At 43.5% G+C, this 288,358-nt stretch overlaps 11 protein-coding genes across 28 annotated transcripts; 4 read left to right on the top strand and 7 right to left on the bottom strand.

Annotated features, from left to right (window-relative positions):
• Positions 1–22,571: 22,571 nt before the first annotated feature.
• On the bottom strand, positions 22,572–64,180 carry LOC124184694. Of its 7 annotated transcripts, none has more exons than XM_046574695.1 (6): positions 63,556–64,180; positions 47,636–47,683; positions 30,329–30,561; positions 26,736–26,876; positions 26,493–26,630; positions 22,572–26,360 (listed from the first exon to the last, which is right to left on the bottom strand). In XM_046574695.1, the coding sequence occupies exons 3-6, from the start codon at positions 30,503–30,505 to the stop codon at positions 26,151–26,153; spliced, it is 666 nt and encodes a 221-aa protein (XP_046430651.1). In that variant the 5' UTR covers positions 30,506–30,561; positions 47,636–47,683; positions 63,556–64,180; the 3' UTR covers positions 22,572–26,150. The 7 variants fall into 7 exon arrangements, with proteins under 7 accessions (XP_046430651.1, XP_046430649.1, XP_046430650.1 ...); XM_046574693.1 differs by lacking the exons at positions 47,636–47,683; positions 63,556–64,180 and adding exons at positions 42,076–42,916; positions 43,507–43,612; XM_046574694.1 differs by lacking the exons at positions 47,636–47,683; positions 63,556–64,180 and adding exons at positions 42,076–42,916; positions 43,427–43,445.
• Positions 64,181–81,289: 17,109 nt separating this feature from the next.
• Positions 81,290–177,306, top strand: LOC124184880 (Kv channel-interacting protein 1-like). Of its 2 annotated transcripts, none has more exons than XM_046575054.1 (7): positions 81,290–81,525; positions 82,372–82,528; positions 82,612–82,686; positions 158,459–158,647; positions 161,705–161,778; positions 172,005–172,217; positions 176,877–177,306. In XM_046575054.1, the coding sequence occupies exons 2-7, from the start codon at positions 82,405–82,407 to the stop codon at positions 176,985–176,987; spliced, it is 786 nt and encodes a 261-aa protein (XP_046431010.1). In that variant the 5' UTR covers positions 81,290–81,525; positions 82,372–82,404; the 3' UTR covers positions 176,988–177,306. The 2 variants fall into 2 exon arrangements, with proteins under 2 accessions (XP_046431010.1, XP_046431009.1); XM_046575053.1 differs by lacking the exon at positions 81,290–81,525 and adding an exon at positions 82,081–82,278.
• A 4,597-nt stretch (positions 177,307–181,903) lies between these two features.
• LOC124185607 (protein farnesyltransferase/geranylgeranyltransferase type-1 subunit alpha) lies at positions 181,904–185,080 on the bottom strand. Its single transcript, XM_046576519.1, has 5 exons — positions 184,561–185,080; positions 183,963–184,317; positions 183,659–183,859; positions 183,300–183,486; positions 181,904–183,178 (listed from the first exon to the last, which is right to left on the bottom strand). The coding sequence occupies exons 1-5, from the start codon at positions 184,697–184,699 to the stop codon at positions 183,053–183,055; spliced, it is 1,008 nt and encodes a 335-aa protein (XP_046432475.1). The 5' UTR covers positions 184,700–185,080; the 3' UTR covers positions 181,904–183,052.
• A 243-nt stretch (positions 185,081–185,323) lies between these two features.
• On the top strand, positions 185,324–190,063 carry LOC124185606 (serine/threonine-protein phosphatase PP1-beta catalytic subunit). Of its 4 annotated transcripts, none has more exons than XM_046576517.1 (7): positions 185,324–185,597; positions 186,066–186,137; positions 187,735–188,222; positions 188,341–188,439; positions 188,654–188,893; positions 188,987–189,136; positions 189,410–190,063. In XM_046576517.1, the coding sequence occupies exons 1-6, from the start codon at positions 185,546–185,548 to the stop codon at positions 189,089–189,091; spliced, it is 1,056 nt and encodes a 351-aa protein (XP_046432473.1). In that variant the 5' UTR covers positions 185,324–185,545; the 3' UTR covers positions 189,092–189,136; positions 189,410–190,063. The 4 variants fall into 4 exon arrangements, with proteins under 4 accessions (XP_046432473.1, XP_046432471.1, XP_046432472.1 ...); XM_046576515.1 differs by having other exon boundaries at positions 189,210–190,063; XM_046576516.1 differs by having other exon boundaries at positions 185,325–185,597; positions 189,913–190,063.
• A 2,305-nt stretch (positions 190,064–192,368) lies between these two features.
• LOC124185614 lies at positions 192,369–204,972 on the bottom strand. 2 transcript variants are annotated; one of them, XM_046576529.1, is made up of 8 exons: positions 204,815–204,972; positions 200,808–200,944; positions 200,289–200,445; positions 200,062–200,150; positions 195,697–195,849; positions 194,799–195,053; positions 193,170–193,265; positions 192,369–192,491 (listed from the first exon to the last, which is right to left on the bottom strand). In XM_046576529.1, the coding sequence occupies exons 2-7, from the start codon at positions 200,905–200,907 to the stop codon at positions 193,186–193,188; spliced, it is 834 nt and encodes a 277-aa protein (XP_046432485.1). In that variant the 5' UTR covers positions 200,908–200,944; positions 204,815–204,972; the 3' UTR covers positions 192,369–192,491; positions 193,170–193,185. The 2 variants fall into 2 exon arrangements, with proteins under 2 accessions (XP_046432485.1, XP_046432486.1); XM_046576530.1 differs by lacking the exon at positions 193,170–193,265.
• A 24,442-nt stretch (positions 204,973–229,414) lies between these two features.
• On the bottom strand, positions 229,415–246,600 carry LOC124185611 (homeobox protein Nkx-2.2a-like). 3 transcript variants are annotated; one of them, XM_046576524.1, is made up of 5 exons: positions 246,377–246,600; positions 246,055–246,263; positions 234,809–234,915; positions 234,512–234,715; positions 229,415–231,985 (listed from the first exon to the last, which is right to left on the bottom strand). In XM_046576524.1, the coding sequence occupies exons 2-5, from the start codon at positions 246,135–246,137 to the stop codon at positions 231,486–231,488; spliced, it is 894 nt and encodes a 297-aa protein (XP_046432480.1). In that variant the 5' UTR covers positions 246,138–246,263; positions 246,377–246,600; the 3' UTR covers positions 229,415–231,485. The 3 variants fall into 3 exon arrangements, with proteins under 3 accessions (XP_046432480.1, XP_046432479.1, XP_046432478.1); XM_046576523.1 differs by having other exon boundaries at positions 246,055–246,600; XM_046576522.1 differs by lacking the exons at positions 246,055–246,263; positions 246,377–246,600 and adding an exon at positions 237,661–237,892.
• Positions 246,601–248,850: 2,250 nt separating this feature from the next.
• On the top strand, positions 248,851–252,084 carry LOC124185605 (Golgi resident protein GCP60). Its single transcript, XM_046576514.1, has 4 exons — positions 248,851–249,261; positions 249,871–250,946; positions 251,489–251,548; positions 251,712–252,084. The coding sequence occupies exons 1-4, from the start codon at positions 249,084–249,086 to the stop codon at positions 251,811–251,813; spliced, it is 1,416 nt and encodes a 471-aa protein (XP_046432470.1). The 5' UTR covers positions 248,851–249,083; the 3' UTR covers positions 251,814–252,084.
• A 1,009-nt stretch (positions 252,085–253,093) lies between these two features.
• LOC124185608 lies at positions 253,094–258,519 on the top strand. The gene is made up of 2 exons (XM_046576520.1): positions 253,094–253,817; positions 253,881–258,519. Exon 2 carries the CDS (start codon positions 253,916–253,918, stop codon positions 254,894–254,896), a length of 981 nt encoding a protein of 326 aa, XP_046432476.1. The 5' UTR covers positions 253,094–253,817; positions 253,881–253,915; the 3' UTR covers positions 254,897–258,519.
• Positions 258,520–258,550: 31 nt separating this feature from the next.
• LOC124185604 (transmembrane protein 151B-like) lies at positions 258,551–284,535 on the bottom strand. 5 transcript variants are annotated; one of them, XM_046576511.1, is made up of 10 exons: positions 284,525–284,535; positions 283,241–283,245; positions 268,014–268,991; positions 266,839–266,970; positions 266,115–266,195; positions 265,106–265,333; positions 263,693–263,896; positions 263,254–263,448; positions 261,338–262,620; positions 258,551–261,037 (listed from the first exon to the last, which is right to left on the bottom strand). In XM_046576511.1, exons 3-10 carry the CDS (start codon positions 268,032–268,034, stop codon positions 260,617–260,619), a joined length of 2,565 nt encoding a protein of 854 aa, XP_046432467.1. In that variant the 5' UTR covers positions 268,035–268,991; positions 283,241–283,245; positions 284,525–284,535; the 3' UTR covers positions 258,551–260,616. The 5 variants fall into 5 exon arrangements, with proteins under 5 accessions (XP_046432467.1, XP_046432468.1, XP_046432466.1 ...); XM_046576512.1 differs by lacking the exons at positions 283,241–283,245; positions 284,525–284,535 and having other exon boundaries at positions 268,014–268,107; positions 268,906–268,921; XM_046576510.1 differs by lacking the exons at positions 268,014–268,991; positions 283,241–283,245; positions 284,525–284,535 and having other exon boundaries at positions 266,839–267,197.
• LOC124185617 lies at positions 271,691–273,739 on the bottom strand. The gene is made up of 3 exons (XM_046576533.1): positions 273,513–273,739; positions 273,223–273,357; positions 271,691–273,139 (listed from the first exon to the last, which is right to left on the bottom strand). Exons 1-3 carry the CDS (start codon positions 273,565–273,567, stop codon positions 272,862–272,864), a joined length of 468 nt encoding a protein of 155 aa, XP_046432489.1. The 5' UTR covers positions 273,568–273,739; the 3' UTR covers positions 271,691–272,861.
• LOC124185615 lies at positions 275,862–279,085 on the bottom strand. Its single transcript, XM_046576531.1, has 3 exons — positions 278,808–279,085; positions 277,993–278,191; positions 275,862–277,887 (listed from the first exon to the last, which is right to left on the bottom strand). The coding sequence occupies exons 1-3, from the start codon at positions 278,908–278,910 to the stop codon at positions 277,452–277,454; spliced, it is 738 nt and encodes a 245-aa protein (XP_046432487.1). The 5' UTR covers positions 278,911–279,085; the 3' UTR covers positions 275,862–277,451.
• Positions 284,536–288,358: the final 3,823 nt, after the last annotated feature.

Here is a 288,358-nt window from a genome sequence, read left to right as displayed (position 1 = left end):
TGCGAAACCCACGCGGGCACATTAAACGTTGCTCTTAAGCGGTCAAACGACAGTTTATACCGTGTCTGCAGCGGTATCGAAAACACGTGGGTTAATAGACGATGTGAATCACCGGAGAGAGTGCACCGCGAAATGCATCACACAAGCAGTCGAAGAACGCGGAAAGTTTCTTTCCTCATGCAATGCGTCAGAGGAGGTCAGTCTCAATTTTGCGAATACGACGTATACGACATAATCAAGATTTGTGATTCCGAAGAGAATACGGAGTAATATAAGCGTCATAATCGGGGGAACAGACCTCCTTTTTCCTCTCCACGTGGAAACTTGCATAACTCAATGGCTATCAGACTCTGTGATTCGTCAAGAGCAAGGACGACTGCACATTCCGTAAAAAACTGCAATGGAGAACGTATGACGCGTGTTAGAGTCACAGAATATGCACCGTGAACCCAATGCAGTGGCTATCATGCCGGTGGTGGTGCTGTTGGGTTCACGCGACTGGCCCAACTGGCCCACATCTCCGAACGCCCACACATTGGCTCTCTGTTCCCCTCGCGTGTTCATTGTTGTCTCGCAATTTCACACCGAGCAATCTTCGCACTACGAATTCATTCTTGAGCCTCAATTCACGCCGCGAAAGTGAAAACGAAGTCGTCATTGAAGACTGATCGTTAATTATTGCACTAGGAGGATGAGTTTTTTCTTAACCGTTAGTTGATCCCGTCTACCACCTAGGTTTCCGCTCTTTCCGGCCTCCTCCTCCTCCACTCGCTTAACCCTAACGAGCAAATGAATGGGAGCACGTTTTCTACTCATGAATCATTGATAGAATTTATCAATCGGTACCCACTACGCTAGCGAGTGGAAAGACTTGGTCGAGCTACGGTATTACAGGCACGCCGAACGAGAAGGTCTTGCGCAAGCTCGACGCGCCGCTCGTATACCTGTTCTTAATTAGCAATCTAGTGCGGCGCGTTTCAGCTATTTACCGTGCCCCGAAGGCATCGGTGACAAAAAAGTTCAATAGCAAAAGTGGATGTATACAGTATAGAGAGGCTCTTGTACCAATGAAAGATTCGCTCCGACGAAGCGCCGAGAATACATAGCCGGAAAGACAAAGACTGTCACAGCGCAATTTCCATGCAGAGAAGTTTCGATCGTTTCCGTGCATCGTGAACACCATGTGTACGGTACTGCAGCAGCTTTCTCTAATCTGAGGGATCCGTTAATGGTCTCAACGTAGCGGCTGTAATATGACACGCAGTGGTTTTTATTGCTGGTTCGCAAATCCCGAATAACCCTGCAGAGCAACGCGTCAATTACTGAGCGGAACAGATGCCTGGCCGAATAAATTTCGACAGGTAACACATAAAACGTGTTAACGACGCTCGCGATTAGATAAATAAATTTTCGACCTATGGTAGTTTCTTTCGAGAGTTGCCGTTCTGGGCTGTGTTGCTGCTGTTGCTGCTGCTGCTGCCCGATGACTCACCGAGTGATCAGCGGTTTTCGCGAGCAAAGAACTGTCAGGATAGCCCCGGGACTTGGCGAGCCGGCTAGACTAGATGGCTACACGTGTTTGCCGCCAAGTGAATGACGTCATTTCTGATATATCCTGACACCTGGATTGCCGGACCCACGGCCCCATGCTCTGGTGGTCAATAAACGCCGTGAATTCGTCCATCCGCCGGTTTTCATCATCAAGGCTACGATAGAAGCCAGCAGGTATTACATTCGTAGGCATTGGAATGAATCGCTGGAGGTGACTCGTCGTCTTCTGCGCACTACATCATCGCCGCTTCAAAACTTTTCTGTCATAATTTACAGTCAGACCTCTGATCTTCGACTCGATCCTTAATTTTCATCCCACCGCAGCATTGTGCACTTCCTACGCTACTTTTCTCGGCCAAACGACGCGCCTGTCAACCTGCAGTGATTGTACGGATGCGATGCGTTTGTGGGGTCTGTGCAGACGGGCTCTCAGTAATTGAGACACAGCTGGCTGCGATGGAATCCACGAGAGGTGTTGAGCGAAGAATTTCACGGTGGTGAATGAAGCTTGGTAGGTGCCTGGGGCACGACCAAGCTGATGCAAAATCACATCTATGAACGCGCGACGAACTGGAAAGGTGCAAAGCGAGGTTAAAAAAATGTTCAACAGTATCGATTCTTCGAGTGGGTTAGGACAAATTAACACCGAGCACCAATGCATCGAAATTAGACAAACAATGTTGATGGATTTCAGTATACAGTAACCCGCAGATCGATCGGACATAGATATGGTTACCGAAATTTCTGGGATCGTTGAAACCACCGACTGCGACCCATCGGCGACGACCATTCATCAGCGGTACCGATAGCTGATTGATACTGCAATGGATATTATCGGTGACACAGCTCGTGGCGAATGTACGCAGGTTATCGAAGATTAGGAACGAGACTCTGCTTCCTGTGAAGCAAGCAGCGTTATTGACATTCGAGAGGAGCCGACACTTCGGTCTCGAAATACCGTTCCTTCGGGGGACTGCAGCGTCACTATTATACACGGTCAGCATTCTGCTTTGTGCGAGGAGTCGAGCACTGCTCATAACAACGGCGTGAAGGAGAACGACAGCACCTGCGATGAACTCTTTTATTTTTTCTCCTCAACTCAATGCTTATCAGCCGCGTTGCTCCACCGCAAACAGAATATTGTTTAACCTGCGATAAACAGTGGAGGAGTGGAAATATTCAGATTTGATGGTGTCTCACGACAAGAGTCGTGCATTGGGCCAGGGAATACCCAGTCCTGGTTAGCGGAGGTGTACCCCCAACCATCTGACGATGAGATTAGATTCGCACTGTTGACGTTCAGGTTTCACCAACAACGTATTATCATACACACCTTCAAGTTGTGATCAACGATACGTGATCAAGTTGTAATTACCGCTCACTTGCGATTAGATTGTGATACTGGGAGTTTCTGCAGTCTTTTCAATCGGTCAAGCGATGAGGCGATAAGAGTTGCTGATTTCTCTCTGGGTACCAAGTCCTCCTAATTGGAACCAAACATTGAACCTGCAACTATATGAACATGACTCGTCGAGGTTATCTCGATCATTGGGCAATGTTTAATCTGAGATTACGAGCTGTGATGTAATTACTCATTTCTTGCCACGGATGCCTGTACCATGCGCGCACCGTGAGACTGGTTCCATTTACCATCGCGACAAAGTATGTAAAGCGTATCCATATGCTCTAGAGAGCCGTTGTATTGTCAGGCTCACAGTGGATGAATGGAATGTAGTCACGTGACGTCATTGTTCCATGGCCGACCCTAAGCCGGAGATAAAAGTCAATCTTCTGAATACCTCCAGCCAAGTGTCATTGAGCCTTGGCTACTTGGCGTTACTGCAAGATCAAACTTGCGCTTCGTTGTGATTTATCCATGCCTTGAAGAGAACCTGCGATTCCGAGATTAACCTATTTATCGATCACTTTTACTCACCGATTCAACCCGTACTCGTGCATCGGTATGTTCCCATCACATGGATTATCCGCTTCGTTCTTGACCACCTGACGAGATCGGCTGCAGCCGTGTTCTCGCGTCGTCAGCAACGTACTCAACGTGACCGTTTATGCTTACTTTCCAAACAGCTAGCTCCCAGACTTCCAGTATGTAAGCCCGACTTTGGAGGTGCTGAGTCTTATTCCGACTGACCTCCGGTAAAGACTTTGAAAAAAAAATTCTTCCGGCTTGAAGATCACGATGGGTAAAAAGACTTCGAGCGTTGCTCCAGCAGCGTTGCAGAACCTGGATAACCAGTTCCCGCATCGTCGATGGGCCCAACCTTTCGGGAGTGATTATAAAAATGAAAATGCCGGGCAAATTTTTGACCATAAATCTAAGATGATGAGGACCCTCTCTCGAGGCCTTCATGGAATACCAATCAGCCGGTAGAACCGGAGTAGATGTTTGCTCCGGATCTGCACGAGGATCCATGGAAATTCCGCACCGCGGTAAGATTCGGTCGATCAAGGGACGGTCGCTTTGGTAATCTGCGACGAGCTGCGAAGGTTGATACGCACGCTGTTTCAACGTCGAGAGCACGGTGCAGGGCACTTGATACCTGCACCTGCGACGGTATTACTGCATAGAGTTGAGAATTTCAAACCGCGCTAATAACGCACCTGGTCGAGTTTATTTGTCACCGGGAGGCAATCCGTGGAAGAAGAGGTGACTGCGGCGCCGATGGATGGCATGACTCGAGAGGGATGAAGGGAAAGGGGTAGACCACAAAAACGAAACTGGCTTCCGAGAAGGCGCGTAAACCCACGGCGTAGATCTTAGGCGGTCTCGGTCCGACAATGTACCAACTCTGCCCCTGCAGCATCCGACGGTCCATGCTTGGAGGCCGTAATTATCTCCTGCCTATGTCTCCTCGATCGTTCGACCTCTTTGTTCACCGCCGCTGTACCCGCGTTCCGCGAGAACCAAGAGTCCACCAGACACTGTGCCGTGCGAGACCGCGGTAAGTTATTGTTACTAAAAGTCAAGGATCGCTTTTACGAGCTCTCAGCTCCAACTAAGAGTCAATCCCGCGACAGCTTCGCTCCGCCAGAGGTCAACTCCAATTTCGAATATCGTCATTGGCCATTCCGGATCGTGGACTCCGACCCTTTGGACATAAATTCACCGCCTACCCTGCTCGAAATTAAAAAGACGTCCTGACGACGCCGGTCACGAAGGAGAGTCACCTGATCCTCAATCCGAAACAGATTCCTGACCCGATCGACATACGTGCAACGATACCGATCGACGATCGGCAGCGGGCGTTGCGCAACTCGTGCAGGACACGGCTTTGCGTGGGTGGATAAGCGCGGTGGAAAACAACGATAAAACTTTTACTATCTGATCGGCAGGAGGTTATTAGCCCGTCACAAGTCTCATGCCCTTGAAGCCGATCTCGGACCTATCGCGCGGGGGGCAAAGGGCCTCGGAACGGCGAGAGGCGGTTCGTTTTGTCCGGGAATTGAAACGACACGCGTGTTTTAAGTGTTGCATCTGCGTCAAGTTCTGCGTCGTAAAACGGCAGATTTTGCAGCGGCGCGTCCTCGGATCCGGTAACCGGCGATTTCTACCGCCGATCGTGTGTAGGCTGATAAGATATACGGCGGTGCGGTGCACGCGTCGCAATCATTCCCGGATTTGAGTGGCCCGCGTACTTTCTATAAAATCGAAATCCACTCCGCTGATCGGCCCGGTGAAATTCATCTTTTACGCACCCGGAGTGCCGTTAGAAAAATGATTCGGAGAAAGGTGGTGTGCAGAAACCGATCCGAAGCCACGTATGCAGCTAAGCTGGTGCAGATATCGCAATTCACTGGACAAGAGAGAATCAGCCGCGTTTCAAAGTTGGAGTCGTTACAAAAGTATTTATGCACCGTAAACTCGGTGGACGTGCCGTTTTCGAGCCTCCACAATGCCGGTATAATGCTAATCCAGTTTCACTGCTGATCGTTGAGGGTCGATTAAGCGGACTCGGTGCTCGGCTCTCGCCACGGATCAGCAATGGACCAAAATTAAAATTGTCCTGGAGCGTAGTCACCGCGTGGAAATTTATCTCCTAGATCGTATTTAGAATCCCTGTATCGCAAGACGTAGAGCGTTATACGTCACCTCCTGCGTAAGTCGTCGACCGGTTGCGGCCGCGTTGCAACGCTTCGTTGAGACTAAGAACTTGTTCTCTAACTCACGGAGTAAATATTTCATTAGCGCACGGGAAACTGGTAAGGAAGACCTAGTGCGCATTTATGCCTTCGGAATAAATGTCGCCTAAGCTTCGCTCTCAACCCCTAAAAAATAGATACCTCAAGCCTGTCATTTGCTTTCAAATAAGAGGATCTCATTTTCCCTGTACCTGATACTCGATAAAATTTTTTTAGCGAAACTTGATTCGTACCTTCTGTGGGGCCCGATCTGTTACGGTGCCTGGAAAGATTCCGCACTAAATTTCATCGAGGCAGAATAAAAACCGCTTGGCTTCTTCGTTGCGAAAATTCAAATTCGAGTCTCTTGTAAATTCTGGTCGGTGTATCTCGGGGAGAACAGCTTGCCGCGCATTCCATCCAGTGGCGAATTTGAATATCGGGAGATCAGTGGAACCAGGCATTTCCTCGGCTTGGTCGCGTTATGGCGGCCCCGGTAGTCCTGCGTTCCGGTACTCGAACCCGTGACCTCTTTTGTCTTGCGGCCGCGGCCGCCCGGAACCGACATACCAAGACGGTGGCGGGAACGCGGTACCGCCCCAATAATACCCTCAAAGATTACCATAATCGCATAACTAGAAGCCGGACCCCGGAGGAAGAACTGCTCCGGCCAACGCGTCGCTCCGAATAACCCGTTCAGTCGACAAACTTCGGTCCCAACCTTACTTCTGGACCCTACCGAGTTTCATTGACTTTTCGAGCGCTTGCGAGGTGGAGCTTCAAATCGTGACTTGATCACATTATTCATCGCCGAAGCGATCGATGCTGGTGGTTCATTTTTGAAGATCCATGGTTTATAGTTTATATACGTATATCAGGTAGTCAAGTTTCAAAGTACATGAATTTCACAGGTCTCTGGATTCGATTTTTTTTCCAGTGGAGAACGATTTTCGAATTGGCTATGCGGTACCAGCAGGTTTCCATCCTCTGCGAAGTTCAAAAGTGTGGAAACATGCGAGGCATGCGGCATAAATTTCTGCTACGAATGACTCGTCGAACAATGGATCATGGCTTTCGGTATATTCTCATCCGATCCATTTTTAATTTTCTTGGTAAATGGAAATAGTCTTTGTAATGCACTGGACACAAGCATCGTCGTTGAAGTCATCTTTGTTTCTGAGAATTGAGGTAACGAAAATTTTGAAACCACAAATATGCAGATCTAATGAGTACGGAAAATTCCGTGAAATTAAGCTTGAACTGCTTATAAGCGTGATTGTATCATCTAAATCGGTGAGGCCATTTGTCCGGAATGCAGGCTGACAAAATAACAACTCGTATAAGTTTCTTCATCAACAGTACGACAAACAGTGCATGTTATGATACGCAGCCATCGATCAACGACCTGAGTTCTGCGAGAGGGCAGCTCTGTGCAGAGACGAATTGAACAATCGAACATAGTGTGCGGAGCATGAGAGAGTAAATGATAACACAAATAACGCCACGTTGCGGCGGGTAAGCGTCGGATTTAGTAATCCTTCGTGAACTTGGCAAAATCCCCGAAGATTACCGATTTAATTTCACTCTAGAACAGCTTGCTAGACTGCCGCTCCAGGCGTTCATACGCGGAGACGCGAATCCTGACGTCCGACCTGGGTGGCCGTCTGCGATCTCCAAAATCGCCCTTGGTCTCGGCCAACGTCATCACGCGTTCATCCCGAATCGAGATGTGAAATCCATTGTTACTATACTCGTCATTCTTGCACCAGCTTTGAATTGGTTCCCAAGTGTTTTTACTTTGGTTTCACTGCCTGCAAGATTTCACCTCAAATTTCTAATTACTCGACATCTCCTTAGACGCGATCCTGCACGGTCAATTTCATCTGAAAATCCGTCCACTTCTCGTCTTCGAACGTGGACAAGGTTCCTTTGTGAAAAAACTTGGGTTACTCGAGTCTTCTATCGAATTCCACTCCATCGACACGTGGGTACATAGACGAGCGGGGAATAAAGGCAAGTTGTAAGAGGCACGAAAACATTCCACAAATCGTAAAATGTGAAATATGTGTATATATCATAGGGCCAAGAGGCAAAATAATAATTTCGTCGCCGGGTGGCCGCGGCGTTTGCGGCCGGGGAACGGAGACGAGATCTCGACTCTGAAACGGGGACAATGAGACCACCTTCGCTCGTCATGGCTGCGAGAGGGCCAGAAGAAGATCACCTACTAATATTTTTATTGCCCGTAAACTCGCGCTGCAAAGACACGACGGACCCCACGTCGGACCCTGCCGCGGGAGAATGAACGTGCAAGTTGGCTATGTATCTTCACTCGGTGACTAAACACCCGCGCCTTTCGCTGTAATACTGCGACGCGGTACGAGCTGACAATAACACGTAGAGCAGCGTTGTTGGTATCCAAATACTTTGTCATTATTTCCCATGAACAAATTAGGAATTGCCGAAACCAGCGCCGAAAATTCAATAACGCCAATGAATATCCGCATTCCGCTTACCTGAAACTCGAAGAGTTTATTATAATATTCCGAAATCGACGCCGATCACTCAGAAATTGAGGTTTCAAGTTGGAAAATAGAGAATAGTGGAGACTAGACAATAATTAATGGTCAGTTAGCAATGGATACCGATAACATTAGCACGTAAAATCTATGAAAATTGCCGCGGTGCAATAATCCGAGATGCGCTTTGTGCGCGTGAGCTGGATCGAAGAGCCGGCTGCAAAAACGATGCGTGTAAAAAGAAGAAGAAAAAAAACGTTGAAACGAGAAGAGAAGGAAGACCGATTTTATATTCGGACAATCCCGTTGGTTCGCTAAGCAATTCGGTACGTAAAATATCGCGTCGGGTTGACAGTAAGGACACGGGCGTATATCCAGCCAATTTATTACATTATCGCGAATCTAATTTATATGCGGTTCTTAGTGATCTACAGCCGCACTGAATCCCTTGCTTGCTGCCGCTGCTCCCGGGACTATGTTGCCGATCTTAACTACCTGCTGAAGAAGCTGACTAGTCGAGCACCGAGGTAATTCCGCTTGAAATATTAGTATCCGATCGATGACGATCCTTCGATGTATGGGAAATTTTCAACACAAGATTTCTCGACGTTTAACGCTCAAGAATATCCCTGCTTTACCGGTCAGTTGGCTCATCCTGGATACTTTAGTTGGCTCGCCTTACACCGTGGGGACTCTTTCCTACCACTCACAATCTTCGCGGTTGACCAAGTAGAAATTTGAATTTTTAATCAACGAATTTCGGAAATAAATAACGGTCGACGAAGGTACGGTTTTTAAAACCTTATGGTCAAGTTAGATAGTAATGTTTGAAAACTTTGCTTGTTTTTTCAGATAGATTTTGAACGTAATTCAATAGCAACCCAACGAATTAGGGAAGAAAACAATCACCATGTAACAGTTAAAATCTGTCAATATATTGGTAAGAGCTTGTCGATTCGATGTTTAAGTATTATTTCAAACTTATTTAGTGCGCCGGGAATTTTACGATGTTTACCTTTACCGATTAAACTTTTTCTTTCGTTCTTGGGGGAGTTTTAATTCTTGTTACACGTACCTTGCAAACAAATGTGAGTACCCGATATGAAAGTGCATCGAGAGGCTTAAATATTTTACAGTAGTAATTTTCGCAAGAAAATAAATTTCTTAAAAATAATATATTCCAGGAGCGTCACCTTTTTAGCAGAACCGGAATCACGTTTTCTGGAGGATGAACGCCGGCCAATGAGCAACGGAACACGCATGAACATGAGGCATGTTGCGGTCTGTTAGGAGCAGAGAAAAGGGAAATGAGGGCCGAACGTCGAACCAACCACTTGTTGCCTCGCTGGGTTCACGCTCCCGACAATATCACACGGAGATTAGAATCTGAACGCAAACGCGGTGGTCGGGATGTGGCAAGAATTTTTTTCAGCTCCCATGCAGGTAGCCGTTCCTCATCCATTGTGACAGGTAAACGACCCTACACTGGGTCGATGGAATTGGACGAAAATCTCCAATATTTATGCGTGTGTTATGTAGATTATGAAAAAGACGACGAGAAAAATAAATCACATCCCCATCTGAAGTCCATCATTCATTTCAGTGTCCTCCACTTTTCGTAATCTCTCTCTTTCTCTCTCGCTCCACGACGTAAGGGATCAAATTAGGTCTTGAAATTATTTCCATCCCCCTTCTCGTCCAACTGGAATGTTGTCGAACCGCAGTTTAACGTATGGCACCGGGTACAAGGTCGATTTCTTATTCGGCACATTCAACTTTTCACAAACGACCATTTGCCCAAATTCCTCGAGGGGTGTAGTAAATTTGTCGAGTGATCGCGGTGGACAGCATGGGAAAGTATGCGTTATCTAAATTCCTCCAAGCTCGCCCCGGGCTAGTTTTAACCAGAGAGTAGCTGGCAGGGGTCTTGTGTGTGCCTCGAATCTTAAAAGCACCCTAACTTCGGCTATCGTCCTGAAACCATCTCTGCGCTGGTGCTTTGTTTTACGCACAATTACTTGATGAGTCATTTTCGTAATTGGGGCATATCTTATCGAAATTTATCGCCGCTTCATGTTCCACGTCAAGAAATCTGCGCGGCAGAATGTAAACTAAAATTTAGTCATCGTCCGAGCTGAGAGTGGTTATATTTTCGAAGGATTCTCAAGCTAGTTCCACCGCAACAGATTTGGTGGGCACTTTCAAGTAGCTGCAAAAAATGTTGAAATACCGTTTTTCAATCCGCAACGACTTCATCCAGAAGCCCGCGCTTTCAGAAGCCATTAATCGCGGATTTCAGTACTAATAGACAGTTGAAGGAGGCGGCAAATACCTTGGTTTTCGCGTTGATAGCTTTCACGATGAGAGCCTCGAGCCGCGGTGTGGAGCCATTGAGTGGCCCGGGGCATCAGGTTTTAAAGATTCGAAGTGGAGCCTGCATATTCATGCGCAGACGTCATTCTTTCGCGTGGTGCATTAGGAGATACATATCTCCGGGAGCGTATGCGGCGCACAATTTTTGACGAAACGACTCGGCCAAACGGCGTCGGGTGGAACGCGCGAACATGAGTCGAAGATCCGGAGCAGGAAAGGATCGCCGCTGAATGGGACTTGGAAGGATAGTATTGGATTGAGACGTCTCGAGCGGTGGCGGCGGTAAGCCTACAACTCCTCCTGAGATAACGCCAGGCACTCTTCCAATTTCCACCGCCGCTTCGCCGGCACAGCTAGGGCCGGACTAGGTGCGGTTAGACTAGGTTAGGTATGTTAACAAGTTGGGCGATACAGGAGATAAGAATCCTTTGTGGTCTCGAGAGTAACGCGACACCAGATTCTGACCCAGACCGCAACCCGCCTCCGCCGTCCAGCGTCCCGCGTCCTCTTGGCTTCGGAGCACGGACCCTGGTAGCTGAATGGATGCCGACGCGCGATTATTGAATTATCTCGTCACGGCAGTGAGGGTGCTTGCGATTTTCTACGCCGAGACGGGAGCTTTCCTTTTGCTACCTGAAGAGCTTTTCGAGTAAGGAGCTGAGAAGCGAGGAAAATTGAGGGCGCGTAAGGGGAGCTTGATTTGTGAGGAGATCGTGGTTTTGCAGTTGAACGACGTCTTGGTCAAACCACCAAGTGGCAGTTTCAGGCTGCAGGGCGTTACCATTCTTGACAATGTTGTCAAACACTCGACTATGGGGTGAATATACGAGAGCTGGAGTTTCACGTCTTCTTTTCCTCCTCCGTTCAGTTTCTTCTGCTTCTCTATTGCTCTCAGGTCTGCATTGGTTTCCTACTCATGAATCTCGTGGTGAATTGAGAATGATCGAACGATCCTATCGGCTTCCCTATCCTCTTTGTACCGTATCGAAATAATATCACTTGGCCTTTCATTCATCCTACGCAACACTCATATTTTAAATTTCTGCCAAACAGCAAGTGAGCCGATCGTATTACGAAAAGTAAAAAATCGAAACCGCGATTCAGATCGACCCGTGATACAATGGAATTAATATCGATTTACGACAGCTGCGGCATTTTTTCGATGTCGAGCCGACGTGAAAAATTGTTACCTTATGGTTGTAGAGATAAGTCGTACGGTTCGTTTCTTCGTACAATCTTCCGTTATGTTTCAATTTTCGCTCTCTCCGAAAACGAATAACGTACGGTAGGAGAAACGAACCAGCAGTCGCATCACTGACAAGGTTCATCAGAGAATCTACGGCACCTTATACCCATGTAACCGCGGCGAAGTTAAGACAACGGTTTTACGACCTTCTGCACGGGGAAAACGAGAGTGCGAGAAGTTATTATAACGCGAGTCTTTTGACAAAAGGTCGGGTGTTACCGGCGGTGGGAAATATTGTCACCTCGCAGGCTGATTCCTATATTAGACCAAGGCAGGCCCCCCGCGGCGCGGAGTCGACCCAACTATCCGTGTCCCTCGGTTGTCTTGGTCCTTGGAAGGCACAGGAGGGAAGACGAAGTGGCGGCCCTAAGCGCGGCTGTGGGCGACGGAAAGCGCCTCGTCCCAGAAGGGCCTGCCCAAAGACGGAGGCCTGCTTAGCAGGGCCACCTTTGAGCTTTGAGAAGCCGCCGGCGCGTCCGCTGCTCGGCTGACAACATCGTGATTTTACCGATTTTTGGAGAATCAGATACGATGGACGCCTCCTCGTTCAAAGTGCCGGCTTTTAGGGGTGGAGGGACATCGGGGTAGGACGCTTTGTTGAAGTAAACATATTTGTGTGACCTCCGCTCGCTCTCTCTCTCTCTTTCTCTCGGCCCTTACACTCTCGGCCTCTTCTCTCTTCTCTCTCCTCGGAGCCAAACTTGCAGCGCCGGGCCGAGCGGGGTGGGAAAGCGGTAGAAAGGTGGTAGCATCGGCACCCCGGCATAGCAGCACGTCCTCGATCCCTCTGCCCTTCCCCCCTCGCTCACCCCAGTTTTAACTTCAAATGGGATTGAGATGAGAGCCTTGATAACGCCGAGTTCCAGGGTGTCACCCTTCCCCGGTATTTTTCTCCTTCAGGCATTCGGTCCCGGTCCTCCTTCCCGCCGCGAGCGAATAGCCGGTGATACCCGGATCCGTGAATCGGTTGCGGATCAGGTTCTAATAGTGGGCCCTCAAAATCCTGATATCGATTTTTGGTGTCTTCGTCCAAGCCGCGAGGAATTACACGCCGATGTATCGGGATACGAAAGTATTACTGAGCCAGTTATCGTCGCGGGATGAAATTGAGAGTTGAATTATTACGAAGGCCACCTAGATGCGGCGGCTGTGTGGCCCGATGGGCCCGACGGCCCTCCTCTTCTCCTTCGGGTCCTTCTCATTCCTCCCGGCGGCGTGGGCCCGTGGGCACGAAGAATAGAGGAGGACGAAGTGGAGGAAGAAAGAGAAGAAGTTTTGTTTGTTTGCACGACGGTGTGCATCCGTGTCCGATCGTGTTACACGAGGTTTCGGTATGTGTCCCCCGCGGGCCCAACAACTCAATAGCGAGCGCGCGGCGCGCCGGGCCCCGAAACGCGGCCGAAGGAATCGCTCGATAGGAGCTGCTAGGCTCGTCGGCTACCCAGGTAGGCAGGCAGGCACGGACGAGCGAACGAGCCCCTTTGCGTTGTCCACATTCTCACGCTAATTGGGCGGCGGGGCCTCCCTGTAATTTCATTAAGGGGCCTCGTGCCTGACGTGGGTTTAGGCTCCTTCGGAGGACTTCCTCGCTCTCCTCGGCTCCTCCGGCACCTTCGCCGGCCCAAATATTTGCCGGAGGTGATTTCACGGCTTCGCCCCTTCGCCGGCGATGCCGACGCCGAGATGACCTCAGCGCCGAACCGCGTACCGAGATTCACAGGACCCGCCGGGGTCTCGGTACGCCCCTGCATTGCCGGGGAACACCCGTTCACGATCGCCGTGTGGGGTCGCGGTCGGACTCGGTCCCAAACGCGATCAATGCCTCGGAGCTTTCGGCGGCTCTAGGATCTGCGAGGCAGACTCGACAATAGCTCGGCTTGAGAGGAAGTGCACTTGAGTGATCCGCAGATTCTTGCGGGCCCGGTGTCGATGGCACCTCGTCCGCGCCGGTGTCGGCTCGTGACTTTGAGACCGGCACGCAACAATGGACGATCCTCTCGCCGAGAGAAGCACCTCGGAAGGATCCTCGGCTGTCCTAACTAGATGCGATTTTGATGAACCGACTCCGCCCACGGCGTTCCCGGGCTACCCACGGGAAGCGGGACCACCGGACGGACCGGACAGGTAGGTCACGAAGCCTTCGACTATTCCCAGAGGGCGAGGTGAAACGCTTGTGTATCGGCACCCGGGCACAAAGCGGGGCTTAGCGCGGAATTGTGCTCGGCTGAAGGCTCCCTTAGAGAGCGTGAAATATGACTTCCTATTGGCAAGGAGTCGCAATCTCCGCTAAATCCCGTGCCTCTCTCGCCTCGCGGATTCCACGCGGTCTGAACAATGTACAAGCCGACGGTCACCGTGCATACAATTACTATTAGCCCGACTCGGAGGTTTTTGCTACGTTGTACACCAAGGCTTGAGAGAACCGACGTGCGACTCGGACGTGCCCACGCATTCGATCTGCTTGCTAACAGCGAGTCGACCGAAACGAACCCTTCCATTCGACAAACGCTCGCAGCTCGGTGTTCCCGATGCCGAATGTCCTTTTTGGCCCTCGGCAGGCAAACCTTGGACGTGTTGCTGGCGGCGTATCCGCGAAAGACGAGAAAGATTCACTTGCGGGTAGCAAGGTTCACGGTCCTCGAGAGCTGCGTTCCGTCTCTCCGACAGTCGGCGCGGATGGTTTCGGATGCACACCGTCGGTTGATGAGCCATGAAATCGCAATTTGTCTGCCGATTACGCGCGGAGATCGGCAATGTTTAAAAAGCGTGAAACGGGAGGGCGGGCCGTGACGCCGACTGTGGGACAGGCACTCCGAGTGTTTGTTTAGTGTGGTCGTGCAGGCGTCGTCTAACTTGAATTCGAGAGAGACCTTTCCTCGTCGCGCGGGGACCGTGGTAGCTTTCGACGACAAGCTCTAATTAGGGGGACAACCGTGCCAAACGTTTCGACTCCCGGCGCAGGAGTCTTTGGCTGCTAGTTGTTTGCTCTGTCATTCACCCGGGCACCAAGGATTATCACACGGATTACGTTACACGGTGGGAATCAATGGGCAGGCAGTCGGCTGGTCCAAGGGATCATCCTTTTTTACGTCGGAAAAATTCTTCTCTCGGAATACTTTCGCATCGTGCTCAATGGGTTGCAATTCTTTCCGATAGAGCTGCTCAAAGATAGTCTGTTGCAAAAAAAAAGAAAACATACAATTCTCTAAGCTGGAAGGAGAATTTGAATAGGGACCATGGAAACCATGTCGTAGGTCTGCTCCTTCAATCGCCGGATAATAAACTCTGGGGATAAGATTGGTTCCTCGTAAAAGCACGTATGAAATTCAGTAAACGATGATCAGGTGACAGTGTGAAAAATTACTCAAAGTAAAACACTATTGCGTAGGAAGATATGTGGAACAATTATAACGTTCCCGAACAGAAATCATTTGTTCTATTTTGTCAGGAGAATTTCGAGGGTATAATCGGAGTGAAACTAAATACAAACTAATGCCAGATCAGAGGATAAGGAGAAGAAGGTGGCGGAGTGACAGGAGAATAAAGAGAGGAAAAGAAAGTGAAAAAGAGCGACAGAGAGACAAGGATAAAGAGAGAGAAGATGAAGGTTTGAGAAAGCAGCGAGTAGGACAGTTCAAAAGAGATGCGCCAGTTTTGGTGGCTTTCGTATTTGAAGATAAATGATGAAGAGTGAAGGAGGGGGAGGGAGGGTGGAATGGAATGGCGGGATCACGGGAGGAGGTTGTCGGGGCGTTGTACGGTGCTCGGCTCTAAATCATAGGCCAAACAAGCCTATTGTCGTCCACTTAGCGTGTGAAAGAATGTTGGCAAATCTTAAGGAGGGGCTGCGTGGCGGAGAATGAGGACCCGACAATCGGCGGCGAAGATGGCAGGAGGAGGCGAAGGGGAGGCGGGCGAAGGGCAGCAGCAGCCTACGTACCTTATATACCCGGGGAATATAGGTGAGAATAGTCGAATGGCCCTCGGCATTGTGTCCGTCCGTGTAAGGGCGACGTGTGTTCACGTGCAGGCTGCAGAGCTGAATGCGAGGACGCGTAGTGGCGCCTGAGCGTCGGGCCCAAGAATCGTCGACGATTCCGGGCCCGCCGCAGGTCCCAACCCGAAGAGCGAAAACCCCGAGGGTGCCATACGAGACCTGCGCATAGCCGCGCCGAGCCAACCGGCGCGAAAGGACTAAGAACCGCTTTTGCAGGGTTAGGAATTCACTTCTATTCTAGTATCCCCTCAAAGGCGGCGAAAACTGTTAGTTAAGGGCATTGTGAGGTATTTGTGAATGAAGCGGGTGAAGTGGCCCCGAGCTACGGGAGAGGATGGGACCCTCCGACGGCCCTCCCGGGGGCTTCACTCTCCCTGGAACCGCGTTTCCATTCAGGACCTCCGACGTGCACGAGCTACTAGCCACTGGCGTCGGCACCTTTCCGTTGTCTTTCGCCTTTTCTACACCTTCGAAGACAGGGACGACACTCGCTCCAGAAATTGGCACTATCTAAACAATCAACGAGTTGAGTTCATTTGCAAGTGGCAAGCGCCGTTCACCCCACTTCCGAGCACTGACCATGTTTTTTTTACACCGTTACCTTTTCCACGCAAGACAAGTGATACAGAAACCTTCTGGCACATGGTTCTTTCGATGGTGTCGAGTTCAATGCGAGGATTGCTTTTCTGGTAAAAGAACAAAGTGTTTCCATCACGACGCATGATCTACATCCTAATTAAGACGGCTGTTCCTTGCGGAGGCGAAGTTGATGTTCTACGTGAAAGGAGTGAGAATATTTGATAATTCGTTTTTACACCCTGACGAACACGGAGTGACCGAGATCTCGCCCGGAGGAGTTGGAAGGTCAATTCCATCGGTAACTGTGAGATCGGGAGGTGATATACAATCAGACACCCCGGTTGGGTCGGTGATGTATTTGACGTGGGTGTCGGAAAAATTAAAGCAATCCTTTTACCGTATCGCCGGTGGTCCGGAGGGTTCGGGGACCGTCTCCTCCGGCGTTTCGGGGTCCGCGTTGTGAGGACGAGGCTCAACGGTAACCGGAGCTGGCGGGATACAAATACTCGCGCATTAATAGAGAACCGCTAAAACTAAGAGGAACGAAGTATAAAGGGAGAGAGGGAGAACAGAGAGGCATCGGTATTGGGCTGGACGAACCGACGAACGGTCGGACAGCCGACGGACCCGCCGAGGTCCTCCAAAGAAATACGATTCCGCATTGCGGGGACACCGGGCGGAGAGGGGCAGAGAGAAATATAGCGGGAGCAGGGAGGTGGGGGGAGGGGGAGGGTTGGGACCCCCCACGGCCACGGGCGAAACTCGCACTTTCCCACGTGCGGGCGATCCTCTTTCATCCAGCCGCCAAGACGGTCTCACCTCGAGTCCGCGTACCCTCCACCTTGCCTCACCTCATCTTCTCCTCTTCTTCCCAAACCCTGGCGGACTTCGCATTTCGATCCTTAGCTTGTCTCTGGACCAAAGTCCCAGAGTTCCAGAATCCCGAACCTTGGCCCGCCGTGCAAGCCGATCATCCCGTCCCGGGCATTGCTCAAATTCGCAGTCAGAGTACATACCTGATCCGTCAAAGCGTGGAAGCTTGATATTTCCTTAAGAAAATCCAGATTCGGTATAAAAATCACAATTGGACGATATTGTTCGGTGCTGATTTCTCACCTGGTTTATATGTTGGAGAGTTTCTTCGGGTCTTGATGAATAGCTTCACAGGTAGATATGGTTTATTCTTTTCAAGTTGACATTTACGGCCACTTTACGCGGACACGAATCTTTTTTGCCGATGACTCATTTCGAAACTAGCTGCAAATACGTCACGGAATCAGGTTGACGTTTCGGCTTCTCACACGCTTCAGTCATCGTGTATATCGTTGTCTCGAGATAATCTCCGCGGAGCAGCAAACTGAAATAAAGGAAATAAATGGATGAAATTTACGGTCCTTGATCAACTTTGTCATCGGTAATGGCTCAGCAGCTAATAAGTGAAACAAATTTTTTTCCACGATTATACACCTATAACTGCATAAATTAAGCATCATCTACCACAATACGACGTTAAAAAAATGCGACACGTTGTCCATCGGCATAATAAAGCTATCGTCGCATCAGATTTTAATACCCAAAGTCGATTGCTGCGGTCATTCCCCGACGCTAAAGGGCGTGTTCGGTGGTTAGCTTTTCATTCCTTTTTTCTTTACATTATACACGGATTTCACGTCACTGAATAGTGGCTAACCGTGGCTGAGGTCTGCTGTTAACATATTTCGGACAAATATCGGTCCGTTTCAGGCCAGATCTTGCGGGCAGGTTGGATCACGTTCTTTTTGGTCGTTGGGCGCGTGACGACACGACGTGATGTATAAATAGTACACCGTTGCACGTTCCGGCGAGGCGATGGAGGGCGCCTGCAGGAGTCGAACATGGCCCCTGAAAATTCCTGTGCCTAATACGACAAGCTGTTAGGAATTCCCAACGGCCAGGTCGCGCGTGTTGGCTGCAGGCGAACACCTCCGTCGGCCTCGAGATAGAACCGCGTCCTTCCGAGGATCGTTCACTAAATTCGCGGCATGTCTTGTTGCGGTTTGGCACATAGCCTTTAGCCGGCACGGTAAGTTTGACGAGCGTGTCACCACCGGTGAGAAAGGCTTCTCGTTCGACCGTCACTCCGCAACTTTCGCAGGCAACCTACCTACGTGACGCAAGGTGAGACACTCCGTGTGCTTGGAAACAATTGTCGCTGTACCTCGGCTCGCTGCATAGACGATCCCTGAACGAAAACGACCACATTTAACAAGCCAAGTATCACCCGAGTTATGAAGAGCATTTCCGCCGCTGGTCACTCCCAGACTTATTGTTAGTTAGCTCCGGGGCTTTTACCATTCCTTGACTTCGTTTGCGCCAGATTCGTTTGTTCATCGGGCGTATCAGCGAACCGTAAACGTGGTTTGCTCACCGATGGTCGTCGGAGATCATGCAACGCGAGTCGAGGTTTTGAATGTCGCTCTCGTCCGGTGATTTCCAACCATCCCAAACTGCCGGACTCGAAACATAGTTTCGAGGTTCTGTTATTCCCAGTTTACTACAATCCACCGGAACATAAAGAGAATTAGTGCAAAAATAGACACCGTAAAGCGGCAGAGACACAGTACCGGGGTGAGTGGCGGTTTGATTTAGGGTGAGCAGAGTTAGTCAGGTGACTATTACACGCTACCATCCGTATACTTTCAACCCCGTCAGTCGCCGCCGGTTTAGGGTTTTGGCAAACAACTAGCGACCCTCCGCACGGCAGTATAACAGTTTATTATCGCCGGGGCATTGTGGATCGTATAATTTTCAGTTGCTTTCAGGGACGAGGGGTGTGAGGGGAAGGGAGCGCCATGGCGGGGATTAGTTTTACAGCCTTTTGCCAAGTCCTCGCCGTTCACCTGGTCGGCTTGAGTGGGCTCGACATGGATCCATGGGGTAATCGATTTCTGCACCTCGGGCGTCGTTAGTACCTGTTCGATTCCCTGCTCGGAGAATACCGGAGGATCGGCGAAGCTACGCCGAGGAAGAGAATGCACCCGAGAAAAGAGCGGCCCTCTCGACTCCGGCAAGATCATCGTTGGTGGCTTGAGGATAGGCCGGGAGTCCTCGGGGGTTTGTCGAGGCGACCGGGTGACCAGGGTGACCCTGGCAGGCGTCTGGGTCCGGACACTATTACGCGGGTTCCTCTCCTCGGCGTTGGCATTCCAAAAGGAAGACCTTCCACAGCAGCGCGCGGTTGGACAATATGTAAATCAGTGGTTGTCTCTGGTCACGAAGTCGCGACCCCGCCGTCTGGTCACCTCGGTGTCCCGATAGCTCCGAGGCTCGTTCCTCGCCTTCTTCGAGGCCTCCGCCTCCCGGCGACATTATCCATGCATGGGAATTCTTTCGCCGTACGGTCTCGTATCGACGGATGAAGGGACGTGATCGACGCGTCGTTTCCGCCCTCCGCAGCGCTCTTATCGCCGCCTCGCTTAATGGCGCGGTGAAATACCGGAATGAGCCAAACTTGGCCTCCGACTCGAGCGCGTTCCCATGCATTTCGCGACTCGATTTTGTGCCCTGCGACGTCCCGACGAAGCTCCGGCAACCGGTGGTCGAGTCCCTCGGGTCGGCCCGGTTCGGGACTCTATCTTCGGCAATTAGCCACTAAAAGTGTTCACGTGTCCCCCGCTATCTCCTCCCCACCCACGCACAAAGCCATCCTCCTTATCGCGGTACAAAATGCATCTCATTGGCCCGCACCCCGCGCCGCCCTCGGAATCGTATACACGAATTTAAAAACTTAACGAAAAGTTAGGCAGTCTGCGCTCCGGCTTCGAGCCGGCCAAGGATACCCTGCAGGACCCGTCGGCGAGGACTCGATTCACGCGAGCGACGCCACTGTTGCCAACTAGTGAAATTTACATACCAACCTTCTTCCTCCTTTTTCTCTATTTCACTTTTTCGTTTCTCCTCGTTTTTCACCTTTCAACGTCTCCATCTCTCGCGCGCCTCCCGCATCGGACTTCTGGGAAGCGACGCCGTGGTTCCCACGAAAGGTGGTGCTTTTCTCTGAACCTCGGCTCTTCCTGTACAGCTCACGTATACGTATACAAACTTCAGGAGTACCTACTCCGCGATTTCCCAGATCTCTTCGGAGGTTCTAAGCTCCGACAGCTCCCTTTTATGACGACTCAATTGCCTCTCGATCCTCCGTGCCGTGACATCTCAATTATCGCGATCCGCACTTCCTCATCCTTTTCCGTTAGAGATCGACCCGTTCGTTTAGGAATTTTTTTTCGCACAGTGCAATCACGTTTCGGGGTTTATTGCGTGTGCGGTCTGAGCCAAGCCGGTCGGTCGCCGAGCGCCGTTTGTCCGTAGACGCCGCGCGGTGAGGAAAAAAATTGTTAGTGAAAATAAATCCTTGAAACGCCTCGCCAGGTTCGTGTGTTTTTCGGCGGGGGCGACAGAGTGTGTATAGCGGAGGATGAAACCTATTAGCTCAGCGCCGCCCCGCAATCAGGAGCAGTTAGGAGCCTCTTGAAAGACCTTCTCGGCTCGTGTCTTCCATCTCGTTCCTCGACCGGCTCGTTAGTCGTTTATCGCCCCTCTCTCTCCCTCTCCCAATGCTTTGGTATACTATGCAATATTGGTTGTGACACTTTTCTTATGCTCCACCTCTTGTTTTATTGGCGCAATCTATGTTCGGTGTAGTCTTATCATTTACCACTATTTTCTTGGTTGCAGTCTTATTGCTTACTTTTACTTCAGTTACTCATCTCTGTCTTATTTTATTCTATATTTTTACCCTTTTCTTCATTTACATCTTCTCTTTTGATAATCTTGTGTATATTCCAACTGTATACAGTTTGCACAGTTTTCAGGGGATCGCAGTGTCCCAGAAATTGAAACAAGCTCGATTCTCTCTCCCGCTCCCTCTTCTTTTCCTTCCGAGCTACGGTTCATGAGATATTTGTTCGTCGGTTGTCAGGTCGCGACACGCCGCAGGCCTCGGATTGGATTAAGCGACGACGCGTCGCGGCTGCAGCGGAGAAATATACGTGGGTAGAAACCGCAGTAGAAACGCGGCGGATCCCGGTTGCCCTTTTGTTTTCTCCTCGCATTCGGAGCCGCCGAACGGCGGTTACGCAGCTTTTATTGGAAGTTGTTTTTGAGCCATCGGCGGGGGCCGCAGGAATGTTACGGCCGGGAGGAAGGAGGAAAGCCTCCGGCGGAACCCGGGCACCGCGGCTAAACGGTCTTCCTCCACTCCTGCTCGGGGCCCGATGCGGGCGCACTGTCCTAATTACTGGAGGATCTCCTATTTTTCGGGCTGAAAAGGGGCTGAAATATTTCTGCCCGCGGGGCCTGCGGAACTCGCCGCGCGCACGTATCGCAGGTACGTGTACGTGCGATACGTATATAACCTAATACGTGTACAAGGCAAGGCTCTTCTCACTTACATCGCACATTTGCGTCGTCGGCTCGCGGATGATCCGCTAATTTTCACCGACGGCACGGGATGTACGTACACGTATAAAAATCATCGGTGAGACGATTCCACGCCGGGAAATGGTCGGACGGTGCGCAGGGAGACGAGACGAGACGAGTGTGTGAGAGCTGGTGGGATGCAGGAACGTCAAACAAGAGGAGAGGGAGAGGAAGGGGGCGAAGAATCCTCATGAGAAAGTAAGTTGGAGTCAAACGAATGAGCTAAGACAACGAGCTAATAACTAGAATAAACACGGCGGCACGAGACAGAGCTCTTGGTTTTCCAGGCGATGATCGACGTCACACGCTGCACCTTGGCGTAAAAATACTTCCGAGCTTGTGGGCGTCCGCCTGTGTATACCTAGGTACCTGCCAACCTACCAGTTAGGCTCGTTTCCTCTCAAACACCATTCGCCGCAGACGCCGCCAAGAAACACCTCGAAGATAATATGAGAAACCCGCGGCGCGGTGAACCGATCATGGGAAAACCACATATAGAGCCGTGATATTTTCATCGTTCCTCCCACCGATCCGACGTTTTCACACTCCGTCCTTACTCGATTCGCTAAATTTTGAAAAAGAAAAAAAGAAAAAAAGAAAAAAACAGAAAGAATTCCTCCGTCATTGGAACTTCGATCGAACCGAACGATGATAGAGACAGCGATTCGTGGAAATACGGAGACGTAAAGGGTTGAGGTAAAACTAATCACGGTTCGATGTTGAATGGTCTTTGGTTTTATATGATACAACAGATTGGGCGCATTTTTGTTCACCCGAATACATTCACATCCACAATCATTATATGTATATATATTTAACGTTTATGCAATTATGATAATAGTTTCTATATTGTCATAAGGCCTATCTGTCTATGTACAGCGTATTATGTATCGTTATTCGTAGGTATTACTATAGATGTAACGTAATTTCATATTACAGGTGTACGCGTCTGTCGAGTTAGTTGTCTATAATACGTGTGCCAATTTGCGTGTTCAATAAGTGGAACGAGATTGGCTGGGTCTTCAGTTTCAGGATCGGCCTTCGGTGTGAAACATGTTTCGATGAATAAGCGAATAAAAATTACAGATAATGAAAATACTGGCAATTACGTTGAACGGATTCTCAACAAAGAGATCTATCATCGCGAACATCTGATTTCTCTGCCTCTCCTCATTTTCCAAAACTATCACAGGAGATTGGAAAATGTGAAAGGAGGAGCCCAGCTGATCTGTTCCAAATATAATGTCGTAGTGAAGTAGTTGACAATACAATTGTACGATATATATGTGTGTGTATATATATATATAGATATATATGTATATATACATTGTATATATGAAAACAAATGTTCAGTATCGAGCAAGAAATAATTTGCCAAGTTTGGTTTATAATGCGATAATGTAATTTATGTGCTAATTTATATTTGTATACCGATTGAATTTTCTCGTAGGAACATCGTCGTGTGGTTACCTATATTAGTCGCTAAGCAGGTTGTGCTGCTGCGAAATATTACCGAGTATGATAAATGATAATACGCAACATTTTTTGCTTTCAGAAAATATTAACGACTGAAAATTTTCATTCGACGCTATGGGAAAAAAAAAAATTAAAACATTAGTGAAACCGATGTGAGGTTTGTGCGTGACGTGATGGAAAAAGGATGACGATGACGACGTAACATTGTGGTATGAAACAAATAAGAATATCAATTGATAATTTAAATAATATTTCTGTTTAAATGTACACATAGTATAATAATACTTAATATTTCTAATCATGAATATCACAGACGCGATGATAAAAAAAATGTATGCGTATAAATTATGTTAATTGAAATGTGTAACTGATAAAATTATGTTTGAACAAGTATATATATATATATATGTATGTGCGCACAATACAAATACAATACAATACATATAGGAGAACATATAATACGTATAATGTAATTTACCGGCTAGTGTTAGTTTGTGGAATAAATAAATTGTGACGCAAGATTTCTAATATAATGTATATGTAGTGTCGACAAATGTTGGCTATTTGTATATATTATGTATAGAAGCTCGTTTTTTGTGTTCGCTCAAAAAGGGTTTGAGAGAGTTTTTAATATTCTTTAAACTTTCAGATTATAAAGTCGAGTCACGTTTAAAAAAATTCATGCCGTCACGCTGATAAGCGATTTATATCACGCCTTATGAAGTAAATATAATTCTGTGATGATACAGTTATAAAAAGCTTGCGAAATTTTTTTGAAAAATAAGAAGACATAAAACAAAAATCGACGATAGATATCTGGAGTCTGGATCTCTGCACACTTCTCTGTATAGAGTATTTTAAGGAAGTGGGTGAATATAATTTCTATTGTTTGAGAAATTAGATTCGGATGTGAGACTGAAAAGCAGAGGGAAAAATAATTAACCTGCAAATAAAAGTTTGGCAGTTTTATTTTTCTTAATCCAGATATCTACCGGGATCTTATAAGGCAAGATTTGAATGACTCGTGGAAAATAGTTTCATACCAAAATATCATCATCGTCGTCGTCGTTATTATTATTGTTGTTATTATCATTTAAATACAGCTCGAGTGTAAAATATTTACAAATATAAAATAAATAATCTGAATAAATACAATATAATATTACAGTTAATTAATAAATATTCGTTAAGAGTAAAATCAAGAGATTTTCACGTCTTTCGATTTGTTTTTCCTTTTTCTTTTGGCCAGCTCCCGTAAAGCGATATTTTTACAGTCTCGATTTCTTTCTAATCTTTTACAAGTTTTCAACACAAGCCCTGTTCGTTTTCTACGTTCTTTTCTTTTCTTTCCTGTTTCCCTCGTATCTTTTTTGCTTTCGCTCCCAATATTCGCACATTCCTCAAGGCGTTAATTGTGCGGGGTAAAAATCGACGGAAAACAGAGAAACAAAAGAAACGAAAGGAGAAGTAAAAAAATAAGGAATACGGGCATCGAAATACCGTGCAGTTGATCTTTGTTTTTGCTTTGTTTCTTTTATCAGGATTATCTGGCCATAAGTGCATCCCTGAGCACGTTGCGATGCTGAGTACCCGAATTAAAATAAGCATATAGCAGCATGCTTTTCTAATGTAAATGAATCTAGGATAATATTGAGGTAAGCGAATTCCGCCGAAATTGATTGACTTCGGTTTCGCCCTCCACGGTAGAAAAAAAAAAATCATCCATTCTCAAGGTTTCGGATCATTTCGATAAAATGATAGAAATATACTCCGTAACTACTCTAATTATACCAGGTCCACCAACATAAAATGAGACATTTTGATTTAAAAAAAAAGGGAAGATCATACATCCTTCAATCGATATGGGTATAATGACGAGTATAGGGTTTGGTGGCGGGTGTTGGGAATTCAAATCCTCTTCATATCCGTGTCGTCTTCATGCAAACTCAATGCAGTACGAACTACATATGTACGGTATAAATTTTTCTTACAATTATTCAATGATACGCGATTTGTATACGAATGACGAAAGTTGTGTAACGTTTTAGGTTAACTTTTTACTTTAATTTATAGTTTCTGATGTTTTTCTTTTTTTCTTCCTTTCGTTTTCTTCCCTGCCGCAGGAAACGATTTCCGTGTATCGAATACGTATGGTATACACGACTACTTTGTGAATAAAAAGTTTGCAATTTGCATGCATGTATACGTGTGTCGAACAGGTGTAATATTACACGGGATGATACAAATCGCGTGTTAATTTCCAGGGGCGGAAGCTTGCATTCCGCGTATCGTGACGTACTTTGTTTTTCTATTCGATAATGAGAAGATTAGATTAAAAAAAAAAAAAAAGAGAGAAAAAACAAAAACATCAAAATCAAATTCGTCTTTATAATTTTCAGGCTGTGTATGTTTTTCTTTGCATAAATGTCGATGCTTGTCGGTTTGAATAGTTCCGTTTCTGCCAACGGTTCGTAGTAAAAGTGTACAACGTATGAAAAGCTAAAAATTAAAATGAAACGACGATAATACAGAATAAAAATCGACCGATCCAGTTTTTCTCTTTCTGTGGTACACTGAAAGCGTCTTCGCGATACGGATTGATAATGATTTCGGTGTGTATGCATGTATGTGTGAATATATGTACGCGTTTAAAATCTAACTATGAATTAATGTCGGCAGAAAACGCCCTACCGATGTTACTTCGGGCGAGGAGGGTTTCCCGGTAAGGTAGAAACTCGAGTTTCTTCAAGCTCCTACCGAAGTGAGCAAAACGCCACCGAGTCGGCCTGCGTTGATTTTCACCCGATCGCCACCCTCAGGATCGAAGACGGTCACCGAGGTACTCGAACACCTGAATTATGTACTGGAGCCCGTTCATGTAGTCCCGGAATATGACCCAGTCCCGAACGGACCTCGTGCTCTCGTCCTTGTACCCTCGGATATCCGCCCCCATAACGGCGCGGGTAACGTCCGGCCGCGGTTTGACTCCGCGTTCCACGAGCGCTGCTTGCAGCTCGCACAAAACCTGATCAACAGAAACGTGGAAACGGGAGGTTATAGAAGCGCCGATTTTAGGGTTGAAAACGCTTGACCCGTCCCCGAGAGAGAGAGAGAGAGAGAGAGAGAGAGAGAGAGAGAGAGAAGTGCAAACTCTTACCGTGCGAAGCTTGAACTCGGTGTCCGCAAACTGCTTATGAAATTCCGAGTCGTTGTCGTTCTGGTCCCAGACGATCTGCTCCAATCCAACCGCGAATGTTTGCATATACGTGTAAGCGTCGAGCAGCGCTTTGTCGAGCTGAAATCGAACCGCATCGGTGAGTGAAATCGGGGGGAATAGGGGGCGAAAAAATTGAGAAGGGCTGAACGACGGCTTGATCAGAGATCGCGAATGCTAACTCACCTCCAATTTCTCGAGGTCCTCCTTGGCCAGGGGTTCGTTGAGTTCCTTGGGTATATCCTGTTTACTCGGTAGCCAGCTGTAGCGATACATTTTCCAGTCGCTGTGGATCTTTGCGAAGGTGGTACGGAAAGTTTTGTTGAGCTGGAATGAAAGAATGATAGGGGGGGAATTTATAACGAGAATGAAATCGGGGAGAAAATAGTCAGGCGGACAGAATCGGAGGTGAAAAAAGCTCGAGCGTTCGGTCGTTAGGTACCGTAGACTATATCTGCAATAAACTCGCGTGATTCCCTGAGCTGTTGGAATAGAAATCCCTAATGCGTCTGACTGACGGCTGCCCCGCAGCTAAGGAAGGCCTCGCTTAACGATTTCCGAGTAACTTCCCGGTACGAGACTGCAGTCGAACAAACCATCCGAACCAACCGAACTCAGTTTCAGTTTTCCCGGGTGAAAATTTTCTCGTCTAATGTAAACTTCTCGGGTTCCACACACGGCGGTTACTCACCTACCGCACATTCTACGTATATTTTTTCGGTCTCCGTTACGTCAGGCTTCTCCGTTAATTGGTGACTAAACCTTGTTCCCGCCTGACGGTAAGACGAGGGAAAAATTCGCGGAGGATTTTACGTTCCGAAAATCTCGGTCCAAGTTCCTGGAAGGAATCTGGAAATGTTTGTTTATACCGCTCCGCAGCTGATCGTATACAACATACATGTATCCAAACGCACGCTCCGAACGATCAGTCCGAAAATTAATTGATTTTGGCGGTTAGGCGGAACGCGCGCGGTTATTACCGAGGATCGGAAAGGCCCGATGATTTACGGCCGGTGCTAGAAATAATACCTCAATGCGCAAAGCCGATTTGTCCGGACAAAGGGACCTTGCGGAATCGGCGTCGGTTTTGGCGGTAAAACGTATCGGAGACGTCGAGCAGGCCGAGTGACCGCAGCTGGTGTATTTATTGCAGAAACCCGCTGACGCGAAATTATAATCGTAAAACGCGTGCGGCACAAGTCGCGGCCGGAGTCATCGCAGCGCTATGACGCGATCGGAGGAGGCTTATAACGTGTAACTTTATAGGCCGCAACCAAAACACCAAACGGCGGTTCCCAGGGCTCCAAATCGGGTCGGCCGTCTGCCCCTGGGTTACGCAATCGGCAATCGTAACCGTAACCGTCGTCCAAGAGTCGCGGGTGTTGATTGTTGTCATTACGAGTGAGATAAGCCGACATGACGCTGCGCATCGGCAGCCAGCTGGCATCAGGCTGCGGTCGATCGGTCACGGTTCTTGTTTCAAAACGACGAAGGATCGATCGGCTACGAAATTAGATAACTGCGGATGTGCGAAGAAACGACGAAGAAGAAGAATAAAACGAGGGACGAACGAAATGGAAGATGAAATAAAAATAAAAAAATAGATAAATGAATGAAAAAAATCATTCGCGGAGTTCGCCGATTTCTCCTCCCGGCGCGAAAGTAACAGGTTTACCGGTACCTCTGGAACAGGCGACGGAACCGAGGAATATCGACGATGCGTTGGTACGAGACTGCGGTGTATCCGGTCCGCGAGTTAGTATGCAAGTCCGATCGCCGGTGCGCCGGCTCCTTCGACCCGCGCAAGGAGGGGCAGCTTCCGATTCTGATTTATTGGAATTCACCACTTCCGATATTTTACGATTCCCGTGAGTGCCGGGGGACCCATACATCACATCCGCGGCTCCGGGGCGCCTCGACGACGGTTTGGCCCGATTCGAGCGCACCGGTCGATTGAATTCAAACCACGCGTTCGTTCCCAGGTTCAACGTGAGGTGTCGGATCGCGGTGCGGCTCGTCGTGTCGAGGTGGACACCTGTGCCGGACAGGCCCTGCAGCATCCGGGTTACGTCACCCGGACTCGACACGTGAGAGGCGAGGGCCCCCTCCGATGTTTTCGAAGTCAGCGGATAACCCGATATTGTATCTCGGGATCGCGAAAGCTCCGCTTTATCTACACCCCGGTGACGAGGATCGCGACACCCAAGAAGCCGCAGGTGCGGCTGGGTCATATCGCGGGATGCAACCACCTATATCCACCCATCCGTCCATCCGTTGGGCGACATGCCGTCTAGTCTCGGCGTTACGTCATCGCCTTCGCGAAACTCGGCTCCGCGTTCCGTCCGCTCGATCGACGGATCGATCCGACTATTTTCCTTCTCGTATAACCTGCTGTACGTATATATACGAGGCCCGGCAACCTCCTCCTTCGAAATTCACCATTCGTTAACGGTTTCAAAGATTATTGCTCGTTAAAGCGCTGCGATCGCCACACGGGCCACCGCGTCGGTTGTCCGACCGGAAGTGCAGCTATAACCGCCTTCCGCCGGCCCTTCCCGGCCCCGATCTTACTCGACTCCGCCACCCGGTCGCCCTTCGAGATGACGATCCTTTTAATTGGAGAGCCTCTTGTTTTCTCCACGCATCGACCGTCGATTTACCCTCGCGAGACGATGCTCGATAGGTCGAAGGGTGTACCGATATTAAATCACCCGCGAGAGGTTTCGCTTTCGACTTCGGCGCCCGTGGTAAATTTTAGCTCGAAAAAATACTATCGAGGTCGAATTATTACGCGACCTTCTTGAGATTGAGTTTTAGCTTCGCAGGTGAAAATCCATCGTCGGTTCGACCGGCGCGCCGTTGGAAATATCTTGTACCTATCGTATTCGTTTAAGGCGTTCGATCCCGTTCGGAAGCAACGCAAACTTCGATGACTCAATGGAGTTTGCGTGCCGGCTTGTGTGTCTTGCATTCGGGCTGAGTCACATTATGAAATTAGCGACTGTATACGCGTACAACGATTGAACTGTAATAATCTGTCAATAACGAAAAGCTGTGACAGCTGGATGTAAAAGGTACAATACACCCACGCGTGATAACATTGAGTAGCCGAGCGATCGGATCCCGAGTGAATAATTTTATTACGTCTTTTATTCCCGGTACTTTGCTACGTTTTCTATTTTTACCCGCTCGCTTGCGCCAACGGCGTTGATCGTTGGGTTTTCCCGTAGCAGACAGCTCACCTCGACGATGTAATACCTCAGTACACACGTGTCACAACGACGCATGGCCTGTACGCTGTCACGGTATGGGCAATCATCGAATGCCGTTATTTAATCGGGCCAAAGCGGATTCTATTTAATTGTAGGCACCGAGTGACGTGAAACGACCGCGCGAAGCTGTTAGATCGAGACGGGAGAAATCGACGATTACCTACGTAGGTATCTCTGATAGTTGTACAGAACTGCCGAAAGGCGAGAACGGAAGCCGATCGCGTTCTCAGTCTCATCGTCATCGGTGATTTCTTTGAGCCTCGCCTCGTCGACGGCTGCTCGAGTCCTCGATGAGCGTACAAGTCGAGCAGAAATTTCGCGAGCACGAATCTACTTTGTTACATTAGTATAAAAGACGCTGGTAAATGGATGAAAAAAAAGAAAAAAAAAAGAGGGAACAGAAGAAAGCCGGGAACACGAGCGACGATATCAATATACCGAGTTTGATTCTATTTTGACTTTTTCGTAAAATTAATTTTTTCGATTTACTACGCTGAATGTACTCACAAAATCGTCTCTGAATATCTCGGCGTGCATCAGGGCCGTCTTTGCCTGAATGACGACCTGTGATAACAGCTGAGCGTCGTTGAGCTGGGGGACGTCACCGTCGGGGTCACCGTCGGTGAGTGCGAGTCCACAGGGGTTGACCCATTTTCCCTGGAGGATGCGTCTGTCCGTCGTCATCGTCGGAGCACCGTGTATCGACGCGACAAGTAACGTCACCAAGAGGCTACTTAGCCCTGAAAAAGAGTAAGGAAGAAAAAAAGAGAGATTAATACGAGGATCTCGACCATCGAGTGTTGGCATAATAACGGTGGCTTTGCATTATCGATCAGGGAAATTCAAAATTCGATCGATTCCACGCGCCGCAGGTGCAATGCCCTCTCTTGAAGTTCCTCGCGTAAGTTGATCGGGACCGATTATAAATTCATCCCCCCCCCCCTCCCTCCCTAATTGCGAGCATATCCAGCTTCCGGCTCTCTTAATCTTCCTGCACGCGTGGCGAAATTTTCATCAACTGTGCCGCGAACCGCGTCCTGTGATCAAACGGCCATTCAGAGATCGAGTTCCCCTCCGAATTCGTCCCCCAGCCCCCAACCGCCCGAAAGGATCACTCGTTATTTCCTCCGTTACGACCGTTAATAAGGGGTCTGGCCCCAGTCAGGCCCCGGCGACACACCGCGCTGGAGAATTAAACCGCGTTTCGCATTAGAGCGGGCAGGGACCGCGTATCTCTCGGCCAATTTTTGTTCCGTCCTTATCCTCGTTTGTGCTTCTCGTTCGTACCCCCCATCCCTCTGTTTCTCTCTTTCTGTTTTGCGGAATAAGTCGAAAAGGGGTTCGCCAAAGGTCAACGTGTGCAGGGGACCGACACATTGGGCCTTGGTCGCGGAGATCGGAGGCTGCGGTCGCATTTTCTCGGTCCTACCTCAACGCAAGAGTTAAGATCGCCGAGCGTGATCTTAGCCGCTGTTCAGCTCGGCGTTCCACTGAAATTCCTGAGAACCTGAAGCATCGCGGAAAAACACACATCACGCTCCGTATCTATACCCATCCGCAAGTCGCAGGGAACGCGGCTCGCCTCCGCGTTTCTTACGCTCGCGGTTCCCCGCCCTCAGGATCATGCTGTTGCAAAAATGCGGTAATGGTCCGCTGTCCTCGCATTGCTCGCGACAATTATGCCCCATTAGGCCCCCCGGAGGGGCCCGGCATAGGTGCCCGCGGTGCGGTAGGTCGCGTACGCAACAGACATTCGTCGATTTATTACGCTCTGTGTACTTGCGCGCCTTTGCTTCCCCCCACCCCCCCCCTCCTCCCCTCCCCAGACTAACGTGTGCTCGTTTGTGCGTGTACACATACATGCAATTCCAATTCGTTTCCCCTACCTTTATGTATTTTTCGAACGATATTTATAACCGACTATGACGATGATACACGTTGTTTGCAACATGTGCGTAATAATAACTCGAGAAAATCCGATTTCAGAAAGAAAAGGAAAATGGTAACGTGTTACGATTAACGATAATTATACCGACGACAATGAGACAATCAGGAAGCGAATAACGGGTATAAGAAATATAAATACGTAGAATAAATAAATAATGAATTCAAAACGCCTGTTGAATTACCACGGTGCGTAAATTACGTATCCACGGGGAGTTCGGGTGAGCCGAATGAACCACTTGTAGAGGGACGGCCAAGAGCTGGTTGAGCCACAGGTAGTTGGGTAATGCGTTGGGGTGCGCGAAGTTTGTGCGAGCAGTGCAGACTTTTCAGCGAGTCGTCTGGCCATTGCGCACGAAGGAACAGCGTTCGTTGGCTCGAAAATGCGGGTTTTCCGAATTCCCGCATAACACGTGATATGCCGCTGTGTAAATGAACAAGTGTTTGACACCCGAGGCTCTCAAAGTGCGTGCGGCGATCGCGTGTCAGTCGTGCGTGAAACCTGTCTCGTTCGATCGAACGCCGAACGGAATTACAAACTTTCAATTTGAATGCCGGATCGAATTCGACTAGCCGTCGATACTCGCTATTCAGCTCTGGAAAAACCGAGCGCCAATTGTTCAAATTCTGATCGATTCCTAGCCGCGGTATGACGGTTGGAAATCTGACGGTCCTAAGTGCTCATTTTTTCACAAGGCTGTAGCTAGCAGCCTGAATCGGCAGTCAGACGCGTTAAACTTTTTGGTAATAGAAATATGCGATTCAGCTTTGTCCTCTCATTTCTGTAAAAGTATCGGGGATACGAGGTATTTCGAAAAATTTTGATTTTTCGACTTCGTTACCTTGTGAGAATGAATATTAGAACTTTTGGCTGTTGAAGACCGAGATCAAGGATTCGCAAAGCGAAAAAAAAAATGTTTAAAATAAAAAAGGACGTATTTTTCACTTTTTCATCGTTTTACTTGCAATTTTAATCCAACCCCGTCCTCGGGACGCGATCGTTAATCTCTGTACGAAGGAAACAAACGCGCCAGTGATCTTAACGCGGAATGGGGTGGGTTAAAATTATATACACTTGTGGAATGCGTATCGTAAAAACATTCAAATCACCCACGTCCATTATGCAGCCCTCGTTGTGTGTAACGAGCTGTCGAAGTCGGCGCTGCTATGCACTAATTCGCAATTTGTTCTCGCTGAGCCTTTATTTTACACGACATAATTGGTCGCTCAACTATCCCTGCTTAGCCCGGTCGACATCCGGATTATGGAACTTATAGATTTCGGTGTAATAACACTGCGGTCTAACAATTAGACCCTAATAACACAACCGACTGCAGAATGCCGAATCACCTGACTCGAAATATTTTCACAATAGTATCTATAATCGCTTGTCGGTCACTGTCACAGTTGCAGGGTTTACAATGTCGGGCGCCAATGAAGGCTGAAAGCATAATCTGCGGTTTGAAGTACTGAATTTTTTGGAAAATAATAACGAAAGTTAATTAAGTGCTGTGAAAGCTATTTGAACTGATTAAGGGTGTGGTGAAAAATCTTCCAATACATACGTTATATTTCGAAAAAAAAAAAATTAACAGCACAAAATGAAGATTGGGTAGAAAAATTTCACTCGAGAAGTGGGTTATACGCATGTATAGGTAAGATACGCGTTAACTGCATTCTAATGCATTTATAAATGTAACTTATCCGCGAGTCGAGGAGTAATGCAGGTCTTTTACACGTTTCAAAAACAGTTCCGTGTGTGACAAATGCGATACCTTCAAGTCATCGATAATGACGAACGCATCGTGACAAGGTGGGAGTAATTGTGAGCGGCAGTGATACGATCCGAGGATCGAGCGATCCTTGAAAGTACGATAGACAGGGTATAAGCGTGTAGCAACTTACTCAGCCATTTGACGATTAATCTTGGGTGCCCTGCGTATACTCGCATCCTCCTTTTGGAACTAGTTTTCACGTGCGAAGAAAAGGACGAGGTAATACTAGAGCTTTCGGCTGTCCTTGCGCGAATGGCACTCGAAATTTTAGCGCAGCTATCGATAACTCTGTGCGAAGTGGTCCTCTGATCGCGGGTCAGTATCACATCCATGGTGAGATCGCTATTAAGCGTTGGGGTGTTAAAGTCCGAAGAGTAATCCAAAATATAAGCCTTATTTCCAGCCATAGTTATATCATGGCACTTTACAATGGCACTGACATATAAATATATGTATATAAATATTTATAGTTTAATCGCTGACTACAGTTATATATATACACACATATGTACATATATATATATATATGTATATCGTATATAATATCTTGCGTGTAATATGTGAAAACTGGTAAATCGATTAGCGCGAGATACTATACAAGGTATATTGTTCGTAAACGAAGAAAAACTGTTTATCACAAGTCCAACAGTGGCTGTCCAGTGCGAAAGAAACGATCAGCACTGATACACTATTCGATTGACACTGGTCCCGACACACTCGGAGCACTGATTTTTATAAGGGGTGGTGTCGGTAGTGGTAGTAGTGGTTGTTTTCCGACGACAGCTTCGCGGCGAGTGACAGGAGTCCGACTGACTTGACTAAGTGACTGAGTATCACCTCTACTACATATCCAAGGAGGCGGCGAGAGCGGCGGTACGGCCGGCAGAGCAGAAGGAACGACGTCGGCGTCGGTGGAGGCGGCGTCGTTGGCAGGAGCGGGAGCAAAGACACGAACGCGTCAGGTGAGGAGGCACCGTGCAACTCCGCGCTTTGCGTGTGTGCGGAGGGATTGAGAGAATCGGAGTCAGGGCTTGGTCCGCGGACTCGTTGCTTCCAGAAATAATTGCACGATACGTTGTTCCGTTAAAAAATACGTAGATTCTTTCCAATTTCCCCACAACACTGGAAGAATTTCCGATCGCGGTTTTTCAACGAACATACACACACGCTTGCACGAACGAGTGTGAAAACTTTTTTCCACCACCAGAGTTGAAGAAAAAATCAAAATTTATGTACGTATGTTTGTATCTAGAATCGACAAACCGGCGCGGTTCGTAACTCTACAAAGTTTATCACTATGTTCGAGTGTAATAATGTCCCGTAAACGCGTTGCTTCAACACCAGTGCAGTGCGTATTATGGTCTTGGTCGAGTGATCGGTCCGAGCCTATATACGATTCTAAACCCGGTGAAGCACGTGGCCAGCAGAGTCTGACCTACCCCCTCCCCCTCCTATCCTCGTCAACTTCACCACCCCCCCCACCGCCCTGACGCCGGCCGACGGTCCCAAGTCCTGTAACCAGGCCCCCCTCTCCGCCGTCCAGATCCAATAGGTTCGATACTTGGTTTCTTCTTCATCACTCTTGCTCATTCATAAGTCGCTCCTCGCACCGGTGCCCACGGCTTCCCCCACCCAGTCGTCTTCCCCCCTCCCCCTTATACTCATCTTCCTATCCCACCTCCCCGACCCCCTGCGTGTTCCTCTTTACCTCCGGAGGTTTCCTCCCCTCTGACCATAGAACGAGAGACAACCAACTACCGCTGCAGGTGCATTTCTTTCGCCCAGGCTTTTCCACCGCGAAACGGTGGAGGGACGGTAGGGGAGGAGATAACCGATTTTCGCAAACTTAGGCGAGAACAACCGAAGGAAGCAACAGCGGTGGTTGGTCACACCTCTTCGTAGGTGAATATGGGTCGACCTTGAGCGGAACGGAGAAACGTTGAAAGCTTTTCCACGCCCAAAAATTTGAACCTTTTTTTGACTGGACCAGTTTCCCCTCTCGCGGCGATCCTGCCCCGCCACTTCTATCCATCACCCACCCCCACCCTCCCTCCTTCCCCCTCCGCCGCAACGATCCGGTGTCGATGACGTTTCCTTTCACTGAGTCGAAGAATCGGGGAGCAGCGCCTCGCCAGACGGTCGAGGACCCTGGCCGGAACCGCGGAGATTTTGGTCCGGTGTAGAAAGAGACGAATCTGGCGATTTGAACGCTTTCCCGGATCGCGGGATACCCTGGTTCGATCGAAACGGAGAGTTCTCTCTTTCCCTCGGTTGCCAACCGCGTTCTCGGATATCCGGAGAACACGCTCTATTCATGAATCAAGTACTCCTACTTCGCAATTCGCAGGAACCAACACCAGCCGCTGTGACGCACAAACGATAAGATTCTGGGAACGAGAACTCCGCTTCCTGGATAACTGCGTCCCGAAGACCGCAGCTGGCTTAATATCCTCGCACACTCTTCCTCGCTCGTATTTACACATGTGCGATTAAAATGATGAATTGACGGACGGGATCAATTATCATGTGGCTTTAGGTGTACGTGTAATCTTTCATGGATGCGGTAAATCGCAGCACGAGCTATTGTTTTCCTGAATGAGAAAATTCCGTTACGAATCCTTCAGGAATTAAACAATCGACGATTTTTTATACGAGGAAACGTCATTTTCCACAATCGTTTCCCTATCGGGTAAATCCTCTTCGTCAAGTTCAAAAGCGTCCACCATCTTTCGCACTTTGAGTATGCACAATCAATTTGGTTGAACGTCTCGTGCCGTTCGTTCGCTTATCCTTGCTTTAATGTATTCGTCCACAAAACCCATTAGCAAAACTTGTTGAAAAAAGGCGAACAGGTTCACCGTCGTTTTTAAGTAACTTATTGACCGTGACCTTGAAGCGTTCGCCAACATCTTCTGCCTGTGTATAATAATCTGACAACGAGTTGAGTGCATGGACGAATCGAAGATGTTGCGTGAAACTTTCACGTAGTTTCTTCCGGATTCAGGTCCGATCACGCCTCGTTCACGTCACAGCGTACCTCCGGTAGGGCGAAAAGAGAGTCGACCGAGCTTCCGGTCCTTGGCACGCTTTTTTCGTCGGGGCCCCGCAGCATCAGTCCCATGGAGACGCGAGGCGGGGGTCATGACGTCAATGACGTTGGTCCCTGTTCCGGTAACGGTTATGCCCAGTCCTCTCACTTGCATAACAGTTTACATTGCAACGACACCAATAAACCAGAGACTAATCTTCATCACGCACAAGCGGCTAGATTAATCATTCAGTTTTCTTGACGGCTCTAAGTACCGCAGAAAGCAAACGGCTGACCGCAGTTGCGTGACCTGCGGAATATTTTTCCTCGACTTTTCATCACTTTCTTCCTTCCTTCATTCGTTGTACCAACATCGCGCTGGAACTTACGCTAGCAATGATCGGGACATCGACTGATACGGACATTATTTAATTTTGAATCCATTTTCCGGTGTAATAAAATTTTTCCATCTTTGTTCCAGTTGATTGCAGGCATATAAAACTGCGGGACATCGGAACACACTAGAGTTGCCAATTATGTGTTGGCCTACAATAAAACTTCAGAATGTTCTAATTTCACGATCAGGTAGATTTTTCGCTGCGACTTCGCAGAACTGTACAAATCATTAGTATTGTGTGGCCTGGGCACCGACATAAATATTTAATCAAAATAACATCAGTCAAGAAGTAGATTCTAGAATAAACCCCGAAATATTCTTTGTCGTGGCGAAAGCGTACTTCGCAGATTGTGCCGACTTTTGCATGTAGTATACAGGGATAACTGTCCGTACAACCTTTTGTTCCCTTTCGAAAAGGGATAATCCGGCCATTTCCGTGTTCTACCCGGATTTTCGACCAGACATAATTACACAGCCATAAATATGAAATGTCCCGAGTCTCAAGTTAAGAGGATGTCCTAACCTATTTCTGTACCCATATCTATTTTCACGTATCTCAAATTTGAGAAGGGGTTGAACAGCTATATTCTATACACAATTCTGAACAACAACCCTAGAATTAATTATTATTTTTTTTTTCTAAGTCTTCTTTTGACGCAAAAACAAAGAAATCGCGTAGATTCTACGAAATAGCAACAATAAAATAACACCCCCTTAAAAAGTCCTACTGCCTCTCTGACAACAACAATGTGCAATTATAGAGTCAATTCAGAACTCTCGTAGAGAATTCAATTGCTGCCGGTGGTAATTTTCAATAAACTTCTTCAATTCTCCATGGAGCCTTTGACCGTTTGGAAAAATCAGAGTTCTTCCGTCGTTTTCCGTTATCCTCGAGACTTGACGGACGTTTGAAAATTTTTTTAATGCCTCCAGTGACACGTTAAAACTGCGAAACGAGGGGGGGGTGAACTGTTGTAAAAGCCCCTCCGAATTTTCAACTTCAAACCTGCCAAGACTTGCAGCCCCTGTGCGGTAAGCAGCTGAGAAAATTGAATAGATCGACGCTGCACGCGTCGTGTAAGCAAAACTGTTGTCGAAATACGATACGACGCAGCCTTGTGACGGAAAGACAAATGTGGTCTATGAGTACGTAACGTTAAACTTCCCGGCATCACTTAAAAGGTCAACGATGCAACGGATCGACGTTTGCACCGACTTTGTGGCAATGACTCTACACGAAGCCCGAGATGAAGGTCGATTCAGGGTGGAAAAAAGCACCGTGCGTTACTGCAAGCTGCGCAAATTCACGAGCTCTTACTGCACGATCTTCAAATTAACGCTCGGTATCCAAGTCGGACAAATAACTAGTGAATAGTATAAATTACGCATTGTGACAGGGATCCACGAGGAAACTGTCAATCAAATATCTAGGGGAACCACCCGGTACAATGAGAAGATTTATTCAAGGTCAAAGGTGTAGAAATAGAGCCAATACCTTCGGTACGAATATTGTATCTCGACATATTTTTTCTGGACATATTCGCATCTACATATTTTTCACCACAGGTCTCTTGAAAACCATACGAGGGTGTGAAATTAATCAGGTATTACAACACGCGATATCGTTCGAACAGCTGAGAACAGCGGATCCAGTTAGTAAGATAACAGTGATCAGTGACGAAAGCACGGTGGTTTAATCGCGTGACGTTGATGCTTCAGTGTAATTGCAGACCGTGTCGATTACCGCCTTCTGTTTTGGTTACGCAATTTTTTATTAATTTACTTTTTTTCCAATCCTCCTCCCGATTTCACGATGAAAAATATCCGACGCTTGTTTGAAGCCTGATCGTTACGGCCACTGTACAACGATTCCACGTTATCGTGAAACGGGATAAAACATGTTACATGTAGGACGGAAACGAATAGCAATTTTTGCAGCGAGATACGCTGACATTGTTGTACACGTGTGTGCATATACCGAGGTGTCAAGTTGCACTCAGCAAATTGTATCATGCGCGTTTAATACCTTGCGCGAAACAATTACGACGGCTAATTTCGTTCGTTTTTTTTCTCTCTCCTTCTTTCTGTCTTTGAGCAATTGTGACGCGGCTTCGAAGACTCGGTACCAACTTGGGTAAAACCTTTTTGCCTTTTCCAGGAGGCTTTATACGTATTTGCAGATACGTGGGTAGACGACACCAGTTCCAATTAACACGTATGAATCCCCTATTTAAGATGTCGGAAAGACCTGTTGCGAGCACTGAATACAAATCACTTTCCTGCAGTTATTGAGTAAATACATGACACGTAGTTATTACACTTCTAGATCAAAATCGCAACAATTGTCGAGCTTGTGTTTTATCCCGAAGGCAAACCGACGTCGATCACATTTCCGCTAGAATTATTTTTCCTCCCGGGGAATTCCTATAAAAAATTGTCGAAGTAATAAAAGTTAAAAGTTGAAAAATATGTTTTTTGGTTTTTTGGTTTTTTATTGTTGTTGTTGTTGGTTTTCTTTTTTTTTTTTACATCAAGTTCGGACAATTTGTCATGGGCGACGCCCATCGGATCTAACAGGAATGAAATTAGTGAAACGTGATAGGAACGATTCCAGGGAAATGTTACAAATTTTCAAGCTAACAACACACACTCGGCATATATGCAAATGTGTCGAATTGAGTCACTAATTAACATAAACCGATTCCACCGACGCCGCGACATTCGCGTAACGTGGCAACATTTGTACCTATTGTCTCGGTAGATGACAATACACATTTTCTGGTTAAGGTTGCTCATCACTTAACGTAGTTCCGAGTTACGCTCTCGGTTGATCTGTATGCAGACCGATAGAGAACCAGGAACTGCGCGTGGGAGGCGAGGCACACTGACGAATTGATGAAATTTTTGACAAGACGAAACCAATGGGGGAATGTGCCAAGGAACACGGGACCATTGGGAATTCCATGATCAGGTGCGGTAATCATGCGTCAGCAAGGTGTCCGTCGCTGCATTATCCACCTTGGTGACCTTGGCGGTCGCTTACTCGTCGACGGGGATACGAGAGCAACGATATTCCGGAGGCAAAGTTCGGCGCAAAAAATGACTTCGAGGAGAAATCTCATGCGCCGATCGTTTTCGAGAGTGGTGCAATCGTTGATGCGTGAGGTCCGAGGATCCCGCTGTTGCGGAATGGGAGGAGGGCAAGAAACGGATAGAGACATCGGCGACATTCCGCAGTCCCGAGACGGCACGCGGCCGGGCTTCTTTATGCCGACGTTTCGGCCGCGGGACCACCCTGTCCGCCTCTTCCTTTATCCCGAAGCGCCCCCCCGCGGCCCTAAGGACTCTCCTAATTCTTGTACAAACTATCGGCTGCCGCCCGGCGGCTATCCTAGGGTGAGAAAACTATCCCACGCGCCAATTACGCCGTTGGAGTGGTATTTTTCTCGCCTCCGCTGAGGGACCATTTTTCAGCTTACCTACCAGGCGGCGAAGAATTCGGGAAAATCGTTTTCGAGGGGAAAGCCTCGACTCGAAGAGAAACGGAATCGATTCACTAACGACGATCGGAACAACGCAGAAAGAATTCTGCGAGGCAAAATAATGGACTCTGTTACAGTGACCATTGTACTCCGGTGAATTGTTTACCCTGGCATTTTTCACGATGCGTCGGCCTGCGGGCCGATCATCTCGCATACCAGGATATGCGTTTGTATCTATGTATTTACGCGATACCTGCGCGACTCTTCGAACTTCTGCAGCAATTGAGGCTGGCTTGTGCGTTTTAGGCTTCCGTCGCGGCAGAATTTACGCTCTTCAAACCGAAATGGGCATTCTGATTCGATGTGTCAGCAGCCTTCTGCAGTTCGTTCATATTTCTTCTCTCTCGTGAACCGATTTTGCAATAAAGCCATCGCGTCGAGTCACGACGAATAACGCGGAGACAAAGATAGTCCAGGTAATGAATGTTAGTATGATTTAGCGTTTCCAACCTGCACAAGGATCAGACAGTTGGGCTCTAGAGCGTTCAAGCTGTCGTAAATTTTAAAACTTATCACTACATCGAGTAACCACCGGGTCACTCTATCCATTCTGCAATTAGTTAAACTTTAGGATAATCGGATTATGTCAGGTTCACTAGTCAGGTTTCGTTATACCTGAGTTAGGCTTAACCCTTTGCGGAGACATGTCGGCAGATAGTCGCCCGATTCTGTTTACAGTTACGAGACGTACCATGCTCCGCTTCGTCCGTTAAGAATGACCAAAAATAATCGATTATTTTCTTCCGATAAATAAAGTATAACCGTTTATTATTCAAACTCGATTAATCGACCGATTCGATTATTTTTTCTCACAATCGAATTTTGTTATTTACCCCAATGAATGACGTACTACGATATCAATTTATGTGATTAAAGTATCAATTGACATCATTTTTTTACTTATCAAGTACCTACTTGATATAATAATACTTTTAATGAAACTATGCATTGTGAAAAAACTTTCCCGTCAGTCTTACTACGGACTAAAATTTCCGAAAGTTTCGTTTCATTTTCTCCGTTTCAAAACAATGCGCGATAAAGGATTAATTTTTACCGATTCAATCGAGTCGTGTTCGATTATTTTCTTGGACTCGATTATTCGATTAGTCTTGCATCGATTATTTTTAGCCTAGTGGCCGTCGCTGGCATCCGCAAAGGGTTAAAACCTTAGGCATTCGCAGTTCGAGAAAAAGGAGGTGAGTGGGATTATGGGCCAGGTAATAAAAGCGTCTTACAAACACTCTGAAAACCTCAGGTAATTTTCCTCCCTATCCCAGCGTAGTCCGTTTTTCTTTCCAGATTGCAGGAATCAACTCAATCGCATTAACCGCAGCGCTTTGAAAATGTTATTGTACAATGGAATGCGATGGAATTTTTTTAAGTTTAGCGTCAGATTAACAACGATTATAATCCCACTCCGAATTCGTGATACCCGAAAATCAGTCCAACAGCCCAAAGGTTACGATTAGGCAGATTAGACGATCGACTTTGAAGATCGATTCAGCTGCTGCAGGTTTTATATTCGACCGCTTCAAAGGATAGGAATTGGGAAGATTAATCGTGCTTACCGCGAATCAGCATGAAGAGGGCGACGATCCGGAAATTTAGCGGGAAAGTCAATTTTCATTTGTTGTGTCCAATGTCCGATCGGTGGAAATTCGTCGGGGTAAGGTTGTACGGAAATTCGACGAGCGTTTCTCTCCCCTCGGGACTCTGGGACTCCGAAATTATTTCGCTGACAGTTTGGCCCGATCACATGTCACGCGGTGAAAATTTAGTGAGATTTTTTTGTGTCTCGAAAGTATTTTTGTCACTCTTTATTTGAAAATCTGTCATAACCGTCCGTTTGAAAAACAAACGCAGCTCAGGCGGTGTCCATCGGCCTGTCAGCTTCGATCGAGCGAGATCTCGGTCGATCAAAGATCTTATCTCGTCGGTGTCTCGGTCTGACAAGCTAAATTGTATAATTGCTTTGATTTTTCGAGAAAAATCGAGGTAACCTGCGGATAATTTTCGCCGCACACTCGTCATACAAACAAATAAATTTTAACGACCATTTAACTCGAGTCAATCAAACATGAATTCCAGCGGTTGTAGGTAAGCGTTTAACCAGTCACGTGTGACCATAATATTTTGCTTAGGGTTATACATCGTATCTCGTTTAGACCTGACCAGCCAATTTGACTCGTGAGTAGTATGCGTGAGACAATTATCACCGACCGCCTAATTACCCTAGTATTCGGTTAATGATTCTCACGAGAATGACCGAGCTCGATAAATATCATGCATCAATTGTCTTTTTTTTTCCACACTCCGCGTTTCATCGCAATCATCGACATCTCGTTCATTCACTCGCTCGCTTAGCGCTCCTACGATTTTAATAAATCGGAAAAATACCGATTCCGAGACCTAATTGTAATCGCATCATGAAAAACAACCTTCCTTCTTAGGCTTACTTGTAATTCGGACACGTTAATGAATTAGACTCGAGTATTTCGAGTGTTGAGTTGTTACAGCTTATCGATCGTTGAAAATTTATGATAATTACAGAGAAATTAAGAAAACGCTGGATCATATCAACACGAAACGATCGTAAACTTCCAAGACGAAAACTCGGTACAATATCAATTCTCACAAGTCCGGAATGCCTCGGAAAAGAAATCTATTGCGGGAAGAAATAAAATACTAATCACGGAACGATTTTTCAAAAATCTTTCAATCTCGAACGAAAAATCTAGCGATATCTACGAATAAAAATAAACATGAAAAAAGTCTCACATGTTTTGGGAGGAATACGTCAAATTTTTCAGGTTCAAAATTTTGGCAAAAGATCGTCAGATCTTAAAGCTTTGATGCTGTAACAATCTAGAAATCTAACCAACTTGTCAACTTGTTGTTTTCAAATTATTTCCACGTTACCGTGCCCGAATTATCCACCCATTTCGTCAAGCTCGATACCAACTGTCCCGAGTAATCGAAATTCACCAAAATATACTAACTGGTGGCGACGCACTTCCGATAATGGTTCCTGTGTGCCGCTGGAGAGCGGTGAAGTACGGATAAAAGTAAAGACGCCATGTCTCGTTCAGAGTTTGACCATATCGCGGCATTTCAATGATCACTTACCGACTCACCTTCCACTTCACTTTCACCTCTGACTGTAAACGAACGCACTGAACTTCAAACGTTATAATATTATGTTACATCGAATTAACAGCAAGTACCGGTCAATGAACTTGGTCGCAATTTCGACGCGGTTTCTCGCGTTTCCGTTGTTCACTTTTCGATCATCACAACTGCTGTCTGACTGCCTTTTCACTTTTTTCTAGGGCCTGCGGAGAGCCTCTTGTATATATTTCATACGAGAACTGGACAACGCGACGCCAAAACGGCCCGGAAATTTTGCGATCTGTAAAATCGTTGATCCGGAATTTCACTCGATCACCGTCATCAACCGACTGAAAGTAACGAGTCGTCGCGTGATTTACTAGCAACCATTCTACAAGCTTTTGGATCACACTCGACTCTCGTCTTGTTTAGATTGCGTGCGTGTACGATTGAACCGATGAACCAGGTAAACAATGGGATTAGACTCTGTAGGCTGCTTGTGTGAACGAAGATTTACGTGCGAATTTTCGAACGAGAACCTAAACGCCGCCATTCGACGCTTCGACTTGTGTATTTCTTAGATTCTGAATATGGGCCGAGTACGATGGTTTTCGAACATAGTAGTTATCTGTATCCCAAGAACCAACGATGTTTTTCCAAGGAATTGTTTTTTGCTTTCAAAGAACTTACCTGCTGGTCGACGGAAGTATCGTGAATACTAAAAAGAAACGACGGTACGTTTTGTGCGAATTCATTCATAATACCAGAAGTTTATCGTCGTTCCTGGTTGAGTACAAATTTTGTGTTAAATCTGAGCCACAACTTGGCAGTAAAACAGCTGCTAACCAGGGTTTCTGGTTTCAGACAGTGGCAAAGTTGTAAAAAACTTTTACACGCCTGTTTGATCATTTAGCGAAAGAATTATTGATCGCTGACGGAAATTAATTAAGTTCTGCGAATAAATGAATTTGTGAATCAATCGGAGAAGACGAAGAACAAGAAGAGAGAGAAAAAGAAGCACGAAATCGCCAATCGTTATTGATGTAATATACAATTTATGCAAATCACGAAAATAAATCTTATCGGATTCGAACACGTTTTTGCATTAATCGTCACCTAAAATTCAAGAAAACAAGGATTGTAACAGGTTTCCAATTTAAATGACCGCAAGATTCTGTATTACGGCATTGAATATGTTATTGGTATCCAGAAAGCCGTTGCAAATTGGCCGATAAAAAATTACGACAACTCCTTCAATGATATCTGTTCACAGCTGTTTTGATTTCAGGTTTTCGGAAAAATTCCTGCTTACATTTAAGTACGTTTCAAAGCAAAGAGATTTCTGAATGAAAGAAAGATTTCGTTCGCAGCACGCTTAACTTAAGAAAAGAACTTTTTCGTCAACTTACGAAAAAAAAAATATGACAAACAATCTGTTGAAGTGATTTCAAACACATTGTATACATTTGCTTGTACAACTTTTAATTGTACTAATTAAGCGATGATTTTTTCTTACAATGTTTTCACGCGATGATTGAAACGAATTCAGATCCAGATGGTGTCACATGACAAGAACCGTTATCACTCGTTTCCTTTCTCGTTCTTTTTCATTTTTAATTTTTTTCTTCTCTTTCTCACTTTTTTCGGCATATAATTACAAGGCAATCATATGGCAATTAAGAGAGTTAAGAAACACAATATACCGTCACTCTTAAACAGCTACGGGCGTTAATAACATCATAACTACGTTTGAGAAATATGTGGAATCTGTTATTTGTTTGGAATATAAAGCTTATCTCGAATGCGTTATACAGAGTCAATTTTCGGTTAATCGCATCCATTACATCTGGTTTCGTTTTGTACGATGAAGAAAAAAAATAATTTCATCTAAATCGTCGTGTTACTTGGCACGTACACTTTCAGTGCAATTTGTACGGTAAAATTTCGCTACGTTGGATCTGCCTCGGTGCAATTAGCTCACGTAGGTATATCCATCTTGGAACATGGTTTATACGTTGAACGGCGACAAGACTTTCCCTGCAATACCTTAGCACTGGATCACGCGCTAAAAATAAGACCAGACGGTGCCCGTATGTACATTATACGTATGTATTTACATCTCTAACGGCATGCGGCAAAGTGAATCAGTAGGGAAAAATTTTTTGCCGACAAGAAACGTACGTACCGTACCCTTTATTTGGCGCCACTTGTTGAAACGCACACACCGCAGGTTGAATGTGTGTGCGTAACCCGGTCACGCTGTGGCAAACCGCAGGGCTTTTACGAATCACTTCGATCAATTGACTCCGACCTTCGTCTAGTGCACGCTGAAGTGGATGAGAAAATGCATTTTTGCAGAGCTGACGCGTCTCGCTCCCTTTTTTCTCCTCTCGATCATTTCGAGCGAAACTTTTTGAGGAATTCAATGCGTCACGCGACGACCAACTTCTGCCGCCTGGTGAAACAATCGTTTTCCCGTATATTTAACGATCTAAAAATTTGTTTGTCATCGTACCGTTGGTGTGAAATTCTTAATTTCCTAATCGAGGTAACAACCGTCGCGTCAATGACCGATCGGGAAGCAGCGAAACGTCCGATATTTCACAATGGCAAAGATGAACCGCGGAATGGACTACGCGACTTTTCGCGCCGTCTTAGAACGCGAATCCGCTTGAACGCACGTATCTCGTAACGACTTTTTTATTCTCCGCTGCTAGTTTTATTCGAGTGACGAACGACCGTTTCCGGCGTTCCGTGTCAATTGAATCGTCAGACTTGCCGTTTAAAAGGCCAAGTATGGAAGAAGCGATCTCGAGTCTAGGCGACTATGATGCAAATTCTCCTGGTTCGCGATAGAAGTGAGTAATTCCGGTCACCGTCTGGAGTCGCGGACAGACGCCAGTTTCCGGGGGCGGGATGCCGACTCTTCGACGAGGCGCCGTCGACGGGGCCAAAAAGTTGACGGCATCGGTGAATCGGCAGAGCTTAGCGAGGCTGCGGAGAAGAGGATGTGAACGTTAACCCGTTGCGGTTTCTAAGGGCAATGGGAATGATCGCCGCGTCTGGACGGTATCCTTATTTTTCTCCATACAATTCCAGGAACAACGCCCTCTCGCCGAAAACGTCGTAGCGAGCTAATTGCACGGGGTCAAACCGGGCCACGGAACCGCTTCCGTTTTTCAATCTCTCGAGATCGCCGCCTTCAGGTGTGCCCGGATTAATCGTCTCGCGATAAGTCCTGCTCACAGGATACCGGAAAGTTTTTTTCTTTTTCTCGATCGGCGATAACTGATTACGCGATAATTTTTCCTGTGCTTTTGAATCTGGAGCGGCAATTGACTCCTCGAGTGTCGTGATATGCGAAGATAATAAATCATCCGGGATAGTGACGTGGTACGATGACGGCCAGTGAGCCCGGATTGAGGCTACGGCCTGAACGAGTCCTGTGACGGAAGCCGGGAGAACTTTGAACTCCCGGTGAATCGTCAATCTCGGTTACGCGTAGACGTAAAATTATCTTAACATTCGTCATATTACAGCATGAAGAGGAATAATGTGTTCGGTAATAAATACACTATGTCACGGTTTATATTGGGACTCCCTCGATGCGGGGGGGATGGAAATCACCTCAGTCTCACAAGCGGAACGCGTGAGCGGAATCCCTGATTCGAAACAGCACGCGCATAACGTTTTTTTCGAATATGTAATCGAGCGCCGGACATGTAGTGATTATTAAAGCAAATATGTACATCGCTCTACGCGAAATATTAACATATTCGAGTTGAATGAAAATTATCGAGTTATACCGAGAAGGCTGACATTTCTGGCAGGAAATTACTGCTCACGATCAGTTCCCATCGGTGCTATTTGTTAAAGCACATCGTCAAGATTGCGTCATGTACCGTAATCTGTTTCTTTTAATTTTCCTTTCATTCAACATTAATAATACAGTCGTGCTCGGTGCTCTTTCGCAATTTGATCCATATAATCGAGAGCATTGAAAATGAAAATGTTTCTTACCTTATTCGGATGAGGAAATTCACAGTCAAGAAGTGTCGTCAGTGCGGTCTGAAAACAGAAACCACCGTTAAGATACATCATTTTCAAACAATTCGTGAATGCGTAAACATACACACCGATAAAAAATTCACGAAGTAAGTCCACACCGATTGGTACAAAATTAGACGTCATCGGTGTAAATCGTTAGATTCTTGACACCAAGTGGTCTTAAATTCAACACCAAAATAGTGTGGACTTCTATATTATTTTAATGTTTTCGGTGGTATATTCAACATCGCATTTCTAACAGTGCACAACGATTACAATTGCGAGACGGAGCTCATTAAATAAATAACAAAGAAGAACCAAGAAGCAATAAATTCTGAGACTTCGAGGATAAGTTTCAATCACTCATCAGGCGGAAGTAGGTGGAACAGTGAGAATGCAAAGAGAACGCGCAATACCAAAAGAGACGTCTTACGATCGACCGCAAAGAATGATCCGATTTTCATTTTACCCCGATTCTTCTCCACACATCCGCTGTTTATACAGTGTAATACCGCACCGATAAAATGCCTCGAGTACTTTGTACTTCGGGCATAAGGCGCTCCATATTACAAGCGTTACGTCAAACAGGATACGTATTTAGGAATGTCCCAACATCCGCGCTGCATAATATATCTTTTTGCGCTGCAATAAACCGATCCACTATGTAGTTCTCCGTAATTCATCGACACCGATCTCTAGAGAGGTACGTGTAGCATACGTAGCCGGTGATCGAACCACCAAAACAATCGGCATCTAATAACGCGACGACTTGGAACGACGATTTGGAATCAAGACTCGTTATACGCGCGAGATGATTTTCTGGCAATATCCGCTACAATGACGCCGTGTGATTAATATACAATTCCGGAGTCTTGTCGCTTTGACACTACGATCGAAAATGGTATTGCAGAATTGTCGGAAATTCCATGCCTTCAGCCGGATCAACAGGTCTTGATCCTCTGCGGTGAAGTTACATGATCGTAAGAGAGTGCAAGCGGGCAATTCACTCGGTTTTATGCACACACAAAGTTTTTCCTGTGATTTTTTCCTGTAATTCCCACGAGGAACAATCTTTATTTTCGATCTCTTGTCGTCGGGTCACGAATGTCTAAAAAAGTACATCATCGGAACTCATCTTCGAGACAATTCCACGGAACGAATGCCTCAGACTCCATTAATCTCAAGAATTTGAAAGCAAGGGTAAAAATACATATATATTTATGATCCCTGAATTAAAGAGCATACAGGCGATTCAGGAGAGTCAAGTTAAAACCGCTCGTTCGTGGGCGTCGCGGAACCTGCGTTCATGCACCGGTATCTGCAGATATACTCAACGACTCACCGTTGTCGTCGGGTATGGAACATTTTACAGATCCGTATTCCCCACGCTGATTGTCGTAGCGGGACTCTGAGCGACCTCAGGAAGTTGCCGGCATACCTTCAGCTTTCTGTCCGAAAGGTGAGCGTTGTCCTCCACCTACTTATTACGAATTTTTTGAACGCACGTTTCTCGGTAATGCTCTAACGATACTCTTGATCATACTTTTGAGTTTGCATTGGTATATAACCAAATTGATATAATTGAAACTTATTCCAGTTGAAAGTTCGAATTCGAAAGGTGAAAAGTTTGCGTGCTTGTTGATTTTCTGAATTTTTAGGATTGGCCGGTCAACCGGTTAACTATTTTGGCGGACTAATTACTCGAGGCAGCTAACTTTCGGCAAATTAACCAAGTCATCCGTCTTGGCCGGCCGAATCGTTATTACCTCAAAGGCGAGAACTAGGTGAGAATAGATTACCCAGCCGAACTACTCTCCTATCTTATACCGTCGACATAAAACATCGCGTTGCTCGTAAAAACACGAAACAAACCGACAAGTAAACAAGATAGTTGCATGTCAGATTTCCTGCGAAACAAACAAATGCATAATTATTATACTTGTCGAAAAGCATGACCTAGTCGAGCCTGCATGGAAACCAGTTGGAAATTCCCAGATGTTACGCACACGAAGAACCGAAGGGATAACCTTGAGCCGGTAACCTTGGGACATTCGGGTCGGTGGCAGTGCGCGTAAGTGAATGGAGAGGTACCGAGCAGCGCGAACATCTTGCCCCGACGTCATGGGGAGAGATAAGCGTCTCCCTCGGGAAGAGCCTGCGAACTTCTGGACGACGGTGATGGTGTGATGGTCGAAGAATGCGTATCGTGCTAGGCGCAGGTGCGCACGTGGGACAGTAATCGGACACCGTGTGACGCGGTCGAACCTTAAGAGGTTAAGATCGTAGGATGATTCACCGGAAGGAAATGATCCCCCGCAATCGTTGGACATGCAGGGAGAACTCGGTGCGGCAAAAGCCTGCCTCCTGCATCCTCTTGTTCTCTCTTCGCACAAGGTGGAGTGATACCTGATCAGAATGCATTTTCTCGGTATGCGAATGCGGCCCAATTTGAGAAACTCCTTCGATCCAGTCTTACTTGTGGCTTTTGGGAAAACCGTTATCGAACTTCCACGTCGCATGAAGCTTCGAAAAAACCCTAAAAATTTGATTCCACGTATTGAGCTCGTTGAGGAAAAATTTAGGTATCGATGAAAACAGTCGGCATCTTGTCGTAATTATGTCAAACCGCAGGAGTTTGCTTATACGGTATCAAGATAAGACTCTGGTCATTGAAGAGTTGGGTAAGAACCTAGCGATTTATTTGCAACACTTGGTGGCTGCTGAACGGTGATTCTTTCATTGAATTTTACCGATTCTTCGGGTGTCGCACATGTTGCAATTAACGTAGAACGTTTCTCTGAGATATTTATTTTTCCATCAGTCTCGGCCGATGTCCGTAGGGGCTTTTATTACGAAAAATGTACACTTCCAGACGCGATATACTCCCGGTTAACAACACCTATCCCGGGCTACGAGACACGATTTTATTTGTTCGAATGCATGACTGACCCTCGATCGAATCGCCATTTGGAGCGTGTATTTTTTGATCCAGTTGGCACGATCAACGGAGCCCCCTCGCCTGGTCGCACTTGTGATTCGCGTTTATTAGCCAGGCTCGTTATCAGAACGATCGGTCTGGTTCTATTCTCGTATATTCCTTGGATTCCCTAATAAGGTGAAAAGATCTTCAAGCGGAAAACATGAACATATAAATAGAATCTTCATGGAGAAAAGAGTTTATTTATTTTCAACAAACTTATATTTGGATATGGTGAAATAAATCTTTCGTTATTACAATTAAATATTAGTTGTCCCAAATTATTAACAATTTTTTATCGATCATTATTTGGTTCAACAAAAATTCTATGATCGTAACAAGACACTAATATACGTTTGATAACAGAAAATAAACGATTTTGAATTTTGGCTTCACGCGTCGGTGGAATGTCGGAAAAAATTTCCGCATCGTGGTAAATGCGACTTGCATATTAAATTTGAACCCGTACATTCATGGTTCAAGAATTCGACAAAAATTTCTCCCCAATGACGTTGCGGGATGTTGTGCAACGTACGAAAAACCGTTGCTCAAGACTCAGGTACCTGTAATGGTGACACCTTCAAACCTCTCCGAGTACCTGGGATATTTGGCAAAATATATCGGACGTGGAGGAAGGTTTGGATACGGTTGATCAGTGAGAGAAAAACCAATGTGTCTAACCATATACGCACAGACAATGCAAGTAAGTGTACGTTGATACTCGTACCCGGAAGAAATCGTACCTAGTGACGTGTAGCTTGCAAATACCGGGATTCCTCGAGGACATGCATGGGTAAAATCAAACAACGATTTCGGACGTCATAGAGCCACTCCTTTCTGCAGAAGAGCGTATGTAACACATATACTTTCATCTCGCGTTCGGGCGAAAACACCACGTTATTAACTTTTAAACGTGTACCTAGTTTGGAGTCAGCATGGCATACTCAAAGGCCGCATGGCGTAATAGTTCTATTACTTCTTACAGGCGTTGATTCACCGCGTTATAGATTCTACGAAGTCTCCATTCATCTCGGAGCAATTCAAGACTCCCGCCCTGAGGCACCCGCCGAACCTAAGACTGCAGCTTCGTGAATTGGTTGTTCCAATCAATGACGTCGAGAGCTCAAATGCATTCTACACACTCCGGATTCGTCACTTCGGGAAATTTACCCCATTCGGTTTCTCTCACCATGCCAAATAATTCTTACGCTGAGGAATTAGTGACTCATCGGATTTTAGATTATTAATACCTGGAACCACTACCAGGAAAATAAAAATATGATTTGGATTGGGTCTTCTGCACACCTGTGTGACAGTAAGGAGAACTGAAAAGTTAAGATTTCGTCATAGGTATTAATCGGGCGAACGGTTGATCGCTTGTTCCGCGACTAGATTGGCTGAACATCAAATGAGTATGTTGACTCAGAAGATGCGTCGCGATCGTCTTGCAGTCAGGCTGGCACAACCGTCGTTGAAAACTGTTGCTTGAAAAAAGTCCCGCTGATTTATGACCCAATTAATCGAAAATGCTGTCACGTGAAATGCGTATTCATAACGTGCTTCACATCCATAGACGCCGAATCATCATCGGCGTTCTTATTGAGTAGATATCGGTGTCAAATTGCCTGTGAATATGGCGATGTGGAAAATAACACATCAGCATCAAGGTGTTTATAATGACACCGAACTGGTCGTAATGAAAAGATCGGACCATCATTGCATCAGCTCGTTCCAATTCACCTCGGGGCTCGAATTAATCTTCGCCATTTCGAATTATGAGCAGACGGCTTGGCGCCGATCAAGGTTTATCGAGGATTCCTGAAATCCTCATGTTTTCACGCTGCTCGAATATTCGTCTGCATCAAGCTTTATAAGTTTCCTGATGCATTTGCTGAACAATATTATTTTTTTTTTTTATGAAACACCGTAATAGGCCGATCGAGATTTTATTTTACTTCGTCAATTTCCAAGATCCAGTTTCAAAGGCATCGAATTTACAGTTGAGACATGGCCGATAAATAAATGGCCTATAAAAAAAACATAACTTCGACATAATGTCATATGATTAAATCATATGTTCGGATAAAATATTACAAATTCGAATAAAAATATATGAAATTATACAAAATTACACAAAATTATAAGCGTACAATTTCATACAACTTTATCAGGTCAAATTCGATACATAATTTCATAGAAATTTATTTGATTATATGAAAACTTTTTTTTCACCTGGGAAACCACTTAGATTATACCATTAGCATAAAAAATTACCGTAATCGATATTTACAAACACAACTTTTGTAACATTAATGTTTCAAATATTTGTTATTATTTCTTGAAAAAACATTAGCCCAGCAGTGGCACAGCCTTGAAAAACGTGATTGGACACTAAACTTGACCCGCGGTGTTGCTGAACCAAAATTTGAAACGATATTTTGCCCGACCACATTCTGAGACGGGGATGTATCGATCTCAGCTATCGAACGCTTGATGCAAATCGTTTTCAGTACGGCAACACAAATTAAGCCTCATACATGGCATTTGTGATATTCTTCCTCATTTCAAACCACTCGCTGCGGTTTGACCGATCACGAGAAGTATTCCATACCCTGCTGCATATTGTACGAATGAAATTCATCCTGTAATTTCTTGGATAATGCAACGGAATTAATGGACACAAAATGTGGTCAGCCATAATAGATGGTAAGAGTTTTTTTTTTTTTTCAAGAATTATAGGTACGCGTCTTCATTACGTTCGCCATTCCACGCCCAGCTTGAGGCAAATGACGAATCCTAATTCGGTGTCTAACCTCAGAGATTAACAATTTGTTATGCGGTCAGATTATTCGTTTTATTTGCGACCCTCTAAAATCTGATTCTTCTTTAAAGAAAGACAAGATATCACAATCCCTGTAAACATTTACCAAAATTAAATACTTAAATCTGTTTTAATTTTAGTCACCTGCTTTCGCAGGTTCCCCGAAAAGGTGTAATTAAGCTGCCGGCAAATATTGATGACGGAACTTGGAAAATTACAAATCTGATAGATCGGACGATCAAAGCTTATGTTATTCCCTGTAATCTTACCGCAAATAAAAAAAAGACGTTCTCATCTGCCACCATGATATGACGTCAATCAATATTTACTCACAATACGAGAAAGGAAATGACTGAATTTCCGTGTATCATACGTAAATGGCCTACAAGTAAGAAAAATTTCCTCAACCACTTTAAAGGTCACTCCAGATTCATTTTGGATTTTCCTGGATATATTTACAGTAGCAAAACCTCAACTTCTTTCCTTCAAACTTCACTTGCTGTCCGCCTTTTTCTGTTTTCCGTAGTCCGAAGTAATTGGGCGTCGGATTTGCAAATTAGCCTCACGATCGAATGTACATAAAACGTATGCAGCATACGTTATAAATACAGCTTGTAGACACGATGAAGGAAGTTGGGACGTCACGGACGTAACGGTTGGGACCGATCGGTTTCGCCGGAGAAACGTAATTCGAACGTATCGATACGTACCCAAACGAGATAGAAGCACCGCGAGTGCTCTCACAATCGGAAGCGTGCTCGAGGCACTAAGGCAGACAGAAAACGCCGCAGCACGCACGAGGCACGCGGTCACAAGTCACGTAGCGTTCAGCTGCGGCCGACAATGAGAGCCACCTCGATTTCAGTGACGTCATGTGACGTAACTCGATGACGCGACGGTGTTCCCGTGCGATTCGCGTTACAGGCTCGCGACGCCAGCAGAGCCGGCTCGAGTCGGCGATTTCAGTGAGACCCAGCCGCGTGCCGCAGAAGCTGAGTCATCGAGAGTCACGACGGTAATCGACCAGGCTGTGAACTCTGGCAGTGAAGTTGGAGCGAAGCGACATCGACTTGGTTCTCACAAATCCGGACTGCGATCAGGATCGTCAAAAAGTCCGTCGCTGAGAGACCTGCCCGTGCCGATTTTCGTTTGCGGCAGCAAACGATCGCCGGCGGATCCCGAAGGCTAAGGCTAGCAGGATCGATCCATCGATCTGTCGATCGACCTGCAGGCGAGAGTGAGAGTCGTTCCGTGTGTCCGGAGCCGTTTGGCCGACCCAGATCATGGAGTCGGTACCGGGTTTGGTTCCTGATTTCGGGCACTGACCCACCCGGCAAACTCTCTCGCGAACATGAATGAATGTCCTACCGATTTCCGGAACCCGTAACGTTCGCTGCATCGGCTTCGAGTCGTAATTCTTCCTACGCATCTCACACCTGCCGTACGCGCCCGGTGTGTGTTGCCGTGTTCCAACGTGTGCCAACCTCCACCTGAATACAAATGTACCTGGTAGCCACAATGAACGCGGCTCGACACGTATAGGTGAATAATAGCGCGAAAGGACATCGCGAGTCGCTGTGATTCCCCTAAGTCAGTCACACGGTATCCGCGCACACAAGCCGAAGAACCCGGAGAAACGCTTATGAATTCGGTGTGTACGCGGATCGTCTTTTGCAACATAGTGTACGGCCTTCGCAAACACGTTACTGACCTGCTGTTGTATCCGTGCCGATCGAGTTACGACTCGTATGGATATTTGGATCCAACGCTCGATCGCGAATCAGGACAGATCAAAGGTTTGTAGATCATTTTTTTTCACGTCGAAACGCCATGCATTAGGCACTGTGCGGAACCCCTTCTGTACGGTCCGTTAATCGAAACTGAGTCTTATTTGTTTCTTCTGCTCAGTGGTTGTCTGAAAAGAAACACCTCATATCGAGGCAATCAACACCTGGGCCAAACGACCGATCGTTTTGACAAGTTTTTGACGAGCTATTTAACATGCCTGTACAGCGTGATATCACTCGTCGGGATGAGAATTGCTTTTTATTATTCACGGTGAGTAATTAGTTGGTGCAGGCATTTGATTTTCATTAGTTTCATAACTGACGGTGACAAAAGTCACGTAGACAGTATACAAATACGTAGCCGCTAACCAGCGAATTCGATCTTACGGCGTCATGAAAGTCAAAGAATGGTCGAAACTGGATTACGGCTGGTCTTCAACGACCTCAACGGTCGCTGAGGAGGCCTTGATTTGGGACACTCGAGAGTTCAGGGCCTGATTTGCAACGGGGTCCCAGAACAGGTGCCTGCCGGTCGGTACGAGTCAGGTTAGAGAAAGCCAGTAAATCGGGCCAAGAGACGCGTGAATCATGACGTCGCAACTCGATTACAGATACTTCGGTTTCTCATCTGGTCTAAAACTCAGCGAAACGGTAAATAAATACAGACATCGACCCTGTCCTTGAATCATTCGGACGCGTATTGGGTAAGCGCGATTACAAATTCATTCATGGATATTGACACACACACACACACACACACACACACCAGATCGTTAATGTACGAGTTTCTGTTATGTTTTGCTGTGACGTATCCTCGGCGAGCCGGAGCAGTGTTGAGATTATTTTCTGCGAATTGATATCGAGATTTGCGGGGAAAGGAAGTCCACGTTATAATATGTTGAGAATGAAGAAGTCGACGCTCCGGCACCGCGGGCACGCGACTTTCAGCATGACGAGCGAATGGCTTGCGTACTTGCCTCGCAATCGAGTGGTCTGCGGTCTCCTCGACTGTCACAAAGTATCGTGACATCGTTTGAGGAAGCACACGCATCCAAGAAATGTAACATTAACATTATCCGTTCGTTCGATTCTAGTAATGCTGAATAAGCGAATGCAAATAAGCCGTGAGGAAACTTCCGCTTTTCTAAACAAGAAAATAAAAATAAATAATAAACCGAGCGTCAAGATAATTGAAAAAATTTTATCACACGGTTGTATTTCCTAATCATTATACGCAACGTGTATAATATGAATACTTATATAATGGAATACGCGTTTAGAATAATTCAGTATATGAAAGCTTACATCATTTCACAAATTTTATCCGTATATTCCATATTTATACATATCTATCTATATGGATAATTTTTCTCAATGCGGATCGCTGACGTCCGTGATGTCCGTAAGATGCAAAAAATATAAAACTTGTGAAAAAAGAAATGTCTACGGCAAGCTGTTAAAGGATTTCTTCATTCACTTGCGGAAATTTATCCGATAATTACCGCAGTTGCAGTATGAGCCGTGTCGCTGATCGAGGACATCGATTCTCTATACAGATGACAAAACTTTTATACGATACGAGAAATTGTTGATGAATGAGCAGAACAATTTTTCCATCAAAGAACATTACTATTTCTCGTTATGGAATCTTAGGATTGTCTCTTGAGTACAATGCGTTATGTAGAGAATATTTTGGATAATGACAACTTTCGATCCATTAGAATGAATCATTCTTTACATTTATATAAATGCATATTTCAAATAAAAACTTATTACAAATTCTCATTCATGCAATTATGGGTTTTCCTGTAATTAGCTCAGCAGTTATCAGATTATGCGTCAATGAAATTTCAAACAATGTTCTCGCTTCGTCATACGTGATACTCGTAAGACCAAGGTTTTTGCCGTATTTGGTTATACGCTATCACAATATTGTGAGCACCGGATATAATGATTATTTACCGTACAAATTTTGCACAAAACTTACCAAACTGCAATGTTCTTCACGAAACAATGATTAGGTACTATGCTTTCTTTCGAAACAATAAGCCAAGCCTGTGTAGCCAAAACCTTGAGGTACTATTCTAGCAAAACTTGTCCTATTAGGTTCTTATCGTGCAGCTTGAAATTTCCGGAAGGAGAGAGAAGACCCACAAAGTTAAGATAAGAGATTTCATCAAAAACCGATGCGATTCCCTCGATTCCAAAAAAATGTTTCAATCTTTCGTGACTCAGTCATGAATTTTCACTGTTTGAAAAATTGAACTCGGAATAAAAATAAATAATTTCGATCAACATGTGACCGACTGTTTTCTTAGTTCGCCCGAATGTTTTTCGATTGACACGTTTTGGTATTGAATGGCAATATCAGTACACTTCGGTTATAATGACCGGAAATTGAGTATATGGACTCAACCCATCCGGTGAGTTGGGCAAATTAGGGCAAAATACCAACGTTGTAGATAATACAAGAAATCCCAGTAAAGATTTGTAATCACCGGTGCGTATTACACGATAAAAATGACTTCATCGGCTTGGCCGATACAGATCGCGAGAAAACGTATACTATAATTTATTGAAAAATGTGAAAACGTTTTAGGCGTGATTTAACGAAGGTAGAAAAATATTTGGTGTATAGAAATCGAAAGGAATTCCGTCTCATAAAAGTAATATTTATCGACTTTCGTTATTCGAACTCGAGCATCGTAACCGTGACTTGAATAAAAAGTTTTTAATAATGCCAAATAACCAACGCCAGCCTTTTGAGGGACTACGTGTGCCGAACCACGAACCACAACTTGTTGAGTATCTCAGATACTCAGCTGATATTTTGAAACATAAATACGATAATGCGATCACTAATGCACTGTCTCGGTACAACGGATTTGAATAGGAAACATAACAGGCTTGTGTCTACCCATGGAGAGTGGCAGGCCTCTGGCTACTTGGACAATTCACCAGAACTCAGGTGATTAAGACCCGTTACTGCGATGTACCTCTGCAGCTCCGATATCAAGTTCGACGCCCGAACTGACCATCTGGACTTTATTCGGATTGACTTACGGTAACGATTACAAAATCATCGATCCCCATTAATTTCGGTGATTACCCGCCCACGTACCGATTGATGAAAAACAAACGGATCGACTTTCGGCGTTCATAAGATTACAAAAACCCCGACCGATCCATCGAAATTAAGTCCCAGTCCACAGCTACTGGGCAATCTGCAGTGACGTCGTCCCAGTTAGGTGAGCAGTCGAATGTCAGCGCGGTGAATTCCCGGTTCTGGTACAACTGGCGTTGCGACCTTGGCCCGATGACCGCAAAGCCAGGAAGTTTGATACCGATTAATAGGGGAGAGTGTGGCCACCGTTACATTAGCACATTCTTCTTCGTGGTATTTTGCACGTCCGGAGACATCGACGCGTATTGCGTGGGCGCTTTGATCTACACCAGGCCAACATGAACCTGTATTTTTTTTTACGCCGCCGTTTCTGCTTCGGGCACTTTCTCTAGCCAGGTAGCACTTCGGCACGCGCCTACAACGCTGTGACGGAACAAGACGTGCGCCAGGATGCAGGTTACGGCCATACGTTCCAGGATAGAAATGGTTCTGCTCGACCAGATCCATAATTGGATCACTGTTCCAATCCTCATCCTTTAGAATCGATGTTTCCATCGGATGATTGCAGCCCTCGAAAGCAACATCGAGGCTGGGCTCTGGCATTTGGCGTCCGAGCAATTGACACGTGATCCACGTCACATAGCTTACCTATTACAAAGCAATAAAATCACGAGATACGGAGCCGTCTTTGCATCAGCTGAAATTGCCGTGCGGGAGGATGCTTTGGGTTTATTCAGTTACTCGACTCAAAGTTACTTTCACAAGGGTAATGAAATTTCTACAGTTGTTGAGCAATAGTTGTTTCTATACTTATATCGTCATATATCTGATGACGGATTCAAGTACTTGTCGTGGGCGTGAGGATTCTGGAGATGGTGTTATACTTTGTTGAATAGGTCATGATCAGGTATTCTACTGACAATTTATTTTACAATTTATTTTCCAAAGGTAAGGACAAATATCTGGATAAATTGTTTATAGTTTTCTTTCTGGACTTGAGAACTCGGTGATTTTTTCGAGTCAATGCTCTTAGTTGGCGAAGGAAAAAAACGCAGAAAATAAGTAATCCGACATCCTGCAAGCTAGATGAGCCCAGCGCCGAAACTTTATAATTTTTGATTCCACTCGACTAATAATGAGAAATAACAAGACGTGACAATACAAGAGATTCTACTAATGCAGAGTTGGATACTACAGGACTGGACTGAAAACTTTCCGAAACCAATAAAGGAGAAGATAAATTAAATCTTATCCTAAATCTCTCCTTCAAAATACGTGATAAATTTTAGGATATTGATGGATTCGAAATATGTTCTACACCTCAAGTTTTTCTCATCACGACGTGTAAGTATACAGCTGTCGTTTTACCCTCTGAAAATAGAGAAGCAGTGCCGTGATTTTAAAGGAATGAAGTCATCGCGCTATTCACGATCCTCACAGCACAGTCATTCGTTGAAAATCGTATATATTCCGAATTACTTAACGTGCAAATCCTTCAAACATGCAGATGTGATTATTGTCTTTCTCTATTTCGATAATTTCAGAAGAATTACAAAGGATTCATTTTCCCGATTCATTCTACGAACAGCAATCCGAACGCGGTATCCATGGTTATGTAACCCCAAAGTCACTTGGTAAGCATAGCAATACCGACTGTTAATGTTGGATGCTTCTTGATTCAGACCTCCGAAGCCCCATTATGCCTTTCTCGCAACCTTTGTGTGTTACGTGCAGCGTAATGTTTCTGCTTGATTAGATGGAATTACTGGGAAGTTCTGCGTTTTGCATTAACATCTACAATCCAAAATCCATTCATTAATATTGAAATAACACATAAATACGTTACTGAATTTTTATGAACTCTCCGAGTCACTCGTTTCTACCCCACAGAGCTGACCAGCGTCGTAATGGATGTCAGTTTACGAGATCGAATATTCCAAGGTCGTGGTAGTTTGTCAATGAGATTCTCTCTACGGGATCGCAATAATTACGCAATATCGTTGCTGCTACTGAATCACCAATGCCACGGCATTCTTGTCTTTTCCGTCTGAGCTGCGGCTGAACGGGAATACTACTGCATTTACAATAGTATCTTTGAAGGCGGAGAACATAAAATCCTCAAGTAGGTGGGCGAGGAACTGGTTGTAATGGCTCTAAAGCAGTTTACAATATGCTTTGAGGATTCCCCAAGTCGAATTGAAAAGTTATGTCAGCATCTCGAACAGAAAGGTTCACAACGAAAGGCAAGCTCGTAGCATTATAGGATTTCCTTAAATGAAATTCAGACACTGAAGAAACATCTATTTTAGCAGTCATATGAATTTCGAATCTAGGTCTTATCAACACGAGTAATCGGTGGACCTTCCAGTGCCTATTTCATTGATGGATTTGGGTTCACTGGAATCATTGCGCGTTCGACTGACGCACTTCTGACGAAGGCAAGTGTTGAATTTCAAATGCTAACATCAATGGAGTGACGAAATGATATTTCGGCGCCGTTGTGGCAATGAGCATTAGCAGAGACATCTCTGGAGAGAACGGCACACTCGTTAGTGTGTAAAGATCGAAAATGACGTAACGAGCTAAAGTAGAGGGGTACATTAACATACATGTAAGCACAACAAACCGAGCGATGGTTTGACTCTGAATCTCGTATTAATACCGAGTCGTCGTTCATCGGTCAGCAGCAAATTTCTTTACCGATCTTCAAACCGTCTGCAACATCGACTGCGCATGGATCTAACCAATTTATCATGTAGATCAACCGAATAGACGCGCCGTTCTATTACCGGTTTGATTGCAAAGCACTTGAACGATGTTTATTTGGATAAGTTTCAAATGTGGTACTAATGTACCATGATTATCAACATCGTACAATCCTGCACATCATCAAATTCATTTGTACCGGTCTATTGCCGGATAGTGGAATACAAATGGTCGTAGAATGTTTCACAATCTTCTCATTTTGATCGGTACGAATAAATCTGATGAGTTTTCAACAGCGATACACTCAACATTTCACCTCTGTCAACGTCAATGTTGCACGGAAATTGTTCAGCCTTGAACTGTCCAAGTGCTTAGAATCCATACCGTTGTAATATGACAGAAATAAGAGAAATATCGCTGGAGAAAGGTCTGACCTCGTCGTGTAACTAGTGAAAGTGCAATGAATAAAGTCTCGTGGAGATTCGGATTATTTGTCTTGATGGTTGAAGTCTTCATTCGTGAACATAATGGCTAAGCCAAAGAACGCCACAGAGGAATCGTTTGTACTGGATTTGCTAATTTGATCTCTCTCGCCTGATATTTCTTTTTGCACACGTTGAGCGCAAAAGTTTAACCCCGTGACTTACCTCGAGGCAAGATATTTTTTCGTTTGTACAGTGGAAAATTCGAAACCGTAGAAAATCGACGAAGAGTATAGGATTGAATGTTAAATTTATTTGAAACTGTACAACAGAAAACTAATGTACGTGAGCAGTTCACGTTTGCCGCGGACGGACAGGCGCCTTGCATAATACCGTTCCTCTCGCCCTTGCTTCGAGTCCAACTATCGATTTGATCGCAAGCAGTCGCTACCAGGCCTGATGGAAATACGTGCCAGCCGCGTTGTTGGCTCCACGTGCCTTAACATCGACCCGCAGAATCCGGAAACACGGTTCCATTTGCTGTCAACTATACGAACAAATTACAATCGATACTCCCGCGAAGGGTGCGAATGTCCCATAAGCGAGGAGTCCTGTTTTCCTCACTCTTAGAGACAGCTAAGCGGCAAACCAAGGGCTTTGTACTCTTACGTTGTTCATTCGTTATATACAATAAGTAATATGATCACACGTAGCACCGTATATGGCAAAACTCAAGGTTCACTGTCGAATCTAATCGCAGTTCACGAAGAGATTTGGCAATTTATAAACGTACACGTCACCGTGATTGTTACGTGGCATTATGCCAATTATGATTCAAGGTAAAAATGATATGCAGAGAACCGAGATTTCTCGGTGGGGAGAGTTCGTGCCGAGTTCCACCTTGTCAACGCAAGTGGAGAAAATCCCCACTCGGTAAGACGTGCTGGTTTAAGCTGGAGCTCAAACAGCTGACCGTCTACCAAGGTCAACTGCTTACATAACATCCCATTCTCCGATACTGCCATAGGCACAAAGTAAAAGATTTAGTCTGTACAGCCAGTAAATTCTGTAGCGGTAATGACGGTTTGAACACCATCAAATGGGGGCAAAGGTTCCTGTTATTTAAGGAGCAACAGCGACGACGCCACGGTAATTACCCACAGTTTGTTGACACCGAAAGTTCAGCGGCTACCATCACTGATCTAACTCATATACACGAAAATATATTGCAGTGGTCACTGATATGAACGTGGAAAACAAACAGGTCCAACTGCCGAGATACGGGCATTCTATAAGCTAAACAAAATTTCCAATAACTGTGATGACTGAAAAACAACGGTTTTCCCATCATGAAGAACCACGTGATAGACGATCGAAGTAATTTTGTCAGTTGGTGTTATTAATTAACGACACTATATCTAATGTCCTCTCTGCGTAATCACGACAAACATCCGTTTGGTACCATTAAGTGGAGGCAATGGCTCGTCTGCTCTAGATGTCTCATTGTACTACTATATTCACTGTGAAATTACATCGATGATGCTAAAATAGTTTAATGTTGTACGAAGGATTGTGGATAGGTTGAGAGCTGATACCTCCCGGCTACCTTCGTCAATATCTACGTAAGATTAGGTTGGGTGAGATTTTGAACTATTTGATGAATTCATGCGTACCAAAGTGATACATGGTAGTATACTAAACTCTAAAAGACCAAGTAACTGCTGGAGTAAAATGACATCATAGACTACCGCAGGTTATTGATAGTTGAGAAAACCAAAACGCGATGTAGAATCACTCTCTAGACAGTTATTCAGGAACTTGGTAACGCATTAATTAATTTCAGTCAGACATTTCATACACAGCTGTTTAATTTGCAAATCGTGATCCTAATGCGATGCGTACATCGCGTGGTCAAAGAACGCCAGGTATTCGGTTATCCAACTCTAAGTTAGGTGCCGTCTTCCGGCAACAATGACGTAACTGGTAACCAAAGCTGCCAAGAAAATCTTGACCGTAGGCAAGCAGCCTTGACAACGTAAATGATCGTGCTACTCACCAGCTGAAATTGTATCACCAAAGTAGAAGCCTGGGGTGACCGATCCACCAAAGTGATTGAAAATCTTTGTCACCAGCAAGTTGCGGAAATTACACGGAGACGGATGAGTGAAGAATCGGGTTTTAATCGAAAGCGAGAACACTTTTTACTGTATGAAATCACTTGATGGCACACGGTATCAGTCGCGATTCAGACATCGACTGTTGGCTTGGTCTGGAAGCCGAGCGGAAGAATTTACGTTGGCGGTTCGAGAGCCACGGGGATACCGTTGAACAAACTGTGCGTTCGTACGCCTGCGGAGAGAACGACGTGGATATAGCTGGGCTGGCTCGTGGCTGGCCTCGCGCTGCCTCGCGTGGGCTAGAACTATGTAGATTTGGTCGTGGTAGTTGGTGAGCTCGTGGTCGTGGCGTCGATTGCGGCCCCCAACATGCGCCGCGTGCACCTTCCACCGCAATGCCGTGTCACGAGGATGCTTGTGCAGAAATCTACCGATTACCTACGAAGCCGTAAAAGTACGCACTCGACTCGGAAATACAATACATGCGAATGAATCGCAACCCGAAACGCAACGCCGAAGTTGCCAAACCCGACCGAGTGCTAGCCTAGAGCGGACTTTACCGTTACGGTATATCCGACTGGATTCACGCCGAAGATTGTATTTAGATATTAGTTCGACACGCCCAAGCTAGCAACGGAGGCTTCGGTACCTTGGGTATGTTCATATCACTAGAGATAAGATACGCGGATGTTTCTTCAAGCTCTTAATAAATACATGTGCAATAACTTGTGTCAATGTTGGATTTTCCCCATTTCCAATATTATCCAGAGCTCCGTAGATTCTCTGAGCTGATTCCGTAAATCTGTACTGCCCAAGACGTTTCATTGCGCATACCGCATTACCAAAGATTTTCCTGTTGTTAGATTGTTAGAGTGAAACTTGACCTTTTATCCAAGGTTAAACCTCAGAATATTGACTCTGTGAATACCGCAGACGGCCACCAGGTGTACAGTGGACGTTCGGTGCTCCCGTAAGAGAAAACACAAGGAACAAAATGGTCTTTAATAATTCGTGGACTTAAAGTCAGCCAATCAATACATCCTCTTATACGGCTATACGACCGCAAAAACTTAGTCGATGCCGCTGCTTGTCTACATGTTTCTCAAAAATTTATTTTTCATTGTAGAAAGTGAATTCCAACTCTCAATGCTACGCCCCTGCAACTGCGCCGTGGTGCTACGGGGCTCGTTAAGTACCAACCAACATCGTGAAAAGAAATTGTTTATGTCGAGACAAGACCGCCGAATTATTTTACTTGTTTATTCTTTTTCCACGTCTTCGAAATTTCCTGTTTACCACGCTCGTCGCTGGAATTTCCGCGAAGAGCCGAGAGCGAAATTTTACGCTGCGAATATGATATTCGTGTGCGGACAACGCCCACGGAATCACCACTGTCTCTCTATCGATATGAACCCGTCTCGCTGTTCATTCTGGAAAAGTAGAGACCGACCGGGACGGTGTGAAGTAAATTAACCCACTAATTGCGACAATTGAACGGACTAGGTCATGTCAGGGGTGATTCTGCAATCGCTGAGCACGCCGTTGAAGCACTGCAGTATAGATTATGCATGCAAATATCGAGCGGCGGTGAAAAACGCCAGCCTTCATGGTCAGCCGGGACTTGAGAACCACTGGCACGTTGTTCCAGCTAGCGGAACATGCTCGATATGTACAGGAACTTATAAATACACGTTTTTCCCGGTGACTAATTAGCCGGGATATATTTAGAACCGATAAGATTTTTAGTAGCCGTATGGCTACTGAATTGGACTTCGACATCTAATTGCGAACAGTACGATTCTTGTCCGAATTTTTGTTACTTGAATTCGTTACTTCGATACTCGTAGGTATGAACGTTTTGTTTTTTTTTTTTGCATTAGCTTTAGTGCTACATGCAATAGTTGAAGAACGAATTCATTTTTATCCTGTAGCACTTCGTCGACTCTTTAGTTTCGACCTGGGTGCGTTTAGCTGAGTTGTTTTTCACCTTCTAGGAGTAATATGGAAGTTCGCTTGACTTTTCTTTCTAAATATAGCTTCCTATCGGTCCAATCCAGCGCTGCCTTTACTGTACAGAATCGACTGGCACCCAGTGTGTCAGTTGATTGTGGCTATTTTTAACCAGATTTTCTCTCGCCTGATGAACAGTTTCTAAGAATTGTCGTACAGAAATACGTATCTGATTCCAAGCTTCCACGCCGACACACAAACTGGATGATCAGGTTCCTTAATTTTTTCTTTTTATTTTTGCCTCTTCTTTTTATACTTTCCTTGAGGCAAATCTCTGATTTTCGTACCGGTGGTTTCGAAGATTTGATTCGCCAAATTTTAAACTAACTTTCCCAAAGTTTGGATTCACCTGATGTGCAGACAATCTTCAAGAAAGGATTTGGAATGACGGTATACCTTCTGAAGCGCTTAGTTTTTCTCAATACATCTAAAGGATTTATCGAACACACGTGGGTTAACTGAATCTATTTTCATATCAGAGAGCTCTGCGTAAATTCTACTTGAGAAACAAGAATAGTAACGGGCAGCTTTGAAGTTAGCGGTCAATGACTTGGTCGTTGTATTATAATTCGAAAGAATTTGAACTGGAAGAATGATTGGGGATGGAAATTTCGAATTCCGAACATCTAAAAGTAAGTCTTCAGTCACTCCAAGGTAAAAAATCAATATCACGTGTCATTTTCGCAATTCCAATGATCCACGGCTATCGAAATCGTTCTTTCAAGCCGCAGCTGGACGAGGAAAGATTCGCTGCAGTCTCGTGCCGAAGTTTGTGGAAGAATTGGAAGTCAGATCCGAGAGGATACCTGTATCAACCTACGTTCAGTAAGTGTAGGTGCATGACTCGCAGTTCTCAACCCTTACACTTTTTGCCCTTCTCTCGAGAGTTTCCCCTCTGCACCGCCTAGCGTTACATAATTGAGTTATAGTCTAATGATTCCTTGAACCTAGAGAGTACCTTGCTTCCCCGAACAATCTATTATCTGTTGTCTATCAACGATCCGGCTCCGTGGCGCGAGGGATGTTATACATGCGTATTATAATGTAATAAACCCCTTGTTAGCTTATTATGCCTATCGGTGCCAGAGATCGAGAGCCGTAGGTACAGCGTATATAGGGTATCCTCGAAATTGGAACGGATCGACAATGATCTACGAAAGACCGTCAACCTTTGTTTCTACAAGACCCGCTGTAGCTTGCGGGAATGTGATACGGCTTTCAGAATGATTTGTGCCGAGCTTTCAGGACGGCGGAGCGGTTATTAACACTGCAAACATCAAACCACAATGGCAATAGAGCCAAGGTAGGTTTAGAGGATGAGGTGGCCTACAAGAATTTCTAATTTTGTTTCTTTCAACTGAATTGCCCTCGTCAATCTGAAGAATATCATAAATACCGAGATGAAACCTTTGCTTCGTGTCAGCTGTAGAAAAAGTGAAGTTTGATGATATTCCTCCTTTCTGTTATTCGTCCCTCGTGAGATGAACGCGCTGAAATCGATATGACGAAAAGCACCAGTCGCTTGCTGTGCTATGTAAGCGTAGATGGGTATCGGTTTCAATCTTGAGGTCGTCGACACAAACGTTTCTGCGAACGGTTGAATTCCAAGTAGATGTCTGCCTATTCTGGCTGCTGCTCGAATGATCCTTGGAACCGGACTCAGACCGGCAACTTCCTCTCGGGGATGCCGTTACGGCTTGACTCGTGAATAATCGTAACTCACCGAACGATGGCAAGAAATGTGTCTCCCTCTCTTCGTACAACGTTCCCTTTTTCAGCAGTGCTCACTAATTACTGAGAGTGATTTCGTTACAGCTTCTTAGATCGGCACTCCGTGCAGAGAAGATGAGATTGAAGAAAACAGACGCCAGGCCACTACGTGTTTTGGTTGGAAACGCAAAAAATAAACCATCAGAAGTTTGCATTCAATCAACATTCCGGCAGCCAAAATGAAAGGAGAGCGTATCCTTGGCGCTCCATTTCGCACCTGACTCGTCCGAAGGGAGTAGCCTGTGCCTTTGTTGTCGGGACAGGTCCGCCATCTTGGACCGATGTTGCAATAACCATGGCTACCTGGTCTCCCAAAAGACCGTGGGCAAGAATCGACTGGAGCAGCTCCTCGCGAAGCGCTCGGAGATTGGACAGTTGACAAAAAGTTGGACTTTCACAATGATTGTGTTAGAAGTGGATAGACGGTGCCATTGGTCATCTTGAACCTATCAGATCCATCAAGTATCGGGAAAATTCACACAAGATAAACCGACAATGGCATCATCAGCCCTCGTGTAATTGAATCTCACTTAATTGCTGCATAATTCTTGATCAGCCAGCCCAATTGTCACCAGATCGACTTCCACCAGCAACGAGCTGTGCGGATGGATGAAAGGCTGTTGGAAGTGCCAGACTAAAAGGTGGTTGGATACGTGCGTGTCTGGTGGCCGGAACCGTGAAGAAACTCCGAAGTGCCGACCCCAGGAGCTCAGGACGAGACGGGCAGCCAGTGATCCGGGGCGGCTCACGAGGCAAAGAGGCAAAGAGGCAAAGAGGAAAAGAGGAAAAGGGGCGTGGCAGGTTGGAGATGTCGGTCGCACGATTGGTCGCACGATTGGCAGGGACCCTCCGAACCATCTACAGCTGAGGTCTTTCGCCTCCGCATCACAGGCTGCACTGCGCGCGAGTGGATCTGCATCCGCGCTCTACCAACGCATTCGCATTCAACAGGTCTCGTTTTATTGGAGGCGGTGGAACGAATCCGCAGCCTCACCTACCGTGGAGCCCGCAGGTAGCTGCGTAATTATATGCGCGTCGTATGGCCAATTACCGATGGCTTCAACCCCCGCTGCACGCGTTCAAGGATACTCATCACTTTCGTACCAAAAGCAGCTTGTCGTATCTGTTGAGTTAGTCAGCACTTGTTTGTCCGCATATTTATGTTTTTTTTCTGCAATCATTTTTAACACATGCAGGGCAGGATTCAGACCAACGAAGAGTGGAGGTAGGTGTAACATACACCCGGCAGTATGATATTTTCAAGTGTCTGACATTGGAGTACCGTTTCAGCAGTTGAAGAAGTGTCTTTCTGAACTGCATTCAAGCTTCATAAATTATAAAGATATGTAGACAATATTAACCAAAGGGATTCCGCAACTTTAAAGCTAAGTGTTGAAAAACCTCTGCCATTTCTAACTTACGGGGTTTACGTCCAGAGCCGAGTACATCTCCGTGAAGAATCATGCTGTGAAGCGGGTGGAGGGTACGGCAAGAAGTTGGCGGGCTTCTTAGCGTGTCGAATCGAATGATCAACGGTTCGGGAGGGTAATGAGTCGTGTAATACAACGATGTCGCGGTGAATAATGGTTCCGAATTAGTTCCAATGTGATCGACAAGGTGTCGGTGGTAAAAACCTCTGTCATTCACATCTGAACACGGCAAATTATATAACAATTCCCTGCTGCCCTACGTGCGGACACGAAGCAAAAGGCTTTTTCTGCACGCTCAACTCCAGTCCATCGTCGGAAAGCTGATCAGGTATCGTAGTTCTTCTGCACGGTAGTGTGTTTCTGTTGTGATGCTTTGATCGCTGATTGAAAATGAACAGCTGATTCAATTACTCCATACACGACCACTTTAAAGACGTTGCAAAAGGCAATCGTAGTTGTGTTAGAGGCGCACCACCTGATCAGATCAGCATGTACGTGTACGGTGTACATGCCAATCTGGATTGTTATACACTCTACGTTTACCCTGCAAGTGCATCCCTTCCTTTTTCAGATTTCTGCCTATCATTCAAAGTGCAGGTATTTGAAGGAGGTGCTAAGATATGGTGACAGGTTGAATTTTTCCAGCTGCTGACTCGACTGATTTTCAGTCTGGACAGCTTTCAGTCGCAGCTTATCGGTTCGCGACGATACACGCTAGACAGTGCAATGCGCAGATTTTGATGAGCTGATTCACGGGAAGGGGGATTTCAGTTTCTATTGATTCGATATCCGTCCAGTTGATGTGATTCGAACAGCGTGCAGCGAATTAGGTGCGATGGTTCGAAGGCAGTTGGGACAGGACAACTTGCCAGATCCTAGAGTGCGTCGATGAATGCGTTGTATACATAGATGGGCGGATCGCGGTGGGGCGCTTGATAAAATATTCGAAAATTCGTGTGCCCGAAAGAAAGAGTATCGATCAAGGGATGACTCGGCTCTTGGGGAAGGTCTTCGCGTCTCCGCTCCATTTCTCCGGTTCCGCGAACCGGCCTCGCGCCTTGCTACCAGGAACAACCCCGCACGTTTTGACGTCGCCTGCATCCACCATCCGCCGCCCACGCCACCTACGATCCGATCCCGATTCTGATAATTCAGAATCTGATTTTTACTCGGGTTGACGCGTCGTTATGTTCTTTTCATTTTCCGTTACCATAGTTGCTTGTAGACGCGTCCTTGTTCAATCGGGAATCCGACAACCTCCACAGGATGTGCTCTCGTTGCTTTTCCGCCTACGCACTACCTGTTGAACTGCATAAAAACTATTCTGGGAATCTATTTTTATATCTACCAAATTTTCCCTCCTTTGCAAAAACATCCGAAAAATTTTATACCACGTTACACAGGACGTTGTTGTTAGCTCGTAATTGGCCAGTAGCTGGAGGATGGTCATAAATAGTCGGACGGCGACGCATTCACGACTAATTACTGCCAGTATGATTGAATTAATTAACAGATAAAAAGGATACGGTGATCCGGTTGGTACCTATAAGACGAAGAAGAGCGCGGACACCAAGGCTGGATGACTTGAACCAGCGCATCACTCTTCCTGGAAGCCTTCGCATTTCAGCTCCTAAATCTCGAAGATCGAAGACGGACACCGCGGGAAGAAGACGCCTGACCGCCCGATCGTCTGCTCGATCACAGGGTATATCCCACTTACGTATTTCCTCTCACGCGTCTCGATGATGCATGGAAATCGAAATAAAGATTGAACTTGTTTTGGAGAACTCTGATCTCTGAAATAATATTCCCCGATTCTTCTCCTTCTTCACTGCTCGCAACACATAAGCGACACTTTTTTGTCCTCAGCGTAACTTTCGCCAAAAAAGTACCGCCCAGTAAGTGATCGACAAAATGGCGGAGATTCTATTTGTATGCTGCCGATTCTTTTTACAGAGATGAACAGTGGTCACGATAACATTTTTTTTTTTATTCGAATGGTTCAAGTCCATCGAATCTGAAGGCGAGGCTCGTGGCGAATGCTTTTATGTTACCAGTATCGTTTCATAGTGGAAAAGAATTCAGATCTTCTCTTAGAATCGTTGAACATTCGGTGCTGATATAATCTACAAAATTCATCTTCGGATAAATTTTCAGAATTCGACTATAATCACAACGGGTGTCAAAGTATTGCCGAGCATTTCCAGCGTCAAAAGACTTTCCGGTCGAAACACTTCCTTCTATTCTCGCAGCTTGAAGTTTCCCTCTCATTTAGTCGTGGCTCCTCTGATCGAGAATAACTTTGTAAGGTCGAAGCAAAGTGGAGGGCCTGGGTGGATTGACGAAAGTTCGATCGCCGCCTCGTACATATAAAGTGGTATAACGAGGTGAGGGAGGCATCATCGGGCATAGCGATGGCCGCAAGGGCCACGGGCCCTCGGAGGACGCAAACACAGCGCAAACTTCGTGGAATTGTGACCGGCAAGATGCCGCCGTCTCTCCTCTGGACCAGCTCTCTTCTCCTGCTCACCCTCAGTCGAACCTTGGTATAGAAGCATCGCCTATCTACACGAGAACGCTCTAATCAAATTAATATTACACTCCCGAAGCTCGTTAATAGATCCTGGCTCTTTCTTACTCTCCAATTCTCTCTTTACCAGCTCCCCGATCAGCTTCTGATTTTTCATGCTACTCTATTTTTTTTATATCGAAATAAAAGTTCCCGCGTACCGGCTATAGAGTGATTCCTAGAACCCCGGAGAATTTAAGAGACATCTGATCAGCTTTCGGCTTCTGGTACTTAGCAAGTTGGATTTCGTCACTTAAATGAAATCACAGCTTCCTCCGTCCCTTCGATGATTTCTACCTAGCAATATATTCCGCGGATATTCCACCGTATTCCAGTAGAGATGCTGACTAGCAGATTTTCCCTCCGACGGATCTCTCTTCTTTGACCTGAACAATACGTCGGGACCACCAGACCGCGAGTTATTCGACCGAGAGACAACGTCGGCCCCAGTATGACTTAGACACAAATAGCAATCCACACCTTTTGTACTATCTATTGTTTTTTCTTTGTTTTCAATTCTATTAATACTCGACACGCAATGCTCCAACTCCGCAAACTAATTTTTTACTGCTTTTCAGGGACGGTATTAGAAGACACTGTATTCTGAAATGCGGATCCAAATTGTAAATCCAGATTCTGATAGAACTGTTTCTAATCGAAATTGAACGCCTGACTGATATGAACAAAAACGTTTTCCCAACCGAAAAATTTGAATGCTTGAATAAAAACGTAATATAAATGCCGAAAAGAAATTAACTGAAGTCTGAGTAATCTCTGATATAAGAGCAATTCTTTGGACGATTGGCTGAATAGATGCCGTTGTGCTCACTTTGGAAACGGCAAAGAGCTAGAAATTCCTATCACATCAAACACATGCAGGCAAGCATTGATAGTCCTGATAAATTTTTTTCTCTCTTCTTTCTTTCGAAACTATGGTGGAACCATTTTTAGAAAATTGAACGGAATATATTATTCAATTTGCACACCTATTTGGCACCGCACGCGAACCAATAAGCTGGGTAAATGTTATCATTTCTTTAGACCGCGATGTTCACGAGTGTAATTAAGCCGAGCTTCCGCACCGAGATATGTAGTATCATGATTCCCACGGACGAAGCAGTAAAAGCTTTACGAAACTTGGGTCTGCACCATACCTACGTGTGCATTAATTTCTTTACACCTGCGTATCTCCAAGCTAGTGCCAGATTCTCGGTCGCCCGCGCGCGCTCGGCACGTTGTGCATCAGCTTCCTGGAAAAGATTAGGCATTGTTAGCGGCCTTCGCCGGGCAACGACCCGCACCCCGCTCTTTTCTTCGTCTTCTTCTCCTTCTTCTTCTTCTTCTTCTTCTTCTTCTTCCTCTGCTCTCTGCTCGTCGAAGTCTCCGGCATAGGAGGCGTTCTGCGGTTACCAAACAGCAGCTCCTCGCTCATACTCCGTGCCAATACGCGTAAAAACGCCGAAGGCAAAGCCAAGGGCGGCGGTAGAGTTTGGAAATCGAAAGAGACTCTTTTCGCGGCGTTGGTTATCCGACGCGACGCTGCCCAGCCTCCGGTGCAGCCATCCGGCACCTCCATTCCTCGGAAAGTTGCCGGCCATTTTGGAGGTACTCGGCTGTGTGAGAGGGATCAGCTCTGATCGATACGGCTCGATCCCAGATATCTCTACCAACCCGTCGGACCCGAGACAGAGGAGCCGTGGACGTGGCATGGTAGATAGGTATGTTCTTCTTTCGGATAGAGCGAGCTTCGAGAGAGAAGACCAATCGGGAAAAAGAATTATGCAACCGTTCCTGCACTTACAAACAGGTTGAAACAGTATCACGACGAGTATCAAAACCGTTGTGGTATAAAATTTCATAGCGGCATATTACTGTAACGACATTCGACCGATTGCAGGTGTTCGGAAAGAGGGAGCAAGTTGGTTAGTTCCCTGAACGTACCGCTGATGGTGCTGGGATGATGAAGAGAAACAGAGGTTTCTTCAGTTCAGAGAAAACGGGTCTGTTTTGCTGGAAGATCGGACTGACTTCCAGAAATCTCACTCAGTTCTGTGTAAGATCAGTTATGCCTGAAGGGTGATTCACTGGCTACAAACATACAATTCGTACTATCGATTGGTGGTTTGTACATTTCCATGACTTTTGACTCGGCACTGATCGTGCGTGCACTTGATATTACAATACAAGTTTGATGAGGCAGACAACGTACATGGTACTTCATACTTCGATTTGAGCCAAGGATTATAGGCAAGATCTATAATCTTATCGTCAGATCAAAGATGGATGGATCGGAACATGATTGGCCGTTCCACGGCTTCGGTTGAGCAGTTGGTAGTGTAAAAGTAGGTACCGCGGGTTGTACGGTGGGATGACGTCCACTCCTCACGGTGCAATGCTTCTCTCGTTCATCCTCTTTCCCCTTCTTCATATTCCTCCGCGTTCCGATGATGAGCAGTCTTCCCCTTACCCCCCTTGGTTACCCTGCCCCCTTCTACGCTGTTCCCCCCTTTTCCGTCCTCGATGCCTCCTGCTCTTCGAGTAGGGATAAGCGGCGCGCCATCCTCGGACACCAGCTCGACTCTAACTGGGTCCAAGAGACCCGAATCAGTGGAAATTGGTCTTCGCTAGTTTCGAAAGTAAGAATTTTTTCAAATTATTCGCATTTGTTATTACTTGTTCTCATCGACGCTTGCACGTGGCTGTTGATGATCCGCTTCTTCCTCCCTCAACCTGATTGCAGCTCAGGGGAAGCCGCAGCGCGTCGCGACGCCGTGAAGTCGTTGGACGTATTGTCTAGGTCTGGCAGTTCGCGGAACTCGACTACGTGCTCACCTGATCGATGACTTACCCGACATCACTCGTCCGACGACCTCGCTGCCTGTGACCTCACGTCATTTGGCTAGATAAGACTAATTCGATTTGTCCTCCCGCTGGGCACCGCGACCACCGTTCCTGGAACCTACCTTTGTATACATCCTGGAGCCACGCGCATCAAGTGTAGTGACACTAGACACCTGCACACGTCAATAATGCTCTGACGATACGTTTACTGGCAGGATCGAACGGCATCTTGAAAATCGAATGGAAACCAAGAGTCGGATCGATCCTCTCGTACCCAGCTGCACCATGTTCCCAAAGAATTCAGATTCACTCAGGGTCGTCTTCCAGATCCTCACGATAAAACGTCACCCGGATTTCAGCACAGGAAGTCATGATCACCATCTTCGGGCGAATGTCGGTGCCGCGAGTCCCGAGTACCGCCGAACTCACATGATCGCTGCTGAAGAAGCCCGCGTTATACATGCGTGATGAGCAAGCTGGCGCCTCGTGCATGATCAGCGCCTTGGCCAAACTCTCGCACAACCCAAGAGGGGGGCGGGAGAAGCGCTAAGTGCGTGCACTTATGCATCGATTAATTAAACGAATCCATTAGCATGACTGAGTAGCGCGATTGATATGCACGGCCGTGGCCTCTTCCGCCGGATGTGGTGCCGCAGATGTCGCACTTTTCGGCATTGTCTGACGCCGATCAGTCGCCTGCACGCCCGTCCCCGCCAGTTTTACCAATATATAGTAAGTTCCTCGTAGATTTTTTTAACTTTCCATGACTTTCAGTAGTCTCGGTACCCCTTCCGCGGCGAGAAATCTTCCTCGTCTAATATTCCCGCGGGTGTTCGGAAGCTGTGAAAAGCCCAGTCGATCTCAGCTCGCTCTGCTGCAGTTTACTCCTTAATCTCCGACAGACATCGCCTCGATGATTGTATGCCAAACGTTCATTCACGCGCGAACACGTACGCGAGCGTCCGACTGTCCCGGTGCAGTCCACGTCTCAACGACATTGCATTGTTATCGCAATGGTTCTCAGCGGAATCCCCCGTCCAGTCCGCAGTTGCGTTGAACCATGACTCTTGACTGATCGTGACGGGGAGTTCCGGCCTTTGATATACCGGGAAAATACTTTAATCAGCTTGAGAATGAGCACCGCGATTGATTAATAGCGACGATTGTTTCCGACAGGAAGTCTGGCCTAAGAGGAAGCTCCGGACTGCGTCACCAGACAACGCGTCTTGACGCCACTACTCGGTATCTCCTCGTGGTTTGCTCCGAGTCCGTAGATACGTGCCGACCACCGCCCGTAAGATACCAACTCCATGCATCTCGGAGCAACAGAACAATTCGACAAAAGAATCGTCCGTCTTACAAATTGGTCCATTGTCTACTCTCCGCTAAATCCGCTCTTCGGCCCTGCAGACTCGGAGAGTGATCCTCGCCAGGCGAATGCCTCAATTTTTCTCTTCTCAAGGTAAATCGAATAGAAGGTTGTGGGCTGCCGCTCGTCGAGCGCCCTGTCATCTGTTGGCTCGTAAACCCGCCGTCGGACGTTTGCTCCGATGCTCCAATCACTCCTACATTTACTGTCTCCTCCTCCTTGAACTTGGCGCTGTTTCACGTAGATGCGCCAATTTTCTACTTCTTTTACTCATTCTTACGTTTTTCACCGTCTGATCTTTTCTTTGCCGTTTGAATCGTGTGTTCGTAGAAATAGTTAACTACTTGTGATATACGCATGATTAGTTACGAAACAAAGTAGGTAGTGGGTGCAGTCCAGTACCGCGTTGTAGTTAATTGCTTGGAGTGTAGCAGCAGCGCTTGGAATTGATTAGAAAAAATGTAACTGCACTCTGGAAACTCGTGAGCGAGCTATCTTGTCATGGCTAAACGGACCTGATTATACAATTCCTGACAAAGTTGCTGAGAAACTCAATTCTCCGATTGGTCGGATCGATGTCAACTCGTGCAGTTTCTCGACTGCGCACAATTACAATGCAACGATGAAGTTTTTTCCTCGGCATCTGACAATTATCACGGAATCTCGAAAGCGGAACAATACTTTGTGTTTGCTCGTAACAACGACAGTAATCTACGCTGTGAGGTTGACGAATAAATGAAACAGGAAATTATTATTTCAACTATTATACAGGTGTATGTTATTAAATCGTTAAGAATTCAATTTCCTGTAGACCAACGATTGGGGAATAAACTTACTTCTCATAGTCTGGGACTATCGCCACTTCAGAAAAACAATCTCGACACATGGCGTGCGACCTGTTTACCCCATTTATACCTGACAAATGCCGCGTCGCAGAAGCCAGGAGTCCGCCTCCAGTTTTTGTTTCACAATGTCGTAAACCAATAATAGGTTCGGCACCTTTTCCCTTTGATCTCGCTCAGTGCAAACACATAATACTTTGCGCAGAAGACAGAAAAAACACTTGGACATTAATATTTGAATATTAGAGGCTTGTCGTCACGAGTCTAAAAATAAAATTCGTCCAAACCGTTATTTCATTAACACTAAAATTTGATGTCATTTAAACCTATTCGTAAAATTGATTACGGTACCACGAATACACGTTACAGAATTTTCGAGAATCACGTACTGTTTTTTATACACGCTGGCCTATTACAGCTTGTGCTTTTCCACTTGTGCTTGCAATGATGCACTGCACGATTATTGTGCAACCCATCGCAAGACCGGAAGGATAGGATGTTCAGTCTGATAATGAGTTGTTGACGAATGGAAGTCCATTCGAGCGAAAATTCCGTAAATCTCATAGATACTTGACATATTAATTTCTAGGAAAATACCGAACAAACAATAAGTGGAATAAAAATGTCTCTCCGAGCCAATCCAATTCAGCCTGATTCCCTCTCACATAAAGCAGTTAGAGGAAGCTAAAAAAGTCGTCGACTCATCCCCTCGATTTGTACCCCATATTTATCAATCGAATTCCTTCGTAGTATTTCCAAAATATTTTTATGAATGAAAGTCAGACCCTCGCTTCTTGCGTTTTTTGTTTGCCGGAATCAACCCCTTCGGAGTGTATTGAAGAGGCAGCGCAGCGGCAACGAGAGCTCGGAAAGAAGACGCAACAAAGATAAATGCGCCCCTTTCATAACAATGTTATTGTTTTGTATGCACCCTCTGGTGAGGGACGAACGAGACTTCCGGTTACAGCTCTGAAGGCGTCGACTCAGCGGGTTATTGTACTATTTGATAAAGAACTCGCTTTGCCTCGTAACGAATCGGTGAAGAGAACGGATGAAGCCGTTTCTTCACTGTTTTACTGGCCGTAAAATTTCTAGCTGGTATTTCCGGTCAAGATTGAGATCTTTACTCGCGATTCGTTATGCGAGAATCAAAATTCCTCGGTGGGTACAAAATATCCGAATCGTATTTGAACCCTCCGTTCTTCAGTTTTGTTATCATTCCCTTTCTCTTCTCATTGTTGAAAAAGATTCGTTATTACCGCCGTTCCTCGCGGCCCGGAGCGAACCATTAGCGGCAAAATCTAAACAAAAGATACACCGAAAGACGTGACACAAACGTTTAGCAATGCCAGATAACTCTTCGGGCAAGTTTTTCGTCATCGAGCTATTATGAATAATGGTTTGTGTACCGCATCATATTTCGGTGGTCCAGCCACCGCCTCGTTCTCTCGGCCACCCTCCTCCCCCCCCTTCTCTATCCCACCCTCCCGCCACGATCCTCTGCAAGAGGGAAGGAGTTAATAACGGTCGCGTGTTGAAACGCCGACCATTATACGGAAAAAGGATCAAAAGGTAAATGAGAGGATTGAAAAAAAAGAAAAAAGAATCATCTACTTGTGTATAGGTATTATATGCCGGCTAACAAGCTCCTGACTAATGATACGCCCGTGACGTATGACGAATTTTTGAAACACAAATACGGAGCGGGGCACCCATATATGAGCTATCCTCGTCCTATCGCCGGAAGCTCCAACCGTCGATATAATTCTCCGTAATACTCGTCGGTGTTGCAAGACGATTATATTATACACAGCTAACTTCAATCATCGGATTTCATTCAAGACACACAAATCCCGCTGATCTACGTCTCAACTCTTAGAAAGTAGAAGTGGTCGGCATCCACGATCCATGGAATACAGCTGGCTCTATAGATTTCTCGAAAAACACTAGTAGACAAAATCGATTCCCTCAAAAATGCACACATTCATCAAATTCGAAAGTATTGGGAACGGTTGCGTGCATCGTTTTATATCACAAACTGATAATTCAACCGTACGTTATAACTCGTCGTAATGCTACATCGTAAAAATGAGCGAAACGATAAGGTAGAGTTTCGAAAAATAATTCAGACATTACTTCGACGTGGATGAAAAGAACTCGTTAACCGATCTTGAAGTTCAGGGTCCTTTCGAACCGAAATTACGGCAGCCGATTTCTTACCTCCTCGGCGAAGAACCGCGCGGCACTGTACGAGGCCCGTTGACGAAGTCGTGTGTAATAATTGCCCGGTAGAAAATGGAGTAAGTACCCGGTGGCCGGAGCGAGTTCCGCGGTCGTAGCGGACGTCGTACCTCGCGTTGGCCTCCCTCCGGATGAGAGATCGACGTCGTGTGGGTCCGAGCGTGCCGGACATAGCACGGCGTCCCGCAACTTTGTTTTGTCACTACGCGACCCGAGTTTTTCCCGCGGTTCTCTGGCGGCGAGTCCTGTGGCCAAGCCCTGGCGCATTACGCGCAATTAGACGCCAGGGTGGCCCCAAGGTATGTCCGACAAACGGCAGCCCCCCAGTCCGAACCCGGTTTAAAAAAACTCCCGTTCCGCGTCCTCCGCGTCCTCCGTCCTCGCATCCTCGCCGTCGCATCGGCCCCCGGCGAAGCGCCCGGTTCGAGTGTTCCACCCCCGTCGGGAGGGGGGGGGGGGGGGGGGGGGGTGAGAAGCGGCAACATTGTGTTACTCTGTATCTGCACTGCGACAATTATGGTTGTCGTTATTCCGTGCGTCCCCGGTTTTCTCCCTGTGCGGTCTCCCTCCGCAGGTTAAAGTCGGCATTGCACCTGCACTTTGTTCCCTCGGTTCGGACTTAACGTGCCGTGCCGGGTGTCCACCGCGTAATATTCACCGACGACGATCGTCGGTGAAATTTCCGCGGAAATGTACGCTTTGACAGCCACCGATTTGATGAGAGGCGGCGCGTGATCGCGGTGCAGAAGAAGCCGATGGCACCGTTTGCAACAGGATCTGCGTTCACTAGACGGCCAAGATTCAAGGCGGGGAGATCGGCGATTCGCTAAATTGCTCGCGGAGCAATTACTCCTCTGGTGTAATTAATTCGGCTTCGAGTCGGCGTTCGTTTAACCGGTATAAACATGTCGCCTATTTTTCCTGCACCGTACGACGATCGTTTCACCGGGTTTCTTTCTCCCTGGTTATGGGTGCACACGCCTGTAATCCGTGCAGTTTTCCGCACTGGTGGGAAACCGGAATACGAGACAATGTCCCGGGAGGCTGCAGCCTCGTATTTTCACCGGTCGAGCCCTTCGGTCGGCCATTTCCGCGCGGACCTGCGGCTCGACTTTATTATTCCGCAGGCGTCTACGCGGGTGTCACGCATTAAGGCAAGATTTTAGTTTACCGACTCCCCAAGGATCATTGGACGAAATTCTTCTCCGTAGCACGGGCACTACAAACACGCCGACCGTTTCCCTGGCTTCCGTAGGAAAAGTACCCTCGCCGTTTGTACTGCACCATGATCCGGGCATATTCGTTCATGGGGCTCGGAGTGTCGCCGCACCCCGCGCTGTTTCCCGGGTGTGTTAACTCCATTTGGTTCATTAAACTCGACGTGACTTCGGCCCGTTCGACAATGCGTCTATTCTTGTAACCCATCCGCTATTCACATCCCGACTATTGAGACATCCTACCGATCCCATTGTCCGGGTTCGTCTCGGTTTTACAACTGGGCGGAGGGAATCCCAAATATTTTCAGCCACCTGAGAGCTAGCTCTTTCTTCTTCTTCTTCTTCCTCCGATTCTTCTTCCGTAGGCTGGACCGATGGACCCGGCTATTTCACTCGCCTAAACAGCCGGAGGACATTTCAAACCCGTAGCCAACGTTGACGACCCGACTCGTAAATCCCAAATGCTCCGATTGCCAATAAGGGATTCGAAATGAAAATGAAGATAAAAACAGCTTGGCCATCGCATGATCGAATCGTCATTTTTCACTTCCATCCACAAGCTCTGGTGACGTATACGGGTAGTCGTCGACGCGTCCGTAACCTCAGTGATTTTCTCGGTAAGACTTCGCGATCGTTTCAGGTTCGCCATGGCGGCTGGATAACTGCAGAAGCTTCTTGCTGCGATCAAACCTCGAGAAGATAACCCGGCAGAGTGTCACAGCCGGCGAGGAACATTAAATGGGTTTCCTTAGCTGGGGAACGCCATGATTGCCCGCGGACAGTTACTATCTGGAACCGAGGCCTGGGTAAAACACGAAACGCCCAACAACAGTTAGTTATTAGCCGCGGCAAACGGCTAAAAGACTCAGCGATCCGACATCGAATAGGCACGGTAGTTTTCTCACGCCGCCAACATTGTGAGACACGCGTTCAACACCGTTCTCTTTACACGCCTCGGCACCGTCACATCAGTCAGGTCTTCAACTTTCAACACGATTCTTTTTACAAACAGCGAACAAAATTCGGCAAAATGGACAGGTGGTCAATTTGGAGAAATAATTATCCTCGCCTTATCTTGCACGATATCGATGTTCTTCGATCGGAAGTTGCTCTACCGCAACTAGACAAAATGACGAGGTTACTCCCGGAAAAGAAGCAAACCTGTTGCGAAGCGATTGTCACGCCGAATTCACTCGGTTTTCCGTGTTTCCACCTGGCGCCGTCGTTTCTCTCCTCTTACAATACCGAACTAGTGCGATGATCGCATTGAAATCGTACCGTGTCCACCAGGCGTGGGTGACGCTGGCCTTAGGCCAAAAACAACGACGCCTCCGATTCGGTCGACGTCGCGACGTCGCGTACATTTCTAGCCTTTCTTAAAACGCGTTGTTCTGCGGTGAATCAAGGGTTACATTGTATCAAGCCCGTTGTCGCTCGCTTCCTTGGAACTTACGCCAGCCAGTGCATCGTTGTCATTGAAGTATCGGAGGGCTGCTTCAGGTCGAAACACGGGTCCGGATATTGCTGAGTGAAATCTTCAGACTCGTTTCCGCCTTGCAAGAAGCTCGTCAAACCCTCACCGACCTTCTTTATTGTCGTCTGTCTGCAGGTTATACCTGGGTAAGTCTGCCAAACTTTACTCGAACTGGACAGTTTTATTTTAATCCGACTATTGTGCGGCTCGCGTTTGATTCCCTGGGCATTCCGTGTTGCTCGAGTGACAATTCTGATCTCGTTCGACACGGCTTTGAATTTCTAAAAAAAAGGCTTCAACTATTGTCCAATTTTCTTGAGGCCGTGTCATCCCGATGGGATTCGGTGGCGTCCGGATACCACTTAAAGACCGACCCTGACGCCCTCTCACTTCGATAGACGTTGATCGTTTATTTAGACCAGAGAAATTCTCCGCCTTGGTGAGCCGGGTGTGTTTACCCATCGGCTTCAATACTCGGTCCGGCTTGTTTACGTTTACACTGCGGAATCAGATGGATACAATTATGTTGAGATTCCAGACAGCAGCCCGCGGCGCTTAGGGCTATATATAGATATTAGAGATGGTGAAAAATGGCTCATTCATGAAGAAGTGGGGGAGCGGCGAAGGTGGAACTTGAGCTCGGGAAGATAAACGCCTAGCGGTCCGAAAATATCCGCAATTGTAATAGTATTCGGGAATGACTCCCTGCGGGTGAGCATCGTCGTCGAGTCGCGTGCCGTGCCGTGCCGTGCTGGAGTCGCGGAACAAGTTCGAGTACCAGATTCGCGTTGGCCACGTGCGAGTTCGTCGTTGTCGTCATCGCGCGTAGACGTGAACCACCAGCTGAAGAACATAAATCATCGGCGATGTGGGAAGACTTGGCGCTGTCATCCTCTCGCGTAACGTACCCTTCTTCAGCCATTCGCCCAAAAGTTTATCACCAACCGCACCGACTTCGACAGCCCGCGGTGATTTAATTTAACTCTTTTCAGAGTTCCTCTTTCTTGGACATAGACTCCAGCTACATGGAGGACTGCGCCGAGGACTCCTTCGACTCGATAGAGGGCTGTGAGCTAGGCTCGATGGCAAGGAGGCGGAAAAAACGGAAGAGACGTTCTACTTCTGGATTACAGAGGCTCATCAGAAAGGGTACGGGCTTATCGCATATCTCTGCAGATTTAAATTCTAATTCAATGCTACTGTCGCGGCTCATATTTTACGACTTTTTGCAGCTTGGCGCAGGATGAAAGCGGACGGCCAGGAATCGAGCTCTGAGGAATCATCCGGCAACGAGGATATCCCCCTACGTGAGTAGACCAGAAATATAGATTTTTCTCGCCTACCTTATCGATGGATGATCGTACCTGCTGATTTGCTACGGGTGGCAACACCTTCGTCGATAACTTACCGTTTGTCCCACTTGTTATCGATGGTAGGTCAGAAAGCTCGCGGCGTCGGCAGATAAATGCGTTCTGCACGCCAGGTGCCTTTCTTGTACGATCGCAAAAAGGGACGTCTAATTCCCGACTTGTCAATTAAACAATAAACAATAAATTGAGGCTTGAAAAATTTCTCGAGAACTTCAATTCTTCGCCTCGAAATCCTGGAAGCACATTGGCTTTTGTAGATCGACTTTAAATTAACGGAAGGTGCTTTTCAGACCTGAAATTGCACTCAGCTTTTCCAAATTACTTCGCATAAATCACGCGGTGATTCGACGGAAACCCTTTGAAAGACGGAAGTTGAAGTGTGCGGTTAAAAAAAAATATAATAACCTCAGGTAGAAGAGGAATTGCGTCTCTTTATTGAACATAAAAGCCACGTTCATCGTTTCCGTTTAGAATACGGCACAGATGGCTCGATCTCGCTAATCTGCAAATCGTCAGAATTTTCTTTCACAAGTATTAGTGTCGAACTTATGAATTTAGGATTCAGTTTATAGGAGAATTTAGACCTTCCGCGGTGCTCTAAACGGCATGAAAAGCTGAAAACTAGACCCCATTCCTAGTATTATGGAATGTATACTTTAGATAAGAGAAAACCGGTTCCTTGACCCTCCGTCAATTGTTCCCAAGGGATTGCATTGCGCCGAGACACTTCTGCGTTCGGATAGTCCCCTTTACATACCCTCGAAGTTGGGACGCTACGATCAAGACTCCATGGCTTGCGATAAACCGTGAAATTCAGCGTTCTCCCAAGGAATTCCAAGCCCATTGAAATGGAACGTAATGAAAACGCACCGCTTGCAAACAAGCTCCCGATGGACAAATTCAACAACCATTGCCGGAATGGGGGAAGAAGTAATAGGATAATGAATTTCGATCCCGGCACCAAAAATTCAGCTGACGCGGGAGAAACGAAATCGAAATTGAACCGACGCATAGCGCTGTGACAATTTTGTCAGATTTTATTTCACTCCCTCATTCGCGTTTTATAAAATTCGCTTTAACTGCATGCCAAAGATACGGTAGGGAGATACGATGCACCGAACTCGACAGCTCTGGGGATCCTTCTCGTCTTTGGAGTGCAGGAACAGCGCTGAAATACACTTGCTTTGAACACGTGTTCCACCGGCAGAAACGAACGGCACACGCCTGCCTGATGGCCACTTTAAACTTGGGCAAAGTGGGAGCCAAACTGTTCGAGCCTGGTTCGAGCAGCCCGGAAGTTTGACTGATAGGTGTAATTGAATCGCTGGTTCTCCGTCGGCCGTCGAGAGCTGCGGTATGACGGCGTCACTGTATAAAGCTCGAAATAAAGATGAAAGAGAAGCGATTCGTCGGACAGACTTGAGAAAGTTACGACGTGGAGGCTTTTTGAACGCCGATGATTCCAAACGAGTGCGGCTCGAATCGAGAGGTATCGATTCTTTTCCACCTGCACTTTAGACGCGTGCATCAATCTCGTCACAGGTGCGGGATGTTTCCGGAATTCATTTTCCTGAGAATAATTTTACCGTGTTAGTGGTTTCCGGTGCGGCGGACACCCGCAGCATCTGTTTCTGCACATTTCCGTTCTTACGTATATCACTCGTTGAATATCGTCTTTCCTTGGTATACGTCCCGTTCCGTTTCAATCTTCTCATCCTCCGCTTATCCAGATCCATCCTGTCTTCGTCCTGTTATAAATTTGCGGTACGATTCTGCTCGGTCATATTCGCACGAACCGATTGGATAAAACGGCACAGACCACCAAGCGAATTGCCTGGTTGAGGGAATTTCGCCAGCGCCTTCTACCCCGACCGAAACGTTGATATACTTCCCTCTGCAAGTTTTCAGTATAAATCGAGGAACTTTCGAACGCTTTCCGCGTCTGTCGAACCGAGTATCCGCGAGTATGTACCCGAAAGTCTATTAAACTGCAGCCACATACCCCGTACATGAAGTCCGATCCCGCATAATTGAAAACCGGGGGTATAAGCATAATCGCAGGAGGAGTATTTCCATTTCTCGATTTATCCCTGCATCCGGTATGTCGATCGTCAGATTATCGTCGGATCTTTTAACAGGGTTCCTTACAGACAAGACGCGTAGAATTTCGCATCCTAGAGCTGGGCGGCGGAGGGGTGGAGGTCGGGGAGGTGAAATACCTGCAGCGCGGGTGACAAAGTCGAGTGTCATCGGGAAAGAGGTTGAGCAACGTCAGCTCAGCCGGAAAGCACCGCAAAAGCTCTTCTGGTGGTCTCTATTCTTCCACACTCTAATGTGTCTAGTAGCTCAAACTTCGCGATACGACATGCAGCAACGGGGTTCAGTCGCTAGTCCCTACCCCAAAGAAATGCCTTTCCATTGTCCTAGGAAGGGAGATAAATGCGCCTCTACCCCACGGCTCGCGTACGTGTTCCACGTGCCTCGACGGGTTCGTCACCTTCCTCAGGCCGAGGGGGTGGAACTACCGGAGCCTGCGGCTCCCCCTCGTAAGTTCCAGGCTTTGTGTTCGGGAGAAATTTCTGCACCCCCGTCGCGTCGGGAAATAGTTGCGTCTTCGGTCTGAAACCTCCCCCCTAAAATCCGGCAACGTGTTTCACACGAGATATACTCTCTAACGTTAAATAATTCACCGAGTTCACGCACACAGCTTGACTCGCCAAAGTCGGCCGCCGGCTCTGGAGTAATTTATCGATACCGATCTGAGACAAGGAGAGAGAGAGGGGGAGGTAGGAAAACGTTCTTCAGGTAAATCAGATTTATGATACTCCCAGAAAATTGCTGAGCGTACGGGATTTACCCGTGTTTATAATCAAAAACGGTGGAACCCGGGAATTCAGGGCTGGCGCTTTAAAAATTTTCTATCATGTCGTTTTTTCTTTTGTTCAACCCAAGCTCACGCTGGATTAATATAATAATCCGACGACACGATCCTACCCGAAGATTGTTTGCCCGTGAAAATTTTCATTACTCTTCGTCCTTCATTTTACGTCAAGGAGGGTGGATTCGGTAGGAGACGAATTTCCACCCTAACTAGTAATATTAATATTGTTATTATTGTTATTGTAGGTGACGAACTGAAATCGTAGTACTTTTCTGCATTACTTTACGCTTCGCCATCCTAACCGTGATCTTTGACTTGAACCTTGTTTCATTCATCCTCTAGTTTGCCCCCGTCAAAGATTCCTAAGGATTAAAAAAGCAAAGTCTGACTCAATGAGATCGATCGATCGGGGAGCATCATCTGCAGTCCGTAAAAAGACGGCAATCAAAACGAAAACGGAATAAAGATTCACGAGATTCGTATCGAACGACACTGTAGAGAATCGACACACATTTATAATACTTGTGACCATTACTACGAATTAGCCACAAGCTCTAAGATGAATTACGTTTTGCGATTGCCTGCTTTACCTTTTCCCTGCTGGTACTTCGAGATAATTCTTCTTTCTTGAAGAATCCCTTCCCAAACTGCGTCAGAATAGGTCTTAATGAGGTCAAGAGTAAAGGTTTAAACTTATCTCATTCGTGGTTCATGTATCTTTGAGCTGCATAAATTGACACCTTCCGGGTCAAGATAAGAACCAAGAGCTGCTGTGAAGCGCATAAAGTATAAGGAACTAATCTTCTGTAAATAAAAAGATAAAAATCTTACTGCAGATTCTTAATATTTCAGATCTTAGAGTAAATATTACTTCAAGCACTGCGGGCTTCGAAAAAAGAAACGATCCCTTGTTTTTAAAATTTTTTCTTTTTTTTCTCTCACTGTATAGAGTTTTCAACACCGTTCAGTGAAATTTCGTTGCGAAACGTCTCTGTAACGATGCGACAAACCCACGGGCCCCAATTCGTTTCACTTCGCGGAGATTATAGGAAAAAGGATCAACGAATATGCACGCTGCTACAGGATTACCAAAGCTGCGCATCGCCCCGACGAATTCACGTGCCGACGGGTTGGATATCCTGGAGCAATTACAGCCCTGACTATTCGCGAATTAACATTTTCCCGCCTTTCCTTGCGCTAATTGCAAAAGTTTTCCTCGTACAGCTTCGGGCGACGAGGGCGACGGCATTTTACTAAGCACACGCGTTTCGCCCCTACATGCCTATTATACACGTTGTAAGCCAGGCGACCGGCATCGTCAAGTAGAGGAGGTCGCCACTCTGCCCGGCACGCCTCGAAACACGCAAAAAAGTCAAGTCCAGATCCGGGACAACCGCTTTGCTTGGTCAACCCGGCACGAAAGCTCGCGTTCAACAATCCTCAGAATGCTGCAGCACGAAGCGAGATGCTCGTCTCAATCCGTTTCGCAAATAGTACCTAGGTAACTTTCTATCGCAAGCTCTGCAACGTTGCCGAGTAAGTTTGAGCCTCGGTCCTGCTTGCAGCAGGACGAAACCTTCGACGCGAGGTTGTCATGCGAGCTTTCAAACTCGCCAAGCTCGTACTTTTCGATCCAATATCTCCGCAGTCCTCCGAGAGAAAAATCTGATTTCCGCCGCTCCCGATGACCCCTATAAATTTTGAAGAAGAGTAGTCTGAGAATCCAAATAGTCGTGCGTACAAGCCGTCTGGGGAGCTTTTTTGCACGCTCTGACCGCGGTATTTTTTGTTTCAAGGTCACTCGGTGCGTTATTTCAATAGACAAAAAGCAAAAAGCTCGAAACAATTTTTACTTTCTACTCTAGGAGAGTCTGGGACGAGACCTTGGAATTGGGGGTGAAGCCGATTTATACCTTCTCATCGCTCTCCTCATACACTCTAACAATATGCTGGCATCGGATCACGTTTCCGGTTATCATAACACGACTTTTCTGTCTCACGGAGGCGCAGGATTACATCTCGAGCACGATTCGGTTAAAATAGCTTCCACAAGTTTTTCAAAATATATTCACGCGCTTTTTTGCCTGTTTCTCGTCAGGCCGAGTTCTTCCTCCAACGTCTCGATCGATTCTCGCAAATTCAAACGTGCTTTCTTAACTTTCTATCAATTCCCCGGCAGCGTCATTCCTACGGTTCTCTTTGGCCGTGTTCCACCGAAGTTAGTTTTTGAAAAATCCACCCCACTCTGAGGCCAATTTCTTCGAAAGCTCTTCGTTTCCGGAGCGTAGTGATAAAAGCTCGAGAGATTGACGGAGTGAAGGTATAAGGTATAACTTTGGAACAATTATATTTATATAATTGTCATAATATCTTCCCACGTCGGGGGATATAAGGGAGACAATTGTAATCGTCTCTACAACCGCAAAGCCGGAGGAGCTTGTTATCGCGGTCGTTATGATCTTAATCGCGAACAACGAGCTTTCACGGCGTAAAATTCGGCCAAGAATTTTAGGTGAGGATGAACCTTGATATACGAGGACGAAGTTAGCTGCAGACGGACGTGGACCCACGGTTTTATTCGCGTCCCGGGATCTCAACGTGCCCGGCGTCGAAAGCTCTAAAGGTATGGGTGAAATATACGATTAAGGGTTGAAGCCGAAGCTCCTCGCAAGCTGCGCATCCGCGGCCAATGCTTTAACCTGCACATTGGACGCGAAAAGACGCAAGATTTTCTTCTTTGCTACAGAGTGGTTCGATGTATAGGTATATGAATACGTGTTACGTATACGCCAAACACCGACATACGTACGTATACTTTAGAAACCGTCGACGCGACACAGGTTCGAATTGATAGACCAAGCTGCAGGGTGTATTTGCTGCTCTATAATGCTCTGTCTGAAATCCGGGAAAATCTCCCCTGGGAAAAACACCATTCGTAACCTACCTACCCACGACTCTTGCCACAATGCGCAAATTCTGTATGCAATATATTACCGAAAAAGGGTCACTCCTGCATGGAGTTTTGGATACGATTTATTCTCAATTTGTTTAAAAATAAACTATAGATAATCGCTTTCCGAACTTGCAGGTAACAATTTTTATTCGTGGCATCAAAGGTCGTAACATATTGGTTACCGGTATTGAAATTTCACTCAACTTAGATGCATTCTGAGAAATTTCGTTTTTGAACTGTCGAAAAACAGACAGAAAGAAATGATATTGATATTGACGCGAGGTAAAATCAGGACGATTCGTGTCGACGGTTCAATTATTCGATCCCCTAACGCAGACTCCGCGTCGTTTACCTTCCGTTTTCGATACCTACATGGATATTTTATGACCGATAATTAACCGGGAATTCTAAAAACGTATAAAGCCCTCGAGCGGACAATGGATAGTAAATTTATATTTAAAAATACATGTATAGGCAGTTGAGGTATTTGCAAGGGATTCACAAGCGCGCGAATCATTGCAGGGTATAACCTCGTTATATGGGGATGCATAACCAGCCGGACGGAAAAGCTCGTATTCTATTGACGATGCGATGCCACCGTCATCAATATTTCATGCGGCATAATAAGCGACGCGAACGTCACGAGCAGCATCCTCGCGGAGTGTCGCGCAACTATTTATCGGCTTTGTCATTTTACGAGACGTCGACGGAAAAAAAAGTGCGAAAATAATGGGTGTGTCAGGCCTGCTGGAAGCGGCGTAATACCGTTGCAATTCAATCCAAGGAAGCTGGGTTTTCTTTTGAAAGAAATTTACCCCTTTCGGAAAGAAAGCTCCCCCACCCACCTTGCGGATCTCTTTCTCCTTTCTTTCGCGACATTTTTTTCTTCTTCTTCTCTTTTTCTTTCTTTCCTTCTCCTTTTTTATTTTCATCCCTGTAAAATCTTTCGCTGAAACGGCGAAAAGCGTTTGAGGATATCGCGGACCGACAGCAGATGGGCGTAGTTCTTCGATTTTTGATGCGGGCTGCGTGCGTGAGGATGCGAAAGACTCTGTGGCGAGTTGCCAGTGATCTAGTGGGATTAGGCAGAGCGCTTCGAAGCTGTCGCGATTTGGAGGGCTTTTCTTTGCTCGTTTTCCATCGCGAATTGACCCCTTGAACGCGAAGCGATGGGGCGCGTCGATTCCGCACCGTCACGGGGAGACATTAGCATATAAATTACGCGGTCGGGGATCGGCTAAATCCGCCCTGCACGTCCCGGCTATCCCTCTTCCTTCCTCTCGCATCCCCCTGCATTTGTACCCTCTGAATTTAAACGCATCTTTTTTTGCACACCTGTTTTTGTACTCGAGTTCATCACGGGGGGTTGATAGACGCGGTTACTTCTTTCGCTGACGCAGGGTACGGTGAAAAAATCCAGCCTCGAGTGTCGTTTCGGTTTTTCCTACGGCTTTTAAAAGCTTCCGCGATTATTGAATCACTTTGCTGAAAAAGTGCAGCCCGCTAAAATGCCACGGCGGAATTTTCAGAGTGAGCAATGCAAAGTGCTTTACATGTGCAGTGCGTTTTTTCTCCAGCCTGATGCAATGACACCGCAGAGGCGGAGAATCATCTGTTGCTTCTACCGCCGGGAATTTATGATGACGCTTCAGGGGGAGGAGTTTTTTGTTTTTTTTTGTATGAATTTACACTGCGTTTCATTTTGACGTTTTGCTTCAAAATTCCGGGAATTTCCCGTAATCTTGAATTCAGGTATCAAAGTGTAGGGGGCAAAAAAAAGTGTAAGACGTTCGACTGCGCAGCTGTGCTTAAGCACGACTATAAATTAAGAATGAAATGGCTGTACGTTGGTGAAAATTTCTTGAAAAAGTAACCCGATAAATCACAGTGATGCGACGAGCAGAATCATAACGATGAATTGCTCATATCTCGACACTGCGATTTATGTGCAAAGACAGTGAAACGTAAGAATTACTTTTTCGCAGTGAATCGATAGCTTGACATGAATAAAAAATATCAACGACGTCTTCTCAACTTTCGATGATGAATGGAACAATTTTTCAAAATTATCAGACTCACTCAACTTATCTGTCGAATGTCTTCGAAATAACTCAGTGAACGTTTTGAATTCGATTACGAATCCAAATAAACGAAAACTGCATTCATGCAATTTATACTCTGCATTTACTCTCTTGGTTAGCAATTCTTTATTGTTTTTATCTATCCTGTCCGATTTCCCTTTTTTTTCCCCGATTAATATACCTCGAGAATTTTCTCCCATGGAGCTCGCGGGAAAGCGAATTAAAGATTCGGGTTACGAGTGCGCAAATCCGGCGGGAATTAGAGAGCCGATTAAGAGAGCGGGAGAAAGAGAAGGATAAAGAGGGCGGGGAATGGTGAAAAACGAGTGAAATAAAAGAGGAACATCAGCCGGAGGAAACTTCTCAAATTATATACGAGCGTTCAAGCAACGTTAGCTGGAAAAAAGTATACCGCAAATAACGGGCGTCTGCTCACTAAGCTCATCCGCTTTTTCTACGCCCCTCTTTTTTCACCTCTCCGTCTATTTTTCCTTCATACGTCGTTGCTATGCCTCAATTCGTCGTTTTTGACACGCGTTTGTTATCCACGCGAATTAGACACGAACCTGAGTCTTAAGCTCGTTTCGCGAATTTCGGCTGCGGTCAAACCGCAGGAAGTACGTGAAGTAATTAACAGCCGAGGAAATAACGACCGCGAAACTGAGCAATGTTCACCAATTTTGACTACTGCGTAAATTCCGCCTCCGTTTCAACCCCTTGTTCGCTTCTTATTCGACAGTCGCCGAAGTTTTTCCTTTGCTCAAAAATATGTGGATAAGAATACAGTGTAATGAAAAGGAAATGAAGAAAACAGGGGTTGGAATTTGAGAAAGGATACCGATGTATCTGTTCACGATTCGGATTGAAATCCGGGATGAAAAATGCAGGGGGTAAAAGTAAGCGACACGTTTAATTTTCAGCACGTGATCACGCCTGGTGTCTTATTCAAATATATGCGAAACACACTCCGAGGAGGGCGGGAAGAGGGTGAAAGCCGGACAGAGAAGGGGGCCGAATGAATCAATAATTCACATGGTAGCTATCGCGGCGGGAAGTTCGGAATCGGCGGGGAAAACGGCGGATCGGAATACCAATTCCTCAAGATTTTCAGAAGGTATTACAAGGAGCATCCGCGGCGAAGTTCAGGCAGCGACTCGGACACCGGTGATTATGATAAAGCTGTACCTCCCTTACGAACATCCCCCTACGGCGTATCGCTTTCTTTGTTCGCCGCTGTACGGATTTCGGAAATAGGGGATATGTTTCACTTCGCGAAGCGGCGATCAGACTCTCCGAGGAAAAAATCAAAAAAAAAACGCTTTTGCTTTTTGAATGATCAACGAGACGGGCGGTCCCCAATGACACGAGGTACGGGATGCTTTTTCAGAGCCAATAAATCATCGATGTATTGTTTGGGTAAAAAATCTGCGAAATTTTTTTTGCTAAATTTATAAAAGATTTAAAATGAAAAATTGATTCACGTCGTGAAGTAAATCAGATTTCCCTAACGGGTCTTTAAAATTGTACGACGTTTAGGTGTTTCGAAAATTCGAATTGATACGGAGGAGGGATTAAAGCTCGAACTATTCGGTTGAACTTGACGTAGTACGATGATTTTTTATAATCGAACGTTTCAAGGTCGAGAATTTTCAGTTGCTATCGAGCGATTAAATCGCCAATTTGCAAGAGCTTGAGTTGAAAGTTTTTCACAGAATTAGAAAGTTACTCTCAAGCTAATAAATTCACGAACAAGTGAAGAATTTGCATAATTGATTACAGAGTAGAGTTAAGTTGTTGCAGACAGGCGCATAGTTTCTTTAATTCCCAGTTGAGAGGCAAGTCTGCAGTAATTCAAACGGGCTTGACTGAACTTCCACCATGAACTGATCAAATGAGGTTAGCCGGGGTCTCAAAGGTTCACGAGCTACGGAATAATTAAGGGATGCAGTTCGAGTCTCTGGCTGCTGCCGCGAGCCATTACTGGCTGTGTATAAAAATTAAGGATCATTAATCGCGAGAAATTACGGTCACCGTGATTAATACTCTCGAACCTATCGAGGCATCTTTATTGGGATTCCGATGAGGGTGTAGGGTAAATGAAGGGCGCAGTAAAGAACGAAATAAACTTAGTAACGCGAGGAGGAGGAATTTCACTAAAAAAAAAAAAACAAAAAGAAAAGAAAAAAAGTATCATCAGACGTTGTAATTAAAAAAACGATAAGAGGAGATTTTCACCGTCGTATTTCACTCGGGACTCGATCGCTCGTAAATTATTGTTAAAAATTAATACACCGAGTACTTTTTTGGCCATTCCGGTGAACACTCAGCTCTGGGATGGCGATCCGCGGGAACTTTGTTGATTAGAATACTCCCGGTATATTTCAATTTATTTCATATACGATCCGAGCTGTTTCCTCAAAGCTGCAGCTCATGGTGCAATTTCCTGCTTCTTCATTCGCTGTCGTCAAGCAGTAACACGTATGCATCTGAAATCGTGGAGGAGTTGAGAACGGCAAAGACGCTCTGACCAATCCGCGCTTCAATAACACGTCGGCGTTATCGCGGTCCGGCGTTTCTCTAACGACGAGTGTTACATGTGAGCCGGGCTTAGAGCGGGGCTCCCGAGTTAACGACGGAGGCGGCGAAGCCGAGGGCCCGTTAACTGCCTCATAAACTGATCTTCAATTTCATCTTCGAACGACCCCCGGCTCGCTTCACCATAAAACGCAATTTATTTTCAGAGCCGCATGCGTCTCACTTTTATATACGCCGATGGGGCGGAAACCGCGGAGCGTAACGCTTCGCTTCGAGAGTCGTTTTAAATTCCGCGGGCTCAGGTTCGCTCAATCTACTCGTCCTGGCCGTATTTAATCGCGCCGAGAGCAATGGGCGATTTACGATCGATAATTATGACTCGGAATCGGGGGCGAGAATTGTACAGCCTTGCGGAGAGCTGCTGGTACACGTCGCGACGTTACAGTAGTTTATCCTCTATCTATCCCCCCGGGACTCTTTCTCCTCCCGGGGGTTGAAATCGCGCCTGGAGATTTATTGCTCCCCGCAAACGCGCTATCCTCCGCATTAATTCGGTATTAAACGTATAATCTGTACGAAATTAGTTTAGGTTAAAATTTTTCGTAAAGGAGAAGGTTTAAATAAAAAAAAAAAACGGCAAGACGTTATCGCCCGTTATGATTACACGCCTCTGGAGCGTAAAAGTAAGGGGCAATTACGTGTGGAGTGATTTTGTAGCGGGTAAAAATCGCGCGATTCTAAAAAAGAGAATGAAAAAGTCGGCGCATGGTTCTGAATGATATGTAGAGAGATGAAGGTTGAATATTTTTTGATCCACCTCCGGGCGTACGATTTGTTACAAACAGACAACAATATCTGCGGATTGAAACGCGAACCGCTTCAAAACGGGATGGGGTAAAAAGTGAAGAAACAACGATGCGTTAATCGAGTAAAATGCTCGGCTTCACCGTCGCTGGATAAGACTGGGTGAATAAATTTTATTCAAAATCGGTTCGAGCCCCGAAAAAGAGAAAAAATAAAACGCAAAAAAGAAAGCAGAAAAAGCCGTACAATTCCAGAGCTCTGAGTCTGTATGCAAAATGAAAAAAAAAAAAATAGGTTATCTATAGTTATATAGGGCTATATATGTATATATCTAATTTCTCGCTGCTCTGATTTGCCCGAGGGCGTTGAAGCTTGCAAAGCTCGTATCTGAAATCTCTGTGCCTCGAGAACTTTCCAAGTTCCCAGAACATCCCCCTCCTCTTCTGCGCCGAACGGAGATATCCGATCGAATTTAATTTATTGCACCAATTAGCACGTATTATATTCTCCCGCTTAATATCGCCGAGCTCTTATCGTTGCGCTTGCAGAGTTTATTGCGTTTTTATTTCCCTCCGTTCCTCGCGGTGCTTTTAATTCCCTCTAATACCTCCCTGTCTCTCTCTCTCTCTCTCTCTCTCTCTCTCTCTCTCTCTCATCCGCGAAAGTCCTCTCTGTACCAAAAGCAGAGCCCACTCGCGTATCGGGATCAGTGCCTCTCTTCGTCAAACACTCGACTTCCTTTGTCTCTTCAACTCTCCGCCCTCGGCTTTGGCTATCCATGCATCCGGTATGAAGAAAAGCTCCCGAGCCTTAATCGCTGGATCTTAGACACGGCGTTTTTAATCTTGATTTCCACGCATGTCGTACCGGCAAACGATGTGGGCTCCCGAATGTATCGCGATCCGGGCGTATCAATGATGGACCCATTTCCCTCAGGGGTTACATCAAATGCCGCGGCATCTATCAAAGCCCCGATCGATTCCTGCTCGGTGACGTATCACGTGCTTAACCCAACTGAGATTCGCTTCTCCCTGGTTCGTCAGTACTTGATACATCACGTCCTTCGGAAAGATTTTCGACGGCTGCTCGTAGCGCAATTGGAATTGTAAGGTCGATTCACTTTACCGCCCTGACTCGTTTAAATCACAGCAACTCCCATCGCGGTTCGGTGAGAAAATTCATCAGATAATGCCCGTTCATCTTTGTTAACATTATCACCTTTGGACTGCCGGGATTTTAAGAGCTTTATTCCGCTTGGAAAGTATCGTAATGCTGTGTAAGCGTCTTGTACAATACAGCATTTGCAAAGTTCCTCTGTACAAAATTTGTGATTGAGCACGATGTTAGAAAGGCTATACTTTGTTCTCCACCGAAAGATATGTTTGATGATGTCAATTGTATCATCGACGAGTAGATTTCCGAATATAGATAAACCTTCATCGGGGAAACAGATGGAGAATAAAAGATCACGGAGAGATACGTTTGTACAGTGAAATTTCCAGAATTGTGAGAAAGCGAATTTACCGCAGTTGGGTATCTTTAAATATATCTAGAATTCAGCACGGGTATTTGATATTCCTGGTGGATATTCACTATTCCCAAGGAAATAAAACTTGTTTGAAGAAGAATAACCAGCCTTGCCGATCGCAACACATGCTCATCGATTGCTGTAAAGAATAAGATGTATAGCTGTTCGAGCAACTGCTCTTGCTTGGCGAGAGTGAGATATAAAACTATCCGAGACGTCAGAAAAACGCGTCACTTGATTTCTGACTTGGGATAACTACGCCGGGAGCAGCCGACCGCAGTTTTATAACGAAACTTCCGGCGGGTGAGTTCAACTTTTAATGTAATGAAAAATTGACGACCCTTAAAGCTTCGAGCTTTTATACCATTGATCCGGTAGTTAGAACTGAGCTTTAAACTCCAGGCCGAGTTCAACAGAGCTTCGCAGCATTAGCGAAAGCGTGATTCGAAAAGAAGCAGTGAATAATCGGGGAGACAAAGTGACGGAGTCGTCGGAATTATTTCGGACTTTGGAATAAGACACGGCAGCTAGTCCGTCGGGACTTGGTCGGTTCTCTGCCGCCCTGAGCCGTCTATAAAATTGTACTCCGTCGAAATGGTCGATGCGAGAGCGTATATACTCCGGAGACCCATTTCGCCGAATCTTTTCAGCCTCATCCTTTTCGTTCCCGCGGGACGCTGCGCGCCGTGCGTCGTTCTCTCCGAATTAGCGTTCATCCAATTAGGGGTAAGCGGATAAGGGTACGCGGTAGGGAATTTAAAATCATCCGCAAAATTATTTGATTATCAATTCGCCTGCAGCGGTTGAGTTTCATTCGCATCGTAACAATAATCTCGCGAGATTTTTCAGCGGGTAAAATTAACGTAACGCACGAACCTGCCGCGGCGGTCGCGAAAGCTCTCCGAGCTTGCGAGTCGTACGCGGACCTCGAGCAGAGGACGGAGTTGAAAGAGAAATATTTCATTAGTCTCGCTCTTCGTCTTGTCTGCTTCCGTCCATGACTCTCGGCCCTCTCGGGGATGTTTCGCGAAGAAGACGCCCGGCTTATTTCCATCGAAATTTGCCGCCGGAGCTGTCTGGCAAATTTCGTCCCTCCTTCCCCCGCCCCGGATTCCCGGAGAGGCCTCGAGGCGGCGCGGCGCGTGAGAAAATCGGGACGCTTTCCCAAACGAGGGCGAAATGACATAAGAATTGAATCGATGCCTCGCCGAACGACCGGAACGGGGCGAGAACGCTCGTTTCGGTGATCGTGGCAATCTGCCGCCGCGAATTAGCGCCGAATTCGAAGAAACACGTGGCGAGGATCTGCCGCGAGAAAAATGAGCTTGATTACCAGTTCGAGGAGTAATTGGAAAACGGGAGGGCTTCGGATTGTCGGTTACTCGACGGGAGAACGTGCTCTTGACGTTAAACTACGGTCTCGTTGAAAGAACAGCTCGTTTGCAAACGGCGAAAACCGTTCAAAGAAGCACAATACCGTTAACATCTGGTCGAAGGGGACAGTTAATTAGTGCAACGATCCGAGTAGGTAGCTCGTACCTCGTTATTTCCTTCCCAGCGTTTCCCTCCGCCACCTTCTCTCTGCATATCTCTGCCTGTCCGTGGGTTCAACACTTCCACCGAAAGAGTTTCTTCCTCGTTTCACATCGAATGAATATTAACGCCGAGCTGAATCGATCATATTGCCGTGTCCGACGGGTGTTGGCGCGATCCTGTAGAGCTGAATATCTGATCAGTTATTGGATTCCCACACTGTGCCCTGAAGGAGTTCGTAAAATATTGAAATATGAAGTGGTATGACTCGTCCGGCAACAAAAACCGACGGGAATTTGTCTGTCCGGGTGAATAGGAAATTCTGATAAACTAGTAAATGGACGTACGTAACTCGGGTCGAAGAATTTCCATCAGCCGCTGTCTGTTCTAAATTCATGAATGCGGATTATCGAATTGAATTAGGAATTCCCTCAAGCCTCGGCCACCGGCAGCACCGCCAATAAAGACCAGCTTGTGTTTAATTCATTTCCAGAGTCAACCGCGAGTCGACTTCTCCAGAGGAATGTTTTTCTCAACGGCATGAGCTGTCGGAGTTAAATACACCCAGGCTAACCATGCCTCCGACTATAACAGCCGTTTTAACCAAGTTTGAGTTGGCAAATCGATTTACTTCTCTCTCAGACGCTGCGAAGTAGCCGTACAAACAAGAACAGGCAGAGCATCTCCTCGCTCTTCCTCGAGACTCGAGCCAGTTGGTTCGCCGCAGCTTTCGAGTTTCACAGTTGACGGAACCCTGAAATCCGATGTGACGCTTCCGGGGAACTAACGAAATCACCGTCAAATCTGCGCATCGCTGAACCAGCTGCCGCTAATCGTTTTATCCCAAACACCCCGCTGCTCTGTTTCGCGAACAACTCGACTGTTCGCGACGCCGAAGCGATGATCAATTTTTCTACGGTCTCTCTTGAGTGTTCAAACAATTACCTGGCATCGGGACAATGTCGAGACGTGAATGAGAGCGAATAAAATGAAGAATGACGGGTGGCTCGATCCGCGAGCTGAAAAGTCCGTCGCGTGTGGTAATAACGGAAAATAGCTGCACCGTGCACAGCGTCACGTTTATTTACCGGCAAATCGACTGTGCAATTCCAGTGCCTAGAATGGAAAGATGGAATCCGATAATGGAAGTTGGAAACCCTGAAATGGCAGAGGGGCTCAAAGAGGTAGAGAATCGCTGCCTCCAACAGGTTTCAATCGTTCCTTGATCGAGTCCTGCTCCGTTCAGCATCGGTTGTCGAAGAGTTGGTCATTTTGTTTGCATGTACCGGTGTTGCGGTAGCTCATATACGGTGTATAATTGCATCGATTCGCGAAGAAGCGAAATTCGCCTGCGAAAAGCTCGATCGATTTCGCTGTTCACACCCCGCGAGAAATATCCATCGCGCATACGTGCGTATTCATCCGCCGTTCGCGATTCGCTCCCGCGAACATTGCCCAGAGAATTCTGTACGCATACAAAACAGCTCGAACAAAAATATCGCGGGATTCGCGGCAAACGAACCATGCAAACAGGATGAAAAATCTCTCCTACGCATCCCTGATATCAGCACGTTGCTACCGCGGGTTCTTGCCGGTTCAAAATAAGCAACAACAACGCGAGTTTTCGACTGAATTCCCGGTTGAAATGCATTGCTGCCACTTGTACGCACTCCGTTCCAAATTTCTGACAAAATTTTGTCACGGAATTACTCGTTACCCCGTATTTAACCCTCGTGGGTAATCAAAACCGACGACTTTGAGTTATCTGTGTTTGGAAATTCGACCTGCAGAGCTGCAGGATCAAATATCGCTCCCAATTATCGAACTTTGGCCAAACGATGCTCGAGGGTGGACGAAAAAGTCACCGCTGCCACACGCGGAGCGCTCTTTCATTCTCTCTCGGCTCTCCACCGGAAACCGATAATCAAAGATCGGTCGGTTCATGCAGTCCTCGTTTAACCTGCAACAGCGGAACAATTTTGTACTGATTTCGACTGCTCAACGACCACAGAACGCTGGCTCGATGATAAATTTTGCAATACGTCGGTCTGAGGTATCCGAGTTTTGTATCCTCGAGGCCTTTGGGGACTCGTCCGACGGCGAAGGACTGCCAATGAAAGCAAGTTTATATGCCGATGAAACAAAATCGGCCTACTTAGCTTACTGCGTCTGCTGCGTGCGTCTGGATTATAAATGCGGCTGGATGCTCGCCTGTCCGAAGGGCTCGATGAAGAACCCGGAAGAAGGAGAGCCCGTGAAAACAAAGTTGTGAAAGAAAGGGTGAACGGAAAGCGAATTTGTAAGTGGTAACGATCATCGAAATAAAAGAGGTCGGTGGTTGCGCGAGGGATGTATACATAATATACGAACCGGTGTAATCTTAATCTTCCTGAATTTTCACAATTTACGAAGAGACGCTGGCACGTAGCCAGGTTTTTTTTTTTTTCTTTGTCATAACAAGTAATTAGACCTTTATCTGTGGGGAACGCATATGTGCCCGACAAACTTCAAGTTCGATAAGACTTTTGCCAGGAGCGGTGATAAAATTATCTGACGATGCATCCTGCCTCTCCTGTAAAACGATTCCCCGGCCAAACGAAGAATCGATCGTCCGTTTGGCAGGGAAAAAGTGAAGAAGAGAGCGTAGCTGGCATGATATGGGAATACCCCGGCATTGAAGTCGGACCAGAATTGGGGAAATTTCGTAATCAAATCTTCCGAATCAATGAAAAAGTATTTCCCCACCCAACGGACGCTCAGACTGAGGCCCCTCAGGCTTCGAGCAAATTATTCAACACCGCAGCGCCACTGCTTTCCCAGCAATAAAACTTTCTCGAGAGGTACAAATCGCGACCAACCGCAACGGTTTCGTTCCACCGACTCCGCCAGGGCTTAGATTGCTCTGGACTATACATGTGGCCGGTAACCAAAGTCGAGCTTCGCTTCGAATTCGACGATACACTCGAAAATATCGGCTAAGGGCTTCGGAAATCCGACCGGAATCTTGAAGTGACACAACTGAGCGAGTGAAAGATTTTCCTCCTCAATCCTCCTTATCGTTATAAGCCTTATTGGACTAAAGTGTACGGATAATTTGAACCTCGAAAATATGAGAACATTTTAGATTACCGGGTTCGTCGATTAATTGATGCACTGACAACTGCTCAAGGCCCTCAAAATATGATATGCGACGGTGAAAACTCGCGATCGAAAAATATTCTCGTATCTTTTCAGGCCCCTGACGCAAGGTCAGTCACCGAGTGATAGCCTGGAAAGACGAGCAGTCCCTTTCATTCCAGGAGAGTTTCCCCAAACCATGCGGTAGCGGAACATTGACTCGGGACAACTTGAGCCGTATAATGAAGATTGAAAAAGCAAAGCACGAGCTCGCGTTAAATCCATTAGAGTCAAATTGAATCAAGTTTATTAGCCGAAGACGAAGAGCTGCGCGCGCGATGAATATGGGACAGGTATTATAGAAAATCCATATTCTGGACTCCGCTAATCTCGACGATGGTCCTGCGTGTCGTGTTATACGTTGGGAAGCGGAACCCCGCAGCCCGAAACACAATTATGCAGATGCGTACATACAGGAGAACGTCACCGCTTCATTATCCGAAAAAAACTCTAGGGCCTCGGGTCATCCCAAGAATCTCAATTAATCCACGCTCCCTTGTCGCTTGAAATTCGAGCCTAACGACGAGGGAACGGAACAATTATACCGATCGTAAAGTTTTCCACAACTGTGGATGAATCAGGGACAGCACCTCGGCATTTCACGGCTTGAAGTCTATCGACACTTGGTGTGCACCAATGGGAAGTTAACGCGTGTACACACGTGTGCCGTTGTACAAGAGCCAGTGACGTAGTTCCAGACTAAGCCGATCAAACAACATTCCGAGGCTACACAGAGCGGCTGGCTTGCAGACTTGACTTGCTACACTAGGGCTCGGGCTGGTTTCGTAGTGTGCGTGATGCGGCCTTTGTCAATTTGGTGTGCGCGTTATCTGGAACTGGCACGTCTTGCCTACGCTCTGCAAGCAATTGCCAAGAGAAGATGAATCGATCGCCTCCTCGTGCGCCCGTCTACGCGATGCAAGGATACGTGCCTTGACTCGTATCATAGGGTGATTATTGACACCATTTTCACCGCCATGTAGGGTACGTACGTGCACCATAACCGCCAAAGCGTACGTGTGGTTCCACAGCTTCACACCCCGAAAGGAAGTGGCGAGAGACGCGCCCAGATCGCGGTGAGCAAGTGACGATTTAATTCATGAACTACGGCAGACAAATGATCCCCTTCGATTCGAATAAGATGGGGCAGTTTTCATTGCGGATGATACCAAAAGGCGCTTGAGGTTTTTCCGAGCGAATAGCGCAACCGTCGAAACTCCCGGATCCATGTATCATTCGGTGGTTCTTCAAACAATTCATCGATAGCATCGATGTCGCGTCAAAAACTCCCGAGATGGGACAAATTTGTTGGCGGTATATTACGAAAAGCCCTGAAAGCTGAGTCCAGCTGATACCGAGATTGAATATTTGCTTTGTCGTCTGCACGTTCCTGAGTGTAAATATTCATGCGACTACCTCCTCCAGGATGAAACCGCCCCTCGAAAGGTACGCAGAATTTCAGATTCGTCGGATCTTTGCTCAGGTGCTACAGGCTACGGCACCACGAAGTGGAAGTCGGTTTATGGTCACTCTCAAGCTGGGCTATGAAACCATCCGATTGTGAGCTCGAGGGGTTATCGACTCTTCGCTCGCGATGCCTCGCCCTTCGAGCCAACCGACATAGGTGCCCTGCACCCTTATTCGTGTTTCATTGGCCGACGAGACTCCCGATCGCGCCGACAAAAACAAGACTCGAGGAACACGTCGTAGCAGATACGTCACGAAGCTTCGAGTAAAATGATCCGGTGATACTCGAGCGCCGAAGCGATCCGTGCGCGGCGCTTGTCCGGTCAGATAATCGTATCGCCGTATCACGAAGGGTATCAAAGGCAACTCGAAAAGGCACCGACTGGCTGTATACACGAGTCTGAAGTCAGGAAAGCATCGATTTGCAGAGGACAGAGAGCGTGCAAAATTGGCGATCGGTTATCTCTAGATCCCTTTTCACTCACGCCTTGGCTACGCCAGGTGCGAACCGGGATTACGGCGTTATGAGCCCGGGCCTTCAACACCCACCCTCGACCCTTGACCCTCATATTCCACCACCGGCCATTCTGAAGGGTGGAACTCGAATTCTCGCGTTCTTTGGACCTTAGGTGGCACTTTGGTAATGCATCTTTGAGCGCGTCTCCACTTACTTGATCCTTCATAGCCGGACGGTGACAAGGCAGAAATGCATTCCGGCACTTGGGTATGAAGTAGCTGATTTCAAAGGGGCGGATCGAGTGCATTTGGGCGACTGGGTTCCGAATCAACAGGCTTTTTGGCACATTTGCCTTTCAAGGTTGCGATATCAACTAACGAGTACCCAACGGTCTACATCTGTAGTACAAGAAGTTCCATCGTGAGGCGAACTATCTACTTGGCTAGTACCCACTCATAACTCAACGGTATAATCAAAACTTCACCCAAGCTCATCGGACCGGCGAAAACCGATACCAACCTCGCTTCGCCTTTGAATAACTTTACTTTATAGACCATCAGCCGTAACCGGTTCACCTCATACGATTTCTCCAACGAACTTCGCAACAAGAAAGTGTCCGTCGAAAATGTTTCGAATAACATCTCGTCCACGCGACCTTGAGCCACGTGACCAAGAAACGAGCAAAGTAGCTTGTAAACTTAGCTGCTTACCGATACGGGTCAGCCGCTGCAATAACCTCAATTGAGAGGCCCGACGCCAAAAGTTCCCTGAGTACACGTCGGAGGCTCGGAACAGGTTCTAGAAAACAGGTTACACCTGGCAAAACCGAAGGAGCTTTCAGAGTAGTTGAGGAGAAGTTTCGCACCGGAATTTGACCATTCCTCGTAACATCCGCGTAAGAGGGCTCAGTGAGGCGGTGCACGGCAAGGTGGCAAGGGTTTGCGCTTTCGAGCTTTTTCTAGCGCTTTCGGTTGTTCGAGAATGGACACGTTTTGGGGTACTCTCGTAAAAACGGGCAGGCAACAACCCCACACCCCGGACGATCATCGGGACGTGATACCAGTGCGCAGGGGCGTTGGCGCTGACGATGAGACGAGAAAGGCTAGGCGAGGCGCGGCGCGGCGCGGCGCGGCCGCAGACGTCGGCGTCGGCGTCGGCGTCGTTGCTCTTAACTCTCTCCCTCGCTCAGTCCGCGCCCCGCAACGCTTCGACACGCACACTCCGTGCGTTTTACGTACGATTTTGAGAGGTGCCTGCCACCTCCGCACCTCCAAAGAGTCAGAGTCATTGTTTACCTTAGCACCGAGGCTAAGCGCCGGGAACCGCGGTGTGCACAACACGCGGTACACCAAAGACGCGACACGACAAACGGCAACAAAGGACAAATTTTGGATTGTTACTACTGATGGGAAATCTGCTGGATCCACACTCGTGAGTAACGATTTTGTTCCTCGTTTTTACATCCTCGTTTACGCGCTGTCACACTCCGGTCGAAAATTTACGCCCACGAAAATCAAGTTTGATGTGCCAGGTTCGAAGCGCCAAGTATTTCTACATCCCCATGCGAGAAGTTTTTAACAGGTGTATTGGTCACCCGGGTGAGATGAAACGGTCCAGCCATGCGCACTTCGCCGTCAAATTTCGGGGCCAAAATTACCGAAAATTTTTCAACCCTTACGCGCCCCTTTATGGCTGTAACGCAGCATCCTGGATGGCGAGCTCGAGTGTAAACTCGGGGTTTCGGAGTACTGGCGTTATGGATGTGCGAGAGGAAAGAGGGAGGGACTAGGAGAAAAGGGCGCGGGCGGTATGGGGTTGAAAATTAAAATTGGAGGAGTTCAGTAATTAAAAATTGTCTCTCAGCTAGCAAAGTAGGATCAAGGTCGTCTGATTTCACGTGGCATTCCTATACCTGAAAGTAAATCGAAAAGGAACAATGAATTAGCAAAAGGTGTTAACGTAAAGCCATGAAGCTGAAATGCGCATCGAAGTAATATGTTACGCATTTAAACGTTGTGTAGCTATAGAGGAACGATAAAATAAATTTAACTTTGCATGTACCTTTCCAAGAGTGGAACTCTTTTTCCATATAGGTATAAAACACTGTGCCAACAACAAAATTCGTGTGTAAATTGAACGACGGAGCTTTATTTCTTTTATTTTTTTGTTGTTTCGTTCTTCATACATAAATTCAATCCCGTCAAACAGTAAAGTTCCAACATCGACAACATTCGTTTTCACGCAACGCGAAATAAACACCGTTTCGAAACTTTTCCGTACGTCTATAGGTAGCAATAAAAAGTTTTTCGTCGCGTGCAGCGCCGGTAAAAAACGAACGCAGAGGGAGAGTTTCTTCGTGTAAGATGGACGGGAATTCGCATCGATTCGATTCTTATCTCCTGGAATCGAGCCGGTTGATCAATATCTCGAGATCCCCTGACCGGCTGAAATTCCTTTGGTACAAACTTGTTTATGTAATTACTTAATATCCTGTACCACTTTTTACGCTAATGAATTTTCAACCCTGACACGAACAGCTTGCAGATACGCGAATTGATAAGCCGAGTATGGCGTGTTCGCGAACAAACTACACCTCGGTTTTGTATCCACGCAAAAAGAGACCCTTAGAAATTTTTCTCAGCGTGGAACGAAAAAATTTAGCGAAATTTTATCCTAAATACTGCATCATTTTCCAGATACAAAAATATCATAATTGCCGTCATATATTAATTGAATTTACGTGGGTACTGAAAGTTCCTTTTGTTTTTATCCTTTAGTATTCGGATAAGCCTAGAATCGAGATACACGACTGCATCGTTGAATTGTTACCTCGATTCTTCTACGGTAATATCCAGATAAAAGAGGACTGTAAAAATATTTGTTGAAACGAAATTGCACATTTCTCTTTCGTCTGTAAAGGCGGGTATCTCTGTAGCATAAAAAGAAAGGTAAATATTTTTATGCAAATGAAACTCTCCACCCGCCATAACATCTTTCTTGTTCTACCGCCGGGAAATTTCGTTTTCAGTTTGACATTTACGAGTTCTTCTTCATCGCAGGCTCGTATTTTTCGCACGCGAACAGAAGCTTCTTCCACGTGTATATCAGGTAATTTTTTTGCACGACGGATTGACGTTGCTAGTCGTAAGCTTACCGAAATTCTCACAGTTTCCCACACGTCGGGAAATTTTCTCCCTTCGGTGGATATGTGTTACGTATACGAAAATACAGACGAGAATTCTGGCTTCGTTGTAACGATATAACGTCACATGTGCGACAATTATAACAGGAAGGCGTATTTTAATGCACAATTTGCCGTGACTTCGCAGCGTAAGAGAAAAGTAAAAAGGAAGGTAAAGAAAATCCTCCGCCAACGCAGATTTCACTGAGAAAGTTTAACCGCCTGCCAAGCTGGAGGGCGTCTTCATTTTCCCGAAGCGAATATTGAAACTTTGTATAATAATCCGCATGTATTCCTCGGGTAATTAGGACGTTATAAACATCGGAGCTAGTTAGCCGTGAGAAGTTTCCAAGCTTCCAGTAGGTATATAACGCTGTACACGCAATGCGCGGGTGAAACATCCCCTGATGTCTTGTTATTTCAGCCGATAATCAAATAAGCCAAAAGCTCCGGCTGTTTGTACAACAATTTTTCGAACCCTCGCGCAGGGGGGTTTGAAAATAATCGAGACAGTAGAAATTCCCGATCATAAAATTGGCGGGTACAGCGTCGACGTTTCGCAAAATGTCGAACACAGAATTTTGACGAATCCTTGAAAAGCTCACCTCGACATCCTCCGCCGTGCATCATCCCTTATTCAGCGTCCATTTTCGTCGCTCTTTATTCTCAATCACTTTATACGCTGACCTCAGGGACCGTTCTTCCTTCCAAGGATCCGGTGATGAGAGGTTTTGCATTTCTTTGAGAACGACTGTGAGTGCAAAGCCCGTTCTTCTCGCTTTTTGCAACACGTAGCGTTTAACACTCTTTCGCAGACTTGCCTTGCCGGGGGCGTTGTTCTTCTGCCTGGTCTAGTTTTCATACGCTGCCGCCCCTCGAGTATCCCAGCGAGGACGTGTCAGCGAAAACAACACCTCTAGGTCCGAGCTTTCGCGTCACGTCCGAACTTCCGGCGCTTTTCGGAATTTTTGTTTTTCGCACGTCTCGCTGCATCCTGTTGGCTCTAGCCACGGAAGCTCCGCCCTGATCCTCTCTAATTTACCACCGTATTTTATTATATCAGCATTTTGGACACCTTATTTGCATCCGTAAGGCTCTGCCGCAGATACCGCAGACTCTGCCGATAGGAGAGAACGCTGGCTGGAAACACGTTCAACAGTGAGTGGCTGCAGCTTGGAATAATGAAGAGACAGCGATGTTTCGAATACGTAATTCTGGCTGAAAAGTAACGTGCGGCCAATGACAAGGCAGGGATTTATTTTTTCTGTTAACCGATATTTTGTCAAGCAGGTTGATATGTCATAGCGATGTTTTTGAGGAATATTTATCTAAGAATTAATACGCGCTTATAAAGTTATACGGAAAAGAATTTTTTACCGGGTAAAATTGAAATACATAAAAGTTTGATTACACTCGGGAAAACGTTTGCGAAGCTTTCAATGCGCTAGATTCAAAGGTCTTTAAAGGATGCGATGTATACATTTATCCTCCTTTTAACAGTCGCAAAGTTGTTATGCGTCGGTTGAAAAGCGGTATAACATGTAAACGGCTACTTTTATACACCTTCAGAACACATTTGAAAAACTATATTTCAAAGCAGATATCCTTGCCGAGACTTCAGCCGACTCTCTTTAAAACCCCTTTACGAGATTTTCTTTACCCCCTTTTTTCCTCGCTGTCGTAAAGCTTAGCCATGTGAGGTGGAAAAATCGCGTCATTCCACGTGTTATTTGAATTCTGAGAAACGGTAAAGAGCTCGGAAATTTTGCTCAAGTTGATATTGCGAGGGGGTCGAGTTTCAGGCGTACGTATAAAGCTACAAAGGTGTTGTAGACGAAACATAGAAGGGATTTTCTTTCAAACGCTATAATAATGCACGAATACATCACTCGCTGGTATACGTGTGTCGTATATACGATAAATCCGGGGTTATTTTGTTATACCGAAATTTGTTTCATTTCGCTTTTGTATTTTATACTACAACCGATGAGCAATGCGAGACACGGAGGAAAAAATATGCATATAATGCATGTAATATATTTCTCCAAGTCGTAAAACTTGGGAAAAAGCTATCAAAGAAATACATATAAGCGTTTATGCCGCACGTACGGCCTTTCTTCGAAAGTAGCCCATCTCTTTATTTCACTGAGAAATAAGGAGAATGAAAAGAAACGGAGCAGAAAAAGAACAAAGAAAACACAATTTTAAGGGATCGAAGATTAGTATGTGAATTAGTTTTGTTTGAAAATTAATCGCCTTTCAATTCCTGTTACTTCCTAGCACGTAATTTTTATACAATTTGATGTAAGCTTGGATTCTACGTTTCAACAGAGATAATTTTTACGGACTCATTGAACGAAAATGAGTAAATGAATAGATCATTAAGTAAGGATATTAATGTAACGAAGTACCTTTAAGTCGCAGTTATTACATTACACTGTTTTTATTCTTCCGAGCGGTAGAATCGTTTCAAACTTAAGAAAATAACAGCATTCACGATATTACGCCGCTATGAATAATTATCTTCGGATCGAGGAAATGACTCGTTCGTCCGGATTCAACGCTGGGTGATTTCAGCATCGCGGATGTAGAGGAATGCGCACAGCAAGGATACCTGAACACTTCACCCACGTCAAGCTACCCGGAACTTTCCGCATTAATCAGCTCCGATGGGTGCATAATAGAGACGTGTTGGCGGGTATATCCAGGGAGACTGGAATACCAAATGCGCAATATTCGGCGAGTCCGCGTCCCTTCCCTGATCTCTCTATCCCTCGAAAAGCATGCAATCCCTGGGTTTCGGGTCTGTGCGTTAGGACGCAACGTCGTCCCGACACCATCTAGAAATAAGGGGGGAGGGGGTACGACCCAGTTTTACTCTTTCAACGTATCGTGATGCGAAAGGCGCATCGATATCTGCCTGGTTTATACAGGACCTAAGAACCTCCCCCCTCACCCTGCGTGGGTTTTGGCGTCTGCCTAAGACCGACCCGGTTGACTAATACCATTATAATAAATACGATGCATGTATAAATATATAGAGTGAGAGACAGCGAACAAATAAATACATTTCCGAGCATTGCAAACCTGTCATACGCGTATAACATCCCCTCAAAGTTTTTCGTGTTCCATCGGATCAGGCTCAGCGATGCGTGTGCGACGCGACGCGACGTTTCTCTTGTATACGCAATTGTCACTGTGTAAATCCACGACTTTTCCCAAAGGTACGAGACTCCGCGACTTTCTTTCTTTCAACGTTTACCATCGGGGCTTTCGTTTTATTTAGTTACTTTTGTTTGGCTTTTACTTTGCAGTGTTCACAGCTCGTTCGTAAAGGAGGTTTTACTCCGTTGCTACGGAACTGAATTGGGTGAATCTGTGTGATTTTTCGATCGTTTCTTAGATTGGTCAGGCTTTAAGCGATGGAGATTTTTATAGGGGACCAGCAATTATTTCTGTACGTACAGAATACGTAGTTCAGACAAATTTTCTCTTCGGTAGCTTCTTCTTTGAAGGCTTGATGGAGTACGGTGCCTAAATTATAGTGGAAATGTCGCAGCTATTTCATATTTTTCTGTAACCACGAACGACGGATTGAAACGAATTTCATAAAACCTGTACATCGAGTTCATTCGCATATACGAGTATTTCGCAGAAACCAATCGCCAAGTTACGAGATCTTAGTGCATTTCCAAATTCGGCAAAAGTGATCGACATCAGTTCAACGTACGCGCGTGCAGACAGCGATGCCCCAGAGATAACAATCGGACAGTCCGTCGGACGGAAGAAATGGGAAAATTACTGCGGAGTAGAGAAAAAATATGATCCTTGTTCGCTTTCCTTGAGGCGTTATATGATCCTTGAAATGTCAGGCGACATGAACCGAAGCGCGGCAGTCAGCAGGTGTGTCAGAAATTGGAAGAAGCGTTAATTGGATACAAAGAATCTCGCCATCTGACTCGATCCATGGCGAATTGAATTACATCATCGCCACGTGAAGGAGCGCAGACACGTGGCTCGAAGATAAGTGAATCTTGAAGGTGGTGCGGCACGCTACTTCCGGTACTGTACAGCCGTCCGGACGCGTGGCGATCTCGCATCCTCGGTAAAATAAAGCAATAACGAGGGGCGTCGGCGTCGCGGGGCGTCGGGACGCCCGCCTAACACGTAGTCGGCTTCCACCTACTCGACACCCCTTGTGTCAATATTTTACGAAAGTAGCTTCTGCACGCCCGCGTCGTTTTCCAAACGCCCCTCCCTCCACACCCCGAAAACTGGAACGAGCTTCCCACTATCGCGTGCTTTTTAAAGAGGGAAAAGCACACAAGAATTCCTCACGCTGGATTACGACAGTGCATTTAATTTTCAAGAGGATGTACCCGAGTCGCAACTTAAGGTAAGTGTACCGGTTATTGGCACCTTTAGACCCAATTGTTGACCCTTTTGGTTTACAATATTGTAAATTTACCGCGTAAATAGTCAATTTCTCGATGACTACAACCCATTGCTAGAGCGTTGAACTCTAGAAATTGAGTTTTTGGTCAAGTTAGAACTAAGGATCGAACAGATACAACCGAAAAAGATCAATAATTGGGACAGGGTCAATAACTGGTACACTTCCTTAACAATACACCCAAAACAATAGGAAACGATCCGAACGCTACAGACTTCGGGGAAGAGCTTAAATATGAGCTTGCATTCTAACCAGCTCTGAACAATACTTATACAAAATGCATTGCGTTCAATTCAGTTCGGTCGCTTTAATTGCGTTTCATTTGCGTTTCAATTCATCGTTGAATACGATTCACGTGTTATGTTTATGCCTTCCCTCCGTTCTCACGTCCGAAATTAAACTTCATCTTGCTTTTAGACGATGCGTGATATGGATAATTGCTCCGCGTTTGCGGAGATTTATCGAAACGAATAGAGGCGCAGTTTGTAAATGAACGTCGAGAGGAGAAAGCCCTACATTGTTAATCGTTGAAAGTACCCAAACGATTATTCCATTCCGCATTTGAGTCCGACTGAATTCAGTGCCCGGTTGTATATTTTGTAAATGGAAATTGGTAGCAGTAATATACTACAGAAGTTTATTATCCCACTTCCAACGCGGTGAAACGGGATGACATTTCCAGTCGCTCGGGGGTATCAAATCCGAGGTCGTAACACGAGGAAATGAATAAATCAGAAAACGAGATTGGGACCGAGGGTGAGAAATTCGAAAAAATTTAACACGGAATGTATCCTTTATACTTCTTTGGTCGTTATTTTTTTATATCCAGAGTGTTTGCTCATTCGAAACCGCTTTGATACCTCTTTTAAAAATTTACTGGTTTTCATTGTTCACAGGATACTGTGAATAACATTTTCACATACAACTTTTTAGAAGTAACAAAATCCCAGCTTGAGGTGGTCGGTTGACCAAAAAACGTTAATTATTATTCATTTTATCATGAAATAATCGTACATTGAGTATTCTCTAGACTGCCGTTACATATTCGTAAGCTAGCTACTGTTGTTTTTATTTTCAGTAGTACATTTGAAATTTTTATTTGTTGTTCATATTCAATATCAACGCAATGTTGAAAAATCTTGTGACCATTTAAAATGAAGCATCGATATTTCAATCTTTATTTTCTTAATGTTTCTATGGTTTCCATGTTTGTATTTACAAAAAGTTCAAATGATATGTTTCTGGTCAATCAACCTGTTTAATTTTGACGGTAAAATTAGCTATACTGAGTTTCTGGATTCATCATCCACCGTTTATCGATATACTCCGTCAGGCCATGCGTGTAGGTAAAATTAGAAAAAAATATAGATTGATAAAGAAGACGGCGACGATTCCCGATAGAATTTCATCCCGCCGAGATCGGTTTTCCCGCGAGGAGAAAATCCTTCGTTTGAACGAGCGATCCACCCCGGGATTATGGACTCTGGTATCAATTTACGAAGCACATGAGAAGGGGGAGATCCGCCAGCGCGGCGGCGTTACGGTGTCGAATGCCCGTTTGTCGCCTGCAACCAAATCCCGTCTCCCGGTCCCCATAATCTCCTTGCAAAATATCCGAGAGCATCCGCATGAAACCGTATGCCGACTGATTGGCAGAACGCAGCACAGCGAGTGCAGTCGGTCAATAAATCCGCGAAGTACACAGAGCGCGGAATTCCTCTCAACGGAGTTACGGGGAAGACGGAATGCCTCCCAAGCACTAATCGCGGTACAGTGTAGCGAAACGATGAAAGCCGGGATATAATGGAATCCGGAATACCCGGGCAGATCTGGATTCCCACAGGAGCTTCTTGGGCGCTCAGTTTCACCCTTGGTTCCAGCGCTTGTATTAAGTTTAAACTAACGAGAGTTAGGAGCCTGTATCTGGTTTCTTTCAGACGGAAGGAATTTAATGTTTCATCCCATTCCTCAGTCCAATTTCGCAGTGTTGCGTTGCTCGCGTGAGCTCTTCTCATGATTGGTTTAAGCTCTCGGCGCGAAGCGCGGGGGTGGAGATAAAAGTCAGCGCGAATAACAAACGCGTTAACTTATACCGTCAGTCTCCTCTTTGTTCGCGCAAGGAGAAGGGTTAGTTGTTTATTGGTGGGTAATTTCGATCGCCAGTAAACACACTTAGCGTCCGTTTCGAATGAAAGATAAGGGATGAATGGATCCAGGAGTTTGCGAAAAGGAGAGGAGAAACCCTTGAGGATCAATCCCCAACTCCGTTGAAACCTTCCGGGATGAACGCGCCGTGGCAAAGGCTGTTTTACGATAAACCGAGCGGTTCCGCAGGCCTGGTAAATAATAGTAATTGTCGAGTTGAAATATACGAGCACCCTAGGCCTGCGCATACGAAGCAAAAGTTCCACCAGGCGCTTAATGAACATAAATTCCGAGAAGAGGAAGAGCAAAATAGCGCCCGGGTCAAGGTTCCCAGATTTATGGCACCGCTGCCGCGCAGCCTGGTTGTTGTTGTTGCGAAACGAGTTACAGCCAGCAACACGCCACCCCTCGGATACTACCTCCACCCTTTTCGCGCGCCACATGGGTCTTCTCCTCGCGAAACCTTGTAAAAAACGTCACTCACTCCGCGACCCTTCGATTCTTCGTAAAAACCGCGTCAATTTCAAGATCAGAAAAAGTGGTGACAGCGGTGGGATCGGATGGATCTGACCTTCAGCCTCGCACCAGCGTTCAATAATTCATTCTTCTTCGCAATACCGATTCAAAGCCAACTTCTCGCCGCATCATCCCTCATCTCTCCCTCTCTCTCTTCCTCTCTCTGATGGTCCCCTCAAGTACACGATCGATCGCACGCCTGATTGGCTGCACGGCGTAACAGGTACCTACAGGAATAACGTCGTGAGAAAGCGAATGGGGGCGGGGGGAGGAATAAAATATAATCCCATGAAAAGGGCACCCGCTGAGCAATATCGTGTGAAAGAAAAGGAATCCGCGGTTGTTCAAACAGTCCTAAACGTCTTCTCGATGCCCATTTCAGTCCCTCGACCACGGCGATGACGCCTTCTCGGATTTTATGACCGCGGAAAGCAACTGCAACGGTGCCAAGTTCGGGGGATTTGCAGACAGCTTACAGAAGGATTTCAGTGAGATATATCCGCAATTCTTCTCGCGGTTAACCTCGGTGTACTTTTTACGCCGACTTCGTTGCCAATTTCCTGCTTATCTCGAGAGGCGAAAAGCTCGAGGGGGCGGCGGGGGTGTGTAAATGTCCCTGTGCTTAAATCGCGGCTCTGATTCGACAGCGTTGCCTCGTTGTTACGTTTACCGCATCGTTCTCCAGGCCGAGCTGCAGCCACCGTAAATTTACGTGTACTCACCCTATTCCCAAAGCCCTTAAAACCGTGACCCTGCCGTTGAACGTGCGAACGGAATACCTCCGACAGTCCGCACCTATTCCAGTCTCGTTATTTCCGGTGAAAATTATTCCGCGGGGGCTAGTTATTGCCACGGTAGAGGGACTGAATTATTATCTAGTAAAACCTCGGAGCATCGTAAATGCCTCGAATTAACACCGGAGGCCTCTTGAAAAGCCGGACGAGGGCACGATCCAAGGGTGACGGGAAATAATTAATCCAAGTGCTCGACGACGGTAACGGGATAATGCACCCGATGCCGGGCATCTCCGCTTCGTACATACGTATATACGTATATGCGTGTAATCAATCATCCCTTGCGAAACATTTTCCTGGCTCATTGTCGGCCCTCGTAAGCGGCACCAAAATCCATCCCCCGCTTTAACCCCCTTGGGAAACTCTGGCAATAACGGATGATCAACGAATTTGGCTGATTGAATATTCATTGGCAGACAACGCCGTCTCAGCCAAATTTCTCCTCAAAAGTTCACCCGTCTACGCGCGGCCAATCATCTCGGGACAAATAATTTCGGGAACAGCCCATTAGGCCCGATTGTTTGTCTGGAAAATTGAAAAAAAATTCTTTGTCGTCGAAGTTGCGTTATAATTACTCGTGTCAACATTTGATCCTTTTTACTTTTTTTGCCGAATTACCACTCATGTCAGGATAAACGTTTCGGCACTAAAAACGGTCGGTGTATGCGTGAAGCAAAAAAACACTCACGCGTATATACTCGTACGAGCGTGACGGGGAATGGGAAATTGTACGATAAATTCGAATTCAGGATGATAAAACTTTGCCGGTTTGGTGAAAGTGGGTAAATATTTTTTTAAGAATTGATGAACCGCTTCGCTGCCACTGCGGTCGTTTTATTTGTCCCCGCGGAAGCTAGCTTTCGGGGCTTTTATACCCTTGGAGGAAATTTAGCCCGCGCAGCCGGGCGTCTCGGTCGGATAGCGTGGGTTAATATGTCAAAGGGTCAATTTGCAGCAGGTTTTTATAGTACAGAAGCAATTTTCTACCGAGTGGCTTAAGAAATTGATAAAATGAAGGGGGGAGATTTTCGCAAAGGGACTTTTATGGAGAACGGTACGCATGCGATGACGATAGGACAAATCGAAGTCAAGCGACGCGCTTTATTCGTTAGTAACGCGAATTCGACCGAAATTAATACATAATGCACGGGGCTGTAAACGCCAACGACCCACGGGATCGGTGCAGAACCGAAGGGAGTTACGCCACCGAGCAAACAACCCGAATTATGCAAATTGTTCTGGCCTGGAACGACGTTGCGAAATGCGCCAAAGCCTGTCGTGCAGGCCGAAATGGACTCGGTTATCGTTACGAGTCTCCCGAATATCCGCCACTTTACAAATCTGCCAAATTTTCCTCTCCTCCAGATCGGTCGAGAATGCTTCATCGTACTTTGCCGAGGTTTAGTAAACGCTTCTGCGTGAGCGAAAGTGGCGACATTTCGAGTAGGAATTTCGGGAGCAATGATATTCAAACTTTGATAAAACTCCTAACTTCATCGGAATACTCTAAACAAAGTAAGGCGTTCTCGGTGACAATTTTAATTCAGAACCACCGAGGTACGCTGCAGAGTTTATTTATGAACCCGAGCCTACCCTGCACAGCTGTGATAAATTCAAGAACTTGTGCAAAATAAGAATAAAAGTTTTGAGCTTTTGAATAAACATCTTGGCCTGAAAAATTCATTCCGTTTATACCTGGATAAAGTTGTTATACACGCGGTGTGTTATTATTTTTTCAGGGTTATATTTTTTTAAAAACCTCCACGACAAATCCCTCTGAAAAGCAACGTTGATCACGGTATATGTATAATTGAAGCATTAAAGCACCGCGTACACGGGCGGGTGAAATTTTATTTCCCAATAGCGAGAATCTGGAAGTGCGAATGAAAAAAACGAAGTACTCGAGCGATAAATTAATCTTCCGAAAACCGCGATCGCGTGAATAATAATTAGGGAAATATGCCTGCGGTGCATTTTGGCAGGAGAAAATTAAACACGTTATTGCCTCAGCGCGCGTAGCTCGAAATTTCAGTTGGCGAAGCATCCGCCGGGACGGTTACTAATTATTATTATAGCGTCGGAGGAGGTGCAACTCGGCTTCGCGGCTCTGGGGAAAGCTCCGGCGAAGTACCCGAACTGCAGGAGCTTTGAAGCGGCGACGGAAACTGCCCGAGGAATTGCTGTAGATCGTCTCTGGGAGAAACCTGGAAATCATTCATGGATGAATTTGAGGAAACTGAGGCTAAGCGGTGGCTTGGGGGTTCAACTTATGCACGATTTTATTACACGCGGTGACGGCTGACGCGCAGATAACCTCTCCGAGTTTCTGCGGAGCAGAGAGAGAGAGAGAGAAAGAGAGAGAGAGAGCAAAACCGAGACTACCAGATTTGATACTTAATTATTCACCCGATTTCGAGGGAAACCGGAACCGCCCAGAGTGCAAACAAGTGCGCAGACCGACTCACGTCCGTCGCACAGAATTAATTCATCGCTGAGCAAACAGACTCTCACCTTGCAGAGATTGCAAGCTCTTCTGTGTAATAACCGCGTGTGTGCTGCTACGCGGTTATTCCCTAAGATCTTTGAGGGAATTCGAAAAGCATTCCTTGTCATTTAATTCTCATCCCTCCTAAGGTGAAAACTTGTTTCACACGTCTTTGACAGAGGATGCGAGTTTCTCCATTTCCACCGTGAAAGCTGTTTATATACTGTTCTTTTGGCGCCCCGTTTCTCGGTGAAATTAGGTTCTTCCTGAGCAGCGGATAGGGAGGGATAAGCCTGGAGAGTTATTAATTTCGAGGCCGGCCAGTAATTAACCAATACATTCAACCATCGGACCCAATCGGAGTGAAATTCAGGACGGAAACCCAACTTCCGAAACAAGTTACTCAGCACCGAAGGTTGGGGTTGGCTCGATATTGGTTAACAAGGGATCCTCCGTGTCCTCTTCCTTCGAGCGAACCTCGTTGCGGTCAAAGAGGAGGCGATTCGAGTTTCGATCAGTGTTTGCGAAAGCCGTTCGCGTTGACGCAGATCTCGTGAGATATCGCTCGAACGGATGCGAAGAAAAACGGAGTTTCCTTTCTCTCATGAGATCGAAGGATCGAAGCCTGGCGGTGAGAAAATTCACCAAACATCGTGGGCAAAAGGTTGACAAGGAGGAGCAAAGTTCCCAAGAACCTGCAGAGTCGAGACAAGTTTGACGAATCGTTTCGCCGCGGTGAAGGGTCAAATTGAAACCGTGAAAAGTGAGGAGAACGCCTGACCGGGATACCAAATTCACTCTTTCATTCTTCCGCTGTGCCGCCGCGCGGGAAAGCCCCGAGGCTCACGAACCTTCTTCGGAACGAGCTTCGAATCCCTCGAGACTCCGTTACATCCATCTGCGAAAATGTTAACAGAAAGAGGAAGACGGCTGACCGCGTAGTTAATTCGACGATCACTCTCGGCGCCTCTTTCCCTAATTGAACGAAAAAAAAAAAAAAGGAAAGGAAAAGAAAAGAAAAACTAACGATACGCGCAGTTGTCTACTGGAACAAGTGAGTTTCTCTGAATTGAAAACGAAAGAAAAACAATTCTAGCAAACTGAGGTTAAATTGGATTTCCCTCTTTGCCAAAGTTCCGTGTGACGTATACGATACAACTTCGGAAGCGTAAGTTTTCCGCCTCTCTTCTTCCTTTCCGCGCGGCTGTTTATTACGCAAAAGTCATAAAATTTCGAGAACGCGGTATACGGCTGGTATTTTTTGCAAAACCCTCTTAGCCTGGACACCCTGAGTGCTTGCGGAACCCCCGCAGACCGCGAAGATGAAAGCGGGAAATAAAGAGTCGCGTACCCACCGCGACCGCGATAAAGTTTTGGAATTCAAGGGGGCGGGTTGTTTATTGTCGGGGGCAATAAACGTAAATTCAAATAGAGCCAAGGGCTGTTTTATTCCAACGGCGGACCGTTTTAATTATTCCTGGAGGGTCACCCGCTTGGTGTCGGAATTCAACTCGCTGAAATTAAATCGCACCTCGGTTTCTTCGTTCGCGCAAATGCTATCTGCCAAAATCTATTTTTTCTTTTGTATTCCATTTTTTTTCTTCCTTTTTTTTTATTATTTTCACTTCCAAAACTCACCCTCGATGTTGCTGACACATTCCCGCCTCACCGCAGCTCTCACTCGATGTTCGTTTTACCCCGCAACCGTATAAAACATGCATGCAAACTGTGGCCACACGCCGGCCAACCAAGCCTCGCAAATATTATACCCGATCATTTCGGCCGTTTTCAACATCCAACAACCAAGATACGACGAACGAACGTTGCTCTGCACGATCGAATCTGTCCCGTCAAACTTTGCCTCCAAATAATAGCCGATTTTATACGAGTTTAGACTCGACGTTGTCCTATCTTATAGAAAAAAGCGAAAACAAATTCGTTACCCCGAACTTCGTAATTACGATTGTACAATTTCTCTGAAAAATGATCACTCCGGCTGTTTCCATACGTCAGGAAACCCCAGGTGTGGATACGCGCGACGCGAGGGTGCGGAAACGGCGCGATTTATCCGCCGGCCGTTAATGTGCCAAAAAAAAAAAAAGAAAAAAAAAGGTGGAAGGGGGAAGAGAGCAATTAAACACGCTTTGAAACGATGCCAAACGAACTGCCCCCGGGCCCTCAAAGCGCGTGCCGAACAACTCGTGCCGGCTGCGATGTATAGAAGCAATCGAGGGGTGTTTGGAGATCGGTGATCACTTGGCCCCGAATATTTTATTGCCTTCTCAGAATGATCAATCTTCTAAAAAACCCGAAAAACCGGGAAATCTCGGACAGTTTTCAAATCCAAATTGAGCCGCTACCCTGTTTCTCCGTGTTTGTGAAAACGAGGCGCCGAATCAGCCGATTTTCATCCCTTGTTGCTCGGGCTCGATTGAGGGCGATTAAAAGGTGAGGCGGACGTTGGATCGAGGCCCGGATGAACCGTTAAACGCTTATCGATCGCCATGCTGGAGAGAGATTTACGATGCAAGGTAAAGTCTGCGGCCCTCAGAGACAAGGGGATGCACGGTGGCTTAAGTCGCCTGACACACGGTCGACGAAATCCTCCTGCAGTCGCTAAAATTGCACCGGATATTTTTGTACCCCGGAGGTCGGATGTAGCGCGCGATGGAGAAGTAGAAGTGGAGGAAATTGAAGAGATCAAAGAATCCCGTGACGTGATTTTAACCCTTTTTTATTCTACCATGGTGCAGGATCGGTGGAATCAAGGTGTAAAAAAGTGTAAAGGTATTCAAATTTCATTACTGTGCGGATGTAGAAATCTGGGTAATTTTGGCACAAAACTAGTTTTTCAAATGCAACAAGTGTTATGATTCGAATTATCAAACGAAGTATAAATTAAGCTGTCAGTTCGCATTTCATTTATACGTTGATCAGATCCTCAATTTAATTTTCAATTAACGTTGAATGAGAGAACTGACTAAACTTAATTAATGTACGAAAAGGAACTGTATTATACCTAAATATTAAATAATGTTAATAGAATTCCCATGACAAAGTTGAAACGAGATTAATCCGCATTAATGTCATTCATCTAACAGACAAGAAAAGTGGTGAAATTTAATAATCGCGAACTTTTCTAAATGCTTTCAAATCTTAATTATTAAGGTATTGAAAATATCTGACAGGTAAAACGAGGACGAATAGCTTTATATTAAAATTAGTGGCAATAAGCTGCGCCGTGCAGCGTCGCGTCTTCTCGATACAGGTACACTTAATAACGGGCATATAAGCGTAAGACTCGCAAGCGAGGAAAGATTAAAAAGCGCAGTCAGCTGACTGCGACTTCAGTCAGCGCTGGCAGCGGGAGATGACGCAGGGGTTGGAAAAGAAAGAAAAAGTAGAATAAGAAAAATAAAAAATATGCCAGGGGTTGGTAATCTCGGCGGTTGAAATTGCGGAAGTAGAGAAGCGAGGTTCGCATACCGTGAAATTGTACGTACGTACGTACATACATGCAGGTGGCTGTAATGCTGATATGATAGTAATAATGATAATAATCATAAAGGGAAAAACGACAATGGCAGCAATTGCAACAACGGTAACTGTATAAGTAATATTCCCGAGACAGTGGTTTGTGAAAGGAGGAAGAAAATAAAATGCCACCGCGCACATTTTCGCTTTTATTATCCTCGTTTCACCTCCGACCCCTTCGCTGCCCGTTGCTAAATGCGAACCTGCAGGATCTTGAACCAGATGCCACGATCGTAAATAAGTCTTAAATCCTGCTACCTGGCTCTAATTGCGAAGCCAATGTAACCACCCTTCTCCTTTCGGTGTTGTCTGCTTCTTACCTGCAGCTTTCACGCCGTCAGAGTGAACAGAAACTAGGCGCAAACAGTTTCTTCTCTCTAGGTAATCTCTACTCTAGGGAGAAATGATACACCTTAATTTTCCGGTGAGAAGAAACAATTATCTTAAGCAAATCTCCGTTTTACGACAATCGATAGGAAAAATTTAATTCAACTTTTTCCTATTCGTGTGTCATCAATTTTTGTTTGACTAACATAAACGGTTTTTCGGAACATAATTTCAACGAGACTCTAATTTCGCGGGGGGTTTGAAAAAGGTTGATTGGCTGAAACTCTATATTTTCTGTTTACTTCGTCAAGGAGATCTTCGTGGCTTGATAGTGTTACAAAGGGTGAATAGTTACTAAATGTAAGACCGTATCGTAATCAAATTATTAAAAAGTATCGATTAGCGGTCAATCAATCTCCCCAAATTGCAAAAACCAAGATTTTGATTCTCTACTATATTTCCAATTTGCGGAAGGGACAAACCAATTCCTTCTCTGAGTTTTCGCAATAAAGATTTTCAAAGAAATTGCAGAATTTCACAAAGCGCATTGAGAAAATCCTCGCGAGTGTAAATATGGAATGAAAAAATTCGGCGACGCAGGGTACTCGACGAATAGCGTCAAAGGTATTCCTTTGTCGTATTTTTCTAGAGTACGACATGGATAGAGCGAGGCGTACAGAAGGAAAGAGCCGAATTATTCCTTCAGAGACTGATAAAATAATGTATAAGACCGGGGTTGTTTTCAACGGTGGAGAAAACGCGGCGGTGCTCCGTTCTTCTTTTATCCAATTTGTTGTATTTTTATGTACCGTTGAGAGAGACGCGCCTCAGACGAAAACGGAGAACGGGAAACGTATATGGTACGATAACAATAACAATGATGTGGGTGGAAAACCGAGAAAAAAAAGCGGGAAAATCTCATTGCCAACAAGCTTCGCGTCGCGAACGAGAATAAGCAAATAATACGGCAAGACAAACATCGCCCGACGAGGGCCGAAAGCTCCGGATCCTCGCAGCGAGCTGACAATTTTATCCCCTGATCAGAATTGCATTTGATCAATCAATGACGTGGGCACATATTTTTATAGGCCAACTCGTCTAATCATCGCTCTACAAACACTCCGAAGTTCGTCCGTAATAATTACACCGAGTTTTCCGTCAATTTCAACTTTCCACACTGAACAAACAGCAAATACACACCCGAATAAACAACGCGGTGAAATTATAATCGCAAAATCATCGTCAAAACAACATTTATTCACGGATTCCGTTGATTCGGCCGGCTCGGAATTTCCCTGTGAAAAATATTTCCAGAGTATCTGAAGCGCGATGAATTACATACAAACAAAAGTGGTAAATTGAAACGAGATTTTAATTAACTGTAAAAACAGTACTGAGAAAATATTTCACTTTTCATCCCTTGACACTTGTTTATCGGAGGATTTCTTCCGCAGCTGGGCATGTACAAATCGAGCTCGGAAAATGACCATCAATCCAACGCGGTTACTTGACGACGGATGCGTGATGCGATAAGGCGTCGTTATAAATGATTCACCAAGTCCCGCGGACCTCCGTCAAGACGTATCAGTCCGTTAATTAACGAATGAGCTATACAACTCAAGCCGAAAGTCTTTGAGCTGCGGGTCGACCGAGTGGAAAAGGTCGGTTACTGATCAGCCGCGACAGGACGACGGGAAAATAATCGTTTCCTTTAATGACCCAGAGTGCAAAGAGGCCGTTTTTTCGATTGTACAACGCGATGGCCTGAAATCGAGACGATAAATTATTTTCCGGACAATGAAGAGTCGGAAAAGTCGTGAGAAATGTGCGGAGAACAAAGGGAGGCACGAAGGTCCTTGAAGATGTAATTCTTCCTTTTTATTATCTCGTTAAATATTCAAATAGCCAATATGCAAAAGAACTGCCCCAGGCGATGTTGTGGAAACGAGTCTCTTAACAATGGGTTGTAAACCATCTCCTGGTTTCTGTTTCAAAAAGTCACTTTGACCGATTCACACGCAATTTCTTTCTTGGATCGCAGTTCAAGGGAATGCTGAAGTCACTCAATACCGACTGCGGTGAATATCTTCTATGTTACCTTGAAAAAGGGCGTAGTAGCCGTATTCTACATGTAATTCAGAAGAATCACACACCGATACATTTTGAATTGTATGCGAAAATGAAGAAATGGCATGCCATATTTTTCAGGCCATATATTTATGTTTGAGTAAAATCGAAACGCGTTTATATGTTTCTGTTCAGAATTGCACGTACACTCTAACTGTTATTGTTTTTTTGCGCGATCGTGATTCGCGGACTTTCATGTTTAAAGATATCCAAGTCCGTAGCATTTTCCTAACGTCCCGAAACACTGATGTAAAAATCATCGTTCAGGAATTTTAGAATTACATTGAAGAAATCAAGTTTTCAAAATGTATTGAGTAACTTTTGAATTCTTTTTTTTTCTACATTTAACTGTATTCCTAACGATCCCACGAAGCTGCGAAGTAACGCTTTTTCCGAAAAATGCATCGTTATCACTAACGTCACAAAGATCAAGTTCATGATTCTTTCCCGACGGGTATCCAGTTCAAGAATACCCGCCAATCGTTGATTTCACCTTCAATTTCGCGGACCCGCAAACAATCTCGCCAAGTTTTCAACGGTGAAGATATCTCGCTTCTCCCACTCAAGCCGATCGGATGTTTTCCGAGCGAAACGAAGTTCCAAAGGATCAATCCGAAAATGAAAACAAATCTGATCTCTGGACGGTTTTGATACCGGGAAAGTGCGAGGGTTGCATCTATGTGGGTCAGGTGGATTTTACAATTCGTAGTCGCAGACTTGTTCTTTTTTTGATCTGTTTGCTCCGTCCTGACAGACAAACCCCTGCCATATTTGTTCGAACGATTTTGAGGAAAAGGTATCCTGCTATAGTAACACACAAAGAATGAACAGGGTCGATAAGACCGTAAAGTGGAAGCCGCCAAGCTGTAAATCACATTAAAAAAGCGGTTATCTCGGAAGAACAGCAGCTGGGGGTTTTAGAACTGTGGTTTTCGGCACTGATCGCACGAAGCACTCGGAGTGAAAGCTGCTATCGTGAAGAATGGAGCCAGCCAAGTTGATTCGATTTCAGATATCCGATTCCGCTGAGTGTTAAAAACAGAAAATTTTTAGTGTAATTCCTTCTTCTCCGTTTTTAGAGAAAAAAAAAACGGTCCGTCCTTCGTCTTCGATCACGAACAGAGGCTGTTAAGCTTGCACCGATCATGCATCCTCGATAACCGCTCTCAGCGTTAAATTTCGAAGCTTTCTTAGGCGGATGCGCAATGCTGATTTACTCCGTACGTTCAAGTCGACTCAGCACGCTCTCCCTGCTATGCCGAGCCACGAGTTAAGCTGCGGTGGTGGGGATTTTTGGGAGGGAATAAAAACCGAAGGAGAACGTAGATCACGCGGAGGTGCCATACGAGGGCTGAAATATGAACCCACGGGGAAATACGAAAATATGCCGCGCTGTTGAGGCGCCCTTAAGAGGGCAGCCCTGCGACATCCCGGAGCTTGACATGCGTCCGGAGGACAAGGGTTGGAAAATTTTTGGGAGACTGGCGCAACCACCGGGGTTGAAAATGATTAAATTCACGAAACTCCGAGATATGGCTGCGCCTCTAATATCGCAGAGACCAGAAATCGTGCGCCACGTTTCTCGTGTTCGCGGTGAGAGAGAAAGAGAGAGAAAAGAAATTGGTACAGAGGAAAAAGCTCCAGAGAAAATGTTCCACCTGTACGTATGTACCTACAGTTTGACTTCGCATCGAATATTTATGGCCCCCGCAATGCCAAGATACGAGGGGTAGATACCGAAGTGTCTCGTCGTCGTTCAACATTTATCGCCAGGGTGCGACGCGGTTAACCCTTTGCCCCATTTATCTATTTACCTCAGACGACATTGGCATCAATTTATATGGAACATTCCTCTCCGTCTCCCCTGTCGGTGTATTTATTTTATTATTCCCTACAAGCGCTGAGGAAACGATCTCGAAGTTTCGGTTACTCGTCGAAAATGCGTTATACCTGTTGAAATATTTTTGCGAAAGTAGATATCGAACGATAAAATGATGTGGAACAATTTTTTTTCACAATATGAATGGTACGGGATCGCTATCGAATAATGTGAATATTGCGAATACAGCGAAAAGCTGCGAGTCTGCAAGTTTTCCAGCGCTGCGCAATATCGCAAGAAATGCAGAAGGATAACGTGGGAGTGTAACCTATAGGAAAGTCGAAACTTTTCGCATTACCAGAGTTTCGAATATTTGATGTAAGCCGTACAAGAAATTACGTTCGTTCGCAACGTATCTAAGAGACCTCGCATCCGCAGTGATACCGTATTTCTCTGTACTCGTGCATGTTTCACCTCCCTTAAAGCCTCCTCAATTATTCACCCCACCATCGATGTGCCAATTTACAATTTACCACGTATTCTGTAATCCGCGTCTCTCCCGTTTCTCACGGATACGAACACGTAGCGACGAGGCTTCCGATGCGTTAGGAAATTCTCAAAAACTGAAACACTTTTGCCGAAAAATAACTACCGCGAGTAATTCAAAATAACTGTGCGATATTTTTTCATTCACATTGAAAACGGTAATTGCAAAATTTACGCGCAGCAAAAATTTTACTGCATACAGACGTACTTTAACTTGATAACTGACGTCACAATAACTAGGTTTTTTCAATCTCTTCTACCTGTTTCGATTATCGTTTCGAATTCAAAAGTAAAACACGCGACCAATTAATTATAATTAATTTTTAACCTACGACTTGCTAAGATATGAAATAAAATCAAAAATCCTCGGATTTTACCCCCTTACACGTTTTCTAAAACCCGATACAGTGCAGTATCAGTTTCTATCAGGATCGAGTTGCGAATCGAACCGAATCCTCGCTATTATCGTTCATCTTTCATTTCCGCCGAAAATTGACTGAATCCGTGTTTTACTCCAAGTTTTTGAAACGCCGACAGCCCGGACTGCCACAGTTGTGAAAAGAGGCTCAGTTGGCTCAGACAGAAATCATAGGGATGCGTTTCTCCCGCGTCACACAAGCCGCGATGTTTCTTCGAGGGTCGTAATACGACGGAGAAAACAGAATCAGCCCGAGTCACAGCAGCGACCCGTCACTTCACCCCGGCTCTCATGTGAATAACACATCAGTAGGACGTCGTATACGCATTTCGAGTTTTTCATTTATTATTCTCCTTTTTTTCCTCCCACCACTTTTCCCTTCACACACTGTTGTTATTCTTTCCCCCTGGAGCAACTGCGACATTTTCGTTCCACCATTTCGGTCTCTTTCTTCGCTACGTCACTCACCGAGCAAAAGAAAAAAAAAAAAAACTTGAAAAAAAGATCGTCCTCCATCAACGCTGCAAGGATGTGATACCGTTTGAAGAAAGAAAAAAAAAAAAAAATTTCCAGACGTTAAAAACAGGATCTTTTCCTAAGAACCCTGCAGAAATTCCGGAGGATTCGGCAGAAGGGATGGAAAAAAAAAATTGTTCCACATGTATATGCATGGTATGCAAAAGTTTCGCGACGATGGACCAGCGGTCGTTCCCTCGCTTTTGTTCCATTTCCATTTATATATTTCGTTCCGTACCTTATGCACACACTTTCATCCCTTTCTCTTCGTCTCTCCGATCCTCCCCCCCCCCCCCCCCCTTAGCAGCTTTTTTTTATTGCACGGCTTATACACGGTGTACGAATTCACTCGGCTCGTTTACGCATCGCGTTACGTACTTTAACCGGCGAATGCCCTCCTTCCTCGCCCCCGGCTGCAAACCCCCTCCGGCCGGTTTTCATCACCGCTTTTATAACGGCCATCTGCAGAATTTTCACGGTGTGCACAGTAGTCGGGGTCTCAAAGCGGCACCGAGCTTAATTTTCAAAGCTCTTACATTCTAAACCTTAAAAATTTTCCACCTCTCGCCACAAGTTGCCTCCAGTATTTTTCCCTCCTCCTTTTCAACCTTCCTGCTTCCGCAGACTCTCGATTTTTTTTTTTTTTTCGTTTTACATTCACTTTCTCTCCCATCCCTTCATCCAACGGTTAGATCACCGTGTGCCTCACTCGCAGATCATCGGAATAAATCGAAATTATCACGTACATCGTACATTCGTTCGTACGTACCGTGACTGCTGGGATAAATGACCCCGCGGGTGAAACGATGCACAATGCTGCAAGGTCTTCAATCTTACATCAATATCGGTGTACAATATACTGATCAAAATTCGGAACAAGGATTATTATTGACAGAATGAGGCCGTGCTTCGGAGCCTCCCGACTCTGCCTTTTGCTCGTGAATGGCGCCCCCCTCCCCCCCCCCCCCCCTCCTCTTCACCTCCTCACCGCCTCGCCTCTTCGCCTCTTCACCCCCGGTCTCTGTAATTACGTCGGGGTCGTGAAGCGCCCCGAAGAAAGTAGGTATTCAGAACCCGGAAGGACCTTTCCTCCCCCGAAAAGAAAGAGGGTGAGTTTTGTGGAAGGGTTGATATTCGACCGCGAAGTAGATTCGCCGTTCCCCCTCGACGCCGCCGCGACGCACGCACCCCTCGAGGGCCATCGAGCGATGGGATCGGCCGATCTGTCCGTCGGCATGACTAGCCGAATATGGACGACGCTCGTATCTCGCAACCTGAAATCAATCAAACCCTTCACATTGCCCCGAAGCTTCCCTTCCTGGACATTTACTAATCGCCTGAATCTCGACCCACCCTCCAAGCAGTTTTAATTTAGATCAGAAAGAAAATACCGCACTTCGAACACGGACGTGGGATGGTGGAAAAAAAGATTCTACTTTAAAACCATCCCTCCAAAGGTCGGGGGTGACGTTTTTTGCAAAGGGGGAATCCCCGTCTCGTAGACTAGAAGATTATATAGTGCAAAGCGTCACGTGTCACCCTGTACAAAGCAAATTCCGACCGACCGATGTAGAGTGGAGCTTTTTGAAAAAAAAAAACAAACACAGGGCTGGATCATTGGAAACAATTTTTAGTCGGTAACGTTGCGTGTTATACAAGAGCGACGCTAAACCGGAGCCGATTTATGCTCGTCCAGTCGGAGGGTCAAGACTGGCTCGTCCGGCAAATCCTTATTTACGACGCATCGCTTGCCGGGTCACGAGTTTTGGAATTCGTTTGGGGTTGAACGATACTGCGAAGTGGGTAGACATGCGGGGTATATCGCTCGAGGGAGACGCAGCTCCGATCAATCTTTTCCGTCGATACACACTCAACGCATACTCGCGACCTTCGCTAAATAACACCAACAATAAAGAGTCTTTTGAACGCGCGAAGGGCTTTTGAAGAAAGAGAAGAGAGTGAGATGGGGGATGGGGGTGAAAAAAAAATAAAAAAGTTTGCGATGTGGGGAGGAGCAAAGGGAACGTTAAGGAGAGAATTTGCACCATTTCAGAACGAGCTTTTTCCAAAAGTACTCGGCAACTATCCACCCACAACACGGAAATCGCGGTGCTGCAGCTTTCAGAGCGTGACTTTGTGCGGAAGGAAAAAAGTTCACCCCTGAAAGCGCTTACCTCAAATAATACTTACTTTGTTCGTAATGAACACCGTGCAGAGTATTGTGGCATAAATCTTCAGTGAGATAAAGTATCATTTGATTTTATTGTGCGGGCTGCGAACAATGTTTGATTCAATTTTTTGCGATTTGTTGGACATCGTAAAGAATACAGCAGCGTCCAGGAAAAATGAAAGAAACAACGCTAATCGAGCAATGAAAATCGGATACGTAAATCAATTTTGGAATTTCACGACACTTGTGGAAACTCGTTTTCGAGGAAATTTAATTCAAGCTTAGGTACTTCTGATGATAATTCCGCTGGAGGAGCAATCCAGAGAATCTGACTCTCTGAATTAAACTGATGCAATCAACCTCTTGTACGAGGAACACGTTTCCTTGAGTCGGCACGAGCGGATAAAAGTATTCTTTCAAACCTGTCGAATTACTCGAGCGAATATAATTTCAGTACGTTTCAAACATGGTCCTTAATTAACCAGCAAGATAATTGCAAAGTTGGTTTATAGACGACAGCTAAAATTTGTACACACATAACCGCTATAACTATCCTTAGTCTCTGAAAACTGGGCTTTATTATAGTAACCGGGAAACTAATGACGCAATGGCGGCGCGTTTACAAAGCAGCCTTGACAAAGCTTCCCAGCAACAACAGTGCGAAGCTAATTTAAATTTTGAAAGCCGAATGAATAATGCCGAGAGACGCGAAACGCACCCGGTAATCCGTGTTCATTATCTCGAGATCAACACCCAGCAGAGCCGTTAACGCGACGAAACAGGAATAATAAACGCGGATTATAAGAAAGTAGTGATCCTGCGGTGCCGGAATAATTAATGCCCTCGGGATTAGCGGGAAAGATTTTTCATCCCAACTCGGTATTAGATCTTAAATCTCGACTCGGAGTATTGCGTCAATCCTTCGATCTGTCGTGTCGGATATAGTGTTTTGGGAAAAGTTTTATAAAACTGCGAACGATAGTAATTAGTAGGAATAATTATGAGAATGCAGTTAGCAACGTTGACGCAACGATTTATATTTAGGAAGAATCGTTACTTCGCACCTTTAGTATTATCTGAAATTTAGTTCACTTTAGAAGTAAAACATATTTATATTTTTAAAGGCCAACACCTGCAAACTCGTTCTATAATTTTTCAAAAATTATTTTTACCCAGATGTTTCTTTCATCAGTCGCTTGAAACAAATGATTCCCTTCGAATTATCAATGACACGGATCAATTGCCCGGCTTGAGCTAACGACCTGACAACGTGTCGCTCTTTGCCAGCTCTTATTATCGTCCGGTAAGAGAACCGCGAGTGGATAAAAAAAAATTAAAGGCGGTGAGAAATTGGTCGTGTAAATTTGACTACTTCCATTGTGCGCGAGAGTCTGTATAGCCTGTCATTTAGTCAAGGAGCAGAGGTGTGCGGTACTCACTTCAAGCCTGCGAGAGATCGTTAGCGATATAACCGCGCGAGTCTTTGGTGCCGACGTCTCCGCCTAATTGCCTCCGTCGGCGCCACCGATATTTCCCATATTTTAATGCTAATGCGGTAGGGTGAGAAAGCCACGCCGCCGTTTCGTTTCCTCGGTTTTATGCGCGAATTCTTCGCTTCTGCGACTCATTTTTTTACGGTCAAATTCTCAAGGCTCGTTGAATTTACCGATGTCACAGTGCATTACGTAACAAGGGAATAAAGTCGAATTACCGTAGAGGAGGGAAAAAAGTTCCGAGAGAATAACGTGTCACTTTTTCTCCCGCTTTTCAGGTGAAAAAATTTAACATTATGCTTTAGTAGAGTATGAAATATATCGTGTTGTCGGAGCCGGTTTTCCTGCGGCGGGAAATGAAACGAAATCTTTTAAAAGAGGTAAACTTTCACCGGGTACCAAGCTCCGCAATCGAAACTTGGGGAAAAGCACGCGTTGGAACATTCTACACCTCTTCAAGTGCCTTCGTGACCTTTTGCATCGGCCAAACACCCTCTCCGAGTATTCGCATCTTCTGCCTGATTTCGGCCTTTTTAAGTTTCAGGCAAATCGAACAAAGCTCATCCGATCCTAACTCCGGAGACGGAGTTAAATGATCGAAATCTTTCACATAATCGTGGACCGATTTTACCGCAAGTTTATACACGCTTGGGTTCGAAGACGAGCGGAACTTTGTATTCAGCGATTCACCGCCGGACATAAAACCGGGGAAATTTAAACTCCGAGCAATTGGGCTGTAAAGAAAAACGAGAGATGGAAAATGGGCGAAAGTTGGTGTACAAGAAAATTTAGATTTTCGGAAGAACTTTGCTTCGAAGAACAAACTTCTTCTTCTTCTCCCCCTCGATTCCTCTCTGCCCTTTGGCATCTCGCTTCGAACTTTGTACACGTTTTGTTTGTTCATCTTCAGCCACTCTCTTTGTTAATCCAAAGATTTCTAGGTTATTGCTGGGTAAACGTTGGGGCACTTAGAGCAACGTCAATATGCGCCGATCCCGTTCCTCGCCAAATTTCACTTGACGAACCAAAGTTCCTAGGGTCTGACATCCTCCCGAATTTCCTTACACGCGCCCATTTGGCAATTGTCAACACATGTGCTAACCAGCGAATCTGAGATATCGTCGGATCATTCGCTGAGAGAAAAAAGTAATCGAATCAACTAAACGCGCGCTCACGGGCGGCGAAGTAAATATTTATTTGTGAAATCAACTCAACGCAATCAACTAAACATTTTGTTAGACGAACAGATCTTGAATTAACACAAATATTGAATATTTACTTCGCCACCCGTGAGCGCACATTTATTTGATTCAATGACTTTTTTCTCCCCGTATCAAAATCCCGTCAACCTGACGCTCTCGAGTCGGAGCTGTTATCTTGTGACGAGGATTAAAATCGGCGGATCAGATATATACGATGGTGAGCCACGAGCTCGGTGTAAAAAAGAAGATTCTTCACGGGGTGATATAAACTGATTATGAGAGTATCATCCCGCATCAGAGCGATCGAGAGACAGGGGCGGGATGGAGACTGAGATGTTTTATTACCCTGTAATACGAGGGAAAAGCTCCCATCAATATACTCTGACAGATTTATTGAATAATCTTTTAATATCGCCCGGCAGCCGGCCGAATATCGAACCGAGCCAAATTTTGATCGAGAGAGAAAAACCGAGTCCCCGGTAAGACGAGCTGAAATTTGTCTTCGCATTTTCCACGCTACAGTTTTATTCGGCCCTTTTATTCATTGCGCGAGCGATGATGCAAGCAGTCGCGTTTTTCCCGTGTGTTTTCAATTTTTCCACTTTGATCTGACGTCTCTACGACATGAGGCGAGTGCCGATAGCCGAACTGTAATAAATAAAGATCGCTCGAAACGAATAAAACGGATCGATAAAAATTTTTACGACAGAGGCGGAGAATCGCGTGCCCCAAACAAATACATACATTGTAGGAGTGTACTGAAAATACTTTTCGATATTGCAGTTATGCGCTCTGGCGCTTGCCTAAGAGCGACGAGAAAAACGTTGAAGTTTCATTCGAGCGGTATTCACGGAATTGAAGATGGAACTCGTTCACTTTGATTGCACGAAAAAGCCTTCGGCTCCCTCCTTTCGGGCAATGCGGATTACAATTCGGTAACGATTTTTTTCCTCCCCGATGTCTGATTCGCTGAGAGAGATAAAGCCGAATATTAAAATCGTGCTCTTTGACGAGCCGAAGTTATATGTATACGTATACATATATATACATATATATATCGGAGTAGAAATGTTCTTATCTCACCAATTTTATCCGGCCACTGTTCCGAGCGGATATACTTACCAGAACAGGTGAGTCAGTCGAGCCAATTTTAATACATCGACGAACAGTCTATAATATAAAATCCCGATCGACGACGCGCTGCGAAATCTTGAAGAAAATGAGACCGAGTCGATGACGTCCGTCAGAAATTTATTCCCCCTCGTTTCACTTCTTGCTTATTTTTTCGAAAGAAATTCTTTATCACGTGATCGCCCAGGAGAATGCTCATTATTTTTTATCCGGATCCTTAGGTATACGCCTATAGAACTTTATCGCGATTACGTTCTCAATGACAGCCCAGCTTGTATTAGCACGCTGTCACCGCAGATAAAGGACGCACTCGGAATCCCTTGAATCTAGATGTGACTTTTGAACAACTCTGATTGCTTCCGCCGTGCATACAACATTGCATGTATCTCCAGCACGAACAAATGGGAAACTACATTCCGTTTGCATGTCAATAGACCCGACCGCTCTCGCCCAGAGCTCGTTCCGCAATGTAAATTATTCCGAATATCGCACCTCCGTCCACAATCCGACAATTTCTACAACGCAATTTCGATCAATCGTGCAAATAGATTCATCCCATGGCAACAGTAAATTGGATACTTTCCTCCCTGACGATTTTTTGAATTGATAAGAAATATAGTATACCGATAACAAAGTACAGAGCCGATAAATTCCGTCGAACTTTATATTGTTCACAACCTGGCGCGAATAATTTTCTCTTCGTACGACGGTTTGAATAACGGGAGAAAATTTTTACACGCGTATCGGAAGCAAGCGGATTTTTTGATACATCGCAAGCTCTCTTCACCCGATAGATCAATCTTCCATCCGTGACCCTGTGATGAATATGGCGAAGGTTCCTTTTCCGGTGGGGATAAACTGAGGTGACTGTTTCCGATGCGAAGATTTACAGGTCGCGTGTGTCGCGTGTCGTTTTCTCCACCCTCTTGCGCCCGTCACGAGATGCCTGCAGACGCCTGGCGTCGAGCCACGAAACGTCGAGGTACCTGCCGTAATCGTGTCACAGCTGCCACAGGCGGGGCAGTAATGATCCTGATACCGTTTACGCAATTCCTCGGCCAAATTGCGCACCTCGCGTTGGCAAAAGACGTGGAAAGAATTCTTCGAGTTCCATTTTATGTCACGAGTAAGTCACAGTGCATGGGGGTCGAAAGTCGGCGTCGACAAGTCGAGGAAAAACTTTTTATTTACTCGTCGTGTACGTATAGATAGAAAGTTCCGGCTCTTGTTATTCTCGGGATGAATGAACTGACGGAATTCCAACTGTTCTTGCAGGTGATATACTTTTTCAGAAGAGGGACGGATCAAAGTTCGCGAAATTAACTGAGGTGAGACAAAAGTTCTAATGCTAATTTGACGTCAGATTTTTGGAGGGAAATTTTAGAATCACGTCTGAGATAAGTTGAATAACACAACTTGTACAGGACCGTTTCACACTCGGGAAATAGAAAGGAATTAAACTTAGGATTTTTGGGATTTGAAAGGTGTCGTATTTCGAGATATATGTAGAGCGCTATCGGAAATTTTTACGGGGTTAAAAGCAAAAGACCGGAATGAAAAGAAGGCTGCAACATCCGGATAAATGGACAACTAAATGAATTCAATATCGACAATCCGGTTATCGAGAAGGCGCAGCAGCTGCCCCCAAGGATCAAATATTAATCCGGGAACGAGGCTCATTCGAAATGGCAACAAGGAAAATCAACAAACTTGACGCGGAATATCGGCGAGGTGCCAAACTTTCCAACCCCTAAAACGCAGGCGCACCGTGCTGGGACCGCGAACAAGAAAGAAGCATTACATCCCGGGCAACCTGCCGCCCAGATTCGCGATTATTTCACTCAGCAGGTAAAAGAAAAGAAAAAAAAAAGATGGGGTGAAAAAACTAAGAAATTAAAATACATTATAAGAACAGATTTAAACTTTCTTTTTTAACGGAGAGTTTTATACGTATCAGCGGAGAAGCAGGAGCTGGGAGTAACGATAAAATAGGAGTACCTACGCCTCGCCATATCTCGCGCAAATTTACGTAATATATACCAACTGAAATTAACTTCTCTCTTAATTCACTTTTTCTTTCTGCGTTTTTTTTTTTCTGTGCACATTGTTATTAATATTCTCTGAACACTAATTAGAAGCAGTAGACTCCTCCGTTGATTAGCAACAGTCCGAACATCGGGGGTGAAAGGAATACGGCAGAGTAGGGTACCATTGACAAATTGGGGAGGAAATTATACAGCTGATATAATTAATTACCCAACGGAGCTAAATTTCTCGACCGAAGGGAAAAAATCGGTGGCGCTGGCCAGACTCGGGCTTTCTTTATATATTATGCCTGGAAAATGGAAACCTCCAACCGAGGCGAAACTGAGGATCGTATACGTAGGTAGATCCCCGCCTGCCTGACAGTTACCGATCGTTTCTTATCGGCGGGTTTTATGCCAAGTTGGATATCTCGTTCCAATAAAGAAAACTCGGGGCTCGCTTTTATATCTCGTCGAACGGTAAAATCCGGCTGTGTGGATGCGGCGGTGCTGCTGAATGCGGGATCAAGGCCGAGGGATTTTTCTTCCGAGCAGCTATACGACGATGCAGCGTTGCACCAGAATCTCTTATCCCTGAAACTTGGAGGAAGAAGATTCCCCTGTCGTCTCAACGATTTGCCAAGATACGGGAAGCGATTCGCTGAAGACCGATCTCGTCGCTGGAATTTAATGGGAACGGAAACGATGTGGTTTAGAAAAACCGGGAGTGCGGTATTTGTCAGAGATTCACCAGCTTCTTTACACGTATAACTTCGATGGGCATTTTCTTTGAGTGCGAGTCTGCCCAGTGGGATATAATTTTTTCCCGACCTTTGATGTAGGGGCTTAACTTTTTCCCATCCGTCGGAGCCTCTTAGGAACGTTGAAGAAAACGCACGCGAGCAGTCGCGTTCAGCAAATGCGATACGGCTTGAGTTCTCTCCTCGTATTATTATATGTATACAGTCGTCTTGGTGCTGCATATTTGATTCTTCAAGGATATCCAAGAAAAGGCATTCGAAAAGTTTTGTTTTCAAGAAGATCAGAAGCCGCTGAAATATTCAACTGTTCCAGTGATATCGGGATTACGCGTATTCTGCAAATGGCCATTTCTTAAGAGCATCTTAAACCGCAGTCGGGTCGAAAATTTGCCGGTCAAAGTCGTTTCACACGATACACGCAGGATGATAAAACACGCTCTAAACTTTGACAACTACAAATGTTCGCATCATCTGCAAGCTATGAAGTAAAAACAACTCAACTACTCGCGAAATTTGACGTCGTTATTGTTCTGTATTCTAAGCTGCAATCATACGGTTCACTGTATAGAAAATCGCGATGATAAATTCTACCATAAATTACTGCGACCACGTGAACTGGCCCCAGAGCCATTTCAACGCGAATTTCATTACCGTTCCGTACGAGTAAAAGCAATTACATACACAATATTTCCGTGGTCCGTGTATACCGTGAGCACTAAAATTTCACAACTACCTGCATTCGCCGGTGTAGGTTATTTCAGGCCATCTCCTAATTAGGTCTCCATTAGCGCGTATAATGCAGCGAAATGCATTTACAACCCCGGTGCAAACTACGTGGCGCTGCGCAAAGCGGAAGGACTGGACGTGGTCCATGACAGCCAAACCCACCACCATATACAACGTGGAGTCCTGATTCCCCGTTTGTACCGAGTGACCAAGAGGACATCAAGAAGCCTTTCGGAAAGAAACTTTGATCGGATTAGTCGGGCCGCCATCTACGGCAAATCGAATTGACCAGCAGCCTCGATAAGAACACCGCTGCAGGACAAGCAGGACATTGACTGGCAACAACGACGATGAAGTAGAATAACAAGCATTCTGGATTGGTGCACGAGTCAAAGTTTCGCATTGTCCAAGTTCGGACTGATCGTTACATCGGATGATCGAAACTTCGAGTAGTCAAAATTTCAAACGGTCAACACTCTGAATAGCTTGAAGTTTGAAACAGTCAAGACTTCGACCAGGTCAGAATTTGGACCATCCGGAGTTTCAAAAATTCTGAATTTCCATATTAGATGCAACGATCAGACTGAACTCTGAAAGTTTGGAACTTTGATCCGCACTCACCGCATCGACTACTCCCAATCCCGTTACGACGAGGACCCTGAAACCATCGATTCCCCGGCTCGAACACCACTCGACCCGACGATACATTCATAATCCTTCAATCCGCAGAGCAATCAGCCAAACCTGAACTTGATGCTCTTCCCACAGCTCTTGTCCGGCTTCCCGAGCCCCTCGTTGATCAATTTTGCAACAACGTCTGATCTTCCCGTTGACTGTTGACCAACTAGTACGCTGTATGAACCACTTTCTCGTCTAAGCCTCACGTTCATGGACCAGAACTCCCGAATCGTTCACTTTCTATCACTCATACCCCACAGCTCTGGAAACGCGTTTGAGTAAAAGTTCATCGTGAAGGTCAATTGTCAAGATTCGAGGCTCGAAGAAGTGAAGGACCACTTAGTCGAGATTCCAGTTGGTAATTGATCGGACTTTTCTGACTCACTTTCAAAGCTCTATAATGGGTCAGTACTGAGCGGCAGGAGTGTAAAAAAGCAGCCTCATAAAAGTGTACGAGAGAGATGAGCGTAGAAAGCACGGTACAGGGTTTGAGGCTCCGTCGAGCCAGGGATCTTTCTCGCCACCTGTTGCCATGGCTACGGGGCTACATACAAGGGGAGGAATATGGCAACCCCAGCGCGAAGGTGCCTCAAGGGCCCCCGTGGTATTACTGCCCGTTATTTATACCAATCACTTTTGTAACTCAGGTACATTGGACCTGCGTAAAAGTTCCTCGGCACGAATGTGCGTGCTTCGAAAACGCGTGTGTACGAACTTCGTTTAATTAGAATCTATACGTTCATAATCACCGACGCGACTGCTGCACGCAATTTGGCCAACGATTCGCGCCGCTGATTGTGCCCGGATTCGAATTATCTCTTCTCGTACTTTCTGGCGCGTGTTCTACCGGCTATGCTTCTCCACTTCAAGGTCCAAATTTCTGTTTTCACACCGAAGAACCATTCCGTTGTCGAAGTGCCCATTGTGGTGAAAGTGTTCCTGTCCTCCGTTCGGTCCGGAATGAGATTGCCATTGTCATCCGGTCCGAAAACATCCCCGACTCTCTGGTCTCGTTTTTCTCGAATGTGGGTCCCACGACCTCTACTCCTGCAATCAGAAGTGATCTTGAAGTGCCGCCTTCTTAAAGAAAGGAGAAGATTCTCGGATACCAAAGTGCTTCGTGACAGAGGCAATAACTTCTTCAGGTGTGGGATCAACCGAGTAGCCGATAATGCCGTGAATTTAGCCCGCATCAATGCTACCTCTGCTGGGATTCGTGTATACCTTCTCGTTATCTGATATGCAGCGTTCAACTGGCGACGGACGATAAATCAACTCTTGTGGGGTTTATTCATCGATTTCAGTGATTGTTTCACACTCAACTTCAGACGGCAGGACGGATTCTAAAAACGGAACAAGGACGAACGCTCGGTGGAAAGTCAAGACAGCCACCGTCACGTTCAAATGGTTAAATTTTTCATGTGATATTATTTCTTAACTGACGTTCGATCGAAACATCGGAGTCCTGCGCATTTCCTTGACGTGAGAATCGGTGGATATTTTTGGCCATCAAGCAATAATTAACAAAATCCGGGACTGGCATAGAGTTTGTTCTTTAATTCAGAAACTTGGAATCCAGATTTCTACAGCAATGGTCACTCGATCGGTGATCGGGATACCCAGACGATGAGATTGGCCGTCAAGTCAGTTCCAGAGAACCTGCAATAACGTAGAGTGACAATGAGTATTGTCCGATTGGTACTCGGCCCTCCATCCCACTGGTGATGATTGACGGAATCGAAGAGAGGGTGGCTTTCATTGGAATGTGCCAATCTAAGTTGCCCCGTTACGAAAGTTAAATTGTCTGGCCTTTGTGCGTCAAAATCGTCCAAAGCGTCGATGGATATCGGTGACTGCAGTCGACAGACACGTTCAATGGCTGGGTGGTGAAGTTTAAAAATCAGTACAAGAAGCTTTCCAAACTCCTGGGAAAAGTTGGCTGCTCGATACCTTTGAAAGTCCGATAATTCGATGGCAATTGTCACCACCCTGCAGTGGAAAAGGAGAACCGAGAATGAGAAGAGGGCTTATTCCTCGAAACAAGGATCGGTTCCAAGCCGGAGAACAAGAGGCTTTAACGGATTCTCTCATTGCCAGATCACTACTCGAGAGCAATTAATTACTCCGGTAAGAAATTAGAGGGGAGGAGCCTTCCTCCTTAGCTCTCGGCTTCGCATCTAAGCTCCGATCTTCAAAGAGGGTTTTTGTTGCGTCTCAGCTCGGCACAAGGACAATAACGCAGCCTGGATCGCTGGGCGGCTTCGTCTTCGTTTGACCCGAGAAAAACCGCTACGACTGATTGATAGTTTGACCCGAATACGCTTTTGCCAGAATTTTACCGTGTTTCTTTGACCAAAAACTCACAATTATCAGAGTAGACCTCCTCGTTTTAATCTCGAGTTTCTTTCCTGGAGGAGCGTTTCGCCCTTTGTTCCGAGGACATGGTTAAGGGCTACTCCGCCTCTTGAGTTTCCGCTAAGTACGTGGACGTCTTTTCGAGACAGGCCACCATCACTTACGGACTACAAATGATAGCCCTTTGAATACCGAAATTTAGCAAGAAACTTAACCTGCAATAGCTTCATTTTTATTCCATCAAGAAACGCGTCTTTTGTCTACATTTTCAATCGCAATAGCTGTTTTGACAAAATAACAAACTGTCGGAGTGAAAACAATTTCACATATCAGCTGAAGTATCGTTGTAGCGTTTCATTTTTTCGAATTTTAAAAGCAATAATTCCGGACGCGATTTTTTTTTACCTCAAGAAAGGGAGAAAAGTTTCATTCCTTCGGGAAAAAACCGACAAATTTCTGCCGTAGAATGAGCCCAAGGCCGTTACCCCGGTTAATTGAAGAGCATCTCTAACTCCACGAATTTTTCGTACGATTCCACTCGTTTGGGTATCAAAACGAGGAGAAAATACGTCAGTTAACCTTGCTTTGTGGGAATTCATTGGATCTCGGAAATGAAAGAAGTTCAAATGCGGATATACGACTAGAAACTCTACTGGAAACTTGTATTTTACAAGTTTCCCATTCCATCATTCGAATGTTAACCCAATAAGAAATTGTAGTACTTACAATTGTAATATTCGTGAGCAAAACTACAGTGTAAACGGGACTCGACAGCGTGTCCTCAAGAATAAATGAGTCTAATCAAAAGTTGGAAAAGGAGAAAAAGTGAACGCGAATGAAACGAAAATATCCCATAACACTGCTGGAAAATTTTCAATCGGTTTTTTCACCCTCCCTAAGATCTCGATTCACACCGCGCTGCCCATTTATTATCCTGCAGTCGAAAGTAAGAGCGAGCCAATCCGTTTATCGGACGCAGAGCTTGCGGAAGCTTTGGGTTTAAAAATTACATGGTCGCCGCTGCCGCCGCCGCGGCGTATGACGTCTTTGAATAATACAGGAGGGTGGCCATCGCGCTTTTCCCCCGCCACGATTCGTCTCGTTAAAATGCAAATATGGACTCGAGTATCCTGCAGCATTCGTCTCCCGTCTTGCCGATACAAAGGATTCCCGGCTCATCCCCAGGGATAAAAACCTCCCACGATACGTCTCGCCGTGTCCTCCGCCTTTGTTCTCCTCGCACCTTTCCTTTGTACTTTAAAATGAGTCTCGGGGCTAATTCGGAGCGGCCTTGACGCCGCCGATATTAAGGCTACAAATTCGCGGAAGCTCAAGCTGCTGCAAGCTCGAAAACCTCAGGCGGGACGCGACCCCCGACGGCTCTGTGGCCCCGAGAAAATGATTTGAGGGTCGGGGAAAAAAGTTTGAGCAGTTGATAAATCGAGTCTCATTCTTTTAATGGAAGATCCAAGTTTCGACGCTCTGATAAAAAAGTTTCTCATCAAAAAGTATAGGGGACGATGATTTTCTCACGTCTTTTGCTGCCTCGCGCAAAATGAAGAAATATGTTATATTATATCGTTTCTTTTTTCATCTCTCTGTTTTTCTTTCTGCTTCTTTTAAAAACAACTTCTCGTCCATCTTTCTACCCTTCTATAATACTCCGCTTGTCCACGAATTTAGGTACGTTTTCTTCAATGATTCTTACATCCTGGAATTTAATCATAGTCCTGAGAAATGTTCGAAATAAATTGTAATAAACCGAGTTATAATCTCGTGTGTCTTGTTTGAATTCTTGAACCCTTCTCGACCTCAATTCGGTATTCGTTCTCTTTTCGCAAATCCTTGTCCACTGTGATGGAAATAACGTCTATTACATTTATTTCTTTATTTATTCAAGCCTAACAGTGAGTACAGTCATAAACAATTGGCCTCCTATCAAGTTATATTCAAACAAAAAAATTAGCAAAACTGTAACCTGTGTAATAAACGGCACAATTCGATCTCGTCTATTCAATACAGTCGCCGTTGTTCATCCGCTATTCCTAAGCTAAAAATGATATGACAATGAGTGAATCGGACCGTGTTGCAAGTAACAAAACTGTGAGAATTGCATCACCATGTCCTTTTCACCAAATACTGGATTGAACCCTTTCGATACAGCCTTAGTTCTCTTTGTCTGAACCGAGGATAATTCCAAGTCCGATAACGACGAGGAAGAAATATTTTCACCAGACAGTTTTTTACATTTTTCCGTTCTCCTCGGACTCTCTACTCATTTCTTCACTCCGTTTATTATTATTATTATATTTTTTTTCTCCTCCTCCTCCTCTTTTGTACTCCTTCAACAGTCGGTTCGCTGCTAGATGAACCTCATTTCTCTACCAATCAATATCCACTCGCGAACTCCCGACTTCCTGCAATATTCCCCGAGTTCCAATTATTATTTGTACACCTCCTGTCTTCTCCGTTCCCTGAGAACCTCGTATTTTCATTCTTCCGCACTCCGGTCACCCTCCCTGCATTTCCAGACTCGAAACGGTCGATCGTAAATTTAACCCGATGGCGGCAGTTGCAGCATAATTTACGCGTCCCTCAATCCATCCTGCGGTCCCGCTGCAATCAACAACCCTGACGAACGACCTCGGCTGATTCGACCTACTTCGACGGGATTCAGTATTTCCAGTCTTCGCTCTGTTTCCAATAAATTTATACTTGAAATCATAATGATCGATTCTCCAACATTTCACAGACCATTATCCTTCTCGTGAATTTATCTCCCGCCTCTGATCCGAATTCTGACATCCTCCACCGTGCCGTGGAACCATGGAGTGACCGTAACCTCAACCAGCCGGAAGCCCGAAATTGTTGAGTGCGAAACGCATCCGGTACTCCGAGTAGTGAATAGCCGGTGTCAGGGATGATTCCAGGCTCGGCTTCGACGCCACAGGACATGAATCCGGACCAACTATCGCGACGTGGCTCTGGTTTCACGAACGAGAGCTTTCGCGATTACTACCCCTGTCCTACTCCGGCTCCTCTGGTCCTTTGGTATTGATCACGCGTGACTCGCTCGCCGCACGATACTCCTCGAGCCGGGATCCCCTGTCCTTGGCAACCGTTCGGTTCCCTCGACACCCCCTCAGATGAAACTACAACCCTCAAATGTTGGCTAGCACTGTTTTTTCGTCCTATCCACAACGAACTTCGCTAACTAACTCGACGTAACCGAGCCCCACCGCCGTTGTTTCTCTTAGAATGTTCTCGAATCAGAAGTTTTTTTGTTGCAGTTGGAGCTTTGGAGATTGGTGATTTGAAAAACAAACTGTTATTGAATCCGGTCGAAGTCGAGCAAAGTCTGCAGACCCGTATTATTTGAAACTAGTAAAAAAAGAGCGTCGATTTATAATATCTTACCGATCGAAAAACGTAGTTAAAAAAGAGTCATAAAAATTGGGGGGGTAAAAAGTTTTGTTTCACCCCACCTTGCCTCCGTGCGATATAACCTCTAAGAAATATTTCGTGTGTTATACACGCGCGTATTCTGCTCACGGGTTTGAAGAACCGTGCGAGGGGGAATATTTTTCCTTTGTTTTTCTTCGCGCGCTAAGTCTGAACGATATTTTTTAAGTGTCAGATGGTGAATTGAATTATTTTTCCACTGGTACTTGAGGGGCCCTGAACTGAGTGTACTAGTACTACTCTAAGCCTCGTAAAACAATCGATGTTTTATTTCCCTTTCTCTCTCTCTCTCTCTCTCTTTTTCTCTTCACTCAGTCAAGAACGAAGGGCGGAATTTTATTTCCCCTATTTCACCCGAGAACTCGACACTCTTTTGGATTAAAAACCCTGTCGGTGCTTTATTCTCCTCTCACACCACGCGGCTCACTGAAGAATAGATTTCGTTTCAACGTTTAATCGAAATATTGAAAAATCTAGAGCCTGATCCAGTGTTTTTCAATCGCACCGACTATGCGACCGATTAAATTTTTCCAGGCACCAAATTACTTAGTTCGAGATATTTTAAAGAACGATATCTACGTTGCAGCACGTAACGCTTTCGCACAACATGGAAACAACACGGTGTATATTTCGGTCCGTTCGAGTGGGAGCCGTCATTTCGCAAAATGTCAGATATTAATTTTCACAGTTATTCGAGCCCAGATACGCCCCCTGAGTGCTCGACCTTCAACCCTTCGAAGCACGCTCGAGGGATGCAGGGGCTCCGGCGTACAGAAGCTCGCAGAATTCGCACCCCACGCAGCCAAATATACTCACAACAGGCACAAGTTTCATGGTCCCTGGTAGAGCCAGGCGCTCTACGAAAACACAACACACAGGTGTGATCCTGTATTTACAGGTATGCGTCGAAGCTGCGAGGAAGCGAGAAGAACGAATAATTCACCCCTCGTTAACAGCTGGCTCATGTTGCCGCCTGAATACGCGAGAGTGTATAAAACGTGAATTGCACTGATTCATTTGCTTCGATGATATGGATTTTTGTCAGATCGTTGGTTGAGCAAAAAAAACTGGGTCCAAAGGTTGAGCTTTTTCTCTCATTATCGTTGACTGCTGGAATTATTAGCACGGTTGAATAAACCTCCTCGTTGAAAGTTGCTTACACTAATTGGTAAGAAACTGTTTTACGAAAGCGTTTGTTACGTCGAAAGACGATGCTTGTAATTTTGAAACGAGAATGACTAAGAATGTTGTATACTTTCGAAATTTCTTGACGAATTGATACAAAAAAGTTTGATACTTGGTCCGAATCGAATTAAAATTCTGATATTGTAAGTAGATCAATGAGACGAGAATATCCGCTGCACGGAGTATCGGATAATTCGAGAGGAGAGAGAGAGATAGAGAGAGAGAGAGAGAGAGAGAGAGAGACGGCCGCAAAGTGGTTGCGTTCGAAAAAGTGTCAAATGCTATCGTGTCATCATCGGAAATTGACTATATACATGTATATACGTATACGTGGATCGCTCGCGCGATACATCAGTTTGGAATTTCGATCTATAACCGGTGGAAAGGCGAGCCTAGCGTGCAACCGGCGGAAGTATGCGTGAATGAAGTGAAGCATGACGGTGGAGCGACGAGCCCATGAATATTCAGGGAATTTTCAGATGATGAAGCAGAGGACGCGGATCAAACGGAGCGCTTACTAACGTCCAAGTACCTATCTGCCCATTAAACGTACATATATAGGAGAATTTAGCGGCCCGGATAACGCGTGGCGAATACAATGTAATGTAGGTCAGACAATAATCGAATCTGTAGCGAAGCGGTAGCGATAATTAGCCCGTATAAAATATTTCGTACAAGTTATCTTATCGTTTCGAATGTGTGTATTTCGTTGAAAAAGATACCTGTACCGAAACCCTTTCGAAAGGGACTTCAAAGAACGGGGGTTATCGTAATAGCTGCGATAGTCGAGCTGCTCTACAGCTGACAGAGACTCGAAAGCCAAGCAGTTTCTCGATCCTGGACACTTGAGTAACAGTAATTTCACACTGTCAACATACGGTTGATCGAAAAGGTAAATTGCTGTTTACACGAAGCAGCGTGACGTCGATGCAGGAACGGCGTGTGATCCGATGAGTAATTATCCCGAAAGACAACCTTGCCCTGTTCTCGATAATAATAGCAGCTCTAATTACCGTGCTTTACAAGCTCCACTTTCCTTCATAAGCTTCACTATACAACCCGGCGAGCAATTATTTTAATGTAAGTGAACCGTAGCCGTAGATCACGTGGCGAGGAAGATGACGATGAAACGAAGTTGGAGGGGCGGCCGAGCTTTCGGACGACGATTAAAAATACCCAAGGGAATAACTCGGGGGCCTGGAAGAATTATCCCGCGCTATTAATTATCGCGATATTCGAGGAATCGCGACAGCGAAAACTCTCGAGGACCGTTTCGAGGGCTTGGTTACACCTCGAAAGTCCACCGGTAGGCTGAAAGGGGCGGCCTGAGCCGCAGACGGGGTTACATAAGTAATGCATCCCCTACCTGTTGCCACCGGCGTCATGAACGTTTACCTGCGGAAGCCGGCCTATTAATTTCGCGTTTTGCGCCACCCGGCCGCTCGGCTTCAAGCTCTGCTCCTCGCACCTCCGAGCAAAATTAACACTCGCACTACAGGGACACCCCCCGGTTCACCCGGTGAACGAGCCCGCTTCCTCTTCCTCTACGACTCGAGTTTTTCACGGTCCTTCGTCAAAGGGTGCTCAAGGCCCGCACTAACGCCTCGGCAAATGCGCGAGTATGTGTGACACCTGCAATTTGACAACCTTCGGAGGTTCCACTAGCGAGATTCCAGAGAGAAGCAAAGTTCCTGGGGTTTTATGAAGGAAATGGAGGAGAAGGTTTCGTAACGATGAGGATCAGGTGAAAGTGCACCTTGTATTTGTCGAGCCCGGATGATCCCATCTCGGAAAATTAGGTCGTAAAATGTCACGAGCAGGCATTACAGCTCGAGTCCAATCACTAGGAGTTGAATCAGTATGGGACTGATTTTAGAACTGAGGCGTCGTGCACATGATGCTGAAACTGACGTTCGGTTGAGATGAGATTCGATTTTACAGTCGAGTCGTTTTCCCCGATCAAAGATACGGTATCTGAGTATGACTGTGTGTTATTCAATCCCGCTTTCCGTGCATGCCAGACTTGACGATTCATCCTACGCGGGATTGAATTGCATCGTTTGTATACATGTGGATGGAATCTAAGCGAGCGTGCATTTATCAAGCTGCTGAAGCAAATCTGTACACAGACTGGTGAATAATTCCGCTGAACGCTGACGCTCTCAAGCGAGATATTTTGAAATCTGAATGTCGGACAATACGTGCAGCAGATCCAAGAGCAGGGACCGCTGCATGGAGCTCGGCATTGCTTCGTGTTAATCGACCGAATCCTTTCACAACCTTTCGCGGCGTCGCGGGCTGGAAAACAGAAATCGGAAAACCCGGAGACGGATGACGACTGAATAAGGTTGGCGAATATTTCGTACAATAGATCAGAACGTCGAAGTTTCGACTCTCTCTCTGTCATGCCGAGGATTATTCTGAAATTCGTTGCTGTTTTGCAGCATCTGGTACAACCTTCACCGGGGAAAATTGGATTGAAAATAAGGAACCCCCTATCCGTGTCGGAAAACAACCGAACTCAATGTTTCCAAGTCTCCTTATCTTGCCGTCTCGTTTTTTCCTCTAATTCTGCTCTTTCTTATTTCCCACTCACACGAACGAGAGACAAATGAAAGTGAATCCAATTTTCGAGGATGAAAATTCACCCCTTTCATCCCGAAAGGTGATGTACGCACGGGGAAATTATTTTTTTTTTTTTTTACGCTCTGCCAGGAATAAATGCACGGAATGAAAAAGGAAAGTAAAAGAGCAACGAGAGGTAAATCAATGAGTGAGGTAGAACTTGGTCGTTTAAATTGAAAAACTTTTCTCCCGACGAGTTTAATCCTCCTCGTCAACCGATTATAAGACATCGAAAGACCTGCACAGATATAAAGCCGCTGTAATGAAACTGCGTTATTAAGAAATTCGCAGCCGGAGAATGGCGAGTCGTTTTAAAAAAAAATATTCCCGATCAATGTATAGATATAAATATTATAATTGGGTCTTTCAATTTTCCAAGCGTACACGTAATTACTCCGCGATCGATTTCCGGAGACTTTTTTCACAAACAGCTGCAACCAACGCGCAATAACGATGCGATTAAAAATCAATGCCATCCGATAATAATAATAAAGCACCGCATCTCGTTCTTGGATCAATATCTCGCAGATCGAGGATCTGGGCGAAATTTCCTGTAACTGTTAAGTGCTTCCGGTATAAATTGAAGGAAGATCCGGAGCTTGCAGCGGGCTAATTGATTGGGGAGTTAACCACTCGTGGGCACCGAAAGCCACCGTCATGCGTATTGTTTCTGGCGGCTTGTGTTGCTTTTAATCGACACATGCCCCAGCGGTTAGCCGAACGCGTGTCAGATACGCGGTTGATGTGCGTGGCGGCGCGTGTACGCGATAATTGGACGATAAACCGGCGAAGATTTAACCAGGTTGTTTCGTAATTGGCTCCATCTCGCGTCTCTCTCTCCCTTTCTTCGCAGATCTATATTAACGTAATCAGCAGCCCCGGGAGGCTGCATCGATCGCCTTCCTCACATCAGATCCCTTTTGTCTCGCGCTAAACGCATTCATAAAACTTTGGAAACTTAGTTAATGGCTGGGATCATTGTTAAGGATGTATTGGCAGAACCGTTCAAATCAAGAATCGAGGAAATAGAAGGTAACGTTTAGAAAATCTCCAATAATGAAACAACGTTCCTACTATTTTTGTCCCTTTTTCGAGCTTTCGGTTAAGACGATTCGACGGGAATTCGAAACGAAATACTTTTCTGGTCACGTATCATAAAACTTTATTTAGATCGGTAGAAAAATAAGAATTTCAAGAAATCGTAAGAGAAATAATTAAATATGTTTCACCAGTTTTTGCAACGAAAGCCGAGTTGCATTTCCGTTTCAGAATATCTCAATCAACCGGATATTTCCAAATATAAAATTTACCGTTTCATATATTTTTATCGAGACGAATCCCCGGCACTTCTTCTCCAGAATCGCAACTGTGCGATTCATTTATCCGCTGAGCATATACTCTGTTTTTCTGCCTGAATTCACTTACATTATATTTCTGAACTCGGTTTCATTACCTTCTTCTTTATTCTATAAAAAGATAAGAGCCATGCCCAAATTCCTTAAAGAAGGACCCTGCGCCTCGCAGACCTCATTGACCCTCGAGGAAGGAAGGATTACAAGGAAGCCAAGGCCGTCGGGTAAAGGACCCCTTTTAAAACTCTCCCCTCATGCCTGGTAAATTAGCTACCCGAATTGTGTAACTCGGTGCGTTTATCAACCCGGAGTACCGTTTAACTCATCGCCGTTTCTAGATCCTCGACTCTCAGAGAAAGAGAGAGAGCGTGTGTGTGTGTGTGTGTGTGTTTCCATTATCTCATTTATTCGAATATATCTTCTCTCGTGAAAGAATGTCCGTGTCGTGTTGTGGGGCGTTATTTCCTCACTTCGATAAATTATTCATTCCTGTCTCCCGTGTTATAGACACGCGAGCAGCGAGTGCTTCCGTCGAAAAGACGAGTCTAAGTACCTCGTTTAGTTCTTGAATTTCTGATAAAATAACACCGACGTGACTTTATAGATTGCACTTCTATCTGTAACACCGAGAAAAACGAATTTTGAGTATGGGTTCTAAATATCAAATTTTGATTTCTTTCACACAAATAATAAGAAATATAATAGTTTTATTAGATAAAGTTTGCTTTTGTAAGTAACCAGAACAATCTTTAGGATTTAACAAAAAAATTGTCCATTTTCTCAGACATGTATTGTAAATAAGAATTAAACAAAATTCAGTTTTGCATTTAAATTTTTCAATACAAGTGATCAAAGTTTGACATCTAGAATTCAGACTCGAAAACCGAGTGACCGGTGGTATTTGTCAACGTTAAAAAGACAAAATCAAAAACTTTATAACTAATAAATGATGATTTTGGTTATTATTCGATGTATAGAATCAAAATTTATCTGTTTAAATATAAATTCGAAAGAAAAATAGATATATTTTTCTTTCTTGGCCCGTGTAATTTACGCCATTTGCCATATTTATCACACCAATATTTATTATACACCTTTCTTCGCGATACAAACGAAATCACGTCGGTATTCTGCAAATGGCAAACCGACGCTGGCCTTGATAGTCTTATTCTTCTTCTTTTATCTTCGTTCTCCCTCCGTTTCAAATGGAATACAGAGCCGAAGCGAGCCGTGAGAGCAAATGTATGTCGTAGGGAGCGCGATACGAGGAAAAGAAATTCGTTCGGAGCCTGATAAATACCTACGCGGACGCGACCAGGGCTGTTTCGCGGATATTTATGAGGGTTGCACACCCGGCGAAGCGTTGTATGCCGAACTCGATCCAACGGGCATCAAAACCTCGAATTCGAAGCGTGGTACAAATGAAGATACGAGGTAACGATCGCGACTTTTTACCACCGCGGGTATACAGAGCCGAGGAAAGCATAATGCGGTCGTTTCTTTGAATACAGCGGCAAGAGAGGAAGAGAATGAGAATTTTTCTTTGACGCGTTGAAAAACGTTTAATTAATTCATGCGATTCTTTTTTTCTCTTCCCTTCCGTTTTTTAATTTTTAACATTTGTTTTTTTTTTTTTTTTCTCTCTCTTCCTTTATTCTTTTATAAAGAGTGATATTAAACGGAACGAAGTTACGCCGATTTCGGGTGGATTTGCCGCCGAGGCTAAGATCATAAAATTAACCTGCCGTAACGGTGAGCAAGCCTCGGGCTTTTCCCCCTTTTCATTAATCACGCCGAGAGGCCGCGGCGTATCCTTTCCGCAATCTGGAAAGTACTCTCGGAGCTCGCTCAGATCCGGCCCACCGAAAAAGCCCCTCAATTTGCCGACTTTAAAATCCAGCCTGATCGGCTCTGCAGTCAGACGGCCGCGCGAACTTGGCGAACTTGAATTGAACGCCAGAGAACTTCTGCGAGGAAATTGCGAATCGATCATTATTTACACCTGTCGCTTTCCCCGAGCGAGCCGCGTGTCTTGGCTCGAAAAAGCTCCGCGTTGGTTGCAGAATCGTTTAAGCAGCTTGAACTTTCGACGAAGTTCATCTTTTCCGTAATAACAGCCTGCAGCGGTAAAACGTGCAAAGCTGGTGCTCAGATATCGCGGAAGAAGTGAGGGCAAGTACGTACAAAGACAACCGCGAAGTTGCAGCTTGCGATCGATCGACGGGTGAACGGAAAAGAGGAAGGGAAAAAATTTGATTTTCACGACAAGGTTTCACGAGCGATGGTTTAAGAGGGGGGAAAAACCTCTCGAGATATCTCTGCAGGCAGCTAGGCTGCGAATGAAACGGGAAATTAATTAATTGGAAGCTCTGCGATCTGCGAGAGAATTTCAACTTCGGTGCTTTCACGCGTCTCCCTTTCGCTTCAATTATATTCCCGCACTCTAATCAAAGTTTAATCAACATTCCCCGGGAAAAGGATTCGAAATTCGTCTTCAACTCGAAGGCCACATTCTGCAGTTTTCAGAAATAAGCCGCGAACCTATAGATGCACACTATTTGTACGAAAATTGGATTAACTTTCTCCCCGAAGGATGATTTTTCGGCTGTACAGGTTATCTGCAAAAATTTAATACCACGGTTTTTTGCGTCTGAAGTAATTCGATGGGTGCAGTCAGCCACTTGACCCTCTTTTTTCATTCCATTTCAAAATCTCAATTTAATCTCATCTCCAACAGTACCGATCATCGCTCTAGATCGATGATCAAGATTTAAACTGTCAAAAACGTGAAGCAATTACTGGTGTAAAATTTCACGCGTTTCAGCGGAAGACTGGCAACTTCGCCGATTCAATTTACATTCCGTACAAATTCGTTCAAAATTTTCACCAAGCTATGTAAAGTTGGCGGAAATATCCCTGTTCAGAATGAAATTCGTATGATTTTTTACGAGCTGATTACAACTTGCACAAGTTTGAGTAAAATTTTCACCCGCCCATGTGATCTCTTGAAGTACAACTTTACAAATCTATGCGACATTTTTTAAAGTGTAAGAAGGTAGTTTCGCATCTTCCATGATCAATCCAATTCCGAACAACAATTTCACATGTATGAGCTTCATCGCGGAGGACAAACCGCGAGCTGATCTTTTTTCGGATTCCGGGTGAAATCGATACGCGTCAAAGTTGAACCGGGGACTTTTCTTTTGCCATTTCAAGTCGCACGGCTCAGAATGAGCGGACAAAAACCGCGCACGCATATTTACACCAGCTGCACGTCACGCCCTCGCGTAAATGCGTATGAACATGGAATCGGATTCTCGGATCGATCCAGCGGGTCACGAACGGGTGCATCTAATTTAATAACTCCGTTCCACCCTCGATACAGGACCAGCCCTCGACGCGACGTTCGACATCGTGATCAAGCCCTTATTTCGCCTCGGTTGAGTAGCACCGGCCCCATTTTTTTTATTTAAGCGCCGGGGAGTTTATTCCTCCAAGGATCATTACTTCGATATAAATTGTATTGTCGATACAAAGTCCCCTTCGTGATATTACGAAAAACGAATTACATTCTCCCGAGACAAGAAAATCTTGTTAATATTTTTACCGATTCTCCAAGACTGTAATTTTTTCTTGTCTGCTTATTTTTTTTTTTTGCCTCCATCTCCGAAGAACAGAGTGCCTTTTTTTTGGACAGATCAAAGTGTCTGAAAGAAGTTAGACATACGCATCAAATTTTTTATTGTAAGCTGCAGGTTAAAAAATATGCTGAAGAACAAAGGATGAAATAAATGCAAATATATTTTCCGTAGGCAAATAAGAGATCGAAATATCGATGAAAATACCAGTTTATACTGCAAATCAACGCTGCAGCAACGTTTCGCCTTGTGCGTAAACGAAGTTTCGTAACGGGGGTGAAATTTTCAGATCAAATGTCACACGTGAAAAACCTTTGACAAAAATTCGACCTTTCGAATTGTCCACATAAATTGGCCCGACGAAGGATATAGAAATACAGACTCGATGGGTCGAGGAGAGAATTGGGGAAAATATGGATGGGCCGTTGGTTAGTAGGAACAAAATAGCGGGCTCAGCAGGGCGTTACCAGCGACCCATTTGTTTAAATAAGCAGGACAGGCGGGTGCTGCGTGAAACTGGTCGTTTTGTTATTGCAGCGTGAAAATATTCGAAATTTCAAACCCCGCAGGCCGATAGCTGTGTTGCCGGAAAATTTCCAACCGCGAACAGTTTTCGTCAATTTTCGACGAGTATGGCAGCAGCCCGAATTTAACACCCCCGCTGCGTCGATTCGCGGCTGCATACAGGTGATGAAAATTTGTGCCGCTGTACGGCTGCCGAGCTCGACGTGTCGTTTTAACACCTCGATAGTTACGCGTTAACTCCGGGATAATAACGTCAACGTCAAATCCTCCGGTCCAATATGCTGTTCACCCTTCGTTTCTTGTGCAAAGGTAATGTATGTTTCTTTTTTCTTTTTTTTTTCTTTTTTCGCTCTCATGCACTGATGAAAAACGCTCATCAATCTACACGTGCGATAGAATAACACGGACAAAATGAACGCAGATTGCAGTGACGATAATTAGTTTCAGCACAATTTTGTGTTTTTTTATTTCGTGTTTATGTTGTCAGCTTCGAAAAACGGAAAACCAACACAAATTTCTAGTTCGTCAAAGTTGATATAGAAATAAATAGAAACCTCTATCCGATTGAATCATCAATACGAGTATAAACTTTTGAGGTAAAAATGCAAAAATTTGAAAAAGAAATATGAATTTTCGCACAAGGAATTCGTATACACTCGGTCGAGTCGTATTTTCAATATTAACTTTTGAAGAAAACAATACGCGTGATAAATAAACAAAGTTTCGAAGCGTATATAATATATTCAACTCTATCCTCAAAAAATAGTAAACACGGAGACGAGATGCGGCAGAAGTTGTTGTGTAAAATACTTGTATTTTCCCAGGGTAGCAGGTGACTGTTTCACCATCTGAAGCTGCGGGGGAAACTGGAAACGTGTTGCGTATCCGTCCAGAATTGAAAAAAAAGCGGGGGATAAAATCTATCGCCGAATATAAATCAACGGAAAATTGTTGACAGTCAAGCAACTTCGACGCGGTCATTTAGGTACAATTTATGTACCGGGAAAAATCACTGAGAAATTTTCTTCCGCGTCTCGCACACGTTTTCCTACTTTCCTACAGGTAAGGATCCCATTCCCCCTGATCTGACGATGAGTAACGGTTACTTTGGCCCGAGGGATCTCTTATCGTTAGCCACTTGGTCTGGAACCCGTCTTTTCCCCGGCCTCCCGGCAGTAATCCATCCGGGTCCGTTTCTGCTTCCGGCTCAGTGGCAGATAGAGTTTCCGTCCAGCTCCGCGGCTTGATCTCGAGAGTGAAAAAAGCGATACATGAAAATAAATAAGACTTATAAACTACAAGCTGAAACTTGTTTTTCTACAAACTTTTCCGATTTCGATGTTCCCCGCTCTTTCCACGGTTGACTTTATCCCTTTGTATTATATATAATATGTATATATATACAAGGTGGAAAATCCTTGTTTCCAGATCAGAAAGAATATTCCGTCAGCTTACGCTTGCCGCTATAGTTCGCATCTGCGCGACGCAGGGGTGAGAGAAAGCTATTCGCGATTCTTTCTTACGCCCCGAACTCTGCGGGGTAGGCTTTCCTTTTAGCCCCTCACCTTCTCCGAAAAAAAAATAAGGAGAAAAAAAACCCCCCCGAGAAACGAGGAGAAAGAAATTAGAGGATTGTATCGTTTTCGGCAACGTGCCAACAATTCAACGTGAGAATCACCCGACGCTTAGCCAGTGATAATTCCCTCCCTCGCGAGACTCGTTGTCTGGGCAACGCGGTGGAGTTGGTAACGAGTTAACATCATAACTGCCCTCGATTTACCGATTCCAACTGCTTGGTGCCGGACTTGTACCAATATTGAAAGCTTGACTAATTGCCAAACATTCGGTCGATCATATGGACAAACACAGGCTCGCTTCTGCCTCTCCACAAACAGAGATAAACCTGTCACTTCAATCAGTCACGAACAGCGTGGCGCACTTTTCCGATGAAACTGCAACGCCGTGTCGATTACACACCAATATCGTCAATCACAAACGCGACCTGCAGAGGTCGTGACGTGTAATTATATCCTCCGTGATGTTCGAGTGCAGGAAAATAACCGGCCATTCCATAAGGGAGTGTTGAAATTGCTGAGGAGGTTGAACGGGAGGGAGAAGAGCGGTGATAAAAAGGGGCGGCATCGGAGGCGGGTGCTTCTTTCTTGCCGATAAAAATGACCCAGGAAACGAAAATCCCGAAGCCCATTTTACCGCCACGCATTTCCTATAATACCGGGATCTTGCAGCGACGAGCACGGTCGAAGGACCAGGAGCAACATCGCGGAGGTTGGATCAGGTCAGCATTGTTCCGTCAGCGACGAAGGACGGTGAAGAGGGAGAAGTAACAGAGGAAGGGAGGAAAAAGGAACTTTCGACGAACGGTAGAGACGCGTTTGTTTTACGCCACCGAGACGAACTCGAGGAGGTCTGGGAAGAGTCTTGAGACTGGTTATGACCGAGTTCGATAAGCGACAACGCAAGTTCAAGCCTCCACCACGACGCCACCGAGCCAATAAATCCTCCTCGCCTCCTATTATTCTTCCCACCCCCGAGACGGCAATCTACTTGAAACCCTAACTGCAAGCTATTTTGAGGATGAAAAATCGCACCCTTGCCTTAAATAAATTTCAAACTACTCGTCAGTCAATCGTGGAAATATGTAACACCTACGGACGTGCGAATATATTCACCCCATTCCCTGCAAGCAGTCAGCTTCGCTTCGTGATTAATCGGTCACGTTTCTCGCAGCTGGACAACCTCCGACAACTCTCCGAAATTCCCATCATTTTATTGTCAGAAGCCCTAGCTGAACTTCTTCGTCATTGCGGAGACACTACTCACTCTACCTACTGATTCATCGGTGCGACTGCACCTCAGTTTACCTAAATTGTCGCTGTATCGACCCGTTATGACTGTACTTTCATTTAGTGATACTGAACTTGGAAGTTCTTACAAGGTTAAAATTAATTTCTAACCACTAAAATAGCCTTCCTGACTAGGAATGTGCCCAAAGTGTATCCTACCGACTTTTTTCATTCTGCGATATGTTGTAGTAAATCAAAAATTATTCAACACGTCCTTTTCTTAAGTGCCAATGTAGCTGCTTAACGGGTAAAAACCATCATTAAGACTTAAAGTGAACTTCAGAGGTATTTTTTACCCTTGAACGACTAAGTTGGCTGATAGAAAAAGATCGGTAACTGATAGTTTTGCATATACTACAACATATTACAAAATGAAGAAAATCGGTGAGATACACCCGGAGTACATTCCTCGTAAGCGACAGTCGAAGGGACGCCAGCCGACGATCATTACCACATCCCGCCTTCGGTAACTCCTTCTAACGCAAGCTTTCCTCTTTGCCTGTTTCAGATACTAACAGACTAACCAGACCGGGGAGTGGGGCGGAGGGCCGTGTCACACTATGTCATTGCCACGGAAGCCGCACCGCCTCAAGCCCTAAAATCCCCGTCTTCGCTCAGTCGTCGTCCTCGTCATCGTCGATTGAGCCTGAGCCCGGCGTTCGACGCACGCTTTCGGATTTGGAAGTTCCGTAATCCGTTAAGTGAAGAGACAAATTCGAGTCCGGGAAAACCGGGGATGAACATTGGGTCCTCGAGATCGGATCCAACTAACGCGCGTCTCAACGTGCAGTCCCTGCACCGAGTTCCTCGTCTCGAGATGGCGACCAATGCCTGAGGCACTAACTGCCCGGGCCCCGTCTTTCAGTCCGCCTTTCTCCCGCTGTCCTTCGGGACTCAGTGTACATTCTTCCAAATCCCGATCTCCGCTCATCCCGTTCTCTACCCACGTCTTCCAGTTTGGCGATCAGCCCCGAAACGAGACTCCGCATCGACGAAAAGCGATCCGTCTCCAACGTCGAGTGAAAGGCGGCCGCCTCTCGTCCCGGTGAAGGGCGTATCTTCGGGCCTGCCGTGGTGTTGTCCACCGGGGGTTGCAGCGGCGGAGCCGTTGACGGAGGTGAGGGTGTGTGCCGACGGCGTGACTTGGAGCGCGGTGGGGGCGGCAGGGGCTCCACCTGCCTCGCCACCATCAGCTCCTCTGTCGCCGGAAGTGCGGGGGGTTGCGGCCCGGTGGTGGGTCTCCCCTCCTACAAAAAGCGGCAGGGAAATGCGACCGCCTGGGGCCGCGGGGGTCGGGGCCGGGGGCGCGGACGGGGGGGCCTGGGAGGTGGCGCAGGGGGTGGAATCATCCTCGGGCCCAACGCCGCCCCCGGTTCTTACCCCCCGGGACTTCAGGGCGTCGGTCCTGGCCTCCGCGAGGTCGTGAACATTCTCGGGGAGAGAAATCAGGCCGGTACTTTGACCGGCGTTGGCCCGGTGCCGGGCTCCTCGGACCCTGAGGACATCGACGACGAGGAAGAGGGAACCTCGCCTAAGAGACCACCGAGACCGCTCTACAGGAGGCTCTTCAACTATGTTCGGCAGGCCTGGACGGGAGTCAAGTTTGCTCTAGGTATCTAATTCGACCTTCCGATTATGAGGGACAATCGTCGGTAGGACATTTGAATCAAAAGTTGATGAAAGAGATGAAGAAATTGCCTAACAACGTTATTTGGCACCAATCATAGGGAAGCGCGAGTAAAACAACGTTCCTTCCAACTGATAGATATTATTCCGGGCAAATTCGAATCACACTGGCTAAGATATCAACAATTTCAGCTGCGTTCCGAGACTTTTTCGTAAAGTATCCTAATAGTGAAGTTTTTATGAGGTAGGATCGTTGGTTCCATACCCAACCCTCCTCCTTTCATACCCAGGCTTGGGGCCAACAATGGCAAAGTTAAATGTATTATAACATGAGATTTCTTGAAGGTTTTTCGGACAATATGTGGGACTTTAGTCAACATGTGAAATGAGCCCACAAACACTAGAATCGGATCAAAAATACTAGAGCTTAACCATTTTGAAAATTCTAACTGTAAAACCTTCTCCTAAATTGCTGATATATTGGCTTGAGTTATTCGAATTTGTACAGATTTCTGTCTTATTCACAGCAGTTACGTTGGTTCATTCGTGTTTACCATAATTGGCAAGAATAATATGGATAAAGATTTATCAAACTGTTTTTTTGTCTTTTCCTAACTTCTGATTCAGGTGGTCCGACCGATTCATCCTTAACTCGTATTCGTTCAATACGTCAGTAAACAATACGAGGTACAAGCAATGAAGAAAACTTGTTGAATTTATCAAATATGGCAAAAGAAACGTATTGTCGATTCGACTAAATGAATTGAATACGTATAACATTGATCGGCCTTATTTTTCTTAAATCAAATGACGTTTCTTTGATTACAAAAAAAACCCATTCGTTCCTCCATATATTATCGCCATATTTGGTAAAACTGACAAGTTCTTTCTGTATGTAAATCATCCCCTCACGTTCACACGCCGATTACTTCCAACATCGTCAAGTTCAGCGTGGCTAGCTGCCTTATTTTCTGATTAATGCGTCCACTCAGCAAACTTGTAGTTATCCGTTAGTAGAGCAATGCTACAACTCTGCGAAATAATATATGGTGCTTAGGTGCAGGAAGATTCGCGCATGTTTATTCGAGCCAAGTTATTTACTGTACGTCTACCTCCACAGCAGCAGGTTAGCTGTACACGTACACATTCAAGGCATATTTGCCAAGATTGCGTCGCCCCGGTGGAATACGTCTCACGTTAAGTGCCCGATGTGTATGGAGCACTGGGACTGTTTGTAAAGGAGCCCGATTCATCCCCGGGTCGTGACACGTCCGTCGTATCGCGCTGGGTGGCTGTATCCACTCATTGTTAAAGCAGGCGGTACCTACCCTTACCTAATTGCACCCCATGTCGTCTACCTACACTTACTTCTGCAGTGGCTAGCGTCAGACCCGGGACAAAAAGGGTGCAGCGCATTGTTTCGAACGCGTTGGACCCGCCGCCTTGTGAAAACCCGCTAAAAAGTTGACAAGGGACGGGATTTGTTCTGCTGAAGCGGTAAATAAACCCCTCAAGGAGAGAGACAAAAGGGGATGACTGTCCGCCGATAAATACTGTCACGACTACCTATTGCTACCAATTCCTTTCTAATGAGCCGTTTTCTTTTGCCCGCTTACTATTCGAATTAGTTTTTAACTCCACCGATTTACACACACTATATTTCCACCACGGACAATATCTGCTAACGAACTAAACTCGTAAACACCATAAACTCAACCCTGATTTTTCACCGATCATCGTCACGCCGTGAAGCATATTGGCAACATCGAATGTATAATGTATTTTGAACTTTGTAAAAGCTCATCCTACTTTAACACCGTTTGAGTTACCACTGTTCAAAATGTGCGTCAAAGTAACGTGAGCTCGTCAAGTCCCACTTGATCCGTTACAGAAATGACATCGCTGTGCAAACGAGGCTCCATCTGTACCCTGAGTCATCTATAAGGGAACAAAGACACGCAGTGTATCAGAGTAACATCTTTCCGTAATTCGTGGAAATAGCTAGACTGCTTGACCCTTTAATTATCTCATTACACGGTTCCATGCAACTTTTAAAGTGCAGCCGTGATTCGGTCTCTCAGTTTTCCCCACGGGGCAGAATAATGGAACACAAATTACAAACTGAAAACAAGCAACAGACCGCGGGACACGGTAGGAGGGGCTGCAACTGGTAGATCAATTTGCAAATTAGAACTCGCGTATATAACGAAGGATTCTCGATAAATGAAATCAGTAATCACGGAGCCATTCAACAACGGTGGCAATTACTTAATCCTCACTTTCACAGGATGAAAATACCCCTCGGCTCTCGCCGTGCGCAAAGCTTGACATCTCTGTACTGGGTTCAATCTCAAGAGTAAATATTCCCACCTCTCGGTCCATTGGTCGTCGTTCATCTCGGTCTAGACTCACCTCAAGGCATCATTATATGCTTCGGAAAAGTTCCTCCGGTCCATGGTATCCATTGAAGCAGCTCTCGCCCGCGATCCTCTCGGTAATATCGCTAATTGCTGCGACGACAAGGTCGGTGAAAAACAAGGCTAAACGTAAACGAGAAAGTCAAGAGGAAAAGAATGGTACACGACCCTTTCAGTAAAATCCGCAATTTGGACACTCTTTATTCCACGGACACGACCAAAGAGTTCAAAGGCTTCCTCCGGTTCACTCTGCTGATTCCTCAAGACGGCCCAATCTCAAATACGACGTGGAAACGCTTTCCTGTTCACGAAACGAGGACTCGACTCGTATTTAGCCGTGGCCCAAATATCGGAGAATGTCATACTCTTGTACCTAAATTATTCCTAGGACGTTTTGCCCACGGTTGTCTCTCGAGGAGTCGAGTACTGAGGCGGGTAGGAGGTTGACCTTCGGTGAATATATGACGGAAGAATATTTTCCTCCAGGGGAAGCGAAGGATATATGAAAAGCAGCCCCGAGGGCTCGCAACTTCGACGAGAGTCTGTGCAATGCGCCCAGATGTCCTTATACACACAAGAGTCACTTTGATGTAGAAGTCCACTCGAGGCTCCCCTAGCAACGTGAAAGACTCCTCGGGTGCAGCCCGCGCTTCCAAATCAAAGATGTAGACATATATCATCAATCGAAGGCTTTCACCCCTTCGATGTTTCACCTGTTAACTTTATCCCCCCTCCCTTTCTTGCGTGTTCTTAGTTACCGCATCCGCAATTCAGCATTCGGCATTCAGCATTCCAACCCCTGCGGATCAAACTCGAAAAGAGATCGAGCTTCTTCATCTGTCGAACGTAAAACTTACGAACTGCGCTCCTAGGACTGAACATGATTGATCGGGATCAGGGTCTGAAACCTCGTTGACAGACAGGGGCGTATTAAAATCCCGGATAACCTGAATAAAGCTCCATGAAAACCTGACTCGGCATTGATTGATCCGGTTTAAAGTACAACCCCGTCTTGGACCGAGGTCACCTTTCGATTCTTGTTTTATCGCAACGGGTCAACCACCCCTAATTGCCCAAGGCGAAAAGTGCGTCGTGGCGGCTAGGTTTCCGGTTTGCGGCAACTCCGAACCTTTGACCTAGTTCTCGAACAGAGATACCGACAAATTGACCCGCTTTAATATTCCATTTGGTTTTCCAGACTCAGAGTACGAGGAGGAACAGACTCCCAGGTACCGGCCCGACTCCTTGGCCAGTCTCTGTCGGGCGACACGGTTCACGGAAGCTGAGCTGAAGCGCATATATCGGGGCTTCAAGGCTGAGTGTCCCACGGGTGTCGTCCGGGAGGAGACCTTCAAGTGCATATACTCCCAGTTCTTCCCGCAGGGCGGTAAGTCGGTCACCATACTGGATCTCGTTAAAATTCATGCGCCACGCATTGACGAGCCGGCTGTCGACTTTGGGGATGTTTATTCACTCTGGAAACGAAACGGGGAAATATCACCAGATGGGATGGGAAAATTGTTTACCCAGTTTGAGAGATGGAAGGTCGCGGGATCAACGACCACTTCGACATTGATCGTTGCCAATGGGTCGAAGGACTCTGCAGGCACTGGAAGACCGGGAATCTCCGAGTTTCGCGGCTGGCCGGACGGTCCGCTTCTGGCACCGTTTCGTCGCCGGGGGATCCCCGACAAACTGACCAATTCGGAAACTAATAAAGGTCGAGGGAAGTCCGCTGCTGCAGGCTTGTATACGAATAACCATTCGCGTTCGACGATTTTCGATACTTTCGACCGGAACTCGAGTCACGTCACGTTACCACAGTATAGATTTACTTCCCGGCTGGCAGCTGGCACCGTCGATCCATTTTTACAAATCATTCCGGCAGCGGTTCTGCCGTTTGATTGATCTCTCTATTAACCGACAATATACACTGTCATCGAGTATTCGAATTCAATTCCATTAACGCTCTGTTATTCCAAGTATTCGCATGAAATGCGCAATCACGTTTTCCAAATCAGTAAATGGGAAATGAGAAGAAAAAAAAACAACAACAGCAGGCAAGCGAAAATACGAAGATAAAATTTCGTACGTAGTGACTTGTGGAAATCGGAATTTTGGGAGTTTTTTGTAGAACATTTTTCAAGTGAGTACATTTTTTCCGAACCATTAAGGTGAATTATGATCGGGCCCTTTTATCTGGACAACTTGTTTCACTTGATTGAATTGCTGGATTTATTTGACGCACCGTTGTTATAGTGGAGAATTTTTATGTTCTTAATTGAGCCAGTAATGGTGGCGTAGTTCGATAGACACAAATCCGTTGATCGAACCAACTAACGAACAGTCTAATAAAACAAAGTGTGAAACGTGAGTGTGTGCGTGTGAGTTCGTTTTTACGTGTGCAATGGCACTAGCACGCGCATTGGGAATCGAATCATCAGCAAATCCTCTCTGCTCAACGTGATGATACCGAATCTGGCACAAATGAGGATTTGCGATAGGTATTATGGATATATTGTGGGAAAAAAAACGAGAGAGACACAGCGCAGGCGGGTTAATCGTTTTATTCGCGTTACAAATTATATACGCATTATAAGTTGATCGACGCACCGAAGCTACGAATCTAAATTTGCAATTTGACAATATTTGGCAAGAAGAGGACAGCCGCTTACCGCGTATCTCATTTTCTCAAATTAATGCTACCTTATTCTCAAGCCACTTTCACATCCCATCTTAGATTGCTTCCCTGCGATGGTCCGGTCAAACCACCTCACATTAAGGTTGATTCCGGGACTGACCCGTGTCCACGGCTGCTGGATAAGCGTTTGATCCTACAAACCGAAGGATTAAGGGACTAATTCTTGAGAAGGTCGCTCGCTCCGTTCTTTCTTCCCGTTCTATCCCTCGCCTTTTTCTCCATCCACGTTTGTCATCGGCTGTTGCCAAGCCGCCGTATCTCGTGAACCCGGAAAAAGCAATGAACCTGAAGCACCGATCGAAGATGCGACGGACTTTCCACGTTTTACGCACGTGTCGGTCTAGCCGATCGTCCAAAATCCGGGCATCGGCAAGTGCGTTTGAATGCCTCTCATCAAGAGTCAATGAAGCGTTCACCAGGGTCGATAAAATGCGATCCCCCTTAATTCGGGGCTCGAAGATTGAAGGCGGTGTTAAAAATTGAACGTGGTTCCCATCTCCTCGGGCAAGAAAGTCCCGGTTACTCTCCTTTTCCCGAAGAGCCAGTCATTCCGACCATTGAAGTACTTCAAGATGGTTCCCCTGTCCAAATTCCCGCTCTGGAAGCGCCAGTTTCGCGTATTCGCAACGAGTCAACTGAACAATTAATCGCGTGTGCGGTGTGCCGGAATTCATTGCATTTAACAACCTGCAGGCGTAACTGTACAGAGTCCCTTTCATTCGGGATTCTCTTTTAGTCGCGGCATCAAAGGGGGAACTTCGGATACCTACTCGGCGAAAGAATAAAAGCGAAGTTAAAACTTTTACGCGGAATAGACTAAATTCCTCTGTCCCAGGTGCGCCGTACGGACAAACGCCGCTATTCAAACAACGTTAACAAACGCATATCCTGCTGGTCAAAGTGCTGATGCAACCCATGTGTTGAATTCTCGTAATTAGGTACTCCCTAGACACAGTAGCGGTATTGGATCGTCAGGAAAATTCATACATTTACTTCTCTCGCATAGGCCGAACTCCTTTGATCCAGGTAAAAACTGTCATGGCCCAAAGGTTTCTCTAACCATGCGTACGTGGCGCTTTAGTTCTGTTTCTGTGAGGTCAATCTCCGATTCGCCCGAGGCGAACGACGCAACGTTAGTAACAATACCGACGGAAAATCAAAAGTCTATATACTTGCAACAGGTCGTATTTTCCCATTTTAAAACCTCTTTCATGTTTTTGTGAGACTCTAGAATAACGTGTTCGACTATTGATTCACTTTGATGTACGTCACTACTTGTATCGTTGACTTCCAATTAATGAAAGGATAAAGTTTCGTTCTTGGTACTTTTGCAAGTCTCGTTCAACCTCAACTGTCAACTAGCGAGAAGTTTTACATTTTTAGTTTCCTAGTGGTTTTTCTTTTATCCTGGCTTCGATTTTCGGCCAACAAGAAACTATCGTCGCTAAGGGTAAGTTAAAGAGACGTTATGTAGACGCTGCCGTTCTCCGATAACTTGTTGAAAGAAAACCTAGAAGGTACGTCTTATCGGAACGAGTGCTGGCACTGTAATCCAGTCTCGTGGGAGTCGAGTAGAATATAGTAGTTTTTCCCGACAAAAAGGGCTGAAATTTCTGGGAAAGTTTCGACTCTGAAAATACAGAAACTCCACCCTCCACGTGAGCTTGAATTACTCAATTTCCAGACTGCAATTGCACCACGATCTTGACTCAACATTTTCCTCTTGTTCTTTTCTTTTTATAGCCAACACGAGCCAATATGCCCACTACGTATTCAATACCCTGGACCAGGATCACAGCGGTCTACTCAGTTTCGAGGTGAGTACTTTTACACAACGTTACGATGTCTTTTTACCGCGAGAACTGCGGACAAGTCCTCGTAGACGGTATCCGAAAACTGCAGGCCGCATTTCTTTTCCCCTGTATCTTGAATATTCCTACACTTTATGAAAAGTGATCACAAAACTGTGCACCCTAAAAGCTTATCTCGCGTGATCTAAATCGAAAAATCCAAGGAACAGTGCGCCTGCTTTCCGGATGGGTGGATAACCCAGCTCTTCGAAATTTCCTTCCCTAAAATCGGAAGCTCACCCTTCGATGTCGTACCTTTTACGCTCAAGCCGCTCTGGGTTTATTTATCTAACAAGAAATCGCTGCCCTCATACGACTGCTGTTGATCGGTAAAAACAGCGACGTGAACGCAACGCGGTTTGTGATGTGATTCCCGATTAAAGCCAAAGCCAGAAGCCAGAGAAGCGCGATCGCGACGAAACAACAACCGCAAGCTCTATTTTATCGCGTGACGTGACGCTGAGTACTCCACGATTCTCGCGTTTGATTTCCCATTCTATACTCGGTCTCTTCACGCCTCGGCACTACCGACGTTTCAGTAACGAGGAACGATTCATCGGAACCTTCGACAAAGAGACTGGCCGCGCACATAATTCGTCAGCGAAACGTTGAAACGGAGTATTGACAGCCCGGGTAATGGAAAACCGTTCCAATACTTCAGCCACGTTCCCTATTTCAGTTTCCGGAGAGGAAGATTTGATCCTCAGCCGAGCTTCGCGCACCGTGAAACTGACCACCACCCCTCCGAGCCGCGAAACTCGGTAGAGGGTGAATTTTTCGCACGTTTGTTCGTCAAGAACACTCGCTTCGCGGTAATTGCAGAGTAAATTACCGATGCACGAAAGAAATCCAGCATTGAATTACCGAACTGTGGTCGCAAGTTTGTGGATTCCGTTACGACTGGCACAACCGAGTAGATATGAATATAATAATAGGCGAGGTGCTTCGGCTAGTTGCTACTGCAGAATCTTGGAAACGGGGACATGAACACAAACGGCTTCGGACAAGCGGATAATTGGGCTGACAGTTTCGTAGCAATTTATGGGCTCCGGCTTGCAGCGGGTTTTCCGTAACACCAAAAATGGACCCTAGACTCCTAGTTGCATTACTGCGGATCCGGGAAAACTCGACGCCTCGTGTTTTTTGCCTTTATCTTCTAACTTTTGAACACCGGAGTTCCGCGCCTGCGACGCCCGACACGTGACAGCTTTACCTTTTACGATATTAGGTACTAATCTATCTGTCTTATTTATAATTCATTGTTTCACGCGAGTACCCTGCTTCCAATGGATTCTTCTCTAATTCCATACGCATTTGTGTGTATTATGTATCCCGTAGCTGTGCTCGCGGTTTATTTTCAATCACGCCACAGCCGAAGAAGATTGAATCGGACGAAAATTTGTTTCTGGAACCGATGGAAATAAGCTAGCTCAACTCTTGGATGAGAAATAAAACGGAGCCTTGGTTGAAATCACCAGCCAAATATCACAGCAGAAAATTACTCAGGTGTACGATGGCAATTACGCCATAGATCACGGTCTTGTGTGACACACGATTTTAATTGTCAATTTTGTGAGAGAGCAAAAAAAAATTCGAGGAGAATAATTTCGGGCAATCTTACCTCGGCGAATGTCAAACGCATTCTGACAGTACGTGAAATAAGAAAGAACTCCCGAGATAAAAGGGTGGGGAAGGAAGCGTGTCGCGAAATTTGCGAAAGGACTAGCTGCTGGTATCAATTTATCTCCGAGACTTTGTGCGAAGCAATAACGTTGCTCGAATACGCGCTTGTGTATTTACATACATGCGATGGGGATTGCCGTTCTTGCATTTGAATACTCGCTTCAATTTAATTCCCGGTTGTTAGTTCCAGACGAACATGGCTGCGGGTAATCTTACTTTTTCTAAACTTGCCTGCGTTCCAAAGCCCGACGTTAATAAATCCCTTCAAAAGCGCGGCCTAGGCTCTTTTCGAGGCAGGGCGGGCACTTCGGTACCTCGTTTGAAATGATTGAACGTGACTTTGGTTACGCGTAGAGGGGTGGTTTTTTATTTCCATTCATTTCGTCCCATCCCTTCTCCCTCGCGCGTCCAAGCCACTCCGAAGGGCCGAAGGAATTTGCACTTGCGGGGCCAGCGCTGCCAAGAAATAAATAAATAAATAAATAAAAGATGCAGCGCCGGACGGGGCGCGAAAGCCGAATAAAGGAATGCCGATTTTATCCCTCTCGGTGAAACTGACCGGACCAAATTTAACCCCTCAAACATTCACCCTGGATGTTCGACCTCCCCTGGAAATGCAATTTGAAAATCTGCGAGCAATGTGGCGCCTAAAAATTTATGAACAATAACACTGACCGGAATTCGTCGCTAAATAATTCAGATATACGTCACGATAATTGTATCAGTTCAGGATAATTGACTCGGTAACAAAACGAACCTACAATTATTGAGTCTACGATACACGTGCTGAAAATTATATTTAAAGTTAACACGTGCAATTGCAAAAGTTGTTTTTTTCTTTGGTATAATCTAGACGAATGTTTGCAATTTGTTTTACCGTTGTTACATCCGTAATGAAACGTCAGTTCTTTGGCATTTTCACGCAGTTAAACCATCGACGGGAAATGTTTCCAGAATGAAAAAACCTCAAAAGCTTTAATATTCTGTCGAATCGAGATAAGCATAATTTTTGCGAATTTATACCTCCCAACTCCCGAGATACTCGTAATCTGACAAAATGACTATATTTTTCTTCGGTATAGGAACACGCCAAATTATATATCCACAAGGGTGCAAACCCCGAATTTCCCGCCCACCCTTTACCCAAGGACCAGCGTCGAAATTGGGAAACCCGTATATACATATCGCCCTTCCGCCATTCGAGCCACGCTCCAACGACGCGGTATAAATAACAAAGAGCCCAAAGTCCGAGTAAAATCTCCTCGAATAAAGACTGGCTTATATATTGACGCCGGGATAAACAGAGAAGCTCCGAGCTTTCCCTCATGTTCCGCTGCTCTTATCCCCGAAGAAGAAGTCACAAAACCGTTCGCAATTCGCACAGTCAGCAGGGAAAACACTCGCCAGGATAAGCTCGCAACGAACGTCCAGGAACTCGGAGAGCAACCGGTTCGTTCGTCACCCTGATTTTAGAAGTCAAATGAGGAGAGAGCCGAGCTGGCTGCACTTTGGCTCGAAACCGGAGGATGAAATTGGAACGGGAATGCGGTATTCTTGGGGAACGAGTTACTCGGATACCTGTGGAGCATCATCCTACGTTGCATCGTCGGCCGAGACCTGAGAGCCTTTTCGTGTAGTTGGTTCACCCGGCTTGACCCGGGCAGCAAACGCGACCGTCGGATTGCCTACTGCGGAATAATTTGCCTCGGGAATACCGACCGGGGGTGAATAAGGGACAGGGTCGTTCAGCGTCAAAGTTCCTCCCCCACAGACCCAAGCCAATGTCGCTCGCTTGCACGAACAATTTCAAACCCAAAGTTATCAGTTCGGTGCCCCTCGACAGGTCTTCCATAAGAAGAAGCCTGATCCCGTTTTTTCCGCCCCCTTTGTCCGGGCGGAACTAACGCAATCCAACCAAGGATGGACTTGGAATATTCTGTCTTCGTACCGAGGACCATATATAGGAACGTCCTAAAGTCTATCCGCAAAGTGAAAGCGCCAAAGTCTCTTCGTGAACCATTATCAATTTGCTATTTCTGTACAGTGATCGTCGTCAATTTCTATCACGAATTTCGGAGGAAGATTCCCAGGCGGCTCGATCAGTGTCTCCCATCTTCGAAGGTCGACGCATATCCGTCTTAAGCCTATCGGTAATTCCTCCGGCCGCAAATGACGCAGGAAATGGGTCAAAGTTTGACCCCCGTGATCCTCTCTCGGAGCAAACCCCTCAACTTTCGACCACTGCTTGACGGCTAATCGGTCACGCCTGGGTCTGCGGGTGTGACAAGCAGCTGGAGGGTGGCAGGCATCTCTCTCTTTCACCCTCTACCGCAATCTACAACGTGATCAAACCAAACATCCGGATTTTACGCGGAGTCGGGAGGGCCTGAGCTCGGCAATGGACATGGTCGAAACCTCGCTCCACCCGCAATTGAACACCCGAATTACGACCGGGATTTCAACTCGTCGATCCCGACTTCTCTCTAATCCAAATCAAACGGATGGGGGGACTTTGCTGCGTGCGCTTTATCCGTCGGTGAACTATCCCCAGGCCGAATTGTCGCGCCATTAGTTGGGCGCCGAATTTGGTCTGTGAAAATAGGATCGTGATGAAAAAGTCAATTCTTCACGACCTGATTGAAAATTGTTTTATCGAAAAACATTTCATTCTCAGCGAAGCTGGTTTGCCGAAAACCGATACTTTTTATTAATTCTATTAAGAGATAGTCGTGCAATGGATTTTTATCAATTTATTACGTTCGTGAGCTACGACGATCTCTTTGAAAATACTGAGATAGAAAATAGTGGCGTTGTAAATAAAAGCTTGGATATCTATACTTCATTTCAAATCCAATCCAAATTGTCAAAGCCTGGTACATTTGCTGGATTTTACCCAACGATGGCTCATTTTACTAAGAATATCTGTTTCTATAACAAAGTCGTTGAAATATTATATATTTTCGTTTTTTTCAGTAGTAAATTCATTGTTGCGATTTGTTGAGCACAATCGTTATCGGTGCAATGTTACAATATTTGACATTCAACAACATCAACTGATCGATGACAAAAAAACGTTTCAGTGAATTTATAGAAACGATAAATCTTGTCAATGAATCGAATCATCATCAAATAAAATGAATCGAATCTCAGCTCTACTGATATCTAAGCTCTAGTTCATAATTCCAACATTTTGTATATTCGCCGATATCTTAGTGACGTACGACTATCTTTAAATATTAGCTCCCGAACCCTTTCGCGTGTAATCGGCCTCATAGACAGCGATCACTTTGACCTGGGATTTTCGCTATGAAATCTTAAAGATGAAGGATAACTGCTACTGCTTTACACACAGGTCACTGCTCCAGGAATTGTTACTCAACTCTCTTCTACTTTCGCCTTGAATCCGTTCCAGTCTTCGAACAAGCACGTGCTGGCGTACAGACCCGGACTGCTTTTACATGAGAGAAGGCTTTAACCACTGCAAGTTTAGAGCGGCGATTACCGTAGGGAAAGATTGCGGCTGCGGTTTGTGGCACCCCGTCGTGTTACCTGAGCACACACGCCGTTGCGGTGGCTTTGGCTAGCCTAGTCATCGGGGGTAGTTTCAACCCCCGAGGACCTCCGGCTTTATATTTGATCGTTCGTTGTTTTTTCACTCCAATTTCAAAGCCTCTCATCAAGAATTAACCGTCCGTCGAACTCTATCAGCGTGAAACGGGAGCGTTCGATCCCACCGTTTCGATGCAGCGGACGTATTTTTTTCTCGCAAAGGTACGTACGAAAAAAATTTTACGGGAGCATCGTAAATCGTTGCTAAGTATTCGAATTATGTGGGGGGGGGGGGGATGAGCGGAAATAATTTACGATTTTCAACGGTTCAGGGATTGCTGAATATTTCACGAGCTCGTCAATTGTGAAAAAAAGCTTTGTTATAAGCTCGGTAAAAAATTTCATAACTTTGGCACCACCACCCCATACGCACTGCGGAAACTTGTTACATCGGCAGATGTTCCGCTTCTTGTAAAGGCTAATGAGTTTTTCGTCAGAATTTTGAAGACAATGAAAAATCGCGAACGACAAGTGGGTACGTGAAGAAATAATGGAAATCTTTTATCATTCCGGGCATTATATCCTTCAAGATTCGTTATCCGAGCAGCTACGCCGGTCTGCCAAGACAAAAAAAATAAATAAAAAATAAAAAGAAAAAGAAAAAGAAAAACAATGAAGAAGAAAAAGATTCTCCAAAAGAAAAAAGCCGGCCTTACGCCTCGCGACTTATGTACCTACAACCTTTTACTCTTGGGAAAAAAATTTGATAAAATATCTTAATCCGATTTCCCTCGGGAATACGAAGCGCACATAAATTTATACGAGCCCCGGTACGAGAAACGGACAAACGGGTAACGGCGTCCCAGCAAGTACAAGGCGTCTGCCTTCTTGGCCACCTTACCTTGGGTAATAAGACGCATTGCAAAACGCGGGCTGACGGACTCGTGCTAGTAACATCGGCTCACCTCTAGACTCTCGCTAGTGGTGAGAAGCCAGAAAGGGGTGCGAGATCAAGTGCTCGAAGGAGCCTAGAATTGTGGCAGGAAGGGCCGGAGTTCGGATCCTCCGGATGTTAAGCAAGATTAAGTACAGACGTCGGGTAAGGACGTATGTCGCGGATTTACTGTTGAGCGAAAATTTATACAAGAGGCCGAGGCTTCCCGTCAGCTATTCCGAAACAATCCCACCCTCGCTTTCTCCAACTTTCTCCTTCCACTTTATTATTCGAAAACTTGCGTGACATTCCGTTACCACAACAAGAAAAATCAATTTTGCCAAGGAAATAGATGAGTAACAGCGGCAGCGTTGATTATAACAATAACGAACAATCTTATGTTATTACAACAATGATAAGTTTTCTATCATTAGGGTCCTGTACCGAAGCATCGAGCGTCTCCCCGCTGGCTGCATTCGAAGACCACTCGGAGTCCCATTTTTGATACTTCTCGTTTTTCTTGAAAATCCTCTCACTGTTCACTCTACCCTGTAATTTTCTCCGCAATTATTTTGCCCGCTCATCCGACAGACCCGAGAGCTTCCTCGCCGGGATTTATGACGCAAAAATGAAATTGTCTCCCTCGCCGGTTCGAGGGTGATGCGGTGGTCACTCCCTCGTATATTGTACTCGGGCAGAACTCGGGCCATTTTTCCAAGGATTCGCTTTTCTAGTCTTCTTGGGCTTAATCCTCGCGGAAGAATCGCGACGGCGACACCATAAATCGGAGACCATATTTTATGATGATTAAGGATCGAGCTTTTTTATTTCAGGAGGCTCGACATCCTCGAGCCGGGACGGATAAATGACAGTTTTTTCCCCACCTTTCCACAGCTCTACTCCTGTTTGATTTCCTACAATTTTTGCTACAACTTTCGAGAGCTTTTTTCCCTTACTTCAAAAATTACAACCTCGCGTCAAAAGCTCACTTCAGCGCCGGCCATAAATCAGACGGGAGGAGAGATTGAACGAGTAGTTGCCGAGAAAATGAGTACGGCAATAAGTTTCTCAAGGCCATTTACCCTAGGTTACACTATATGTATACCCTTATATAGACACCGTTACACAACTCGCGTACTCTACCCACCTCACTGCATAGTTATACCGAAACTGTGAGTTGAATCCAAGGAGGTGTCGACGAGTAGACTCAGTTCAGAGGAAGTCCTTGCCAAGTCAATCGACTGTGTTAGAGATGGGTACATAAAACAGTTGAGAGAAGAGATCCGCTGCCTGCATTGCGAATCTTTGCGAGAAGTTGAAAGGCGTACGGAAATATACGAGCTTCGGAGTGCGAGCTAAAAAAGACGAAATGGAATAAGAAGAAGAATAAATATGCGAATGAAAATTGGCAAACAAACATCATAACGTGGACGTGAATGTGTATGAAAACAAAATAAGACAACCACGCGTGTCAGAGCTTCGACTCCTGTGAAAGAAGTTTCCCGGTCTGAAAGGATTCCCAGGATGAAAGAAAAAGGGCCAAGCTTCCAGTGTGACTTGATGGAAAAACACGAGAAGGGAAAAAGAAAATAATTCATGAACACCGAAATCGTTTTACCTTGAATCCGAGTTGCCAGGATGTCGCATTGTTTGCTTCGAACGGCTTTTGTCAACTACCGAAAACCCGTTTCAATCGCATCTTTGTTCACTTGCAAAATTTGATATCAAGAATTCTTTCATTCGCATCTGCCCGAATAATCGCGAGTTATTTTTTCTTCGAAAATTTGACAACGACCGGTTTTCCACCGCTCAAATCCACCGCGATAAAGTTAGTACAAAGTAACCGCTTCCTCTCATTCCGACTCGGTTGTAATACAGTCATGAGCGGTAACTTTGGCGGGAAGCACCGATCGCCAGCTATCTGCTTGTGAAACGTTTCAGGCATTCGGAGTAGAGGAAAAGGGAAATTTGAATAAAAATAAATGACGTGCTCCGCTCGAACAGTATGGAGGTAAGAGTGTCGGGGTGGACTTTGCAACCGCTCTATTAATTTCGGCCAAGTTCCAGTTTGTCTGAGAATAAACGGATAACGATCGTAGCGAGCGAAAGTGAAAATGCGTAAACGTGCGACGAAGTAATAAACGTAGCACCGGCTGACGTCTATCTGCTGGCGGTGAGGGACGGATACATAATGCAAGTATCGGTATATTCGCGATGTGTATTCACGGTTAAAGCTTGGAGAAAAGTACTCGAACTGACAGAAGTCGTTGCCATGGGGATCGCGATATCGATCTCGTTCCTCTCGTCCGTCGTTCGTCGCTCGACGTACTCGGAGTTATTACCTTCAGTTACGGTCTTGTTTTGTTTCCACTGCTTCTGGACCATTTCCGTGCGTATATCGCCGCAACCCCTTGCGCCTATATCGAACGCAAGCGCGGCAATCCGCATCGGTGCTTTCAACCCCCGATCAAATCGCACGTGCAAAATCGAACCGTGAAACCGAATCGCGCCGAACCGTCAGGAAAATATAGGGCGAGGAGGAAAAGCAGAGGGGGAGGAGCAGGGGGAATGAACGGCGGAAGGGAAAGGGAGTAAGAAAATTAATAGTATAATACACTGCAGCGAAGGGGGTCGTTGGGATCGCGCGCAAAGTGCGTCGAGGAACCTGAATGAGCGTGAGAGAATCAATTATCTCGAACAGCGGTGATTCTCTTAAGATTGGACGATTCATTCCGCGGAACAAGGGTCTCCTGGCATCGTAACCTGCAACAGTTCTCACAATTTCGAGATATTTCAACGTCACGCCACGCTGAGACAGTGACGCGAACGCCGCGAATTTCAATTTGAATTTAGACCTAGCATTACCGTCGTGCTGACAGTAAAAACAACGAATACAAAATTATAAACAGTTTGTTTCTTTTTTTTTTTTTTTAATTATTATTTTACCCCGTATCGCAACTAGTCCAGAGCACAAGTAATATCTCTTTGGAATATATTTTACTCGGAAAATCATCCCTCGCGCTTGTTAGTGGCTGTGAAATAAAACAGCCCCGAAGGTCTCGAACGGCTTCCGAGACAGGCGCGGAATTCTTTTGCATTAAAATCGAGGACACGTATTCTAAATAAGGACCAGACACGAGACGAAGTCCTGAATATTTCGCGCGCACGTTCTTGTATCTTTTATGCACTGTGCAATTTACTTGGGCTTAAGACTTTTAACCAAGCTTCAACGCCTGTCGTGACGAGGGTACAAACACGTATAAATATGCTGTTGAAAAGTGTCTTCCATTCGGCATGAATTAGTGCCAACGTGGCCGTTCGGGCCTGATTGTTTCGACTAATTCTCTCGGCGTGCTTAGAACCGCATCGCGTCACGCGACGCCGCGGTTTTCAAACTTTGCGTGCCGGCGAGGCAGACACCCAGTGAAAGCTCAAGCTCAAATTCGCTCGCTCACTCACTCACTCGTTACTAGTCACCTTCGCCGCCTCCCACCTCGATCTACGAAGCTGTAATCACCTAAATAGATTAGATTACCTACCGCTCATTACCCGGAGCATAGCGATAATCCTTACTAATTCGCTATATGTGCCCGTAAAACCAAGGGTTTCGCCGATGATTTACCCGGGATCGTGTTGTGGGTCCAGATTATGTATACATACGCATGCAGCTGACCAGTCTTAGTAAGGACGAGCTTTTAACTGCTAATTTACTATTCTTTTGAAAATCTTTAAGAAAATTGGATCATCGATTAGACGCGGACTGTGCAAGTTAATTCCTTGGTTTGACTTACGATTGGATTGAAAATGTCTGATCCTAATTGTCAGGATGATAACTCCTAGTATTCTATTCATTAATCATGCTTTGGATTAAAACCCCGTAGACACGGAGATTCCAAATTTTTCTATTCATTGCGCCGAGAACCGTTGTTTGTTTCCATCTTTCTCACTTTCTCAGCCATTTTTACACACCCTTTTTCCCACTTAGCTCTGCAACGTGATTAAATTGTTCCACCTTGTACACACGCAGGACTTTGTCACCGGTCTGAGCATACTGTCGAGGGGTTCGATGGACGAAAAACTTCGCTGGACGTTCTCGCTCTACGACATAAACGGTGACGGCTGCATAACGCGGGACGAGATGACTGACATCGTCACAGCAGTTTACGATCTGATGGGAAAATTCGCCGACCCGAACCTGGATCACGAGGGAATACGAGACAAGGTTGACCGGATGTTCCAGGTATGATTTATCTCCGCTCTTGGCTCATGATACGAGTTCCGCCCCATCTCGCGATTCATTTGTACAAGTATATTCATAAATCACCGAGTTACATGAACACGACAAAAGCTCGAAAAAAGACAGACGTCAAAAAGGTGGAAGACAAATTTTGATGCCGCGTAAGAGAGCGAGGAGAATTCCGCAATGCGGAAAATATCCCGCACCCTGATGTCATCGGTCCCTGTGGTGTGAGTGATGTTCAAAGTTCTTGAAAAAGCTTTTTCAGCCGATCCACAAGCTCGCATTTTCGGTCTAACAGGTGTGAAAAAAGAGATTATTCCGTGAATTAATACTGGTTTTACAAAGCTGTGTATTTATTCACCGTTTTCTTTCCCCCGGAACCCGCTGCGGGTTCCGGGATACCGAGGGACAGAACAACGCGGTGTTTGCTTTGGATAAGTAGAGCGGTTTACTCTGCCAAACAAACACGCCGGCCATATCCTTCCGTCGTGTTTCGGTGGCGAGATGAAACCAGACGGACCCGCAGCGTCTCTCTTTCTATCCTCTCCTCGCGAGGCTTGGCCAACAGGACTAAAACGATACCGTCGAAATAGGTTTCGTTGTATGGGAGGGAGGGGGAGCCGGTTACAGGAAATGGATTCTCGTCGCCCCGGTATATAAATTACTTTAACTCGAGGTACCAGCGGTACACTTCTCCTCCAGACGCTCAACTTTTAAATCTCCGGTTTCCACCGTCTCCTTACATCACTCGCTTTCTCATCACCTAGTCGAGTTATTCGTACTTTTTCAATCACACCAAACTTCTTCGTCTTATCCTCAGTAGGTAGAGAAACGTCGATACCGCGATGATCAACGGTCAAGGATAGAAGCATGTTCCGAAAGGGTGTCAGATCCGTTCGGTTGATTTTCGACTCAGCCGTTCACCCGAACGTTGAAACCTTGCGGGGATGATACAAGCTCTTGAAATGAGGTAACAACAAAGACACGCTTTCCGCATCTCAATGTTGTAGAAACCACAGGGTGAAACGAGGGCGAGTCAATCGGTTAAGGGTAGCCTTCGGCAAGGTTGGCCAATTAGCGTTCCGGGGGAGGAGGATAGAACGGTGCTTGGAAGTTTGCGGCGCGTGTTTTATCCCGGCAGCGAACCTAGGTCTCGACAATTAGAAACGAGTCTAGTGTGTCTCTCTTCCATGAGCGCGGTGATTATGCGAGTATTTGCAGCTAGTTAGCCAGTCCATGACGGAATTAACTGGCTCGACTCGCTACACCGCAGCCATCGATCAAGCCGCCCCCGCATCTGGATGAAAGAACCTAGCTCGCGCACATGCACATGTCTTCTTTCCATATCCGCCAGCCGGAGAATCGCGATCCATAAATCTTTCCACCTCCGTCACTTAAAGGGCGACACTCAACCCCGCAGGATCGCGGGAAAAGCCGAAGGTCTCGAGATTAATCCTCATATATGTAAGTATGGAAAAAGGCAACGGAGCGCTAAGATTTTCATTGAAAATAAAATATATCGAGAAGTTTTGTCATTATTTTAATGTAATTTATGTATAACGGCATGATCGTTCGGTAGAATTTTCGGATAAGCATGGAGTAAGGAAAAGCGATCTTCGGAGGCTGAAGTGTCCAAAGAAAAGCTCTCGATAATGCGATTTTATTACACCCATCAGCCAGTCTTTTCAAGCCGAATCACGTGTGCGGAAAGATTTCTGAAACGACTCAACCTTTCGCATTTAGACGTTCTGTCGGAGTGAAGCTATTGCTAGGAATCGAATAACCCGGTGCTTTAATTTCACAGCTTTCGTGATATGGATCTTTACCCCCAAAAAAGTCCCGCTGACAAGATAAGCAGACGGACAGTTGTTTTTATCCCGCAGGGGGTCAAGTTACCATGCAATGATCAGCTGTTCAACTGCACAATATTTTCGTAGGTTTACAAATCCCAAAGTGTCAGATGCGACATTACGAATCATTACAAGCAATTACCTACTCCATAGAATATTTAAACTTTCGAACTCACTTTTATTTCATTTAGTCAACCTGGAAAAGTAACCTCCAACGGACCCGGAAATTTGCATAAGTGGATTTAAATTGAATGGACTGATCAAGTTTCGTTTCTCTTGGGACGCGTCGTACGACGTTCTATAAAAAAAAACCTGAATATCATTTGATGCGTATGCGATTGAAAAGTTTTAAGGGTCCCACCGACTCCTAAAAAGAGTTTGAGAGAAGCGGGGAGTGTCGCGGTTCCCTGAAGATAAAATTGGCATCCAGAAATTGGTAAAACTCGATATGGAAATAAGGACGTTGGTTCATAAATTTTAGCGTTCGACAAGTAATGACGTAATAACGTAATGGAAAAGAAACAGCCTCGCTGTCTGACACATTTTTAAAAAGACGAACTAACGCGTGCTTCGAGCGTCATCAAGTGCCACGGAGTAACGGCGAAGAGCCGAAGATGCATTAGCGGACCTGCTTTCCCCAATTATGTTTGACGAGCTAGAAGCTTTGCTTGCAACAGGGTTGCTAATTACTCGGGAAAATCTGCCGCCTCGAAAACCCCGACAGGATTTCATCGGACGCGATGGACCGGGGTGAAAAATGCCCTCGGTTGACTTTAAAACCCAGACAAATATAAACTTTGGAATTTCCTTGTGCTTCCAAATTTGGGTTGACTGTAATATCCAGGATGTCACGGGTAATATCATCGAGTTCTGATGAAGTTTAGCCTGAACTCGGTGCACTCAATTTCAGATTCCCTAACATCTTCAGGCTTTCGACTGTTGCCTGACTCCTGATGAAGACACGCCCAAGGGTCATCAGCGGTTCAACGTTGAAATGCATCTAAATATAGGCCGTGGTGGCGACCTCGGTTTAATTTAAATTATCCGCATCTCCCTTGTTCCGCGGCAAACTCGTCCGTCCCTTCAGGTGGCCGCAATTTAATTACGCGACAAAACGACCGAGGCGAACTGACCGATGCAGGGGACGAAATAACCAGCTGGGCCAAAATTAAACACGGTGAAAACTCTAGCTGCGGGTATTGTAACAACCACACGCGTACACCTATGACCTTTGTTCTACTACTCATATTCAAAGTCTGCTTTTACTTCATTTCTCATGCCTGTGCGTTAATTACTATCTCGTAATGTTCCGTATAAATTTCACGCAAGAGTGAACGTGGAGGTATTCACTCGAGAAAATCATTAACGGATCGTAGTACAGGCTGAATAGTCGCTGAAACTTCATTGTGTTCCTGAGAAGCGATTCAAACTTAGAACTCGAACTCTAACCTGGAGCTAGACACGCGTTTTCAGCTGTAACGGTGTGCTCGAATATTGAGGAATATATTATTGTTCACGGTTCGAAGTCTGCAGTGGTAAAAAAAACTGCGATCGAAGAATTGGCAGTAAAAAAATTCATTACAACTATTTTTTTCTACTTCTACAACGTGCAGTTCGATAAAAAGAAGAAATCCTTCAAACTCTGTGATCCATTCGTTTTTGCTTCTAGCAAGGCATCCCAGATATTTTGTAACATGTTATAGTAGACTAAGAATTAAGCAGCACGTATTTTTTTTATCTCAAGTGGATGAAACCACTCAGTGAAATAAGATATGTCAAGGGACGATTTGGCAGCTTGTTGTAGTTTTTTTTTTTTTTTTTTTATTGAGAAAATTACATGTTTCATTTCTCGTTGTGAAAAAACTTTTCCAGTTTGACTGGTTAAAAAATATTACGTTCTTGTCAGTGAAACTGCCAAATTGCCCCTTGACGCGTCTTACTTTGGAGGGTGGTTTCATCCCCTTAAAGTGTTTCATGGCAGATAAGAAAAAATATGTGTCGCTTAGTTTTTAGTCTACTAGTCTAGTCTAATTCGGAGAAATCGACCGAATACCGTCCTTGCTAGGTGAAAATCTAACGAGTGAAAGGAAGTCGCGTAGCGATTTGTTGATTACATGATCGTTAAAGTCCTTTACATCCGCAATTATCCTTCTGCTAGGATGCAGCGTTATCATACGGATGTAATGTAGTTATACATTTGCATTTATGTCTGAAATATGACAGTGCATATCGGGGAATCGGATGCTTATCGCTAGTCGTAATATACCTATACACACAAACTGGTAAATTAATGTGAGTATATTCCTAAATTAATTCACCATATTCACCGACCTGGTGATTTCCGAAAGTTGACTATACCTAAGCCAACAATAGGAACTGGGATATCCGATAACAATACTCCGATTTAGACGGTCAAATTGACCCCTGAGTGTCATTAGTGAGACAAAACCCCAAAGTTTCACGTACTTATCTCGGAATGATCGCACTTTCTCTTCAATTTCATTTATTTTGTCCGGGAATTGAGTGTTTTCAAGATTTACACTCACGCATTCGATGAACTTCTAAGAGAATCCGTTTAGTTCTGAATTCATTTCATACACAGCAATGACCGAACTGAAACTCTGCGCAAACTAGCGCTGTGCGATTAATCAATTAATCGACGGTTTCGATGCATATACCGATTGACCTCTCGAATTATTATAAGGCAACTTCGATTGATCTAAACTGTGAATGGGATAAAACTCTGGGAAGTTTGTGTCAGTCCGAGAGGATGAGCGATTCTGACGACTCCCTCGCGTTTGGATTTCAGAAAATGGACGGCAACAGGGACGGAGTGGTGACGCTTAACGAGTTCCTGGACGCGTGTCGCGAGGACCCGGACATTTCGGCGAGCATGGCAGCCCTGGACACGGCCTTCTGACACTCGGTGCGGCCCCGCTACGCGCCCTGGACTTGAACGTCGCTCCGTCAACGAGAATCGTGGAATCGAGCCCGACGATTGCGCCTCGCCGAGGCGGTCGAGGAGCCGGACAAGCCCGTGGCGGAAGTGACCCATTACCGGAAGTCCTCGGGCCCTCGGGTTCGAGCTGTGGAAGGGTGCAGCGACCGCGAGGCGACGGGGGAAGACGGTGTGATTTTCCGTTCTCCGATTTAAAATCATTCGAGCCTGGCCGCAAATTCCTTCGAAAGTGAAAAATGCTGTTCGAGAAAGGTTGATTCCGAAGCTAATTGATGTGAGTTGGGAGGGAGGGGGGGGGGGGGGGGGGAGAGAAATTTCTGATCTGGATGTTATATTAAATTTGGGACCGGGAGCGTGAGTTTGAATTTACAGACGCGAAAGTTGCGCAAGATGGAATTCTGGATGATTTTTTCCTTCGATGACGGTGAATGTTATACATATAGAATCAGGAAACGTGTTTTGTAGATGTATTATGGTTGTATTGTGACTGTATAATACGCACGGTACGGGCACACGTTATACATATACGAGTATATAGGTGTAAGGTATTCACGAATGTTTTGATGAGAAAACGACGGTGCCAAATATTTTACGTGTATTATGTATATTTATTTAAGTCTAGTATTACAGTATCACGGTTGTAAGGAGGATATACGTGTAGGGTGAATAACGGATGGACGGGATTCATTAATAAATTAACATGCCGCACATTTTATGCCGACAAGCAAACACATAGACACGTGCAACACGCTATCAGAGATTCACTCGTACTTCTATATTTTTATAGTTTGCAATTTATATCCGTTTCGCAGGAACTGCAAATTATTATTTTTTTTTTTATTTTGTTTATTTGTGCAGTCCTAACTGTGCAAGGGTCAGCAATTATTATTTCATAACAATAAATTACTATGAAACAGTCGAAACATAGTTTTCAAACCGTGGAATCTGGTCGCAATTTTCTATTAAACGGGGTTGGATTGAACGAAATGACCGGTTATCGAATTGCAAAAACAGTAAACAGGCGATAGTCTATCTGACTCATATAGTCACACATTTTCACAGTCGGAAATGACGTCAGACGGAGTCCTCAGAACTCTTGATGCATCAAATGGCGAACACCCTCATGCGTACACAAAGGTACACAAGTACACACCGCAAATTATTCTGTGAACATTTCCGCCTCCAGGGGTTGCTTAGTTCAAATTAACACGTGGAAATTGTAGAACAGGAAACGCGACACAGTTGTCAATCGAATCTAAAATGATCAATCGTATCCAATCACGTACTGAATTAAATTTTCTTATACGCGATGCTGAGGTTCAATTTTATAAAATATCTCACACGATTCAACGCCTTTTCAGTATCACTCTATTTTCATGGAGCTGTTGTATTCACTGCCATTTTTTTTTTCATAAGTATTATTTTAGTTTCTTCTCTTTTCCAAACTTTATTCGCGAGATTCGAAACGCCTGATCACAGTCCTCGCACACATAGCATCACAATCGCAAAAAGGTACGATTATGTACGATTTAAGGAACATATGAATTAATAATAACGATAATGATATTAAAAGAAGAATGACAAAGAGAAAAAAAAAAGAAGAAAAATACTCCAGTAGAATGAGACTGCACGCAACGTGTAGGTGTGCCGCCTAGGGAGTAGGCTCGAGCGATAGGAGTATAACGATTTTATTACATAACTATACCTATATACATACACGATACACACATAAAATATACTGTATAATTAAACGAACAGAAACAAAAGTATTTATTTTTGTCAGAGGTATAATTGTTAATTAAGCTAAGCTTCGGCGCGTTGCACCGTTTGAAAACTGGGATAATATAATTGAAGGTATTACGTAATATATCCGTTAGCTTCTTAACGCTTAGCGAACACCAGTTCACTTACAGATTTTTCGGCTCCAAAGTATTCGGTGTATTTGTAGCCACATCTTCGAAGTATATCATGAAATTGTCGAACGTAAATTACGAAGGTTTTCGACGGTGCGACCCGGGGATTTAATGACTAATTGTAAGCGTATACTGTATAATTGTATATTAATGTAAGGTAATATGTAAATCGAGATTAACACAGTCGGATGTTGTCTCGTATCAACTCAATCACTACCACATGTCTTTGACGTTAATTCGTAAATGTGTATTATAAGAGATACGAAAAAAGTCGGAGATTTTTATGAAATCGCCGACGAGTATCTGTTATACATACTACATGCATACATGCATACATACATAGTAATTGCAACCATATTACGGTGATGAGGGACGTTACAATAATTCTCTATGAATATCAGAAATCTATTATTGAAATACTATTCGCTCTATCATAGTTTGTAGATTACCCTTTAGCTACAATCTACGACGATCTCTTGATGTAGGTACTAATGCACCATCTTAAACGTTCACTTCTAAGAATCTTCAATTCCTCGATAATATCTCAAATTATTCAACTCGTCATTTTACTGACCATGTTGTGGACCTACCGAACCTGTGTAGACTCTTACTGGCTGTACATCGCGGCATGTTGGGTTGCCTATCAACACGGAGCAAGGAACGCGTCGCACGAAACATCGATAATGCTGCGGACTAAATTACCGACTCCAAGGATGTCAATAAAACGGAATAGGCAAAATAACGTGTTGAGATGTTGACTCAGAAACCCTCTGTACGAAACGCGAAATAAGATCAAAATACCAATTTGGATGTAATGAAGCCTGTTTGATAGAAATATTTTTCCCACTGGCAAAGCCGTTATGTTCTGGATCGTGAAAAATCATATAAAATCGAGAGCTGTAAAAATTGTGTTGAATATCATTACGAAAAAACGAATCGGGTAGCATTTTCTAATCGTAAGTTTTCATGATCGATCGATCCAAGTTCCAAACCCACAAGATATTAGTAGTACATGTACGCTATGTGTAAACATTTTATATAGGCTGCAACTGCGCTCGAAGAAGTAAACGCTTTGAAAATTTTCAAATTTCGCAGGACATATGGTCCCGCTTTAGGAAAGCTTTTTTAGGATATTCAAACGACGGTATAATACTATTCTCCTCTCTATATTATACCTTCAATAAGCACCCGTAGAAGTGTAGCAATATTGAAATCTATCTTCTATACATACATAGATAGGAAATATAGATATATGCATATTCGATACATGTCTCTTAAACTTCGATCGAAAAAGATAATGAAGCATGATGAAAAGTTTAGAATTTAAACAAACGATGATTAAAAAAAAAAATAAGCAACGAGAGAAAGAAAAGCAACTGACGCATAGGTAAGAATATTAACTATCAAGTACGAGAAATCACCCGCCTAAGAGTAATAATAAGAAACTTCAAATCGTGTTATGGAAAATCGCTGAGATTGTCATATTCGCGATGGAAAATTCCTCACTGAACGAACCCCATGGCTGCGCATTATTCAACAAATTACTTTGACTATCCAATCGCAGAATAGCAACAACGCGTTATAATGACACAACCACTAGAGATAATTATGTGAGGATGTTGAGGATTAAACGGCAGATTCCGAATCGCCGCACCTTTTTGTCATAGAGGGAAAGCTTTACCGATCGTGTATACTAATATTACAAATCATTTCTAAAATGCGACGATACTTGGAAGCTATCTATTTAAATTAATAGTCGAATGTATGTTCAATTATTTGCCAAGAGATGGCTAAAAATTTCGCAACAATTTTCAACATGTTGACCAAGACCTAACTGCTCAAAATTCGTAGACGAAAAAAGTTATAGTACTGTATAATTGAAGAGTCGAATATAAAAGTAAACCATATGTAACTAGGCTATGGTACGAATTTCTTAACGCAATTCGAGAGCGACGTCGTACTAATAAATTGTTTTTTCCATCATTTTTATTGGCGTGGATAACGCTGGATAACGGAAGAATGATAAAATGATAACACAGCCGGACAAGAAACGCAAGCTTGTAATTGACGGCTGCGTTGATTTGCTGGCCGCTTTTTAATTCGCCTATCGAATATTATAGACAAACATCTTTCCACGACGAAAGCAAACCTTTCATCGGAGCTTCGCCATAAATTTGAATTAAAACTATCACTTCTGCGCTACAAGTTCGATAAGTACCTTTTTAATCCGAAAAATTTAACTCGAGTACGAGAGTTTAACTCGCGTCTGTGTGGTTCGTAATTCTAATAGGAAATTTTCCCAGGTGGAGTTGTTTCTCTATGATTACTAGGTGCTGATAGTAATTAGTGTTAATAACAGATGAATATATCCGATAAAATACGTGCGTGATAAGTGGGTATGTACGCGCATAACTCAGACACACAAACACATACAATGGTTAAATTAATATACGATGTTATAGATATATTATATAATATATATACCTATATATATATATATATATATATATATATATATATATATATATGAAGGATTTTAAAAGCGAAACTTACATGACGATATATTTTCAGTGTAAATCAAGTGTATATGTATATATCGTGGCAAGACTACGTGTTTCATAGCTTTAATCTTGACGTCACGTTGGAACGGGTAACACATTTCTAATTGCAAAGGTGACAAAATTTCTCTGATCTAATTAACGCACCTCGGTAATCAACAAATGGACTGATCAGTCCGTTGTTTGGTAATTTCAGATCAGAACTTATTGAAACAAATTGAAATTTATCCTTTCCGCGATTTTTTTTTTTTACGTTCTTCAATCTGAAATCATTTAAAAAAACATTTGGACCTTTTTTTCCTTTTACTGTTTTAATCGTATTTGATTAACTTCGAACGAGTGGAATACTGAAGAGAATTTGCAAATTCTAGCATTGCAAATAGATATGTGTTTTTGCCACCAATCGGAACGAGTGTGTAAAATAATTGTTTGGATGTTGGTTGTTAAATGTTTAGGCTACGTATACCCAGGTCAAGATCGAGCCAACGCTTTCATCCGGTTTAAATTATCGATATTCAAATTTTTGTAATATAATCCGATAAAACTTCAAACTCTCCATTTATCAGTGGACGTAGCAGGATGAGACCCGCTGCATGAAAGGTTTGCCAAATTACCTGAACGTACGGAATTGTAGCTTAAGTGCGAAACGACCGATATAGTTGTATGCAGACCTATAGGTACCCTGTATCCTAAAATGCTCTAAAAAAATACCATATCGCGGTGTAACCGCGTTTAGCTGTTAGGTTCAAGTTTTTAAGTACCGTTACTAGGTTGTTAACGTACTAAAAGAAACATTTATTTTAAATATTAAAATTAAAGTACGAGAATATGCTCACGAATCCGACCGAAGCGGCTGAATGGATTTTGTTGAAAGTATTGATATTTGTTTCGTTCACGTTCCACGAGATTAAACGCGTTGTATTATTAAACCAAGAAGTACCTACAGTCAAGCCCAAGCCTAGCCAACGTTAATTATTATTAAAAATTGTATTATATCTGGGAATATGTAACTGTTTTATAAATAAATAAGTAATTACCGTTTCATCCGACCCTCTATTTTCTATGGATCATTGATCCGGCCAAAGTACGACTAGTTTATTGTTTTACTTGGATTAACTGCTGGGTAAGAAGGAAAACAACGTATAAGCCTCGATTGACAAGTAAGTTGTTTCATTAAATATCTAGTTTATTTATATACATACATAAAATGTCGATTGATGTCGAAAATTTAAATAAGCCTCGGAACGATTTCTCAGTCATTAATAGCGGCGCTGCATTGTCTCGTCGTAATTGCCGTCAAACCAGACAAGAAATTCTAATGAACAAGGTACGAAATTTCGCGGTCAACATCAACTTGTTTGTTAAGTACAGAGCGCAAAAATTTCACTGTCAATAAGATGGCGCATCGAATTGATTTCAGCTAAAATTACGTCGTCACAGCAGCGCCGTCGTACTGTGATATCAAGTGTGCGAATTCATGTGACACCGTGTTAATTAATCTTTGTTTTGAATCAGTACTAGAATACACAGTACCCTGATTCAAAAGTAAGGAGTTTCACGTACATAAGACGCGTTGCCCGTCCTGCGAAGCGCTGTTAGACAGTTTTTGCAGTTGCTGACTTATATACTCCCAGTATCTCCTTCTTATTTTGTCGTGTTCCTCCGCCAGTTCTTTGCACAGCTAAAAGATACGGGAAAAAGTCAAGTGCAAGTAAGCATTTAGAATACTGAGATCGAGTTTTATTCATTTAGATTATTCGTGAAAGATATTTGTCAGGCGAAGGAAGAATGCTGTTGCTTACTGCAAGCGCACGTTCAATAGTGAATGGTGATTCTGGTTCTATGTCAGCGCCGTGTCTCTCCTGGCAAATGTCTATCATGCAGGCTAGCAGATGTATGCTCCGCGAGCCTCCTGCATACAATGCTTCGCAACTCTCGAGGACTTTTTTATTTCGCCCGAGTCCGCCGTCACCATCGTGCTGCAAGATGCTAATGAGAAAAAAGGCGAGAAAATAAGCAATGTCGAAATTTTACTTTGCGCTTGGTAGTTCGCAATCAATACTCGCATGAACTTTCACATTACAAGTAAATTTTTTTCTTTCCTCATTACCAGAAATATGTAGATTAATGTGACTATATTTTTTTGGCTACAGATACGAACCCTCTGAGATAATTCCATGCACTTTCATTCCCCTTGACTAGCTCGATTTTCTTGAAAGTATAATCAACTTCTCGTTCAATAACATGCGGCTCAAACTTTGTTGTATTATTCAAGACAAAGTAGCGTTGATTCCAAGCAGAATTATTTCTCACGTCGGCGTCCAGCAGTTGCTCAACATATTCCAACTCTCCGTCAAACAAACTGGCAATTGAATATGCACGTTTATTACTCTAGTAAGCAATTTTTTGTGCTTGAACAGAATACTACTTACGCTAAGAAAAATAAATTCGTAAAAAATACTTGCTTAAAAGTTTTTATAATCCATTGGCGATGCTGCCACGCATGATAATTCTTCGCATCCTTTTTCAGTACATTTTCAGTCAGAGCTAAGTCCAAGCTTGGATCTTGGAGCCATTCCACGATTACCCTACGGTGATGCCATACTTGGTAGTTTTTTGGAGTTCTTCTAATCATTGTTTCTATATACTTGAGTTCGTTCCAGAGGTTCTTGTCCAGTGCTTTCAATATCTCTCTCCTGTACTGCCATACCGTATAATTTGCTGAATTCAGCATTATGCAGTCCCCCGTTAAGTTCAGAGCTCGCTCAGACTTTTCGCCAGACTTCAGAATGGCTCTGAAGTAATCGTATGCATCTTTGACTGTGAAAACGGTTTGAAACTTGATAGTTTTTATCAATTCAAATCGAAATTTGCAATTATTCACATCGTCGATTTTGCGTTGATCTCAACTGTTTATAAGCTAAATTATAATAGGTTACATCCACATTGTGGACCCACCTGATCGGTTATATTCTAAAAGCTTCGTGATTCGAATCTGACGCATAAACTACCAAGAAATAATTGACGAAACAATTGAACGAATTGAATATTTAAATATCTTACATGTTTCGGAATAGGCAATCGCGACAATTGGGTGAGGTCCATCATCCTGTGGAACAGGCGTAACGTCCTTCCATTCATTTCTGTCCCTGTAGAAAACCCAGGTGCTCGGTATTTCTTCTTCTTCAGAAGAGTCAGACATATTTTCACCCGGCAAACGTGGTCATAAGAATTTTAACGAAACCCGCTCGACTTTAGCTATCGTCCTCTTTTCTTAATCCCACCCGATTTCTACCCGTATTCCACGTTCGGGTCCTACTGTATAATCTCACCGCATATCTCACAACCGCAAAGCCGCGGTCGCGAATTTCAGTGCTACCAACTTAGGTTTAATAAACAAAATCAAAAGTCATGCGCATCGACATATAGGTATATGTCCGTGGTCATGCGTTCCCAGCCATCGAGGCATAATAAACAAAATTGAAGCGGTGCGATCCGAAATTACGCGAGGCTTACGGAACACTATCGTATCGGTCTATTGACCATGAAATAATCATACAGAAGAATTATAGAGACGAATTATAAGGCAAAATTAGAGACTGTTAGGTAGAATCTGGCAAACGGAACTGTGTGATGTGATAAATTTAAATATTCCGTAGTGGAGTACTGGATAGCATACGCACCATAGAAAATGTGTATACACATGTAGATGGCGCTTATAATAGTTTTCACCACGGTTTTACATGCAGACCGTGGTTTTCACGAGTGAAAAATGTCAGAATCAGGACCCAGTATCGGCAGTCAGTATAACCTCGGTTTCGGAACACACGTTGCGTCGGGATTAGGCCGAGTGAAGACTTCGGAACGCGCGTATACCGCAAGGTCAAGAAAAAGAAGTTAGCGGCATCTGGTGAGTGCTTGTGATTGTAGTGTGTGGTCGAGGGTCAAGCCTCCAGGGCGAAGCGCCTAGTGGAAACAAGGAACTATAGATCTACTTGTTCCGACAAACGACTTCCTAGGAGTTGGGTCCTAGAGTAGTGCAGAAAAAATGGCGGATGCGGACTTGGATATCGACAATCTGATACAGAGATTGCTTGAAGGTACGTCTAAAATATAATATAACGATACGGATGTCATGGCCAAAGTTATACCGTCTATCGCATCTCTCTACTAACATACGCCGAGCCTTTATTTCCCATGATATTTCACGTTATAATCGTAAACCAATTATGTGCTGTCTAGTGTGTTTTCTATACTGGCAATGAAAAATATCACTTCTTTCCTATACTCTCTTATCTCTTCTCTTTTTCTTCCCACACTACCGCTAATATTTCTCAGTCTATTCGTACATTATTATGAAAGAAACGTCGTTGGCTCACTCCACACTTGTCAGCTGTTTCCTATAACAGAGAAAAATTGGAAATAAACGACTAATTGTTGTCTTAACGGACACCGTTTGTCGGTATGGACACATCGTATATTGATTTTTTATTTGTTTTCGTAAAATTTTCTGTTTTTTTTCTCTGTCATGCTAACCGTATTTGTGGGGATGATCTTTTGCGGTAAAGTATATCAAACGCAGAAAGAACAGGTTCAGAAAAAGGCTAAACTTAAAGACATTTTTACCTCAGACTTTGTCGGTATGCCAATTTATTAATATATTAAAAAAAATTTTTTCTCATTGTTAATTTTTTCTTTTTTATTTCACCGTTACCATTTACCAAATGCATCCACATTAATTGTTATCGATATATCTATCAGTTTGCGTTCTCACACTATTGAATGCAACATCAGCACCAATCCTCCCTTTTCTTCATGTATCAATCTCGTATTTCGATACACGGTCGAGCTCACACAAACCTTACACAGTGAAACGCTCGTCTTGAGAACAAAGTTCCATACCACTTCCAGCAATATTGTTTACCTTGCAAGATTTGCTAAATATAGATTTTATACTCCAAACACCACGTGGCTTTGCTCGGATTAGACTTAGGCTTCAAATTAAATTCGTCATCACCAAGGGGAACTAAATCTAGAACTATGTTTGTAAGTTCTTGTCTTGCGACATTCATTTTAGTCAACTTCAGCAGTATATTTCTTTCAATATCTTGCCGTCGCTCTGTTAATTATCATTTTTATCTTTGGTGCTAGGCGCATGTCTTTTCTATATACATAAATTGCTAGTTACGTTTTCTTTCTATTGATAATTACCACCAGATGTAGTCCTTCTAACATTTAACAAAGAAGAAAAAAAAAATAGGTAAGAACTCGAGCTATGCATAATAGAGAACTTGCTAAGTGCGGTAAATTTTCATTGCAACATGACAGGAAAACAAAAAGACTAGACTTTTATCCGCTGTTCGCATTATTCTATCCAATAAGTACAGGATGTAGTGTCATTGGTGATACGACGACCTATCTATACATTTTATTTCGTAATAGTTACAGTCATCGTCATGCAAAAGTGATCCAACTACACTGCACAGGCCTTCAAAGTCGTCTATAAATAACAAATTAACACTACCAAGCTGGAGAACATCTGCTTTATTTTGATTACGTCACTGTAAATACAGTCCATCTAAACTTTGCTTCGTTAAATTTTGTTTCTTCATTTTGTTTTGAAGATATTCTTTAACGACGGCGATCAACTAGCTGCTTATTCTTCGAAAAGTAACTAACTGTAACAGAATATCCGACAGTCATTTCTAGCTTGTATAATAAAGCACAGAGAATTTTCTTTTCTTTTTTATTACGTAGGTAACAGAATATTTGGTCACTTAACTTGTGGGTAGTATTCCAGCACTCTCCCCTGATCTTGAAATACTTTTAGCAACATCTCTTGGCAGAATGTCACCACACTTTTGCATAATTACTTTTTGACTTCCTTTCTCTATCGTCGTTCCAGTATAAACGCAACGGTACTGTATAGTTGTAAATTACCAAACTGTATAGATAGATAGTAACGTAGTTATACATCGTAGAAAATAAAGATCCCAAAAAAAGATTTGATTAAATTAACCCTTTTAGCGTAGCATTTTGTAAAAAGTTATTTTTCGGCACAACAAACTATTAAAGCCGTACAATTTATATCATAGTAGAGAGCATCAACGTTCTATAAAATCATAATTCATTCATTGTTAAACTTGCAAAGCTGATGTTGAAAAAATAAATCTGCCTCGATGTTATGACTCTACTAGCGAATACCGCTGACTATAAACTCGAAAATTTTGGACACAGTGCGAGGATGTCGACCTGGGAAATCGGTGGTAATGACAGAGGCCGAAGTGAGAGGCCTCTGTCTGAAATCGCGGGAGATATTCCTTCAGCAGCCGATACTACTGGAGCTCGAAGCACCGCTTAAAATATGCGGCGATATTCACGGCCAGTACACAGACCTGCTGCGGCTATTTGAGTACGGCGGATTTCCTCCAGAGGCAAACTATCTCTTTCTAGGTGACTACGTCGACAGAGGCAAACAGTCTCTGGAAACGATATGCCTGTTACTCGCCTACAAGATCAAATACCCAGAAAACTTCTTCTTGCTAAGAGGAAACCACGAATGCGCCAGCATAAACAGGATATACGGATTTTACGACGAATGTAAACGCAGATATAATATAAAACTGTGGAAAACCTTTACCGATTGCTTCAACTGCTTACCCATCGCCGCTATTATCGATGAAAAGATATTCTGCTGCCACGGCGGACTCAGTCCTGATCTCCAGGTGATTATTTAATTCGTATTTTTGAGAAAAGTTTGAACACTTTTCAGCAAAAGTTAGATGCAAAAACATAAAAATTACATCAAATGATTAAACGTAACGAGTAACATTGGTTTTACAGGGAATGGAGCAAATCAGAAGAATCATGCGTCCAACCGATGTTCCAGATACAGGACTTTTATGCGATCTCCTTTGGTCTGACCCCGACAAAGATGTTCAGGTGTGTATAAAATGTATTAGAATACGCCGGGTGTAGCAGGATACAGCGTGTTACCTGTCTCTATTTATATCATTGTGTAATAACTTATCAGATGGTTCGAAGCAACGGTGTACAGCACACGACTGTCTAAACACGCCTACAATGTTGATTCTGAGCTGCGTCCAGCAAGATTTTACAATGCGATGTAATGTGAGGCTGTTTTTCTCTCCCGCAGGGATGGGGCGAGAATGACAGAGGCGTATCTTTCACATTCGGACCTGACGTAGTTTCCAAATTCCTAAGTCGACACGATATGGATCTCATATGCAGAGCTCACCAGGTCGTCGAAGATGGTTACGAATTTTTTGCTAAAAGGCAGCTCGTCACACTTTTCTCAGCTCCGAATTACTGCGGGGAATTCGACAACGCCGGCGGAATGATGAGCGTCGACGAAACTCTGATGTGCAGTTTTCAGGTAATCTTCGCTTTTCGTTTCTTATTCACCAGCGAAGATGACCGATTACTTTGATGCCCCTTTTCTACATTGTTCGATTTAAAATCATTACAGATCCTGAAGCCTTCTGAAAAAAAAGCAAAATACCAGTACAGTGGAATGACTGCGCAAGGTGGCAGGCCATCTACGCCGCAGAGGAATCCAACAAAAAAGAAATGACCACCTTTCGCTGATCCCGCGTAGCAGCAAACACTTTCGTTCTAGGTAAGATGATTATAGAGAGAGAGAAAAAAACAAACAAGTATATTAATAAATATCTAATTTTTTATCTATTCAGACTGAATGATTTACGATGCAAATACTGTGAATACTTACGTCACATGATAAAATCGATCCCTGTGAATATAGAACACTGCAACAGGCCTCCTAAACGTCTTAGACTCGATTTGCAAAAAAATTCAAAAGAAAACGAAGAAAAGTTAAACTCCACTGGGAGACCTGCCATAAGTTCTCTTTTGATCTTTAGCTATTTTTCAGCTGGTAGAATTTTCATCGCCTTTCAATGAATAACGCGTTTTACTGAAAATATATAACGCCGGAAAGGAGGCAAGGGTTCAGTGACACATATTGAAGGAAGTAACCTAGTCTCTACAATTATAATTAAACAAATCAGATTATATTTATTAAATTATTGTTAATAATTGAATCAGTGGCAGTTATAGACGATAATCACGACTCATGAATCACTGCGGTGAACGATTTGAAGAAAAGTATATAAATAGATGGGAGGAGCTTTAACTTACATTGAACGACGACGTCGGACGTTTTCAGTTAACTTTTCCGTGCATTGATCTCGCTTTGCTTTAGTTTATAAAATAACATTACCTCTTTTAAATCCAAAATTAATCAGCCATACTGAGTCCTGAAGATGCCAGAGACATTTAACCTGCTTAAATCCTAAATCATACCAACAATGTGAGTAAAAGTTGACCGAAATCCGTAGAATATTGGACTTGATTTTATTTTTCTATATGTTTCAGCTGTGGAACGTGTCACTACAGTATGTACACTAACTAAAAACTCATAATTCAAAACGAAACGAAATAAAATGAAAAAAAAAATAAACAGCAAACTTGAATACCTAAAACGGGAAACGACATCTTCCTTATTACATCTCAATTACACTATTATCGCAGGATGCTTCTTTGTATAAAATATCGATCAATATATACATTTTTTTTTTTTTTTTTGTTCCTCTAGTTAAAAAAAGTCACTTTATCGACTAACCAATTTGTTTATAGGGTGAACAAAATAAGCGAGTTCCGTCAACATAAGCACTAAAAAATAGCATATGTACTTCATATACTCCTTGCTACCATTCTCAGTAACAGTTATTCATTTTCTCTTACATGATGAGCGATCCTTTTCTATTTCATTCATTTTTGCGTTTAGCAGCATTTTTATTCTCATTTATTTACTCCTAATTATTTATTATTACTATTTGTTCGTTCAATTTCGACAGGCAGGTTTATATATATATATTTTCTTTTTTTTTTTGCCTCGTCCTAACTTAATTATTGATAAACATTCAGCATACACAAGGAACGCCATACATACAACTATACCTTCGTGTAAATTATTGTTATTATTATCATCATTATCATCGTCATCATTGTTATTAATAATGTTATCATTATTATTATTGTTGTTATTATTATTTTAATTATTATTACCGTCGGAAATCATCTTTTCTTAATCGCTTATTTATTTTCGAACGTAGCATTGTATCCTACAATTTACGGACTGAGGCAGAAAAAAGAATATTCAGTGTAATAGCTGTCGAATTGAACCGCGTATAACATAGAGGACACAATGCTTACATAAAAATAGTCGGGTAATATGTACTACGATACTGTAATAGGGAAAAAGAAAAAAATTCTTTTGAATATGAATAGTTTTCAGTTACACACATACGTTATTATTATTATTAATATAACATAAATATATATCATAAATATACATGTGTGTGTATATATATATATATATGTATATACATATATGCATTTAAGACCACAAATGAGAAACAAATACAAGAAAAAGAACGGAAAAAAACAACAAATTTATAAAAATGAAAAAAGCCCCAGTATTTTAATGACTTTAAAGATGATGCTTCTACAACTAAATACGCCTTTATTCGACGTGTATTTTAAGGGGATTTAAATCATTAGTAAGAGACAAAATGAATAAAGTAACAGATGAAACAAGCTATGTAAATTAATCGGTATGTTCCGTTGAAAGCTATCTTGAAACCAATGGAATAACTATGTCACATGATAAATGTTGAGGGAATTTTTCCCATTGCTCTATTGTACAAAGTTAAGATAAATACCCGAAATATACTTCGTCGCACTATATCCTACGTATCTGCGTTTATTGGAGCAGAATAAAACTTAAGATAAAGGTTATAAAATTAACGCACGAATTATTGAGCGTTAATAACGAAGAATCATATATATCTATTTATTTTCACTAAAATCTCCCATGTGGGAATATCGGTTATTATTATTCTCTATTCTGATTTGAATTGATTAATTACTTTATTTTTTCAATTCTCTTGCCTTTTTCTTTTCAGCACACAACTCCTTAAATGAACGGTTGAAATGTTTTTTTCCCTTAAGGTACGATATACCTATTAAACATACATTATAATTATATTAAGAAATACATGTTATATATTATTTGTAAATGATTTTTCTGTTGCAATTTAACGTTTGAAAAATTATGCCTTGCACTTAAAATGTAGAAAAAAAATAAATAAAAATAAAAATACGTAAAGTATGAAACTAAAACGAAGATAATAATGAAAGATGAATACAAGTTTTCTGAAATATGTATCTACATGCCCTAGCGGTTTTTGGTAAATTGCAACATGGAAATTACGACATCTAAATACGATGTAAAAAATTTCAAAAGAAAAATAAACATCATGCGTATTGTTTCATAATGTTATATTCTTATCAGATATCAAAGTTTCTTTTTTCTCTTGCTACTTCATCTTCTTAATTAATTTTCTCTCCGCGACTTACCGCCAAGTTGAAATTTTCCATTCGTATAACTTTGCAAGTTATACTTTCTGTCTTGTTTGAATGAACAAATTTTCTACAAAAAATCACATTATGTACATATATCATGGATTGACGAAAGTGAAAGGAAACATTTTTGACTTTTAGTAAGTATGTTTATTTATTGATATAATATCGTTGAAATAATAATAATAGTAGTAGTAGTAGTAGTAGTAGTAGTAGTATCGGTAGTAGTAGTAGTAGTAGTAGTAGTAGTAAGCCTTTTAAGAATACTCTGCAGGCAGTAAATAATAACCGAAAAAATGTTATAATAAATAAAATTCCGGGGGGTGAGTCAGACTTCTGAAGATCAAATTTTGTGCGGGCGATGATAACGTGAATAATTTAAATATTTTTTTTTGTGTTTTGTTTTATTTTTTTTTTTCGTTTTTATTTATTTTTGTTTTATCCACTTTCAATTCGAAATTATTCTTTTTTTCGTCAATTTCGCTCGTTACTTCTTGGGCGGCGAAGTGAAGTCCCTTAGAAGGCGGCAGCTGAAAACGTGAAATCTGGAGTTAATTTTTTTAATTACACAATAACGTTGACAAAAAAAAAAAATAAAAGAAAAGAAAGAAGGTAATTCGATTGTGTTTATTATTTTTTCATCACGGGGCTTTGGATAATTTGGCTAATAATATTAATATCATTCAGGAAGTGATAACTGTAGCATTCCAGGTTTCGAGCGCGTTTATTAATCATAGATTATTCGGATTATTCATATCGTTTTTTTTTTTTTTTTTGTTTACTTCAAATTCATTCGCTTAGTTGTAAAGCATGAAAGCTGCACACAACCATCACGTTATACAGAGAACGAGTTGAAAAATGGATTGTATGAAAAAGAAGAAAGTACAAAAATGTTGGAAATTTTCAAAAACCGTACGTGCACGTGTAAAAATTGAATTTTTTTGCTTTCTTGTAACATGACGTACGATTGTAAATATGAAAAGGTTCGATTACACGTTAGTCGCGTGAGATGTTGATAAAATCTCACTGTATCTCGTGTACGTGTAAAGAAAATTGTGCTCGAAAAATATAGGAGAAAAAATGTTTGCGGGGGGGGGGGGGGGAGGAGGGGGTTCACTCATGACATCACGAATGTTTATTTAATTTTTTTCCATTCGTCTATTAAGTGATTATTGACAAACATTCCTTCGTAAGAATATTACTCTGACCTCACGTTGCATCTGATTACCAATGGTTGTACCATGGCTCCGTAAAGCATACTCGTGGACTTGGCTTTGAATAATAGGTACAATTCGAGAAATTACCTGTAATATAATATATATACGCACATTTCAATGCAGGCTATTATTTTGTATTCAAGTATGTATATTATATTGGGTATTTTAAGTCGTTTATTGTAATGTGTGGAATAATTTTACGTCGAGGAAAATCAATGATTGTGCGTGTTTATGCAAGACTCTCAATTTCCACTTGCATGCTTTTCCTATGTCGTATACACGTATACGTTAATAACTACGTTGTCGTCCATAGTTAGACTAAACTACCAAAAATTTCTATTCTAAAAAACAAAAAGATAATTTATCTCTCTACATCTGTATAAGTAGTGCAGAAATAACGATTATATACGTATGTATATAGATGTAAATATACGTGAGGTTTCGCGTGCACAAATATCGTCATTGCTCACTTATTTCTCTTTCTCAAAAAGAGAAGTATCAAAAATTCAAATCGGCAATAGACAAAGGTCCTCCGACAAATCTGCAAAGAAATTCGTTGAACGTTTCTGATTAAAAAACCGAAAGCAAAAACAAAAATCATTACATATATATATATATATATGTGTGTGTGTGCATGTAGCGAATGTCTGCAATGTGTTTCGAAAAAAGAACGATTAGAACAGCGCGGCAGCGGTATATACGAGTAAACCGCAAAATCTGTTTTCCAGCGATAAATTCATATTAATACGAGAGTCGGTGACCGATGAAAGACTCGGCACAATGTTTACGTCCGGTATCAACACCGGCCTAAAACCCAGAGCTCAACCTCTCAGTGTGCTCGGAGATTTCGCATAGCGCGAGTGCCGCTCGGTTCGGGGTGATAGGCCGAATGTTTAACAGGTTTAACATAAGAGTATGTGCGGTTCGCCTATTCGAATCAGTCGCCACCTTCACGCGCCACGGAAAACTAAAAACAAGTGATGGTCGCGTCGAAAACAATTTCGCATCTTACATATAACAATTGAAGTTGTTACCAGTCGTCGAAGTGTGTCGATTCGAGTGGAAACGAATGTTTTGTCTGGAAATTTTCAAGATTTCGAACTACCCGACTAGCCCGGTTGAAGTATAAACTTAAGGTTGGAATTATTCGATACCATAATTTTCTTTGTAAGATCATGGGGCTTTGAGGGGGGGAGGTTTATTTGTAGTTTAAATCCAGACTTTCGACCACATTCTGCAGGAGTTTCAACCGCCCTCTTGACTTTACGACTTACATCAGAAAATATCGATCAAAGGATTACATGCCCTAGAGTTTTAGTTTAAAAGATAATCTTTAGTCGAAGATTGAAAATGGGCGAGTTATTTGTCGAAAACAAATTCCCTCGTACATTCAAGATGGCGGTACGAAGCGACATCAATACCTGATCGGAATTCTGAATCTGAAAAACTACCAATGACTCCTCCCAACGGTTAAACAAAGAAAACAGCAGTATGGAAAAAGTCTAGTAGTAGTAATTGTGAACCGAATGGGCAAAATCGTGGCTCATTCGATGCAGCCTGTGTTTCAGTGACGCGGCGAGTGAGTTCTTAAGGGTGGGATGAGGGGGAATCGCGTCTTACCCAGAGGCCTGAGGGGGTGTCGGCTCCAAAGGTAGCGACGCTTCACTGGGCTCAGGTAGCTGTCTCTCAGATAGAACGGAGTCCTGTATTGCGCGTAGTTGGGGATGTAGGGCGCGTAGCTCGGGTACCACCACGGGTCTCTTGCGAAAGCGCTGATCGGCACCGCCGGCGATGGCGAAAGCAGATCCCAGATCGGCTTCTTGCGCAAGAGAGTCGGGAACGACGGGATGTTCGCCAAATCATCGAGCAGGTGACCTGTGACGGCGAAAAGAGGGGTCGTTTTCAAGGGACTGCGGTGTTGTTTGATTTATCGATTGATTTATTTATTTTTTTTTTGGTTTACTTTGTGAGTAATCGCTGTTTAGCGGTAATTGGCCATAGTCGCGAATAATCGACTGTAAGGGTAGAAAAGATGATGATGATTCCATCTTCATTTCAAGCCTCAAAATTTCAAACGCATGGAAAATACTTTTCGTACAAGTTTGGACACGTTCTATTCTGTTACGTAGTTCTAGCAAAGATTGAAATTATTTCAGTCCGAAATAAATTTCGTTAGTTATAAATTGAATACGTGTTTAAACCCGTTGAAATTCGGTACGTTTTTCTTAATATTACTCAATTTGAACTACGTGTTGATGTATGAGAATAAATTTTGTGAAAAATTTTTGCAAAAATCGTCGTTTCCAACGGTTTTTAAACTGTTATATAAAAAGTGTAGAAAAATGTTTTGAGTAAAGTGAATTCAGTTAAACAATTATGCATCGTTTATCAAATTGCAAAGCTTAAAATAAATATAAAACTCTGCATCCTTCGGTCGTATAATGGATGACTTCTCATTAGCATAAGTGTTCAAAATTAACTTGAAATTCAAATCAATAATAAGAATCGTTGAAATTACCGTGAATGTCGAATAGTGGCTTCGTCGTGATGGGAGATCCGGGTCGGTTTCTGTGTCGATGAAGCAGCGGTGTCGGGCTCGGGTACATTCTATCGATATCGGCAAGACGGTCGAGGTGGGCGTTCCAAGCCTTGTCAGCATCGAAATCTTTCGCTGGTTTGCAAGAGAAGAAGAGAAAAAAAAATCGGTAAGATACACAGTTTATTATAAAGTTGACGAGTTACGAATATGGGAGTTATTATTTCGACAGATCTTTTTCTCTCGTTTATTGTACTTATTATCGTCGTTAATTATGTATGTATTTATTTATTTGCACAAGGTTTTTTCTTTTATATATACAATCCCCTGAGACGCAGCTCTGCCTTACGAGCATAAGAAAAGGAAAAAATAAAGAAATTTATAAAATGTAGTCAAGAAACGTACTGGTTTCTTATTTCAAAGTTATTCTTGAATTTTTCGCTTCAAATTTTTAATCTCAGCACGTGCTGCGTCCGAGAGAATTTTTCATTATTTTTGATGATGCGTTTAATTTTCACGAAGAAATCGTTTCTTTTTTTTTTTTTTTTTTTTATTATTCTATAATTTCTTTTACCTGCTCTTCTTTGATTCTATTTTTACGTGAGACATTCGATATTACATATATTCGTGTTTTATCAACGTGGTGATCCTTATTATGGTGTGTATTCTGAATTACACAAATGGCATCATATAATTATTACACATATGTTTCTATACAGGATAACAGAAAATCACATTTCAACACAGTTAAAATATTATACGTATTATACATAACTACGTGTTCGAAAACGAAATGATTTCTTATTTTGGTGCACATGGTGGTATTTTTTTTTTTTTTTGTTTTATGTTTTTTAACTGTTTTTAGTTTTGAAGAAAAGAAAACAACTCGTTTTTTCCAACAATGATTTGGCGACGTTTACACACAACCCTGATGAACATTTGATGTAACTTTTTTTTTTCTAAACAAAAAAATTCTCTTATTCATTCACAGTTTCCAAAATAAATCCGCTCTTTTAGTGTTTTAGTAATTGCGTTGCGTTTAAATTGGACTTTTGTTTAGACATTTTTTTTTTCCACACCATGCAACATTCCACATGCATTTAATTACCGAACGTATGAATTTGCTAAGCGTGGGAAAAAATGCGATTTTTCCAAAAGATAATTTCTTTCATCTCATGAAAAAATATTCAGGGAAAAAAGGCGTTGCTATGCCGTTTTATGTATGAGGCATAAGTAAATGGTATGTGAATATGCATTGTGTTTTAAGATGAGAAGTAGTGCAAAATAAATTTTCAAACCTCTACGCAGTTGCAAAATTTGTTATAATATGTAATGAAAATTTGTCAGCTTCTAGAAAGCGGGTACGAATGCATTTTCATAAAAATTATAAGCGTATTATACTAACCTTCGAGAATGTCCTTGTCAAAAAATCTTCATATCTTCCCGTGGACTCGGGATGAAGAAACAAAAAATATTTCTTGTTTTTTTTTTTTTTTTTTTTTAATCTCAAAAATGGAAAAAAAAATCTCTGAATCAATTATGCGCTCCCAAGATACTTGCAGAATTATTATCATTGTGTTGTTTTTTTTCTGCGTATTCGTATTCCAAATATCATTTTTGTTTCATATTTTCTGTATAATATTGTGAGAGAAAAAATTGAGCCAAGTTTGTGTACAAATGCTGCAGAAGTAAAAATTGTTGGGCCAAAAGAAAAGTAAAAAAATTCATTGTGTCATTATATTACCGGTTTACCGCAGGTTGTTGTTAGAAACAAAAATTACATATTTGGTGGTCGTGGAGACAGCTTAAGCTTATATTTGGGAGGTATTAAAGAAAACATGCCATATCCTGAAAAAGACAGAAATTTTTGGATCGTGGTTGAATTAATTGAAATTAATTTTACCGTTTATAGTAAATTTTGTTGCTGTTGTTGCTGTTTTTGTTTATTTTTGTTTGTTAGTAACAATTCTGTTTCCGTGCATATTACATATATATATATATTATTAGAGAGCGTATATTAAGTGTTTGTTTTTTCGATATTTGTCCTTATCCTTCAGACATAAATTATTCGACAATAATTATCAAGTGCGAAAGATTTCTGTCTGAGAAATAAAGTAAAAATCGAAAGACGGAATTAGAAAACGAAGCTTTTCATTAAAATTTCTAGCTTTTTCAAGTCTGGCGGTCATTTTGAATGGTGTATATATAATTTCTTCTTTTTTTTTTTCTATCATCTTCTTTGATTGACCTTAGTCAGAATTTACTTTGCATTTAATATATCCTGTGGCTTGAGACTGTATCATCTTCAATCCAAATCCTTGGAATACCTTTTTCTTTCGTTGTACGTATTATATACGTTTGGTTGTTGTGTAGGAACAACAAAAAAAAAAAACAGATGGTATTCCATTACGCACAGTTAACATAACGATCGGTAAATATTACACAATTAAACGAAAACATCACAGGTACCTATAAAGGAAACAGAGATGTGATTTTGAGCTGTAAGAAAATCCCCTTAATTGCTCCGTGAAACTTGCGAAAATTTTTCCATAAAAAAAAAAATACGACGCAAGTTCGAGTCGAGCAGCGAATCTGATCGTTTTTCATTTCGGTCATCCGGGTGATTTCGAAGTACTCGAAAGACTCTCTTCAATATCCTATAACTAGCCGGCTAGGCTGTAAGAACCTTCGGAATCTCGTAGCTGGGCATTAAAACTTATTAGAGGGATGTCTAGAAACTGGTGAAACGTGACTTTCTATAAATATTATGTCTCACTGTAGTGTTCATTTGATTTCTTTGTTTAATTTCCCACTTTCGGGCGATCTGTTTACGCTTTAGGTCGCTCAAGTCTAGCATACGACTCAAAACTACCCATATGCTCGGAAATGCTCCTGCAAAAATCAGAACCAGAAGCATGCAAAGTGAAAAACCATCTTTTTTGGGTGGAAAAAAAAATATGTATATATATGTATAAAATTTTGTTCATTTTCTCTTTCTAAAAAACGATGAAGACACTTTACTTACAACGGGTGATTCGGGACGAGCACGACACAGACGAAATTTTTAATCAGGATCGTGTTTCATGCTGAGACGTGTTTAAGGACTTGATTATTAGATATCGTTTTAAGAAAATAATCCAAGAATATGATGATTGCCCAAAGACGTCGCGAAAATTTTCGGCAACCATACGAATCGTGTGAATTTTTCGCGGATCTGCATAATGCTTTTGAATAACGTTTGTGGCAAATAATGTTGACAGCTGTATTTTTATGGTATTTTGTGTTATTAGCTCTTTTTGTTGCTAGACTAATTGAGAAGATAAATTACGGTTTTCTGACGCATGGATTATACTTAAAACTCGTATATACGTGTATTTAAATATGGTATATGTATATAACAACTTGGATACAAAGAGAGTAATATTAGTTTTATTATATGATATGATGGTTTTGATTAATAATATATAGGTGTGCATGTATTATTATACAGATAATACATTGTTACCTTTACTATTAATAACAAATTTGTACGACTAGATGTAACATGGTACAGGTATATAATTAATGTATACCGTATATATATATTAATTATACTCGTTCGTCGTTGTTATCGATGACAATTTTCTTTTATCTAATTTTCTTCACTTTTTTTTTAGTTTCATTCATTTGTATTGGTTTTCGAGTGCAGGCTTGGAGGTTGTTAGCAAGATCTTTTCTACGGTTGCGTTATTTTCCTTCTGACTTTGCATTTGTATTATCGAAAATATTCTTACACATACCGTATTATATCATTATCATTATCATCATTATCATCATCATCATTAACATCGTCATTATCGTCACAGTATTCGCAATAAGATTCAGAGATGAATAACGCCCGTTTGACAATAGATCTTGAAAACGAAGGCTCATCACCACAGCTTTCCCCGTATTATTATATACACACATACGTGTGAATATGGTATATATGCATAAGTATTAAGTATATTAAATCGATTGATGCGGGGACGCGATCGAGTGCATTATTAATATTGTATTATTGCGTGTGTGTGTTTGTTATAAATGTGGGAAGATTTATTTTCTTGACGGCACGTACGAAGGGATCGTTTCGTGTGATGTTGTTCTTGTTATTATTATTATTGTTATATTATTAATTATTTTTGTTTATTTGGTTTTTTTGTTTCTCGATATCAAAATTTGTTTTTCATTCTCACTCTCGCTGGGAGAGGGGGTGGGGGAGAATACCTTCCGCTTTCTTTTCTTTCCTTTCTTTCTTTCATTCGTTACTATCTGTACGGGATTTTTTGTTCGTATCTTTTTCTTTCTCTATAGCTGTTTAGTACGTACCGGGAGTATAGCGCTCAACTGGCTTGTACTGGTGGGGGTACAGCTGCCTGGGTGAGTAGCCGTAAATCTCACGGTGAACGGGAAGGTACCTGTGACAAAAAAAATAAAAATCGCGCTCCAGTGGTTATTCGAATTTGTTAAATGGCGTCCCTTGTAACGCGCGCTGATAACTGCGGGCAAAGAAGACGCGGAATCGGACGACAAGAATGAGAGGGGAAAAAACCAACCTGTAACCAGGCACGTTGATGCGCTCGCCGGCGTGGATGGGGTCGTCGTAGATGGACTTGCCCCAAGGCCACGAGGTGGAATGCAGCTCAGGGAAATCGGAGCGGTAGATACCACGGGGCCTGTGGGTGTGTTCGGGAGCCCTCATGTCGTCGGTTCCTGTCATCGGAGAGAAAGAAATTTGGAGATTTTTCGGCGATTCGGTGTCGTCGAGGCTCGAATTAGATTCCCCGTGAAATTCCAAGACCAAAGTTTCCTCGCGCCAACTTCGAGGGACGAATACTCGCGGAGTTATTCGGGTTTGAAAATTGACCAATCAACGCAGAGATGCGCGCGAAACTCATCGCCGCTGCGCATGCGCGACGAGTGACGCTGCGGTTGCGCCGATCGGTCGACGCGGAATTTATCGTAACTCGGAAACTATTCGTCGTTCGAAATTTTTGTAAGATACTTTTTTGCTCGGATTTTCACGAGGGTTTCCTCGCCTCGGGTAACATAACCTGCCGGATTAATTGAAATACCTTTAAGCGCGCGTACGTAGCTTTGCCAGAACTTGGCTTTCTTTGTGATCGGCTCATTACGGCCAATCATATCGAGGTTGCTTTTGAATCGCGCGTCCATTTTGCCGCTCTACTGATCTGCTAACCACACTCGTTCGCTGCAATCAAAAAAACATGACCACCGATTGATTAATCCATCATTTTTTTTGGGGGAACGAAAAGTCTTGCGAGTTTTAACCGATCGCATTAGTTCTTGAAAATAAGAAGTATAATCGTAGCCTCCTGGATGGAATTTAAAAACATGTGTAGTACGTATGCAAATGCAGATCGTAAATGTAGTACGAAATGTGAAAATTGGCAAAAATTCAAGACCCCGTCAGGAGATTCTGATTTTTTATTTATTTATTCCCTGTTGCGGATTTTTAAATATTCTTAACGATCGTGTGCGTCAAACGTTTCCGCTTTTCAAACTCCTGTTACTATTACGTATTCGTGTTTAGGATTGCATAAACGCTGCCGTTTACGTTTATATTCCAGAGGTAGGGTTTATATATTTCCTTAACCTTGCTTCGGTTACAATTGCCTCGCGTTTGCGTATTTTTAGAAAACGTGAAGTTACGTACTCGGTTATATTTGCTAAGCGAGAAAACTGTACGTAAACACAAAAACGAAAATGATAGAAAAAGGTGAAAAAAATCCGTTCTCAAAAATATCCCATCCCTCCCTTTGCTCGTACGGCGAATATAAAACTCGACCCCGAGTCGGCCTTGATTCGACCTTATCAAAGGAGAATGTAAAAAGGAAACAAACGAAAATAATTCCAGTCGCGTAACACGGGGACACGGGATTCCAGTACTTGGGATAAAGCGCAGGCGCGTGCGCTGATCGGCGTGTAATACGCGCCGATAGAAGTGCGCACGCGAGTATCTCGTTTTACCCAGATCAGGAGAGAGAAAGCGAGCAAGCGAGCGAGCGAGTGAGTAATTCTAAAAATACGTTGTAAGAAATATTCGCGATATACATATAACTGTACAATGTGATTTTAAACAGTTCTAGAGCCGACTCGAATAAAACCGCTTTTCGGATTGGCCATGCCTCCGATTTCCTGGCCAATCCAGCTCCTCGACGTAGACGAGCAGAGTCGCCTTTTATTTTTGTTGACGCAACGGATAGCCTCTAATTTTAGCGCCATCCTCTCCGCCGTCTCGATCATTGCCGTTCAATTTTCACGTGTTTGCAAAACCCCCGCGAGGCGACACATCGGCGCCCGAATAACGCGAGATGCGGAAAAGCAGTCGCGTTTCGTAAAAAGCTCGAAAAAGAAGCGAGTCGACGTATCGCAAGAACCTTCGGTGGTACTTCCGGGGCTCTCCGTGTAATAATCCCGGTTCCCGGATGATAATTCCCCGCTCAACGTCGAGGCGGGAAATATAAATTCGGGGTGAATATTTAAGCCAACAACATTCGCCGCGTGACGCAAGAGGCCCAGATTCGCGGGTGTCTAATTTTAGGTTGGCCGGGGCGCGGCCATTTTTAGTTCGAAACAGGTGGACATCCAATCCCGACGTCCCTTGCGCCGTTGACTTTGACCGATTTCCGCAACGATAGACCGACTCCGGCTCCATTCTTTCCCTGATAATGACCCAATAACGCTCCGCAGACCCACGCGTTCCGCTTTTTCCAGCATTTCACTTCCGTATCCGGCCTCGATTCTTGTCTCTCTCTTTTCCCACAAACTCCCCCTCAAAATCCGGTCACGCATACATCGCGAGTTTTCCGTCAAACTTGCGACCCAGCGCCGTGAAGTAGGTAACAAAAGCTTGCACCTTTGACGCTTAGCCGTACAAAACGTAGCTCGGGTTGCCTATCCGCCGGCGCTAAACGGTGAGTTTCACAAAAAACTCGTTCTCGGTGTAGCGCCGAGCGTAATGTTCGAAAACGTTGGAGCGCTAATGCTTCACGGTGAGATCAGGAGCGCGGGTGTAAATTGACGGTGCTCTAAATATAGGCGTGGCCTAGTCAACCGAAACGATCTGGGGCATAGGTCCAAAAACTGAAATACATCTCGGTCACGGGGAGTGATATGGGTGGATTGGTTTTATAGTCACCTTCCCCCCTGCCCCCGCCTATTTCTCATACTCCTCGACCCCCCATTACGCTAAAAAAATTTCTTTCACAACGGTCACGACAGGTTTCTCACACTTTGTTATTCGTTATCGAATACTTGGCAGCCGTGAGCCCGAGGTCCACGTGGCCTCAGATTTGGCTCGACTACTTCGGCTCGCGTAATCGATTCCATGTAAGGCAGTGACGAACATATTCGTAGTAAATTTATAAAGAATAAAAAATTTTGAAACAGAAATTAACTGCGGAATGTTCACTCATTCCTCGATTAGAAAATCGCAGAAGCGATGTATGATCGTTCATTCCCAGACCTTGGATTATGATACATGGGTTACCAGTTGGGGGGGAGACAAAATCTACTTTTTTGCTTGAAAGCTTATTCCGCCGGCTATCAGCTCACTGAGCAATCGATCAATTGGATCATTTATCGGGGTGAAATAATGTTGCGAAAATCGCATTACGTACCCCTGGTGATAAAACAAGGACGCGTTTATTTCGTTCGGTCCGATACAAATAAGTTCGTACTACTTTCACGAGGCTGACCACCGGTGCTGACAGTAGTGTCGGTCCGTCTCGGTCCGGCAAAGTAAGCCAGCAATCTCGGCGCTCTATTTTTACGCGAGCTTTAAATATAAATACGCGGATGTATTATATAACCTCTAAACAAATGGGCATTGATTATGACAAACCTTCTAACGTATTGTTTTATCTTACGCCGCGATTCCCGAAATTTACACAATTATTCACGAACATTTCTCGCGAAAATTTCTCACGTACGAAACGCTTTGGTTTTTTAACTCTTTTTTTTTCGAAACTTTATTCTTTTTGTTAATTTTTTCATCTACGTTTCAACTTCTCTATTTTCTCATTCATTTTTTCTCTTCATACTTTTTTTTTTTTTTTTCTTTTCCTGTTCCGCGTCTTGATTGTATCACGAGACGAATGCGAGTTGGTGTAAGTGTAGGACTTGAATTGACTTGTGAAAACAAACTTATTTATACATTTTCATCCGCGTCTTCTCGGATATCATTTTTTTTTCCTTTTTCCTATTCCGTATTCTCGCTACCTCTGGATCGAAATTTACAGTATTTTACGCGGCACGACTTAACGGTATACGTACTTATATGTAATACAAGAATAAAAAAATTGTAACAACACACACACACACACACACACACAATGCAAATATCGTCAAACAGAACTCAAGGCAAATGTTTATACTAAATAGAGCATGAATATAAGTAAAATAAAAGCGAAAACTTAGTTCGAAACGTGCAGAGGCTTGAAGGGTGAAAAAAATGGTTAGTCCTCAATGTATCGCAATTCAAAATATTGTACTTGTTATCAGTTACAATTTGGTGCAGTTTTCATACTGTTACAACGAAGTCCTGGTAATCACATCCAGCGAAAATATTTTGCAGATATTCACACTCTATGTACATAATATATGCCACACAGCTGTATAAAATATAATAAAACAAACGTGTGATGGAAATATTGAAACGAGAACGAAAAAAAACCAAAAAAAATAAAAAAAAAAAAACCGAAATTTCAGCACCACGTTGCGTTAAAAATGTTGAAAAAATTTCGAACAAAGTAACGAACGTGGTGAATCAATGTTTCAATTTTTGCTTTTCTTGTTGGACCGAAATTTCTCTGGTCAATCAGTCCGTGCACTCACAGTTAGCGATGGAAGTATGAAGTATGTCTCTGGTTTCCTTTTGAAAATTTCGTTTAAAAAAATGTCTACGTTACAACAAATATACTGCGAAATACGTAAACGAGTTTTTAGTTTTTCAAATTCCTCGGCAGAAAAAAACAAAAAAAACTTGTTATGTATTATATTATTATAATCGTTGCAGTTGAAGAATGATCGATGAGCGATCGATCGATTATTCTTTTACCTATAGATTCGGATGACCGTTTGGTTCGGGGGTTGGACCTTACACTGCGCGTCCGCGTCGAAAAAAGCTCGACTAGTATAGGCAGCGCTCGGTGCTGCCGCGCCGCGGGAAAATTTGAAAATTTCTGCGAGACATTTATGGCAACCCCCACTAACACCCGCCGATTGGTCAAAACATCCGAATCTTTCGCTGTGAATGGATTCCGTATTATCACTCGCTCATGCCCGACGTATTATTACCCTGCACTAGTGATCCTTCGGCACTGTGGCCGCATCTACGTCATTATTTTCGGCTTTTTCGCACACTTTCAACGAGCTTTCGACAGCCCCCGCATTTTTCACGGTCACAATCCGATCCCCGAGAATCTCTGTGTAACAATAATAGCACTTGGAAGATTAAGGATGAAGGTCATTCGATCCCTTCTCCGTCTCTGCTGAGACAATTGATCTTATTCTCTCTTTATCTCGAGCTTTCGAAATAAATCTACCGATATTATTCGGTGGAGGAAGTTCGCGTAAAATTAATTTACTCGACTACATTTTTTAATGTTTTATTTATATCGGCGGTTGTTATTATTATTGTTGTTTACACAGCACGATGTGCGGATCACGGTTAACAAAAAGCATTTAAGGCAAAGTTTGGATCACGACAGGAAGGATGTAATGGGCGTATGTGAACTTACGTACGTACATTTGTACGTCTGTTTACGACATTTGTTCGTGACGTGTTTCACGGAATACGACGTCATTCGTCGAAAATAATGTAACCGTGTGCAAAATAGACAGATGTCGAGATAGGAATCGACTGTATGTATACATATACGTACGGTTTGCGTACTCGTCGGGAGTTCCCGCAACATTTATTTATCATTTCCGTTTTTCAAATCCATCTTTCACGTCCGTATATTTCCTAACAATCTTTATACGTGATACGAATTTTACAGCACAGACACTCGCACACGAGAGATCAGTTACGAGGCGGGTTTTACCGAAGGTCAAAAAACATCTGTACGATTTTTTCCGCCTATTAATAACACTGGAATTGCAAATTTTCATATTCTTTTATATTTTTATTTTTTTCCACGCACGGTGTAACTTTATCCCTGAGGATCATAATAGATGCACCGTGCTGCATAAAGTTCTTAAATTTGAATCGCAGTTATATTATTCACACGAAACTTTTTCATTCTTCGAAAAAGTAAATTCTCAGACACAATTTTCAAGATACGCGATCATCGATTACCGTAATTAAAGGCATATATAGAACTGACGTTGAATAATTTATTTGAAAAATATAACCAACTCACGATGCTTAATCACTGATCAACGCAATCGATGACGAAAACGATCAGTCCAACAGATTTGTTTTCCACCACTCTGAGAAATCTGTTGCATACTTCGTAACGTAATTGCATCACTATTACCTAAAACGAGAATTCTAACACCGTGCATAATAAATTTTCACAGACGGTAAACGAACCGTACATGCACATGAGTCTGAGCGTGCAGTCTAAAAATGTGCACCGCTATTTTTATTTGCACAAACACACATAACCGATGATCCGCTTCGGTGCAGCATCTCTCGCACACTTATCCTCCCCCAACACGTGCCTATACAAATAATTTATTTCAGAACCTTAAATGTGTGATACGGTCAGATGTGCGTTGAATTTATTTTCAATCGGGCCAGGGCCGTGAGATTAAGGCTTGAATAATACCCGAACGCTTTCGATACCTAGATATATAATATTTCCAACTCCTTTCTTGTTCCAACAACTTTGCTGATCGACCGTCTTTCGTCTTTCGTCGCCGCTGATCGTATCGCTGTTATGTGTGTGTATATATATATATGTATATATATACACACACATTACACATGTATGTAGGAGTCCGGATGATGGTGAGAAAAATAGAGAACAAGAGAGAAAGAGATCTAGATTCGTTTCTTTGCCCCGTTGCCAAGATTGATCTAATTGTAAATATTCCATCCACCATCCGACTAGGTGTTATAGATTAGTCTAGCTAGTGTGGCTAGTTAACCTTCAAAAGTTAGCAAGGGACATTGCCCGTTATACCTGCCCACCACGTCTCTGCTGCAATAATGGGCCACCACGACGAACGGTTCTAATTTTACGTCCTCCATCTCCCGCATAGATCTATGAGCGTATTATCACGCACGTCGCGTCATGCGCACTGCGAAATTTGCCGAAGATCTTACGGCGGATGGAATATGTATTAATTAGCTGATACAAACCGTCGCTCAAACTGCCACGTCAACGGCCAATTATTCGCAGCCCGTTAATTCACCCTCGGATTTCGGAGCTTTCGAGCTTGATTCAATTTAACCGCGGGTTGTATTCTTGGATACTGCGATGACGAATCTTGATCTTACAGTGATCGTACCGTGACGTAAACGCGGAGCGAGCTTTTACCCCGGAATCTTGTATTTCGCGGAGCTCAAAGCTCGTTGATTAGTCACGCGCTGGACGTTTCGAGCTTTCGGTTTGTCAGACATTTTATTGATCGTGATCTCAGAGGTCGCCGGGGTTTTTCGTTCTTATTTTCGACTCAAATCAAAGATGCACGAATTCCGATTGGAAGCTCGTTGAATCTTCCCGCGATTGAGCTGTCGAGCTTTTATAGTCTTCGCATGACCTTGACGCTGAGTCTGAAATCTGATTTGAACGGTTAGTGCTAGGCTTGGATTTTTATTTTTACTTCAAAGTCTTCCGCCGCTGTTTATCGTTCGTTTTCATCTCGTTTCTACCGCTTTCTGGATTGATTTTTTTCTCACTTCAAAATTGTTATAACGGACTTGCAATTAGCTGCAGAAGCTTTGTTTCGCGAGTGTCGGTTATAACACTGAGTATTCTACTTTTTGCCGGCTGACCCACTTCGCGTATTGGATTCAGTCTCACTTCAAAATTAGATCCTCAAGGCACCCCCACACCGTGCGCAGGAATTTAAAAGTTCAGGGAAACCTGGGAGCCGAGTATCCGTATAATTGCTGTGCCCGCGTTTATCAGGTAAGCGGGCGAATAGTTGATTCGAGATTTTGAAAGACGCAGGCTCGGAATTGTCAAGAGTTTCCAGAAATCGCGTCAAGGAGGTTTGTCGTCGGACAAAAATTGATACTTTTCATTTATTCTATCCTTTGACTACTTTTTCATTATATTCGTCGAAGATCTCTTTGAAAATGTGAAATTAGAAAATACGAAAACTAAGTACAAACAAAAACTTAAACATCGACGTGTCACTTCGAACACTTTAGAATGGTTAAAGATCTAGTAGATTCCATAGATTTCACTCCACGATGGTTCGTTTCATTCTGAATGTTATTTTCTACAAAGTCACTTGGACAGATTTTCGTCTTTTTTCCAGTAGTCACTCCGATATTCCACCCAATTTGTTGATCATAATCAACATTAGTGCAATGTTGTAGAATTAGATATTCAACAATGACAAAATCTTATGAGAAAAAGTTTCTTCGGCGAATTTGTAGAGAATGCTCATCTGAATAAAATGAGCCATCGTAGAGTAAAATCGAATGAAGCTAATAAAGCTATTCTAAAGAAAGTATAGATATCGTAGCTTTTGTTTATAACTCCTGTATTTTGTATTGTAGAATTTTCGAAATGACATATTCCTAGTTTACGAACATAATAAATCGATAAATGCACGACTATCTTATCACAGAATTAATAAAAAAAAATATATATCAATTTTTGGCTAACCAACCTCCTCATACGCACTAAGTTTGCAAAAAACTTGATTACTTAATCAACTTTATTATCATACCGTGGTCAATCCAAATTTCTTTTTTCTTCATCCTGGGATTCGTTTTTCACCCGAGCTTGCTGAAAGAATTTGATGAAAAAACGTTATTCTAGAATCTCAAGGAGTGAATTTAACGACCTATGCTCGAAACGAAACTTATCTATAAAGTTATAAATTCGACCTATAAATAAACGGTTTGTATATTGCTTATACGATGCAGACGAAGTTTTTAACCTTCGCACTAGACATCTGCATATATGTATATATATATATATATGTTATACATACCTATGATGTATGGGTGTAGGGTACACGGATGCAGGGCGAGGAGGGCTTCGTCATTCGTCATTTGTTTAATTTTAGACACGTTTCTCATTCACGTTTCGCAATACCGCGTTCATGAATATACATAATACAAATGCCAGCTCGTTTTACCAAACATCTCCGCAGTATTTCCTATTTCGCATTTCCCGTAGAATCCTGAATCCAAGATATAAACACTTTTTTCACTTCTTTTTCTTACTTTTTTCTGGCTGCTTCAACTTTTTACGACCGAATCGACGCTCGTCCATACGAAACTGCTCGAAAAGCTCGTTAATTCCCGTTAGCACAATTTTACACATCGCAGCTACGTTCTCACAGCTTATAGACTGAAAAATTCTGCACTCTAAGCCCAGCCAAGGCTTGTTATTTAATCTGTGATTCTAATTATACACGACTATCGGTGGGATGGTAGAATTTTTATTCATTTTCTCTTTCCTCCATCTCGTTTGCCACTGTATACACAATCTATGCACCAACCGAGTATACGGAAAACGATTCTCGAATGGACATTTGCAGCCATCGCTCATTGATCAAAGGATCGCGAAAGTCGTTTATTCAGGTTTGACAGCTTGTCTGAAACGTTAATCAAATCGACAAGACCGCGGGTTTTGGGTTATTGGAAACACCTGTTTTGACGTCCGAATTTCTTGTGTCTGCAACACGTATGCCTCGTGCATTTAGCCGGATGTAACGTGTTTCAGGTATGATATTATTCGACCCAAGTTTGCGAGGCGCGATGTTGCAGCCTAGCGCATTTAACACACGTCACGCATGCTGTGCGGTCCAATTAGCAACGGACAAAATAACAAACAATGAATCAACGTTGTTATTTAACCGCGATGATCCACGTCTCGGAATTAACATCGGTCATTCCGTTCCCCGGATTCAGCTTCTATGTTATTATATACTCCGTCCGCGTTCCGTAATCGGGTATTTATAATTCAAACTATTCATAGTTCGAAGTATAGAATCGGATGTTGTAAATTGCGATTCGACATGTGCGGATAAATCTTCATTGAAAATCAATCCCATCTGCTCTGTTTAATTTTTAATTTAATTTTTTTTCTTACCGTCATTAAATTGCCTTACATAAGGCTGATTATTTTCTCTGCTCGTTACAAAAAAAAAAAAAAACAATATCTTGGAACGTCGGTCGGCTTGTAGAAAAAAATCAATACACTTAAACGCAAAGCAGCAGATCAGTTGTCGGATAGAGGAGGAGGAGGAGGATGGATTGATCCTTATTTACTTTTTTCTCAGCAAGAAGAGCGACGACTCGGCGACGTAAATGGGTGCGTAGGGTTTTGGATGTGCAAGGATAACGCGGGGGTTGATGGGATGTGTACGAGGTAGAAGGCTGCAGACAAATGCGGGAAAATCAATAAGACCGTCTTTAGCCTAAGCTCATCTGTAGACACTGATCCTTGCTAAATTGAAACTTATGAGTTTTTCCCTCCTCGGGCAAACCTTCGTAACGGCTTTTCTTATTTTCTCCTTCGGGTGGGTGGGTGCCCACCTCCCCCCCCCCCCTTCCCTCCTTTCCCTCATCCTCCTCCTCCTTCTCCTCCACGTCGCGCCATTCTTCCTCGGCGTTAACCAGCATCCCGACTTCTGTCGTCCTGGTAACGAATCGCAGTCCAATTGCCGGGTCAAGGATTCACTTTTTTCTTCCTATTATTCATTTACTTGATCGACGCTCTGCACGTAAGGCCCAAAAAGAGAATCTCAATCTTCTATTACAGGGCTATGAACTACCCGATACCAATTATTACACATACCTGAAATAACCGACTCAGAAATGGAGAGGGTGTTATTTTAGGGTGAGGAGGTGGAACGTTTGATGGGACGACAAGTTTTTATTGTATCTGTACCAAACCGTTTTGGAAAAAGGACACCGCGATCCGTGAGGCCGACATCGGTATACCGAAAATATTTGTATTCTCCACTCTTTGTCCGTCAAGTTTTTGCTACCGCGTCTCTTTGTGTTCCGGACAACCGTTCAGTGATGCGTCAGACTCCTGAAAATGACTTGCGGCGAGACAGTAAGAAGCGCTACCTTGTTATTCGGTATTTTCAATATCGGAATGGTCAAAAACGAAACATGATGATGAAAACGCATTCCTCGCGATTCCTGCAGGAACGGGAGTTTCTTTCGTCGATGGTGGTCGGTTTCCGGCTCCTTTGGTGGCTGCCATTTTTCACCCGCCCACAATCGGCCTCGATATAATTGAAAATTTGTCAGCGCACATGTCCTTCGCGTCTTGTGTTGCCTGGACTGTACGGATACCTAAAGAGCCAAGAATTTTCCGCACGCACCTTTCGGACCCACAGCGAAATGGATCTCGGGGTATAAAAGACTGGGGATATTTCACGCCCATTGGCTTTTGTCAATGGGCAGATGGCCCAAGATAAAAGATCGTATGTGTCACGCCTTTCAAAAGTCGCTCCGCATGCGTTCGCGTGATATATATAATACGGAGTAGAACGATTCTCGGCTAGTTATTCATCCTGACAATGCGGCCAATAATAACCTAGCGGAAAACCTCAAACTGCCGTCAGATTTCGAGAGCTTCTTTCACACCCTCGAGTACAGAAAAGCTCCGAATGAATCCTTCCTCGTTTCGCGATGCATACGGGATGAAAGTTGCCAAGATCAAAAGGAGAATATCAAGTGTTGAACGTTTGTCTTGGAAATAAATGTCAACCAATTTAGGCGAACAATTGACAGATCAATATTGCACGTTATTCGTAAATCTCGACTTCTATCGTCGCCTTTCTATTCGATAAATCGTTATCGTTGTAAACACTAAATACAATTCAAACTGCTGTCTCTACTGGTCTGGTACTGACATTGATTGCTCGTATCAGAGTAATTAACAACCTATTTACAAACCGTTACGTACTTGTGTCAAATACCGCATTTTCCGATAACATAGCAGAGCAATTTTGTTTTGATTGCAAAGGTTTAGGTTGGGATTTACTTTTCTCATTTGGATGTATGAAAAAGTAATAATTACCGTCAGCCTGTTGTTTCACTTTCTTTTTCTTTTTTTTTTTTTTTTTTTTCGTTTCCGTCGCGTATATCGCCGTCAATATCGCTGTTTCAGCTGCATCACGGCAGCGACGTTCCGTCGATCGTTTTTTAACCACAATACCGACTCAATCCCTTTGCCATTGTTACACAAAGCGATCCTCGGCACCGAAGGCGCCGCTCGGCAGCGTTTTTATTAAGCGTTTAATTAAAACCCATCAATCTTTATTACCTCGCAAACTTTCATATTGACTCTGATTTCATGACGTCATTCCGATCCCCCCGAGGGCCATGAATACGTTTATAGGCCACACGTTGGACTCCTTCGACTTGACTCTCTTCTCGTCGACACCCTCGATGCATGCTTTCACCTACCTAGCAGACCATGCGAAGCCAAATTTCACTCTATATTAGAACGCCGGGTAAATTGGCTCACATCCCATCAATTCTACGATCGATTCACGGAGTGCGTCGCTTAACCAACCAATTTCAACGACTTTCCGATCGATCTTACATTTGTCTATGCTCGCAATTTCTCCCTTCCTGATAAACGAAATTCAAGTTCACCGGCGTGAAACCCTTCGTGAATTCCCTCATTGAGATCAAGACGATACAAGATAAAAAAATAAAAATAAAGTGCAACATTGAAAGGAATTCGATCGTCTGTTACCCAACTTTGACTTGTCAAAATTGAAAACAGTGAATGTTTTTTTTTTAAACCCAAAAATGACAGGTTTCACAACTCGTACTTTCACCTACTCGCTTTTCATTTCTTCAACCAAAGGTTGAGTGGAAAAAAACTGCAAGTAGGAAGAAAAAATAAAAAAGCGAAAATCAACCGCGTTGTAAAAACGAAACACAACAGCTACATAGTAACTCCGTATAAGCCGATCTCTCCCACGGCTTTGAGATGCTAATATATATTCAGGGGTCCGTGATATTAGTCTCGGCACTAAGTTCAGTGTCAACGATAGATACACGCCTAGAAATTTCGGCACCCATGGTTATGGTTACCCTCCAGGACACACGCAGGCGGCTGCGACGCCGATACGCAGCTTCGCCCGGTAATAACCCAAGTGAGCTCGTATACGAGGCTTACAACGTTTCCCGTGCTGCACTGCGGTCGAATCGCCGGGGGTATGACATGTATATTACAAACTACGTTTATATCAATTAGCGTTGACGTTTCGGGGGGCGAGCTGCGCTAAAAGGGTGCCTGCCTTGCCTTTCCTGCAACCCTGAGCCGCCTGGAGGACCGCCGCCGATATTAACGCCGCTGCTCGATCCCGCGGGATCGCTCGTCAAATCCTCCGACCTGTGTTCCCTAAAGCGCCTCCGTTTATACACCATTGTTACACCCGCCGCTCGTCTTTCGGAGCTTCGACAGCTCTGGGTTATTACGGTTTCGCTGACAAGCCGAAGCTGCTTTTTCGATGAAAAATTTTCACGCTGCGTAGGACGGTGTTGAAATTATGAATTTTCAAGTTTTTAGCTCGCGAAACTTGACGCAAGGAAATCAAACATCTAAGTTTCGAACTGTACGAGACCCGGAGCTCAAAGCCATCTACGAAAGTGCGAAAATGAGGGAATTTAAAAGTCTGAAACATCGAAATTCCGAATGATCGAAGATTTTCAGCTCTGTGAATTTTCGGCTTGGTGAAATTTCATCACTTTGATCTTTATTTGTTGCGGATTTTCCATATTTTTACGTTCGGAATCCTGGTAATTCCGATTTTCGGTTTTTCTGATTTTTCACACCCAGTCGTTGAGGAAACTACGCTGTGTGAGTATATTTTAATTAGCGGAATTTTGCTCTATCGGAAATTTGCTCTATCGTAACTCAAATTTCCGGAATCGGTTCGAAACTTTATCGTTTCGTAAAAGTTTGCTTTCTTTACCTCAAGTTTCACCGTCAAATAATTCGGAATCAGGCGCTTTCGGATCTTTTCAAATTCGGAACTTCAACCCCGACTCGCTTCATCCACGACTCTTCGTTCCGAACTACGAACAGGGTTGCATCTGCTTTGTAGAAAAAGAAATCTGCAATTCTCACGGAATATTTATGCACACTCCCTCCTTTGTCATTATCAAACACTCGGAATACCCTTAGGAATAACATTTTTCTTCAAAATTTTTCTACCCGTCAACCACAAGAAAAACTCCACCGAACTATACCCCGTATCAAGACGATTCTATTGCAATAAATAATACCCATACTATATAATGAAACAAATTTACTTCCAAGAGCAACACGAAAATTTTCCGAATCGATCGGAATATCCTCGAATTTATTCGTTTCGTTTAAAATTTTACAGTACCTACAGGCAAGTTTTGACGAATCCAAAATGTGGGGCCCGACTTTCGTAAACTATGAAAATTTTGATTCCCCTTTTTTACATTATTATTATTATTATTATGATTGTCCCGATAACTTTCCAATGGCGGTTCGTCCCTCTGCAGGGCGTGAAATTGAAACCACAACGGTTTTAAAGCGGTTTAAAAACGTGTTTGAACAGTCGGTTTGGGTCGTATTCAATCACCGAAATGCACGCACGCCTCACGCCACAGCACAGAGCTGCATTATAGGAACAAGGTTTGATCCGGCGTGTGTAGCTAAGCGAATTTTGGACTCGACCGAGCGCGTAATTCGACGGACGTTTTTATGTTTTCATTTGGAAAAGTGCATTTTCCTCGTGTTTCCGGCTAGCTTGCCATTTCCATTTATTGCCGGACCCCTCCCGCCGTTATACCACGGCAGACGTCCGTGATATGTTACATAAGGAAACGGCCCGATGTGCAGTTATTCCCGCTCTAATTTACTCTCCCTTAAAGTAAAATCTACCATTGCGATAAAAATCGTTTCTAGACTTCGTTAGATCATTTTACAACGTTTAAGTGAAAATCGTTAACGCAACGAAGCATCGAGACGGAACTCGTCGACTCAATATTTACGAACGATTTTGCTAAAAGTTTAGTCTGCACAACATGAACACGCTTCACTTTAATTACAGATTAATGAATTTCAAACAATATCGAACTTACGACGTCACGTTTTTCGCATCGAATATGCATCGTCAAGTACAGTAACGTTACGAACTTCAAACTCGTATCATTTTTGCATCGATCTAATACCAAAGTCGAAATTCCTTAGCCTCGGTTCGTGTGTTTAGGGCGTGAATTTTCGAATCGATTCCAGTCTAGGCAATAAATCAAAACGATCTCTTTCTTCTTTTCTTTTCGTTTTTTTTTCTTAGTTTTTATTCTTCTCCACTGCAGTTCGAACACCTGGAACTTGGCGGTGTTCTACGATTGTTGCGTGGTTTGCAGCCGAACTTGCGCACACGTTGAGAGTGCATCTCCTGGTGCATTCATCGCTGCATTATTATTGGCATATAGTATATACATATATATGGGTGTGTATGTGTGTAGATAGGGGAATGCAACGTGGTGAAGGGACGTCGACGAATCGCCGACACGTCGTTCGAATCTATTTAAGAACCCCGAACTATTTCACCGAGGCAACGGAATGAACCCGTGGACCTTTTTCGAAAAGGCGTGTCCTTGTTAACCGCCGATTTTCTGCTACCGGCCTTCGCGCCCTTTAAACCTTTAAAAAAAAAAAAACATACACAAAAAAAAAAAGACACGGGCGATGGCTGATGCCGCTGCTGCTGCTTCTCCGAAAAATTTTAGGCCTGATCTTCCGCCAGGTCAGATCGATGACGATTTGGAAGGGATGATGAAATTTTGACAAAATTCGATATTGCTGTTTTTAGTTGTTCTTTTTTTTTTTTCTTCTCTTTTTGCTAGTGCGGAGAAACTTCCGTACCTTTGTAAAGTGATTTTTATAGTCTGAGTATAAATCTGTGACATATTATCTCGTCATGTTTTTAAGATTACAGGATGTCGGATCGAAAATGTGTCGTAATAAAATTTTTGTGTAACAGAAAAAGGTTTTAGGCACCGCTAATCGAAATAAATATAATTAAAAATGTCTCTGTGACTCAGATAATTATTTTACAAGACTGAATTTCAGTTATAAATATATTTTTATCAATCGGCAAATAGCGACAAGCAGCTCGTATCGTTCGCTAATGAATTCGTTACCAAATCGTCTTCGGGAGATTTTTTTTTTTTTTTGAGTTCGTCGGTTCGTTGACAATGTTTTATATATTAAATCGTTATAATTTACAAATGATAAACTTATGACTTAGCAAGAAATACGTTATCGTCGTCCAATATTCAACTCAGTCGATTTGTGGAGAATTCAATTATGGATAAAATAAACCACTGCTCATCAGGGTCGGTCGAGAACCATGAAACTTTCTTTAAAAACAAAAAAAAAAACAAAATTAAAAAAAAAATGACAGAATAATGTGATTCCTTGATGTTATCGATATGTAATTTTTTCCCTGTGTAGCGCAGTGATTTTTTTAATCAGACGCGACCTTTCAATCCTTTCTTTCATCAAGTTTTTACGTCGCATGGATCCTCAACCGCAGTCCGCGGACGTTAATTTTTCCCTGCAGAACCGAAAAAGTCGCGAATTTCCTCGAATCGGGTTGCGCGAATACCGGAAGCGAATCAAATCCATGGTAGGTAGAAAAAGAAAATGACCGTACCTGTGCACGGTGTCGATATAGGTGGTATACAAAACCGCAATTACACGGGGCGGGTAGCGGGCAGTTTGTCGTTTGGCATTTTGGCGTTTTCCGTCAATGGACGTTGTATATTGTGCGTCATGCGTACATACAGAGAAGTACGACAATTGGCCGGATGTTTCATTGTCGCCGAGTTTTCATTGTCGAACGTTTAGGGCGTTTAAGGGATGATACAAAGGGCCGGGAGAGGCGCGGGGATGCTCACGGAACCAAGGGCACGCCACTGTACCCTGATTCTCGAGGAAATGGGTTTTAAACGCGGAAAATTTCCCCTTTGTCAACGGCGTAAACTAGGATATAACCAAAAATCCTGATTCCGTTTCCACACCTTGGTCAGTTGTTTTCCTGATTGTGAGCTGCGCAGCTAGCGACGACCGTTGAGCTGAAAATAATCGATGCATCGATTAATCGTGACCAAAAAGACAAAAAAAAAAAATTAGAACACAACTCGATTGAATCGGTGAAAACTAATCGATTAATCGATTACTTCCTATTTTTTTTTTTGTGATCCGGTGCATGTAAAACAAAAATTTCGTAAATTTCAGTATATAATCTTAATAGCGGAAAAGTTTTTTCAAAATTTACAGTTTCGGTGAAAATATTGTTCAATTTCAGGTGAAAATGTTCATTTATCTTTCACTTGTTGTGCAGAGAATGATAATAATCGATACTTTAATCACATAAATTGATATTTTAATTCATTGTTCGTGTGAGTAAATTCAAAAAAAAAAAAAAAAACGGACTGGGAGGAAAAATAATCGATTATTTACGGTCATTCTTATCAGAAAGCGAATATCCAATTTGCACTTTTGCATGCCGTAATTAACTTTCTGTAGAAATCGGTCCGGAGCCCGCTTACTTAAATATGTTCGAATAAACGAATAGCAGCAAAGAGAAGGTAAATTGTGTAAACTGTTTTTCCTTCTTCACCCTGCAGCGCAAATTGGATTCTCAAGCCACGTATAATCCCGCCTTATATTTTCACTTGCAACAGCTGCGCATGGAGGAGCTTAACCCTAAACGGAGTTAATTAAGCCGGCGAAGAGAAGCGGTAGGAACGCTTTAAAGCTCGTTAGCTAAGAAAGTTGAAATTCTCTCGCACTTTGCAAGCCTTCTTATCGAAACCTTGCGATTTATAACGCGTTACATCGCTCCTCGCGATCCCTGAAATCGCCTCCGGCTTCTATGCGATGCACGATCACGGGTGTTAAGCTAGGATAGGACCAGTCACGACGCTAAGTGCTGGATTCTGTTACCGGACGCCCGGTAATAGCGAGCTGTCCGTCATACCTCGGTATACGTATAAAAGCAAGCCATTGTCTTCGGTGCTGATTCGGCGATACGATTCGAAAGCCACGGAGGCGTAAAACCGTGTAACCGAAATCCATTCCCCCATCCTGTGATCATCGACCCCACGACTGAAAAGAGAAAGATAATTTTATCCAAAGAACTTGTTAATTTCAAAGAAAATCATTCGTCATTTACATTGCATAGCAATTATTTTCTCGATCGTTGAAAAATTGCTTTTCTTGATACAATTTATCGTATCACACGTTTATTTCTCGATAGTAGGCAAGTCGTTATAATCGTTGGGCACGAGTTAACAAATTATTATTATTATTATCTATTTTCTCATCGCCGCCCAATCATTTTCAAAATTCGATTTCGATTCATTTCTTTGACAAAATTTTCAACGAGTCGAAAAAGTTGAGAACTTTGTTTTGAAAATTTCATCAATTTCTAATCGCACTTTGTGAAGTTGACACATATTTTTTGCAAAATTTCTGTTCAGTAAGTTGTTTTATAAATCGCAAATGATCGAAATTCGCGTAAAAATATTTTACATCCAACGAATTTCATTCGCACAAATTCGTTATTTTCTTTTCTCGATCACCCGCGTTCCGTAAAACGAATCATTAATTCTCCGCGACTCTTCTTGATCAATATTTAAAAAAAAAAAAAAAATCCTCTTCACGCCGCGCTCGTATTCTCCGCTATTTTCGTCTCACTCGGTGTCTTTTTTCGAGCCGCGCATCGGGGTGTGTTTCCCGGGCAGCGATATCGACCACTGTCGCACAGGCCACGCCTTTGCCCAGGTGAGGGTTGAAAGGCCACCACCCCTAGCGTGTGTCACGTAGGAGAATAAGGTATAAGGTGGCTCGGTGGCCGCCTGGCTGTATGGCTGGCCTATCGCGCGTCTAAACGATGCCCTCGAATTCACCTCCGCGACGCTTTCTAGCCCCTAAAACTACAAGGAGGACCCTCGATTCCCCCTGGCGAACGGAGAACGATCCTAACGGGCGTTCGAGATTCGCTAACAGTCCCGTAATACCGCCTATTCACCTTTTTTTTTTTTTTTTTTGAGTCTTCTTTCGAATCTTCTTTCGAAACTCTGACGAATTTCACTGATTTCCATTCATCTTTTTCTTCTGGCCTCTATTCATCGGCAATGCGTTTAATTGTTGAATGAGAATTTTCGTATCTAGAGAAAATTAAATATATTTAATTGCTTTTTTTTATGCGTTGTAATTAAAAGTCAATTATTTTTGGAGTTTATCCACTTACTCGTGCCGTGAGACATAATTGCTTCTCTCCAAATTTCGTGTTTCCAGGTCAACGTGAAGCAAACTGTAGATTTTGACGAGTATCAAAATATGTGATACAAATTACCGTAACTTTTGATTGCGTTGACTCAGAGGCTTGAATTTTTTACACCTCCAAGGGAACGCGGACCTTAGTTATTGGTATTAATTTCGACTTTGTATCTCTACCCGTTCCTGAAAAAAAGGATCTTGACAAACGGACAGGCGGACAACAAAGCGATCCTATAAAGGTTCCGTTTTTTTTTTCCTTTTGAGATACGTGACCTTAAAAAAGGATTTTTTAAGTACGATGGTCAGTCCTGAACATGTACTTTACATCAATTCTAGTCAATGAAACCATCGATTATCGAAGACCCGCGCCAAAATCCACGTCATGTGCTACGTTTGTACCTCAAGTTGCGTCTCGATCTTAAAATCGCGGATTTTCCTCGATTTTGTCAAATTCGACGAAAGTTTACACCGCCGTCGATCTTCATCACGTCCTGAAAGGACTTCTGAAAGGACCAGGCTTACGATTCGTTGTAAAAATTGTTGTCCGAGTGATGTATTATGGTGTTGTATATATCGTATAGGTGTATAATGGTGGATTCCACAGCGGTGAAATTGAGCGAGAAATAGGCTCGATCATGGGGCTATTTTGTACATATTTATACAGATACGGTACGAGTAAGGCATGAACGCATTGACGCCCTTCGCCAATGGGACTTACAACGATTCCAAAATCCCGGATAATCCCACCACCACCCGGGCTGCGACAACCGGAGGAAGAAAACGTTTTGCTCCGGCTAATACCTCAAAATGCTGCTTCCACACCCTGCGGGACGTGGATTCCCTTCGCTTTTTCAAACAGTCTACAATTTTCTTTCCAAAAATTTTCTACGAAAAGAAGAGCTGCGTTTTGTCGTGCAGTTTTGCATTGCTTGGATCTTTCGATATTTTCCTTTTCATACTCAGTCGAATTCCTCGTACTTACGTGTAAAATCGTTGCGCATTGACGATAAATTTGTGTCATACATCGTTTCCCGAATAAATTCACAACCGAATACTACTTGATTTAATCAATCGATACGTGGCGTGATAATATACGATACCTATTTTAGAGAATTTTTCTAGTTACTGTAACAAATGAAATTTTTCGCAGTGTGCATAATCGAAGACGATAATTAAAAAGCAATGTAAGTGCTGCTTTGAACAAAAATGAATAAACAGTAATTCCGTAAATGAATTCAAGTGATAAATAATTACGCAGTGTAGCCAACAAAAAAGTAACGGTTATTTTTTCACCTCGTTGTTTAAAAAAATTGCACTCCGGGAGTACAAGGCGGACAAAGTCGCGGGGTTGATGGTCGATGGGCGAAAGAGCCTTGGGCCCATTGCCGACTCTCTGGAATCGTTGGAATATCAGTGTAACCATCGGTTAATGGTCAGCACGCGTGTCAGCCTCGTTGTCACGCACTAAGTAACCCCTCGGGGCGTGGGATGGCTTGTCGGACACACGGCCGTCCACCCATCCAAGCGCAAAACGGGCTCTCTCACACACGCGTAACCATCACCTTGTATAACCATCGTAGAAGTGATTGGGGTGATCCTCGAAATCAGTCACGGTTTTTTATCGACACTTTTGACGCAGGCTGTGGATCGGTGGCGAACAGACGAGCGACTGTAATTAACATATGACATTCGCTTATAAAATTATAAATTTACGTCGCAAAATCGCGGTCAGTTTTTCAAAACTGACTTTGACCGGGATAAATTATCGGAATCGTGCCGAATTCCGCTTCGATACGCGCCCGTTCAAGTTTCGAAAATCGTCAGACTCGTTCGATGCATCCGTTCTAAGGACATCCTTTGTAATCCTCGTCGGTTTATTTTTTCAAGACCTTTACGCCGCGTAAATCCGTGGAGAAATAAACACTGGTGTTCGTACGTTGGTTAACACGTATGCTGGGTTCAACACACCGTGTAAACACGATGTAAGAAAATATATCGATGCACCAGGATCAGTCCTGTAACAGGTATATTCGCTTTCCTTACAGATACACACGGTGTTGGATTTGAAATATCCTTTTTCCCGTATCTCGTAACGGAATAAGAAATCGAAGAAAAAAAGAATGGTAGATACGAAGAAAAAATAGTCAAGTAGTTCTTTTTATTCTATCAAAACTTTTCCCACCCTCCACGTATTCTCACCCAGATTCTAGTTGTTTTTCTCTCTCACTCGCGTTCTTTCTCTCTCTCTCTTTGACCAGAACGCGAGTAAATTATTCACAAACAATTCACTGTGGACAAAGATTGAAAAGAATTTTGCGAACCTGCATAAATCGGACAATTGTTTTTTTTCTCTGCTACGGTTTTTTCCTTTCATTCTCTACCGTTGTTCTACGTCAGAGTTACAACGTTTTTATAAAATACACAGCCTTCCGTCAGCACCACTTGACATTTGATAACTGGACCCCAAAGCTCAGATATCACCCCCGGAATGTATGTATATCAATATATATATATTTATACATAAAGTTATGCGACGGCAGGAACGAGGATGCGTTGACTTAACGAAATTGGTGCCAGCGGTGGGATCAGGAGTGCTTAGAGCCCGTCGGGGAGTCGAAAGGTTGATATTCAACGTTAAATATCGAGAATGATATCGCATTCTATTGTTTGATCATACTTAACCCCTGTACATATATTGGGCGGGTTGTAGAAGGGAGCTAACAGCGTGTTAACTTGTGTTTAACCAAGACTCCTGTTTGTCCAATCGAACCTTCGACCGTACACAATAAGAGAGACGATACGCGTGCAGGGGCGAGAGACACGCGCTCTCATCAAACGTCAGGACTCTGAACTGTAACTCAAAGTTTCCGTTTTCCAGATACCCGGACCCCGTTATTTTCCTCCTTCATTATCGACTTTTGAATATTGAAATCGAGCGACATCGTTCCGATCATCGATACCGGAACAATCGCACTTTGTCCTCGTCAAAATTCGATAATTAACGTCGAGAATCCAGCGTGACGGAAATTTCGCGCGATGCACAGCATCGAGTGTCGATGAAAATTCAAAGCCGAATGATACGGCCGAGCGGGATATGCGGTGTAGGAAGATAGTCGATATCAATTAGGATGGTAGTTCCGGTCACGTGACCCTGGCTACCGGTGCCTTTTCCTCTTGTCACCCTCCGTAATAATAATATACGCCTCGTGTGCCGCACGTGTCTGTAGACGTGGTTGTCCGTTCATTTTTTACTTTCTATTTTTCACTTTCGATGCTCTTTATTTTCGTTAAAAAGTGTACTTCCGGTTCGGTCGCGGTAAGCGTGCATTATCGCCGGCCCGTACACAAAAGCACATCCTATCGCGCATCCCTCCGCTCTACATTTTCGCCCTTCGAACCAGCGATGGTCGCACGACCTTTCAGGGTTGCGGGAACGCGAGTTTATACGTATACTCGATGCGTATGCCGCACGTCGCTCAAATTATAACTGCTACGTCTACCCAACCTCCGCAGACGTCGTTTGTTACAGTTAATTTTCTATGAAAACAGATTACGCCCGCGTATGAACCAGCCCTTGTCCCACAGCTCAGTGTTAACCGTAGTATAGAAGGTAACGAATTCTTCGACACCTCTCGATTTTTTCCTCAAAACTTGATATTTTCATCGGGTTTTTTACGCGAAAATAAAATCGTCGATAAACGACGGGGTATGTATACGATTTCCAAAAATGAGTCGAAAGTAAAAGAGAAGGAAAGAGAATTTTTTTTTAATTAAAGGCTCAGCCGAATAACGCCAAGTGGCAAAAATAGGATAAATTTATTTCGGTCCAGTGTTATGCAACATATTTGTACTCCGCAGTTGCATACATTTTGCAACAGTGTGGGGTGTAAATTGAAATCGTCTAGTTTCTCAATAAATTTCTTCACCAATGCGCGGAATATGTGATGTATGGTTTGGATAAGTGCCAGAGCTGGTTAAGGTAGGTACATAACGCACGAAGTTTGACAAATAATAACTTTTGGCGAGAGCGAGTTTCGCACACGTGTGTGTATACCTAAATTTATATACATATATACGCGTGTATATGCATCGGCGAGGATGTGTGAGGACGGGCATAAAAACGCGGGGAGTGAAATTAATCAAAGCGAAATTCACCGACCACCGACAAAGCATATTCGCCGTAAGAATTGATCGCTTCCGGTTCCGGTCTCTTTATGGTACACTGCGGCCCACCGATGTATTAAGATTACTTAATCAATAAAACCGCGCACGGAGATCTAATTCATTTTTACTTTCTTTTTTTTTTTTTCTTCCCTCTTCTTCTTCTTCTCTCGGTTGTTTTTGCTTCGTTCGTTACTGATAATCCAATTTTCACCAGTATTGTACGCGAATGTTTTCCAAATTTTGATTTTTATTCAACACGTTCATTTCTTTATCGATGAATTATCGATCGAAGGACGAGGACGGTTCTTCTCAAACTTTTTCTCCCTCTCACCATCTCTCTCTCTCTCTCTCTTGAGAATTAAAGGGACTTCAACAAGGTCCAATTAGGCCCCGGACACTGGGTTTTTCCGGTTTACGTAGAGAACGAAGCTGCGAACGTCCGACCGGAGAGGTCAGTCAGTCGCAGAGCTTTATCCGAGGATATAAAAAAGACGACGGGGGGACTGGAAGACGGAAAAACTTTTCCCTAAACTTTTTCAATTCTAAAACTTCTCTCTATACCTTGAACATATACCCGCGCGTTGCCTCCGACGGTGACTCGAGCAATCGTATTGTGTACGAAAGTTTCTTTTTTCTTTTTATTTTATTTATTTTTTTTTTTTTGAAGAAAAAAGAGAACAATAACGAATAAAAGGAGAAAAGAAAACTCGCGTTAGCTTGTAAATACGCTCGAGTCTACCGATATTTTTCCGGTTACAACGAGTGTCTACGTATTCACGTATATACTCAGAATTCTTGTTTGTGTAGAAAGGAAATGGAAGATATTTCTTTTTTATACACCGCTGAACGAGTATAACGTAAGATTTTTGATTTGACGGAAAATAAGACGTCGGGATGCGAATCGAAGGATGAAAATATCGAAAGCAAAATATCGAACTCGAATAATTATAACAACTACGAAGACGCGATGAACGATTTAAAGAGAGAAAAAAAAACGTACCAATTTTTACGCATTTATGTGAACCTGAGGAATTTCGATCGTGTACAAAAGCTAAAATTATATTTGTTTTTTTTTTCTAACATTTTATGAAGAAATTTAAATCATTTTTACACAACAATCGACGAGCAGCGATGAATAAACTTTGCGACGAGTGATTTTTTTTTCCACGGTATTACCAGTATCATCCAATTACATTTCAAGCTTGTATTTGTCCAAACGCTGATTCCAAATTCTTGCAAAAAGTGCAAATATCCCTTCCGTCAAATCTGTCCACGTGAGCAGAGTTAGCGCATAATAAATGGTGAAAAAGAAACGGGGAAAGTAAGAGAAAAAAAAAGGCTAAATTGCAACTAGGGTCAGCGAATATACATGCAAGGTACGAATGGCCAATCAATAACAGAAAATAAATTGATAGTTGTCGAACGGCGGGACGTCCCCTAATATTTCCGAATGTAATCGAAGGGGTGTGCACCACGCTCTTGGAATGAAAGGAGAGCGCGAGAGAGAGAGAGAGAGAGAGAGAGAGAGAGAGATGGAAACGAGTACAAACGTAAAAAGAAAAAATAGAGAAGAGGGGGGCGAAAAAGAAGAGAGAAAGAAACCGAAAAAACCTTGACAATATGCTACAGTTGGGGGTGTATTCCCTTTCCTCTGGGTGTTTTATTGGTCGGTTTCCGTAGGGTCAAAATTCTCTTTTATACAGATACACGCATACACGAGCAGAGATTCCTCTTATATCCTGCACTACTATCCGGCCTCTCCTAAATCTCAAGCACAATTCACTCCGCGTTGTTACGCGCAGTTCGTTGTTGGACAAAATCGAATCACTTTTCCTATTTATTCATTCGATTTTACTTGCTACGCTTGCTCTTCTGCGCGACCAAATTTTCTCTCTTCGTTTTTTTCTTCTTTTTTTTTTATTTTGAAAAAAAATATTCGGTATTGTTATCTCGAAATGGAATTTCAGTAATTTAATTATGTTTAATCGAGGTGCTGATAATTTTTGTTTATTTTATTTTTTTGTCATTTTGAATTTTTTTTTTCCTTTTTTTTTTTAAGTTACTTGAAACCCTGACTGTAAATGTAACGACAAGTTCTTGCGTTATCGCATCTTCGAAATTAAACTACCGAGGTGTTTAATAAAAAGTAGAAAATTAAAAATTCACGTCTCTTAGAGTCGGTTGAAAAACTTGTTGAAACGAAAATATGACTAAAAATATTAAAGCGTCTTAAAAACATGATGTCGAAGTTAGCAACAGTTCAATTTCTGAAGTCAGTAACGTTACTTTAACGACGCGTGTTTAGGTAGATCGTTACTCCGCACCTTTTAGGATTTTCTAAAATTCATCCAGTAAAGCATAACAAAAGAAGCTACGTTCATTTTGTGAAAAGCCAACTTCTCGAAAGTCGTTTAAAAATTGTACAACGATTTATTCCAACGTTACTGACTTCGGACTTGTTAAAAAAACCTTTAATTTCAACTTCACCCGAATGTGATCCTTGACAGGCCAACGTCAAGTCGAGCTTCTCCGTCACCTCGGAGCTTTTTAGGGACAGAGACGCGAATGGCCCGCGAGTAAGTTGAGAGTAACGGACTATGTCCAAATCGAGATAACCGGTGGTCATATAAATCACAGTACAGGGTGCGCAGAGGCACCAATGGCGTCAATGTTATCGGCGACTTCCGGTCGAGTGGGCAGAGAGCCGTTCACCACCTATACACTAAATCGCGACCATACCCCGTCTCAATCTCAATCGCGGAGGTCATCCGCGGCATATGCTGCCCGCCGTCCGGTCCATTTACTTCGCATCGTCATCGTCCGTCTCGTCCCGACAACCAAAGGACGAACTAACTTCATTTCGGTCCTTCAGGAGGCTGCGGGCTCGTAGAAAATAATCCATACTTCGGATTAATTTCGTCCGGAGATAATCGTGCATTGAGTGTTCGTCGAGATAATCTTCCGAATAAAATGAGCCGTCGTAGACTGACGATCGAATAATAATAATGATAATAATAATGATAGTAACGTACTTTGAACCATTTTTAGGTGCTTTGAAACAAGCCGTCGATGTACGCAAGCTTTCGTTTGTAATTCTGGTGTTGGGACTTTTTTTTCATGTTTATGGAGAGGGTAAATCAGTGGTATCTACTTTGGGGGAAACAATCTTTTTGCAAAAAGTCTGTAAGGTAAACTTAACAGTTTTTGACACTTTTATTTGACATAATTATAAATTGACGTCAAGAATTGTGAATTTCTCGATGACCAAAACCAATTGATGGACGGTTAGATGAAAGGACATTTAGTTTTTGGTAGATTTTAGAATCAAGGGTCGAACGGGTACAACGAATGAAGGTCAGTGACTGGTACATTTACCTTGCTCTACGCCGAGTAGCGAATATTAATTACTCGTTGATAAATGTCGTCCGGTATGCGATTCCGAGTCGTTTATGCGATTGCCATCCGATAGTTGCAGATTACATCTGCAATTTGCGCCTCATCATTTTTTCTCGCTTGCGCTTTTGGATAATCTGGCACTTGCGGAATCTGGCCGATTGTTCAACCGTCGCTCGAGAAGTTCGCATCGAGTGTTAATCCGTAGGTATCATAAATGTCACCAGTCTCGATGATTCGGTTCTGTAAAATCGCTTCGACATTTCGCAACAAATTGTTAGTTCATTCGACTCGATGATCCGTCAAAGATACGTAATTGACCCGTCGATCCGGCTTGAAACGCAATAAAACAAGTCGCTTGATCGCTCCTTCGGTGTATTCAGGTTCAAGTAACTTATCATATTTTAATTGAACTCGATCATCCGCGAACCTTGTAACATTTCGCACGCCGCTCGCTTCGAAACTGCTCTCCAAAAAACAGAGACCAGTGTCTTTGGAGCGAAGTTGGCCCGACCAGTCCAACGCGAAATTGGACTTTCCATGCACTTTATTTTACGGGCATTGGTATACAACCACAAGTAGCGCAGGGATGATTAATGAAAGTCGAGATCGTCGAGATAGGATCGTTCAATGGCCACATATTGATACGCGTTTACGATAAGCAGCGTCAAACATATTCGACAATCATTCCGATCTTTTATCTCGACAGCTGCATTTCGTACCATCCACACCAGATTCAAGAGGGACAACCCTCGGCGCTTCTCTTCTCTTCTTCGGCGACGAAAAGATGAAAAATGAATGAGAATTTGTACGTTGTCTCTTTGTTAGACTGATTTTGCACAGTTTGCCAATTGACGGTTATTTTTAATTTATTTAAAACTCACTTAACGATTTGGACGTATTCAGCCATAAGCCTTGATAATTTTAAGGACATTATTAATCCAAACGGGCTGACGTGCACGTGCGAAGCAAAAGGATTTTACTGGACAACGAGATGGTGTCCTTTTGGTATCCCAGGTCAGCGGACAAAGTATTTTTACAATCCCTTTTATAAACTCGGATATTCGGCTCGTGATACTTGGAGCATAAACGGTTCGGGATAAAGTAACAAACGTCGAGATAAATTTTTAGTTCGGAAACATTTTAAGATATTTTCGAACGTGCAGAAACCGACGCGTGCATTTGCAGCGTTATGAAACCCTTCATTTTTCAAGTGGCTTCTGGTTTGGGAAACGATGGCTCGACGTTGGAATAAGTTTGCGTAAACAACTTTACTTCTAATTTGTGAATGTAAAATTATCAAAAAGAGTCGGAGTAGGCAGAACTAAAAAGGGGTGAAAAAGAAGGCCAAAAGCATTTTAACACGTACGAATTTTATTCGTTGTTCCAGATCCCACAATATGGAACTGGAGTTAACTTTAAAAAATCATTGCACAGTTGGAATAAAAAATATTCCATACAAATCCTCTCGGTAACGCACTTTTAAACAATCATCTATTTTCCTAGAGAATTGATCTCTCTCAACAAACTCATGCTGAACATTCAAAGTGCAAAGCGTTCAACCAAATCGAACTCAAATTACTGACTCGGAATAAATTAGATCCTTTAATTTTTCTTGTGTTAAATAATGGCATTTTTTTACTTTTTAAAACTCCGTTCACTGCTGATGTACCTTGAAGTAATTACCTTTCAACAAACTTTCGTCGTTGCGTTTGTGATAAAAATTTTGATCCGAACCAATTTCGGCAAAAAATCCAAAAGGCAAACCTCATTCCAGAAGTTCATTCCCACTCGGTACAAACCGCAAAGACGTCGAAGATTTTCAGGTGGATGAAAAATTGATCGTTGATCCAACGATGTTGTAAATCGTGTTTACAGCGATTCGTTTTAGATTTATCGCTAAGCCGTGTTTCGAGTTTATTTTTCATTGAATAACCGATATATTCTAACCCGATTCGTCACGCGTCCAAAATCTGCGCCGCAATCACGTGACGTAACTTTCCACCTACCGACAATTCGCGTCGCAGCGAGTAAAATCGGCATTAATATTTGGCGGCTTGACCCTCGGGGCTGCAACCCCGGAGACGGTGGCTGCTGGGCGAGAGGGGCACCCTCAGGAAATCTAAACCGGTAGCAAGATGGCCGTTCGGAAACGGAAACCGGAAGCGTGTCACTCAAACTATAGCGGCATCCGGCGTACCCCGAAAGTGGAATAAATGCGCGCGATGCGTATATATATTATATATATGTGTGTGTGTGTGTGTCTATGTGTATGTATATATGTTGCACGCATACATATACCTACATGTATAGGCGATGGACGAGCAAAGCTTCGCGTCGTTGTATCCACACTGTGCGTCACAAGTGAAATTCTCAATTCCGTACGTAAAATCGGGGTGAATTATGCAGAAAAAAGGAATTCTTCTAATTATTTACTCATTTTATTTGATTTTTTAACTTACTTATTCGTAATTGTTGAATATGTTCTGATATAATATACGATATATACATGTATACACACACACATACACATGCAGGTATATATATTAGTTTGACCATCGTAAGGTATTTATATTTGTATATATTTATGTTTATATTATACACAATGTACATTATATACATTACCTAAATCAATAAATATTAAATTACCTATTTTATATATGTATATATATATGTATGTATATTTAGTATATATGTATATATTTATATGTAAAATACGAGGTGAAACGATGATGATATTTTTCTACAAAATTTGTCCCGGTCGAAGACATTCTATCCCCGTTTTTCACTATCTTTTTCTTTGTACCGTATCTCGGCTTCTTTTGTACACAGTTTTCATTTGAGATGATACAGAGCGAACTGATTTCGTACATCAATTGAGAGTACATGAGTTGTGACCGAAAAAATTATTAAAATAAGTAGAAAAAAAAAAAGAATACGGTTATACGTTTATATGTACAAGAAGATTCTTAACGCACACACGATCAACCTAACAATTTCCATCTATCATAGTATATATATAATATATATATACACATTTTTTTAACTACACAAATACGATTATTAATGTTTAGTGAAGTTTTGCGAACAAGGTACGCGAATGAATTGAACGAAACGGAACGAGTGCTGATCGATTTTTACCCGGGTAAAAGTGCGTTTAAGTACGAGCTTTGTAATTTTCAATTGCAAGTATGTACGCCGTTAATCTGCATTCTCGAGTGTAAAGTAAGCCGAGAACCTGGACTGCAGTAAACACGGAGTGGGCAATAGATCTCGCTGATTAAGTAAGCAAGTAAGTAAGTAAGTATCATTTCTTAATTTTTCCCTTCACACGTGTGCGCCGAATAGATAAGTATAATCTACAATATACCTTATATATATCGCTACCTTATCTATACACGGTCTTAAATAACGCCCAGATATATAACACGCATTTGTCACGTCGATTGCCGTTACACAACTTTTAATATACAGTCGGTGACCGAAAGAAAGGAATTCCCACACCATTATCATTACTAGCGATATTTTTCTTTCCTACATTTTCTTTCGTGAATTGTTCTTTTTCTTCTTTTCTTTCACGGATTCCGAGCCTTTGTTAGTTTTTTTTTTTCTTTTCCTACATTTATGTACATGTGTATACTTTTTACGTTTGCGAGTTAAACGATCTTGAGAATAATTTTAAATTAGTTACGATACGCGTTTTATTCACTGGGTTCAAATACTGACATTCCAAGACTCGTTGCGATCGTGATAAATAACGAGAAGAGAACGAGTGACATAAAATAGAATAAACAATATCGCGAAATCACACCCATGTACAATTATCTAGTGCAATATTAGATACAACGGAGAGGGAAATTCGCTAAAATATTTAACTAGATCATTCGATTCGTGCTGTTTTCAACCCTGATTTTAAACGGGGTATAATATATATGCACACGACGAGTCGTCGATGAGTACCGGATTGAATTCTAAATACTAATTTGAACTCTGTCTAGAATGAATTTGTACAAAAACCTTATCGACTATTTTATAATACATTATCTGCGTAGGAAATATTCTTAAGAATCACATTAATCAACTACTATATGGCGTACAGGATAATATTATACCAGTTAAATACAATATATTATATGTATAATAATATACTATAATTATACGTTCTAAAATCACTTTGCGTCGTTATTCTTACATTATCGTGAAGTTATAATAACTAATAATAATAATAATAGTCATCATCAACACTATATTAAGTTATACACGTATAACATCGTTATAGTATATTAGGTATGTATGCCTATGATTTTTGACTACATCGTCATCGTGACACGCGTTTCAGCTAATTTACACTGCTGCCACGTCCGTCACGTGACTCGACCTACGAATATTCAACCGTCCGACCAAAGACGGTATAAAAATTTTGCCACTGAATAGCATGGAACCAAAAAACGAAAGAAAGGAAGAAAAATAATCCACCAACCGTAGCTGAAGAAAAGATGATACGAATTTTGACCCACCTCCATATATATTGGAGTCGAACTCATTATACCCCATATTGGTAATTTCAATACAGCGAGTAGAGCGAATTTACCTTTCCAAATTTCGCATATCCGCGAAATTGGCAGCTGCGCGTTTATCGATTACGCGATAATTGCAAATCGGCAGCTATTGCACTGTGGTAAAGTTTGATAAAATTTGATAAAATTTTTTAAAAAACTCGTAGCGCGCTTACCACCAGTACGGTTTCTGCATGTACGGAGCCATGGGGACCTGTCCAGAACCGGGATACGAGACCGACTCCATGAGCTTCGACTGGCACGGTTTTCCGTCGCGGACGAGGACGGGGACGGCGACCCTCCTCGGCGAGCACCCGCTTCCACTGGCTTCCACCTTCTCGGTTGCGGCCCGCTTCGTCTTGTACCTGTGGTTCTGGAACCAGATCTTGACCTGGGTCGGGGTCAACCTTATGATCGAGGCCAGGTGTTCGCGTTCCGGAGCGCTGAGGTACCGCTGCTGTCGGAATCGCCGTTCGAGCTCGTAGGTTTGGGCCTTGGAGAAGAGGACCCGCCGCTTTCGTTTCTTGTGCTCGTTCTCGTGGGCCTGAGACTCGCCCTGGTGCTCCTCCTCGAACTCCTGCTCGTCCTCCTTCGACTCGTGACCGTTTTCCGGGTGCGAGGGAAACGAGAGGTCGGATATTGTCGGGCTGGTCGAGTCCGGTTGCTGGAGGACTGGAATCAGAGATCGAAGATATCCGGCTCAGTATCCGACGTGAAATTTGCGAATCGGATCATTCGTCGAGGGGGAGAAAAAAATGCGCAAACGTAAGCGCGGCGACGTGACCTTTGTCCGAGAAACGGCGGGTAAGGGAGGGAAAAGTCACTTCCGGTTTCTTTTTAGGGGACACATCCCAAACCCTACCACGTGTACTTTTACACGCCGAACTGAAACTGGTCCGTGTTCCGCTAACTTGACGGAAGTACCAAGAAACGGTCTGATTTTTCCAGACGCGTAGCAAGAGACCCTCTGCACTTTGTGCCTAAACGTATACCTATAATCACTTTGTTGTGACCATGCACTCGGTCAATTAGACGCGTGATGCACAACAGCTGCATCGTCGATGGGAGAACGACGTGCGTCGGCACCGAATCATCGATAACCGTTAGACCCTGATTACAGAAGGCAGATGCGCGGCGGAGTCGGATCGATTTTTTAATTACGCATTGTTATATACATATATATATATGTATGTATGTACCTATGTATAAAAGGCGATGTCTAACCACGAACTTAGTTACAAATTGTTTTGAGTCATCGTTTAGGAAGACTTTAGAATCTGCTTCATTCCGCGCAGATGTACTGCGGTGCATCAGAAAACGTCAAGGATGTAAAAACCGTGTACATTATCGCACGTTGACGCAGGGAATAATGTCCAATCGTTCTGACCAATAAACTCTGCGCAATACTCGAGAAATCCTGAAATGAACGATGTTTCAGGGTAAACTCAAGTGCTGGTTTTTACCCCTTGAACGACCGAATTGGCACGTGAAAAAAAAGACGTGTCTGATGTTTTTTAACGTATTACATCATATCTCAAAACGAAGAAAATCGGTGACATGCATCTCGATACGTCCCTTGTCGGTTGGTTTATCGTCTCTCTCTCTCTCTCTCTCTCTCTCCTTTTGAATGAAACGAGGAAAAACAATTGGACAACAAATCCTTTTCTCCGTCGATGACCAGCTCTGGAATGGTCGCATCGAGGTGAATGTTGCCCCAACCCCTGCATGGCGATGCCGGGAGGGTGTGGACTAATATAAATCCTATTTGATACCTACATAATATCGTACAAGCCCCACGGGATTGCGGCAGCGTTTAAGCGCGTTGTCAGCGTTACGATTGCCGCGTTGGATTCTCCCTCCTCTTGGGTTTGGGGAATGGGGATATTGTCGACTGGCTGTCCGTATCGTTTTCATGGGAGATTAACCCTGCGGGACTTTGCGTTGTGATTTCATTATTCGCTTCGCACGAGGAGCGGGTGTCTGTTGGAGTACGTGTTGTACCTACCCCACGTTTCTTATTCGCGCCTGCAGCCAACCGACACGTCTTCGGTAAATACACCCCATTATTTCCTCGTGGCGTTTCATGGGGTTCACGCTTGAATCTCTATCTGGGTTGTTGTAGCTACTCGTTGAATGGAACGTTGTTGTTTCATCTTATCTCGCGTGGCCGTTGTGCAGATGGACATCCGCTTTTATAACGCATTCACGAATAATGTTTTTCGTCTGTGACGATGACCCTGTTTTCAGTTTTCCACTCTTCTCTTCTCGAAGAAAAAAAAAGAGAGAAGGAGAAGTTACGATAATTAAACCAAAAATAGGGAGACCAGTTTTTATCAGATCTCGACGTTTTGAAGTCTGGAGAATCACTTTCCAACATTCTTGGATGAACGCTGATTTGATATTTGACGAAATTTCTTCTTCAACGATATCTCAAGAACGAATGAATGAATTCGAAGCTATCTGATGCTAAACTTCCAAATCGACCACAAAAATTGTTCTACAGTTTTCCAAACCGGCCAAGTTTGGTCAATTTTGATCATCAAAATTCTTCAAAATTGACCGGCACGAGTCTATTTAATCAGTCACAAACGTCTAATCTCTAAATAAAAAAATAAAAAAAAAAACAAATCGATCCCGAAGATTAATACCTCAACCTACGCTTTTCAAACTCTCGTAAATTTCCATTTCCAAATCGAACGATAAAAAATGACAATCGGTAGTGACACCCGAATTTGAAATCGTTTTGACCGATTCGCCGGGAGCATAAACGGTCGGTAATACTTGGCGTGACTGTTTTCTTTGGATCGTGTTACGCAAAAGGATCATACCGAAGGGCGAGGCCGCGAAACGAGGTGTAAAAAATGGGCTGTCTGAACACGTAGGTGAAAGGTCGGGAAATTTCGGGGTAGGTATAGGTGCCCACATTGACAGAGCGCGGGCTGGGCGTGACAATTCGAATTCATTGAAAGCTCGGGACATCTGCGCGCACTTTTGGTACATCTGCCAATCCGCGGTACCAGTTGAGCGAATCGGCAGCCGGATCCGGGCGAGCCTTTTAGAGGCCTATTAGATCCTGCTTAGTCCGGGGGTTCGGCTCGGCCAATTGTACAGCGCTTGGCAAACACGGGGACGCCGCAGGACTCGAGTCCTCGCGCTTTTTCCTACGCCTATAAATTGAACTCAAGGCTGATTTCTCACCGTTAACTTCCTCCAGGGGTTGCGGCACCGTCGAAGGCAGCGACGGCCCGGATGGCCAGCCCAGAATTCCCGGCGGTGGAGGCGGCAGCGTCGCTCTGTTTAAGTTCCCGTGAACCCCGGGCTGCAGCATCGCCGTCGTGTGTTCAAGGAGCTGCTGATAAGTCGAGGGCACCTCGTTTGCCGTCGGCAAGACCGTCGTGGTTCCTGAAATAAAAAGGGGGAAACGACGCTCAGGTTCGATGTTACCTTCGGGAAATCTTGGAGCAGGGAACTCGGGAGTTTCGAAACCGCACTCACCTTGAAGCTCCGACTCCTCTGGCGTCGGTTTCGAGTCGTTTAGCTCCAGTATGTCGCTGATGTGAAAACCGGACGTCCGTGCCGGCATCTTCATGCTTTCGAGTAGCCTGAAACAGCCGATTTAACGTGTCGTTGATTCGATCGTCATTCGGTGAGATGATAAATCGTACCTAAGTTTGGAGAAAAGATACGACCGAGAAGGGTTTCTTCTATTGTCATTGCCACTGGATAGTGCACTGAGAAAAATTTTATTTGTTACAGTAACTAGCAAAATTCAGTACAACAAGTATCGTTTAAAACACTGTTTGAATATTGTTGGAATTACGAAAAACGATCCTTTTTTGGTAATCGCAACGCAAAATCAGTCTGTGAGGTTTACTCTACTTTTTTAGTTAAACGAGGCTTTAACGTCAATTTATTGTTGCGCAAGCATTAAATTTTTGCAACAGTTACAAGAAAATATAGCGACAGCGATCGTAATGAGAAAGAATAGAAACGGATACTGGACTTTCCGGTAACGGCTGGAAAACTAATTTTCATTTTGTACCTAGAACTATATTTTTCGGCTGTGGTAAAAAATGAAATAATTAAGGACTGAGCGGTAACCGGAACTAAAAATTTCTCTCGGTGTGGGTGAACAGAAAAGGAACGTCACGTCTGCACAGACATCGCAAATATGTAGAAAGGAGAAAAGTATACGTCGTAGTATCCAAGCTTTTCGAGCTTTCGGTAATCACAGCTAGCTCAAAAAATAGCAACGACCTGATCGACTTTTGAAAAACTGACGTGTTTCTTGAGATATTTACACTGTTCCAAGAGTTGAAAAACGGATAATTTCAATGAGATTCTTGATGCCTTAATTGTATCCGCCTTATTAGCTAAATGATCCTGGATTTCCTCGTCGCTTGGTTCTCAGAAGCGAGACGAGAGCTTCCTGCGATTTTCGTTCTGGAGACGGGTGTTCGAAATCCAATTTGAAAGAGCAAAAGCGTCAAGTTTGAACGTGTCAAAAAGCCACGAGCTTCAAGGAGCCATCTCTAATGCGATTGAATTGGTCTTTTTGACAATCCTCATTCTACCGACGGTCTTCGGAGTATTCGAGGAACCGCGACCAAAGGACCATGTCTCTCTACCTGTCCGCCACCTCCGGCTTCAGGACTCCCTAAATGAACCTGCACCCTAAGCTCCGTAAGCCATTCCTCCCATTATCTCGACACGTTTCGCGTCATTCTCGGACATCCGATTCTTGTGTTTAGTCACCTACACAAATGGCGATCAGTTATTCGAATACTCTGTTCCCAAATCTTTAATAGCTCCTGTGGCCACCAGTTTCCCTGACTAGTTAATGGAGGCAGAAGTTGAAACGTCGAAAGAATAGGAAAAAAATTATCACCACTTTTCATATCGGTCAACACTTCTCAATTCGTTTTCTTCATCATTAAAAAAATTTCTCTATGTATTGTGTATTGTTGTGCAATACATCGAATCGACAAACTTTTTGTATCAATGTCGAATCAACGAACGAAACTTGATCAACCCACATTTTCTACTTGTTTTTACTACTCGTTTCTCATTATCATTGACCAGTAACCGAGCACTGAATTTTTTTTTTCTTTTTTGTTTGTCATGTTTTTTTTTATAAAAGCAATGTCTAAGCAAAAAAATAAACTTGTTACTCACAGTAACGAAAACTATAACCAGTATGTACGTATATGTTTATGTATATATATTTTTTCCCCAGTGTATATAATATTCATCTGCATGTAAAAGGGTGTAAAATGTGACAAAGCTATGCTCATTTTAACCCAGTGATAAATCGCGCCTCCTGCAGGGAATTAGCGGGAAACTCTGGCGTTGAAATCACCGAACTGGTTAAAGACCGAGGAACTTCTCATCCCTCTCACCGCAGCCGAATTTAATTTTGCTAATAGTCGAATAGGCCAATTATCAGCGAAATTGATCACGATGAATAGCGTTTACGATTTTGCAAAACGAAGCCGTCGACGTAACGAACTATTGCCTGATACCGAATTTTTTCTACTTTCAGATTATCGTCGATTGTTGAACTCGAATGAATGACCGAATACCCTGAAGGAGTCCAGCCGACCACGGAATTACTTCGGTGAGTGCAAATTGGAGGTTACGCTTTTGGTTAGAGTTATTATGAAATTGAGCCGATGCCCGCCCTTCAATTTTCTTCCCAACGAAAATAACGCGATTCTCATACGCGATCCCGACGGGGGCGAAAACGGTTCATTTCCCTAAGTGGTGCGTATCGCGTCGACGTCAGGAAATGGTCCAATCTGTTCGCCCGCCTTGCGTGTCCGCTTTGATTTAGCCCCCCGTCGGTATCTGTGTTTTATATTATATCCTCGTTAAGCTGAAACGCTGTATCAGGTACGATTGCCTCGTCAACGTGTAATATCTATCGCCAAGCTGTCTATAACCGTTGGCAAACTCGATCAATTCTCAATTATTGCGATAGTAGAAAGAAGATAAGAATTTTCTCGACTGTAACACAACGATTTTCACCTGGATTTAATCGTTTTTTTCATGCCCGCTTGCGACTTTTCGCTAAACGTTTCTCTCCGGTGAAAGAGAAAACCTAAACATTCGTTGGACATTGATGTTAATAATAATTACGACATCACAATCATTGAATTAATTTGTAGCTCACGATATGTGCAGAGAATGCAAAATAATGATAATCAAAGATGAAATGAAAACAGAAGGTTGTAAATGCAGCGAAAATTCGAATTCTTCGAAAGAAATAATGACGGATGAAAACCATTTTACTATTTTCATTTTTTCATTTCATCTTCTTATTACGTACCGTTAGAATTTCAATTTACCTAGTATTCAGAGCGAGTTGACTGTACCAAACATGGTTCAACAAACTCGCCGGATATGGAAGAAGCGACCATGGTAGGATCTTGTTTTTATCCGCCATGTTGAAAGTCTCGTTGCGCGTTGCAGGTAAAATTTTATCGTCAGTAAAACATATTATTCCTGTCTTTATCTGCGATTATGCAGATTGAAATTTTTGTCGATATATATTCGTTCACTCGCAGTTCGGTTGCTACGTTTTCACAAATATTAATCTTTGCTTGACGCTGTACGTATATGTGTATATATTATGTATACATACATATATATATACACATATATATATATTTCCCTTCACGTTTTCGTCGAACGAATCAACACCGCACAATTTTAATCAACAGCTAGTATAAAAAATGTAATTACGGTTGAGAAATACCGTGTAGCAGAAACCAAGCACATAGAATTTCACTGAACAATTTTCACGTCAATCGAAAAACAAAGTCCCGATAACTCTGACCGTGCATTGGAACGATCAACCGTGTTTTCTCCAATTTTCTAAAACTCGGGGCGTGATGAAAAAAAAAAAAAGAAGAAAAACCGAAACGTCCACTCGCATCGGCTCAAGTGCAGCGGCTGTTAAACGCGGTATTTTCGGAACACCAGCCTCGAGTTAAGGACTCTTGTTGTACTTTTTGAGTGTCCCCGACGAGCACTTGACCAACAGTGTTCCCTACCTCCGGCGAGGCTTCGCTCACGCTCGAAACTCAAGCACCCTCGAAGAAGGGCGGCGTCGTCAAACCGAGGGCGGGACCTCCGACGTTTCGCGTCCCGCAGCGCGACCCCCGAGGGAAATTTACCCCTCTCGTTTCCCGTTTCATCCCTTCTCTCTGCGCTGCGCGACTTGGCGGCTTCTGCTTTCCGATCATGTTGACGCAATCGGAGCGACGCGAGGCTTCGCGGAATATATACCTATACGTATGTGTACGTATAGGCTAAGAAACGAAAGTGTATAAAATGTCGATGAAAAAGAGAAGACGAAACTCATAACTACGTGGAGAATAAAAAATGGAAATTCAAAATTAAATATCCGAGACGTCGGAAGACCGTAGAAAGGGTTTCCAAGTCTTCGTTCCAACTAATCTTTTATCGCGTTGGGAAATTTCCGGGGGATGGAAATTTACGGGGTAAGTTACGCCGAGGCGGGACTGAAAGCGACCCCTGAACCAGCCAATGGGATCCAAGGGCGGGTGGCCAATCGGTGACGAGCTATTCAACCCCCTTGGCTCGAGTTGTCCAATGAAAGGCGAACATCGATTAGAACTTTTCACATTGAGGGCATACTTTAGTTTGAGTACTAATGTGAATGGGTATTAGCGGTCATTTCATTTCGTTTTTTAGCTCCCCTACCACCTTTTTTATCCGAGCTAGGTATACTCTTCCCTCGCTCTCTTCCCGCATTGTGTAGCTCCGGGGATACACGCGTGTATATACACACGTACGTAATGTACCGGTACACAGGTATCATCGTCGACTGGCTGCAGAACAACGTCGATATTTCCAACGCGAAACCGTGCCGTGTTACGCGTGGCTTATTTTTGACCTGCGTATAAAATGTTACAGCCGGGTCACGTGAAGAGATTCGATCTATTTCATACCCTGCAGCTAAATGTGAGCCCGAGTGTGGATGAAAGTTAAAGGGGAAATGAGGAAACAGACAAGGAGGAATAAAAGTTTTCGCGTTTTTGGATATGAAAAGTCAGTGCTAACGAGGGCATGGATTTAACGCGATTCCTTTTTCGAGGGCGTCCTGACCGCTTGTGCAACGAAATATCCGGCATCTCCGGGACGGTGAATAGACGATGAATCGACTGGGACAAGTGGCTATTCACCGTGCGCGAAGGCGAGAAAAGAAGAAAGAGAAAGGGAAGAAAAAGAAGAAGAAAAATGTAGAAGCTTCACGTTTCGGACCCCCGGTCACGCAGCTACCGGAGTCGAATCTAGACAGGTAGCTGAGATGATATATACCCGAGGAAGGCCCGGTAAAAGGGCGAATATCCGGTCCATTCGGTCCATTTGGTCCATCAGTCTCCTCCCTTTATATCGCGCTTTATACTCCCGGTGTCGGGGCTTTTGAAAAAGTCAAAAAGTGCGGAAGGGGGCGGCGGCTCTGACGATTCTCTGGCAATATCCAACACCAGCGATTTATCACCGGGCAGTTTGTACCTCGTACCGCGTTCACGCAATTGATCCTCGTTCGATTCGTCAAAGTTTCCGTGTCGGGGGACGTCCCGATGACGTCAGAGCGTCGTTTTCGGCGCCATTTTATCACCGCGTAACCTAAGTTTCTAATTTCAATGGAGGAAAATCGCAATTCTTGGGGTTTCAAATCACTCGTGTGACGTAAATTGACTAAACGCAAAACAACGAAGCCTGGTTGCGTTAGTTTTATTTTTTTCCACCAGATGACGTATTGCAAAGTAACAATCTCGACACCGCGGGCGCGAAATTCAAAAATGCAAATTTGCGGGAAATGCACGAAGGGGGTGAAAACAAAAACAAAAATAACAAATGTAACGAAGAGCATCGACGACGCCGAACATCGTCTCTCTCTCTCTCTCTCTCTCTCTCTCTCTCTCTCTCTCTCTCTCTTTTTTCTCTCTCTCTTTTTCTCTCTCGCCGCGAGGCAATCGAGCTCGGAACATTTGTCGAGTTCTCACGACTGTTTGGCGATATCTGTGCCAACTTGTTTCAAGCACGCAACCCAATTTGTCTACGTCTCATATCGGCTCGCCGCCACGACACGTCCAGGACCCAAGGTAGACCTTACAAAGCTCTGCATTACGGGCTGCAAGCACAGTCGAAGGGTTTATTCCGGCAAAGTGTGCGCGTCTGGAATATGAGCTGATCACGCGACAGGATTAACCAGTTTCTTTTTTTTTTTTCTTTAATTTCAGGCGATTTCGAGAAAATATGTAGACAAGGTGTTATACATATTGTATTGTTCGGATCAGAGAGGAAGACGAAGGTTCGACTCCGGATTCTTCGACCGGATGGTCGGAGTTGGCTTCCGGTCGGAGTTTCACGGTTTAGCCAGGGCTTAAATCTCACCGTAGAATCTAATGCAATGTTTATTTTAAACACCAATTAAGGATTGCGGATCCACTGCCGGGTGTTCAACGATTCGAGTTAATCGCTGACCCCAAAGTCGAGGATTACTGGACTTCGGCCGGTTCCAAACACCGAATATTTCACTCTTTATGCGCACCCCTGAACAAGATAATCTCATCCCAGGGTTTCTTAACGGAGATTTCGAAATCCGGGATACTCTTCTCGCATGAATTTACAAGTTTAACGAAATTCTTCGATTCATTCGAATATGGATTTCGAAAAGCCTAAAACTCCGAATACAAGCAATTGCTAAATGAGCAAGTCCAAAAGAGAGTGAATTTGTTTGTAAAAAAATTTATCGTTCATTTTTGGTACTCGATAAAATTCAATTACGATGATCGAGACGAAACTGAAACACAGGATTCATGAAAATCCTGAACCCTGATTATAACAGTTTGGCGAATGTTGAATTTTCAGAGTAACGAAGAAAGCGAAATTTACCGTTAAAATCTTCACAACGCCCGACCGAGTTTCCGTCTATACCCCCGATCTCTCGAGAGCACTCAGAAATCGATCTTCTGTTAAAATTTCGTGTCGAACGGAATTTGAGAGTTTGAGTTTTTCGTGGATGAGTGGAAGGGATACCTTGAAGGACACGAGACTTAGCATCAGGTGGCAGGAAAATACGTGCCGAGATGAATGGTCCGCTACCCATTTAAGGCGTATTTTGAAAAACTGCCAGAAGCGAATTAACATGACAATATCGATACCTGTTCGTCGGGCACTCGGTATACCGAGTTGTCGACCCGGTGGATCCTCGACCGATGAAAGCGGGACCGCATTTTACTGCCCTTACGTGCCCGGGCAAAATTTTTCAACATTTCTGAAATTCCCATGAAGGATCAGAGTCGGTGCGGACGAGGTTCATGCCGAACACGCGAATCTCTCGTAAAGCAATCGACCGACAAGTGCGCTCCTCGAGCCTTAGGACTCCTCCTGTATCCTTCCTTCCTTCCATTCAGTTCTTTCAAACTCTCGAATGTCTCTGCAGTGTCTGTAACCTGCTGCATACTCGTTACGCTGGTATAATCTGAAGAGCCGTGCTGTATATTTGCCTTTTCGGTTACCTGAATCTATACACCTTCTATTCTTCATTACCAAGGGACCATTTCGCTTGCAAATGGAACCGATAATTTCAACTTTTGAACACTGATTTACAGTGATTTTTTTCTAACCTTCAGTCCTTCCCTGATTTATCATCATTTTCGAGTTTTCCAGACGATTTTCAGTGACTTTTCGATCGGATTTTATCACGACGAATCGCTGCAGGATCATCGGAAATCAATTGAAATCAATGAACATCGCATGTTAGGATATAAATCTATAGAACGATGATGGATTGAAAGCATTTGGCGTTTACTACGAGACTGTAAATTACAAAAATTTCCATAATTGCCAAACGCTTGCAGCGCAACTTCTTCAGCGTTGTCAGACGTGATTTCAAGTATGATTTAGAACGATGACCATTGATTATGACCCTCATTATTTCAAACAATATTCACTCGTTTAGGTCCTCGATTTTGTATACGCCTTGACTTTCAGTTGTTGAATTTATTACTTCCTGTAAGGAATGGTCCCTCTTTTAGTTTCCACCCGAAACACTTGCTCGGCATTCCTACACAGCGGTGATTGAAGCTGACGAATAAGAAAGATTTTGTTTGAAAAAGCCCGAAATCTAAACCAGAATTCTTATACCCTCCACTCGAGGGTCTATTCACGCATTCTTTGCCTCAGGTATTCGCTCCGACTTCGATCTCGGTATGCAGTCAAATTAGAAAGTGTGAACTTCCGGTGTTCCGTGGGCGGATACCTGGGCGTTCGACTACGTACGTCCGGAAAATAAACAGCATTGAATGGAGTAGCCTGGGTGGAATAACTTCTTAAACGTCTCTTTAACTGCTCCATTGTACGAAGGTTTGTTCGGAAAAAGGAGCCTCGGGGCCCGAAGATTTTCGCCTCGACTCGCGTCCGCTTTTCCAGCATTTTACTCGGGGCCAAGAATGAAGTCGAATTTTTGGAGAAGCCCTCGGATACACGCCTGGATACTCTTGCCGTCGTCGAAAGCTCGCAGAATCCCGCTGCGCGTAGTACTACGAGGGTGACACACCACGGCCCTTCGAAAATCCCTTAGGGTCAAGCTGCGCCTTTGTACCAATATCCATGAATGAACGTAAACCTGCGCGTAGTCCTCTGCTGCCCTTTCCTCGTCTTATTCTCACCCTTCTGCCTCTTCTTCCTGTTCGCCTCAGCCTCAAGTAGGCGCTACGACAATATGGCTAAAAATATGATTTTACTCGAGGTGCGAATTGTTGGCGAAGAAATACTGGGCAACAAATAAATCCAGGATTATAAGGTTAGCGAGAAGAATTTTCTTTTTTTCAGTTTGGGCTTAAATAAATAAGTTTTCATTTTTTACTTGGAATAATGCAGAAAAATTTACATTCATTACTTGTATAAAATTTGCTTTTGTCTGATTTATCAACGTTAAAACGACAAAAGCAAACTTTGTAAGTAACGAATGAAGTTTTTTGTTATTATTCGATGGGTAGAATTAAAATTTATTTATATAAATACAGAATCGAGAAATTGTTTCTTTTCTGTTCACCTGTGATTAATTATTATTTTTCAATAAAAGTAATTTAAATTAAAAATCCGGAACATCGTTCTGGTTTCTAAAAAAAAAAATTCATCTAATAAAACCATTTTTTCTTTTATCAGTTGCGTGGAGGAAATGAAAATTTGACGTCTAGAACTCGGACTCAAAATTGACGTTGACCGGTGTTACAAGTTATAAAACTGTTTTAATATTCGAATTACGTTTGTTCCGAGAATCCAAAATCGAAAAAAATTTAACACACTTGAAATGTACCGCAGTTTTGAGTCTGCTGCGCCTATGCCGCACGTATCTCGTTTTACGCCTACACAACGCCTATATTTCAAAAGATATCCTCTTATCCGATTGTCAGTCGATTACTATTGAGCCACTGTGTAATATCGAACGACTCGGGTAACTATTTACCTCAACGAAGGAAACCGCCGAAAACCGATACTATATTTATTAATTTTACACCCGAGAGAAAGCTGTCGTACGTTGAGTATTTACAAAGTTATTACGTTCGTTGGCCACAATAACGATCTATTTGAAAATAGAAAAATAAAAAGTATAAAAAATGCTACCTTTAGTTATCGATGCTTCGTTTAAAAATCGCTTCACAGATGGTTAAAAATCTTGTAAATTCGATCGATTCAATTCTAAAACCGTTCATTTTATTTCAGAGACTACTTTCTTCAATATCTAATTCAATTTACTCAGTCACAAAATAATTATAATTTTACATGAATCAATTTTTACGTTTTTTATCGCATATTTCCCAACTCCAATAGAAAAATGGAATTGCTGAAGCAACCGCATGATTCTGGAAGAAAAATAAGCAATAATAACGAGAATCGGGGAAAGCCGGTTGCAACCCCTGCAGGATAAACGGACGTCCGACTGCACGAATCGGGAAAGAGACGGGCTGATGATTATTCATAAATTTATTGTGTAGACCCAACAGGTGCTCATACTTGGGCAATATCACGATCACGATTCGCATCGATGGCGCTGTGTAACATCGCGTACCACGCCGCCGAAGAGGGGCTGCAGAGCTTCAACCCTCCAGAAAACACGAGTTGTGCACTCGTAAGCTGCACCCCTCCACAGATCCAGAGCTCTTAAACGTTCGTTTCCGCCGGCGGTATTGCAGGGGTGGATCATCCCAATCAATTACACTGTTCCCAGGCACGACAATTGGATTGTGTTACACCGACGTCGAGCAATCACATTTACATTCCATATTTTCCGTACGCAATTTCTCGGGGGCTTATAAAAATTGTAGAAATTAATTATTCGGTATTACAATGAGCGCGTTATCTTTTTTGATTGATTAAAAAAACTTTAAACTTATACGGACTTTTCGTCCTCGCAAGACAATTCGTGAAAAATTCGGTATTAAGTATCGACCGTAATGTTTCGATTATTTTAACAAAGATAAATTCTCGTCGTTGGTAAAATTCGTCGAAGATCTTACGGGGTGATTAGGTAAAATGATTATGGACATAATATCCATGTAGGCAGTATAGAATCTTCCTTAAAAGATGTGAAAATTTTTGCACCGTAATGATCGACCCAAATAAAATTGCTGAGGGGTCGAAGAGATTATTTTATTATTTATTTCTTTATGTTTTTCAAAATAAAGATTCTGGATCGAGATTTGATCAGCGGCCAGTCGGCAACATGTTTCGCTATCTCTCAAGTCATATCGTCTGATCGTTCGCAGTAAAACGTTATAATTTAAGTCTCGCTTCGTTGAAATGTAGAACGTCTGCGCATTAACTACAAGAATGAGAGTGTATGAAAAAAATTTAGGCTTCTTTGCTGAAGAGTTAAAAAAAAAACCGTATTTTCTCGCTTTTTCACTTCTCTGTTCAAAATAAACTGACCAGGATAGGATCAGAACTCCGGATCATGGATTCTGCTGAAACTTCCCATAGTTTTTCTTGGGCCCAAAATATGGTACTACTGATGCGTAATTACATCTACCGGGCTTTTTGTGCGGTGGGAGTTTGTCACAGTTCGTTATGGCTCTGAAATAATAATGTACTCCTTCGCATTTGAATCCGTAAAATCCTGTCATCGAAACTTGAACGGAAACCAACAAAAATTGATGTTTACTGTAAAAATACGCAGCAGAATTCATTTCTCATAGCATTTTACTCGTCAAACTGCCGATACATTATCAATGTTAGTCCAGAGTGAAGAGAGACGTACGAAATGGAATTACATATCACAGGCCAAGGAAATGCACTGAGAGAAATTTTTAGTTCCGGTTACCGCTCAGTCCTTAACTATTTTCACTTTTTACCAATTAGTTTTGTAGCTGTTACCAGAAAGGCTGTAATACTCTCCTTGCGGGGTCTACTTTTTGCGCTAAATCGAACGCCCGTCACGAGAATCCGTCCAATGACGATAGAGTTATCGTTTCACCTGAAAGGGCACGAACCCTCTCAGGAGCGGTTGCGTTGCACTCGGCATCGTCAGTATCGATCGCATCGCCAAGGTGTACGAACCTGGAGTTGCGGCAGCGACGTTCCACAAAACGACTGGAGGAACATCGCCGCGTATGATATACGCGAAGTACTACGGAGTAATAAAATTAATTGACATCCGGCGAAGACACTCGAAACTAGAGTGTGAAGATCGTTAATCTCACCTGTAGTCGTCGTCGTTGCTGACATAGTCCGGCGGTATGAGATGCCAAGAGGCGTCGTAGCAGTCGTCGTAGGCCGCTGCCATTGTCGCAAAGGGTTGCAACAATTTTTCGAACAATTTTTCACCGGTCTTCCCGATCTCTCTGTTTCGTCCCCGAAGCCTCGCTGTTTCCCGGTATTCGTTTCACTGCTGCAGTCGAAAACGACTGATCTTTGGAAGATAGTCCATTAGAACTGATCGCCGATTTTTACCCCGTGGAATAATTTTTTGAATTTTTGATTGAAAATTTTATCACGCGTCAAAGAGTGGCCTCTGTTGTTTACGATTTTTATTATCTTCTTCCGGTTATCCCAATTACACCGTCATGACGCGTATCGTCAACGAACAGCGAGTCGATGCTTGTGAATTTTTTTACAATTGTTCAACGTAATCTCCAGTGTTCCGCGGTTTCAACAACTTCCGCATTTATTTGTTTGTCTGGTTTTTCGTCAAATTACTTTCTTCTGCTCATCCGGAATTGTTTTCGCGTGTGAGAATTCAAGAGTGGTCGTACCTGTGCGCGATCACAGACTGGGTAGCGAACTCGATACATTGATTACCTATATATTATATCGAAAATATGGCTACCAGATAGGAGCTCTGGTAACCTTATCTTTTTGATAACACCCCATATAGATTATGCTTTGACTACTGCACTACCTATATATTACAACACACAGGGACGCGTGCACTTGTGTACCGAAAAATCACGAGGGTCTTTAGCGCCTTCGATACCCGATTCGTTCCGAATTTATGCGCAAACTGAAACCCGAAAATTTATATTTATTCCAAGATAAATAATTCATAATCAAAGCATAAATGTGTCTGCGTGGAATGGAGAGAATGAGCGAAATTTAAAAGTATACTCAGCTGTTATCATTGCGTGAATCGATTCGCTTCGTACATTTTTTTACTATTATCTTATTTTAATAAAATTCAGTTCACGTAACATTGCTGTGAATTTTAGTAGAGTATATTTTTTACGGATCGTATTAAATGTAAATGTAAATATTTTAAAAATATCTCAGAGATCTTTGGTTTATTCGCGATTTCGGGACTCCTGATTTCTGGGGAATCACGTTGCCGAGATAGAGGTGGAAATTGGAAAGATTTCTGCCGGCATGGGTGGGGGTGCCGCGAAAGAATCGATCGGTCATTGCTCGTAGCTCTGTATAATCAATCGGAGATCATTCAAAATGATGCATGAGGGAAATATAATTTTTTAATGACAATAGACCCTTGAACTGAAGTATCTGGGCTTAGGCTACGAGTGTTCCCAAACAGACTCCCGCCCACCACTAAGCTTCGATAAACTAATATTAGAACCGATATCTGTACTTAATAATGCATCGATTTTGATAAATTCATTTCCGCATGCCTGTTATATCTCTGAAAAATTATCATCTTCGGTCGTAGCACGAATTTCAATCTCAGCTGAAGTACATTTAACCGGTACACGAAATACGATAGATACTCGTGCCTGTGTATTTTTAAGAAAGTTTTTTTTCCCAGAGTTTCTTTTTTTCTTCTTATTATGTTTAATATTAACAGTGTGATACGTTTGTCGTCTGAGATCACACTGCAGGGTATAATATTGTTGAACAAGAATGTAATTAATTTTTGACATATCTTTTTCATTACAAAGTAACTAATTTTATTAAATCACTAGAGCTTCTGGTGGTTCAGACATATAGGTATATATGATACTTAAAATGATTTTCATCAAGCACACGGGTGACATATGGTCGTAATCTTTGCTTATCAAAAGGTAGTGATAAGAATTTTTTTTTTCGTTTCAGCTTTTTTCTATTTTCTTCCTTTTTTTTCAAGAATTAACTCGCCATATCTATATTACATAAAAGTTAATGTTATTTTCCTGTGTGAAAAAAAATGAAAAAAACAGGATTTCCATTCTTCTTCACAAAGGTGCATTGATTTTGAAAGTTTTATGTTCTCGGACTATGTGCGATGTGAGATATGATTACGCCTGAAAATAACTGTCCGGCTGCAGGTATATTTATAATAACTATCGCGTTTTCTGTTGTTTTTATTTTTTGCACCATTCTTTCCAAGTAGAAAATTAGATTTTCAACAGAAAATTGATCTTATCGAGGACTTGAATTATAAATCAATACATACGACACGGAAATTTTAATGAATCACTGCCGTATATCTCGGAAGAAAAATTAGTATTCCTTTTATTTTCCCCTCACTCTTACCGCAGCAATAATTGATGCTTATAAATATACTAATTAACAAAAATACCAAGTATCGCGTTAGAATTTCAAACGTTCAAATCATCGTTCGATTTCGCTAAGGATCGGTTAATCACCGCAGGAAGTATGGCCTGCCTAGAAAATTCAACTCCATCTCTTATCCTCAAAATAATCCACGAAATCCTACAGTGTACATCAACACCCTACGTAAATGAAAGTGCATTTTACGTTGTCGACAACGTGTAAATGGAATTAGAAAGAAAGAAACGTAAGTAAGCAGCAAGATCCACAGCTGCTGAAAAATTTTATAAATCATTTCAACTCCCGCTATTTTTTTTTTTTTTTTTTTTTTTTTTTGCGCACATTAAATTACGAGAATAAACCCTAGTTCTTCGTTACATCTTACATCGCCCCAACTTGTCGCACTAATTTTTCGGCGACTGGTAAGACCAGCGCGCTACCTTGCCGACCGTGCAGCCTTACCAACAGTGCAACGACGGCTCAATCAGTTCGGCCAACTCTCAAGGCCAGCGTGTTCTTCGCGCAATATTTATCGCGCATATCGGAGTCGTCAGAAACACACTGTTCCCGAAGCGGGTTAGTGATGAGGAGCGTGTGACTATTGCGCGAAGTGTTAATTGTTGCCCACCTGCCCCAGGCGGCTTAGAGGAATACTCGACGGGTGTAAAAAATCAGAAATTCACGGAGTCGGATTCGGGACGCATCGACGTGTCGAGAAAGCAACAGCGGCGGCAGGCCGCAGGGTTAATTGCAAATGGCGTCGCCAGGCGATGACGTATCCGCTGCAGCAGGAGATTTTGACAAGCTGAAGTTGTCGCCGGTGAGAACAGCCGACGGTACGAATTCCCGGAACGATGCGAAGGTCTTCGAACCCCATCTCTGGGGCTTCGAGACCCGCGAACTCTACAAGATTGCCTTAAACTTCTACAAAGGTGAGGCGTCTCTCTGCATCATCTCCTATGCATGCTTCTTTTTTTTTTTTCTCTTGTACGTATATCTCGTCTGACAGCTCGATCGGGCTCATGGCCAGCTCGCTGGATCGAAGCTTCAAATATTCAACGGAATTCTTGATAGCCGACCTTGTTTATACCTCGGCAATCAATTCCCTGGACATTTAATTGCGTCTTATTCACTTACTGTCTTGTTTGTTTTCCCCGCACTTCTTTACCCTGCTGTCCTTGGCGGTACGTTTTTCTTTTGAACAACGCACAAAGCTCGCCTCCTCGATTGCTATTCAATACCAATTTGCATAGCTCCCATTGTGTGTTTATGCTTTGGTGTTTCGACTCTGCCACAGTGACGTCGATCTTTTAGCGCTTAATAAATCGCTGATTTGCTTTGGTAATGTCACCTTTGAGTTTTGTGTCAATTGATTCTTCAACTTCGTCGCTGCTTCGACTCCTCGTTCATATAACACTAATCCCAAGACACGCAAGTATCCTATATTTTCAATGCACGTATTCTCACTCCGTTCTAAGTACTAAACGTCCCTGTTTGCAACGTTGAATCTGACTTACGAACACGATTATTCACGTTTTCAGAAAAGGAAGGTAAAGCCGTTCACTTGTCTTACGAGGACAAGTTGAAATTGGTCGCATTTACGCAGCAAGTGATGCATGGAAAATGTACAGTAGAAAACGCGCCTCCCTTGGGAGTATTAGATATGATAGGTCGGGACCGTCGTTTGGCTTGGCAAAACCTTGGGGACATATCGAAAGAGGAAGCGATGGAGGGTTTCATTGTATTGCTCGACAAGCTGTGCCCGTTGTTCAAGACCGTGGTCGAGGCGCAGAAAAGAGATCTGGAGGAGAAGGCTAGACTGAAAAAAGAGGAGGAATTGAAGAGGCTGGAGAAGGAAGAGCAGCTCAGGGAGCTTGAGAAGCAGCAGCAGATGGAAGAGGAGGAGAGGCTAAAGCAGGAGAGTCAGAGACGGCAGATACAGGAGGCGCTAAATCAGCAAACCTACCACCAATTCAAGGCCTATGCGGAGCAGCAGTACCCCGGAAACCCGGAGCAGCAAGGCGTGTTGATAAGGCAACTGCAGGAGCAGCACTACCACCAGTACATGCAGCAGCTCCATCAGAATCAGCTGGTGATAGAGGATCAGGGCTCGGACACCGAGAAGAAAGAGAAGCTGGCGGAAATCCTGAGCAGTGAGAGCGAGAAGAACGCTGCCGATTCAAACGAAACTACGCCACTGAATGAGAATGATTCGGATGACGCAGAGCCGGACTGGCCACCCGTGTCCGCGGCTGAAATGTGGACTAGAACCGGAGTAGAAGAATTCAAAGAGATCATTCGCAAGGAGGCTGGCGACGCTGTCATCAAAGTTGGACACGGAGAAACCGTCACTGTTAGAGTTCCGACCCACGAGGATGGTTCCTGTCTATTTTGGGAGTTTGCCACCGACGGGTACGACATAGGGTTTGGGGTTTACTTTGAATGGTCCAAACCGGAGACCAACCAGGTCTCCGTCCACATCAGCGAATCTGAGGATGAAGAGGAAGAGGAAGAGGAGTACGAGCCCAGGGAGGACCTGGAGAATGGAGCAATGAACGGAATCCCAAAGTCTGAATTCAGTAAACCGATCACACCGCCGATCAGTGTTATTGTACCTGTGAGTTTGCATTTTCGTTTGACTACTATTTCTGCTATTTTCGTCTTTGCCAATACTTAGCAACGAACCACAAAAGGTTTGACACTAGCTTTCACGGCGAGTGGTAAGAAATAAAAGTTGAGATATGTCAAGTATACGTTTTATTCACAATCTGTACATCAACAATCATCAGAACGGTAGACAATTTGCTAATCAGTTAGAACAGCTGGTGAGTAGTTGATCTACAAGGTCGATTTTATTTTTAGAGCACACACGTTAACATCGACATTTGAATTAGTAACGATCAATTAGCTAACTTAATTCCCTGCCTTGCTAAATATTTTATTACTACGATAGCCAATTTCAAATAACAGTGTAATGCAATCTTTGGCTAACGAGGTAAATGCATGTTAGTCCCGTTTGGACAGCTATTTCCAAAGAAGGAACAAGAATAGCCTCTTTCAATTGTTAGATGCGCTTACTTTCACTAGAATTTGGCAATGAGATAGCAAACCGAAAATTTCATAGCTATTAAGCTGATTCCGTTCACTTTTACTCTTCAGGTCTATAGGCGAGATTCACAGGAAGAGGTTTATGCCGGTAGTCACCAATATCCGGGACAAGTAAGCATAGTCCAATGATTATATTGTGTAAATTGAAGTTTATTTTTTCGCAAGTGATACAAATAATCATTTTCTTGAAATTTCTTTTCGTAATAATCACCTGTAAACGTAAAATCCCACGAAAAATCGTGTTGACTATTGTTTTTTTTTTCTATTTTCACAGGGTGTCTACCTCTTGAAATTTGACAATTCCTATTCGCTTTGGCGCAGCAAAACTCTATATTACAGAGTTTATTACACGCGACCGGGTTTTACAAATAATTAGTATTATAATATATAATGAACTACTTAAGTACGTCGCATAGCTATTCAACACACTAGCCTGAAACGACTGTCTGTACGCTAGTCTAAACAAAACAAAACGACAAAAATATATATATATATAAATATACGTCTATATTTCACGTACTGTCTAGCCTCTAAAAAGAAAAAAACAAGACAAGACATGCAAGAAATTCAGAAAAAAAGATACATATGCATATATATTTATTATATTCACGAAGAAATTGAATAAAAATTTTTTTTTATTTGTTTTATCTTTTGTTTTGTTTTTCTTTTCTTATTTCTTTTTTCTTTTCTTATTTCTTTTTTCTTTTTTTTTTTCACTTCGCAGACTAGTGCAGCAATTATTATTTATGGCACAACTATAATTAGATGAAATTCAATTATTACTATTGATATCTAATAATTAATATTCTGACGTTGACGTATAGAATTATCCCAGGTATAGTTTTTAAATGATAATACATACATATACATATATATATATACGTGTATATATATGCGTGTGTGTGTGAGCGTGTGTGCATATAATACTATACTGATTACATTTTTAAAATTTTTTTCGTTTTTTTCTTTGTTTTTTTTTTTACGCAAAAACGGTAATAGTACATCATCTATACGCAGTATATTATAACATATGGCGTGTACAACATGCATCTTATTTTATTAAGTGTATAATTGCTGCCACGGCATCAACGAACGTCCGAAAAAGAAACTTGATACGTATGTATATTCGCAACGAAAAACACATACTTATAAATGCCTATGCGCGTTAATTAAATACTAGGTCAGAATTTTGATAATTTTGGCTTAGGATTGATTTCATTATTATCGTATTGACCATTTATGACACGTGTAAAATATTTGTTGTTATAATAATAATAGTTGTAATAATACTTGTGTTTTCAGCATATTTAATATTATTGTATGTTGACATTTATATATATACAGATGATTTCGTCAAATTCGTGTTTTATTTCGCTCGAGTTTCTCTACCGTTTTTTACCGACCTGGTTGAATGAATGTACCTGATTGGTATGTAATTGTAAAGATTTATTTCGCCAGGAAATTTTTCAAACGGCTTTGTACGTTGTACAAAAATTTTTGTGCGATTTTCCCAACTTCAAACAGCACCCTGAATTGTTTCAGTTTCTTAAAAATTTGAAAACAAATTCTTATTTCAATATTTTTATTTATTTATTGGTTTACTGTACATGCTGCATTTTTCCTGAGACTTGAATAAATAATTATGGGGGAGGGGTAATGATAATGATGAAAGTAATTAATAACGTACTGTCGTTGTAGGCTTGATACAAGCTTTTTGTAAATTTTCGGTAGAAATCACGCATACCTACCTATAATATAATACACCTACAAGACAGTGCAATTGCTTAATTACATAGTCAAAAATGAAACGTCGTACGTAAAACTTTTGAAACTTTACATCTCTACGCGCGCTCACGAAATATTTCCAGCAGGTGTCTCTCGCTATGACAAGATAAGCCAATCAGACACTTTGTTGATGCCGGCCGGTCATTTTTTGTAATCCGTAAATCCGTAAGACGTCAAACTGTGACTGTGATACGTAATCAGCGATACACGTTTATTTTTAAATTAATATTAACCTCGATACGTAACCGATAAATTTAAATTGGTCTGCTTTAATTTCATACAAAAATTTCAAATATGCGAGAAAAAATCGGAAAATAATAACAATAACTGAGCATCGGGTGCGATGTACGATCAAGTTGACAAAAAACCAAAAATCCTCATACGTATGTCGTCTATGGTGTTCTAATGTATTTCAAAAACATGGTAAATTAACCTGGAACGATAACGGTCATCTTCAGGGTTGGCAACACTGCCAGCGCGGCAAACCAACATCATGCAAGAGGAAGGTCAAAACAAGTGAAACAATAGCGAAAATTTTGAATCGACGACCGTTACACGGTTGGAACTGGCCGCGGAATTAACGAGACAAGTCGCAGTTGAGTAAAAGATAGAGGAGCAAGGAAGGCAGGAATATTAATTACTTTATATGTCTTTATAGTGGAATCAGAGTGTCGGTTAAACTAGGAAAACATTATGTGGGATGAGAACAACGGGCAATATCAACTCGCTGACGGGGATTGGGAGATTTTTGCGGAAAAATTGGAGTGCTATCTGCTGTCGAAGAACATAACGGACGATGAAGTTAAAGTTGCAATCCTGGTTACGCGGCTAGGAAAAGACGCACACGCGTTGCTCAGGAAGCTTGTCGCTCCTGCAAAAATCACACATAAAAAATACGACGAGCTGATTGAAATTATGACCAACCAACTACGCTGCATGCCGTCAGAAGTAAGGGAACGCTACGACTTTCACGCACTTAGACAAGAACCGGAAGAAACAATAGGCCAGTTCGTTACCAAGTTGAAAAACTATGCGTCCTACTGCAATTTCGAAAATGTTAACAACGCTTTGAGAGATCAGTTCGTGTGGGGAGTGAACGACGAAGAGATACGTGTTGCATTGTTTGAAACAACAGAACTGACCTTTGAAAAGGCCGTAGAAGTAGCAGTGGTGCAAGAAACAGTCGGTACAGAGATGGATATGTCCCTTTCTACGCAAAATCAAGATATAATGGAAGACAGGGGAATGCCAGAAGCGACTTTCCGTTACACGGTGAGGAATTTTTCCAAGTTGGATTGCGAGCGGCTATCGCCAACTTTCTATGTACGCAATCTTCCGTGGAATATTTTGGTAAAGCCTTGTACTAACCGGACAAGAGATCACGAATCGAGGAAGTCCCTCGGCTTCTTTTTGGAATGCAACAGGGAAAACGATTCGTTCACATGGAGTTGCTACGCGTCAATAGAGTTCAGGCTCCTCCCCCACAAGAAAAATCAGAAACCTCTTACCGGAAGAACTGAACACTTATTCTGCAGAATGGATTATGACTGGGGATATCGTGATTTTATGTATTGGGAAGATCTGCTTGACAAAGAACAAGGCTACATTAAGAATGACTCTATCGTGCTCGAAGTCTATGTGGTAGCAGGTGAGCCGCACGATGTTATGGACTAGTACAGTAAGAAACATACGGAACATGTCCGTCTCAAAAATCAAGGGACAACGGTTGTTACGTCAAGTCACTCTTAGGAACTCTTACCGCATCCAACAAAATCTCTATGTGTGCGTATGTATGTATTCAACTATCAATGCATATCGCGGGAAAAATTCTGAATCACTTTCTGTAATATCCTAAAAATATTATAATAATGATGATGATAATAATAATAATAAGAAGAAGAATAGTAGTAGCCATAATCGTGAAACGTTTGAACTAAAGACGTCTAGATTGTATTTTATTAATGACATTTCCTAGGGAAGTTACCTCTTTTTTTCAGCTAGTGCATGTTGACACAGATCTTATTATCATCATCTTTTTACCTTTAAACCGGACGCTGAAAGTAGTTATTATAATATGCAACTATTTATGATTGGGCACACTCAATTGTTAAACTGCAAGCATCGTGTTATACACACACACACATCCATTATACGCTCGTATATGCATTATATGTCATCGTCATCGACATCATCATTAGTATTACAAATTTAACCATATAATCCAAATCGATCCTTACTGGAATAAAATATAAGTACATATAGTTATGAATATAAAATAACAAGGTTGCCAGTATCAGCATTTATTCTCTCCCACTGTTAATGTATTTTTTCATTTATATATGTAATATTTATTGTTTAATATCCTCATATTGTTATAACATATTGTTTAATACATTTTTTTTAAATATAATAGATTTTGTTCGTCATTATAAATTACGCTGTACGGCACTGTTTTAATTCTTAACTCGTCATCATTTTCATTCGGATCGACGAAGAGTTTTTACGTTAGAATTCGTTTTTTCTATTTTTTTGTTCAACATCGCTTGAGAAGAATTTACCTACATTATATATGCAAACTGCTGTATACATTTTTTTTATTTGACAACTAACAAACTTCTTCTATCCTTATACTTCATTAAAAACCCAAAAGAGTCTGGAATTTTTCCAATGATTTTTCCCGGAAACTCTTGGTACAGTCCTGGAATCTAAACTCTCGATTGCAGCAGACATCCTGAATTTGTAGAAAAAAAAAATGTATTACATCGATGAAGAAATTGAATACAAAAAATTTATAAAGCCAATCTGAGATATCGTCGTAGAATCTTGATCGAGATGTCACGGAATGCCCCATATACACATTATTTCGTCTAATCCGTGTTTATTTCGCTCGAGTTTCTAAATCGTTTATTTATAAAAAAAATGCATTTCCCAGATCACCCGAATACCTAGTATGTTATTGTAAAGCATTATTTCGATGGACAATTTTTTCAAACAGCGTTACATGTTATTCAAGAATGTAACTTGCAACGATAATCACGCAAAAGACAAAAGACAAAAACCACGCGACTTGTATTATTCAACATTTATTATTCACATTATTGGCGTACAGTAATGATGCAATATTCATATATCTATACATTTAATAACTTCTTTTTCTTTCTTTTTTTTTTTTTTTTTTTTTTTAATCGTAATAGTTAGATTAGGTACACTTTGACTGAACGACGCTTCGCAACTACTTATAGATTATCGTTTCTATTTTTTAAACGTTCTTATATATTTTTCACGCTGACTATTTCCTCTTTACTTCATTTCATATTCAAGAGCACTTGTTTAAGACGGCATAAGTTTGGTTTTACATATTTATATTCAATAATTTTATTCGCTCATGGTATTTATTTAGTCATCTCTTTGTGCTATAGTCGATGAGAGAAGTAGAAAGAAGGAACAAAACAAATAACGGCCATTCTGCTCAGCTTGAAAATATCTAAAACTCGTGAATTCTTTTTTCCGTTCATTTCGTTCCTTGGATTGTCTAACAAGTACGCGTATAAATATGTATATATATATAGAATTATATATATATATATACGTATAATTAATGTCATGAATAACAACTGATGCCACGCGATTCACCATCGGTATGAAATCCCATTAGCAATGAGCGAAATAACGCGATAATTAGTTTATTTTTTCAACCTACATGTTCAATATGCGCTGCGTGCGAATAATTATCAGGGAGTGGTTTGACAATAATAGTAATAAAAATAATAACAATAACAACAACAATAACAACATATCCTCATTGCACGCTGAATAGAAACTTTTTACAAATTGACGATAGGAATTACGCAATACCTATAATATAATAATACACCTACTTTTGCTCATTATATAGCTTTAGTCAAAAATACGCGGAGATTACATTACAAGCTTTAAAGTGTAAATACAGTAAATATATATATATATATATATATATATATATGTATATTATTTTAGTATAATTGTCATCATCATCATTGTTATTGTTATTACTATTATTATTATTAAATTATATCGATATTATACTTGAGTAAATTAATAATTATCGACGCGTACCTCGATAAAATTCTGAACGACTTCCCGAAATATCCTTAAAATACAATAATAATAATAACAATAACAGTAGCAATAATAAAAAAAAAAAGATATTATCGAAGTACATATTTTAATGATTACATTTCGAAGGCAAGTTGACTCTTTTTTCAGCTACATTATCATCTCCTCCTCACCCTTAAACCGTATGGTGAACGTCGTTATCCCATCGCGGAGGGTTTTACAACGTTGTAAAAGCCGCTTCCGAAATTGTTCTTAGATACTCGCGATTAGTTCCCCCGTTCACGGGTAAACTTTCTTAGGAATTCCCTTACGGTTGCGAGAGCATGGTCTAACGATGATTTATAATTCGAGCGTCGAGGCAATTTATCTTGTACGTTATCGAAATATTATACTATGTATTACTTCTATTACGTGTATATCGTAAGCCCGCGCTACGTCCTTTATCATACAGTGTATATGTTAATTTTAACGCAACGTATATACATACGTATAATATTGTAAATCGAAAGCAGTTTAATTTTATCTCGTTTTGTCATTTTTCTAATTTCATTAAATTTGGTCTCAAATATAATCGACTAAAGCATAAAACACGCCGACAGTATTTCAATTATGTAATAACGCAATGATAACAATAATAGTATAAGTACGTGTCGTAGTATATAATTCTTACGTTACGTCCTAAGGCCCCGTTATATATATAGATTTATAGGTATATGTATACGACCGCCGACGTACATAATATAAGGTACTTACGAGATTTATACTCTAACAATTATAATTATTTTACAATATGTATACGTAGCAATAATCAACAAATAGAACACCTGAACGTTGAGTATAGGTATATGATAATACAATAATTATACAATAATATAATAATGCTTGTACGTAATGCGCAGAGACGCGCGTCACTGATCGAGAAAATTCGCTTAGAAGACGTATATAAATGACTTTTTTTTTTTCCATCTCTCCACGCTGCCTAGATTATTTTCATTATTATTATATTACCATTTGGAAGGAATTGCATCAGTTTATTTCACTATCATATTGTAGTAGTAGTAATAATAATAATAATAATAACAATAATAATAATAATAATTTGTAATTGTGCACGCTTAATTGTTACTTTGTGAGCATCGCGTCATCTGTAATTCGTATGTATCTCTGGATTGTATATCATCGTCATGGTCATCGTTATTATTATTATTGTTGTTATTATTATTATTATTATTGTTATTATTATTATTATTATTATTATTATTATTATATTTATTATATGTGTAATTGCGCGCAAAAATTCCCACACACGGTGTGTGCCCTGAATATTTTAATTAAGCTCAAGCTTCAAATCAACCCTGACTAAGATAAAATACAGGTATAATATATATTATAGTTATATATATATAAAATAACTACTTCGCTAGTATCACGATTTTTCCTCTTTCTCTCTTTTTTCAACACATCTTTCCCACCCCCGGGACTTGTCGCACTTTGATGTAATACCGAGACTGGTATTCGATCATAAAATCATCCTTTCCTCGATTTATTATAATTTCGCAGTTATACGCCACGCATGTAATCGTGTCGATCATATTTGATTAATCTCTGAGAACGGTTCGCATTATAATAGATTTTTTTTTTTTCTTTGTCATTATTAATTACGCTGTATGGCACTGTTTTAATTCTTATTTCGTAATTTTCATTTTCATTCGGATTGGCAATGAGGTCTTTTCGATATAATTTGTCTTTTTATTGGTTTAACAACGCTTAAGAAGAAGGTAGACAAATCTAATCATTTTGGGTGGAAAATAGGTGGAATTTTGCGAAAATTGACGACGATAATGTATACTTTTCGAATGGATCTTTCTTATTCTCTGAAATGATTTCCGACCGGCGCGTATCCGAGAATAAATTTGCAATATAATACGCTCGCCGGGACGTGACATTTTCGTAATTTCGCGCATTTCTCGGACGCTTTAGCTAATTGAGTGTATGTATATTTTATACATTATCTTGGACACTCAACGCTTTTCGCTCTTCGAATCTTTTATGTATGTAAGGTATACGGTATATGTGTGTATATATGCGTATATTTATATTTATTACCTAACTGCGCGGCACAGCGATTTAAGCCATAAGTTTATCGAGCGTACATCTTCCTGATCTTTTGAGTGATTTTTTTTCCCTTAAGCCTTTTGCAAACCCTTGCTGCCGTGGGTCGCTACGCGTCTTATCGCTAATAACTTACTTACCTATAGTTACTCGCTGACTTAGCATAATTAACGTTATACATAGATCCACCAAGAGAAGTTCGATCTCGGAATGCAGCGGTTCAAAATCTCACATTCGTTAGCTTACAAATATCCGCATGTAAGAACACTGGCTCAAAAACTTTCTTTAAATATCAATTATACGCTTAGTCCTTATGCTAAAAATAAAAACAATGGAACATCATTTAGCACATCACACTCAGCAATTATGCGGAAAAAATAGCATCGATTAGAAAGAGAAAAACTATTCAGAATAACAACGACGATCAACCTTTCGGCTTCTGGTCCTTGTAAAGAAAATGAACACCTAATTATCAGTACCTGTAAATATACATTACACCTATAGATATAGAATATAGTAATAATTGATCGACATTCGAATTAAATTTTTTCAAATTACATACTAACGTGGCACTTTTTCAGCCCTTATATATTTTGACTTGTTGAGATCAATGATCCTTTGAAATTTAAAAGTAACACATTTTCTCAAGGATAAATTGAAAAGTTCTCTGCATGATTACTATCTCTATAGTCAAATCGTGCGTTAAATTTGAGCGATCGAGTTCCGCAGGAACGATTATACCTGTATTAGGAACCAACACATCGGAAGACGCCATTTGTCGGCAAAAGTTATCTAACAATTTTTTTTCTCGAACTCCTTATACTCTCTACTAAATCGATACAACAAAATAAGGGCTCGTCAGTTTGCCAGAAGTTTTTCGTGTCCTATAATACGCATAATTTGCATAAAGCCATCAGCTGATCACTTTCTCCGACGCCATATTGCTTATATACAGCTTCGTCCATACGTTGGTTCCCAATACCTTTCAGAAGGACGTAACATCTCGTACGAAGTATACATGTATAGCAAATTTTGTCAACCGAATGAAATAGAATATTAGAATCATTGTAATCCTGTCAGAGGAACACTTTGCCCCGAGAAAGATATTGAAAAATAATATAAGCAGCACTGAGGTAAAAAACTTTTACGACGTCGTCGAAAAAAACTGTTCTAACGTATCGGACTTGTTATAAAGAGGTTTCCATGTTTATATTGACCTTTCTGCTCCCTGGACGATTCCTCGAAAACTCGATCCTGTCCGTCAGGCTCCTCCGGAAGTCACGATCCCCGTTTCTCCTCGACGACGTTCTCTCCGTCAGGGAACGCGTCAGCCTCGAAAGACGGCCCCCGGATTCCGGCTCTTGCTCCCGGCAGCAACCGCTCGAACCGGAAGCTCCGTCCTCCGAAACTGTCCGCCGATACTGACTCGGCATTATGACTCTGCTATTCTGTACCGGGATTACTACGTCGTAGGGCATTCCGTCACCCTGACAGCGCCTCTCGACTCCCCGGTTCCCCGAGAATAAGTACTCCGGCTCTATGCTGAACGTACGATGGTGTTTCCGGACCCCGGCCCCCGGGGTTCGCGTCTCACGCTCCGTGAAGGACCTGTTGAAATCAGTTCAAAATATGAGTCCCGTACGTCGGATAGTCACTATTTACCGACCGTGTAAAATGGCACTTCCCAGTTTTCCCTAGTTTTCAACCAACGGAGAGGCAGGAAAACTAGGGAAGTCGTACTAGATGCTCACTTTTTCTGAAAGTCGAATCATAGTGTGCGACATTTACCGCGGTCGGTAAAAACGGACTATAATATGATTTTCATTTCTAATCTACCGAGACGAATTCAACTTTCAATAGCGATCAATTCAGAGAAAAAAAGCAACGATGAGTCGAATCATAACCGACCGCTTGAGTCTGGAGAGAACAGGAAGATCCAGGGCATCCTCGTAGTCCGGTGGATTTTCGCTGGGCACTAAGGTCCTTCCGCCGAACGGATCGCTGGGGCATATCTCCTGAATGGGACTGGCGAAAATAAGGGTACGCGAGCTGTCCCGTTTGTGCATAGATGGGGCCTCGCTGAGGCGTCCTGAACTGAGGCTGTCGAGGCTGCCCTGAAATAGCTGCTGCCCCCTGCGCGGCATGCCATTCTCCAGGGTGTTGGAGTTGACGTCGATCCTCTCCCAATGAGCGCCGCAGCATTGAGGGTTGCATCCGCGGCTGGTAGATGCGACATCGCCGTTCTGCTCGAGGCCAACGAGGTTCTGGAGTTCCTCGGGTGTGACGAGAGTGTATCGCCGACGGTGCTGCTTGAGGATGGACTTGATGCAGAAGTAGGTCCTGGAGCTGGGTATCTTTTTCGGGCGCTCAGCGGGGGCTTCGAGGGTTTTCGGAATCGCGCCGCGACTCGTACCGGCGATACGTCTCGGGTCGAAATCGTCATCCTCCTCAAGGATCAGGGCCTCAGCCCGGGTGCCGAAGTCCGACTCAACGGTCTCATCGTGCTCGAGGATGTTCTCCAGGCTGAGCCGCGCCGCCCCGCGACCAAAGACTGGAACACTACCGCAGAAGAGCTGGTCGGAGCTCGTCCTTAGGTTCGGTTCCGAGTTCTCCCTCGGGATATGCCGCGGCTTCTCCTGCGGGCCCGCTCTTGTCGATTCCGAACCTTGGCTCAGCGCCTCGGCCGAGCCGCGACTCGACCCTCCGCCGATCAGCCTGGGCACGGGATCCGGATGCCCGACGCTCATCGGCTCCTCGCTGCAGCTCGAACAGGGCCTGCCGATATTACCGACCGAGCAGTTGTCCTGCGCCTCCTCCGGCACCTCCATCGAGCTTCGGTTGCTCCCGCCGGGAATCCCCGCCTCGCAAACTTGTCCGTGACACGGACACTCGCAGCCTCCTCCCGAGGAACCGCCAGCCGCCTCCGGGCACTGCTCGACCCTCACTTCACCCTGGAGGTCGTACGCCCTCTCGTACAGTAGCGCCTCCGAGTAGCTGGGCACCATGTCTGTTGCAGGCTCCTCGCTGACTCCGGAACGAACCGGAACCGGTGCCGGTTCCATCAGCAGAGCCTCGCTGTAGCTCGGAACCAGCATGTACGAACCAGGAGCGCTGAGCTGGCTCGACGAAGCGTGAATCGGTTGTCCGTTTGCGGTCGGTGCGTCGTAGTTGACGCCAAAGAGTTTTGTGATCTGAGGAAATCGGTACAATTTTTTTATTTATTTATTTTTATTTACGGAAGAATACTCAGATCCGGTTGCTCCGATTCCAAAGTTAGTAATAAGCAAAGTAATTGGTTAAATAACCTGCACTCTCTGAATATGAATTAGTTACAAGTGTGCCACTGGAAAGAATCAGTAAATAGGCAATGGAAGACAGTGACAAATTAGTGAAAAGTCACTGAAAGTATCAATTTTATTTCTACCAATGGTAATAATCACGAATGAAAAAACATCTCTATTGTGTAAAATAGGATAATGCATCCGAGCGAATTGAAGTGACAAGTGTTAAAATATCGGCAATATGAGAGAATGTTTCACGATTCAAACTTTCACGGTGCTTCAATTCTGGCGCGTCTGTGATCCGATTTCAACGTTTCCTTAGATTGTTCATATCGTAGCTTGTGCCGTTCGAATTTGTTCAGATTCATTTGTGTAACATTGCAGGGATGTCATTTGATTCGTGTTCACCACATCGTTTCCAAAAATTACATTACTGGAGCTTTTTTTCAACCGGTACTTTTCTCTCTTCCTAACTTTCGATTCATCGTCAGCTGACCGTGGATCCCATTCACCCTCGACCGGTAAAATTTGTTGATATCCTACTTGGTAATCGGTGTACTGCGTGTTGCACTCGATGATGATCCTTAAGGGCCAGCTGAGGAGAAGGGCGCTCAGACTCCAGTAGACGTAAGCGTTTGTGAACCAGGGTTTTCCGAGGACAGCAACAAGGGAGGTTGGGTTGAAGTTGTAGCCCAGATCCAGGCCCTCCCGCATCTCCATGTAGTCGTCCCTGTGCTCCTGTGAGTGTTGCGTGCGCGTACGATTCGATCGGAAACACGTCATGTCGGAAGGAAATATGATTTAAGGAGTGGCGAGAGATGAAGTGCCGTAAAGTCCTCGACGTCTTCGACGCGTCGATACAGGTATACATACAACTCGTTGTTAACGGAGCGTTATATCGCGTTCGCGAAGCATTAGGCGGATTGAAGTATCAATTTTTCCTATCCTCGACCTGCTCTACCAAGTGATCAATTCGTTTTACCTGTTCAGCGAAGAATCTCGACCTCGCCTCCTCGAATTCGGTCGCTGACCTCATGTTCGAAAAGGCGAACCCCTTCGTAAGGGATATTTTCGTTATCGGCAATTTCGGGTCCAGGAGTAACTCCTTGCTGATGTCCTTGACGCCGCAGTAACCGTAGAAGTAAAACGAGGTTGCAGCGTGGGTGTTCACCCTCTCGTAATAGACCTGAGGCAAACGCGTTTTTTCGTTTATGTATAAAAAGTTATACGTGTATAATAATCAATTCCTTCATGCCTTCGCGCGTTTATTACCGTCGTTATTAAATTTATTATACAGCCGATCTCAAACATCCGGTCGGTTTGCAAACCAGCGTAGATTCGGCCCGAAGCCTGCGTTTTATCGCACAAAAAGAAAAAATAATTTGATATTAAGTATAAAAAGTAACCATAAAATCGAAAGAAAGGAAAAAAATTCTGCTCGCCGGTCTGATAATAGAACGAATAGAACGAAGGCGGGGGCGAGAGAGCGGAAAGAAATCGAGGAGAAAAAATTCACAGGCGTTTACCGTGAATAATCTTTCAGCCTAGGGAGCCGACGGTAACGGGATACGTAAGGAATTAGAGGCGGGTGGTCCGTAAATGAACTTCCATCCAGCAGCAAAGCGGATAGCGTGTAGCGTTATAGGGGAACTTTGAAAATAACCTTGAACAATACCCAGAGGTTGGACGGGCATTATGTAAAAGTAAATCAAGTGCCCTGACCTATTTTATACAGAGACCCTCGATTTAGCGGGCCAACACTGGAGCCAAATTCTTCAAATCCTCTGTCTATCTGTCTCATTCTATTTCTCTGTGTATCCTTCCCGGTTAGCGAGCAGCGAAGAATAAATACTCGAGCTTTGACGAAAGAGCAAGGAAAACACCAAGAATTTGAACGGAAAAAGAATTTGAAAGATTGTTAAACGAAATTTATACGGAGCAGAAAAACTGTGTCGTGAAAATCCGTCTCGTTGCACCTGACGGTTAATTATAATTATACGACTACGGAGTTTGCAGATTGACCGAAAATCAACACTTCGTGTTAATTTCGTTACCGGATAATAATTTGAATATAACGAGCCATTGTGAAATGAGATCGAACGAATCTCCCAGCTTTTCAACAATTTTGAAACGTTTTGAAACAATGCTTGGAATTGGATCTTCAATGTAAGCTCAACTTTTTTTTTTTTTTTATTTGCGAAGAGAGCTTCGTAAGATGCTTGAGAACGTTGTAATTTGATACACACCCAACGTACGTACGACAATCTCGCGATAAAGTTGACAAAAAGTAAGTATCGATTTTCGGCGAGCCGACATACTCAACGGATAATCGCTTGCGTGTTTCAGACCTTGGTTCGGGGAGATCAGAGGATGAGCAGTATCGCCCGTGACGTACCTGAGTCGTGGTGTAGTTGTCACCGTTCCTGTACCTCGTTATCTGGCGTTTCCTGCGGACGTAGTGATAAGATATCGCCTTCCACCATATCGTCGCCTTGGCCATCTTGAGCTGTGCTAATTTCGTGAGTATGCTGTCCTGGCTCCTCGCGTGCAAAAGGTCGATCCTTATCGGCGAGTGGTAACACTCGACCAAGTAGACGAGGTACAGCATGCCCATGAATGCCACCTCGAGGACAAAGAGGCACCCCAAAGTTGAATGAAAGGATTACAACGTTTATTTCTCTTTTGTTTTGCAAAGTGTGTTTTCTCCCTGCTTCTCTCTACCTCTCTCTTTCAAGTATTTCATTCCCTCTGTCGAGATATTGGCTCGTCAGGTTTTCACGCGGAATTGGGGAAAAAAATTCTATCGGACCTTTGATACCGTTATTCTCCGATAAGATTCTTTGAACGTGACTCTCGTCTCGTGAAACCAATATCTCAAGTTTTCGCGTTAATTTTTGAATTGTACAAGTTTTATTGCATTCTTCGCTTGATATTGCGTCGCTGAGAACCTTGATTTACAATTTAATTGAAATCATACCTTGGAAATATTACTTTTTCCTTCGCACGTATATTAGATGAGATACACACCGATACGCGGTGACGAATGAAAAAGATATTAACTTCTGCCAAATTATCTCGTGCTCGCTCGAGAGGGTTTGTTCGGGTCTAACGAATTTTCGAGTGCATCAATTAAACACTTTCTTCTATCGATAAAAACTTGACTAACAGCTGAACATCCCCGCTGGCAATTAAAACTTTGCAAATGACATCCGAGAGAGAAACGAGAAAATATTATTCGAAACAGGTATATAATGTGAAACTCGAAGAATTTCGCAATAGTATTTGAAAATAGGATCAGGACGATTTTCATCTTTTCAAAAGCGAAAAATTTTACGATGATTTGTATTACGTAGATGTTGGAAAAAGAAGATATTGCAACTAATACAATGTGTGAAAATACTAACCGGTATGTAAACGTAGCCGTCGTCGCATGGCGAGACGTGTTTTGTACTAGTAATCGGGTACTTCAAAAAGTCAATAACAACCTGAAAGAGGAAATAATATTTATTGGTAATAATTCGATCGATTGACGGTATTCTGGTTAAACAATGTGACGAATTTCGTCTGTTGGGAAAAGTCAAGGAATTACGATGGACCGTAAGAAGAAACCTAGTTTTGTTTTTATAAATCGTTTTCAAACTGCAGCTCTGCTTCGTAAATTCAGTTAAACTCAAATTTCGGAAATTGCATTTGTTGAAAATTCTAATTATTTGTGCAAAACGCATCGACACTATGTGTTTTTGGATCCAAATTTACGTATTCAAGGTGTATGTACATCTTCTGAAACTTTTCTTCATTAAAGCTGCCGAAAATCACCCAACAAGTTTTTCGAAAGAACGTCAGTGAATTCTGAATTTTTGTTACGGGAAAGGTCGGGTCATTTTATTCAAGAAATATTGTCGCCACCCCGTATAAATTATAGGCAAATAACGTGGCGTCGGTATCATGTGACGCAATTTGTAGCTTTCTGCGGGGAACTTTGTACCTATAACACAGCATTGTGGTAAATTAGTTCCGGCATTGTGCCGTTGCATGTTGCGTTGGTGAAAATGAGTCGGCTAAAGTTTGGCCCTGCGACCTTCGCTTCGAATTATAAAGGCAAAATATCACAGGCGTTGAAATATTCACCTTCGTAACGTTCGCGCATCTGCACCAGGTCACAGCCGCTAAACATCCGTATATCAAAACTGACAAGACCAGACACTTGCAGTTTGCTTCTTTCTGTAGGGCGCCGCAAAGCGTCTGCGGTATTGGCCGCTGCTGCAGTGGGTCAATCACAAAAATTTTTAAGAACATTTGTGCACATCGACACACTGCGATTAAATAAAATGTCGAATTCGATTTTTACATATTTCAGATCAAAGAGAAACGACTTCGTTCGTTTAATTCGTTGCATTTCAAATTGGAAAAAGGTTAATTTTTTTATTTTCTTTATGCCAATCGGTATTAAAATTCGAAAGTTTTCCGCTTCGATAACAATTCTCGGTACACTGTAATCGAATTGGCATTTTTGCAGCTCTACGATACGTAATCTAACGGTAAATTAAGGTCAAGGACGTGGGTTAATTATAATTTGCTCGCATGGGGTTATACTATTTGCGGAAACACGTGTAAATTATTATCCCCCCGGGGGAAGGGGAAGAAAAAATCTCGGAAAAATTCACTCCGCCTGTAATTATTCCCAAGTGTGACATCGCTTTTTAAAATCATTTCTAAACGGGAAATTATCACCCTCTGGAGAGAATTAGTCGTTGGAAAGTGTGATCGACCCTTTGAATCGCGATCGCGGTTTAGTATTTTTAATGCCATATATTTATTTTTGAGTAAAATAAAAATGTTGCGGTGCGCTTTTTTTCGGTATTGCATACAGAATTTTGCTGTTGTATTCCTTTTTTTTTTCATTGCGATTCGTAGCCTCTGATATTAGCCAAAATATAAGACGTTTTACGCAATTGATAAAAACTGACTATAGCCTCCCAGCTTAAGTAAAAAAATTTCTTATTAGCTGCAGTTGCGCGGATAGAAAGTAACTTGCAGATTTGAATTTATTAAGAGCCTGCGTCATCTATGCGGGAGTTTTTGAGCCACGTTAATGAACACGTGACCGAAACTTAACACCGTCAGAATCTAAAGCAGTAGCCTTTCAAATAAATTTTCTCCAGAGGGTGTGATGTACGATACATCTCTCACTTTGACAGTGAGATTATTTGTCGAAATGCAGTGTTCAAGGTTAAAAATAAAAAAAATTTTAAAAAAAAACTGCTCTTCCGAAATATAAAACTTTTGCATAAAATATATCTTACCTCTTCAGCTTCCTGGTTCATTTTTGCCCCAAACAGTTAGTTTCAGCGGAAACTGATCGACGATCATCAAGTTTGAATCACGGTGATTTGATTTCTTGTATAAATAAAAAACATGTATATATATATATACAGGTATATATATAATATATATCTTATTGCACTATCGTTGCAAAATTTCGGTCTGTAGTTGATTTCTTGTCACTTTCAATATCTTCGTAACGCATTACTCAAAGTTTACTGCAACATTTCGACCGAGTGTGTAATACTGTAGGTTATTTGTAAAATTGGGAGAAAAATTATGCGTCGAAAGCAATCGCTCGCCCTGAGATGCATTATACAATACCCTCCATCTATCGCGTATACGTCAAGCGTTGAATAAAACCGACATCCCCCTCTGACGCGTGTCCGATTAATAATTATCGACACGTATGTTTTCACCCATATTAACCGCGTAAGGGTTTATTAATATTGAATAAAATTTTATTACCATTGCTTTTACTTAACAATACACGGAATTCTACTCTAGCGAATTAGCAATATTATAACTGATTGTCATTCTGTTTAATTCTGTGTTAGGTAATTAATAACATGCCGAGTGTTTCCTCGTATTGCAGATAATTTTCATTTCCCACTACGATTTATTATACAATTATCTGTGGACTGCTATGAATCAACGTTGAATCATAATAACAAACAACAATATTCGTTATACATTGTACGCAGTAACAAATGTACAACGCACGCACGGAATGTATTACAAACATACTTTATATTCCCGTTAAAAAACGTGTACACGTTATCGTTGGTGTTGTTGTTGCTGTTATTATCATTATTATTATCAATACCATTATTATTCTTGTTATATTATTTAATTTTTATCACAATTTATCACCTCATCGCGGCAACGCGAATCGGTTTTAGCACAAGCTCGCGACAAGCCGACTCCAGTTTTACCCTAATATCAGTCGAATTTTTGTACTTTTCATTTTTATAATCCGAAGCCATGGGTGGATCCGCCTCCAAAGAACGTTTAGGGGTAACTGCCGACGCCAGTACGGCGCCCGTCGTACTGCAACCGGTGAAAACGTCGACCCAAAACCACCCCTAGAGAAAATAAACCCCTACTAACCGTCCCGACAACCCTTACCCGACGTATTGATAACAGGCCAAAGTATTTTCTTTTACTTTTCTTTTCTTGTTTCTCGCGTTATAGATTTCTTCAACAAATACGGCCCCCGTGTCCTTGGCGTTTTTATTCATACTTCACTTTCTCATTTTGTTGTTTTTTTTTTTTTTTTTAATTCTTTATTTATTTATTTTTTTTTTTTCCTTTACTTTCTTCTCCAACGTTTTTAAACAAACGAAACAGGTTCGCGAATCCGTAACTCGCTCATCAAAGTCTATATCGATCGACAATTTGATCACGTGCTTTTAATGTGTAACGATATCGAATTTTGTTTATTTGCACCTAGAAATATAGATGTGAAATTTTTTTTCCCGCCAATTTGCGCGGCTTCACGTGCGATATTAATTCGTGCAATATTTCAACCTTGCAAAAATGATATCCAAGTTCTTGATCCGTTTGAACGAATACCTACGGCGCTAATTTCAAAGTGTAATGTTGTGTACTGTTTTTTTGAAAGCACGAGGTACGGTTTTTGTAAATTTTGTTCACTTACGTCGTTTCGAGACAAGCGGAATTGTTCCATCTGGGTAAAGCAGCCCCGGACTTATTTATCATACATGCGAAAGCTGCTGGAGGGGGTTGAATCGAGGGGGATGAAACGAAACTGCGTCGAATAGCGCCTAGACCAAAATAATAGAGACATCCTTTGGCGCCACGACGTCGGCCCTCTATCGATTACAATTTGAGATGACGTTATGTCTGTGTCTGTGCGTGTGTGTGAACATGACGTACAAAATATACTTGCATACATCCGTGCGGTGAAAATACACTCTGCAAATACGCGCAAAAAAACATTCCTAGACTTTCGCCGGTTTTGGTCCACTCGAATCGACTCATTGTCAGACTTTAATGGCGAAACGGAGCCGCAGGATCTGCGGGATGATTTTTTTTTTTTTTTGCAATTGTTCGAGTTGCGCAAAATTGGGTGCAATTCGAGGTACAGCAGGGAATCATTACGAATCCTTAATTTCTATGCGATCAATTAGAATGTACCTATGCCTACAATTCACCCGGCAATCGTATATTGTCATTTGAATATTTCAGTTCGTTTGCCGCGTCACTTTTGTGCTAATATACACGTGTACGTATCCAGCACTATGCAATTATCGAGTCGTAATAGCCAGTCAGTCAGTTTGAATCGCGCGTTGTTAGTCCACGTCTATTATGGAAGAGGGTATGTATACTTTATCTATACGTGTAACGCATACACCTACAGTTGGCGAAGTTTCGATAATTTGATCGATATTTCTAGATACAGGGAGACGCGAATCGATACACCTCTTCACCTTGTACATAAATGCACGAGTGGGATATGAAGAATTGGCGCGTGAATAATTATCGTATAGAAGACTAAAATAAATAGGTGATTGATGTAAGAATTCGGGCGAAGGATAAGCCTGTCGCTTTTTGGCTTTTTCCTTCAATTTGCCTCATTCTAATTTCTCCCTTCTACGTTCTACTTGGAAATTGGTCAGTGTTGGCAAAAGTATTGTAAGCGTGCCTCGTCGACGTAGGTATACAATATTAACGGCATACATATCGAGCGCAAAGTATAAGGTCCGAGAACTGGGACACTGGGAGACACGATTTTACTTTTTGGATGATCGCCAAAACCGCATAGACTATATATTATATAAACAGTTATATTACGTTTGTCTGTATACAGAATTGATCCTCCGATGCTAGAGTAAAATAACAGATTTTAGAGCGAACGTGATCGCGGTTATCCACTCGGTATAATTTATGCAATTAATACGTTATACCTGAACAGTGTTTTCCTTTGGATTGAAATGAAAATATTTTTCTATTCATTTAAAAAATTCTTCTTTCACTTCGCGCGAAAGTTTGGTAAACTTACACAATATGCACTCTGAATACACGTGCGATGTAGGGCTTTGCAAGATTCTTAATGAAAAGGTGGATTATCCAGTTAGTTCTGTTTTAATGATGTCACGCGGCAATGAGAACGACGCTCTTTCCTCTAACGAACGTGAAATTTGCATTTTTTCAGTGCATCGTCCACCCAGAAACTGCACCGCAAGTACTTTTTCAAGCTGCACAGTCACCCCGATCTGTGAAAAAGAATTCTGAAAGTCTAATACTTTCTTGATAGCTTCTTTGAAAACAAATTTTTCCTTCGCAATATCTCGCCCTTGTGACTTACATCGGAAAGCTGAAAAACATGCACGCGAACGATCTTTCAGGCTTACCCGGTATAAAGTCAGACGAACATTACTATTTATTGGACGGTATAAGTAATAATTCAGTAGGTAGTATGGAACGTGCGCCGGGTACATTGCCATTGGCTTTCATTCTTCAAGAGCCTAGAGGTTTATGGATCTGAATTTCGGGGCTGTGGATCCTCGTCGGATACATCGATAACATACCGACCCTGCAATTTTTCTACTGATCGTAATAACTTGATGAGAGTTTGATGATAGAAATGAGAAACGGGAAAATGACGCTGAAGACAGATGTGTTTGTGATTTAATCACCTCAACTATCGTTTATTATATCTTACAGTAGTTGAGAACACAATTTGGAGTGAAAAAATATGTAATTTTATAAAAATCGATGACTATGATACCAGGGCGTTTCTAGAACGCATTCAGATCTATGTATATTGAATGTTTGTCGTTGATGTAGACACTTTCACTGTCTACAGTGATAAAAATCCTTTCATTTACATAGATACAATAAATATACTACAATTATGCTTATGTACTACTCAGATTCTTATGGAGTATATACAAAATAACGTAAGCTATAAAGATTTAATACAAAACGTGTTAAACTGGGAATATTTTATGGACGGAGAGTACAGTAGATCCCTTCGAATGTTAGTTGTCATGTGACAAAAGGCACTTTAAACTAATTCAAATTTCTTTTACTTAGTCACTATTATTATAAAACAAAGTATAATCTTACTTAGTAGCTTGAGTATAAAATACTACGGACGGCAATTGTTGACAGTCGAAATTGATTATATTAATTACTGCAAGGTAGTCTAACCAAGACTATATTAAAAAAAAAAAAAAAAAAAAAAAAAAAAAAAAAAAAAAAAAAAGTTGGAAAGGTATCATTAACGAAGGTTAGTTCAAATGCTGGACATTATGGGATAGTTGGTTTGTATCCGCACGACGGAAGCGACGGTGAATTATATTATATTTTAAATGATAAACTGAAAACTGGATGGAGTTTTAACGATAATTACGATTGGGCAACGCGTGTGTGTGTGTGTGAACAATGAGAAAGAAAGAAAAAAGGAAAAAAAAAATATTGAACAAAAAGACAAAGGCAAGAAAAACACAAAAAATGATTAACATAATTAACCAATTAATTAATTGTGATTTTCAACAATGTCATAGTAGAGAATTTATTCACACGGGTCGAGATACGCGTAGGTTTGAACAGACAGAATTTTACTCTTACGGTTGGTAACGGTCTCCCCACGTTAAACAAAGAATCTGGATGTATGCGTTGTTTTTTTCCCCGCGACATTTTAATTTTATTTGTGATTGATTTTTATTTTAGTCTAGTAGTCTATTTATTTAGTTTAGTAGTCTAACCAAGACTCTATAGAAGGTCAATTTCCGACTTGTTTAGCGTGATCGTATCATAGTCGTAATAAAAAAAATTTCTTAAAAGAGCTGCATCTAAACCTATATCATGCCTCTCGCGAAATAAATCAGGGCCAATAAACTGACGGAGATTGTGAGACCGGCAGCTCCGTTGCATCTGTGGTCAAAGTAGCAAAAACACCACGTCACCTCGTCGTAATAATCCCTGTGTATATCCAGCTGAGTAATCGAGTTATTAACGTAATGTCCGAGTCTGACATCCTTTGCAGCTGGCCTACAGCCCTCGTACTTGTCGGCGGGTATGTCGGTCCTGAATCCGCGTACCGAACTCAGACATTCCCTGGTCAGAATCGTTTCGGCTGAAAATCGAACGACTGTTAGATTCTACGTCTAGCTCGATATTTTATCTAATTGGTTTTTACGACAAAACAAAAAAGCACACCTCCTTTCCTCTCGATGATCTTCACACACTTGTCGTCGTACTCGGGGCAGGTTTCTCCCCAGTACCAGAGCCAGTTCAAAGGTGTTCCGCATCCTGGGCTGTTGCTGTTGCACCTGTAGCAGTACAGCGCGTTTCCTGTAGAACAATTAATTCGTTTATTTGGACAGAAATAAGGGAAAAGAGGCGAATTAAACGGTGAAAATTATCCACGGATACCTCACTTGAGTCACCGTGCAATCAGCACTCGCACCTGTTTGACAAGTTTTAATAAACGCAAGCTTGATAATTACCTTCAACCGCGATCAGCGCCAGGACGGCAAGAGTAATCACGTTACGGTTACTCATAATTCGCCGAGAGTTCGTGTAAATTTAAATGTAAATCTGAATTGGCTAAAGCCTGCGTCAAACACCAAACACGCCACACCCTACCAACTATGAACCACAGTTATTGTTGTGAATCGCACGACGCTCCCAGCCCGCTGGCAGTCATAGAGGTATGAGAACAGAGACGGTGAACTACGGACTCTGGTGCGAGTAGAAGCGTCTCTCTACTAGAAGGAGAGGGAAGGTGAAAGTTGGCTGCCCTTTTCTCTCTACTGACGCATGCGCACTACTTTCAGAAACATCCGAGCGGTGAGGTCGGTGAGCGACAGCAGCAAGTTAGATTGTATAATTTGTTTACATGAAACGTTTCGGAGGGTTATGTTTGGCAAATATTTGAGAATATTGAAATTTTCGTACTTTCTACAAAAGGCTGGTAGTTTGATACCAAGTTCTCACGCTTCATCTTTGAAAGAGCACAACTGCGCATGCGCTACTCAAGAGAGAACGAATGGTAAACAGCTTTTATTCTCGCGTCTTTCTAGTCGGGGGAGACTTTCAGAGCCGTCAACACCTTGTTTATTCTTATATCTCTGTGCCGGCAGTTCTCCGGTAGCGCTGTCTGCCGCTTCATTATCAAAAATCACCTCACTCGCTTCCTATCCGTCGTTGTCAACGACGTTTCGTTCGGTTACCTTTTTCTACTTATATCAGTACCTTTTTCTCTCTTCTAACGCCTCAAACCAGCCGCGACTCTACCCTGTCGATAATAAAGACCGCTATACCTGTATCGGTGTATGCGTCGGATTTCGAGCTAAAATGGGTTTCGCAAGCTTTGATCGAAGATTGTAAATAAGCAGCCGAATCGCTAACACGGTTTTTTATGGCCCCAAGCCCACTTACCTGCCGAGTACTGGTCACGAAAATTTGTCCAGGGTAACCGTTTTCGAATTGTTCCTTTGAACCTCGTGACTCTTGAAAACAACCGCACAGCTTTGATATATCCCAAATCGCGTCGACTCGTTGCACACTGAACATGATTTATTGCACCGTATTGTCGAATTCTACGAACCAACTGCTGTGCGTTGAATGTAAATATATGTATGAATACTTACGGTATGGAATACCTGGGGAATGAAGGAGAGACAAACACCGGCCCGGGTAACGCTGGATGTTTATCGACCTCCTAATCGGCTTATCTGCTTGATATTAGCCCCAAGTTGTTCGTTTCGATGACCTCAACGACGCGGTTTGTTTACTGTAATTTAAATCGACGATCCGACTGTAATTTCGAACTGTGGTCAGGAACGGTAGGTTTTACATATTCAGTTGTGATGAACAAACTCAACTTCTGTGACAGTGACGAAGGTTTTGAACGTAAGCTGACGTGTCAAGTTAATTTCAAAGCCGTGAAATTATTTGTGTGTTCGAATTTCGAAATATAATCGGTGCAGAAGCAACGCAGTTGTAACGCGAGTGATCGTCTCAATGTTGTGTCTTTGTGAATATTGAATATACGCAAAAAAATGTACAAAGTCTATTTAAATCCTCGCCTTAATATCACATGCGTTAAATCAATCGGTGTGCGAAGTAAAAAAGTGTGAACTGTGAAGTGAAAAAAGCTGTGAGGATGGACGTATATCAACACCTTAGAGACAACACGATGCAGCTGCAGTTGCAGTGGAACGAAATGCGTTGTCATTCTGCAGGCGTTAAGCGGCCGGTAAGTCTCAGACTGTTACAAAATTTTCTACATTTTGCCGAATGGTTTTTATCGTTCGTAGAATGTTCGTTGAACATGTATACGTGTAAACCGCATGTATTATTTTCGGCTGTGTAGGCATATTTGAAGTTTACCTGAACGAAAATAGCGAATCTGCAGCCTATTGCCGATGTTAAAATTGTTTAAGCAATTCACCGTGCACGAACTAATCTCTTTGCGCATTATTTTCGTATCAAGAACGACATCCGTCCTACGTTTGAACAAGGCGAGAATTTATGGAGTATGCGCAGATGCATTTCTTTTCGCAAACAACTCGCATTAGGCATATTGCGATTTTCCTTATCAAGCCCCGTACTTTTGCTTTGCATGTTTCAATACTTTCGTGCGACTTTCACACGAATTCCGGAAATTCTTTGGAATTGTATCCACTCGTGGACTTGATGCCCCAGAATATTAGGAATAATACAGAGTGACTTTTTTCGCGACGCGCGCAATCGCGAATAATTATACATATATGATACTTCGTAACCGCGAAATAAATTTTTTTCAAGACTTCAGTCCGATCAGGGTACAATGCAGAAAAATAGGAGATATGTATTATTATTGTCAGTGTGTTGGAATTTATTTACAAGAAAATTCACAGAGCATTACAATAAATGACATATTGAGATTTGTTGTACGTCGAATAAATTTTAATTAAAAATTTGATTACCCTACTACGACTAAGTGTGATCTACGATATTTTTTATTCTTCAGTATTCATTAAACCTCGCATTTTTGATTACGAACGGTATTCACTTATATAATAAATAGAACTTTATCTTTGGATGGATAGTCAGTTACGAAAAATGACAAAAAGAATATTGCGAATGGAGAATTCTTCGTGTAAGCATTTTTTATTTCAATTCTTACTCGATATGATAGCGTAAAATTTGATGACGAATCATTGATATTATTTCAACGCGTTCAGAGCTGCTTCGCACGTATGAATTAAGACATAGATAAGTAGATAATATGTTTCTCTTAGACAATCCGTTGTATGCCTTAAGAGATTCGATAAAAATGTGGCAAAATAATTTCTGAGGCTGGCGGTATGCAATAATTTAAATACACATGCATCTATGCCATAGAAACATTTACCGATTACTGCACAAGAAAAATTCTCAACGTTCGAATTATCATGAGCTAACATGCAGCATAAACCAAACGCGTAGCGACAAGTGAATACTTATCAAGTATATTATCGATAAAATATTGTTGTCTGAAAATTAGTTCGCCAACTTCTTACCACGCATATGTTTATATGTTTACAAGTATTTTTCAATAATTTTCACCTTACGTCACATTCTAAATAGTTGAGCAAATATATTAAGTTTTCTTGATTTTATTTTTAATGATATTTGATTCCTTGTTTCTGTCAAAATATATAATATTCAGTGCTGTGAATGTGATGATTAAAAGGGGACGAGTTCACTTTAAGTTATATTTAAGCTATATGATAAATGTCGCGTATCCTACTGTAACCGGTTCTGAATTTTAAAAGGGATTAATGACTTAGATAAGAGGTAATATTAAAATAACTCCGTGGTATCCAGCGGCTTACCAGGTTTCCAAATCAGTCTCTGCAAATCGAATAGCTAAAATTTCTTAGTTTTCGGACTCGTAATTTGAAGATTTTCATATTTCTCCACTTTTTGCTCCTCGTTTAAAATTTGTTCATTGTGAATGATTGGAATCGTAATTTTTAATCGTCACTGCACCAGTTGGACACCTTGGAGTTTGTAAATCTTAAAACTACTATCACAAAATTTACGAAAAGATGTGATGCTCTATCTTCAGACTTTCTAATTAACGGTGAATTCTCGCATTATGACCTACTAAATATTACTTACACATATACTCGCAACTTACGAAACTATAACGTGACGTTATAACGCACGGTATAAGGTATTAAATTTTGAAAATTTTCTCGTCAAGATTTTATGCATTGTATAAATAAATTATTAAATAACTTGTCGTTAATATTATCATATATAATATATATATATACATTTACACGTGTATATACGTAAGTGTATGTATATGTACATGTATATACATGTCTTCTTACGACCAGTTTAATACAACCCACGACGACAGTTCGATAAAAAAAGAGAAATGAAAAAGCAAAAAACAGATTCGATACCTACTTGAAGAGAACGAAGAATATGAATAGTAAAAAAACGAAAATGCTTACGAAGTAGATTACTTTCTTGATAACGACTGGACCCGCACCTCTAACACTCCTTATTATTTCGTTGTTCAACGCGTATACAGTCTTACTTTCTTCTATCAATTTATTCTTCGTGTCTTCGTCAAGGGTATCCGCGATGTCGTTCATCGTGTTACGCAGGTCGCGTTTAAGCTGAAACACGTTATATTCGCCAAAATCCGTAACGCAGTCACCCCCCATTGGCACGTCTTTGAACGGCGAAAGTTTTCTCATGAGCTGCCTCTTCTTTCGCAGTATTATACCTCCGCTCAGCAAACCCATGTACAAATGGTATATGTACGCCATCAGCTGATTCGGATCCGCGTCCTCGAGCTGTCTTAAGCGCATCAGGTACTTCACCACGCTGTCCCTAAATCGGCATAAAATTGAAAGCTCGTTATAACAACGTTGGTCGTGATCTCATCACCCTCATTGAACTTGACTGAATTCTTTTTTTCCCCTCTTCTACTCGTACCTCGGGGTGTAATTCTTCATCCAGCCTTTGCCGAGGTAGTATTCCAGGTCCAATTCAAAAGCCTCGGTCCTTTGGAGACCGGGAAGCCTGAGGGAGCCAACTTTCGTGTTCTTTAACCTGATCATTGCTCCTTCCAAATATCGAAAAACCTCGTAGAATACCAACAAGCCATCCGCCCATACGCCACTGTCGGAAAATGCTGTGGAGAACACGAGCACGTATTATTTTTGTAACGCACTTTGAAGAGCGTTGTTTTTCTTTTTCCCTAACGATATATTTACTAGATTATCGTGCTAGCTATACGTATACCGAACAGTTAAAAATAAACAGACTCTAGCTCTACGCTGAGAATTAGTCATGCAAATCTAATCTTCATAAGAACTGCACGAAGTCGTAATATCGTGACTTTTGCGTCATTAATTATAATAATCTAAACAAGTTTCTCGGATCTTTTTTCTTTTCTTCAACTGTTGCAAATACGTGCGCTTATCATTAAACGAATGAGAAACTTTTTGACACCGCGAATAATACCCAGGTGAATGATTGATTTCAATGACCATTCGAAATTGATTCACGTTATCGAACACGTCTGATGAACAGTATTAACGAGACCCGACAAATTCGTTACTCCCGCAATTGGTACACGCCCACTCTTTTACACTACCGAGTGCGAGATAATCTAATTTGAGGTTCAGCCCGTATTGCGGGTCGAAGTTGAAAGTTGATAAGCTGAGAGCATCAATGAGACTATTGTCAAATTGTCAACAAGACTGTCGATCGTGAGGTAGCCATATAAGACCAGTTGATTTGCTCACCAAATGCAAGCTTCGCGTTAACGAGCGCGTCGCTCACTGCATGGATGTCTCTGGTGGCCTTCCGCATCTTCTTGCAGAATGTGTCTTCCTCGGGTTCCCCCATAGCCGCAGGTTCGTCTCGCTCCCCTTACCGGTTGAAAACCGTGTTGAAAAAGGCGATGTTGGATCACGAAGTTACGATCACCGCGAACGTTTAAGGCATAAGTGACACTGCCAGTTCTCCATGCGTGTGCGTGGGTAGGTATAACAGGGGCGGCCTTCCGACGCCAAATGGTCAATGTTTTTCGTAGTCACGTGGACCGCTAGAGGTTGAAACTTTCGCCGCAAGATGTCGTGGCGGAATATTACGCAGTACAAACGTCACGTGATCCCTCAGTCGGAACCGGTGCCAAGGGATCATCAGTGCGACGGCGTATCTCGCTTTTGCCCTGCGTCGATCGATTTGGGGAACGTCGAAAAAGGGTGCTGAACACCGTGTAAACCACCTCATGGAACCCTGATGGTACGGGAGGCAAAGTTTCGTGTCGAGCGCGCAAGGGGCATCAATAATACAGCCAATGGAGGCGAGCGCCGAAGCCCGCGGGCCAATTAGACCGGTCTCCTTGGGTTTCTCCAATTTTTCATCCGGTATCATACTGCGACGGTTTTGGCGCGCATCACGCCGCGTCCGAGGTTTGGCGCTCCGTCGTCCAGGGAATCCGTGCGGACCGCAAGATGTCTGGTAGTCGCGCAAGGTATCAGGCGACCAGGAACCCCGAGGAACCTTCAATTCCGGTCTCGCCTAGACGGGGAGGAACCGACGATGCCGGATGCCATTCTTCAAAACCTACGCGAAAACCAAAGCGAGTCTTATACCTACATGCACTCTACCAATGGGGCTTTTTGCAAGCTGAGATACGAGGCAATAATAGCTCGAATGAAAGAAGAAAGCAGAAAACAAACGAGTGAAGAAGAATATGTGAAGTTCCATGGATCAATGAATGGGCATTCGAGTTATCGCTTGCGGGTTGACAAACTACCAAGGAATCCTACCGACCATCGGTCATGAACTGGCGCTTGAACCTAATTACGATCCACAGATGTCTCGCGATGCATGATTTGTCAGTGCATAAACACGTCGACCGTTAATCATGATCGTTCGATTATTACGGCTTTTTGCTTTAATTTTCTGTCCGATTACGCGGTCAGCTGTAAAGGGTTTATAACGATATACTTCAGTCGACGGTAATGAAGGTCATCTGCCTCGGTGAATTTCGGCACATCGCGGCTCGACATTAGCGCACTGTAAAAAATCCGTCACTGGGAGAGGAGACTTTGGCTGTCGGTTCATGGTATCGAGGTGACCCTTTTTGGTAGGGATCGGATCCGATCTTGTCGTGAAATTGAAAGGGTCGTCGGATCGCCGCTGCACCGTTAATGCGCACGGAGCTGCGTGGAAGGAAGCCGGAAGGTCGTAAACGGCGCCTCGCCATCCGGCGGCTCTACGTGGATTCGAGGCAACCCAGATCTACTGGCATCGTTAAATTGAGTGTTGAGGTCGTTGACGTCCGGCAAAGGGCCTTGCTGTGTCCCCTGGCCGGGTCACAGTCGAGTCTTTCGTTCGTAGGAGAACATGTCCCGCCATAGCAACGTTGGCACGTGGCAACGCGGCACCGTAACGGGGGAGAGACACGTGACCAGCCTCCATCGACGTGATGTCACCCTGCTACCAAGCATTTGTTAAAGGCGGTACAACAATTTAAGAGACTCCACCCACTACTCCCTGAAGATCGGGGCTGTCCGTCAATCTACACGATCCACGTCTTCCCGTTTCGATCGGCTAACGAACCCCGTGACTTTGTTCGGCGATAACCGCTGAAAATCTCCAACCCTGAGACTGTAATTGCTCGTTTTTTCGCGCGAGATCAATTTCAACCGAGAGTACTACCAAGCGGTAGTCACACAGTTACAGAGCCTGAAAGGTGGTTAGCAAAGTACATCAGCGAAAATGTTGTCGATACCATGACTCTCTCCAGGCATTTACAACACACAATAGTTACTCATAGGATACGTTTATTTGGAAACACAGTCATGCTGTCTACTTGGCACTTGATCTTCCACATTTACTTTTTCCAGGGAATGAATAAACTGTCCTATTCTTTCTACGAACTCGGGAACTTAAATCTCCAGACTGTTTGGTTAGTTCGATATTTTCATCTGACTGCTTCAGCACGATACGGTTCGCAAGTCCCTTTACAGCAATCTTATAAGATTGAGTTTCCGACGGTTGAAGAATACCAGAAACTACGGTGACGCAATAAGCTCGACGGGGAAGGTTTCTGCCATTGGTCCGCGGAGTGAGTCAATAGGCGGAGACAGCCCGCAGCAGCAATAAGTCATGTTGACTTAGTGAACCTCGACAATGGGGGCGCGTCACAAATTGTAATTTTACGAGTCCATCAGGCCTGATCTGGTCCCTCTAATCCCCGGAAATTCGAAATCGTACGAGCGACACGCGAAGCCGAGGAAAGCCAAGGACGAAGGTCAATGCGGTAATGAACGCGGCAAGCTGCTTCCAGACTGACGGTAACTCCACGGCTTCTGCCAGCTAGTCCGTCGTGTTCTCCTGATTGGCGTTCGCCAGAAATGCGGTGGTTATGGACGCGTCAGTAAAAATGAAAACCCTCTTCGCCGATATATTCTCTTGTATAGGAGATAACCTTACGGTTTGCCAAGCCCCTTTCAGTCCCATTGGCTCTCCACCCCGAGTACCATCTGTCCAAAGGACCAAGTTGTCCAAAGTGGTTCGATTTCCGGCGAGAACCGCTTCCACGAACGTCACCGTAACTTCGGGCGCGCCTCTCTGTTGCGCAGGTTAAGAGCAGACCTCAGGATCTTCTAATTGCGCAGGTCCGCTGACGCAATATGACGTGACTGACTACGTGCTCAAATCACTTTTCCACAAGCGATGCTCAATCGGATTCCGCACACCAATAACGTTACGACTATTCCTTTGGCTCCGTGTCGCAAGTTATGCGACAATAACGTCATCCTTTATGTTGACTTAAACTGTAACTAATGGTTTCACGTGATCGCAGAATGTTACACGTTCCCCAGATAATAGAGTGGAGTATTAGTCGATCCAGGAATTATCGTATCGATTACGTGATGCAAGAACGTCTCGTTTGGAGTAACAATTTATTCTTTGAATTATGCTAATTCTCGTAGCAACTTTATGTTTTCTTACTCTTCAGCAGTTGAAGAAATAACAGCTGGTATTGTAACGACCGTCTTTAAAAAGTCTGTGATAGTTTCAGCAACTCGAGTTAGCGACGAGAAATTTGTACTAGTCGCAGTTTAACGGCAACGAATCAATCATCGTGACTTTCCAAACACTGGCTGCGCACTGACAGTTGAGAACCATTTACATACAGCTTCGGGTACGACTTAGGAACGTAGCAAACTCGTTCTGTTCTCCTATGACAAGGAGAAGGTGAAGTTGCGCGGGCCAGTCGCTGAGAAAAATTAGGTCAGTGACTTTTCTAGTCGGGTCAGCTCTAATACGGTGGTGCTCGCCTGATAGATGATAAAATGTATTGTCACTTGATTGTCACTCAATTTTTTCACGCCGTTTGTTGTTATTATTTCACGGGTTCGACATTTTCATTTCCATCCGTTATACTAATGTTTTGTTTTTTGTGTTACTTTGGTTTAGTTTCTTTATTTTTTTCCTTGCCCAGAGAAGGCGAAGGCCAACCATTATAATCTCTCGCTCTCTCTGTTTCCCTCCCTCTTTCTCCCTCTCTCTTTCTCTTTCTCTTGTACATACGCATGCATTCATATTTTCCGTTTAGATAAAATAGACCCCGTGCACGAGAGAAGATATTTTATGACGGAAGCCCGTAGTTTTTTTTTTTTTTTCTCTTGGCATACGAATGTATTGTGTTATTTGACTATTAATAATTTTGTAGTAGTATACATTGCAAAACACATATTTGCAATCCTAGATCAACGTATCATGTCTAGGATTTTCTTTGTGACGATTCTTTCTTTGTTACGAGTTTTTTGAAAAATATTCGACATTGTGATTACATATTCCGATATCAAAAATTCAGCTTTCTTTTTCACGCGCATCGTATTACCATCAGGCATGAAAAGAAGAAGAAAAGAGCAAAATGTTGAAGATATCCCGGGAAAATTCGTGAAATAGGCAAAGCACTGCAGGTAGCTTCAACGCTATGCTGATCTCCTGCTTCTATATATAAAATTTTTCAGGAAAAAGCATGAAATTTCCACAGTTTTAGGGAAACCCCGAGTTTCACATGAATATACATACATTATTATAATCCTAGCTGACGTATTTTTCGCCAGCGAAACTTGTTCAGCTGGCCCTGGGTAGTCCTAGTCTGCAAAATATCGCGTATAGTCGTACGTTTAGGTGGTGGGGGGAACACGCTCGCTTAGAGACAAGAAGAACCGTTCGAGTCGCGGTTGAGCTCTCTGTCTCTTTTCGCCTCGCCTCGTTGCGCCGACTCTCTCCTTCTCGACTTCTATCCTCGTTCCACTCTTGGAACGCCGTTAAGTCTGTCTCACATACAGCGACTTTGAACCAGCCGGCACCAGAGTGATGACCAATCGTAAGAAGGGTTCCTGACTTACGATTAACGAATAATAGATGCATGTACAAGTTCATGAAGGATTCGGACATGCCGTCCGTCGTTACCATTGGTGGAGGACAGATGGCGAATTTATCACGCAGTTTCGTGCATTAATCGACGTACCGTGCACCTCTCTCGATTCTTACTCTTCCTTCCTATTCTCCTTTGGCCGGGATGAAAACTCCTCCTGGAAAAGATAGACTCCTAGTTAAGGAGCTCCGAAAGCTCTAGTCATGCGTGACGATGTCGAGATTCGTTTTACTCGGGGATACTAGTTTGTCCGAAATGTTTTTCAACGAGAAATCCTCGCTCCTATGTTTCTTGAAGTCTGTACTTGAGCAGTCTAACAATAAGACATATTATCACGTTCGTCATACTTGATCAGTTTAATAATGAAGAAATGGAATGATTTACAGCCGAGCAAGTGCCCTTCCTTTGTTATTTACCAACCTTTATCTAGCCTTCTACAAGGCACGCGCGCACATTTCCGAGATTGCGCGTATGCCGACCCTGGACTTAGTGCCACTTCCTCAGAACCGACGAGGTCATGTGTGATCCACGTTGCTCGGTCAGTGACCAATCGGTTTCGAGAGTGATGGCTCCTCGACCTGCTGATACCCGGGTACGAAAGCCCGCCGTGCGCGTCGTGGCGCACGCCGTGGTTCGCGCGCGCAACTGCGGCGTCGTTTGCAATACTGCGAAACCCGGACGCCCCGCCCAGACGTGCTGCGAATCTCGAAGATCCGGACCAAGTGCCGTGGGGGATTGAAGATTTTGCGAATGCGAAGTCAATTCGCAATTTCCTGAAGAAATTTTGCACGCGTATAGCGCCGATTCTCGTCCATCATTCGGATCTAGGAAACTTGTCATTGTTGTTTGATTTGCAGACGCGCTTTAATTGCGTTGCCAAATTCGCAATGGGCGATTTCAGTATCGATGACGTGGTATTTGCACAACGATGATAAAAATCCAATGCGAAACAGACCTATAGCGCGTTAGAGTTGCAGACAAGGCGGTGGAGCCAGCGGCGCTGCGGTGGTTGGCGAGCGAAGAGAATTGTGGGGGCTGTTATCCTTGAACGAAGAGCCCACACGAGTGCCGTCAAGCCTTCAAATTGGCGAACTTTGTATCCAGGGAGCAGCAGAGCGAGGAGGTATTTTGCGAATTCGCAGACCACCGTCTGGGAGGCGCGATCACGCGGTTTCGCATTTTGCTCAACCACACATGGAGGGTGCGCCTGTACGTGATCGGAATCCTGCAACTGTGTTCGGAGATACCGGCTGCTCGGTCGTCTCCCATTGGGTGTCCCGATATTGGCATAACGGTTGATTGGACGAACGGCTTGAAACTCGCCTCGCGGATCTCTCCCTCCCATCGTTTTGCGAAGTTAATTTTTTGTTACTTTGTAGTGACGTCACTCGAACATGGGCGGTGACTACGACACACGTTCAGGCTTCCGTGTACGACGATACACCAACACCCGCACGATTCCGCACGGATGAATGTGGTGGGGAGCCGTTCGAGGCTTGCAAATATTTCGCGAACCTCGCGCAACTGTGCTGTGCAACGTAGGTAGACGTGTGAGATCGCCAAACCCTGCTTGTGCGAATTCGGTAAAATACAACCAAATGTCGAAGGGTGATGAAATTTATGTACCTATTTTTCAAACTCCGTACGGTGTCGGAGGCGTATAACGTATATCGGATGATCTTGTTTGGTATATTTCCGCAAGGTCGTATTCGGGCATTCAACGATATGAAATGACATTGAGATACCTCGGCTTATGGCCGGATTACAAGCCTCCACGCGCCAAGCGGCTGCTCTTGGCATTGAACAACGAAAATATTTGTATCATTTGAATTCGTTGCGGTGAGAAAGGCAAGGGCACGCATTCATCGTTATAACGATGTTAAATGAAACACTGGCATGTGCTTCAAAGTTCACTGTCTGTCGTAGTATACCTTTTTCGAGACTCTTGCGTAACATTCAGTCAGCAGTATACTTAATCATCGATTAATCTCATTTCAAGGATAGTTTTAACGTAGGCTGTGGATCGTTTTACGTCAGCAAAAACCGTCATGAGAGGAAATTGAATCGCTGATTATATCTCTCCGCTACTTTATACGCTAAAACGTATCTTAAAACGTCGGAATTAAATATGGTGGTATTAACGCAGCGCGTCGACTGATCATTCTTTAATTTTGAAGATATGCGCGCGCAGAGATTTTGCACCGGCGCTGTATTCTCCACTTCCATTGCACATGAAGAGAGAGAGAGAGAGAGAGAGAGAGTCGGATTGACTTGCAAACTTGTCGACGAGTAGCGCTTCGCGTGAGCAAGCAACTCGGATCCAATGCGCAACGGTCTCAAAACGGTCCCCTTTTTAACAGGAACTCATGACGAACCGCACGGCTGCATAAAGACGCGACTGTAGGTACTACATACCTACGTCTCGTTTCGTTAGTTAGTTTTGGCGGGAAAGCGGTTATCGGCGTCCCGCTTTCAGCTACTATCCGCATTTTACAGCGAGAGAACGAGAACGTGAAGCGAAATGAAACAATATCACTGCCGCCAATGGGAGTGTCATGTTAAAAACTTGCAGGCGGATAACCTGTTGAGTAATTTCGACTTGCCGCTGATCCGGGGATCAGCCGGATCCAAGAGCCGGAATTCTCTCGCGGCTGGTGCTCAATCTTAAATTTCGACGCTCGCACGCAGGTTGAGTGTATTTAAATATCGAGTTCGCTACTCGGTGCTGAATTCGGCGGCTATTTAATACAAACAACCAGGAGTGTATGGTCTCGCGAAGGTCATGACCAGGGACCGCCTCGATCGACTAATGACGAGGGGCGGCAAGCTGAGCCGTCGACTTGCGCCGTTACGCCACTCGATTACCGTCCGTTATAATTAAATACTTATTAGGAGCGGCAGGAACGGGCAGGAAGCGACGGTGAAAATAATAACATAATTTTTGGCGGGAATTAGAAGAGAGTGCCAAAGTCTCCATCAAGTAAAGCACACGATCAGGGGAACATGAGCTTGCCGCAGTTCTACGCTGGCGAACTTTTGCCCAACTCTCCGACCTCCCGTCCCCCCTCATACCGCCCGCCTTCGCACGCTGCTTGTACACATTTCACTCGAGCTGGTATTCGGCCTCGCATACTCGGACCTCCGCATGTGTAGGACACGACACGCGCCCATATCTTTAGCTCCAACCTGACATTCGTCAATCGAAACAAAGATACCCGACGTGTCGCGAAATTCTATTTCGGGCGAATACTTATTCATTGTTCACAACACGTGACGCACTCGTTATGTACTTGCTTTTCATTACCCTGTTTTTCAGCCTATCCAACGAAATAACATCTCAAATAACTGGAAGTACAAAGGTTTATGATTATTGATCTACACGAACGAAAAGTAATTTCTCATCTTATTCGAGATATCGTTGAATGATTCTTTGAAGAATTAAAATACTTGCGCATCGAATCTCATCAAAATCGTTACATCTGAATATGGAAGATTTTTAAAAAATGCGGCTAACTACGGATAGAAATATTCGCGATGTGACGGTATAAAAATCTTGACATGAAAATTGAAACAACTCGCCTAACGGGGTGCGTTTCAAACAAATATCATGTACAATTTTTTTAGCAGTATAATAGAATGATTCGCGTTGAAATCTCAAAATGAAAAAATGACAAAGCATGAGCATTTCGTGTAGAAAATACGTATTAATATTTATTGGAAATCTTTATATCTGCACTCAGGGTTGATTTTATATATCCTGAATTTTTCTTCTCCCAGACGAAGAATCGAATGTATTCTTATAAGTGACTTACAAAAGTCCGCCGATTACATAATCAGTGAGATTTTCTCCGCCAGATGTTTTTGGAAATATAACAAATTTGAGATATTATTTCCGGAGAAACGTTTCCAACGGCAGTGATGCTCAATTTTCATTTTTTCGGGGTGAATTGAGAATACCGACAGAATCAAACCGTCCCTGGTAAAAATTTCTACTGCTACGAATGTTTTTCAAAAATCGGAACATTTTCGTATTATTTCATAGACAATTGTAAACATGTATAGTTTTTCTTATGAAGAATCGTTAGTTTTCTTAATTTATTAATTTCAATAATTTTTTAAATATTACTGAAAAAGTATAAATTTTCATGAAAATCTACAAGTTTTTTATGACAAGTGAAAACAGTTTTTTCTAGAATATTGCACGAAATGTTCCAATTTGTTGAAAAATTCGTAGAAAATCCTAGAAATTATTTTCACCGAGGGTTACATCCAGTCGCTATCACAGGCGCGTCTTACGCAGGACTTGGGGAAATTCGATCTAGCCGTAGCAACGTTTGCCAATGGAAAACTGCTGTTCTTGTGGATACAAATAAAGGGGCGCGTTTCCGTGCAAGATCTCGATTTTATATTTCTATCCAGGGATATAACTGTTTATCTGCAAGCTTTACGGCAGAAGTTGCGAACCTAGGCTGCGGGCGAGTTGGACGTCCGCTAGGCGCCGGGACGCCGGTCCTCCCATCGATCTGACTGCCCAAATACCGCAGCCACTTACGATGTTTCCCCGACTCGCTTTCTACCTATGCCTTCGCCCAGTTCACCCGAATCCCGTGCCCTCTGCAACCCCGATAATCAATTTTTTCCTCATTTTATAAGATGTTCGCTTACACTCGGATTTTTCATGAATCCTTGAGAATTGTCAAATTCCGAATACATTTTTGGCGGAGATAATTTGTAAAGGCAATAACGAGGCTACGAAGGCGTGCGAATCGAAGAAGTCAAGGTGAATTTTCGTTGCGTTACAAAGCATAATCTTGAGCTTTTCGATAATGCAACGTTTTTTTTTTTTTATTTTTATAGAATCAAATTAGCGGTCTTCGTTTCCAT

Source organism: Neodiprion fabricii, chromosome 6 (assembly GCF_021155785.1).
Source record: "Neodiprion fabricii isolate iyNeoFabr1 chromosome 6, iyNeoFabr1.1, whole genome shotgun sequence".
Lineage (NCBI taxonomy): Eukaryota > Metazoa > Arthropoda > Insecta > Hymenoptera > Diprionidae > Neodiprion > Neodiprion fabricii.
Note: the sequence above shows the minus strand (reverse complement) of the source record. Positions and strands in the feature narration are given on the sequence as shown.

Excerpts from the sequence above, each read along its gene's own strand:
- LOC124184694 (XM_046574691.1), bottom strand. The coding sequence starts at position 43,585 with ATGGCGTCTTTACTTTTATCCGTACTTCACCGCTCTCCAGCGGCACAC. Across the intron at positions 26,631-26,735 it reads AGGACCTCGAGAAATTGGAG|CTCGACAAAGCGCTGCTCGA; the intron begins GTGAGTTAGCAT and ends GTTCGATTTCAG. Across the intron at positions 26,361-26,492 it reads CCGAGTTCAAGCTTCGCACG|GTTTTGTGCGAGCTGCAAGC; the intron begins GTAAGAGTTTGC and ends TCTGTTGATCAG.
- LOC124184880 (XM_046575053.1), top strand. The coding sequence starts at position 82,246 with ATGTGGGAAGACTTGGCGCTGTCATCCTCTCGC. Across the intron at positions 82,279-82,371 it reads TGGCGCTGTCATCCTCTCGC|AGTTCCTCTTTCTTGGACAT; the intron begins GTAACGTACCCT and ends AACTCTTTTCAG. Across the intron at positions 161,779-172,004 it reads GCGGTCTACTCAGTTTCGAG|GACTTTGTCACCGGTCTGAG; the intron begins GTGAGTACTTTT and ends GTACACACGCAG.
- LOC124185607 (XM_046576519.1), bottom strand. The coding sequence starts at position 184,699 with ATGTCTGACTCTTCTGAAGAAGAAGAAATACCGAGCACCTGGGTTTTC. Across the intron at positions 184,318-184,560 it reads GATTGCCTATTCCGAAACAT|TCAAAGATGCATACGATTAC; the intron begins GTAAGATATTTA and ends CCGTTTTCACAG. Across the intron at positions 183,860-183,962 it reads TGGATTATAAAAACTTTTAA|TTTGTTTGACGGAGAGTTGG; the intron begins GCAAGTATTTTT and ends TTCAATTGCCAG.
- LOC124185606 (XM_046576517.1), top strand. The coding sequence starts at position 185,546 with ATGGCGGATGCGGACTTGGATATCGACAATCTGATACAGAGATTGCTT. Across the intron at positions 188,223-188,340 it reads GACTCAGTCCTGATCTCCAG|GGAATGGAGCAAATCAGAAG; the intron begins GTGATTATTTAA and ends TTGGTTTTACAG. Across the intron at positions 188,894-188,986 it reads CTCTGATGTGCAGTTTTCAG|ATCCTGAAGCCTTCTGAAAA; the intron begins GTAATCTTCGCT and ends AAATCATTACAG.
- LOC124185614 (XM_046576529.1), bottom strand. The coding sequence starts at position 200,907 with ATGGACGCGCGATTCAAAAGCAACCTCGATATGATTGGCCGTAATGAG. Across the intron at positions 200,446-200,807 it reads CTACGTACGCGCGCTTAAAG|GAACCGACGACATGAGGGCT; the intron begins GTATTTCAATTA and ends CTCCGATGACAG. Across the intron at positions 195,054-195,696 it reads GCCACTATTCGACATTCACG|GTCACCTGCTCGATGATTTG; the intron begins GTAATTTCAACG and ends TCGCCGTCACAG.
- LOC124185611 (XM_046576522.1), bottom strand. The coding sequence starts at position 237,758 with ATGGCGGATAAAAACAAGATCCTACCATGGTCGCTTCTTCCATATCCG. Across the intron at positions 234,716-234,808 it reads AGAGGAGTCGGAGCTTCAAG|GAACCACGACGGTCTTGCCG; the intron begins GTGAGTGCGGTT and ends TTTTTATTTCAG. Across the intron at positions 231,986-234,511 it reads ACCCCTGGAGGAAGTTAACG|TCCTCCAGCAACCGGACTCG; the intron begins GTGAGAAATCAG and ends CTCTGATTCCAG.
- LOC124185605 (XM_046576514.1), top strand. The coding sequence starts at position 249,084 with ATGGCGTCGCCAGGCGATGACGTATCCGCTGCAGCAGGAGATTTTGAC. Across the intron at positions 250,947-251,488 it reads CGATCAGTGTTATTGTACCT|GTCTATAGGCGAGATTCACA; the intron begins GTGAGTTTGCAT and ends TTTACTCTTCAG. Across the intron at positions 251,549-251,711 it reads GTCACCAATATCCGGGACAA|GGTGTCTACCTCTTGAAATT; the intron begins GTAAGCATAGTC and ends CTATTTTCACAG.
- LOC124185608 (XM_046576520.1), top strand. The coding sequence starts at position 253,916 with ATGTGGGATGAGAACAACGGGCAATATCAACTCGCTGACGGGGATTGG.
- LOC124185604 (XM_046576509.1), bottom strand. The coding sequence starts at position 266,435 with ATGCGTTTTGCACAAATAATTAGAATTTTCAACAAATGCAATTTCCGA. Across the intron at positions 265,334-266,114 it reads ACGGCTACGTTTACATACCG|GTGGCATTCATGGGCATGCT; the intron begins GTTAGTATTTTC and ends TTTGTCCTCGAG. Across the intron at positions 261,038-261,337 it reads GTTCTCTCCAGACTCAAGCG|GTCCTTCACGGAGCGTGAGA; the intron begins GTCGGTTATGAT and ends TGATTTCAACAG.
- LOC124185617 (XM_046576533.1), bottom strand. The coding sequence starts at position 273,567 with ATGAGTAACCGTAACGTGATTACTCTTGCCGTCCTGGCGCTGATCGCG. Across the intron at positions 273,358-273,512 it reads GGCGCTGATCGCGGTTGAAG|GAAACGCGCTGTACTGCTAC; the intron begins GTAATTATCAAG and ends ATTGTTCTACAG. Across the intron at positions 273,140-273,222 it reads GATCATCGAGAGGAAAGGAG|CCGAAACGATTCTGACCAGG; the intron begins GTGTGCTTTTTT and ends TTCGATTTTCAG.
- LOC124185615 (XM_046576531.1), bottom strand. The coding sequence starts at position 278,910 with ATGGGGGAACCCGAGGAAGACACATTCTGCAAGAAGATGCGGAAGGCC. Across the intron at positions 278,192-278,807 it reads TAACGCGAAGCTTGCATTTG|CATTTTCCGACAGTGGCGTA; the intron begins GTGAGCAAATCA and ends TGTTCTCCACAG. Across the intron at positions 277,888-277,992 it reads ATGAAGAATTACACCCCGAG|GGACAGCGTGGTGAAGTACC; the intron begins GTACGAGTAGAA and ends ATGCCGATTTAG.